Source organism: Amblyomma mixtum, chromosome 6, assembly GCF_055824585.1.
Source record: "Amblyomma mixtum isolate Tamu chromosome 6, ASM5582458v1, whole genome shotgun sequence".
Lineage (NCBI taxonomy): Eukaryota > Metazoa > Arthropoda > Arachnida > Ixodida > Ixodidae > Amblyomma > Amblyomma mixtum.
The window spans coordinates 100,309,094-100,597,451 of NC_143017.1; the positions used below are offsets into that span (position 1 = coordinate 100,309,094).

Below are 288,358 nucleotides of genomic sequence, written 5' to 3' on the forward strand. Positions count from 1 at the left end.
TTTGCACAGAAAAACGTAGAGAGTTTTGGAGTTTCGGGTTTCGGAGTTTTGGACTTTCGGAGTTTTCGGAGTTTCCGAGTATCTGCTACGATACAAAATCGCTACCATCACCATGATTCCACATAAAGGCTGTTTTAATAAAGTGCCGCAATACCACCATCTGAGTTAATGAGAATCCATAACATGAGGACCTTAGAGTCTTTGATAAACCTAGCACGGTTAATATTCCTCTTTAAACTGTATTACGGTCAGTTCCATCTTAACCCTTCAACTGCTTGCAGTCTTTATCGTCTAGAGTCACAAGGCATTGTCATGTTCCTAAACTGACTCTGTTATTCGCTCGCACGAACATTTTGAAGTATTCTTTCTTTCGTACGACTATATCCGATTTGAATAATGTACCATCCAATGTATTTGCACCCGAAAATGTGCTCTCTGCAACTGATCGAGCTTTCACTGCTAACCTTTGTCGCTGATTTGTGAAAATTTGTTTTCTCTTTCGAGCAACTACACGCAGTCTTTGTCAAAAGTTTACAGCCCAAGGGGTCTACTTCTGAGCTCTGCAGCGCGGCTGCTCTCGTATACTGAGGGACCGTAATCTCACGAAGGCGGGAGGAACTGAAGTCCTCAACCCTCCCAAGCTTAGGTCTGCCAGATGTGTTAAAGAGCACCGCTACACGGCTTGGAAGAAAACTCCTTGGGCTGTGTATTTTTGACGAAGACTGTACATCATTACAAATGAACCTACTCTATCAAACAAAAGTATTCATTGATATTAATTCGCTGTTCCGAAAGAAATCGGTTGCCTTCGTATTCGTGTCACTTTTAAGACCTCTTACACCTCGCTAAGTAAACACCGCGGCGTGTGAAGGGAAAGATAGTTAAGGGTGGATGATATTCAGTCTATTATAATCCGCTCTATTAACTGACGTGATGTATATGTCGCTCGTATCCTTCTCTCAATTTTTACTTGTCAGGAGCAGTGATCTTACGTGGGAGAGCACTCGCACTCGAATACCAACGTTACTTGGCTGACAATGGCGCTCCTTTAAAGCAGGTAATATTTGCTGTTACTTCTAAGTGTTAGGTATGATGGGAATCCTCAAACGTTTCAGCAGTTCCGCGCAAGATTTGCTCACACTTGCGATGCGGCGGATGCGTACTAGACTTAAAGTTTAATAGTAATAAAATTTATATAAACGCCTTACATACGCTTTTCAAAGCGATCAACATGGCGAGAAGAACCTCAACTTTATTGTGCAGATAGAAGCCATATGAATGACCCGTTCAAACTTCCGCTGGGAATATACAATCGCTTGGCGGCTGCATTCAGTTGCATGGACGGTAGAGACCTGTTAGTTGTGCTTTGGCAAGGAACTTAATGTCCCCGTCGCTCTGTTTAAGGCGCCCCGCGCCAAAGATCCTGAAGTGCCGAAAACTGACGGAGGATCGTGATCCAGGATTACGTACTCAATATAAACAATTGTTGTCTTTCAATGCAACTTAAAAGGCAGACAAATAGGAGATTCATGAAACCGAAAAACAAACAGCAGTCACGAGGACTGTATGTCGTACGCACGAACGCAAACAATGCTGGCTAGCAGACGACATCAGAGGGCGTCCACACTATGGAGGGTACGTCATTGCGCCACAAGGCGGCGACTCTGCTCGATCACGCTGCCAAAAGTAGCACCTGCGGCGCTGCTTTTTATTTATTTACATAGGTTTAGAACAACAGGTGTGACTACGGCCTGCGATGACAGCGGCATTTCCTTGTTCAGGTCTCCCCCAGACGTCTGACTGTGATATTGCCTCGAAAATTTTGTTTTGGAGCGCTGGCCAGTCGAGATTCGCTCTGCACCAACGTCACTTTCAAACGCAGCTTGAAAGTGACGTGTTTTCGGGCGCAGGAGTGGGATTGCTGTTCGTCCTCACAGCTGCCGTTGGGTAGAAAAATCCTGAGTCAGTGTACAAGCTACGCGAGCGCTCCTTTTTTGCGAGAACTTCCTCTATGTCGATATTCTTCTCTTTATGAAAACACCATCGGCATGGAATCCAGCTCAGGCAGCAGGGAATTTGTCACACCTGCGTTTTTATATGCTCAATGTGGAGCATGGAGCCACGAACCTGCGAAGCCGTATTCAGGAGACAAATACCGTATCTCGTGAGCCACGACCTCTTCGTTTCAACGCATGAAGCAAGGAACGGGTTGTTTGACCAGTATTATTTTACCTGGTAACAAGGTGAAATTAAAGTTTTATGAAGTAAGCGACCACTATGGACCCTGTTTTCTTTTTTACTTATGCTACTTTATTATGTATGCTGAAAACTGTCTCATTCTGAATGCTTAAAAAAAAAAGCGAAGGATGCCATTACACTGTCTGAAGCCGCAAAGGAGTGATCGTTTCAATAATAAATTCTACAAATTAGGCAGCTCGCGTTTACAATTACTCTGGGGGACATTAAGAGAAGGATAGAAAAAATACAAACACTTCTGCGTCATAGGCATTTAGTTTAAGACCTCAGAAGCCGCTTAGCCGCAAATCAGCAAAGAACTAAATATAATCGTCACCCTGTCTTGTAAATACAGTGCAGACATTTTTCTTGTTGCAGCTCATTCGCTACAGATCTCACCGGTAGGGGGTACTGCTGAGGTGCCATGCTGTTACGTCCGACTCCAAAAGGCCGTGAATTTTTTCCAATATGCGGTCACAGATCCAAGAACAGGCGCAGTTCGCAGAGTTTGTCAGGCTCGGTGCTCAAGTAGTGATTAACGCCTAAGAAGAAGCAGTACACCCACGGTCGTGCATAGTCCCATTACTTATCTGTAGCAAAAGATAACGCCACCGCTTGCAACACTGGTATATAAGGTAAAGAAAGTACGTTACGTGAAACCTTGCCACGAAAAGGCAAGAAGCACTGGCAGGCCTTGTGCTATAGCGCACTTATCCTCCTCGCAATTTCAATGAACGGGTTCGTGCTTCATTCTAGAGTTTTTGGCTTCAAATAAGCACTCTTCATTGCAACAGTGACAGTGCGGTTGGCTTGGTTTCATTTTCGTGTGCATTCCTCGTTTTTATTTCACCATAAATAAACATGTGCCGGTGATAAAACCAGACACCTACGAGCAACAGGCCGTACAACAAAAACAGAACGAGATGAGAACTCATGGTGCGCTCTTCTGCCTACCTCATTAGCAGGGAGCTTTTAGTGCACAGAAATATAATCTTTTGAAAGAAACATGCTTGCGCCAGCCTTGTAATGTACTGGCCTCTGACAAAATTATACCAAGGCGCGCTGCCTTATCAGAATAGTATTTCGCTTAATGGTAACAAATTCCCTCAAAAAATGGTTTGTGCACTAGCCACGCCTGGCTGCAGGTTAGAAAGGTCGTACTCTAGGTTTGGGCTTTCAGATGTCTCTAATTTCGGCCACTCTTTGCAGCTGCGGTGACCAGACTGCTGCGGTGACCAGAGACCCCGTGGTCTCATGCTGCGTCATCTTTGTGCCGGTAAGGCCCATTCACACAACGGACCAAATCGGTTCCGTCCGGGCGCGGACACAGCATCACGTGACCCGACGTCACTGGCTCCGCCTCGTCCGCGGGCAGCGCTGTCTTCCCAAGCCGCACTGCCGCCTGAGCTGCAGTTTTCTGTGCTTCCAGAAGGGAAGTGAGTGATTTCGTCCGTTGCGTGAATCGGCCCGTACCAGCAAATATGGCAGACAGCCTTTGTGATTGTGTCGTTTGCTACGCTGAAAGAAAATTCTCAATACGAACGTTACGGTCAGCCCGTCGTTGTGTCAATTTAGCGTGTTTTAAGCACGTTCCAGCATAGCGTTCCGCACAATTACTTCAGGTATCGCAACTCAAATAAATGATTGTATACGAACACCGAAAATAACAACTCTAACGCAATATATGACTGCTCATGATGATGGGCGCAGCACTGGATAAAATGAGAACCACTTTATTGATACATGTCGTGGAATGTAACGTTTCTCGCAGAACACAAAGCCATCCGAAAGGTGGCATTCACTTAGTATTTAACGCCAAGTTGAGTCAGAATTTCATCCATAGTATCCGCGATCAGCGCTGAATCCTTGTGGGTCATCAATGGGCTTTCAAGAAGTCCTGCATGAATAGGAGAGGTATGAAAAAAATGAACCGCGTGCGCAGCAAATACCCCAGGAAAGTTTAGCTATTTTCAGTTCGAGGAAAATCCAAGGAAAGGTGAAGAGTGCTCAGGAAAATTTAAACAAAGGGAAACACATAAATATACCTTACCACAGGTAGTATATTACAATTCTTGGCACGTAAGGCACATATAGGATGTAGCGTGCTTTATAGCGTGTTGTCCCTCCGGAGTATGCCAGTTGTATGTTCCCTACTGTGCTTCTTACGCAAACACAACTTTTGTAGCGAAAGCTGCACTAAGCTCGCAGAAGCGCACGTCACGGTGTTTGCCATAGGCCGCGACTGCGCATGCGCCGTTACCAAGGCAACCAGAACCAAGGCCACCATGGCGCCGCTCGGGCTGTCAATCTTGATTTATTGGGATTTAACTTCCCAAAGCGACTCGGGCTATGAGGGACGCCGTAGTGAAGGGCTCCGGAAATTTCGACCACCTGGGGTTCTTTAACGTGCACTGACATCGCACAGTACACGGGCCTCTAGAATTTCGCCTCCATCGAAATTCAGCCACCGCGGCCGGGATCGAACCCGCGTCTTTCGGGCCAGCAGCTGAGCGCCGTAACCACTGAGCCACCTCGGCGGGTGGACTGTCAATCATTTTGTTTCATTTTATTACCATAAAGGCCCCTTAAAGGGGTGTTACATACAGAAAGAGCATGGATAGAAGCCTACCTCTTCAACAGTGAGCACTTCGTCGCAATAAACAGTTTAACTCGATTGACACATTTTGATGAGTTAGTTGGTTCATGATCTTTGAAAAACACCTGTGCGCTCAAAAGACGAAGACAGAGGTAGAACATGCCCCTTTTGTGTCGTTTATGTTCTCCCTCTGTATTCATCCGTTAAGCGCATAGTTGTTTTTCAAACTGTTAGCTCGGATTACTTTGAAGGGCTCTCGGGGGTCCCTCAGGGCTGCGTTCTTGGCCCCCTACTGTTTCTTGTATATGTAAACGACATTCATTTTTGTGCACAGTCTGGTGTGACAATGAGACTGTTTGCTGGCGATTGCGTGATTTATACAGCTGAGAGTAGATCTAGTGATCAAATGAAACTGCAGACATCTTTTCCAAATATTTTTGACTGAGGTTGCAGCATGGGACATGCGCATTAACATTTCGAAGACGAAGCGTACAAACATAACAAGAAAAAATCATCTCTCCTTCAAGTGCACGTTATCTGGTTTTATAACACCACGCGTAGACAAAGTAAAGTGCCAGGAGATCACATTAACCCATGACCTGAAATGGAAAATACATATCGACAACATATGTAGCAGCGCGTTTAAACTGCTCGGGTTATATGTCGCAGACTGGCAATGGCTCCATCGCAGCTATCCTTGAATATGCGAACCTAATCTGGGACCTACAACAATCGTACTTGATAAAAAGTTAGAAAAAATTCAGTCCAAAGCACTACAGCTTACTTATTGGAAGTACCGTAAGAGCCACGCATATTAGTGCACAAATTCCACCCTTGTCTCGCCATCGAAAAACGGCTGCAATGAAATTCCCTTTCAATCTTTATCATTAAAACTTCCTGTTGGGCGAGTTGGTAGTTCATGTTGAATTAGAAATATTATAGCGCAAACAAAGACACGGACACTATAACACTAAGACACTATAATATTTCTAATCTTTATCATCACCCATTGAACATAATTAAGGAGGATTACTTTTAAACACCGCAGCGTCACTCAATCCGAGGTAATAATAATACATTTCATTTTTGAAACAGCGCAACAAAGACGGGACGTGGACGTTTCTTTACCCCTCAGTTTCCACGCCCGTCTTTGTTGCGCTGTTTCAAAAATGAATACGTACCGACTTGCCCAAATTTCTGACAGCGCCTGTTTGTCTTTACCGCTCAGTTTCCACGTCCCGTCTGTAAGGTCGTCGCTTGCACCCGCTTGTACGCGTTTCATTTGCTTGTGTTTTTTTTATACAGTTACGCCCCGAGCCGCTTCGCCGGGATGCCGGGCGTCCCGGGCGGGGAGGAAACTTTTGTCTTGTGTATGCTGTTTCGAGTTCTGTTTCTTACAGCGGTACCCCCGAGCCGTGTCGGCGGGGTGCCGCGTGCCTTCGGGGGCGGAACTTTTGTTTGTCTGTTGTTTGTCGTGCGGAGCGGGCCCCCTGGACGGACCGCGCGTTCATCACCCGCATTTTGAGATGTCTGTTTCCGCGGGTGAACTCGCACTTCGCGTGGAGGGAGCATTGAGTGTGCAACTGGTTTAGTTGGGTCTCGTTCTAGCACCGACATGTAAGGCGCCGTGTGTCCCCGTAGACGGCGCCGCTTCGCGCATGTGCGGGGCTCCGGACGCCTTCGACAGACCACACCTCGCACATCTGCTAGGAGCCTGGATTTGCGTTGTTTTTCTTTGCCGTATGTTGCAGCCACTGGTCGTAAATTTGCGCTTCTCCGCGGGAATGGGTATCCTAACCTGGCGGACCAAGGCCCAGACGCGCCGGCGCCCCAGCCCCGTCCGCGGTACATGGATTCCCCGAAACCGGGGGAAAGCGTCCTCGGTAATATGAGAGCGCTGAACGAATACATATTTTTGTAGAAGCCCAGCCACGGCCGCGAGCTCTGAGCGGGCGGCAGTTGAGGTCGGAGCTGGGTAGGAGACGGACTTCCTCCCGCATGCTCGCTTAGGACGACGGATTGTCTTAAGTCCAGGGGCGGCCCAGCTCGGTTATTCTTTTCAATGCTGCTGTCATCATTATAACTGTACTGTACCTTTTTATTGCAATCAAGTGTTAATTAAATAAGTGTTCTCAGTTAATCCGGCGGAATCGAGAGGTTCATTGGGCGAAGCAGGGAAACGGGACCTACTAAGAAGAAAGAAGAAACTACAAGCAACAACGAGTGAAAAACAAGACAGAACAAGAACAACACATCTAATTGTTTTACTCCGTCTTTGTTGCGCTGTTTCAGAAATGAATACGTACCAACTTGCCCAAATTTCTGCAGCGCCTGTTTGTCTTTACCCCTTAGTTTCCACGTCCCGTCTTTTTTGCGCTGTTTCAAAAATGAATACGTACCAACTTGCCCAAATTTCTGCTTTACTCAACGTAATAATAATACTTGCATTAGGTCACACTGGGGCGTTGCGACACATTTAAATACTCAATTTTTTCCGGAGGCAATCGAAATGGGGAACGTGTTACCAAGGGAAATAGTTAACACTGCAAACGCTGATGTTTTTTTCGAAAAAGTTGAACGTTTTTTTCGCCAAATAAAATGAGGTCACTTGACTGTGATATCGCCAGTTCCATTGTGTTCCTGTTTTTGCTTTTTATTCATGCTGTTTATATGCACGCGTGACTTGGCCCACTCCTGTTTGAGCCCGAAGAAGGTTTATAGTATAAACAAACAAACAAACAAACAAACAAACAAACAAACAAACAAACAAACAAACAAACAAACAAACAAACAAACAAACAAACAAACAAACAAACAAACAAACAAACAAACAAACAAACAAACAAACAAACAAACAAACAAACAAACAAACAAACAAACAAACAAACAAACAAACAAATAAATAAATAAATAAATAAATAAATAAATAAATAAATAAATAAATAAATAAATAAATAAACCTTCTCCGTCGCCGACGACAGAAGATTTTCTGCACAACGGGAGCCTTTACGCTACCGGTTTAAAACTGATGTACACATGCCGCAGAGGCGCACTGTCAGGTAAGAGTGAATGAGGCACATGGCTGCGATGTAATTCAATAGACGCCTTTAAAGAAAAAAGTCAAATTTGTATGCATGTTTTCACTACATGTACCACTGACATTTCACTGCTTACCTTCTCTCAAACAACGTCGAACTTCTTCCGCTTCATAGCGCATGCCTGCTGAGTTTGGGAAGTTGCGCTGCACAGAAGTTGGCGGCAGCGATGTCTCGAAGACTCCCTCTGGGGTCTCACATCGAGTAGACGCGTGGAAGGGGGGTTGTAGCTTTGAAAACGACAAAGAAGGGAGAACAATGACGGGGAGTTCCTTTGGGGTTTAAGCGATATATCAGCAAAACACAGAGAAAGGTACTGAAAACCAAAGCGTCTTACGGACTGATTAGCCGTGAGGGTAAATATTTTTCATTTTGACAGTGACGCATTTACGTCTGCACTCGATAACGTTCACGCTTTGGCGCCAGCAGTCGATATGATGAGCTGCGGGCACGGCCGTGTACAGGCGACAAGCAGCTTACTTCGCATACATAAGCAGCTCACCAGTAGGGTATATAAGTGTGCAATCAAGCACTGGAAGACACCAGAAAACATAATCACAATGATATTTTTCGTGGATAACCACTTCACGATTGACACACTTTGTGGCTATTATTTGATTCGCTTCCGAAATTGGCCAAGGTGCAGATATTGCACGTGCAGAGATTGTTTCCGTGTGCGAACACCTGTCTAAATCGGACCGTTGAATTTCCGGCACCAGCTCACGATGTTGGGTTAAGTCATCCATTTTTTGCTTTCTTCATAATTTTCTAGGAACACAACGCAAAATGCTCTTTATGTAGTGATAATTTACTTCACGCCCGTCGGCTCCGTTACGAGCCATGGTAGTTCTGTGGAACCCATTACTAACACAACGGTGCAAAATTCTAAATTTCCCCCATTTCTCATTTAGAGGAGCTTTGAAAAAGAAGGTTCAACTGCTCAGTTCCACGAAGAACTGACAACTAGCTGGCAGTTTTCCGCCCCCCCCCCCCCCCCCCCCCCCAAGAGCTCTGGCTGAAAGCCAGCCAGTGGAGAAAATTCCCACTTACTGTTAAGTGTACGAGCAAGTTTTCGCAATGAAACACTGCTGCGGCAGCGGACAAACCTGACAATGCAATCCTATACACCGGAGTTTATACGACAAACCGCATAACTTTCTACCAGCGCAGCTTAGCCCGCTAAGCTACGGAATTCATCTGGGCACAGTAATTGCTGTCATTCTCAGATCACCCATCCGACATGTAGGCCGGCCCTAGCCGTCTGTCCAGCTATCATTACCACGAACACAAAGCTAGGCAAGCGGTTATCTCACCGTTATGGTGCCCTTCGTACCGGTGATCTCGGCCTTGCCCGGCATCTTTACCACGCCCGACAAGGCGAACGTCGCCAGCCGGCCCCCGCTGAACTCCATCACCACGGCCACCGCTTGGTCTACTCCTGCGAAGAGCGGCCGGGTAACCGACAAAAAAGAAGCGACAAGACCTCTGCTCACGGACCTTACTGTCGCCCGATGACCATCGCATCTCTCTCGAGCAGGCCGTTTTCTCCCACTTGTACACATCCCCGCGCTGGTTCCTTACCTAGCCCCACCTCACGTTTGCAAAACCGCTAACCTTCTAGAGGTAGATGACATCTAGCTGCCGACTGCATATTGTCCAGCAGAACTGCCGCAGTCTCTTACTAAAATCAACGCACTTTCCGCCGCTTCGAATGAGATTGCCCTACAAGACAACTAGACACACAGGGACGCACTACATACCCTGCACAAAACCCAGCATCCAGCACACGAATAAACACTCGCTAGTTGACACTACCACCCTGGCTGTCACCTATATCAAGAAAAAAACACACCTCCATACAAATTGTCTCCTCTCGTTAATACGCCATCGTCACCTTCATTAACGCAAACTGGTGCCTCTATCAGAAAGTAGTCTGCCCCACGCCATGGCTCACCAACCACATTCGCTTCCAATATATCAATGATACCCTCTTTTAAGGAGATTTTAAGACTCTCGACGTTGCCTGGGGTGAACCGAACATATATCATTATGGACACATCTTCTCTCTTCCCGAATACAACTCAACTACGTCCCTCCTCACCAAACTTCGTTTCCCACTCGCCTCGGTCGGAGTGCCCAAAGAGACACTTGCCCCAATTTTTGCTTCCATTTCGGCCCTTCGTCTCCCAGCTCGCAGGCCTCACAACCTTTAGGCAGCGACCGTTTTATATTGTTCACCTTTCTTCCCGCAACTCCATATCGCTACCCTAAACTAAGCGCGACTTCCCTCACAAGCCGGCCACACTTTCATTCCTTTCCAGATGCGCCCGTCACCAGGAATGAACTTTCTTTATCTCTTAGTCTGGACGCAACTGCTCGCTACTACAATTTAAATCTCATTCATCAACCTCTTAATCATTCTGTGGAAGCGCTGTCTTACTCTTATCAAACGGTGGCGCCATTATATATATATAGAGAGAGATACTCTTTAATGAAGCGCAGAGAAATTAGCCGGCGTTTAAAATTCGCTGGCTTATAAGCATATCACTCCTCACATGCAGCTCAATGGATAGGCACGTGCTAATTCTATAACGTTCTACTTTTATAACGTAAGACTGGCTTTACCTTTGCGGTGATCTAACAAGTCATTCAGCTCGAAATTCGCGTGGTCCCTGGTTACACTCTTTTTTCGCCGCACAAGAATCACGTGATGCCCTCAGGCGTATTATGATCACTCATCGTACCTCGCCATCCAGTCTCGAAACCAGCTTCAAACGAATAGCTTTCTTATACCACTCACCCCTCCCGATTCTCGTCCGCTTCATTCTCCTGAGTAAGCACCGCCCTTATTCAACAAACTGTTTGCCCTCTCCAAACACCTATCAGCACGCCGCTCCTTATAGGAGTTCTTCAACAGGCTTGTGGTATCACCTTATAAGCCTCATTAATCGGTCACTCCTGCTTATATCACAAATCAGAACTCATCGTCATTTTCAATCGCGAAAAACATTTCGTCCGCTTCCTCATCTCAATCCATTTGTACGAAGATCTCACCACTCAGGTTTCAGCAGTCCGCATTCTCGGTCATACATTTAAAAACACTGGCACTGGACATTCCCTCGGTACCCATCTTTGTTCCCAAACCACCACCTCAAGCTCACTTCCTTTGTCCCGTCACGAACTTGCACTGCAACACGTGATTGATGCCCTCGTCTATTTCTGTGTCCTCTGCGAAGCTCCTTATTTACCTCTTACCTCCTCTCAACTTTCCAACCCGCTGACTCAGCTCAACAAAGCCTTGCTCTTGGCACACAGACCCATGCCCCGTATCCCTACGTTAAGCAGTTTACCCCTCCAACGCCACTGAATGACGAATAAGTATGCACCATCTTGACGACAGCAACGCGTTGAAGCTTCCTGTCAAGGCCGACATATTCTACGGTCCCTTGCGACCACACTTTTCACCTTCCCCCTTCATCACGCTCAGCCACCTATCTAAACATACATGCACCCTTACACTACGTAGGAAACATCCAGCACACCTCTGCAACCAACTTATTGAACTCATGCGCAACAGCAAACTGTCTACTACACAAGCTGATGGCAGTCACGACCTTTACTGGCTACTCTGGCTTTTATTGTCTTGCAGCTCACATTCCCACTCGTAAGACTACTCCAGAAACTAGGTCTCTCTACTCCGCATGCGGCTGAAAACGCAAACCTTCTGGCGCGAGTTCGCCGCATGCGCTGATCTTCAGAGGTCGCTCAGCGCCGAACACCTGGAGGGCCAGGCTGACGCAGTAGTTGCCCAGCGTGAGGAGCACCGATCCACCGAGCTCCTTGCGGAAGAAGCGGCTCTGTCGGGGCATCGGGTATCCGAAGGTGGAGTGCACGTAGCGCACATCCCCGATGGTGCCTTTCTTGATAGCTTCCTCCATGTGCTTGTACGACGGCAGGTAACGACTCCATAGGGCCTGCGCCATCATGGGCCCCAGTCGATCAGGCCAGTTTACTGTGCGATGTCAGAGCACGTTAAACAACTCCAGGTGGTTGAAATTTCCGGAGCCCTCCACTGCGGCGCAGCTCACAGCCTAAGTCGCTCTGGGACGTTAAACCCCGATAAATCAAACCAAGCCTTACCTCTTGTCGCCATTCTCCTCAGCAACGTGTAAACACCATGCCACCCTGGTAATATGAATGTTTAATTCTACCCTGCTCAAGATGCACTGGCAGCGGCGATCATCGGCGGTGAGGGACTGCCAGGCCCTCCTGCGGTTTCTAACAGTGTCGGGACTGCACGACAGACTGTGACTTTGCGCAATCCTTTTTGCCTTCCGGTTTTTCTTATCTCTCCCTTTTATCTCTAACCTTTATATTCCGTCATTCCTCTCCCCCAGTGCAGGGTAGCAAGCTGGTGCGTTTTTAACGCTGTCAAGAAAACGAAGCTTGTAATATTTCACAGAGGAGTCAAATATTACAAGGAGTATATTTTCTTGCTTTGCAGCGTCGTGTGAATTAAAAAAAACAAAAAAAAAAAGATTGCACGATTACAGCAGTGCTGGTGTGATAAACACCGTCGGCTTGAATGTTAAAACATCTAACCACTGCGACACTGTATACAGCTGTATACTTTCATAAAGAAAATAGTAGTTCGCCTTTTCTGCCGCATAGCTTTTTTTTTTCATGCCGGCGCAGGCTATTCGTTGGAAGAAGAGCAGTTGTTCTTAAACTACAAATGAACAGCGGCGTCTGAAAGGATTTAACAAACGACTTTCATACAAACTCAGATTTTTCTTGCCTACAGCACTCATTTCTAATTGGAGCTTTCGGAGACTGCTTGCAAAGAACACCATCCCATAACTGCATCCAACTGCATAAAGAACGTGCCTATCTTCCCATCCATCTGCCCCACGCCGCTGTGGCTCAGTGGTGACGGAGCTCGGCTGTTCAGCCCGACGACAGGACTTGTATCCTGACCGCGGAGGCCGCGTTTCGATGGAGGCGGAACTCTATAGACGGCCGTGTACTGTCAGGGCCCGTCAAAAAACCCAAGTAGGCAGGAATCTATTCCCAGCCGTGCACTACGGTATTCCTCTCAGCCCGTGTGCATCTTTCGGATGTTGAATTCTAAATACCATAACTTGCCATGCATGTATTTCATATACCAATTGTGGATAACTTTGAAATAAAAAAGCCCATAATAAGGTTACGCCCGCGTACAGGGTATTCAAAGTCAGACTTTATGAATTTTTGAAACAAAGAGCAGTGCAGAAAAGTTGTTTTTCTACTGGGTTATACAGCCAGGCGGACGTAAACCATGAGATTTATTGTCTTCGTATTAACAGTAATTAACTAAATTCGAGAATTCACTTTTTATTCATGGCAGTTAGCAAGCACGTTTTTATTGAAAAGTTAGAGGAAATGGCATTTGATCTATTGCGTGCTATTTTAGTTAGGCGCATGTGTCCTGCGATAAGCATGTCTAAAATCTCATACTAGTCCGTCTGACTAAGCAGGCGAGACCGCGGCACTCGGCATGAATCTCCCCCCTGTTGTGATGCAGCTGTTGCGTATGGCGCTACATCTTAAAGAACCTGGAGTGGCAGGCGACGATGATTACTTTTCGTTATTGTCCAACGAAACAGAAGAATGACTATGCGGAAGACTTTCGGCTAGCCAGCTGCACACAAGGCCGGGATGTTCTGACGTCATGTCGCGTCATCACTATGAGGCTGGTCGCGGTGGCGGACGCATGCAGTCGGCACAGCATCCCCACGTAGAGCGAAGCCCAACTCGAGTTTTGGAAGAAACTCTACTTCCTCGCACGAGCACTAACGGAAGTGTAGGCAGCAGCCTCGAGTTATTGCGGAGGGACCCAGTATCATTCACTGACTGTGTCGAGCGTACGCACCTCCATGAGGAAGAGCTTCTTTTCCTTGGCCAGCCGGCAGATCTCTTCCGTGTCCCGACGGTTCATGGTCAGCGGTTTCTCGCAGAGGATGTGTTTGCCGTGCTCGAGCAGCTGCTTCATCGTCGGATAATGGTCCGGGTGGAGAGAGCCCACGTACGCGACCTCTGCGCACGGAGGATTTGAACGGGGAAAAAAAAGGTGAGGTCAAGAGCGAATGTGAGAGTGAACTTGTGTAAACTGCGCCGTTGCGTTATACTTATCTGCACAAGCGACTACCTGAGGCTAAACGACGTTAGCGATGCCGTAAACAAAATATTTTCCAAGTACGCCTGGCCCGTTTATATCCCTACAAGTTGCCCGACGCAACCCCAGATATACTCGTCGTGGGAGATTGAACGACTATCGCCAATGACGAGTGACACTCGTGCTTCCTGATGATGCGCTGCTCTATACTGCCAAAGGCTAGTTACGGCGGGCAATTGCGTAATTTGTAACTTGCAGTGTCCAATACTAGAGGGCAGTAGCTGTCCATGAAAAACACGTGTCGCGCCTGTAGCGCGTTTTTAAGTCTAACAACAGTCATTTCATAATGGTGTCACTCATCAAGCTACTTTTCGGAGTAGCTCTGACAGCAGTGCTCCTGGCGATCTAGAATTTGTTTCTGACAGTGTCTGATATTCTTTGCGGTCTAGAGACGGCTTCACATGACGATGGGAGCAACAGATATGACAATGGTGGCGCACTCCAGGCAGTGCACATTAACTATAAATGATGAAACCTCAGTTCATTGCTAGTTTCGCCCTCAAAAGCAGCGTTTCCTTCTATCTTTACTTTTTTTTAGGTTAGTATTAACAAGAAACCAAAGAAATAACATATTTTCTGAATCAAAATTGCATGAAAAAACTATGACTACTTTAAAAAATTTGTCAATTTTTGCAAGTTTCCCGGGAATTATTTTTGCATTTCAAAGGTTAATGCGAACTTGGTTCCCCTGGATGGCCACCTAGCGCCCAGCGTAGTTTTTCAGAGACAAACAGCTTCCCGCCAAATTGGCTTGTAACAGTGTGAGGCTGCGTGGGTATGATCACTACAACTCGCATGTTTGTTTTTAACTTATCATAGGTGGTGCGAAACAAAATCTTTTTGTTTTTTGCAGAATATGCTTTGTTTGAATTCATGCGTTATAGAACGAGACAGGCACGCCGCCACGTGCGGTGCTCTCACAGATGGTTTTGAAACACAAGGTTTATTACTTTTTCAACTGTTGCCTTTGCGAAATGGAAACCACGAAGCACCTGTGTAATTTTTAAGTGGGCTATGTAACTGCGAAAAAATTATCGGGAGTGTTTTTGCTCTTTATCGTACTAACTTAGAACAGTGTAGGAAGATTACCGCAAGAATATGGCGTAATGATTCTGCGGGATATCTGCAATTGCTGTTGGCTCTGAACGCATCTGCTTATGCATTACTTATCCCTTGGGCGATGGCGCTCAGCCCATAAAGCTGATAATATCGGCGCGTGCTACTCTGTCCAGGTACGATGGAGCTGATGGCCTTTTTGTTCCTACCTGGCTAATTGAAAATCGAATTAACTAAATCAAAATTAGATCGCTCACTAAACTGAACGAAGGTGCTGCAGCGAAAGCACGAAGTGAAGGAAAGAGCAGTGAGCCATCGAATTCGCATGGGGGCGAATTCAGGGAGAACACTGGCTGTAGGCCTTGTGAAAGTCTGGTCGCCATCACTGAAAATCTATCATGCGCAAAATTTTAAGGCGAGATTCGATTCACGAGGGGGAACCAGCGCTGTGATGAAATGTGGTGTCCCAGGACATCTCTGCGTGTTGGGTAAGAAATGCATTTGAAAAAGGAAAACACCAGCGCCGACCAATGGTATTTGTTAAAAAAGGTTGAAAGATGTTTCGCCTTCCATACGGAAGTCTTGTTCACCATTGAAACCGAAACGTCTTTTAACCTTTTCAGCAAGTACCTTTGGTCGGCGCTACTGTTTTCCTTTTTTTTGACATCAACTATCACTGAGGTGTGTAATTAAAGAATCATTAATGAATTTCAGCTGATCTTTGACGATGCTTCCCGAGGCTGCATTTATTGGTGGAAGGAATTGACACATATACAGATGTGAAATAATTTCGGCTATAGCCTCTGAAGAATATGTATTGAGTGCGCAAAGTTATGAGTAGGTGCTCCGTCAAGGTAAACGCTATGTATTTGGGTTAAAGTGCCTGATTGGACCGTCCTGATATTCCACTCTTACAGATGCCGTTGCTTACCGACGTCAGGGTCTTGCGCGAGTTGCTCGTAGGTAGGATAAACTTTGGAGATGCCGTGCAGTTGGGCGAACTTCTTCGCATTCTCGAAATTCCGCCCGGCCACAGCCACAACCTATGTGGGGATAAGAGGGAACGGTACAAGATTTACGGACTGGAAAGTGTTAGAAGATGCAACATCCTGCTGAGTTCACAAACCTCTGCAGATTCTGTAATCCGCCTGGCGACCCTATCCTTATCAGTGCCTCTGTTCTTCAGCACGAATGATTCTGCCCTCTTTCTCTCAGGAAAGAAACAGCTCCGGCACTGCACACGTGCTCTCGTCCCACCGTGTGTGATAAATATGCCCCGCGGTCTTACCCGTGCAGAGGAGGTTGTGCTTCGGGGGATCCGGGTCGGGGTCGCCCCACTCCGTCACTCGGACGTGGCGCGACTTTCGCCATTTATATCCCGCCCAGAGTATCTTGTCTGCAACTCGCAAAATACTGAGGCTGATATTTACCATTTGTTGTGGTCTTGCCCGACGCTGAAGGGAACGAGAATTCACCTGGCAGCAGCATGTCTCCCTCCGAACAACCCATTCTGATGTATTGCTTTGACGTAGAGGCCGCATCAGCGCTCCCTCATCGCCTTGACTAGATCGACCCACCTTCTCTCCTTCATTTAACTCCTCCCTTTTCTTTTTTTTTCTTTGTTACCTTCACAACCCCCTTTATGCCCTGAGGCAATGAATAACGTTATCAAAAAAGAAAAAAATAACATGTTTGGGTGTAGCGGTCCTAGACTACCCTCACTGAGGAAACGGCTCATGCTAATAACTGTTCAGAAGTTCGTGTTATGCCCCGAACTTTGTTAAGCTGATATACACTAGAACTGTGTAAAGGCATCTTTTTCCTGTGGTTAATGAGTGCCCTGTCGCCCTCCCATTGGGTGCCTTCATTAGAATATCGCCTAGGTCCTTATGACGGTCCAGCCCAGCTGGCAGCGGTCTTTTGAAAGACACTTTGAGAGCGCAGCCGGGGACTAGAGAGAGGGGGCGGAGGTAGCAAGGAGGTTAACTTCGAGAATTCTACAACGGTTTGCAGACGACGCCAAACGGAAACAAATCTTTTCAAGAATGAGATACATGAAATGTCCGACTCCAGTATTCGGGTAATTGTTATTAAAATGGGCCCATACAACAAATCATGTGCTGTGAGATGTCAGTGCACGTTAAAGATATTATAAGATTATTTCGGAGCACTCCACTAGGGCGCCTTTTTCTCTCTTCCTTCTTTCAATTCCCCCTTTATTCGTTCCGTCACGGCGCGGTTGAGGTGTCCACGGAGACTTGAGACAGTTACTGGGCCTTTTCCTTGCCTCAAAATCCAATCATCCAACAAGGTATTCACAAAAAAATGGCTGTGGCTAAACTTGACTGAGTCGGGTTATACGGAGCGAAAGGTAACCGAACCAGTGGGCAGCATCCGCTGAGCCATCAAGAAATCTAACCTCTTGTTTTCATGCTGACAGAAGTAGTGAGGACGTACCTCACTACTTCTGTCAGCATGACTTCTGTCAGCATACCTGAGCGAGAGATATAGTTAGCGTACAGAGTTGGCACGTGAAACAGAGCCCGAGGTCAGGTGAGTCCAGAAAAACTCGTGTGGCCGAGTAATGGGATTTGTGACGCTGTCGTTGGGCGGGGTATTCCTCCTGGCGCACGGCCGCACCCTGCCAGAATGAATGTGGGAGCGAAGCCCTCATGCGTGCTCTAAGCAAGAAATGAAACGCGAACAGCAAAATAAAGCTCTTAGCCAGAGGAAGCCCATTACTAGCGCATGCCAATTTAACTTCGAAAGCGCGGGGATACTCTTCTTCCGAAGTGTATTCACTCGTGTTCACTCTCTATGAGCTAATCTGTTGGTGTTTTTGTGTCGGTACCGCAGTTTTCTTGTTCGTGTTTCATTTGTGTGCTACTCAGCGGCTGACATAGGGGTGTTGGGTGTGCGGGGTAGATGTGGGTGCTGGGAGCTGCCAGCGCAGGTCAAAATTTTAGTCTTTTCGCTGTGTCAAGCGCCGAATTTTGCTTTAAATCTTTTTAGTAGCATATCTGCAAGTGCTTTACATGCCAGCCTCTATGCTTTCATATTCTCTACCCGAACTTTAGTTGATCACATTGCTTTTATACCCCCTTCTGCCTAACCCCGGCTACCCCTCTTTGTTTCTTCAATACTTAATATTGACGTCCTGGTTCTTCTCCACGCCGTATTGATTGAGCAGAGAAAATATTAGTATTGTGTGTAATAAGCACTAAAACCGTGTTGGTACGGCGTCTTCCTTTCTCTCACCAGTCGAGTAATGCTCAAAAGCAAGAACATTTATCTGTCGCCCCGGGCGCCACATAAACCCCACAATGTCGTGTAAGTTGTAGACGGCATGTTAGAATTAAAGTGATCCGTGCTTGACCGAATCGTTATCATTATTATTCGGGCTATTAGTAGGTCAGTTGTGTCCTTTTGTACGTATTGGTCTCTCCCTGTCAAGGCTAGTGCGTTATCATCGCTGAGTAACTTCATCCTTTTCCTTAAGCACGCTTGTATTATGAAATACCTTAAAAGAAAGGAACCGAGCCAAGCTGTTCCGCGCTTTATGATGACGCTGACTAGAGGCACAAGCAGTATAGGTACACAGGTTGCGGACGTACCGCATTCAGCGTGCTCCTCTCACCTGGTGCTCCTCGCGCGGCAAGTTGTTGAGACAGTCGACGAAGTCGTTGCAAACGCGGCCAGCAGCCACGATTCCCCATCGGGTCGGCGCCATGGAGCAAGGACTCGTCGTCGGCAATGCCGTGCGCGCGCGGATCCAACTGTCAACAAGTCTGGCTGGCCACTTCACTACCTTCCGTGTGCGCGCTACGCGTTACGGGGCCAGAATGCGCACGTATAACGGAAAGCGCGGTGTTTGGGCGGTAGCACGGTTCCTCCGGGCAGTCAGCCAGTTATTTCGTCGAAGGACACAATGGGCTTCCACTGCAATGAAACGGAGCAGCGCAAGTCCGCTGCCGCCAAAGCCAGTTCTCGCGCACCCTTCTTTCTCTCACTCTAAGAGAGGAGCGGGCGGTGGCACCAAAGTTGCTAAACCGGCGGCCAGTAACCTTCGGCCGGCCTCGCTGTAGTCGCGCCGTCGGTGTGTCAAGGAGCCAGGAATTCTAATTGGTATTTAAAGGCGCGTTGTATTGGCACTGCCCTCGCGCCGTGCAGAGACACCATTTTACATAAGTGCTCGTTCTGGAATTACAGGGAATACCTCGCCATAGAACGCTGTTGAAACGCAGCTTCCATCTTCTGCAGCGCGCTGCTCTTTTTAATGGAGGAATGCGGTGCAGAAAGAGCTCGCGTGAGCAGACAAGCTCCACTCCGTTGCGAGTTTTCATTTTACTTGCACTTCTACGAGCAGAAAAGTGCGAAGGTGGTGGAAATTTTAGCGGCACCATGTGTAGCAAGCAGGCGTGCACTCTGCCGACGCTGCCTTCCTATATTCCCGCAGCAGACAGGACTGAACATACAAAATATCACCCACGCGGATTTCGCCATTAAGGATCGGAACTCGCTTGGGCTCTTGCTTTCATGCGATCACGTAAGCTGCCGCAAGCGAACGGAAGCTTTGTCGGTTAGTCTGTGGAGAAAAAACAAAAAACAACCTGTGATTTCGCAGTTATTGCTCGTACTAAAACATAGCACTCAGACAGCCTTCCAGAGAGCGAAACAACGTAAGCCATCAAATAATGAAGCAAATGGTGACAGGAGCAAATTGAACGATTAAAGACAACGCACCATGCTAGGTTTTGAGCTTATTTTAGCAGTGTGACGTCGCAGAGGCAAAAAGCAGGAAGGAGCAATGTCTGTCACAGACACTCGATCAACGAGCACACCAGTGTAGACTAGATGAGGGGCTCTTTGTGATATGTGCTATGGAAGAACAAATATAAGGTAGGAATCGATTCCAATGCACACCCAGGTTGCACATTCACGTGGACAAGATCAGTAGAGGGAAGGCCGTCGCCTCCGAGTCATGGCATTGCGATAGCAACCCAACTCAGGAGAGAGCTAGGCATACACACAAAAGAAGCTTGCCCTCGCCGAGCAACCAAATTCACGCATTCATCTGATCTGAAAACAGCAGGTGATCGCTCCCGCAGCTGCTCCAAACACCTGAAGAAGACTGAAATCGCATTGCAATTAGGGTTAGACCGGCTGCTGCAGCTTTCGCAGTGTCTCGCACCAACGTCTGTAAGCCTTCTGCTAGACTGAGCATTAAATTTCAACCCCGTGCATGTTTATACTTGCCAGCGAGGACGGCATTCTTGCAGTGAGCGCAGCGATCACCAAATAAAGACAGTATCTGTGACAAGATGGTTTAAAAGAACGTCAATTTGGGCTAGATGGTGCATACTATTTCCGAGAGAAAATAATAGCGCTAAAGAGAGACAAGCACAAGAACAAAGATGCTGTAAGCACAGTTATAGGGAGCTTTAAAGAAGTGGGATGGGGGTTGGCTTTTCACTCATTAACGCTCTCTTCGGGGGTATTTGCAGTTTTTAGATCTTAATATTGGCTGGGCGAGCATCATGTGTGTTGGCGATACTCATCTCGAGCATAGAAGGAGCTGCTGCCTTATACCTCGGCTCATTCGAAAACTGTAAAACGCGCCATTGCTAGCCTCTGCCTCGAGTCAGCTCTCGTGCAGTGCCATGCAGGCGAGTTTTGATAAGCAAGTGGACCGGTTGGTTTCGGCGGGGTTCCCATGCTCGGTCACTACTGCAGCTGCTGAAACCCTCCTACGAAAAATCAAACTTTCCATGTTTCAGAAGTCGTGTGAGCCAAGAAAACAATCCTTGAAACCAGAAGCGGTACCTAATGTTGACAAGGTCGTGGGCAATGCCAAAAAGGTGGCGAATCGACATGGCGTGCTAGTTGTGTTTGCTGCTCCACGAAAGCTTGCACAGCTATGCGCGCGCATTGCGAGAAATAAAAAGAAGAGCTCTTGCAACCAAAAGCATGCCAAGCAGTACGTGAAATGCTGCGCAGGTGCGAAGTACGAGATACTATTGTCCTGCGGAAAAGTCCACGTGGGCCAAACAGGGCGGTGCGCTAATGACCGTGCTGCTCAGCATGCACGATCGCTAAAAGAACCAGCAGGTGCACACCTTTCACAGCATTGTGCAGATTGCTTGGTGTGTAACCGTGCGGCAGAACGTGCTCCGGGGGAAAAACGATGCAAGCAGTGCAAGAAATGGGAACCACGCCTTCCGGAGATAAAGATTCTGGGCAGAGAGAGATACGAAGGAATGGGAGGTTTCGGAAGCGTTGCTCATAAAAACGAGGCGAATAGATTGTGTGAGCGATACTTCGGTACGCATTTTCAAGACCGAGATGTCTTATCTTGAAACGTTTGGGATTTGCCTCTTGTTCTTGTTTTTGCGCAAGCCTTGAATTTTTTATATATTTGCTGGGTTGGCAGTGAATAAAATGAGTGAAATCAGCGCATTTCCTGCGTCGGTCTTTCTAGTGTTTGCCTCCCTTTGGCGCTATTATCTTCTGTCTCGAAAAAAATGTGACAAGGTAACCGTGATTCGTTTCAAGGATTCATCTGTGGCTTAATATGTGTTTATGATGCTGAATGCTTTCTCGGGCTACTCTGCAATAACAGAACACAATATGGCGAGTATGAGTGCCGCGCGCATAAATTAGAGTGCCCTCCTCTGACTAATGACGCCTGTTCTACCTTGATAAGCGAGCAGCTTTCATGGCTCCAGAGCAGACAATGACACATGCATGGAGATTAAAGGATCGAGTGTAAACACCCGGTCAGATGCAGCACCGCAAAAGCGCACGCGTTCCTGTCGCTCTGCGGGTTCGTTACAAATGGTCGGAAGTGTAACCTGCGCCGTGTTTACTATGAACGCAGCGTTAATAACAGCACAACGAAAGGATTCTGCGAAATGCCCTGAAAAGCTGCACTCACTTCTCATGCTTAACTCACAGCAACCATGGCTGCCGCTCTCATGCCTTAATTTCCCTCACATATCCGACACGTTTTTGCGGGAGCGGTAATCGAACACTACAGCCGAACAGGCGGGATAACGGCCACTTGCGCCGCACATATCCGTTACTCTTTTGGTCAGAGGAGGATCAGTCACTAGGCAAGGACGCCACTTTGGAGAAAAATGCAAACTTTTTACACGTCAACAGCATCGGGTCCGTAGGCTATGCAGTTTACTGTGGAAGTTAATAACGTGAAAATGCATCGGTGCAACCGTTCCGAGGCACAGGTTAGACCCCACTGACACCTTTACAGCCAAAATCAAGGCAGGTCCGAACCTTCCCGACGTCATTCGATATCCCGTCCTTTGTATGAAGCACATCAGGATTGTAGTAGGCAAACTATATGCTGCAGTTAGTACATACATTGTGGCGTAATCGTGATTGCAGTCCGGAGAGCAGGAAGGCAGCGAGAATGGCTTCCAAAGAAAACTCTTATTTGGGCTGACTTGCGCCCGCTAAGAACTGAATGAGTGGGCGGCAGCGTAGCAACAAGCGCGCTCGGCGATCGTCGAACTGAATGCCCACTACTCTCAGTCGTGCTCATTTTAAAGGTGATAGCGAACCTTCGAGATAAATCGTGGAAAGTTGCTAGAACAATCTGGAACAACGTAGAATCACCTCCGCCTGGATGCGATCAATCGAGATAAATCTTGGTGCGTCTTGCATCACAAGAAAACGATAAAGCAGCGTGCCGACAGCTTTGAAGAATGAACATACAAACACTACAAAGATTCGCGGCATTGCTCCGCTCTCGATCTCAAAGAAGCATCGACCAGATGCATTCAAACATTAGTTGATTACAAACAAATAAAGCGGGATGTGCGCAAATAAACACTGAGTGTGGAAAGGGAGCGTCCTTTAGCGCGCATGATAAGGCTCCAGACGACGACATGGACAACTTCTGGTCGCACGCGGCGCCGCTGGGATGCAGTCATTTCGTCGGGGACGACTTCGTAGCCCAGTTCACCTAGCAGACGAAGAACCCTGTACGGGCCAAATTAGCGACGCAAATGCTTTTTGCTCAATGTACGGCGGCGAATGGGCGTCCAAAACAAGACTTGGTCTCCTGGCTTGTATTCCACGTTGCTTCATCGTAGGTTGCAGCGTCTGGCGTCGGTCCGCTGCTGGTCTTTGATCCGCAGTTCGTGCTTCTTCTGCGTGTTGAAGGTAGGCGGTGACGTCGACGTTATCTTCTTCGGTAACCTTGGGCAGCAGGGCGTCGAGCGTGGCCTCTCTGCCATGGACGAGCCTAAAAGGCGTCATCTGGGTGGTCTCCTGCACTGCGGTGCTGTAGGTGAAGACGATGTAAGGCAAGATGACGTCCCAGGTCTTGTGTTGGCACCGACATACATGGCGAGCGTATCGGCGATGGTTTTGTTCAGGCGCCCGATCAGTCAGTTGGCCTGCGGATGGTGTGCAGATGTCCTCCTGTGGCTGGTTTGGCTGTAACGCAGGATGGCTTGTGTCAGTTCCGCCGTGAATGCTGTTCCTCTGTCCGTGATGAGCACATCGAGGGCGCCGTGTCGCAGAAGAATGCATTCCACGAAAAATTTGTCGACTTCTGCTGCTGTTCCGTTCGGAAGGGCTTTTCCCTCGGCTTAGCGGGTCAGGTAGTCGGTCGCTATGATGATCCACTTATTTCCAAAGGTTGACTTCGGGAAAGGGCCAAGCAAGTCCATGCTGATCGGCTGAAAGGGCCTTGAGGGGGGTTACGTGGGGTTCAGAAATCCTGCTCGTCAGGTGGGAGGGGCTTTTCGTCGATGATAATCTCGGCAGGTTTTCACATAATGTGCGACATGGGCACACAGTCTGGGCCAGTAATACTTGTCTTGAATGCGGCGGAGGTTGCGAGAAAACCCGAGATATTTCCCTGTCGGCTGGTCGTGTGAAGCCTGAAGAACTTTTTTGCGCAGGCTTGCAGGTAGCGCGAGGAGCTAGGCGGTTGTGTTCACAGCGAGGTTCATCTTCACGACCTCTCTCATCGACCTTGGAATTACAGAGCCGCTGCAGTGTGCCGTCGATGCGGGGGAGAAAATTCTGGAACAACGTAAAATGAGCTCCGCCTGGATGTGATCAATCGAGATAAATCTGGGCGCGTCTTGTGTCACAAGAAATCGACAAAGCGGCGTGCCGGCAGCTTTGAAGAATGAACGAACACTACAAAAATTCGCGGCAATATCACTGGAATTCAAAATAGACTTTCAAGATTTCGCACGGCGGTGCGGGCAAGGCACTTTTATTTTTCTTTCTTTTTAAATCCCTTTCTAACATATGTCAGATATATGGTAGACACTGAACATAAGGCAGGAATATATCGTTCCAGCCCGCAAGAAAGCTATATACAACTGCTATGCCGCCGGGTGAAGACTGTAGCAAGAACGGTTCTTAAGGGCATGCCAATAAATTTGATGACGGGGTCAGGAAACGCACGAAGTGCTTCTATAGTCAGCCACAAAGTTGACGTTTGCTAGTTGGGTACATACATGTACGATGGTCAAAATTTTCTAAATTTTCCCGTTGTCCTCCTTATGCTTGACTGGTCGTGTTGCGCATAAACGTGCGCTTTCGGAGTCGCTTCGCTCAACGGCTGCGAGCTCAACGCCTTGAAGGGTTTGAGGAACTGATCCGTCAGCGGGAGTTCTGTTTCCTTGACCGCCAGGCCGGCTTGCGCTCGTGAGGATGAGTCAGCTGCGACAGCATGGAAACGGCAACATTCCTTAAGAACTGCCGCATGCTCGGCTTGCTAGGACCAGCGCTGACGGGCGCGGCAGTCGACACACGGGTTCTTCTCTTCCGAGTCTGTGCGTTACGCTGCCTTCTAGTCGCCGCAGAAGAAACAGGAGGTGCGGCCGCCTGGCCGGCTCCGTCAAGCGAGCAGCCCGTGTTCACAATGGCGCTCTTCCGGAACAGCTTGCCAAGAAGAGTGTCTTCTATGCAGACTGCTTCGCCGCCGCGCCTCAGTTGCGATTCCTGCGGGGAAGCACGCACATACGCTCATCTTTGGTAGCATTTTTGAAATGTAGTTATCAGTCCGCTGGATGGTAGTCAGTATCTAGTCAGTCGTAATAAAGGGAGCAGAGCCGACTGGCTACTAGATATATAAACAAAGGATGACAACTATTCGAATTCTGTGAAGATTTCCTAAAATTTTGTTTTGTACTGGGGGGTACTGTTGCGGGCTAATCATGCGTTTTGTGTACTGTCCACTCCGCCCCCCCCCCCCCCCCCCAATCCCCAACCTCTATGCAGTGTTCGAGTGGTTTAGGGGAATTTTGTACAAACAAATAATTTTGGGGAATATTTCGAGCAAGACATTACGATTGCAGGCTCAGTCTTTGAATTTTGGAAGTTGTGGCAAAAAAAAGAAATAGTAGCGTCTACTCACCATGCGGTTTAAGGAGGCGATGCAGAAGACTGGTCTGTCAACAGCCACTGCCCATTTACTGTGGTCTTCTTCGGTTTTGAAAGTAATCGATCGCCGATCAGGCAGTGAAATCTTCACCAGGTCCGTGTGCGTTACCGTATAGGCACGGCTACAGTTCGCTGGTAGCTTCTCTCCAGCTCCGTTCCTCCAGGACTGAACGACCAGGTCATCGCGCACCAGGCCTGTTAGCACAGCAGCATATATGTCTGCAACGAGCAGAAGGTCAATGTGAATAGAGTTCTTGTTGCGCTTTTATTAACGCCGTACACTCCGAAACAGGGTACCCCATTATTCACGCATATGAAACTGCACAGGTACAAAAGAAGAATGCTGTTGTAACTCTACCCCTCCGTCCCCCCCTTCCTCCCTTTGTGCTACAGTGGTGCTTTCCCGAGCACGCGCCCCTATGCGACCACCTGAAAACGAAGCCGGCACTGGACACGACGGGCGGAGACACGCAGTCTAGGCGATTCCATCCGTCCATGTGCCTCCACTGCGGCGTCACTGCCACCTCCTGTTTTACCCGGGGTTTTCCTTAGGCAGCATCCAACGCAACAGTAATAATCCTGCGACCGTGTATCTACCACCGCCAGGGAGACATCACTCAATGCCTGCCGCCACGCACAGAGGCGAGCGGTTGTCAATCATTCGTGCTTCGCCCTTTTTTCCGACGGGCCGAGTGGGGCAGCTTCAAGTGGTCGCCTTCGGGCGTCCCCTTTAACCAAGTCATGGGACCCCCTTGGCCGGCTTCCTGAAGAGTCATCAGCTGACACCTGCGTTCGATTAACTGCGCGTCTAATTGTGGGTGAGGAGGTGACCTGAGGAAAGGACACTTTCGGGAGATTTATCCCACTGACCCAGCCGAGGAAGACGATGGAGAGGAGAACGTTGTTAATGATTACCCCAATACGGAGTTCCTGGGATTGGACGGAAAAGGCGGGAAGACAACGGGAGGGGCTATTTAAAAGCGCCCGACATGTTCATCGAACAGCGATTCCCTGAGACTCTACTCAGTAATGTTGTAAATATGCGAATATAGTTTTCCCTTGTTTCTTATACTCCTTGTCTACGGCCGACGTTCCTTCCTCCTTCGGCACAGCGGCGCTGTTCCCAAACCTGATGCCGGGTGAAACACACTACTAGCTCGGCAAAGCATAATACCCACAACAGGCACAAGCCTTCGTGCGGCAACCGTGCTACACGGGAAAAGAGCAATAAAACCTAAATGTAATCAACTAGGGCTTCCCACCAAAGACTATCACGATGTGCGCATTTTACAAATGCATGTGTCACCTTGCCCCTTTGCACTTGCATGTAAAATATGCAAGCTGTCTCTAATGGCCAATGATTCACAGGATGTAGGTGCTGCATTGCCACATATCATGGTGGTCCGGTGAAAAGCGGCATATACAGGGTCTGTTCTGAAAGTAGTAGGACTGGTTTTTTCCTGGGCGAACGGGCGGACGAGAGGCGGTCTGTGCGTACAGGATCGTTGAAGGGGATATTGGGAATTATGGGGAAAATCGGCAGTCGGCTCTCGGCAGTTAAGAGAGTAGGTCGCTTGTACTGTGAACCCCTGTCGAAACGTCTCGTCACGCAGAATCATAGAGCGTTTACTGGATCAGCGATACGCGATCAAATTTTGTGCAAATCTTGGTAACACGGGCAAAGACTCACGACATTATTAAGGAGGCCTACCGTGACGCTGCCATGGGTAGATCAGGTGTTTTTTGAGTGACACAAGTTGTTCCGAGAAGGTAAGGAAAGAGTTGAAGACGACGACCGCTCCGGACGCCCTTCTACCAGTAAGACCAACGAAAATGTGTTGCGAGTGAAATATTTACTGAACGGTGATTGTAGGATGAGTATAGAATGATTGCTGATAACTTGAGCATTCCTCAAACCCAATTTTTTGAGATCGTGACAGAAAAATTAGCCATGAGGAAAGTGTGCGCGAAGTTGGTGCCGGGAATGTTGTCAGAGGAGCAAAAGGCCAACCGGAAAGTGATCTGCCAGGATCTTCTTCATCATGTGAATGAGGACCCCGATTTTTTGCCCAGCACAAAGCGGCAACACTGCCTCAGGCCCCCCTACAGCCCCAACTTGGCCCCGCCAGACTTTTTTATATTCCCGAGAATAAAATCCACGCTCAGGAGGAAACATCACGGATCGGTGGAGGCGGTGCAACAGGCCGTGACGAGGGAGCTATACAGCATTCCGGTCCAGGCGTTCTCGGAGGCGTACGAAAACTGGAAATCTCATTGGCAGCAGCGTGTAGGTGCGGAAGGTTGATACTTTAAAAAATTCTAATCATTTGTACTATTCTCTTGAAAAAATTTTATTAAAAAAAATGAGTCCTACTACTTTAAGAACAGAACCTGTAAGCATCCTTTTTGGCTTATCTTGCCACTCACATAAGTTTGGCGGGGTGAAAGAGTAGTTGACTATATTGAAAAGATTCTCGATAATGCAGCGACCTATGGCATCACATACGGACGCCAACTAAAAGAAAAAATTATATGAGATCGAATTAGAGTCAGACGGCAAAAAGGTACTATTTAGACATCTGATTGTGAATCAACGTTGTCATATGCTTTTCTTACGAAAGGCAAATAATAAAGGCGCTTTCCACTTGCTGCTTTGTACAAGATTTGCCCGCGGAAGCCAGTGCCATACGCTAAAGAAGAACATGGTACCAAGAAATTAAATCACGTTTTGTGTCAATTTTTCCTGGCGCATGCTTAGCAGATTCCAGTAGAGCCAGGGGGAAAGCGAAATAAGATTGTATTTATAGAGTGCTTTATTTGCACAGTGAGGGCTGCACGTGTCTCTACTGTACGGTGGTAACAATGACGTCTATTTGCTATCTGGACGACTGTTCACTGCCTGATAGAAAACCGTCATAGAATGGTAAGCCCCATTTGATAAAGATACAGTCTTACAGCATCACCTTGTTCAAACGTGGCCCTCTTAGCGACGCTGACGAAACGCTGTCTCCCGGCACCGGTAATGTTCCGAATGAGCAGGTCCTGTCCCCGGCCGCGGATGAAGCTGTCCTTGAAGAGCAGCCCCATTTGGGGGTGCCTGTCCAGAAGGCTCTTTGGGCTTCCCTTGGCATACACATTGGCGTACTCCATGCGCAGGTGTTTCCCTGCAGAACATGATGGCGTTGTCTACCATTCTAAATAGTTCGAAAGCATACACGTGCGCAGGCGCTTAATGTTCTTTTCAAGAAAAAAAAAAAAGTAGGAATGACTTCTCAATAACCCACATAACACAACCGTGTTTTTGAGGGTATGGCCACAACACACACAATGTGATTCCTAATTTATAGCCACGCCCATAATGAAGCTGTGAGACCGCCCGCTTTCCTGGGCCCCAGCTCATTACCGCGTCAAGGCTGCGTAAGAGGAGGTAAACTGCTAGCCGTAGATAGTTTTCGAAACCATACAATTGGTCTCACGCTTATGAAGACAATCCAACACACAGTTTATGTCATTTTGAAATTAAAAACGAATTAGACAAATAATCGGAGCCAAAATTTTCTATTTCAACGCAGACCGACTTCTCAGGGGTAATCATTTCAGAGGTGGCAAGCAGCCGTTAGTCCTCGACTGCATGTTCTTCCAAAGGAAACTGCGCATTGTGCTTGCCACCCTAGAGCATGCCACGACATTTCCAAGCGCAACTACAGGTGTGCATGTCCTTGCCGCCGACCCCATTTCCCTCTGCGTTTCACGTCGGAAAGTGATGTTTAAAGTACTTTTTACAACGGTAGCACTTGTGTATAAGGATTTGAATGACAGAGTCAGGCAGCGCCATCTGAAGATTGAAGCAAAACTTCCGAAGGTGTCCGTTTGCCTCCTGAAGGCTCACTCTAGCATAGAAGCAAATGCCGCATTCCGAAAGCTGCAGAAACTATTACAAGATGAATACAAAGGTAAATAACGGCGGTGATGACCATGGCGGTGAGGCCTGCTGCCCACGAAAATAAACATTGTCTCCTACTTGCTTTGTGTATGCTATGAATTAATCTATACAATGGTCAGTTAAGCCCTAGTTAGCAAGTTTTCGAATGCCAGTGGGAAGTCATCAGTTAGCTGAATCCTCAGGACCACTTTTAAGCTTCCCTTTGGTCCAACTTAAAAATCCTCACCTTACTCAAGGTGCAGGAAGTGTGACCTTCTTCGTGCTAAACGCATAAGCTACTTTCATCATCATCATCATCAGCCTGACTACGCCCACTGCAGGGCAAAGGCCTCTCCCATGTCTCTCCAATTAACCCTGTCCTTCGCCAGTTGCGGCCACCGTGTTCCCGTAAATTTCTTAATCTCATCCGCCCACATAATTTTCTGCCGCCCCTTGCTACGCTTGCCTTCTCTTGGAACCCACTCCACTACCCTTAAAGACCAGTTCTTATCTTGCCTTCGCATTACATGCCCTGCCCAAGCCCACTTCCTCCTCTTGATTTCGACTAGGATGTCATTAACCCGCGTTTGTTCTCTCATCAACTCCGCCCACTTCCGATCTCTTAACGTTACACCTATCATTTCCATAGCTAGCTGCGTTGTCTTTAACTTAAGCTGAACCCACTTTGTTAGCCTCCACGTTTCTGCCCCATAGGTGAATACCGGGAAGATACAGCAATTGTATACTTTCGTCTTGAGGGATATTGGTAAACTGCCATTCATCATCTGAGAGAACCTGCCATATGCGCTCCACCCCATTCTTATTTTAGTTATTTGCCTCTCATGATCCGGATAAGCTGTCCCTACCTGCCCTAAATAGACATATTCTCTTACTACTTCGAGCATCTCGCCACCAATGGCGAACTGCTGTTCTCTTGCTATAGTGTTGAATATTACTTTGGTTTTCTGCATGTTAATTTTTAGCCCCACCGTTCGGCTCGGCCTGTCAAACTCATAGACTCGAGAACAAAGTCAACTTTCCTGCGCATTACTGGCAAAGTATGCGACAACGGCTGCGGAATGATCTTTCCCCTTCCCTCGTACCAATGGAATCCAGTTCGGAGGATGGGAAGGTGATGCACATGATCAGCTGCGCGTTCTCCCGGCCGCTCTCAGGGAAGCTGTAGCGGCCGGTGCCGATGCCTTCGAGGAACCGAGGCACGCTGTGCAGCAGCCATACGCCCGTTGAGCTGTCGAAGAGCACCACACCTGCGAGAAATTGTTGGGAAAACCGACTGAGCAGTTGTGTCAGTGTTCGGCACAGTCGAATTACTATGATCCCGTCCTTCATAACTGATACAGGGCATAGGACCTCAGATGAGTAACAAAGCTCCTCAGAATCTCTGGTGGGTGGTAAAGTCACTCGCGTGCTACTCCGAAAATACGTTTATACCATATGCTGGACAAATTCCACCAAAGAAAGGCGGGAAAAAATAGTACGTCGTTTTAAGTGTGGCTTTGTGTGTTCGTAATCGGTCCCACTTCCCCTGAGTTCACATCAAATCTGACACGTGTGCATGAGCGCGTGCGTGATGTGGTGTGCGCTGTTCTCAGCACAGTGGAGAGATGAGCCTCCAGCGTCCTCCTGCGTGCTTTAACCGTTAGCTTTCAGCGCTGTGTTCCGTGTTTCAGTGTGTCTCTCTACGGCCCTGCGTCCCAAAGGTCACGCTGGCCCACATATGGAATTATGCCAACTGCCCCAGAAGAATGCCATTTTGCGCTTCAAATGTATCAGGGTCCTGTCCGCTTGTTTTATTCTTCCACAGAAATTTCTAGTTCTATTAATGATCCCAGGGATTTATGGCCTAACAACTCGACAGCGAGTGGCAAGAGGCTGCCGGTAAATCAAATAAAAATATTTCATTCAAGAAAAATTAGAAATTATTCTCTGTCGCGGATAGGAAGGATCGAGAAATAGGATCCTTGGTAAGCAAATGTTACAGTTGGTGATGTTTTCAAAAGTAATGGAATTTACTGGCACTGAGGAGAGTATAGCTATTTTATCTTGCAGCGCTTTTTCTTCAAAGCTGTGACGGGGTTGTCGGTGCACACCATGTGCGCTCCGGATTTTTTCATGCCAGATAACAAAGGACACGAGCAGGTGGGATCAGGCTAGCTACTACGGGAACTCCGAAGGCGTTGCTAGCCAACAGTCAAGAAACTGAACAAGCAAAAGCGCGACTGGCAGCGTGAAGGCTGTTCCTATTTGCACTGCTCACCAATGGCTCCATACTCTCGAGGTGTCACCCATGCAATGAGCGGTATAATGATCTGTGGATTGCTCCTACCTGCTGCTGCATTACAACGTAGTGAGTTATAATTCTGTGTCAAGACTGCAGCCTGTTTTTGAGAACCTAAAAATGCTGGAGAATCTTCAGTAACTAAAACAAAATCTACCGCTGTAAAAGGAGAACGTGTAATAACTCATTACCGCGTATGGTCGAGAGGAAAGACTGACTAGTAACCGTCTCTGTTGCATGAAAGTACTGCTTTAAAAGAGTGCTGCCGAATAACGCCGCTATATCCCCAGGATGCACGAGCGGCGGTCGTGGCGTATAGGTGCTATGTGTGTCAACGGTCGGTGGATTTTACTGACACATGTTACAAAATTCGTATAATTTTCAGGCCCATAAGGTACGCTGTAACCACCACTCGATAAAAATCTATGCGAATTGGTTAGCCCTCCAGCGCTATGAAAAGCTTTGTCCCGATAGTAAGTGCGTTAAGGCCTCGTGGTCTAGAGAAGGCCTCAGAAAAAACAGAGATCCTCGGTTTGACATCCCAGCGAGCTGGTCACATGACACTTTGCAGCAGTCAACAGGTAATTGTGGTTAGGTGTGAACATTTCAAAGCCACATGTTTGCGCTGACAATTTAACTGTGTTGAATAAAGTAATTCAGTAGAATAAACGCCCCACAACTTCAAACATATCTGGCTTCAGTGCTGTATACCACAAAACCGCATTAGGTTTATTTTTTACGGTAAAGGTGCATAAACATAGCTTTTGTATTTTGCGTTGAACGTATAAAATGACTATCTGCTTTGGATGGAGTTGTAGAGTAAGCTTTAAATTCAGTGTTCGGTTTCGACCGTGCTCTATTGTTCATACGCATTGGCGAGACACAAAAACCCTTGCCGACTCCTGCGGCCACCATGTGACCTGCCTTGACCAACCAACATTTTTCACGTTATTTTTCCCTCCTCCAATTTGTCATAATTCAAGGCTTGTACCTACACCTCGCACCTCATACCATACGCAATCTTTGAAATATATTACTCCCACATTACTCAATAGTTTAGAGTCGTCGAATTTCGATCCAGCATACGAACCTAAACATACCATCAGTCTGTTCTGTCGGCAGAAATTATTATAGTTGTCTTAGATCTTGTAATGTGAGGCGTTTTCTGTGCTGTAATTATTGTACACATGTCCCTTGTATAAATTTACTGTCGCTTCAATTTGTTGCATACTGTGTCCAGAATGTCCAACACATTGTACTTCATCTGTTTTTTTCTTTGTTTTCTTTTTTTTCTGTGTCTGAAGCGTTACAAACTGTTGTTTGCCTTGCAATGTTGACTTTGTATTTATTTCTTGCGCTTGAACTATATTGCCTTTGTAATATGTGTCTGTATTTATTTTTCCTTTGTTATGATGATGTTGTTTCCGACACGCTGCAATGCCATCATGTAGGGGGCCGGGGCCCCTGTCAAGCTGTTTTTACAGCTTTTAGTCCCGGCTCCTATCTTTTCGAAAGGAAAGGAAATAAAGAGGAAATGAAATAAGCTTATTCAGCCGACGATACTGGCGGTTAGGCAATGCTGCGAAATGTCATGTCACCAGACCGGCGAGGACCAAAACCGAGGTTTCGTTGAGCTGCCGCAGCTGAACACCATTGAGGAAGTCACTAGCAGTGTTGATCGCTACAAGTACAAAGGACCTCACTCAGTATGATTCAAGTGACAATTATCGTCAAGGCATGAGCGCAGAAAAAAACAAACAAAAAACAGTGAACATGTTCGTGTGTCTCGGCACTCAAGTGGATCGTAATGTGTGATGCCCTATATGGTTTCAATGTCCAAATGAATAATGTCCGTACCTGTGTATTAACGATTTCAAGCGTGACAGAAAAATTTCTCAGAGCCGAAACCATCTTATATTTACACCGCCCTATATGTTTACACTGCCGTGCTCACCAAAAAAAGAACTTCAAAACGAAGCGCAAAGATTGGTTGCGCAAAAGGGAAAATCACATGAAAGAAAACGGTACAAGAGCATTTGTTTTACCTTGCTAAAGGTAAAACTTGAGGCGTTAGTTTTAATGGGATTTAAAATTTCCGCAATGGCATCGTAATACATAAATTCACTCCGTTTCTTCATGAGTACAAGAATATCGTCAGCATATCTAAAAACACGTAGAACATCGTCCCTCTTTAGTACACCAAACAAGGAGCGGTCAGTACTGGCTAAAAAGATGTTACACAAAACTGGCGCTCCGCACGACGCAGTATACATCGATCACTGCAGAAAGGTCCGGTTGTCAAAAGTGATAAATTGGCGTTCAAGTAAAACTGCAATAGTGTCAGGAAGCTGTCGACGAAGCTGTCCAAGCTGTTGCGTTTTGAAAGCCTATGGCTCCATCGGCTTTAGTGCAGCTAGGTACCGATTGAATAAGTGCCTGATAAGGTATGGCGTAAAATAGATCTTCGACATCTTCAGAGAACCCGAATCCAATAGTGTTTTTTGTCTGCAGAAGCGCTATGGCATCATCAGACTTCTTTTTGGCGTAAGGATCAACAACCTGCAACCTGTTCAAGTGCCTCTGCAGAAGAAGACTGATTCCATGTTGCCAGGTGGCTTTTTCGCTAATTATGGCTCTGAAGGGCACTTAATTCTTCTGCGTTTTAGCGGCAAAGAACACAGTAAGGCTGTCTTTCTTACTGCTAACAATGTCATGGGACAGTTTCGTTAGTTCGAGGCCATTTCATAAAGAGACGGCGTCTTTCTTCACACGCGTGCACTTTACAGATACCTTTTCAAAGTTCTTGAGCACAGCTGCGCTTGTCGCTAATGTGATTGTCCCTTTTTCGTAACCCATGTTCACGCTACAAGGCACCAACTTGCCGAACAACTCATGTTCCTCAAATTGAAACGCAGTTTTTAGTGCATGCACTATATTTTCACCCAACACATCCCTAAAGAATTTGTTACATATAGTCGCATGAACTTCTACGATCGTACGCTTAACAGTAGCTTCATCTATAGCCGCACACATATATAAAAGTATGGAAAGGTTATGACCATAATTCCGAGTTTGAATTTCAATTTCAAGTTTACCTTTGCAATGGCCACTGCGAGTTCCATTGTATCCTGGAGGTGGTTGGTCATTGTAAGCCACGTAGAGAATGTCCTGAAAGTATAAAATATCCGTGGTCTATAGACTTCGACACAGCCTTCTGTATGGAATCAGGCCGAACCGTGAACGTTCACCGACATTTTCTTTGACTGTAAGACACAGTGCACTCTACTTTGAAGGCTGACCCGGAATGCGCGGGTTAAATCCCGGCAGCGGCGGTCGCATCTCGGGAGGCAAAACGCTGGATGCTCATGTGTTGTGCTACGTCAGTGCACGTTAGGAACCCCAGGTGGTCTAAATTATTCGGAGGCCTCGGCTAAGGCATCCCTCATAGCCTGAGTCGTATTGGCACATTAAACACGGCAAACCGAAACAAATTTGCCTGAACTCCATTCATGAGCTTAATTAGAATATGCAGCGGTAGGCTGGCCATCGCTAGACTCAGCGTTTCTGACCCTGAGATTTTTAGACGTCGTGTTATTGCGGACAGCTTTGGGGAAGTTTGCGGGGACCTTTAGACATGTTCTCAACATGGACTTATATGGGTGTCATACTTAGAGGGAACACAAGAAATGGCCCCTTAAAGTGGGTGAAAGTAGTTTACCAGGAGCATGCTCCTTCTCTCGAGCTCTAATACGGATGTTAAGAGCCTAGAAAAACCGTCTCTTTCTTGCATGTGATCGTCTTGCGTCTAAGTGTGTAGCGTTAGTGCTTCGTCCCACACTTCTTGCTCATCATCGTCTTCTAAGTAGCACTAATCCAATGGTTCCGAGGTGAAAAAAAAAATAGTCTCTTGCGTGTCCTCAACTGTTGTTGTAGTTGTTATCCTGATGCAATCCAACAACAACGGCTGGCCTAGCGCTAGCACTCCGTCCCGAGGCACTGCCCGCTCATTATCGTCTTCTCAGTAGCACTGATTCGGAGGGTATGACCCGAGTAAAACCGTCTTTTCTGTGTACACCAAAAAAAGACAAAAATCGAATCAGTCGCCTGTGTGTGCTTCAGTTCACTCATTCATACTTGAAAACTCAGTGAAACCGTTTGGCAAAAAAAGGCCGTGCTTTCGCTTTGAATCGCATGTCGCAAACATGCACTGTCATATTTTTTGGGCGGTTCGCGGTGAAATCTTTTCTCTGCATTAAGAACGGGTTTAAGCGTGCTCCTCCGAGTATGATACACACTGTACATTGGCTCAAGGCAAAAATAATCCAGCACTTCTTTTTCTTTCAATTGTTTCCTTTCCTACTGTAGTACTCATCAATTACTAGACTATAAGGAAGCGTCTTGTGCAGACCTGTATTTGTTAATTGTCCCTAGACGCATTATAGATTGGGCAGTTGAGATGTCTTTGTTTCTTGTCAAAAAATGTGCCGACAGCATCCCAGTTTTATACTCGTTCATGAGCACGCAGTAAAGATGCGATCCTTCGCATAAATGACAGAAGAACGTTGAAAGCAACAACACTGGTGAGAGTACAGAGTATACCCTTGCCTCTGCCGGGTGTCGCAAAGGCCTGAGCGTGTAGGCCGCAGGGTTCTCCTTGTCAAAGACGTTCTGGTTGGAGAGGGTCCACGTCTGAGCCGTCTTCGGAGTGTTAGAGTCGACATAGACGAACTCACCACCTTTGGGCGTCAGGAAGTTGTTTTTGGACGGCTGCATCTTGGGAAGCTTGTACATGATAAACCTTGATTGTAGAGAGCGCAGAAAGCAGACATAAAGCACGGCTTCCTTGCAAAAGTTGCATCATCTCAGAAACCAATCCAAAGAGATAAGAGGAAACGAGTTTTCAATGAAATGCATTGAAGCAAAGCGGTTTTTATGAATGGGCGTATTTTCAAACCACCGTTTTATTATTTATTAGCCCTCTTACGGTGGCGTCGTCTTCCGCGGCTTACGTCACCCGGAAGTCTCGATTTCCGAAAGAGGATGAAAGGGAAAGAAAAGAAAACTGAACACTACAAAACACCGCTCCACTACTCGGGTACTAAAATCATCAACTGCCAGAAGTTTCAGTGGTTGGTCTTTATTTGTAATAACTGTCGCGCTAACTAAGTCGCGAAACACGCAAAAATAATAGGCGGATTAGTGTTCGTTGAATGAGCTATGCCTTGGTAAAAATCACGGCCAAAATAAAGGTCGGTTTACGCCGAGAATTCAGTAGTTTCAATTCTTGTTTTCCTCACTTGAGTAGACGCATGTTATGTCGCGTCAAAGCAATAATAAGGCTAGCGCCGGTTAGGAATTTAAATATAAGAACAAAGAGACCAAGGAGAATTTTCGGCGGCTCCACGAGGGTAACAGCGAATAATGAACTGAAACTGTATCCTTCGTACTGCACACCGACAAGTAATTGATCCATACTGGGTGGCTCGCAGCACAAGCTGCATCTAAGACTGAAAAGAAACCGCTTTTCAGAAGCCGCTTTAAAATATGATGAAAAAAAAAATCATTGCGAAGACGCGATACTTGCGGTTATTAGCAAGAAATGCTTCGACAGCAAGTACCTGCTCTTTCAATGGGAAAAGGTAAAGGGTTAAATTCGCCTTCAACTGATTCAGTGTATGTCTTTTGCGAGGTGGCGATCTAGACGAACGCCTGTAATGGATTGCAGCGGAAGGGTAACGAGTACTTGCTGGGTAATCTGTTAAAGTATGCTTTGGGCTAGTACCAAGTAAACCTCATTGCAGAAAATAAAAACTGAGCGACAGCGAGCAACCAAGAAAGGGTAATTGTCGTATTTTGCCAACATAGCTGTATTAATCACCAATAGTCTGGAATTGGTTCTTTTCCCGGAAAAGCGACATTACAGAAGTGATAACTACGACGAAATATTAAGTGTTCTGTTTTGATTCAAAATTCTAGCGTTATGAAGATGAAGTTAAAGGATCTTGGAGCGCGCCCTTTTGGGGAGGAAGACTACAACCCGTTTTCCTGCCGCGGCAGCATTACCAGTAACCGCGGTAAAAAGGCATCGTGGATACGGAGTTGCTGTAAACCAGCAGAAATACGCTCACGTTTGTTGTGGCTTATTAATGCCAAACATGTCTGCACCAATCACGCTTCTTTCAACAGTTTTTAGCACTATGCTAGCTTTTATTAGCAGGTAACCTTATATAGCTAACCATGCATGGATAGCTTTGTAGCTAACCACTGAATTCTTTGACATGAGGGAATTTCACTTCACCCACAATTTCGTTTCTGTCGCAGTTAACAGTCGCTGCCGTGTCCAACGCATTGTTTCAAATCAAAATGTAGAAGCCGCCACGATTCAGCCTTCATCTCAAACGGCAGCCTCTCCAGGCTCACTTACCAGTCAACATTCCTTCCAGATTGGTCTTTGCATCTGGTCGACCCGGGAGTTGTTGTACTCGACGGAGGGGCGGCCAATGCAAGCACTAAAAATGTCAGCTCTAGACGACTGTGCATTTTGGATGAACGGACAGCACTGGGTGAGATCCAAATGGCCGGCCGCAGCGCGAAACAACAGCAAAAGTCGGCGGTTCGTATACAGACCGATGATCTAACACCAGACTCGTAGAAACGAGGCAGCAGGAGGAACAAACGCGCAGACTACCAAGGTCCCGGCTGCACACAACGATCCTCAAGGTCACGAACCGAGTCTCGTTGCTTCTTTTGGTCTGCGGGCAAGGGCAACGAATAAGGATGTGAGGCTCCCCGCTCTGCGAGTGTGAGTGCCCCGCGAAAGGGAGAAGTACGCTGCACGGTGCCGAGTGTCACGCCAGCGAATCAGACCGGAATCACCGAAATCAGGCAGGAAGCAGCCTACGGTCGTTATCGACCGCAAACAGACGACCGGGTAGCTGTCCAGAGTGTTGGTGTGAGTGCGGGCTGAAAGCGATCGCAAAAAACGCCCATTTTCTCTGTCCGCAAAGAAGAGGGCACGCTTGGGTGTTCGACCTTGACGCGTGGCGCCTGATTGGCAGAGTCGTTGACTTGAAGCAGCTGCGCGAGCGGATTAAGTTCCTCTTTGAAGAACACGCTGCTTCGCTCCTTTTTGGATGTCGAATTTGCGCGCTTGCTACATTCCGGCGCAGTTCGCAATCAGTGGAAATGCGAAGTACGAGTTTGAGGGGCGTCAAGGACATTTCGGCTGCGCAGCGTGTTTTAGATTCACAGAGTGTCAAGCCGGAGACACGCATCAGTTAAGCTCGGCCATTCAACGCGGCCTCACCAATTAGGGGCCATTCCGCATCGCAAATGTTTCGGCTATTTCAGTGCAGGCCTTCACTGTTGCAAAAACGTCTCGTTTGATTAAACTCTGCTGCGTAATGCGGCAGTGCCGTTGTCATATGCTCAGTAAACGGTTAGTGCATGGCGTCACCAATGCGATGAAGCGGCTGGGCGTTCATTGTCTTCGGTTTCCTTCAACTCACTTGGAAGGATTTGTTTCAAAGAGGCTGCAGCGAACGCAATCACCCGACCTTATATAGAGACCCAGTTCTTAGACTGCATTTGGGTCCACCAACGAAAGCCGACGTTAAACCACATATGGCTAGAGCCGTAAATGTAAACACCGCTTTTTTTTTTTCGTAGTATCTCGAAAGTTTATTGTGTACAATCCTGCGCCCTGTAGCGTAAGTTCAACAGGTTTCAAACGTTTTCTGTGCATGCGTTGCTTTGCGTGCGTTCAGAAAGGGCGTTCAGAATGTCAACTTTGAAACTTGGAAATACCCGGCGAATTCAGACACTCAAACTGAAATCACATCAATTTATCAGGTTCCAGCTGGAAAGCTTTAACGTGCCGGAACGTTTTTTATTTCTGAGGGTAAATATTTCATCGTTTTTCACAGCAGAACAATCCTCTCTGTATTAAGACAAACAAACAAGCAAACAAACAAACAAACAAACAAACAAACAAACAAACAAACAAACAAACAAACAAACAAACAAACAAACAAACAAACAAACAAACAAACAAACAAACAAACAAACAAACAAACAAACAAACAAACAAACAAACAAACAAACAAACAAACAAACAAACAAACAAACAAACAAACAAACAGGATTGCAGGAAGCAGCACTCCGGCAAATGCTTCCAAACCAGCCTAGAATAACACAATGGATTGTCTCGCACTTAAATGTATAATAAGAGTACCTAATAAAAATTGATACTGCGTAGACTGACGTTAAATAGGCGTTAAACACAAGTACGAATATGAATAGGCAAGACCACATCCGAAGCATTAATGTGATCATTTGGGGCGTGGCTTAGGTTGTCTGGTCCGAGCCATTAGGTAAGCCACTTTGATGAGGTGCGTGAAAGACTGAAGACACCGTACGGCTTGATACCGCATGCACGTTCCAGGTATTACTCAGCACACAGTGGTGGGGAGAGAGAGAGGAAACAAGCACGACGTGAAAGAGGACGAGCGCTTGTCCTACTTTCTTTTTGTCTATGTCGTCGTCCTTTGCTCTCCTCCTCTCCATGATTCCTCACCGACTGGCCCACACGAGGGTATTAGTTGGGGAGAGACGCGGTGGGCTAGGCGGTCGGGATATCTGCGAGCTGTGATGCCCGTTGCCCAACCTCGATCCGCTGAGGTTCAGTGAGTCGAAGGATGGCTTGCGCCGAACTGGAGATAGCGGCTAGTACGCGTTAATATCCGGTGCACGGAGGATTAAATATGAGAATACCGGCTTATTTCTGTCATCGTCATTCTCTCGCTGTATCCCTTCTAAAACAGATTATGCGTCCTTTAAGGCCACTGATCCGAAAGGAATATAGAACGCCAATAAAATTCGGCAGAGACACTTGGGACTGCTTATGTCTGAGAATGCGAAAGCATTAAAGTGCTGAGTCATACTACGTTGCAAAAGGACTGACTCATGACTATGCATAGTGTTTGTACAAACTTACGCAGCTTAGATTAAGTTACTTGTAAAGTGTTGAGTCATACTACTTTGAAGGGTGACTATGAGTCACGACTATGACTACGAATCATGACTATGCATAGTTCCTACCAACTCTGCACACCTTATATTACGTTACTTGTAAAATGCTGAGTCATGATACGCTGTAGACTGTCTGTCATGAGTCATAACTATCAGTGGGAGTCATGAATATGCATACTTTGTACAAACTCTATACAAATTACATTAGGTGACTTGTGAAGTGCCAAGTTATGCTACACTGCAGAATATCTGAGTCAGGAGTGATGACTATCACTACGAGTCACGACTTTCATACATTGCGCCAGGCCATTCATGACTGTACATGTTCACCTACATGTGTTGTGACCTCGTACACCAGTGGTCTGACATCATCGGAATTTCGTGCTATGGAATGTGACGTATGCCGGCTTTTGTGCAAATGAGAAAAACCGGGTCCTTCAGCGAGCGCTTTTAAAAAATTGGCTTTTTGGGGTAAAAATATGGCTTTTGCGGCATAGTATTACCCATGTTGGCGGAAAGAAAAGCGGTGAATCGTCTTAAGAAGTAAGCTGGTTAACTAATTTTTAATTATTAACTATTTAACTAATAGTGTTAGGTGTCTAGTTGCCATTAAAGAATTCTAACCGCTCGTTAGTAATAGCAACATCAGTTTTTATCTTCCAAAACGCGGTTACCCTCGTCCCTGTACCTCGAGAAGACCTGGCTGCGTCGGGTGAAAATGCATGCGCTTTTGAAAGCCAGCAGGCGAAGCAACCCCTACAGTGCATGTAACTAATCGAAAAAGTCAATTTTTGTCCAGCCAGAGCGCCACGGGTAATCACGTTTTCGAAATTACAAAAACTGATATGGCTATTACTAGCCTCTGGCTACAAATCTCTGTTTGCAACTAGGCGCCTGACTCTACTAGTTAAAAAGTTAATTATTAAAAATTAGTTAAACAGCTTAAAACGTAAGACGATTCACCGGTTTTCTAGTGTCCGCCAACACTGTTAATACTATGCCACAAAAACCAAATTTTACACGAAAAAACTATAGTTGAAAATTTTGGACGTGTTCGCTGAAACACCCGGTATAATGCCCTCGCATTAAAAGTGAAATTTTTTGCTAATTGGCAGCGCACCGACGCAGAAGCGTAGAGCAGAAACAAGGGGCAAGAAGCCAGCAAGCGCTTTATTCGAAGGGCAGGTTGTTTAATTCTACAAGCAATTTTTTCAGATATGGTAATATTGAACTAAAGAGATCAATATAGCAGTAAGCAGAGGTGGGCAAACGCCTTCAATTTAGCTTTTCCTCCATCACCCTCACTATTAAATCCTTGCCCCTACCTAACGCTCGTCCTCAGGGTCAGCACTTTTCGTATTAATTTTCCTTGTGGCAGATATGTTCTGGTAGAACCGCGTCTCTTTTGGCTGTGTCGAGTCGCATGGATCCTGCCTAACACTCAAGAGTTCTCAGCAGCCAAGAATAGCCGCAAGGAATATCCCGCAGACTGTTCTCGTAGTGCTTCTGGCAGCGAATGAACTGTGCAGAGAGAATGGGGGCCGTCGAAAAATGCTTCTCATGATGCCCTGAGCAGCATATCAGAAGCGAGTGGCGGGATAATTTCAGCCACAAAATTCTCGCGCCTTTTGGCAGAACAGACATGCCATAATCAGTCGAACCGACCAGCTCGCTGCTGCGCACTCCTTCAGCTTAGAGGAGGCAGAGGGACAATCTACTTCACCCTACGTACGGTAGAAGGAGATTCGGACTGGCGACACGGATCAAACCAGACTAGGCTCTGGCCGAAGGCATGTGGCGTATAGACGGCAGACTGGACAGAAAAACTCTACTCTGAACCCAGTTGCGACAAAACACTATCACACAGAATTTCCAAAAGGCAAGGCTCTGAAGAGTACGCAAGTGAGCAGTTAGTTACGTACATGAGACAAAAGACTATGTACAGTGAAATTAAAACACACGTAATACCATTCTAATGGCTGAAAAAAAAAAACCCAAACCTTCAAAACGTTACGAGGTTTAAAGAAACAATACAAAAGTAGAAAACGAGCCACAGAGATCGAGAAACAAGAGTTTGAGAGAGCGAGGGGCAGCGGTGGTTTATTTTCAGAGTGGCAAGGTCCGATTTCAAGGGTGGCCGCCGGGCTGCAAATGTTAAGTCACTGGAACGGGGAATGTACAGCGTTCGCTTTCTCTTCGCTGGACGCGCTCTAGCGATTCCCCCTGCGCAGTCACGTGGTCATTTCCGGCCATAAATGGTCCGCCTCGCTTCTTCCTCGCGGCCGCGAACACACACATCATGCGAAGACTTGTGTAGTGATTGCTTTCATGGCTGGAGAAAACCGTGCACAATTTTTACGTTCATGTTTACACGTTTCCACACTTAACGAGCTTATCAAGACAGCGAACAGAGCTCGGGTGCTGCCCTTCTAGGGTGCAGTAACAGGCGGGAACCGGGTAAAACTCGGGTAAAGTGCTCTGCTATTCAGAGCGGGAACAAAAAACGCCAAGCGACGGGTTTTATGGGTGCATAGAAGCGGGAGAAATTTGTTCCCACGAACTATACCCGCCTCTGTAAGGTGAGCGCCTTTTTGAATATTGGGAATTTTTTTTTTGTGATTACTCACGTTGCTTCGATGTCAGTGCAGCGCTTTTCGAATGATTTTCTTGCGCGGAGAAGGTGCGTGCACGAAAAGAGTGCCGGGAAGCTCTTTTGTATTTCGCATGAAATTGATCTCTTCGGGCGCAAAAATAACGATCAGCACGCCACAAAAAACGACTGTTGAAAATAACTTTCTATTGTGCATGCTTTTGGTGGTTATATTTCTGACATACATTTTATCGTGGCTCGCATTCATACTTTTGCAACATCACACGCGTCGACATGAGAATGGTCGGTGATGTACGGTGCGCATCTTCTTGTAGCGAGAGCTACATTACCCGCAGTCTCGCCGTTTCGCTGTGGGCCTTCGGCGCCACTTGTGCGCATGCGCGAGGAGCCGAGTGACATCACAGCCGCGCAGCTGGTGCGCCGCGCCGCTCGCCTCCGACCGAGAGGAGCCGCCGAGTGACGTCAGAGCTGCCGGCACCGCCTCCGACCGAGAGAGAGACTGCGCATGCGCGACACGCAGCTGGTGCGCCGTGCTTTACTGCGCGTGCGCGGCAAGGGGAGGAGGAGGGTCGCGGTGTATAAATGATGGTGATGAGGCGGTGGAAAAAACACACTGTCATGGCGGCCAGGAAGAGCGAGGCCGACGCTGTGCAGCGTAGGAGACGGGAGAAACTCGAGTCGTCGGGCCATGACGATAAGCAAAACAACTAGACGTAACCAGGGATATACCGTACCTCTCGCTACGGATATCCTGGCATAGCTGAGCTAAGCTGCTGCCAATTTTTTCTATTCAACGAGATAGTACCTATGCTTAAAGCTCCAGAAAGCTAATTCTGATCTTTGTTTTCTTTATTTTCGTTCTTAGTTTCTTCGCACAAGAAACTAAAGAAACCAGACAAAAGGTGTTTCTTTGCGTCTGACTGGGTCCGGGAACCGATACAAACTCTACGTGGTGGAAACTGTGCTATACAAACAAGATACTCCATTCAACTTCTACTGACATATAAAAAAAATGCAAACGCATAGATCGAGAGCATATATACAAAGCATACATATAAAACAGCAAACAAATAGAAAACGAAGTTAATAATACCGAAAATATGGACGTCTTCCTTCGCGGTACACAGACACAACTGCACATAAATATTGAAGTAAAAAAAACTGAAATTCAACTCGTTTCTTAAATCACAAGAAGAGATTTTCTTTTGTTTCAGAGCCACGGCTTGAGTTCTCTGATATTAGCTTCACAAAAAGATTCCGCAATGGTTCACTGAGATTTATTTTAATCTGATCGTGTTAGCTTAAACTGCGTTTAGCAATTCAAGTACCTGTAATTGCTACAGATTCCTTGTTTCCTTCATTAGTATTCCAACATGCAATAGTTTCGTTTTCGAGAATATTTAAGGGTGTACACTAAGCGTACATTGAGCGCCTTTAAACCTATTTCATGGAAATTTTATTAATGCTTTGTTTTAACATTATTCCCAGCATTTGCACTTTCACGATCCTTGCTCTTTGGGGAGTGTATTTTCTCGGTATCTATTCTTTGCACGAACAAAATTTGAGTATCGAAGGACTTCGAATCTGCTATATTGGGTTTCATGGAAACTGTGAATGTTGTTTTCTAGGCAAACTGTTTTCCTACCCAGTGGAACATTCGTTTTATACCGAAAGCTTTTCGTATTCGAAAAATTTAATTGTCTAGTGGTTGTCATATGTGGTAAACATGTTTTTTTACTTGGTACAAGAGACCAGGAAGAAGTAGAAAGTTATTGCAGTTTATACACGAATCTCTGCTTAAAAGTCAGTTGCTGGCAGTGAAAACTGACGTTATTATTTTGCTATTTCTTTTCAAGATCACTTATTGTCTCCAACTTAGGTCGAAAAAGTCCAACTGAATCCAAAGAAGCTGAAATGAAACGCCGTTGCTATTTCTTCTCACATTAAGCCTAAAAAGGAATGGAAGGCACCGTTTCTTCGCCAATCAATTCTGTCGACATTCACTGCTGATTTACGACGTATTTCAGCATGTACAGGGGCGACAAAAACATGCAAACAGCGCTCGATTCTACTATACTATACGTGCACTTCTCCTCTGTCCTTCGTCCGTGCGCGCTGATTTCTGTTTTGAAGATGAGCTGCGTACATGCAACACGCTATTCTTCTGCGACAACGCGTCATGCAATCAAAAGACGCGTGATGCAGTCAAAGTCAACTCTAGCATCTTTTTATTACCAGCCAAGTTACAAGCGTTGCGAAAATTATTGCGAACAGTGAAGCGGAAATGGACCGCGCTGTTAGCATTTTCTATCTGGTCAGCACGCATGTATGCATGCCCAAGCAATAATGCAGAACTTTTTTGTCTGATTAGCAAGAGAGCAACGGTATGCGTCATTCTCTGCTGTAAATGCACGCCCAATTCGTAAAGCTTGCGTTACTCCATATAAAATCCGCATGGCGTGGCCTTCGCGTAAGCTGCGCTGGACCAAATATGGCGCAGGGTCGGAGTTGTCGCCGACGGTGAGTGTACTTTTCCAGTAACTTTAGACGATGCTTGTTGTGGGGCCGATGTTACAGGTGCTGGTAAGCTTGGGTCGCGCACCATCAGAGCTGCTGTCATCGCACTCGACCTAGCGAACCCAGGCCAGAGGCTCGCTTGCCGGCCACATCCCTCCCTGGTTACACTTCGGGCATGGCCCAGCAACAAACGCTACCGAAATGGCTTCGCACGCGACGCACGCGTCGCACGTTCAGACTTCCTGCAAGCAATCTTCCCGGCTCCTGTTTTCCTCGCCGCCACGTCCTCGCGATTAAGACAAGCGGTCTAAATGCACAGCACGCAAAAACAAACAGCTAGACCTCGTAAAGAGTGCGAAGAGATCGTGGGAGAGGCAGGTGACCGTGAGAGACGCACCTAAGAACGAGAGCTGACTTTCAACTGACCACTTATCTCGAAGATCGATGCGTGGAAACGGGTAGAGCGTAAAAGGATATGACTGTACAGGGGCGAGAACTAATCGTCGACAACAGTGGGAAATTCTTTTTTTTTTCCCCAGTCGCTCTTGCTGTCAGACGACGCAACCTCGCTGGCCGTGGTTCGTGTCGCAAAAAGCTTGTTTGTCTGCCGCAGCTACCACGCCTTCATAGAAGCGCTGTGTGCGTCGGAGCTCAGGAGAGTCCTGCAGCTGTTCCGTGGCGCTATACGAGCATCGGAATATTTGGTACGCGCGGCTCCTCTGTAGCAGTATGGTATAGCTGATGGTATGGTATAGCTGATGGCATGGTAAAGTTTTATTTTCCGCTGCATGCCATTCAGGCGGATAATTTCGAAATGTTTCGTAGAGGTCCTTCCTAATGCTCGCCTTCACGCTCAGTTCAGGTGCACCGCGGTTTGCGGCTGATGATCGTTCCACAATGAGAGGTAAATATACGTGAACAAAACAACTCGCCACCTATTTCCAATTGATGAATAAAATGTGTAGATAAACTAGCCCACAGTAGCTTGGCTTGATATTGTGAGCCCTGCGGCAACGGTGTCAAGGCGCACGCATTCCAAGTCTGATGAAAGTAAAAAGTGTTCTGAGATAATGAGCTCGACAACAAGCTATTCTGTTCTGAATAGTGATGAGGAAACCGGGTAGCAGTCGTATTTCACATTTGCTAACGTGTTAACGTGTTAGCTGACCTGCACCCTCAGGAGGTCGGGCCGTATGCTGGACGGAAGAACGGTACGTGAAACCAATATGTGCGATGGCGAGGAGCGGATACAGCCGGCATGCCATCGACATGGATGGCTAATACAAAGAATACTAATAATAATAATGGGTTATTACGAAATGAAAGACAGTAAGGGTGTGCTCAAGGTAGACGCACTAACGTTGTTGTTCGGACTGGGATGGAGGAGACTTGAAACGAGGGCGAGAGTAAGAGTCCTTATAGTGGAGAACTTCTGCCTAATATCGACTACCAAGGAGTTTATAACTGCATAACTTACGGGAATCTATCGCGTTACGACGGCTCCAGAATCCGAAAGCCAGAACTAGGGGACAGGCCCGCCAGAAGAGATGGTTTAGGTTTAGGTTTATGGGGTTTAACGTCCCAAAGCGACTAAGGCTATGAGAGACGCCGTAGTGGAGGGCCCCGGAAATTTCGACCACCTGGGGTTCTTTAACGTGCACTGACATCGTACAGTACACGGGCCTCTAGAATTTCTCCTCCAAAGAAATTCAACCGCCACGGCGGGGATCGAACCCGCGTCCTTCGGGTCAGCAGCCGAGCACCATAACCACTGAGCCACCGCGGCGGCACCAGAAGAGATGCTCCGCGTGACGATTCCCGGCAAATCACCCAGTGCACTCCTGCCCTTCACAGGCTGCAAATCAAAACCATTTTGTTGTGATTTCCCCATTCAGGCAGAGAAGTGGAAAGAAATGAATTCGGGTTTGATTTTGGTGGCAACACACGTTAAGCAATATTTCAGCTGTGAATGGACCGAAACCAAGGCAACCTTTTTGTGTTCTTCCTCGCTACATTGCAATAGAACCTATCTTGACGAAGCCCAAACAACTTTCTTTGGGCTCGCTGTCTTTTATTAGCCACTGTAGATAACTGGATAAAGTCGCGTCGGCAGGAGGCGGCACATATGTGTGCTCCGCTGAATGACCGTGCCCTGCATAAGGCGCGATAAAGAAAGGCCTCTCAAGAGCAAGATGGCCTTCTTCGGCGAATTGCCTGACATGTTTAGGAGCCGCGAAGCGATAAGTGGCCGTCATTCAGTAATCTAAAGGGATTTTCTTTGCACTACAGCCGCTTTTTATTGTTGCTGCAGGTGTTGTTGCTGTCACCAGGCACCGCTAGGGTGGCAATGTGCTGCAACTTTGTGAGGGATGTAGTACTAACGCCAAGTTGGCCCCGTTTCTATATTTCCTTGGCAGCTGGTGAGCCCGCCATGCTTTCCCTCAATATGTTAAAGTCGTGCAAAATGTTGTGAAGATTGTCCCGTCGCGGTAACTTTACTGCATTTTATTGCAACCAACTACTTCTCCGGCTTCTAAAAAATGATATTTGCGAATGAATTATTTTCGTAATACTTGCGTTAACGCGGTATTAAACAGGACTCGCTTTCCGCAAATGCGCCTTCGGCATAAGAGAGTTATTTGTATATATACGGAGACGTGTCGCCTATAAATGCCAACAAGGCCCGGTGTTGGGGCCCATGTGTCCAGATTCTGGTGTCGTGGGGTATTAACCCTGGCTGCCGAGGTGGAGCATGAATGCCACCCGAAGACCGGGAAAGTTATGAAATGGTCTACCGTCGCCTCTCTAGCGGGAGCGAGGCAGAAGGGGCTGGTTGGAAGAGGTGTCCAGGAGGCTCTGACCACCGAATTCAGCGCAGCACCCACCCAGATTCTTCGTCCTGAGAGAGCTAACCGCACAAATGTGAGGGCAGAAAAGGAGTAATTGCCCAATCCCTATGGCACACCCTTAAGTTGCACAGCATGTGAGAGTTGAGATTATTGCAAGCTACAGGCGTGATTAACCTTGCGGATTCTGGCGGTAATTTCGTCCCCGTAGCGACATGAAGTATTAAATAAGGTCCACAAATCAGGCCCATACCTGACACCTGGCTGATCTACATAGCATGTGGGTTGCAAGCGCGTGAGCACTTGGAATCGAGACTGCGCTCTGTAATACTTACCTATGGGGCACAAACGTAGCAGCTAACGAAGTTGGTTCAACTTAAATTGATAAGGACGCAACGAGATATTGAAGGGAAAATGACAGCTGTAACGTTAGAGACAGGGAGAGGGCACATCAGGTCAGCAAATAAACAATGGATACTGACATCCTAGACGGTATCAAGAAGAAATGCACTTGGTAAAATAGGTTTTTGGTAAATTGGTTTTTGAGGAACAGAAATTGCGTAGTATCTGTCTCACATATCTCGGTGGGCACCTGAACTGCGCCGTAAGGGAAGGGAGGAAGATGGGAGTGATGGAAGAAAGAGAGAAAGAGGTGCCGTAGTGGAGGTCTCCGGAATAATTTCGACCACCTGGGGATCGTTTACGTGCGGTGACATCGCACAGAACGGGTGCCTTTTCGTTCCGCCTCCATCGAAACGCGGACGCCGCGGTCGTGTTCCGGGTACTCCGGCTTTCTAGACGAGCGCCTTAATTACTGAGCCACCACGGCGGCAGGGCATGCAATGCGCAGGCAAGATAACCGATGGTCTTTAAGGGTAACGGAGTGGATACCAAGAGAAGGCAAGCGTAGCAGTGGGCGACAGAAAGTGTGTTGGGCGGATGAGATTAAGAAGTTTGCGGTGATAAGGTGGCCGCAGGTGGCACAGGACAGGGTTAACTGTAGAAATATTGATGAGGGATTTGTCCTGCAGTGGGCTTAGTCAGGTTGATGTTGATGATACATGAGCCATCAGGTCACTTCATCAGGTTCGTCGAATTTTTTACCAGCAGTGCATACTACCTGAAAGGCGAATTTTTGAAGAAGCAGACACACATATACTGCAAAAGGAGGAAAAGAACTTTAGAGGCTCGTGTACTGTGCGGTATTTAGTTTTTTATTCATTCAACATCTCAATTCTTTCCGAGCGTTACCTTTTATTAGCTTCTTAAGTTTGCCGTAGTCATCGTCGTCGGCGTCCGCACCGCAAGCTGCCTCGGCCAGCAGGTGGCAAAGTGTAGGGAGGGATATCCCCCTCACCACATTTAGGGAGTAGAATGGAGAGGGCGAGTGGAAGAGGGAATATGAAGATGCGGATGAGTACAAGCGTCCCCAATCCGGAAACCGGCTTTCATAAGGCTGTGCACTTGGATGAGGCTCCACAAAACCCTCCGATTATAGCTGCAGTCCTGGGCAAGACCAGATGCACTTCCGACTCTCTGACTTTACAAGAGAAACAAGGCATGTCTGTGAAAAATTCTTTTCTGTAGAACCACAGCTAAAGCTCAGACTTCCGCGTCACATACTCGTAACCGTCCTGTGTTTTTTTTTTTTTCTAGCTGCCCTCGGTTGAAATGCGTCGCCTTGATATTTTTCTATTTCCTCACACGTCGGTTGCTCCGTTCTGTCCGACTACATATCTTCGCTGGTCCTGGTTCGTATTGTAAAATGCTAGTTCGTTCACAGCCACCACTCCTTCGTAAAGCGTCGTATTGGTTGGAGCCCGGGGGTGTCCTGCACTTTGTGTTGTATTTATGAAGCTTTTCCACGGTGATATATCGGCATTAGGCCCAACTTGTGTAGCTCCTCTGTTGCAGCTTGCATCTTGTCCGGAAGCCTTCTCTCTATTTCTCTTACTTCCGTAGTGTTTTCGAAGCCTTCTCCCGTTTGGTGTTAAGTTAGTTGGTAGACCGTAGAGAATGAGCCGCACGGATCGCGCAGTCCACCTCTAGACTATAGCTCTTGTGTTATTTTCCTTTAGTAGTGATTCCCTCGTGTTTTGGAATAGGCTTTGCATCGGACCAGAAACTTAAGAATGGCCGGGTCAGGCATGTAATTTGAAACAAACCCCCAATGCTTGCATCTTTTCTTCCCTCCTCACCATCTCTACCTTCCCTCACCCTCGCCCTCAGAAATTCTCCCTCACGCTCACCTCACTGAGTGACGCCCTCATGGGGTGGGAGTGAGGACGTCCCCATGGGGGTGGCCATGTGTGGTGTTGAATGACAGACTCCGCATATACGCGTATGCGCATTAACCCATTAAGGCAATTGCGTCATATCGTAAAGGCAGACCTTAAGTCCTATTTCGCCATCTTTGTCTGCAGTATGCTTGACGCTGTAAACCGAGCCTCGAACTGATACCGAAGTGAAGAGCCAAAGTGCTGGCGCATGTAATTCGTATCTGGCCTAACCACACTAAATTGTCGTCCGCCTTTGGTTGAAACCACCATCAGAAAAACTATGGCATGCCCTACTTGAGCTTCGTGTAAATTAGAAAACTATTCAAAAACGTGAGCACATATTTGGTTCATACCGAATAATTATGAAGAGCCACTGTTTGATTCGTATACCGAATCAATAAAAAGGTATCCCATTCACTGTTCGAAAACAGACTACTGGAATTTCGAATTATTGCACTATCCTATACAATTGCAATCCAGAAAAAAATCCGCATCAAAATGTGCATGGTACTTCTTAAAAATAGATTTTGATAAAGGCAGGTGGAAAGTTAGCTTTAATTTAGGTTCAGTTGATGGGGTTTAACGTCCCAAAGCGACTCAGGCTATGAGGGACGCCGTTGTGAAGGGCTCCTGAAATATCGACCTGGGGTTCCTTAACGTGCACTGACATCGCACAGTGCACGGGCCTCTACAGTTTCGCCTCCATCGAAATTCGGACGCCGCGGCCGTGATTGAACCCGCGTGTTTCGGGTAAGCAGCCAAGCGCCGTAACCACTGAGCCACCGCGGCGGGCAGCGGAAAGTTCGGTATGGCCACAAGCTATGTCTGGGATTTATTCAGACGACTGATCAAAGGAACTCACGATACTCTTGTGCAGCTAAAAACGGATCTTTTGCACCTGACATCGAGTGATGAACTTTCTGCTTGAGGTACTCAGACTGCTTGTTTTTCTTGTTTTCCTTTGCGCATAACTGAGTTTTTGTAGGCAGAGAATGGCTGGTTTAAAGCGCCACATGATGACACAGAACAAGACAAAGGAACGCGCTGCAACTGTCTAGTTTAAAAAAATCCATAAAATGCTCGCATTTTCCTGGGAACGAAGTTTCATCGTTAGACGCGATGTATTCTTCCATCTCTTTCAACAGAAACGCACATTTTTAATACGAAAGGGACTCTTACTTATGACCGTCTTGAAATAGATGCTTGCATGGCCTTCTTTGCGAGATTGCTCGCGCTTACTACACTTTCATTACTTCTCTTTACTACGCTTTCGCACCTCCGTCCACTAATGATCGAGCAGCTTGTGCTTGCTTCGGTTTGACGTGACTTTCACCGCAAGCAGAGCTACTGTAGAGGCATTGAGTGGAAAAGAACCGTATGTAAAAATGCCGCATGATATCTATAGTCTGTGAACAGCTTCCAAAGCCCATAAAATTAGCAATGACATTCCATTAAGAAAGCGTATCAGCCAGGGCGACACGATCTCGCCAATGCTATTCACTGCCTGTTTACAGGAGCTATTCAGACGTCTGAATTGGGAACAGCTAGGGATAGAAGTCAGTAGAGAATGCCGTAGAAATCTGGGATTCGGTGATAACATTGCTTTGCTGAGTCACTCAGGAGGTGAAGTGAAAAACATGACGAATGAGTTAGACAGGCAGATCAGTACTGTGGGATTAGAAGGATGGATAGCTGGGCGAGTTTGTAATAATTCATGATTTAAAAATCCACGATGATTAAAAAATTTAAATGCAGAAAACTAAAGTGATGGCCAAAAAAATCGGAAGGGAACATCAGTTTACAAATAGCGAGGCATTGGAAGTGGTAAGAGAATACTTGTTAATGCAGGTAGTGACCGCTGATCCGATTCACGAGAACCAAATAGCCAGAATAATAGGAGTGGGGTGGAGCGCATTTTGGAGGTTCCCTGGGACCATAATGGCAGTATACCAGTATCCCTCAAGAGAAAGTAATTAACAGCTGTGTTTGACTGGTACTCACCTATGGGGCAGAAACGTGGAGGCTAATGCAAAGGGTACAACTTAAGGGCGGCGCAGCGATCTATGGAGAGGAAAATCACGGGTGGAACGTTAAGTGACAGGAATAGGGCAGAGTGGGTGAGAGAACAAACAGTGGTTAAAGACGTCCTAGTCGAAATCAAGAGGAAGAAATGGGCTCGGGTGGGGCATGTAATGGGAAGGGAAGATACCCGCTTGTCCTTAATGGTGACGAACTGTGCCCCAGCTGAAGACAAGCGTAGCAGGGGGCGGCAGAAAGTTAGGTGGGCGAATGAGAATAATCAGTTTGCGGGGATACGGTGGCCGCAGAGGTTCCAGGTCAGGGTTACTTGGAGAGATACGGGAGAGCTAGGCCTTTCTCCTGCAGTGGGCGTAGTCTGGCTGATGACGATGATGTCACGATGGTAGTCATCACCGGAGAGGATAAATTTTACTTATTTTTTAATTTTATTTTTCCTGATCAGCAGCAGCGAAAAACTGCTTCGAAGAACAGCTTGACGGGACGGCTGCCCCAGTATGACGGCATTTGGCAGCGCCAGACAAGTCGTTCAACTAAATCTCGTATATAGATGGTTGAATAATGAATAGAATTGAAGCCTAAAGACAAGAAAATGTAACGAAGTACATTAGGCAAAACACATGATATTAATACAAAAAAAAATTACGCGGAGGAAAACAATGTTCGCTTAAGTGGACCGCGCTAACCACAGGCAATTAACTTTCATTGACAGTGCTGTAACTGAAACACATGTCCAGTAAGTGCGAGAAAGTGGAATTTTCCTTGCGCAATTGTGAATTCAGTACTCGATGATTATAGTAGTGTGAGAGCATAAAACTGCTGCAAAAGCTACGCAGGAAACATGCAGACATTTGCGTAGGAACATTTGACGGATTTATTTAATGGGAACAACTAAAATTTTTGCCATGATTGGATGAATGTTGGTTTAGTAAGGTAGGAAACCTGAAGCGAAGCGTCTCTTTACCGTGGTTCGTACGGCAGCCAGAGATTTGCGAACATTCAGGGTTGCGGATGCTGTAAGTACTTAAGTTTTCTTAAAGTGCAGCTAATAAAGTTAGCGTGTTGTGCGCTTTGGTAGGGAAAGTCTAGAATTTTACAAACCCGTCTTTAGTGATTTTCAGCTGCCTAAACAATAGTCTTGTGTGCGCGAGGAAAGGATGTTTAAAATTCGGACTGGTTGCTATATTTTGAGCAGCAACAACTTTGTGATACTTTCTCCTGTTGCAGTTGCTCGCGCTTGTGAGCAATATTTTAAAATACAGGAATAGAGGAAATTGTAAAATAGAATATTAATTTAAAGTGGAAATAGTGAGCAATGCCGGCGCAAGAAAATAATTATGCGTGATAGCTGGCTGACTAAATCTTTCATGTGAACATCTCGCGTCATGTGCTCTGACTCCTAACGTTTTCTTCGAGTTAGCAACTTCTGAGTGTCACTAAATAGAGTTCTAGAATAGCGTCGGGGCGAATAGGGTGACCCTATCTGCATGCGCTTAGCGTCAGGGGAACGGGTTCACGTTTTCTGTCTATAAAATAGGGTCGCGGATGGTCGCTTTGCGTTGCTTGAAGGCAGCGCCATAACGGTGGGAAAGAGAAGCTCTTAGAACAAATAAGTTAATATATATGCTGGATTTTTTATTGTGTAAATAAAATGACACGCAAACTGTTGCAGTTACCAATTACTACTTAAGAAATGTGAAAAATGATGCAAATATTTTTTATAATGCGGACATGTTCAATCCGAGCCAAAACTATCCACACAGGAAGTTGCCGCCGCTAATAGGCGATTGGCCCTCAGTGAGCGCGCCTTGCTTTATTTTTGTGCATAAGTTCTGCGCTCGCTTTGGCGCTAGCTGTGCAAGAAATGCTTTTCAGATTTTTTTTTTGTTTGCCACGTGCAGAACAATCTCGGGCGGAACACTCAATGGTAACTCTCCCAAATGAAATTATTTTCAGTTTTATTTACGTCCGCACGAATAAAATATACTGCGTAAATAAGAAAAGTGTGTTACTGCGATGCCAATTCTTTGTGACTCCTTTTTGAGACCAAAACTGCAAGCGTATTAGTGGAGATCAGTAGTTCAAACCTCCTGCGCTTTCTGACGTCAGTCGTCGAGTGCTCGCTAAGCCTAGCAGCTCTGTAAACAAGGAAGCAATCTAAAAATTAGGCGTGTTTTATCGCTTAAATTTTGTGGTTCAGGCAAGTTCAGCCAAAGCGAAAGCCTCGTTCGCCTTTAGTTTCCCGTGAGCGTGAGCCACAGAGTAGCGGCAACGACGAACGGTGTTGAAGCGAGAGGCCCCGCTTCGAGAGGCGCCGCCATGTTGACCCAACGTAAAGCGGCTTTGGGGCGCACGCTATTTCGCCGATTTAGCGTTAGCGTCGCCCGCTCACCCAAAGACCCAAGGGCCGATAGCGTTCTGCGCATGCGCAGTAGCGTCCCGCTATTCCCCTATGACCCAAAGCGATAGGGTGAGGCTATACTAAAACTCTCTAATATCGGAAGGGTTAACGCGAATAGTTTGTTTCTGGGGTGGAAGAGTAGACATGTTTTGTTTAGTTTAAAATGTGGGCTAGTTGGCAATTGAACCGAACAAGAGCTACTTATGTGGGGCGCCAGGACCTCAGAGCATTTGTGCTTTCCTACATCATTTGCTTAGTGTCTGGGTTCCGCTTGCACTTTTAACGTTTATTCAAATGGCATTTTTTCGGCAGCTGTATGACATGACCACTGCGATCACATTCTCGATTGTTCCGACTTCTCGACGAAACATCACAGCGGGCTATGAATTGAGCATGTGTGGGAGAGAGCAACCTAGATCCTACGATCACGCAGGGATGAGGAGGAAGAGCGCGAACCCACTGGACGCCTCGTAAGCCTACGGGAGTCTTTTAAAAGCTCTCGGTTTGAAAGTCTTCCGCTGATATTTTCATGATGCAGCAGAGACCGCTGGTGGCTAACTTAGTTTTGGTGTACATAATGCGACTGCATGCAACTGCCGTTCAAGCACCTGCAATATGCAGTGCAAGCACTACCAGTGATTTAAGCGAACCCTTTAGCCGCTGTATCGTGGAGCTTGAGTGCATTCGCGCTTTAGATGCGTGCACTTCAGTTCGAGCCAGCGAGATGACTGCAGGGCACTCAGAGATGCATGAGTCGTTCTTTCTGCTCTTCTTCTTAAGGGCGTCGTTTTTAGTTTGCTTCATACACATTTACAGGATTAATAACCGGCACGCATTTTAAGTGCTAGGTGTTTATTTAACACTCGACACAACGGTAAAAAGGCACAGAGTGTGGGCTATTTTCATTGCAACCGGAAACGCGTTTTCAACGGCTTTTTGATGGCAACAAAGCACGCATGTAACCAGCACTGCCATAGAAGCACGTCCTCCTTTTAATGCGTTAAGCCCGCCGTGGTGGCTCAGTGGTTACGGTGCTCGTCTGCTCACCCTAAAGACGCGGGTTTGATCCCAGCCACTGCGGTCGAATTTCGATGGAGGCGAAATTCTAGAGGCCCGTGTACTGTCCGATGTCAGTGCACGCTAAAAAACCCTAGGTGGTCGAAATTTCCGGAGCCCTTCACTACGGCGTCCCTCATAGCCCGAGTCACTTTGGGACGTTAAACACCCCTAAAAAACCTTTTAATGAGTTAGGAATACAACTGCTATCTCGGCGGAAATTCACCGTCCACCGTGACTTTGAGCCTTCGGTCATAGTGGAATAAGGAAAGGAAGAAAGCGCAGTCTGAGTGTAATGGGGGAGGATGAGGAGGTGGACAAGTGGAAAAGATGAGGGTTCAGAGGAGAAGAGGACAGGGACCTCCTCCACCAGGTGCATGGGCTCCATCAAAAATGAGCGGCGCGAAGAGAACACGTGCACACGACGAGCGCCTGTGCATGCAGGGGCGGTGGCACCCGCCCTCACTCTTTTATATTATAATTGGATTAAGCCCGTTGCGCCATCTGGCGGGGCACTTTTCCTTTTATTGCTTTACATAAGCCCTTTCTAACTTACGTTGAGCCCGTACCCGGCACACATGCCACATGCGAACGCACTCTCTGCCGTGAATTCTTTTTTTCCGTGTAAAACACGAATACGCTTATTCCAAGATGGCCGCTGACTGATCGGCTATTTTCGGCACTCGTAGCGTGGACGAATTTTTTGTTGGCCCAAAGCACCAAAATGTGAAGATGTGCAACGATATTAGTGCATCCAAGGAGACATTCAATGCATTCGCGCCTTTGTGCAGCATCAGGTATCCGCCAAGGACGCATTGCCTCCTTCCTACAACTCTGGAGTACCGTAAGCGATGCGCATTTCTTAATTGCGTCTGAGCTTCCTTTTGTCCGCCTTTTATTACTTCTTTTGGAAGAAATTTATACAACAGCCGCGGTACCTTCTTCGCTGTGGCAGGTTTCAGGTTGGTAAACTTTATTTATAGTAAAAGGCTGTGCCTACCGTGGTACCTTAGTGACTTTTTGCAGTCACACTGGTAATATTCAATATATATGATGCTAAAGAAGTCTGCCTGAGACGGGACACGTCAAATTAGCAAGAACAAAATTCAAAATTGCGCTGTAAAGCACTGCTGTCTCTGCGAAATAATTTGCAGAAATTTGAGAAGAAAGTAAAGAAAGGTAGCGTGAAGTTACAGTCTCTTATGTTGGCCACATAAGAATAGACTAAGCTGCCATCCTTCGGCTTTCAGGGATGACGCTGCACATAACAGATTTGTTGTTAGGTTTAAAAAAGGCAAATAAGCCATATGAGAACCTAGGCTATGGTAATATTTAACATATTTTTTACATTCATTAATTAGCGATGAAGCGTGAGCGCAAGGATGATTAGAGGATATGATATAAATTGAAATCCGTCGGATCATGACGACGACTTGTCACCCTGTAAAAAAAAGAAAAGACTGAACTCAGTGTTGTGGGAGCCGGCTCCAATAAAATGTAAAGCATCACACTCTCGAACTTCATGATACATTACACAGCAGACATTAGTCACAGGAACAAATTCTACTGCGTGTGACATGAACGGTTGCTAACGGCGTGCTCAGTATATCCGCCATCACAGAACGTTAGTGAAGTTTCAACAGCAAGTTTTGTAATGAACACGCCGGCAGGGTCAAGTGCCGAACCCAGCGCAGCGCAGATGGCTCTTCAAGAAGAAGAAGGAAGTTGTGATTCGCTACTTGTTCTGGTGTGTGCGACGCACAGTGTACAGCATGTAATAAAAAGGTCACTAAGAAAAGCTACCCTGTACAAACAGAGCTCGGGGTAAGCATTGTGCGCACTGCTGTGAATGACATCATTGAGGCACATCAAGTGTTTGAAAGCTGGAAGACTTCGTTGACGTCATAGCGGGGTCAAAATCATAATGACGCCAACAAATAAAATATTCAGCGCGGTTAAATTCTCTTCCCTCCTGCGCCTTCATGCGTTCGGCAGCAGTGCGTCCAGAAGAAGCAGGCCAATCTAACACGGCGCGAAGGGGATACCTTGAGGAACTTCATGGGACTGCGCACGCTCTCCTTGAAGCTCTTGGCTTTGGGCAGCCTCGGGTTGTTCGTGGGCGTGAGCACTGCGCAGCACCGTATGAAGAGCAGTATGCCGAGCAGGAAGAAGAAGACCGCCAGCACAACTGCCCACCTGTAGGCCTGCATGGATCACTCCTTCAGGCTTGGCGTACATTACACGAGAAGGGAAAAATGCAAAGTTTTTACTCTCACTCTCGTCCACTAAGGCGGAGTAGTGAGAGCGGTAGCAAAGACACCTGTGATAGTATTAAACGGCGCCGTCGGACCCTACAAAATCCCACAAACGGAGTTTATTGGAAAACAAGCTAAGTAGGCTAAGAAGAAACTTATCATTGTCAACTTTCCGCCCTGTAGGAAGGGTCAAGTCTGGGGCTTAAACGACGATAGCTGTCCGGCGGAATTTCTTGACGGAAGACGGCTTCGGCGTCTACGGGATATGCAATAATCGGTAACTCCAGCTTCTGCGTATTGGCCGAGGAAAATTCTTCATAGAGGCCGCATTTCGCAACTATCCATTTCCCGATGATTGTGCCACTTAAACATCGGCAGGTGGCCTTTGTGACGTCAACAATGATAGCCAGCAAGCACTGACGAATAACAGAGAGACGAAAGAAGGAATATAGTGAGCCAAAAGTCGGTGTCTTCTATGTTCTTGGTGCTGTCGATGAGGTTGTGCTCTTTGTGGTCATACGATCCAATTCAGTCAAGATGCGGTGCGGGGATCACTGCCCAACTCTTTCTTCCCAGCTGAACGGGGAAAATAATGAGTATTGCAGGGGTAGCCGTTCCCGCTGTTTCAGAAAGAAGCGGCAACCGCGAAAATGTAAAACCTTGATGCAGTAGTATGGATGCAAAAGCTTTCCTCCCCTTTTTAGGAGATTTGCAGGTGCTGACTGCGCGGTTCAAAATGATAGTTGTAGACTTGAGCGAGGCTGTACCTTTCATAAGTTTCTAAAGTGCCCCGGACGTTGTTCGGTTTGCTCACCTTTATCCACTCGCGTACTTTGTTTGGCACGAGCAGCTGTTCGAGGCGCGACAGGGCTCCCCCTTCGTCCACGGTGCGGCAGCGGCGAAACACGTCGCAGTAGCCACGGTTCTGGTTGCACGCGGCTCCACGTTCGCGTTTCCGGCCGCACAGTTGCTCCAGCCCGGAAGTTATGCACGGGCCCAGGCAGGGGCCGTCAGTCCCTGCACCGGCCACATACGTCTTCTCAGCGCTCTACTCGGGTCTAAGGGACAGACGCTGAGGCACAAGAGCTAGGAGTCGAACTAAAGGCCCGTTCACACTTGCCCAAAGATCCGGCGAGCGAAGTGGAATCGGCTGCTTTTGACGCCGAGTGAGGCGGAAAGCGGCGCGGCGAGGGCGATCAGGCTGTACGACTTCCGCCGCGCGGCGACAAACATGGCGGCGCCCCCTGAAGCCGGACCGGTCCGTCGCTTCGCTGCCTTTTTCGGTGCGTTCACTGGCCAGAAATTCGGCACAGGTGTTTCGCTTCGTCTCACCTCGCCTCTAAGAAAACGTATAGGTGATACATTTGCTTTTTTTTTTTTTTTAATTCAGAGTGACGATTCTGCCGCTTCTAGGCGTAACAGGAGAGTCGGTTTGTTGACAGTAATGGTTCCCGCCCCGACATCCAGATGGCGCCACTATAGGCTGAGTTTATTTTTGCGTCTGTGCTAGCATACACTGAACTAAAAGTGAGAATGCGCCTGCGTTTAACGTACGTAAGCGTGCATGCGCTTATGGTACGTAGACAGCGTAAATTTATGCTCTTTTCTCACTACATCTGTGTATGCCGCTAGCACCGACGCGGTGCGGAAAAGCGAGAAACAGCAGTGGCGCGGCGGATCCGCCTCGCCCGCGCGTGAACAAGTGAGAACAGGTCCTTGTTTTTACGGCGAGCGAACCCGCTTCGCTCGCCGGATTTTCGGGCAAGTGTGAACGCGCCTTAAGCCCGACGAATAGTTAGGTATAGGACACTATAGAGAACAAACTCAATTGCATGACTGTGATCGGTCGCTCCTTATAGCTACGTCTACTGATAGCTGTTAGCGGCCCAGTGTTATGCGCCATTTTGTGAAAGTGGCTCAAGTTTTCGTTGCCGCAGTGACATCACAGAAGAGAATAATTGCAGCCCCGTTTGCGGCGAGACCATCCAATAAGCTACCAGAGTAAAACGTCATAATTCAGGTAAAAATTATTTTTATTCGACAGCGACCCCCGGGTAGAAAAAAGCCACTAAACTGCGTGACATAATGGCTTCTGATTAATAAAATAAATCAGCCAAGAAGACGCACACATGAAAGTTGAGAAGAAGGTAGGAAAGAGGCTTCGTTCGCTTCGTTCACAGCCGTGCTGGAGAAATGGCATAAGGAAGCCGGCAGAATCGGAATAGAAGTTTCATGTCCAGAGAAGACGACTCACTGCGACCCAAAGTGGCGTTTCCCGATAGAAGAACACGCGTCACCACACTCACCGCAGTCGAGCGAATTAATGCTCCTTACCTTGACCACTTTCGCCCGCGACAGAGTGGTCATGACACGACAGCGTATGAACAGAGCTGCTGGACGGAGCGTATAGATGACCGTTAACGCAAGCGCGTCTCTCCTGCTGTAGCAAACGTGTGGTTCATGTGGGTTCGAGCGATACGAAGTTGAAAGAAGGTTGAACTTAAGTCTTCGTCATGGTCTAGGTGGTCGCTAATAGGCTGCTTCGAGTAGAATAGGTAGCAATGAGAAGAAGAAAATGGGTAAGGTTACGAGTATTCTCAAGACTTGAGTCCAGAAAGAATTATAGCTAATGCACTTTGTTCAGAGGTCCAATGAGTGCTCTCAGTATGATGTAAACGGGTCCCCTCTGTATTTTTCCTTTTGAATTAGTATTTCTTGTCTTGTTCTTTCGCATGCACATAACTATCCAGCACACGGGCAGTTTGACGCCTGCATTTGATGCCGACAGCGCACAAGAGCCTTACATCATGCGGATCGGCGCATGCTTGCACACAGGCATCTGAGCCACCACAACTACAAAAAAAAAAAAACTATGGGGGCACTTTGGCAGCCTAAAATGCGCTAGGCGAAAGCCTTTGTCGCGCTACTTCGACTGCCTATGACTGTCTGTTTGTTATCGCTGCACCGCTTGGGAGCCATTCTCCTCCACCAGCTGTAGCACACCGACTGCCGACGGAGCAGCGCTCTACGCCGCTGTCACTTTAGCTCCAAGTGAGCTCCATCTGTCGACGAAAATGACGCCACCTTTTGGCAGCTGAGCTCGTCGATGAGTCACCCCAGACGCTCGATGTAGCACCGGACGGACGTACGGACGGGAGATTGAGCCATTAAAGTCTTTCGCCTTAATAGCCTTGTCTGGTGGAGCCTATGGCAGGGGCCTTGATAAAGCCTCCATTCAAAGGCACTGATAGTTCTTGGTTCCCAAATATATGGTGGGTTCCAAAGTCTCCTGAGCATTGCAAAAACTAAAAAGTCCGTCCAATGCATTCCTCTCAAGTCGAGCAAGCCACTGTTTGCGAGGAAGGTACAAGTATACCTTTGCGCTTGCAGTCGACCAGGCACATGTCAACGTGGCTGGCTGGCCCCGAGCTGACGCGCTGGCAGTCCTCGAAGCCGAACTTCTCGCAGATGGAGCCCTCGCAGCGGCCACCTCGGCAGACCTGGGTTCCGCTGTTGCATTCAGTCATGTCGGCCTTGGGCAGCGCGTCTGGGCAACGCGCCTCCTTCTCGGTGCAAGCCGTCAAGGAAAGCCACCTCATCCGCTGTGTCCTTTCTAAACCGAGCAATTTATCAGTAAAGACAAAAAATTAGCCCCTCGTTTACTTCATTAAACTAAATGCGACGTAGGTGCCCTAGCAAAGTGACTTTGATTAACTTTGGTTATCGTCGTTAACCTTGGTGATTGTGCTGCCGGGGTTAAATCGCGTGTTAAAATTAGGGCTATCGAGTTTTAATGCGTATAGCAATACTTGGCTCATGCGTGGTGCCCAAGGAAAGTGTATACAGAAAGTGTTACAAAAAAGTGTGGACAAATACGCTAGCTTACCCAAGTTATTCGGTAACTCGGCTAAGTTCGGAGGAGCGTCGAGCAAGCTGCAGCCAATGGGATGAAGTTCGTATAAGCTCGGCGGAGCGTCTCGCTAGCTGCGCGAGAAGTTGCTCGGGAAGAGCAGCATGGGCCGCACAGTACCTATGGGAGGCTGTGATAGGAATCGCCACCCGCCAGTGCAGCGGCGCATAGTTTAACCGCTCTGCTAGTGCGCTGTTAGGGGTATGAGGACTCAACGCCATCTATAAACGTAGTGTACAGAATGACCAATCCTGCATATATGGGCATTAACCCACGGAGCTCCGATTGGTGTGCGGTTCGGTGACCAACGCGAACTAAGTTACAGAAGCATGTAGTGCCCGTAAGGAGACTTTCGTACCTCTAGTAGTTTCATTCATGCGGAGGAAACTCGAAAGGTTACGCCCTTTCAAGTCCGCTTAAGCAGTAATGAAGTGCACATCAAAAGATTTTATTAAGGGGTGCGCGAATATTCGAAATTTTCGAATACAATTCGAATATTATATTTTTAGTATTCGTATTCGATTCGAAATCAAAGTATTCGGGCTGTTTCGAATATTCGACACGACGCGAATATCCGTATCTAGCCGAATATTCTATTGCGAGCACTGGCGCTCATTTCAGCACTGGCGCTCATTTCGGTCGGCAAGTCCTATCGACAGATACATAACAATATGGAGGCGCCCAGAGCAATGCGTAACGTTGGGTCATGCAGTAGCTGACTGCGCTGGTGAGCTTCTTTGTGGCTATACCAGCGAGCTGGTAGAGTCAGAGCTGTGCACGAAATACCTCGCAATACGTGTTAGTTCAGTGCCAATTGAGAGGGCATTTTCTGTGGCTGGGGAAGTCGTTTCAGCTAGAAGGAAAATACTTCTGCCTGACCATGTGGAGCAGCCGGTTTTCCTTCCCGACAATATTTTATGTTCATCCCACCAACGTGCTTTTGTGCTTATGGCAAGCTAGCCTTGATAATGCTGTGTACTAGCCACCTTCTGTGATATTTCCACTCTTCTAAGAACAATGTTCGAGACTTTGATATTTTTTATGAAGCCGCACACGCCTTTCGTGCTCATTTCATCACTGATAGTTGAACTGTGATGTTCTTAGGTGCTCAAATAAATGTTTTGTAGTGGTTAAAGGCGTCTGTCCTTGATTATTCGATATTCGATTCGATATTCGGAACCAAGTATTCGTATTCGATTCGTATTCGAAAAATTTGATATTCGCACACCCCTAATTTTATTATATCCGAGTCTTTCGTTATATCCGGCTTATCGTCATACCTCAGCTCCCTCCTAAAAGACGAAATGGGAGATTTCACTCTCTCTATTTTGCCCGCCGTGGCTCAGTGGTTATGGCACTCGGCTACTGGCTCGAAAGACGCGGGTTCGATCCCTGCCACGGCGGTCGAATTTCGACGAAGCCGAAATGCTAGAGTCTGGTGTACTGTGCGATGTCAGTGCACGTTAAAGAATCCCAACTGGTCGAAATTTCCGGATCCCTTCACTACGGCGAACCTCATAGCCTGAGTCGCATTGGGACGTTAAATTCCAAAACATAAACCAATAAGCCATAAACTCTCTCTATTTTGTCATCTGTCAATTGTAGCCGGTGGCTCTTCCGTGAATTAACCCCAGACAAGGCGGGCTTTTTGCTCGCGAGGCGCTTAGTCTAAATGAGAACTCGGTGCTCAAGCCCTTCGTTTTTCACTTCGGTTTGGTTTTTGGGTCCATTGCACACGGATGCAAGTTAATGAAGACGGCGACGTGCAAAGCACAGCCCGAGAGACAGCACAGTTCAGAACACGGGATGCTCACCAGCAGCGATAATCAAGAGGAAGCGCGCCCGACTCGCGTCGCGGCAATGGTGCAGTGGTCTAATGCAGTGGCCAATAAAGCGCATCTGTACACGCCGGTTTGAAGCCTATTCTCGGCCGTAAAGTGTTTGATTTGTGCTTATTTCTGCTCCGAGGCTTTTCCGCCGACACGGCGGCTTTTCGCTAGCGAGACACTTAGTTCTAGCTCACTAAAAAAAAAAAAAAGACCGGAAGCCCCCCATATGGCCAGGAAATGAAGCACTCCAGTTGTGGAGAACAAGCTGCATCCGTCTTTAATACTATTGTTGTTAACATTGATGACTGAAGAAAGTTGAGCGAGTTGGCATATAATCGCGATTCACGACAGCGCAGGAAACACGGACAAAAGGGAGACTAGACAAAACAAGCACCGACTTTATGAAATTTATTTTAACTGAAATTTATTACGGGAAAGGAAGAATATATAAATCACGAATCTTACAAAAAATAAACAAAAACGAAACCTCGGAATACAAGGCGTGAACTATACGCGCACGTGTCCAAGATACACTTTGGCCAGAGGAAGATAACCGTGGACACACGCTTATTCACGCTATCAATCAAGATAGGCACCCTTGAGGGCATATAGTTAATTTTATGCAACCACTACAGTTGTCTCACTGACGCATGCGTGTTCAGAATTATGCATGTAATACACTTGCATTATTTCTCTAGCCAGTTGGTCCTTACGCCTAAAAAGAACGGCTGCAACAGAAAAAAACCGGGGTGCAACCACACGAACGAAGGTGCACGGTGAGGTGCATAAATGACTTTCTCGAGTTATCACACGAAATGAAATGTTCGTGAAGTCTTTTATTAATGCATGTGCATTGTCCGGTCTGACCAATATACGCAGGACCGCAAGAAAGCGGAAACCTATAACAGCTTTAACACGGCCCGAAAAGAACTTCGTACGATGCTTGACCTGACACCCACGCGTTTTACTACGCACACTTGTCACATCTCCTTTCCTGTTCTGAACAGATGCCACTCAACTTAGTGGGTGCCGAAAAAACAACGTTCACGCCGTATTTGCCCCGTATCTTCTTTCACGGATGGGACAACCTATGGACGCACGGTACAACATTAACCTTCGTTGGATCACTGGGAATCTGTTGCTGTCTCGCGCCGCTTTTCACCAAGGCAGTGACTACAGTGAGGGGGCCCGTCACTTTAAAATCTAGGCTACAGTGAGGGGGCCCGTCACTTTAAAATCTAGGCTACAGTGAGGGGGCCCGTCACTTTAAAATCTAGGCTACAGTGAGGGGGCCCGTCCCTTTAAGATCTGGGCTACAGTGAGGGGGCCCGTCACTTTAAAATCTAGGCTACAGTGAGGGGGAAATAACAAATTGTTTTAAATATGACGCTTAAGTTTGCTTGCAGTTACACGTAATTATATATTTTTATAATTTTGTTTGCTTCCTCCGTCACCTGGAGGCGCTGCCACCGCTAGCGATGCGTACGCCATGCGCCCGTGCGATGCAGACATCACGCACGTGTTTCACGCATCGCGCTACTCCCAGGTATTGTTCGGTTCGTGTGTGCATTGCGGCATGGAAAACCTCGCCGTTCTGCCGATTGGCCCGTTTGACGTGGGGGCTACGTTTTCGTCATTAGAAGACCTGCAGGCTGCCATCCACCAGTACGAAGACGATAACTGCGTCCAGTTTTGGGTGAATTCGTCGCGAACGATATCAGCAGCGAGAAAGAAAGGCTTGACAAGAGAGGTGGACCCGGCTCTCAAGTTTGCCGAGATTGAGTATGTTTGCACTAATGGTGGTCGGAAGTTCTCTTCCCGATCAACAGGTGCACGACCAAATCAAAAGTGAGTTTCTTGCCAAATGAGCTGTAAACGTAGACTTCGTTGACGCGTGACATTTTCTCGTTCGCAATTTCCCTTTTTACAGGACGTCGAAGATCGGCTGCAAAGCCAGAATAAAGTTACTGGCCTCCCAGGACGGTCACGCCCTTCAAGTGAAAGCAGTTGAGACAGCGCACAACCATGTTGTCAGCAAGGTCAGTAGTGCGATATTGTACATTCTTGTATTGCCAGGGCATGTAACAAACGAACAGAACTGGAACAATTTTAAGTGTTGTAGCACACCTGCAAAGTCGCAGGTGTGCTACGAAGTAAATTATGAAGTAAATAAGGGGCCTCAATTTGTACTGCTTTCATTACAGGGATGCTATGAGCAGCTGCCACGGCAGCGTAAACTAACCGGGCAGCTGCTCAATGACACAGAAAAAGTCCTTTCCCTTGGAGCAAACAAGAAGCTTCTGCAAAGTAGCCTGCGGAACAGTGGAAAGATTGTGCTCCTTCGTGATCTGCGTAATGTGCAGGCAGCAGCAGCCAACAAGGAAATTCGTGCAAGTGGAGCTCTGGAGTCTATAGCAGCTATTGCTAGGCAAGCTGGAGGCACCCTCGACATTTTGGCCAGGGAGGAAAACAACGAGCTCATTGGGCTGTTTTACCAGGATGAATACATGAGAAAAGCATTTCAAAACTACCCTGAAATAGTATTTGTGGATGCCATTCACAAAACTAATGACAGGCGGTTGCCACTCTACTTCCTCTGTGTGGAGGATTCAAATGGGCACACAGAGGTTGCCGGGTTCTTTCTGTGTGTGTCTGAAGACGAGGACACGGTGCGGTCACTCTTCCACAGATTTGTTGTGAATTCTGGTAGTGAGAACATGGTCAGAACATCTGGAGTGATGTCTGACAAAGACTTCACTGAGAAAAAGGTACTTCGGGAAATATTCCCCAATGCAAATTTTTATATTTGCCTCTTTCACGTTCTCCGTACCTTTAGGAGAGAAATAACGCCACAGAAAATGTCTATAACACCAGCTCTTCGGAATGCAATCCTCGAAAAGCTACAGGCAATGTGCTATGCAAGGACGAATGAGCAGTATTCACAACTGCTGCAGAGCATTGAAGATATGGAATGCCCTTTGGTGATGGCGTATTTCCTGAAGAACTGGCACCCGGTCAGGCACGAGTGGGTGTCGGGAATGCAAGGGTCACTGACCTTAGGCAACAGGACAAACAATAGGGTGGAATCTATCAACCAGAAAGTAATGCAAGTTGTTTCAAAATACGAAAGTTTGCCCCGGCTTTTCAGTGATCTCATGGCACTGTTAACCAGCCTTCGTATTGAAAGGGACCAGCGTGCTGTTGAGTCTTTGTTGAAAGCACCTGCAATCCTAAACTTGTCTGAAGACGAGAGCAAGTTTGCACAGGTTGTCACACCATATTGCTTTAAGAGGGTGCGTGAACAACTGAGAGCATCTGAGAACATGAACGAGGTTTCCCCTTCAGTGTCAGCAAGTAGTGACTACTGCACATGCCCCACATATAGTGCTCTTCGAATTCCCTGCAAACATATGTTCCACATGCGAAGATTGGAAGGCCTGTCAGCATTTTCAATGTCTGGTATCGCTGAACGCTGGACAAAGGCATACTATGCTAAGACTTGCAGAGTTGCAGCACCGTCTGAAGATGCACCTGGGACTTCAACTGTCTATGGCGTGCAAAGCAGTCGAAGGCCAAAAATATTGTCAGAGATTCAGAAATACAGGAAATGCAGTGAAGCATTGCAGCAATTGGCATCACGGATTGCTGAGCAGCCAATGTCTAGGTTTGAAGCTTTGATGGCAGCTGTAAAGCAGTTCATCACAGCTGTAGAAAATGGGTCAGCAGTTGTCATTATTGAATGCCCAGAACAAGAAGAGGCATTAAGTTCAGTTCCCTCTAAATTAACCGAGCACGACACCCCTGCTGCAGCTCCTTCACTTTCAGCTCCTTTTCTTTCAGGTGGACAGCAGCAGCCACCACCTGAAAGCTGCGCACGTGCAGCTCCTTCACTTGAGGGTAAGCCATTTGCATGTACCCTCATCGTTTTGTTTGTTCTACACAGTTTTACACGTGCTCATCCCCTCTCTAAGGGTTGCATGCAGTTGTACATGTGCCCATTTTCTTTCAGGTGGACAGCAGCAGCCACCACCTGAAAGCAGCGCACTTGCAGCTCCTTCACTTGAGGGTAAGCCATTTGCATGCACCCTCATCTTTTTGTTAGTTCTGCACAGTTTTACACGTGCTCATCCCCTCTCTAAGGGTTGCATGCAGTTGTACATGTGCCCATTTTCTTTCAGGTGGACAGCAGCAGCCACTGCCTCAAAGCAGCGCACTTGCAGCTCCTTCACTTGAGGGTAAGCCATTTGCATGCACCCTCATCTTTTTGTTAGTTCTACACAGTTTTACACGTGCTCATCCCCTCTCTAAGGGTTGCATGCAGTTGTACATGTGCCCATTTTCTTTCAGGTGGACAGCAGCAGCCACTGCCTGAAAGCAGCGCACTTGCAGCTCCTTCACTTGAGGGTAAGCCATTTGCATGCACCCTCATCTTTTTGTTAGTTCTACACAGTTTTACACGTGCTCATCCCCTCTCTAAGGGTTGCATGCAGTTGTACATGTGCCCATTTTCTTTCAGGTGGACAGCAGCAGCCACTGCCTCAAAGCAGCGCACGTGCAGCTCCTTCACTTGAGGGTAAGCCATTTGCATGCACCGTTATCTTTTTGTTAGTTCTACACAGTTTTACACGTGCTCATCCCCTCTCTAAGGGTTGCATGCAGTTGTACATGTGCCCATTTTCTTTCAGGTGGACAGCAGCAGCCACCACCTGAAAGCAGCGCACGTGCAGCTCCTTCACTTGAGGGTAAGCCATTTGCATGTACCCTCATCTTTTTGTTAGTTCTACACAGTTTTACACGTGCTCATCCCCTCTCTAAGGGTTGCATGCAGTTGTACATGTGCCCATTTTCTTTCAGGTGGACAGCAGCAGCCACCACCTGAAAGCAGCGCACGTGCAGCTCCTTCACTTGAGGGTAAGCCATTTGCATGTACCCTCATCTTTTTGTTAGTTCTACACAGTTTTACACGTGCTCATTTTTCTTCAGGTGCACTCGAAGATGTTATTCTGCCCACAAGAATAAAACATCGTGGCCGACCAAAGGGGAGAGGTCAGACAGTTGTTGGCCTTCCAAAGAAGAGAAGGTGCCTGAGACCGACACCATTTATAATGAAGGCACCCCTTCAACGTGCGACGATGATGCTGCAGTGGTTTGTTGAAGTAGATGTAGCAGAAAAAGCTCTCAGTGGACACAAGATTGGTGAAGCAGACATTGAAGTTGTCCCTGAGAAAGTTCCTTCAGCAGTTATGGATGACCGAATCGAGATTGATGAAATCCGTAACTATTTCACCAATGATGGCTGGGCTGCGCTCACTGCGACATTAACTCAGAAGCGCAATCTTGGTTTATGGACATGTAGTGCATGTCGGCAAAAGGTCTGTGATGATGCCATTGGTTGTGACGCGTGCTTGGGGTGGCTGCACTTTAAATGTGCATCTGTGACATCTGCACCTACAAATAAGGTGTGGTTTTGTCGAAACTGTTATGTCTGAAAGTTGTATGTGAAAATATGCGGGCATTTCCTGGACATATCTATGTAGCTCGTTTTTGTCGTATGATCAGTGCAACAGAATTTAATGGCTTAATTGCATTTCAAAGTTATTCTTTATTTCATACATAGCAGTGAACACTGTGACACCCTGAAGGGCAAAAATAAAAGTAAATATAGCGTGCAGTTGGTATGAGACCATTTTTGTATCCATTTGTTAGCAAACCTTCTGCATCAGTCCTTTGGGAGTCTGCATCTGTCGTAAGCCAAGAAAAGCATAGCACAAATAGGACAAACTTTAAAAAGCACAGCCGAGCAGGACTGTAACTGTAGCAAAATGCTAACAAAGTGACATTCTGGAGGAGATTTCTCGAGCAGCAGGCTTCTGCTAAACAGGTGAAACCATTTCAGACATGTAGAATATTCAGCGAGAGCGACCACTGTTGACAAGCTGCTGATTCAAGAGAATTCTGGTGCCAAGACTATTGGATCTGTTACTGATGATAGCGTTTGTAGTGGTGGTGACCAGGTTTGTAACGAGAGTTGTTACAGAATGCAAATAACCCCTCTTTGGTAGCATGCAAGTACTATTTGTGTAGTGTTTTCACTGCTTTCCCGGCGCCGGAGTGTTCTTTCAGCTACCAGTATTGTCTGAACCTGTATACTGTGCGTGCAAATATTGAAGTCCACAGGGCATCGATGGTGGGCGATACTAGTAGCTGTGTAGTACATGCAGGGGCAGTCATATTAATTAGAGCAAGCATTATGCATAGGCTAGCAAGGTGATGCAGCTTTCTTGTTAGCATTCATCTTGCGTGTAGTAGTTCCTCGCGTGCTATGGTCGCTTTTACTGTGCGTTATCATTGCTTGTCTGAACAGATTGTGCTTCATTTGTTTCAAGTCTTTTTCTTTCCAATTTGTCAAAACTGCGCATGCTGTCGTTGCTTGACTGTACAAATTGTGCATAATTGTGCTCCAATAATTTATTGGACCATGTCTTGTTACGACCAACTTGACACCATTGCTGTGCTGTTGTACTTGTTATGTGCCACTTATAAGAACGTCTGTGCTTTCGGCTTTAATGCGGTATGCTGCCACTTACACATATGCAAATCCAGTCCATGGAAATAAAAATTTGTTCCACTGCCCGGAATTATGTGAAACTTCTTGTCGTGCATGTTTCTGTCAGATTGTATACAATCTTATGCGCTAAACCTATTTAGCTATGATGCAGGAAAGCCTGACTGTCAGTAAGTAGACTAAAATTGCATGTTCATTACAAACTTGCTCAAAGGATTCACAATGGTATGCATAGTCGTGGGAGATCACATCTGCCTAACTCGTCTATCTGCAGGCTGTTGCAATGCAGTCGCCCAAAAAGCACGAGTAGGTCTGAATCGTACCCAGTATCAAGACAAGTTGGCAGGAATTCTACAGGACAGTGTCTTCCAATACCATGACTGCACATAATGAAGTTCAGCCATTGGAAATGTAAAGCTGCCATTTACATCGCGTGGTTGGACACCGGCCTTCAGCTATTTCACTTGCAACATGCCGAAGGCTAATCACTGCCTTCCTTGAAGCTGAGTAGCCACTGCAAAGGCCATGCTGATGAAACATATGCAGGACTAGTTCAGTTAAAGGAGGGGCTGCTTTCCTTGAAAAGCCAAACATCTCGGTAGAACAACGCCAAAATAAGACAATAAAATTACTATATAGTGCGCCAATTAGCGCAACGGCTACAAAGCAATCAGCGCTCATACAAAGATTTGGTTTTGTGGAGTTTAACGTCCCAAAGCGATTCAGGCTACGAGAGACGCCGTAGTGGAGGGCTCCGGAATTTCGACCACCTGGGGTTCTTTAACGTGCCCCGACATCGCAGTACAATTCGCTTCCATCGAAATGCAACTGCCGCGGCCGGGTTCGAACCCGCGCTTTTCGCGGTCAGCGAACCCGCGTATTTCGGGTCAGCAGCTGAGCACCATAACCACTGAGCCACCGCGGCAGGCTCACGCAAAGAACAAGGCAAGGGGGACTGCGTTGAGCCGTTGACAACGTACAGTGCAAGCAGCGTCTCGCGTCACGGCAGTCGTTGGTTCCCCTCACTGTAGCGCAGATTTTAAAGTGACGGGCCCCCTCACTGTAGCCTAGATTTTAAAGTGACGGGTCCCCTCACTGTAGCCTAGATCTTAAAGTGACGGGCCCCCTCACTGTAGCCTAGATTTTAAAGTGACGGGCCCCCTCACTGTAGTCACTGCCTTTCACCAATTTCATTACCTTTCGACACGCTCTGGTTATAAGGTGATCCGGGTACTTACTTTTTTTCAGCCTAGCCAATTGCTTAGACAAGCTATCAATGATCAGGTGGGCGCAGGACTTGTAAACGGCTGACCGGATGCAAACAACACCACAATACCATCCTTTACTAGCTTTGAGAGACCAGAATTGAAGTCTAATAATTATAGCGTGCTCAGTTCGTGGGCGATACTGTCGGCACAAGTTATCAGGAAGAACGCGCAACCAGAAGCCCAAAAATTGGATCCTGCCATCGATCGGTATCTCATAGGTGAAGTTCAACACCCGCACACATTCTCTGAATAAATTAACAATGTCCTGTAGGGTGTGGTTGAAATCGGGTGGCTATACTTTTTTTTTTGTTGTTGTTGGGCACGTGCACATATAGTTCGCGCCTTGCATGTCGTGTATCTGTTTTTGTTTGTTTCTTGTGCGTAAGATTCGTGATTTATATATTCTTGCCTTCCCTGAATAAATTTCAGTTGAGCGCTTGTTTTGTCTAGTGTCCATTTTGTGCGTGTTTGCTGCTCTGTTGTGTATCGTGAGTATCTTTACTGTGCGCGAAAGTATTTGTGCCAACTGTCGAGTATTGGAGATATTAAGGCCACTCGGACATTAAACTTGCGCCAACTGTGCCCATGTATTTGAATCCACGATTATACCGACTTTGTAGGTCTCTGTAGTACAACGCCTGTTCCAGATGGTGCCCAGTTATTGCACTAGTGCGCCTGTCACGACCACCAGGCCAAAACTTCTACCTTCATCACCCACTGAACCTACGGCTGCTCTGGCTATATCCTGCCATGCGTGGATGTCTGGAGTCAAAATAATTTAAAACAGGACTTTTAAGTAGGTTGTTACCCGCAGCGCATCTCACTGGCTAGGGCGCTTGGCTACCGAGCCGGAGTTTCCGGGTTCGAACTCGGCCGCGGCGGCCGCGTTTCGATGGAGGCGAAATGCAAAGGCGCCCGCGTGCTCTGCGATGTCAGGGCACGTCAAAGATCCCCAGGTGATCGAAAATAGTCCGGAGGGCACCAGTACGGCATCATTTTCTCCCTCCTTTCACTACTTTTCTATCCTTCCCCCTTTGTTTACCTCCTGTCTTCGTACTTTTGCGCAGTTCCTAACCTTCCTCGACGATTAACAACTAACCCGCAAGAATGACGTTCTAAAGCTACACTGGGCTTTATTTTGTGTAAGCAAAGCATGATATCAGCCGTTGCATATGTGAACTTCACCGTGTGACCGCCTGTCAGTGCTGTGTTCTGGCGTACTGCGTGAAAAGGAAAACAGTCCCCCCCCCCCCCCCCCCCCCCCAAATTCAAGCTATATTCGGTTATTTGGTACCTTCCTGGGGCCACGTCAGAGAAACAGTGACTGTACTGTTCGTTTCTTTACGCCCTTTCTTCGCACTTGTGCGCAGTTTTGGACTTCCTCGACCACTTGTATTTTGAATTAAAGGCTGGTGCATGTCCCAAATGACTTAACTTTGTAAAGTAATTTGTTTCAAGGTAAAAAAAAATCGTAGGTCAGGTAACACTCTCGTGTAAGACTGATGACACAGCGATGTTGTTTGAGTTTGGTTCGACTAAGTTAACCTTGATTATATACTTCATCTCTATCGGTTGCCGTCTGTAGAACCCCCCCCCCCCCCCCCCCCGCCCTTCTTCCCCAAGATAAACGAACACTCAGTTATCAGTATGTACACAGGCTTCGCTCGGTAACACGGGCTCGGAACTCAAATCGTCTTCCACTCACTGACATCCCGATGTTGACACAACTGTTTGCGCACATGCTTCGCTGGGTAACGCGGACTCGGAACTCGAATCCTTTGTTAGCACTCGCTGACAACTTGACTCATGCTCAGCAGCACGATATTCGGGACCGGACCGAAGTCGTCGCTTCCGTTTTTGAGCAGCGGCACGTCGGCTTTCGCACCGTGCTTCCTCTTTTTCGGGAGAGAAATTCTTTTTCCGCGGCCCATCTATCTTCGTCGGAGACACGGTCGCTCTGTGGTCGAGTGCCAGCTCCTTTTATTATACCACGTGGTTACGCAACGCCCCCCCCCCCCCCCCCCCAAGAGCGTCTGTTTTTTTTTTGTATTAGTTGTCGTCCGCTCCGACAGGGGGCGTCAGGTGTCCGTGGGTGACCTCATTGCTGCGAATACAGCCACCGCTGCGCACACTAACGGAACAACCTCCGGCTTAAACAGCTTCGCTGTTGTTGTTTTTTTGAACTCTATAAATTTCAGTCGCGATTCGAATTTGCGACCCTTGGGTAGCCAGGCAAGGACATTACCGACTAGGCCACACCGGCGGGATTGTACTGTTCAGGTACAAGCGGGGTATGCGGGGTGGTCTTTCACGTAAAGTCGCATTTAATAGTGTTTGCTAATGAGTATGTGTGTAACTAGAGAAGGTTTAATTACGGAACGAGTAGCAAAGTGGATGTTGGCATTTCACATCGTTTTTATTTAAATGGTTTAGCGGCACCTGCATGCAGTAGTAAAACCAGGCAATCTGATGTACAGTGCTACCTCTACCACCAACAAATGGCCAGGTAGTGTAAAGTTTTCTGTGTGCGAAACGAGCGCGCAAGTGGAACGCTTCTTTGTGGCTGTGTGATTGTGTGCGTAGTGCAGTGAGTACTAATCGATTCGTTTCTATAGAAAAACCATTATGTGCGTAAAATGTGCTGTCAAATGGTGCAGACAAGAACGTGGTAACTGTGGTGTGTTAAAGGAGGGAATGTGAACAACGACCATTGACTGCGTGTGAGGTGAAACCACTGGAGGGAGCCATTGACGTTATCGCTTCATACCGTTACAGGTGGAGCTTGTGTATCCCCCTAATTTCTTCAACATGTCCTGCGATATAAATTTGTTAGCTCAGAATTAGCTAAGCATGCTTGTGAAGTTAAGGATATAACTTAGTATCCGCATATTTGTCCATCCAAAAGACTATTTTACTATATTCCTGAAACGCTTAACTAAAGCGCTCAGTTTAGGCTTCAGCTAAACAAGTCGCCTCAACCACTCGCACCATTTATTCTTGTCTCTAAAGTAATGATGCATCAAACATATTTGACATCTATTAGGCAATGAACTGCTTTGGTATCACGGTGAAATTGAGGTTGTTCCTGCATATAGGTTGCAAAAATTGATTGAAATAGCACGCAGTTGTTTTCGCAACTGGCGAGTTCCTGGCAAAATTGCACTTAGAGTAATTAGTCGGCTTTGCCAAACTGCAGTGCTTCGACAAATATATTCAGCTATTCCGTCGGTGAATTAGAAAAAGCCTGCATTGCGTTGTACACAGCTTTCGATGCCGCTACTGTTGACCCGTGAAGTACGACTTTAGTTATATCACGCAGAAATTGGTCACCATGCGTGCTGACGCATTTGGGGCATTTGGTACTGGAGATGAAGAATGTTGAGAAAACAGAGGCACACTCATGATGGAAACCTAACAAGCTCGCAGAACGTGGAAAAGGATATTCGCAGAAGGATTCATGGGCGCATTCGGTCTCGGCAGCGCATCGATGAGTAGTGCTGTGAAGTTTGCAGTCGTCCGTGCAGCAGCTACCGGCAGACGGGCTGTGCATGTTAAGGGAAAGAATGGCAAAAAGAAGCGGGAAGAAATATTTAGTAAGACTCTTGACGCCCTGATAGCTGGACATGCCAGACTAGATGTTTTTTACTGCGGCGGAGAGAAAGCCCGGAGCACATCATTGCTGAAAGTGTTGTTACAGTAGGTTTTCACAGGTTGTCATAGAATGCTTCTCTCTCATATCAATGCATTTTGGCTGCGCTGCATGCTTGGGCCGAGCACAGGGAAGAAGCGCCAGCGAAGCGGGATGTCGCGACAGGTGATGAATTCGGCACGTGGAGCCCGCACAGCTAACTCGTACTCATTTCCGCACAGACAAAAGGAATTAATGTCCAACAATCGAGAGCGATGAATATGAACACGGCTGCTGACCCAAAAGACGCGGGTTCGATCCCGGCCGCGGCGTCTGAATTTCGATGAAGGCGAAATTCTAGAGGCCCGTGTGCTGTGCGATGTCAGTGCGCGTTAAAAAACCCCAGGTGGTCCAAATTTCCTGAGCCCTTCACTACGGCGTCCCTCATAGCCTGAGTTGCTTCGGGACGTTAAACCCCAATAAACCAAACCAAGCAGATGTCACCTTCACTGCTCACTCGAACTGGACAAGCCACATCAGCAAAATCTTTGGATCAGTCTATAGAAAACTAGGTTTTCTAGTTATGGAAGACAGCTCTTTTACATGTTAAGCTGCTTGGGTAAAATACAAGACCTAAGCTGGAATGTGATTGCGGTGCATAGGACCCGTAATTGAAAGAAAGAGTGGTGAATGAACTATAAATGGTGCGGCCAAAACAGTTCGTTTTATATTCAGGGCCTATCGCAGGTTAGGCTCACCATCGCCTTTCATAGATGCAAGCAACTTTTTGACATTAGACAGCAGAAAAATGCTAGCCAGACTGCGGTTTCTATCTCTGCACCGCAATCGCCAACTACTGTTCACCGGGACACGTGTGGGTTTCCAAACTCAGCACTCCCATCTTTGCAATCGTCTGTCTGTTCAAACAGTTTAAATAACTTTTCTTACACCCACTATCTACCAGTAGAATGCACTTCCATTAAATTTCTTTTCCGCTGACGATGAACGATTATTGTAGAATGTGTATGAAAAGCCCTGTGTTGAATTTTTGTTGCGAAAGAAACACTACGCTAGTCGCGGAGCCATTTCACGGAGCTGACGCAAGGCCATACTGCGCGTGCGCGAGGATGGCGCACAGCTGGCGCACTGCCGACGTCGCTGCGCGGGTGCCGCCGCCGCGCTCGCCAGTTGTGAATGCGCAGTAGCGGCGCATACCTAGCGTGCCGGGGCCGCCGCCGCGCGCTCTCCATCGCCTCTCTCTCTCTGCTCGTTGCTTTCGCAATCCCCCAGGTTTAACCAGAGCTAAACCACTGCCAATTTTTATTCTTTGCTGTTAGCTGATTTCTTTTTTTTTTCGCATATATCTTGTGTTGCCAGTGAATTGCTGTTTGCTTTACACGATCTTTTGGTTACTCATGGTGGCACTGAATTGCATTTCTTTTCACCTGTATTGCCGTCCTGCTTAGCTTTCAATGACTACAGTATGTTTTAAATAAATTAAACTTAAGCAGCTGGAGTCAAATGTCGCTTCTTTAGAGGCACACCCTCTCAAAATACCAGGTGCCTTTGCTGCACGTCGGAACGTGGCCGCCAGCTGCACGAGGGCTCATTCCTCTCGATATAGTACAGATGTTTGGTTTCAGGTTGTTTGCCAAGAGAAAATAACAGTGCGAAAAATGTATTTCAGTGTGAAGCGAAGAAAGATGTAAAGGGAACCCCATGCTCCTAAACGTGTAATAATATGTGTCCTAAATTCATATACCTATACGCGACGATAAAGCTTTGTTGCAATTCACGACCAACAACATAAGAGCACGCATTGCAAAGTGTTACAACCCATACATTCATGAAATGTGACGAAGCAATAAAGTGAATAGAATGTAGCACCACATATCACAAATTTACAAACAAAGATCTCCCTCAATATTACAGAAGAGCACTGGATGACTGAGCTGTTTAGGCGCATGCAGAGAAACATGAATTCCGAAATTATAGTGTTGAGAACGTAGTGCTGGTCGCTGTCCCATGAACGGAAGACCTGAGCGTGTGTGCGTGTTCAGTGTCAAAACGCACTGGCGGCTGCTTATCTGATCCTCCTTCCACAAAAGCATACTCGCCTGCACTGTTTGCCAGGGCGCAGCTTGCAACGCAGCTTGTCTCCGCCTTTCTCTCTCGAATAGCAGCACCGGTCGCGGCAATCCCTCTCTTTGTAGCCGCAGTCGCACTCCTCTTTTTCCTCGCGCACGTTGTTGCCGCAGTAGGCCTCCCGGCTCACTGCGAAGCAACACCACGCGATAAGCCGCAGCATCGTCAGAACACACACAGACCACGCGCACGAACAGAGGGACCAGACGGCATTGCCACTGGGAACTTCCGTGATGCCTTTTCAGGGGGGCAATCTACCTACCGAGGCTAACACAGCCCGCTGAGTGTCAGGAGTAGCCGTATTCACCTGTTAAACTATTGCAGTTAAATATGCGTGAAGTCACGTCTTGGAAATTGAGTCACGAAGAACCAAGGTTAGCTGTTCTCTGTTTGACATAACTAGACAACGTAACACGAGCGCTCGTGTTATTCTTGAGCCTGTGCCCCTGGTTTTGCTCAAAGCTGCAGCTACGAGTATCGCACCGGCGCGCTAAAACAGAGAACATAGGAAGACGTGAGTTCACTTGGCAATGAAGCAGGTCCTTCCATTTTGGGAGAGTGGCACCGAGCAGCGGCGTTTGGGGGAACGTACCCAGAAAGCAGTTGGCCTTGTTGAACTCTTTGTCCAGAATGGCTGTGAGGAGCGCGCTGATGTCCCGTATACTGCACGGGGAGAATCGCCTATTGAACGGTTCCAGGCCGGTCGTGGCCCGCGGGTACATGATGTAATTGCCGTTGGCTCCGCCAGGGGCGCATTCATTCGTCTCGTCGTGCTGCGAGAGCGGCCGCCAGAACTGCATTTAGCCTCGGTAAGGAGGTTTCCGTAATAGCGCCGTCGTGGTTGTTAGGCATGCAGCCAAGCCTCTGTAGCCGCAGACACCTGTGGAAACACCTGGGAGGTCTTAGACTGGAATCTTATGAAATAGAAACGATGTGAGAATGATGCACGATACTTGTAAGCCAACCCGATCGTGTCCCCTTGAGCGGAGATGCTTAGCACTACTAGCGTCGCCTTCAGCTACGGTGATACGCTCTAGGGATCACGGACTAACCGACCGCTAGTCTTTGATGCTATAGTATATCTCGAAGCTACAAAAGGGCTAGCTGCTACCTGGAGTTCTTTATATAAATGGATTTCGCAATGTGCACTGACATTGCGAAGAACAAGTTGCATTTCGTCTGCTTCGAAATGCAGCAGGGATGCAGTTCCGCGTCGCTGAAGATACACACGGGCAGCCGTATTGAAAGGCTGAGAATTAATTTCCACCATCTAGAGTTCTTTATATAAAGTGTATTTCGCAATTTGCACTGATATTGCGAACAACAAACTGCATTTCGCCTGCTTCGAAATGCGGCAAGGATGCAATTTCACGTCGATGAGCTCAACGACCGAACACCAAAGTCACTAAGCCAACGCTCCCTTCTGGATCTGGGGCAACTGGACATGCGGTTTGAGCGGTAGGAGGAGAGGGAGGAGGTTATTTTTGCTGACTAAAGGCAACGGCGGCGGAGATGGCTTTTAGTCCGGAAGGAGAAAGTGGCTGCCTCATACAGTTAGCGTCATGAAGCTGCAACTGGAGTGGTAAGGTAGCGCTGGTACGAGGCTGAAGCATTGCGCGATAAGCTGCTGAGTACTACTCACCATGGCTCCAAAGCTGTGTCCGATCTCGTGCGCAACAGTGACCTCGCTCACGGCCAAGGCTACCGGTGCGCCGTGCAAGAGGAAGGTCACTACGCCCGTGTTGAGAGCCAGGTGCCGGATGCCCTCGCGTGTGTTCACAGCCCGGTATTTCTCGCAAGCGCCACCGAGTTTATCTGCACGCAGTCAGAGGGACATGCGCTTGTGCCTACCGCTTGTTGCGTTGGAGATTTAAAAGACTAGCGTTGGCGAGATAATTGGTTCAAAAGACGAGGCCCTGAGCTTAAATTTGATCACCGGCACCTGTGAAAGTTTCCGCGTCAGAAAAATGTATTTCGATATTTCTACGCAGAAGAAGAAAATAACGGCGCGTGATTAGTCGCCATGATCCGTGGAATTGCAAGGAATAGCTATTGCCTCGAATAGAATACAAGCAACAGTAGCAAAAGGTAAAAACCGCAGTGGCACTTATGAGTGCACTCTTAATTTTGCAGGTTTCCAGGTTTCTAAGGAACTGTTTAAATCTAGACTCAGTTTCGCTCTTGATCTACAGTGAAATGGACTTCACGGGACCAAAACGACGGTTTCCAGACTTTCGTGCCGGATTCATGAGCTCCGGAGAACAGCTAAATTAGGAAAGCTGCCGTCTCACGCTCGTAGCTTCCCCTTTACGAGCAAATCGCGGGATGGACTCGAGTGTTGCTTGCGAGCCTTGCCAGAAAAAACACCCTTAGAGAATTAAGCAGCAACAAGCTCTGAGGAATGCCACCTTTCCCTTATCCTTTCTGCCTATGCTCGCCTTTCAAGTTCACCCCCCCCCCCCCCCCTCCCCAGACACACACACCGTTTTCGCCTATGCAGGCATCTTTTTCCATTCGAATATATGCAGAGCGATAGATGTCGCTATCACCGGCATGTCAGATCTAAAAAACAAGAAATGTTAACGACGCCTACACCGCCACTTTATAATGGTGCAAGCATTGTAGTGAGATAATTGTCGTTGCCGTTAGTACAAGAAATTCCAAAGAAAGAGGAAATATTCCAGCGGGTAGAACAACAAACGAAAGTGAATTACAAGTGGCCACGTTTTCTTTTTCAGACTTTTTGGCGGCACTGCTTAGCTAGTTTGTAACCTTTTTAGGAACTGTCTCCAGAGCCATGCATACGTTATAAGACGCCTTACCACTTGGATAGCCCAAGTAGGCGAGACCCAGGGTGCCTTCCCCCAAGTCACGGCTAGTCCAGACTTGCGACAGGCAGAACTCGTCTTGTTCGTCCAGGGCGAAGATCTGGAGCATCAGGTTGGCATCCAGGTCGTTGCGGCAAAACTGATTTCTGTCGCGGTCGGAGCCCAAGCACGCGCTACTGTCGTTGATCTGCGCACCGCGTACGTCGGATCAATTTTCTCCTTGTGTTGGTGTGGCCGGGCCGGTAACCACTCCTCAAAAGGACACGAGGCGAATAAGCGTCGTCCGCCTAAGTGCAGGCGTGACATTGCATGGGTGGAAATGCGTGGCTCTTATGCGTGCGCTGGTTTGGGATATTCTGATGGGTAAACTCCGAGCAAGATCTCGCGATGTTTGTGGGTCTGTACCAATTGAAATAAATAAATAAATCAAACAAATACCTGCGACTGAGGTTCCAACCCACGTCGGCGCGAACAGGTCAGCTTGCTTACCCATGCTCGAGAGCGGTAGGTTAAGGCCGCAGCCGAACAGAGTTAAACTGCAACACATACTCGCGCTGCGCATCGAACGCCATCATCAAATAATACAACTATCAAACTATTATTCACGCTTTTAGCTATGTGGCGCTAGTGACAGAAATATGCGCTGCATGCGTTGGCGTGGACAACACTGTAAGGTATCGGTAGCGTTCGCGGGGGTCATTGGAACGCGGCTGGGGGCACTCAAAGCGGAGCGTCTCCTTTCTTGGAACGCGGCCGCTCGCGAACGCGCCGGGAAGTACGGGTGTCCACCCGCCCCGCGGTACCGATTCGCGCACGTGCTGGCACGAACGTGTATTTGTGTTTGTTTTTATTTTGTGGTGGAGAGGGTTCTTCACCTTACGGGAGCTGGAGGGCTGGCCAGGCTCTCGATGAACAAATCATGTGAACACTGTAACATGATTGGAAGACACGAAATGTAGGCCGGGCCTTTAGGGCTTTAAAACCGGGCCCCGGAGCTGGAAGCGGGGTTCTGCGCTAAGGTGAGATGCGACGCATCTTCGGCAACGCCGAGTAGGGGCCTCCCCTAGTATTAGCCAGTTCCGCCTTTTGTTGTTGTTTGTCTTTTTTCCGTTGCATCTAACTTGTATATTCTGTGTATATTTGTATATAAATCTTCAGTTATTGCCTTTTTCATCCCTGCATCTCAACTGATCACAAGACCGTCTCTGACGGGGCACCGCTGGTGCCAAGAAATAAGCTTCAGTCTTCGAGTTAGATAAACCGTCTCTGGCGGGGCACCCCTGGTGCGAGGAAGATAGAAGAACCTGATCTTTACTGGCGCAGTCGACAGGATCCTGCGTCCATCGGAAGACGGCGCAGGAAGAAGACAAGGCAGGGAGAAAGGCGACGGTACAGCAGCGTTCGAGAAAGGACCTGCGGAGAGACAGCGGCAAGGACGCAAGGACCACGGCAGTAGTCCAGCGACGCGATACTGCGTCCGGTGAAGGAAAGCAGCGCGTCGAGAACTCGACGGTCACCGGCGGCGGACCAGCGGCGTGCGACAGCTCATCGCAGCGTCCGGTGAAAGTGGCGGTGGACTGCGACGCCAAGGAGTTGGCAATGCGGATCGACGCATCGAAACTGTGAGTTTTCTTCGTCGCATTGTTAGCGTCCCTGTGCATGTGTTCGAGCCGGTTGGACAGTTGAGGAGTACAGACGGCGGTATGGAGGGCTATCCATGCCGGCCCTCACTCGATGTGAGGTACCAGGTTGAGTTAGCGAAGGCGCGCTTAGCGGACCTTCAGGCTCAACTCGCGAAAGTGAATGGCGGAAAGGCGCTGCTTCGCGAGGAAGAACCTCAGGATGTAAAGTATGTCTTGAAAGTTATAGAAGCAAGACGCCAGCAGGTAGAGCTCGAGATCTCTAAGATCAAGGAGAGCAGAAGAGCCAGTGAATCAGCCAGGGAGAACTGCTCCGAGCCCCGAGAGGTGAGGCCGCCTGTGCTGGAAGACAGAGACTTATGCTGCTCAAGCACAGGTGGAGGAAAGAGCAGTCAGGTCGCTCTAGGCAATCAGCCGATATGCGCGGACGCCTCTTTGTTGGGAAATGCCGCAGAAAGCGAAAACGAGATTTCTGAAGAGATCACAGCTTCGCCACTGCGGGCGGCTAGCAAAGAAAAAGAGCAGCCTAATTCTGATGGTCTAGGGCCAGTCGAGACCAAATTGTCCGAAACCAAGCAGGAGAGTGATCTAATTCCTGCAGGCTCTATGAATGAGATTGTGATCTCTGACACGGAGCTAATGACAGCAGAAAGCCTAGCGTTGCCGCAACCGCGCACTGTGTCGGGCATAGGGCATAAAGTGCCCCGTAGCGTTACTGGTGGCAAGAGCCCTTCGTCCGAGGCAGAGAGCGGAGGTGAGCCTGCTGGGCCGACCGGGCAGAACGCCGCGCAATTGTCGAACGCACCCGACGTGTGTCCGGCCAGGTCATTTGAGGACCCGGAAATGAGTGGCGACTTGCCACAAGGCAAATTAGGGTCAATTCACTGCGAGGGGTCTCATGCAGCCTCAGAGTTAGAAGATGCCACGAAGCCGGCAAGCGCCGATCAAGGAGGTTGCGGCAATTCCAGTGTTTGCCCGAGCAGGAACGGGGCAAATGGCTCGAAGAGAGGCAAAGTAGAGAGAGGCAGGTGCATGGCTTTCACGCTGAAAGTCGATGCGAGGAACAGTATGTTCCGTGCTAGAGGTCGGCATATCAAGTGTAGCGAGACTGACTGTACTGCTATATTTGGACGGGCCAGGGGCTATGCTCTTTACGCACCACGCGTGTCGTACTGGTGCGCCGGAGAGAGAGTGCTCTCAAGTGCGCCGCATGGTCAGAGATTTTCACCTATCGATGACCAGGACGTTTTTGATCCTGGAGGGCACCGTCTTTCCAGTTCACGCCCCGTTGTGGCACCAGCCTAATGAGTGAGTTACCGTTTAGGCGTTCTTAGTGTTGAGACGCGTGGTGGCTCGAACGCACACAGGGACGCTCGGTGCGACCAAGGAGGCTCACGTGGCCCGTATCAGTGCTACTGAACGCTCCAGTTGCGAGTGTCGGTGTGTGTGTGTCGAGCAGGACGCGGGTGTGCATGCTGGTGAACTGGGTGCAACGCACCAACTTGGACGCTGTGTGACGGCGCACGGCAGGCATGCCACTGTGTGTATTTAAGTGTGCATTTTGAGTAATGTTGTGTTGGTGCCCGTGTACAGTGTTGTTTTTGGTTTTGTTGGTGCAACTGGTCGCAGCGCGACAGCTTGGACTTCGGTGAATGTGCTGGTTTTACAGGTGTGAAACGCGCATTTGAATGTGTACGTTTTGTTTATGTTATGTCACCCGAAGGGTAGTTTCGTGTCAGACACCGATCCCTTTTGTTTGTAATTCTAAAAGTGCCATTTGAGCCCTTTGTAGAATCTTGGGAAGGGCGTGTAAGGTATCGGTAGCGTTCGCGGGGGTCATTGGAACGCGGCTGGGGGCACTCAAAGCGGAGCGTCTCCTTTCTTGGAACGCGGCCGCTCGCGAACGCGCCGGGAATTACGGGTGTCCACCCGCCCCGCGGTACCGATTCGCGCACGTGCTGGCACGAACGTGTATTTGTGTTTGTTTTTATTTTGTGGTGGAGAGGGTTCTTCACCTTACGGGAGCTGGAGGGCTGGCCAGGCTCTCGATGAACAAATCATGTGAACACTGTAACATGATTGGAAGACACGAAATGTAGGCCGGGCCTTTAGGGCTTTAAAACCGGGCCCCGGAGCTGGAAGCGGGGTTCTGCGCTAAGGTGAGATGCTACGCATCTTCGGCAACGCCGAGTAGGGGCCTCCCCTAGTATTAGCCAGTTCCGCCTTTTGTTGTTGTTGTTTGTCTTTTTGCCGTTGCATCTAACTTGTATATTCTGTGTATATTTGTATATAAATCTTCAGTTATTGCCTTTTTCTTCCCTGCATCTCAACTCATCACAAGACCGTCTCTGACGGGGCACCGCTGGTGCGAAGAAATAAGCTTCAGTCTTTGAGTTAGATAAACCGTCTCTTGCGGGGCACCCCTGGTGCGAGGAAGATAGAAGAACCTGATCTTTACTAACACTGTGGCAGCAAAATGCCGCTATAACGCAATAAGCGTTGGCCTTGATAACATTTCTACACAGACGCGGCACTAGAGTATAGATCGCCGGCGTACATTGGGTGAACTGGCATCGACGATGAAAAAGATGAAGACGCGCGCATAACTGGCTCCCTGGGTAAGTGGAAACCTCAGTCATGCTTTCAGGTACGTGGCGGTGGCGTCCACCAGCAAGAAACTGTTCTTTCTCAAAATATTTCGTGCTTAGCAATGCTAACGCACCAGACAGTTTTATTGAAGTAAGCAGGAAGCTCTGCTGAACGTGCCACAGGTCTGTGTAGCAAGATCTAAGAACACTTAGCGCGCTGTTTCGCCTCGATGGTACAAAAAGTAGGAAGGAAAATATAGGCGAAACTGAAAGTGTAAGGATATTTTTCGAAGAAGTACTCTGAGCGCGGTGCGAATCGGCATAATATGCCTAGAGCGGTTGCGAGGGAGGGGGGGGGGGGGGGGGGGGGGCGGTGTAAACTAATCTCACTCAGGTCTGCGATTGCTATAGATGAAAACCGAAATTATTAGGGACAATGCGTAAAAGCAAGCTGGGAAGTACTTTGCCTTACACCCATTTTCCCCGCCGTGCTGCGTTTTGCCCGATGAGTCAAAAAGCACCCTTCAAAGTTGCCCTCGAAGGAAGCCGTGAAGGTCATATATGCAGGGAAAGAACGCACAAGCAGTCGCCAAATGTTCGCGGAAAAAAATTTAATACTTCCGAAGCTCGGAAGTGTCGTTCTCAGAGGCTCAGATATTCCATCGCCGTTACGAATTTGGCCATTGTACCCATAATTTTCATAGATTCACTAGGAATTTAGTGGACTTGCTGCTTTTGTGGAACTTTTAATGAGTTACCCCATCAGAACTGTGCATTCTTCAATTGCAGGTGTGTCACCTCACACTCCGTTGCCGTTATTTTCATACAGTCATTCAGCCCCGCAGTGGTGGCTCATTGGTTACGGCGCTCGTCTACTGATCCGAAAGACGCGGGTTCGATCCCTGCCGCGGCCGCCGAATTTCGATGGAGGGGAAGTTCTAGAGGCCCGTGTGCTGTTCGACGTCAGTGCACGTCAAAGAACCCTAAGTGGTCGAGATTTCCGGAGCCCCTCACTACGGCCTCTGCCATAGCCTGAGTAGCTTTGGGACGTTAGACCCCAAGAAACCAACCAGACAGTTATTCCAGGTTTGAACGAACAATCGACAGCGTTAATTGTGGTCGGGTAAATACGCCGGTGGATGGCTGGAAAATATACGCTCACGGAAGTGCTCATATGCAATGACGCGAACGACACAGTGTGTGAGACATCTACGTTTTGGCCGGCCTTACCAGTACTATAAGGGCTCGCGCCGCCATTTTGCGCTCCTGTCGATCGCTGCGTTCTCCCAGGTTGCTTGCGTTACCCTTTAATGTTACAGGACGCCTTCCCCCAAGTCGTTCTTAGTCCAGACGAGCGACTGTCATAAGTTGTTTCATTCCTCCCAAAATAATTCCCAAATAAAAGTGGTACGTGTGTGCGTGTGTAAGTGTGTGTGTGTGTGTGTGTGGGGGGGGGGGGGGGGGGGCGTGATGATAGCTGTCAAGAAATGCTTGCAACACCATTAGAGAATACTCAAAATGCTCAAAATGAATGAATACTCAAAACTGTCGCGTGGCCAACGGTCTCTTGCAGGTGTAAGCTTCGTTACACGATGTACCAGCTTGTAACAAATCACACTATAGAGGATTTCCGAAACAAAATATTAAATGAAGACTGGTGTCACGTCTACGACAGCACTAACCAATGTAAAGCGTATGAAATATTTATTAACGCATTAAAACTTATATATGATGAATGCTTCCCTTGCAACACAGCTATGAGGCCCAGTAAAGCGCGCAAACCCTGGGGAAGTTGGTATTATTTAGATATGATAAAAATAAGTTATTTCTCTAAAAGGCTTCGTCAAACTTAGATTCTGACGATTCAGCCAAACTTGTATTATATCATAACAAATTGCCTTCATTGCTTTGAAAATAAAAGAAGCAATACTTGAATAAACTGCTCCCTAGGAATAAACCAAACCGTAGTGACGTCCTGTGGAAAGAAAAATTCGGGTGACACTTAAGATGAGCCTTAATGATACGATAAGACAGCGTTAACGGTAATTTGCTTCTTACTGCGTCATGCGGAAACGGAAGTCGGGAGACACTTATAATCCGCCTTAACAATACGACACCTCAGCGTTAATGCTAATTCTACTTAATTTCTTAATTATGACCCGTATAATTACGCACACTCATTAGCATACATCACTAGGCATACTGGACCGAACGATACACCAAAAGTCATCCAAGTAGAATGAACGTGCTTCAATGGCCTAGGGGCAGCCTGTATGACTCGCTGCAACCATTGGGTTGCGGGGTCGATTCCCAACTAATTATCCCAAGTTTCTTTTCAGTGCGGTTCATTTACTTTACGTCCTTACTCGCCATAATGATGAGACATGCTATGACCTCGTAATCACAATTCAACTCTATCACTTACATTCCTCAGCTCAACGTTTGACTCGGGATTCTCTCAACACCCCCAACGACTCAGCTGAACGGGAGCTTAACAATGTCGCACAATAAATCTAATTCTAACCCATACAGTACAGGAATACGATGTGTACGAGATTTCAGGGCAAGGTCAAAAACTCTCTCTCGAAAAAAAAATTGGCAGACGTGTTCAGTAACTTCTTGGTGTCCCTATAGTTAAGAGTGTGCATAATCCTGATTGCCGGAGTTGTCTAAAACTGAGAAATTAGTCTAGTGCTTTCTTTCATCGTAAGGACTGTGGTGACATTGAAAGCTGCTTAAATGTCCTCAGAAACGTCCCCACTGAAAAAAGAAAATGATTTCAAAATTCAATCAATCAAACATGCTATCGACCTGTTTTGCCCCATTTTAGTACACATTTTAATGTTTGCTTTCTGCAGTGAGTTTTTACAAAAGCCACGACAGTTGCTAGCGTGAAAAGAGGGGAGGAAAATAATTTGTACAACTATCCCTCCACTGCCACTTTTTGAGAATTTTTAGTCATAACGGACGATTAATGCCTGGTCATTACTTGCCGTCAATACAAAATTCCTTGCGTTAGCGCCGGAAACTTCTTATTTTGGATTTCATTGTTTGGTGTGGTTTTCTTAATGCCAGCAGTGTCTTGCTTATTTTCTTAAAATGCGTTATTTGTTATGTTGTTTCCAATATATATCATATTCATGAATATGTGAAGCCTTTACGGCGGCGCAGGAGCTCACTGAAGTTTCACTGTGACCTGTTTGTTGGCGCTTCTAATACCCGGATGATGTAAATACAGGTTTGATTTGTTTGATACACTGCGGTTGGAAAATGCTATACTTACATTGAAGAAACTCGGGTTAGCGCCGATTTTATCCTCTATATTAGGCTCTACAAATACTGGGTAGTCAGACATGAAAGGGAAGAGAGTTATTTCGAAGTACCTCACATCATTGGTTTGGTAGAAGCTTGACACCTGCCACAAAGTCTGTGTAGATTACATGTAAACATTACTTCCAGTACCTTCAGTACTGCCTTACGAAGCTTACCTTGCCTCCACGCAGTGCATGATGGAAGTGCCTCACGGGCTCTGTGTGTGCATTTTAGATGGCGTCTATCACAACCGACGCGCTCACAGACTACTCGGTTTTTAGAAAATGCTAGGTTTGGTCTACAGCTGCACGGTCATCACTCTCGTGGCTGAGCTGCCTTGGTGGCACTTGAGGCTTATGTTTCAAAATGGACCTCGGAGGTTCGACAAACATGTGAGTGCCCCACTAGAGTGCGTCGACGATGTGTGCAGTGCGGCCACTAGCGCTAAGGGTTCGCGATAGCGTCGGACGTATGCTGCGTTCGCTCACTCTGAGGTTCTGGAGCTCGAAGCGCAAGCCGACGATGCCGTTGAAGTCGGTCTTCGAGTACATGAGGTTGAGAGCTGTGATGTGCTGTCCCACCAAGGCGGCGATGCGCTCCCGGGCCGTCTTGTCGTCTGTTGCTATTGCGTACGACTCATACAGCAGGTGGTCCGTCACAATCTGCGCAAAGGCAACCAAAGCTCCAGTCAGCCGCCGCTACGAGTTTCAAGTGTGCATTGCGTACGTCCGCACTCAGACGCCAAGAGGAGCCAAGCTGCGGCAGTTTTGAACCCCCCCTCCCCCCCCGCGCTTGGTAGCGGCTACCTGCTTGTGGATCTGCCTCCGACCAGATTGCGAGCGCTTCCTTGTGCTGTGTCGGATCATAAAAAAACGCACCTTCGCGTTTGATCGTCATATAGCCTTACACGGTGAGCACCTGTAATTAAACTCCGAACGGTTTTTGTCTTTTTTGTGCCGAAACAACAGAAGCCCCGTGCAAGAGTGGTAGTCACATTGCAATACTACAGCAGCCCGTCAATCGACGCAGAAACTCGGGTATCCGAAGCCTGCCGATAATGAACCCACTTTCACGTATCGCGTCACAAGTAATTCATTACTTACAATAGATGACGTTTTCTTGGAATTTGTAATGCGTTGATTACTTTTTGCAAGGTGTAACGTTCTCGGTAATCCAGTTATTTTTTTTCACTAATCGATTACTTGTAATCACACATATTAAAAAAAATGTCTGAGGCTTAACTTGGTTAAGCCTGGAGAATGCGAAGCATCATCGTGTCGCGTAATTTGGAGGTGCACAACCACAGCGACGGCGCGATGTGGGCCCCCGTTTCTCCACTGTCGTGACGTCATCGTGTCACGTGGTGTGACGTCATGTATCACGTGATTTGGAGGCGCACAACCACAGCGACGGCGCGAGGTGGGCCCCCGTTTCTCCACTGTCGTGACGTCATCGTGTCACGTGGTGTGACGTCATGTATCACGTGATTTGGAGGCGCACAACCACAGCGACGGCGCGAGGTGGGCCCCCGTTTCTCCACTGTCGTGACGTCATCGTGTCACGTGGTGTGACGTCATGTATCACGTGATTTGGAGGCGCACAACCACAGCGACGGCGCGATGTGGGCCCCCGTTTCTCCACTGTCGTGACGTCATCGTGTCACGTGGTGTGACGTCATGTATCACGTGATTTGGAGGCGCACAACCACAGCGACGGCGCGAGGTGGGCCCCCGTTTCTCCACTGTCGTGACGTCATCGTGTCACGTGGTGTGACGTCATGTATCACGTGATTTGGAGGCGCACAACCACAGCGACGGCGCGAGGTGGGCCCCCGTTTCTCCACTGTCGTGACGTCATCGTGTCACGTGGTGTGACGTCATGTATCACGTGATTTGGAGGCGCACAACCACAGCGACGGCGCGAGGTGGGCCCCCGTTTCTCTACTGCCGTGACGTCATCGTGTCACGTGGTGTGACGTCATGTATCACGTGATTTGGAGGCGCATTACCACGGTGAAGGGCTGAAGTGGTAGCTAAAGTAGTATGCTTCGCATAAAACTCGCAACCAGTGATGCAACTTTGAGAACCGGAACTCGGTGGCAAACGCTGATGAAGCCGGGGGGCGAGAATATCCACAAATGCAAGCTTAAGTGACAAGACTCACACTCTGCGCTTCGCATTTGGCATTTCAGCAGGACGCCACACAACGGAGTGTTAGATTTCGTGAGCATGGGCTTTGTCCCCTCAGAGTGCGAGCAACAACGAAGCGGGCCGTTACGCGTAACTTCGAGGTGATACGCAATGTGTTCGTATGGTAAAGCAACGCGCTTCCCTCCATAGCTTACATGGAGATACTCCTCAGTACCGCATCTGATGTGTTCACAAGCAAACGCGTAAAAAATCCGAAAAAAACTTCTAAAACTGCTGCAGGTGAAATTACAAATCTATGTACTACAAGAGGCTGTAGATGATGCAAACAGCCCCAGCTCTTTCTTATTCGTGCATATTTCTGCCATGCTAATAAAATATGGATTAAAATTTACGTCATAGTAACACTTTTGTGCAATCTTCAGGTGCTTTTCATGGGCTGCTATTTGAAATTGGTTACTTGTTTTCTGTAACGTGTACAAGACTGATATTGAACCATGCATGCCTCACTAACTGCACGCCATGAGGAGTCATTTCGTAAAATTCTATTGTAGTGCTGATTGTGACTTGCTGGTAACCAATGAAAAACTGCAGCTGGCCGGTACCGTTCAGTCTGCTTGAAGAAATGGTCACAATTTTACAGACATGGCAGTTGCGCGAAACACACACACAAGACAGGGTACGGGACGAGCGCGAATGGTCCCAACTATGCTCGCTTTACTGTGTTAGTCTTACCCAACAATTCTAGACAAAAGCATTTTTGAACGAGAAAACGGGAAAGCATTTCTAGGCTATGTCGGCGAGGTCGTGTCCCCAGCAGTTTTGACGTTCTCAGAAGAGGTAGCATCAAACGAATGGCCGTAATCGAGAAATGATGATGTGAGGATGCTGCGCAAAAAAAAAATTGTCGATAGGTTGATTAGTTAATTAATTAGAGCCAGATATCGAAAAAATGTCAAAATTGCGCGGACATCGATATAGTCAGTGGACGGGAAAACAGCCGCAGACGGCAAAATAGTGGAAAGTTTGGCACAGGTGCGAAAATTAAGTTTGAAATTTATTGAATTGCATTTGCTGAGTGATACTGGAACAAAAAGTTTCATTGACATAGATTAATTAGTTGATCACAAGCAAAGATCATTGGATGGTTCAATAGGCTGGACGGGGATATGGTAATTGGACGGGAAAGCAACCACGTCGCCAAATTTGAAAAACAAAAATGGTTAATTGAGGTAAAATACGGTATAATCAGAGTCACTAAATCGATCTTTAATTAAATCATTAGATAATCATGCTCATTCAGTAGTTAAATTAGCAAGCAAAAAGAAAATGATAGAGGCAAAAAGAGGCGATGAGTGCCGACGAGGCGTCAATGCTTTTGCATTCTCCCAATGCGGGTCACCGCAGTGACCTCTAATTTTTTCATGTATTCCAAGATTTTACTGTAACAATCAGTGCATCCGCAGATCTCCCGTCGGCAGGCTAGCGTTTTTTTGCTGTAACGTATTCGCTATCGTCAAAAGCGTTCTCCTCTAGTTTTCTATGACAGTCTTAACTCCTCGATGCAAGCGATGGAAACACTTTACAAGAAGGATTTTGGTACAGATCGGAAGAATGGACTGTTACCTTCAATATTTCCATAACAGTGCCTTGCAACTGTCCAACGTTAAAAATTTTTAGATTATTATTCCTGCGGAGACAACATTATTTCTTCGCAGACAGCCTCCGAAAAGGATGTGAACAGTGTGAAAGTGCACAAGTGTTCGACGGCGCAGCTGTATGGGATGACCCGATCTAAATTCGTGCAAAATGCTTGCCACGAAATGCAGTGTCACGAACCTCGGCTACGACGTGGAGCCTTTGTCCAGTCCAGTTTTAAGGCGAAAGCCTTTAATGGCTCGTACTATCGTCCGTTAGCAGAGGGTGTCACACCTTTGGCAGCGTGTTAACTCGGGAACTAAAAACGATAGGCGAAAACGAATTGTTGCTTCAGATAGAGGAGGAAAAAATAAACCTAGAAGCCCCGTTTAATGACTGTAGAGTAATGAGTTCATTAATTATAGTAAAGAATGTCAAAATTGCGTCGAAATAACGCATACGTCGATATAGCCATGGGAACGGTGTGACGTCACATCCACCGGAAGCCGTCACGGCATAATGAAAATTGTTACAGAATGGTCGGAAAAACGCCGGATTTGTGTCGAATTAGATGGAAAAATCTGTAGGCGTAATTAACATTTAATATCCCCGAAAGATGTATAATTTGGGTATCGATATAGCCACGGGAACGGAGTGACGTCACATCCACCGAAAGTCGCCACGACATAGTGTTCTCGGCTTTCGCCTCTCAACACTTTAGTTACCAAAGTGTCCTCGCAATTTTTTGCTCCTCACGTGAGTACATCGCCTCATTTTGTGGTTCTAAATCACCGTCTAAGCTTAAGCGATGTGTTCGCAGAAATATCTCATAGGTGCACTTTATATTTCTGGAGTGTGCAACTGGTGCCTGCCTCGCACGCCCGATCAAGCGGCCAGCAATAAAGGGTCGCGCGACAATCGCTTCTGCGGCACGCATGTAAACAAACGAACATGCTGAACCCTGATAGGCAATGATTTGCGCCGCCTTTATTAAATTCGCCAAGGCTGTGATGTGTCGTTGAATTAGCGATAGAGCATCATTTGTAGCTACAAGTATGTTTGACGTAGCGCTAGTTTATGCGGAGTTTATGCAGTTTATGCGGAGACTGCCTCACTGCACGCTGTCTCGAGAGAAGTTGTAAATTGTGGGTTTCAAAGTCCCGAAGCGACACACGGGCTATTAGAGACGCTGTAGAGGAGCTCTCTGGATTATGTGCCCAACCCCCGAGCCACCACTGCGAGTGAAAAGCGCACACATCACAGCTGTGCCATCATCAGTTAATTTTATGCTTAAACTGAAGAAGTCAGTGTGGTAAACAATAGTTTTTAAGAGAGATACCTTCTTGCGTTGTCGGGTTCTGTCTCCAAAAGTTCGCTGATCGCCTTGCTTTTTCGTGCTGCCTACCCGCGTAGTTCATATCACAAACCAAGCTTGGTCTTAAAAAGAACGCTTCATTGAATCAAGTAATTGTTATTAACAAAGAAAGTCGTCCAGATGCCGGAACACTTTTCGCACGTTCGTCTCATGATGGAGGTACGGTGAGGTGGGCATGCTGATAAATGACTGAATTTGAGCGCTTGCCGCACCGTCGCACGGCGCTATAAACAATACCTTACTTCACTCGGCCTAACATGCGCAGAAAGCAATGGGGATGAGACCAGGTGCGAAAATCACCTCCCCTTGATGAGATTAAGCTCAGGATTATTGTCACAAGGTCAACATGACTCTGGCATGCTACAGATTGAGCTTGGTTCTCTACCTTCTGAACTGCACGTGTCTTTCTGAAGATTCAAATCAGTATTACGGCATGCATGCACACTGTATGCACGTACTGTGCATGTGCACAGCTAAATGTCGCCGAAAGTCTTTGTGGCGACGAGTACGGCAGGAGGGGACATTACGGAGGTCTGTATATAGGTTGCTCTCACGGAAGGACTGTTGAGACGCACGTGCACACACCCACCTGTAGGTGGCAGACCCGGCGGTTGGCTTCGCTGCTGCGGAACTTATTTTCGGCACCACGACTTGGCCCGCGTGTCCATGTTTCTGGCACATCGGCGATGTCGTGCGACCGCCGGACGCGACGCAAAGCCCTTCTGCGTGCAAAAGCAGTGCGCCGGCGCCGACCAGTCCCCTGCATTGCCGGCAGGTATCCAGCGGGTTGGAAGTTGCAACGAGAGCAGGAATATAAGTTTTGTACTGTGACTGCATGCCTTTTATTTTTTATTTTTGGCTTTTTGTCATTGGATGAGGCGACGGCAGTGTGCAGTACGTGGGAGTCAACGGCGAAGAGCGAACGCAGGGTGTATTTGTGCCTGGAGCAATGCCTGGGGGCCATAAAAGTGAAAAATTCCAGGGGTGCACTTAAGTATGCTTAGGAGCAGTAATGTGAAAGCATTTCTCTTACTGCTGCGAGTTCGTTCTTTATGCCTTTGCCTTTTCTCAGTCGTGTTTTTACACTAACGTCGGTTCTGCCATATCCGAAGAGGGGGGTCCCGTTGCTGCAGTGTTTAGTACGCACACCGAAGTACTAAATAATTAATTAATCAATTCAGTTAAATTACTGCTGAACTGGCTTTCGTGAGGACGTTGTTAAACGTTGCAGGCACAGGTATCGCAAAAATTAGTCATATGTTCTCCGCTTCTGTAAGCACACCTTGTTTTTTTCTCAGCACATTGTATACAAGTGGACAATTTTATTTTATCTATTTATTTATTAAGTTTCCAAAGAAACCATTTATGGGGTATTACATGAGTGGTGGGCTGAAAGTACGGCCGTCATGACAAAAAAGTTTCAATGGCAGGTTCGAATTGTTGAAGGTCATTTAAAGAAGCGATATGTGACCAGGAAGGTCGTCCCTATCCAGGGCAGTACAGAGAAAAAAAATTTTTCAATGTTGTGGAATGGGTGCGCTAGAGTTAGGCGGCTTTGGGGTGGCTGTGACATGATAAGCGAGGCGCTTGACGGATAAGCACGTTCTCGGGAGGCAAGGTGTGAAAATACTTGTGATAAAGAGAAAGGCGAGGCCGGATGCTACGGAACGAAGATCAAGATGCGATTTTAGTTGGGTTATACTAGTGCGATAAGAGTAATTTGTAAGAGTGAATCGTGAAGCACGATTGTGAATAGATTCTAGAATATATTTTCCCTGAAACTGAATGAAGGATGTACTCCCCCCCCTCCCGGCGGGGTGAGATACGTGGTTGAACAAATCGCACAGTGCGTTGCTCGGGCTTAAAATGATTGCACTGCATATCGCTACCAGAAGTGCTGAAATAATGAACAATAAGAAAATGTGTACGTAGCAGTACTGATTATTTAGATAACTACATTTACAGCGGGCGGAAAAGTCCAAGAATCATAGGAAGCCGCGCCACAGCAGTAGGAAAAGTTGCAGTGACGACATCTCATGACACCAGTGCGAAAAAGGGCCGCCGGCGTGGAGGTGTTTCGGCCACTAGAATATATTCTACTTCGCTATACTCCTGAGCACGGTGGATGAAAAAAAGGTGCTCCGGCGACGGCGGGAGTGTGGCCACTTATTGTGACCGGAAGTGAGCGCCGCCGCTAGGGGCCGCACGTGTGGAGAGGGCTACCATCTCAACCGACTTTGCGTGCTTTTCTACGGAGCAGCAGCACACGCACATAATATTTACGACCTCAGTGAGCGTTAAAACATCCAAAACTATATATACGCCTTTTTACTTATTCAGCCACCTAATTCTGAGCTGGGATGCGCTTCCATTCCGCTTACTTTCCATTTCCGACCCAAGAAACACGTCTCGCGCAGGCGCCTCTCTGGCGCCTCGCAGCGGGCACCGGAGGGTAGTAGTAGTAGTAGTAGAAGACGTTTATTCGGCCAAAATTTACAGGCCGAGCATGTCGACCGCCTGGGCGACCAGAAGTCGCTGTTCTTCCTCCCCTTCAGCGCCAAGCCAGTCGAGCCAGGTGGTGATGGATAAAGAAGGTGGGGGGTAGGAACCCGACTGCTGAGCAGCCGGGCAATAGAAGAGGCAATGGGCAAGGTCCGCATAGATACAGGGGCAGTTGGGACAGGAAGGGTCCGATCGATAGCGATAGAGAAAGAGGCGAGACGGGGTGATGATTGCATTCATTTGAACGTGCCGAAGAAGGCGAGCCTCCGGCACTGTGAGTGATGGATGAGGGGGAGGGTAAAGGCGTTTGTCGAGGCGGAGCTCGAGGTAGACCTCTTTTATGGTGCGGCGAAGGGTGAGTCTCCCACCGTCCTCCGAGGGCTTGGGCCAGGGGATCAACGGTGCCCGGAAAAGTGTGTCACGGGCGAGCTGATGAGCCAGCTCATTGCCGTCAATCCCTGAATGCCCAGGGACCCAGCGGAGGAAAACGATGGAAGGCTGCAATGCGGAGACCGCTCGTTCGACCTCCTGTTGAAGAGAAGGGGTTAGGGTGCGTTTCTGTATGTGGTGTATAGCGGCTTGTGAGTCTGAATAGACTGTGTACTCTTGAAGAGAGGGAAGGAGGGCAAATGACTGGAGTGCATGCGCAATGGCGAGGACCTCGAGGGACAATGCATCTGGAGGGCGTAGAAACGGCCCGCTGGTGTGAGTTTCAGGAGCGGGGAGGTGGGGGTGGTACAGGGCGTAGCCGCAGGAACCTCGAGGAGCCACGAAGGAGGCATCCGTGTAAGCTACACCCTGGGTATCAAAGAGAGGGGAATGGTGCTGTGCGGCCGCATGACGACGGCCGGCGTGGAGAACGGGGGACATGTTGGACGGAAGGGGGAGGATGCGAAGATTGGGAGCCGGGGTGGGAATAGGAGAGGTAATCGGGGCGCAGGGAAGGGGCGAGATACCCGCTTGAGTCAGTAACCACTGACCCTGACGGGTAAGGGAAAGCGGAGGGTCATTTGTTTTTTCTCCTCGCGTTGAAGAGCCGTTTCATAACATCGTGCCGCCGAAAGCAATCTTTGATCGAATGACCGACAGTTCAGCGTAAAGGTGTACGGCGATGTGCAGGCGGTCTCATGCATTCCCTTCGACTGCGTCTGCAAAGGCGTGCTTTAATCCACTGTCATAAATTTTTTGCGCATTTGGCTACTGCAATAAAATGCATAATTATGTCTTTATATGCTAGAAGAAGTTCGTTGTGCCTGGCTGCAATAGCGTCTGCGCGATCTGCAAGGAGGAGGTATTATTCATCAGCGCTCCGGAAAACGAACTCGTCCGGAAGCGTGGCCAAAGCACATTCGCCGTACCAACCCTTTCACATCACTGCGGTTGCGAAAATCATTTCGACAGCGCTTATGTCAGCCGAAGCTGTTTTTCGAAATCATGCAGTGAAACCTGACGCGTACAACTTCGCCATTCATAAAATGTTATCGCGTCGTATATCAGGCGCTTAGCAGAAAGTGGATTTGACAGCGCATCTTCTTAATTGCTGCGTTTCAATGAGAATGCCAGAATTCGTAAAACAAAACAAAAAAAAGTCTCGCAGCAGCAAGTCGCGCAATTTCGACCCGACTCTGACTCGAATTGGTACTCCGACCTAGTAGACGACTGCCTTAATCACTGATCGCTCGTTTCGTGTACCGAGCCGGAGTACTCGGGTTGGAAATCGACCGTGGCGGCCGCGCTTCGATGGAGGCGAAACGAAATAGGCGCCCGGGTGCTGTGAGCTAAAACACTCAGCGGGGAAGTTGGTGCATAGACTCTAGAATTCTAGCGCAACAAAGATAGCACACAGAAAGGAAAACGACGGGACATGCGCTACTCGCAGCACTTTATTCATTTCATAGTCTTGCAAGTAGCGCGTGTGCCGCGGTCTCGTATCTCTGCGCTGTCTTTGTTGCTCTTGAATTCTGGAAGCGGTGCGATGTCGGTGCACGTTAACTATCCCCAGGTGGTCGAAATTATTCCAGAGACCTCCACTGCGGCACCTCTTTCTTATTTCACTCCCTCCTTTATGCCTTCCCTTACGGCGCGGTCACCGGTCTAAATTTTATTCCATGAAATAAAAATTTCCCCACATTTCTGTACTTTTAGTGTTTGCACTTCTATAAATATTTTTTGTAGGTGCATTCAGCCTTTCCACTGCTGTGAAGGTAGTTTGGCTTGTTTGTGGAGTTTAACGTCCAAAGCAACTCAGGCTATTAGGAACGCCGCAGTAAAGGACTCCGGAAATTCGACCACCTGGAGTTCTTCAACGTGCACTGACTTCGCACAGAACACGGGCCTCTAGTATTTCGCGTCCTTCGAAATTCGACTGCAGTGGCCTGGAAAATCTCCGGTAGTACATTTATATTACATTACGTAGGCATCACAATCGATAAATGTCAAGAATGCTGAAGATAAGCACTAAAAGTGGGAGGAAGTTCTGAACCCGTTGCGTGCATTTTTCCTAAAGGGTGTAGGGGTGTCATCATCAGCTTAACTACGCCCACTGCAGGACAACGACCTCTCCCATATCTGCCCAATTAACTCTGTCTTATGGCAGCTGTGGCCACCCCATACCCGCAAACTTCTTAGAACCGCGAAAATGACATAACATCAGCAGTAATGGCATGTGATGCACCCGAACACCTTTAGGTGGCATGTTCCCATTTTCGGGTCTTCTTTTTCTTGGAAAAAACAGCGCTAAACGAAAGGACAACGAAAAAGAGTACAACAGGACCGGCGCTGTCCTGTTGTACAGAGCCGGTCCTGTTGTACTCTTTTTCGTTGTCCTTTCGTTTAGCGCTGTTTTTTTCCAAGAAACATGTACCAACTAGCTCAACTCTCCGTTTTATTGATGTCTTCTTTTTCGCGAAACATCCCGAGTGAAAGATGTACGAAAGCACAAAACACCCTTCAGGGGCGGGTGCGAATGAGGAAGACTTGAAAACGCCTGTAAAGTGTTTTTCTTTTTTGCAGTGTTCATGTTTCCGTACGACACGATGCAAAACGAGCACATCAAATGTACAGTCAGGCCGGAATGAAACGCGAACACGCATATGTCATACATTTCTGCTTTGCCGTGAGATATTCCTTTACAACCTAATTTCGATTATGCATTTCAGTAGGCCCTTTGCCCAGACACATGAATCAGGCTAGTTGTACACTTAAGCTGAAAGTAGGCAGGTAAAATATTTTGTTTTCTTGACATGCTCTGTTCGCGTTTCATTCCGGCCTGACTGTACTTGCGTGGATGCTTTGGGGCATTGCTCTGCGTTGTAAGTAATGACTGTAGAGTATGTATATGGCAACTGGCCAGCAGAGAACCCCTCGTTACTTCGCTGTTTCACCTTGGCCATCTAAAAAAAAAAAAAACAACCCAATGATGGCGGTATACTCAGTTTAACGTCCAAAAGCTGCTCGGCGGCTATGAGGAAGGCCGCAGTACAGGATTACGAATATCTTTTAACCTCCCTTGGGTTCTTATTGAATGTACTATTCGCAAGGAATGCAACGCGAACAACTGAGCCACGAAACGCCAAATAAGAATATTTTAGTCAGGGAAATCTTAATACTAGCTCATGTTCTTTTGACTTCGGAGGCACGAATACTCTTCTTCAGAAGTGTTATCAACCTCGCTTGCATTTCGTCTCCAGGAGCTAACATTATGGGCTTTTGTTTTTATGTCACGTCAGTTTCCGTGTTCGCGTTTCATTCATTGCTGATAGTACAAGATTGTGGCGAAAGAGTTGGCGATTCATATCGACTTTTAAGAGCACCTTCTCGGGCTTGCAAAAAAATGGTTTGTGGTGTGATGCATTTTATTGAACGGTGGCAGATCTAAAGTGAATGATGCTTATGAGCAAGGTGCCTACCGAGCGAGCACGCAGGTCGATGCCCTGGGCTGCCAAGTGCGCCTGCAGCTTGTCCAAACCACAGCCGCCGTGTGCCGCCAGCTGAGGCGGCAGGCGCACATCTTCCGCCGCGTAGAAGACAGTGTGGCCTGGCTTCGGCAGCTTCCCCGAGTACTTCCAGGACGGTTCCGCGTAGAACACGCGCCCGTCACCCGTGCTGATGCGTCCTTCAAAGACGCCGTCCACCACAGATCCGTACACGAGGCTTCCAGGATCACCTGAAAGCGGTGTGCATGGAGAGCTGTGTTGTTCGCAGTTGGGAATGAGGGAGGTGATCGCACTGGCTCATCGATGTGTATGGGCCGACTAGCCTAGGCATGCATTGCTAGAAGTAGAGAGAGAGAGAGAAAAAATCACGTCTGCCGCTATTTGCATTCCTTTCCCAGCATGTCATGCAGGCGCAACGGTATATTTTGGCAATTACATGAGTCTGTTCAGTGCATCACGGGCTAATGAATGCTTCGGCTGGGGTACGTTACACAAGCGCAAGAAGGCACTAAAGTTGAAATTCTTTCACAAAAGTTTTCATTCCTGACAAGAATACAACAGCCCCGCCGCGGTGGCTCAGTAGTTACGGTGCTCGGCTGCTGACCCGAAAGACGCGGGTTCGATCCCGGCTGCGGCGGCCGAATTTCGATGAAGGCGAAATTCTAGAGGCCCGTGTGCTGTGCGATGTCAGTGCACGTTAAAGAACCCCAGGTGGTCGAAATTTCCGGAGCCCTTCACTACGGCGTCCCTCATAGCCTTAGTTGCTTCGGGACGTTAAACCCCCCTAAACCAAACCAAACCAAACCAAGAATACAACACAATCATTTCTTTCCGACCGATTATGTTTCCTCACGACGAGACCATGCCAGTAAGATTCGAGAAACGGGGCGTTTAACTGAGAGGTTCATATTGTCGTTTTCCCCCAAACAATTTCGGAACAGAACAGTTTACCGTGTGATAACGCCACCACTGCGGGCAATGACTTTTCCTCATTATTGCTGCAGTGTACCTGGCAGTGCTATTTATCTATGCGAAATTCATCTATAGTAACTAGGTCCTGTGACGTATTCTTCATTGCTTCTTCATGGAGTTTTTTTTATTTATTACAACCTTTTTGCTATTCGTTGTTGGATTATTTTAATGTTTTAAAAAGAAGGGTGATTTCTCTTTTTCAGTCGTCATGTATGCGCATACAAATCTCAGCCTGAAAGGTTTTTTGTAATATCCCCCCCTCCCCTGCACTGTAATACCAAGCCAAAACTGGCGCTGTGGGAGCTGTAATAAATAAATAAATAAATAAATAAATAAATAAATAAATAAATAAATAAATAAATAAATAAACAAATAAATAAATAAATAAATAAATAAATAAATAAATAAATAAATAAATAAATAAATAAATAAATAAATAAATAAATAAATAAATAAATAAATAAATAAATAAATAAAAAGTGCTAGATTACGAAAGGGGGTAAACAAGATGTGTTCCAGTTGCTGTGCTGTTTAAGCGACACGATTACCTTGAGAGGATGTGTACACTTTTCGAGGAAGGTGTTGTGGAGTGTACGTTTCTTTAGTTTTGCGTGAGGGCTCTCTCACATCGCGCGGGTGTATTCGAAGGGCGGCCATTGAAATGTGGCCAGGAAGGGTGTACGGGCGATGTGTTCAAAGAGGAGGGAGCGTTTTCAAAGGCATGTGCCACTCCGTGAGATTTCAATTGACGCGGTAAACGAATTCACGAAGGGTATTGCGCATAAGAGTTAGTCATCAGCTTAGACCACCTTCAATGTGACCGGAGTAGATGTGCGAAATGTCGACGTCGATGGGCCCCTGTGAAGTCTTGACGACGAAGTTGTCGGAAAATGCGGACATGTCTCTCCGGAGTACAAGGTGGAAGTCTCTGGAAGTAAGCAGAAAAAAAAACGAGGCCTCATTGCACTCAATTTTGCGTCGACGTCACGAATACCAAAAACAAAACTTATATTCACATCTGTTATTTTTGTAAAAGTATTTCATCATAGTACGTTCACCATATTAGGTCTCAAGCACATCTGAAGTTTCTGCTGACACTCGTTGTCACACAAGATCGACCTGAGAGACTGCCTAAGGAAACCCACGCGATGGTGTTGTACGTCACGTGTACGCAGGCATCTCTGGTTTGCATTAAACGTGTGACGGGCTCATGGTGCCAGGAGACGAAAGAATGAGCAGCTATTTTTGGTTACCGACTTCTCGCCAGCCTCGCGATTGTGTGCTACCTCCTGATTTCGACGCTGAATATTAACTGCGTATTGATCCTGTGAGAACATTCTTGCAGGCTAGTTGATGCAATAGTTTTGCTCCATTGTCAGCGCAGTTCTGCACTTCATAACAAGTTAAACGTTCGTGTCATTGGGTAATAGAGTTTTGTGCACGAGGGAACAAAATATAAAGAGATTCAAGCTCTGAAACTCACAGTTCTACACTTAATTATCGTTCCGGTGGCATAAAAAAAACTACGTTTTTACGATTAGTGATTTATAAAGAAAAGTAGGATGTCTTTGCAAATTTGTGCGCTAGAATAAAAGATTGCGCCAGCTTTGTAGAGCTTCCGCGGAAGTTTTTCTGTGTTATTTTACAAAAACTAGTGAGATGTTGCCTTTCTAACGTGCCCGTGTCAACTACGGACGGTTGTCATTCCTCCACCACACGAAATTAGAATTAGCTGAGAACATGTGTCTCAAAGGTGGTAGATTTGCTGCGTACGCTTTACCAATGCGAACTGGGGTAATTTGCACGTGTTGCCCACTCATTCTGCAGGCATCATTCAGGCAGGTAAAACTACAGTTATCGAAGCCAAAACGCGAAGGGACTCGGCACGCGGAAGAATTGACAGCAGACAGCAATGCGTCTTAAATCTGAGGAGAGGACCTCGTTCGCGAACTGCGCTTTACCAGTTTCTTGAATAATATACTTTTCCCGTCAGTGGCTTCCAAGAACTGGAAGCTACTGCAATTTACATCCACGTGGCTGTTTCTAAGATAACTGGCTAGAATTCTCAGTTCTGTCCTGGCATCGGACATTACACTCTCAGACCAGTATATCTGGATTGAGCAGAAACCCAACAATGGGGCACAGCAGGTAGTAGACTCGTGCACTCGAAGCACTCAGAAAACAAGAAAAAGGCATGCAGACAGCAGGAATAGGAAGAAGATGTGCAGGGAGCACTCCTAGCACTTAAACATTTCTTAAGTGTTCATTACCAGCGGCAGAACTCAGAGAATGGCACCGAAGGAGAGATTTACGCTAGAGACTTTTAAAAACAAGATCAACACCGACGCTCTTGGCTTTCAAATTTTTTGGTCCCTTGCTTCAGCTAAAGCGGGCTGACATTTTTAGAACTGAAACAAGTGCTCGCCTTAGATTCCTTGATGGTCAGTAATTAAATCTCTTGAATCTATCATCACCGAGATCATTATCACTGTCGTTTCTGTTGCCCTTGATGAGCTGCCAAAGGCTATAAGAAAGCTTACACGCTCTATGGTTCTTCTAATCAATTAACGCCACCTTAATTTTAAGACATTTTTGTCTCGCAGGCTAATGCTATCCTAGTCGACATCAAGAAGCAATGAACCTCGGCAGGGCATGTAATCGGAAGGCAAGATAGCTGGTGGTCCTTAAAGGTACCGGAGTGGATTCCAAGAGAAGGCAAGCGTAGGAGGGGGCGGCAGAAAGGTGGGCGGATGAGGTTAATACGTTTGCGGGGATATAGTGGCCGCCGCTGGGAAAGAAGAGGGTTAATTGAAGAGACATGGGAGACGCCTTTGACCTGTAGTGGGTGTAATCAGGCTGATGATAACATCTGGGCATATATGTTTTAAACTCGAGTTTCAGGCCCTTCACATCAATAAAAACTCATACAACGATGTGTTGCGTTTCATGCACTGCAACCTAAAGATGGCGCTGCGTCCACAAACCCTAAAAGGTGCTACCGCTACCTCTCCAGGGCCTTGAAACGGACGTGCATGATGTCGGCCGAGTACTGCGAGGAGCGCTTGTGTCGGTGCATACTTGTGTTGAGCTCCGGCTGACCCGCCGGGTACGACAGCACCTCGTAGTGGCTGAGAAACGGGCTCAACTCCTCCTCTGCGTGTAATGAAGGGTGAATAACAGAGATCACCAGCAATGCCGACGAATAGCTCAGCGCTGGGCGGCTGAGCTACAAGGCCATCAGATAGGCTACGATGAATCAGGAAGGTATTCCTTGCGGGTTCACTGGTGGCCGCCGGCGACTCCTTTAGCGGAGCCAACAGTTCAGGGCCGTTGAGGCTGGTGGCATACGTTCATACCTAAGCATTCGACATCACCGGCAAGCGAAATCCGCGGCATGGTACACGGTGACGAACGCAATTGGTATGGAACAGAATTCTGCCGTCGGAAGAGCTGGCCACTACCCAACCTAAATGCAAGATAATCACCGCGTTACCTTTGCATTAAGGAAAAACACTGTACGTTGCGCTGGGCGTGGCTTCGTGTCAGCCTCAAATTGGGTGTGAGTCAGGACTGACTGAGGCCCCAACCTAAATGCAAGATGGTCACCGCGTTATCTTTACATTAAGGCAGAAGTGTGTAGTTTGCGCTGGGCGTCGCTCCGTGTCAACCCCAAATTGGGTATGAGTCAGGTCCCATTGAAGCTAGGGTTGATATCTCAGAGTCGACCGGCAGGAATCCCCAAAGGCATCTGTGCTCGCTGCGGGAAGGCAACAGTGATAACCAAATCAGCTATCAGCTATGACCCAAGCAGCTGCTTCACTGTAGCTTTTCTACTTCGTCACTATCTTACACCGCGTCTCTGAAGTAACGAAAGCAGGGCAAGTCAAAGCACGAGCCATTTCACATTGGTGCGCGGGTTATAGTTACGACAGCGTTAGCTGACATCGCTGCTAACCATTACTGCTCACCTGCTACGCATTTTGCGCTGAAGAGGAGCAGAACAGCCATCGCGCTGGTGATGAGACGCTTGTTGTATTTTACGGGTGCTCCTTTCATTTCGTCGTGCGGTCGCCCTCGATCAGCTCTTACTGGGGACTGAGCTCGAGGGGGACTGAACGTCACCTTCTTCATCTTCTTCGTAATGGCGCTCCCTGCACGCCGAAAAATTCACATCTGGCATGATGTGCACTGGGTTGCGAATACTGTCGGCATTGTGACGCATATTGTAGTTTCCGTTTCTGAAAGTCCTTGAAAACCGTTTCATCCATCACAACATGTGACAGAAGAGCTACAGGAGGAGCCCTAGTGGCCAAAAAATGCACTACGAACAGAGCCAAATTCCAAGCCGAATCCTTTAGGTGAGTTTCTGGTAAAAAACCTCCGAGCATTGAATTTTTGCAGCTATCCGAAATGAAGAGACCACGTCGACGAGCAGCCACGTTTTGGGTCGATGAGAGGAAAAAATCAATTTTGAAAAATTGAATCCTTACGAGTGTATACATCCTGAACGATAAAGAAATTTGTCAGATTATCGCAAAATCTGAAAATACATTTTTTGACAAGACAACGTCTCAACCCACCTTAAGCCAGCGCACTTCAAGAGCCAGAATGGTAACAAAGGAACATGAGATTATATTGTATATTGCAGTTTTTTTGGTGTCCCACATGACCTAAAGTCACCTTTGCCCTCACTGACATCGTTTGGTTGATGAAAACGAGAGTATGAGAAGAAATTTATTTATTAATTATTTAACGGCCATAGGCAAAAGATAACTCAGTACACAAGAGCATACATGCAACTAATATCAGGTGCGCACACTGCTTTAAATTCAGTCATTATATGATAATAGTGCATTTAGAGTCCTAAAAAACAATTATGAGCTCTTAGATATCCGCTCATGAGGAGAAGGCTCAGGTTCTGGAGATTTATGAACCCTGAGGCGTGAACCAGGCTGCACGGCCTAGCCTCTCACTGGCGTAGACCAGAAACATGTAAATGAGTGCTCTTTTGCGCCGGTTTGTGTAGTAACGAGTTGAATACCTTGGTAAATGTCGAGTACCTTGCTCATAGAAAAAAATGACCCCACTACTGAAAATAGAACCACAGGTTTTAGTGGCAGCCATAATCAAAGCTCAAGAAATGCTTCCTTTAAAAGGACGCCGAAATGATTTTCACTGGCATAATCTAGGGCGACAGATCTGTAGAGGTGGTCTTTGTTGGTATCCGATTCAAATCTGAAAACTCTGCGTGGACCCTATATTTTAGAAATAATTAAACAAAAAAAAATGATCACCGCTCGCAGTAGGCTCGCCTCGCCTGCCCTCTGATATTGTCGAGGTAAAGAACGCGTGGTGAGCTGGGTCGCCCTAATCGGCTACAAGCTAATGCGAGCAGCGATTTAAAAAAAATATTTATAACTTGTATGGTCCACGCACAGACTTCAAATTTGACTCCAATACCCACAAAGACCTCCTCTACATATCTGTTGGACTAGACTACTCCCATCGAAATCATTTCAGGGTGCCTTGAAGGTGATGAAGAATTTCAACACTTGAGTTCCGACCTTGTGGCGAAAAACAGCGCTTACACGATACAGAGGAGGCAGGGGACAGGACGCTGACTAACAACCAGATTTTATTGCACGTTCGTCAGTTATATACATTCCGTTCGTACGAGGAAGGAAGGGGATGAAAACAAACACATAAAAACACACAAGGTGTAAACGTGGTACACAACTATGACGTCGCGCGCAGATAATCAGTTTTGCAGTCGCGAAGTGCTATCGAAGGTATGCTGACGTCGCTCTTTTGCAGAATGCCGATGGCTTCTTCAATTTGCCGGGTTCGTTGATCTATGTATGACGAGATGACTATGGTGTTCCAAAGCTGGGGAACACATTAATCCTCTCGGCAGTGTTTAGCTAGTTAACTGCCGATGGCACCCTTAATGAATCTCGTGCTCTTGGAGCCATTCTTTCAAGTGCCTCATGTTTGACCGGTGTAGGTACGCCTGCATTTTACACATTTCACGTGCTTGTTATGGTGCTTCTTTGGGTATTAAATTTTTCTTCTTCGCTCACTGTAGACCTTAGCGCACAGGCTTTTTAACTAGTAGGCGCCCACATGAGCACCTTTACGCCAGCTCTAGACCCATTATTCTTGAGGTTGTGGGAAATGCCCTGAATGTATGGAATAACAGCAAACGGCTTCCATTCTTCTGATGGGGTTGCCATATCCTTCCAGCCCCTGAGTTCTCGCAGTAGCCGTTCTGCGACACTGGATAAGTACCACGTCGGGCAACCTACTGCTTTCAGCCGACGACAGTAGTGTGCGTTGAACCTGGCTTTAACATCGCGGTGGCAGGCCCCCGGAAACAACGATGTGTTGTCCCCTTCTCCTCTGTATCCTGTAAGAGCTGTTTTTTGACAACCGGCCCAAACTTTCACCTGGTTAGAGAACATGAGTCCTAAATTCGAACTCCACTTCCATATTGCATGAGTCTTGTCCCTCGTGCTCAGCTGCTACTTGACGGGGTTAAATTCTTTGCTTAAGAGGATGGGGCAACGGACACCTTGTTTCGGCCACAGATGCTCATGACACAAATCCAGAATACTTGCTTGAGACATTATGTTGCTGCATACGCATGGCAGTGATCTTGTATAAGCAACACTCAAGGTCACATCAACACTGGTCACATTCCAAGCATCAGGCATAGCCAGCTCACTTCTCTTGAAGATTACGATTAGACCAGACTCTATGCATATGAGTAAATCATAAGCAAGGTAAAGTGCAAGTGCAGGGCGTATAAATAGGTCCGTACACTTCACTACAAAGTTCTAGATTTTTTAAATTTTACACACATCTATACGGTGACACGACAGAAATGGCTTAGAGAAATGAGAGAGAAACGGGCCGATGCTCTTGACAGACGTTTCAAAACTCACAAGGCATGCTCTGTGTTTCTATGGCGACGGCCGTATGGCCCTAGCGGTAGCCAGCGCAGAAGTTGAACATATAGCCAGTTGCACAGATCTAACGGATTGTTCTGAGATTGGAGAAGAATCTGCCATAGCATCTGCACTTGCAAGTACATCAGCGAAAATTATAGTTAGCGACCCTAAGGTTGTGGTGGATAAATTCGCCAAAGAGAATTTCTCCAGAGTCGAAGGGAATCCTGCAGAGCAGCAGGGATACCAGACAAATTCAAATAATCTAGACACATGCGCAAGCTTCCCTCGCTGGCAAGTCGGCCACAGATTAGCTCGACGACTTATTTTCCGAGCTGGCGGGCTCGCTGAGGGCTTCACGGGGCGCGATCGCTTTGTAATAAACAAAACTTCTTCGAAATTTCTGAAGTCCTCCACTATGGGGTCTCTTATAGCCTTAGTCGCTTTGGGACGTTAAACCCAATAAAACAACCAATACAAATGCGGGCATTATACGCAAAAAAAAGCTGCAAGCCTAAATGGTGCAGTCAATGCATTGTCACAAGCGGTCCTACATCGGCTACATCGGGGCTGAACCCGCCTGCGTGCCACCATCTTATTGTGCATGAATTTTTTCAATTCAGAAGTTAGTATTAAACTCGCTATTAACTTACTCTTATAGGTAATTTGTCATATAATTCAGAGCGTCTCTATTCCAGTAACACTTTCTGTTAGGCTAGTTGGCCTTTCATGGTCTTTGATGAAAGTTGAATGCTTCCGTCCGCGTTGTTCATCCTGTACTTATCCGTTGTTTTTTAAGGCTGCTTCACCAAATATTTTTGCTCGATTACTTCAGATTACATGCTTTGGGCTCTCGCACTGAAATATATTGTGCAAAATATATCAGACCATGCCTGTGCCCACTTTCCACAATGCCCTGGACTACCTGAGACTTTCCAAACGTCATCGTAGTTCGGCATCACAAACAAGAGCGTTTTTTTTTGTGCTAACTTCTTCGCCAACAATGGAGTGCGTTACCAGGACAAGGTCTAACATTGGCTCGTTGTGGGCAGCAGACATAGCACAAGAAGGTAATAAACAGCTCACAAGGCTCAAAAGGCAGAGCACAAGCGTATAATGAACCCATTTGCCCCCGCGCTTGCAAATAAAAATTTGGTGGGCTGCTTAGGCACGGCCGACATTGAAATATTAGTGCATGATATTATGCCTTGAGGTACATTTGGGGCGTTTAGTGCTGGGTCTGCCTCTAAAGCATCCATATCAGCCCCCTGTGAGGACCATGTGCGCAGGCTCCAATTGGGCTTGCCCCTTTAAAACCCGCATAGGTCCCATGTCGATTTTGGAGGGGCTAACTGAAATGAAAGGTAACGCTCATCGTCAGAGGCTACCCACATCACACCAAAATAGGAGCGATGGGGGAGCTGGGTGGGCTACCCACATCAGGCAATGCGGGCCAAATGTGGGCAACCCCACGTGGGCTACCTGCATCGATCCCAAATGAGACCTGTTGGGGCGCTTGTAGGCAGTCCACAGGGGCAGACTGGAGCCTGCGTTACAAACCAGACATTGGCCTCACTGGGGCTCACATGGGCTTCTACCGTTGGACCTACAGGAGCCCTCACTTCATGGCCCAGTTTGTGCTACATGGATGCCACTGTTTTTGTAGTCCAGTGCAAATACTTAGCTTGAGTATCTCCAAAAGGATTGAAGGTTGAAGCTTGTATCTTCGTCACGTCGTCAGGGATAGCAAAGCGGCGGTTAGGAATTTTAGCAAGGGTAGAGTCAGCAATCTTGCTGCCAAAATTCTGAACGAGTCTTCTCTCGCCGAAAGCGTGACTATAATCTGGCCCCCAGAATATGCCGGTCTCGCCGGCAACGACGCTGCCCACATGCTCGCCCGCTCCTCACTACCTCTGGGTGCTGCGGACGCCTCCACATCATCATCTAAAAGCAAAGAAAGTATTGGTACGTTTAGGGATGTAATCGAAAATCTGAAGAAAGACCGGAGGATATATCCGCCACCGGATAGATCCCTCAGTAAAAAGGAGTCGTACGACTGGAGAAGACTCCAAGCTCGAAATTTCTTCTCGCCCCAGTGGAGGAGTTGGACGGGTGCCAGAGGGCGGAAGAGGGACGGTGCACAAACCGAAATTTGTAAATTTTGCGGTCACGTGGCAACATTAGATCACATAATTTGGAGATGCGTTCGTTCCCCAGGGCGCAACGCGATTAAAACTAGCGATAAATGGCAGACCACGCTGAGAAGCTCCGACGAAAAAACTGAGCGCTTCGCCGTCCGCCTGGCGGCCGAGGCTGAAGACCTCTTCTCCTAGACGGGATCGGATGTCCTCCGGCCGCGGTGCGACAGACTGCCTCTCCGGACGCCTGCGTGCGGACCGGGAGGTGGCTGCCGCGCCGTATTCGGCGGAAATAAATGTTCTTCCTCCTCCTTTTCGCGGAGAATCAAACCTCCGGCAAAAGAGGAGAACGTGATCAAGTGTTTGAGTTTCGCCAAATGATTCATAAAGGTTCGCCAGAAAGAGATGGATGCAATTAAATATTTAATTGTGGCATTCTGTACCGCAAGAGGGTCACTGAAGCCTCGCATTCCCATGGCCCGCATTAACGGTCACTCCAAGGGAATTCGAAATGCTGAAAATCCACTGTAGCAAGCAGAAGCTCATGACTCAAGGAGTACAGCGGCAGGAAACGATTAAAGCTGGCGGTTGAATAATGCGCAGAGTTTGAAATTTATGGCACCACAGGTCAGCAAAGCGCAGAGGTTGGCAAAAAATCAGGAATCACATTATCATCAATGCCGCAATGTCCAGGTGCCCAACTAAACCGCAATTCTTGAAAAACCTTAGGCCACAGCTCGAAACATCGTCCCTCGAGCCTTCAGGACAGAAAGGCTGTCAGCAACTATAATGACGTAATTAATATTGCGACGAATTTTTGTATGGTCAACTGAATCATTGAAATTCGCAAACAAATATAGGCGTATAATTAGGGGGCTGGAAACCAATAACTCAATCAAGGGCTGCAGTCGTTGCCACTGAAGCAATGGTGCGGCCGCGGGGGGGGGGGGGGGGGGGGAGGATTGGTCAGAGTTGTTTTGTTGTTATCGTTCGGTGCGAGCGCCAAAGGATTTGCATTGGGTTCAATTTGTGGGAATCTTCATGATTACATAATTGCAACTGGTAGGTTGATTTCTAACTCCTTTAAAGGTCTTCGAGTTTTCTTTTTTTTCGCCAAAATGTTCTTTGTTATTTCACTTCAAATATTCTCCTGTCGTTTTTCATGAATACATGTTTCGAAATTCACGTTTGGCTCCGATATTTTGTCGTAATCCTATGAAAATTTCCTTATTTATACCACTATACCTTGGCCAATCCCCCCACGTGGGTATGTGCCATTATAAAGAGGATGAAGAAGAAGAAGAAGAATACTAAGCGCGGTCCTGCACCAGCCACGAGTCTAGCCAGGCGCCATTAGTGCGGCCGAGCAACGTCCTCAGTCTCTCCGCGTCGTTCGTACAGGGACGCCTGCATCTTATCAACGTAGAGTTTCCCAAGACACCATCGCCATGAGCGCCGACAATGATAAGTTTGCCAGCCGCCTGGAGTTCATCTGCTCCTGCATCGGTTACTCCGTGGGCCTCGGAAACCTCTGGAGGTTCCCGTACGTGGCGTACAAGAACGGTGGCTCCGCCTTCCTGCTGCCCTACATCGTCATAAACGTCGTCATTGGTCGCCCCATCTACTACGTCGAGCTCCTGATGGGACAGTTCTGCAGCCATGGTCCACTGGGTGCCTTCCGCATTTCGCCCATGTTCCAGGTGACCATCGCTTTTATCTTCGGCCCTTAGTAAGACGTGGGCACAGGGATCTTGAGATCTTGGTAGGCTGCGCATGTATTGATAGGCGTGAACGAAGAGACGAAAAATAGTAATTAGAAGGCTGCAGGCACTTTTTTTTTTAGTCTGGCGCTCTAGGGACAGGATATTTTCGGAGGTACTGCACGGCAGAATACTTACACTCACTGGAACAGAATCCAAAAATTGAGAAGTAGAGGGAAAGTACATCGACAAGCGACACGTAATCGTCAAGTATTGCATTTTCTTGATTTCGAAGTCTGGCGGTGGCCGTGCATTGCAAGCAGAAACGACATCAACTCCTGCAATTGTTTAATAGAAATAGCCGCATATTGCAATTCCCACCATGAAAGTCACCTTACTTGTGGTAGGACGGGTTTCCGTTTCAATGCTCATGTTTTTCTTTGACAGGTTGAGAGTCGGCGTGTAGTGCGCGCAAACAACTGTCGTAGAGGGGTCAAGGTTCGGGTTTATCATGGCACGAACTAAAGAACCGCAAACCCGCAGTACCAGACGGCAGCAAGGAAACGTTTTTATTTTTTAAACTACCAAAACGAATTCGCGAAAAGTGTACTATTTTCAGCGTTAACAGTGCTTGTGAAAAATATTTGCTCTTAAACTGTGCCTTATAAACGCAAGAAATTCGCTTTGATGGTTAGCTATATTCGGCAACGCAGAGACAGCCGTCTCAACGATCACAATTCCGATGCTCTTTTACACCCATCTGCTTTTCTGCACATTAATAGAAATTTAGATTAAGCAGATTCCGTTATAGGTCATTTTGATTGTAAAAAAAACGTTTTCATGCCATTAGTTTTTTTTTTTCGAAAATGTATACTTCTGCAGTCGTAGGAGTAACACTAGCCCAGCCAAGTAAGAAAACTTCTCTTCCCGGCATTCCTGCAGTGAATGAAGTGCTCTTTAAGAAACTCGGATGGACGGTGAAGCCAGCTTTCTCTTTACTTAATACTTAAAAACTCTGTGAGGGGCTGAAACGGCTGGCCGTCCATCCCTGGTGGGCGATAGAAACCTTTTCCGACAGAAAGACGGATGTAACGGCACACCAGGACTGCTTATTGTATGGAATACATGTTGTTGTTCCTGAACGGTAGCATAACCTCTTATTGAAAGCGTTAGTCTATATGGGGTGCACCCAGGAATTGAGAGGAGCAAGGAAATTGCACGGAGGTAAGTGCGGTGGCCAGTGATCGATGTTGACATCGAAAAACATGTAAAAAGCCGCCGAATTTCTCTGGAACAACGTATGGAATGGCCTAGCACGACGTTTTCAAAAGTCACTGAAGTCTGTACTGCTAAAAGGACAGCTAATTGCTTGCTTTTGGCAAAAGTCTGACGAATGGGCTGGATGTGGTCAAGCTCACGATGGAAGGAAGGGTTCTGCAAGAATAGCTCAAGCAGATGGCTCGATCGACGATCGAATCATGCCCGTACGTTAGGTGCTGGTGACCGTGTTCTCTTTCACAATTACCGAGGCTCGCCAGGTTGGGTCCAAAGTGTTATAGCAAGACGGACCGGATCTGTTTCCTGCAGCGTGGATGCCACCACACCATGGGCATCTTTCAGGTGGCGAAGGCAGCGCAATCAGCTGCTCTTTTGTATCTTCAACCGAAACCAATTAGGAGTTCGCCAAGTGGCTGGCTGAATCAGCTGCTCCCACTTCCATTAGCAGAAAGGGAAGCCTCAACTGCAAACTGTAGCAGCAGCACAGCCGGCACAAACTTGGAACCCTCAAGAAGTGCGACAGTATCTGCAGTGCATGCGCCAGTCTCCAAATAGGTATTCGTGGGACTAAGCGCATAGCATGTGTCACTCTGTCCACAGAAAAAGGGGGCGCAAGGTGTCATGTTCGGCTGGGCTTAGTCGAATCTCAAGTTATTGTCGAGCAAGCATGGCCCCTTAGACTGGAACATCTACGGAACTGCATATAAAGAGACGCAAGGCCTAGCCTCCTCTCTCGCTTTCGGGTTACGCTGAAAGCATATACACCTACTCTCGTAATAAGCACCATTAGTCTTTTGTTCGGTACCTCAAGGGCCGTTAAAACAATACAACAATTGAGAATTCGAGGATTTTCTGCAAGCAAAACATGCGACGGGCACTTTTGCGATGCTCCTAAGGCTTCCTGATCGCTGTTTCGCGAGCAAACTCGGTACTAAAATTGTGAAATTACCCAGTGCGTAATTCTCCGTACAGCGCTCATAAGCGATATCTCAACGCGTGTGCTCTATGCAATGACGCTATCCATTGCCTGGATTCAGGTAACCTAATCGCGCAAGTAGGCGGATCCGTCTCGTTTGGCCAGGACAAAAATGATATCAAAGGCGAGTGTTAGGGGGGAGTGGCTAAAAGGGTAGTCTGCTGGTGTTTATCTAGCAAATTTTTCTTCGACAATCAAAAGGTCCATTCTGGTACACACGAATACCGGCTACGGCTCGGATAACAGGAGAACAAATTAAACGAAACGTTTGTCCATTTGGTTCTTTCTCTCATGATAGATGGAACTTGTCTTTACATTGGAAACGAGAAAGGCCTAGTTAGCATCATAACTAAAAAATCTCGACAAACCCATTTTTCAGCGTAAAGCTCGTTGTGAACTCACTTTTTCTCGTTTATCGCAACATTGTACAGCAAAAATGATTACGTCTGTAGATAGCACACCCAAGGACGCTCGTAGCTTTTTGTTATTTATTGTCAAAGCGCACCCAATTCACTGCTGGACAGTGCTGGACAAATATAACAAGCAAGATTTTTCTATGCATTCCAAGAGTGGACCATTTTGTACAATATGTTCACGACACTATCTTAAAATATTTGACATCAGTCTGATTAAAATTTATGCCCAAGAAAGCGAGACTTAAGTGGCTCTGGGAAACTTTATGCACATGATGACTGCCGCGGCGCCTAGGCAGCGTGAAATGGCTATTATGAGCACGACATTTACCAGATACATAGGTTTTAATTAAAGTATAGAATAGAGCAGTAAGGTTGTTTAAAATCGCTATGTATAGAATAATACAGGTGAAATCTATCAGACGCCAGCAACCGATTTTGCTTATAGTAGCGCTGCCGATGTCAGCGCTTAAAATGCACTATAATTACTCCAGGCGTCTACCATGTTAGTCGTCTAGACCTACCCCCGCTGACGGAAATGAAGGTTCTCGGCCACTGGCCGCGCCGATCGTCGGCGGTGAAGGCCTCCAAGGCACTGCTCCTCTTTTTGCGAACTTCTAGACTACACAATAGGCTGTGACTTCAACGAACGCTGACTTTTCATAGTTACTTCAATTTTCTCATACTGTCTTTTCTCTTTCATTTTTTCATCTATTCACCCCCTTCCCCTCGTAGGGTAGCAAACCAATTATTCTTTCGGTTAACCTCCCTGCCTTTCCTCTTTTACCTCCTCCTCCTCCTCCCACCATGTTAGCCGCTACAAGAGTACATTGCATGGCGCTACGACCTTGTCGGCTCGGACTTTGTTCGCCAATTTTAAATACAAGTTCCTCCCTAAACTACGAGTTCTGCCCTCATTATGGCCACCATGTGGCGAGATCCTTCAGAATATTACCAAAATTTTCATAATCGGCGTCTACAGTAGACTATCGCTTAAAAAGTATAAGGGCCAACTTCAACTAACATGCAGCGAACGCCGCAGGGAAACGCATTCGGGATGATGTGGGGAGCCTTCGTGACCACCATCTACTACCAGATGATCATCACGTACGCTGTGCTGTACTTCTACCACTCGTTCAAGAGGCCGCTGCCCTGGACCGACTGCTTCGACTGGTGGGGCGTTCCCCTGGATGGCTGCTTCGCACGGCGACGACTCAGCCACGTGTGCGGCAACATCCGCAAGAGCCTCGTCCTCGCCGGCATCAACGACACCACGGACGAGGCGCCCGTCGTGGTCACCTACGGCGGCCGAAGCGTGCTTCTTTCGCAGAGCGAGTACATCAGCCGGTTTGCGGGCTGCACGGACGGCAATGCCTCGTCTGTGGACGTGTTCTATAACCGGGTGGTGCTGAATGTGTCTTCGTCTTTCCAGCAGGTCGGCTTCGTGCAACCAGACCTCGCCATCTGCTACGCCATCTGCTGGACCGTCGTGTTCCTCATCATATTTAAGGGAATAAAGGTGAGTTTTTTTACGCCGGCTGGGCCTCCGACTGGATCGGAGAGGTTGTGGAAAGCGTGAGCGCTGGTTAGTTAGGCGATTGAAGATGTGAAGGAGGTAAGGCTTAGGAAACGTGGTTGGCGGCAGTCCAAATGCTCTAACATTAGACGCAGGTATGATACTTACCTTTAAGTTGTAGAATTAGAGTAGAGGAGTAGGGTACTACTTATATACGCCAGCTTACGTAAAATGTCATAAAGGTGAAATGGTTTTATGAAAGAGTCCAACAGCGTCATTAGTCTACTATGTGCCTCCTCTAAACGAGTGGCCAGGCCGAGGCCCCCAGAGTAGTGTGTGAGATGATTTTGAGCGGAAAGAGAGGTTTTCTGGCATTTCCGATTATTTATATTTTTTATTTCCTGTTTCGGAGAGGTTTGTTCGCCTGTATTCTGTATCATGGAAAAAAGATATATTACAGAAGGCGAAAGATGCGAACATCTCAGGAGTCTAAGTTACTGGGAAGCAAAAGCCCGGAGTGATGCGTAATTTGCTGTGACAAGAATGTAACCGTGCGTATTACACAACGACGACTACCAATGCTGTTGTGACGTTGTATAACGTGTAACGTCACAACGATCTTCTGGCAACTGAATTCGAAAAAGAAGATGTAATGGGTAAAAAAATTCATTACAAAATTTTTATTGAACGCTGACGAATTCCACGGGATGATTAGAGTTCGCTTAGGTCGTACGGGTCAATGCAAAGCTGGAACGTAGTCCGAAATAGTGTCTTCTCTGCTTTAAGCCTAATTCTATGTCGTGTACATTGTCATAGGAATGACAGCAGTTCTTCAACAGTTACCTCTTTCTTCATAGTTTTCTTCTTTAAGAAAAAAATGCTAGTAATGCAGTGAACGTTCTTATGAATAATTATAAGGGGTGTTTCACGTAACTCGAACCAAGGATTAAATAAAAGTGGCGTCCGAGAGCTTGCTGAAACCGAATGTATATTGTTTCCCGTCATGTGGCCCTCCTAAGATTATTTTTGAAATTCCGCTTAGTTATTTAATTAGCTAAGATTAGTGACACAACATTTTTAGTACTCACTTTAGGGTCGCGTGCATTTTCATTAAGCTCTGGAGGGGGTTACGAAACAACCGATCCGTTTTTTTTTTGTAGCAACATATCTTTTTTCGTGGTCCTTTTTTTCAGCATGTTTTAGGGGAATCCCCCAAGGTGAAGTAGATTTGTAATAAGGGCGCAATTACTCATTGACATCCACCCTATAGCGCACGCATACACCATACGACTACAAAGGAAAGCTATACAGCATTCTCAGAAACTTCGTAGTTGAAGAAAAATTCGTCCTGGGCCGGGGTTCAAACCCGGGATCACCGCTTCTCCGGAGCAGTCGCTGTACCGATTGAGCTAACCGGGACGGCAAGTTTATGGTAGGGCGAGAGCGAATTGATCAATAACTCCAAGTGGGAACTGTGATGGTCAAATTTTCCTTTTGTTCCTTGCAGTAATTTGATAAAGGCAAGATGCTGTGCAAAAACGTCTTCTGGCATTTCGCAGTGCTAACCGACAGCACGATGGACAGTAATGTTAACACATGAATCATATGCTATAACTTTCTGGAACTTTCTGTCACTGGTTGCCGCGCTATCATGTTCACCGAGGAGACAAGCAAGAGCAGTGTAGTTGGACGCGCACCAGCATGCGCAGTTATCCATAGCTTTCTTTCTTCGCCGGAGCACCGACAGCTGACGAAGCAGACTGCTTATTGCGGACGTGGCGACGGCTTTTAGCAAGCCAGGCAAAGCGAGACACAGCTCACGCTATTAAGTAAGCAAATCGGTACTGGTCATAGCAACACGTTCGTACGTCGGTCTTATTGTCACAATAACCGCGGCTCTCAGTCGCGGTCTGTTAAATACAACGCGCTCATGAGCGCAGTGTAATATGCTTGCTTCGATTGGTTTGGTTTATTGAGGTTTAACGCCCCAAAGCGACTCAGACTATGAGGGACGCCGTAGTGGAGGTCTCCGGAAATTTCGACCACCTGGGGTTCTTTAACGTGCACTGACATTGCACAGTACACGTAATATGCATGCATGGTCGCGTATCATCTGGAATTACCTGCTCCACTCAAGACAACGTAACCCTTCTGACAATAAAGTAATGCCATGCTCCGAGACGGCAGGGTATTGAAAAAAAAAACCCCATCGGCTCCCTTTCATCCTTGCAGGTGGCAGGCAAGGTTGTCCTGGTGACCGCGACCGCCCCGTATGTAATCCTCAGCGTCTTGCTCATACGGGGCCTCACACTACCAGGAGCGAGTATCGGCCTAGAGTACCTGCTCATGCCGCGCTGGAACACCCTTTACAACCCGGACGTCTGGCGCGCAGCCACCGAGCAGGTTTTCTATTCGCTGAGCATCGGCACCGGCGGTCTGCTCGTGTACGGCGGCTACCAGCCGTTCAGGGCCGACATCGGCGCCAGCGTCAGGTTCATCTGCTTGGTCGACTTCCTGACGAGCACGTTCGCATCCCTGGTGGTGTTCTCGGTGCTGGGCAACATGGCGCACACGCTGGAGCTGCCCATCACCGACGTGATCACTGCGGGACCGGGGCTGGCCTTCGTCACCTACCCCGAGGCGCTGTCCCTGATTCCCTTTCCCAACCTGTGGGCAGTGCTGTTTTTCGCCATGCTCTTCTTCCTGGGAATCGACTCGCAGATGGGGAACTGCGAGTTTCTCACCAATTCCATCCAGGAGCTGTTCCCCTTCTTTGCGAGGCGGCGTACCATGGCCGCCTTCATGTACTGCTCATTCTGCTTCCTCATAGGCCTGGCTCTCACGACACAGGTAGCCCCTGCTTTTCTTCGCTGTTGGTGATCACTTAAAATGCTAATGTGCCGTTAATGCAGGGTGCTTCACCTAATACCGTACACAATTTTAAAAAATAGCCTTTTGAAGTTAAAACAGCGTTTTTTTGTGGCATAGCGTTGCCAGCAGTGTAGTACATCGCAGTACACCTGAGACGTGGTAACTAGCAGGATGGTTAATTAATATAGAATAGTTAACTTTTTAACTATTACTGTTCGAGTCCTTAATTACTGAGAGGCGTGTAGCCCACCGTAAGTAACATCCATATAAGTTTTCAGAATTTCTAAAACGCAATTACCCTCGGCTCTATGGCCCAACAAATTTCACCTAGATTGCGGCAATATGCATACGCTTTCAAGAAGCTTGCCGTCAAAGCGACTTCTCCGGAGCAGGTAACTCGTCGAGATAGCCAAATTTTGTTGGGGCACAGAGCAAAGGGTAGCCACGTTTTATAAGTTCTAAAAGCTGATATGGATGCTGATTGCAGTGGGCTACAAGACTCAATAATTGACGACCCTGACAGTAATAGTTAGAAGTTAACTATTAAATATTAGTTAATCAGGCTGCGAATTAGCATGTCTTATCGGCATTATGATGTACTACACCACTGATAATGCTATGCAAGAAAGCGCTCGAATACCTTAAAAAGCCTATACTTAAAAATTATCAAAAGTCATAGGTGAAACACCCTCGATATTAGGGACACGAACTGATCACTTCGAACAGAGAAAGGCAGATGGAGAGAGGAGGCTGGGGCATAATTTATTTGAAAACCGTTCGATGACTTTTTGTAAACAACGTTCGATGGCTCTACTAGCAGCCGTCAAGACAGAAAAATAATGATGCTCAGCAATATAAAGAGCAGAGTTTATTTCTATATCGGTCCTTAAGCTGTCCTTTGCTTCTTGGTCAGGAAAGAATACAAAAAACTTTCTAGAGGAAATACCCGCTGCATACGTGTGGGGGCATTTCATGATTTTTGCTACTTTAGGAGGAAACTACTTAAATACTTCCTTGCTTCGCTAATTTGAGTAGTTCTGGGCATATGCCATCGAGGACGGGTGCCGAGTTAGCAGGGAGACACCTGATGGCAGAGAATACGCCTTTATGAGTTTCATCTTGTGATTAGCTTTTTGTCACGGTAAAAGGAAGTCCTTTATTAACGAACCTTCTTTGTCCTGGAAGAACAGCGTGATTGTAAAGAATGTGAATGAAGCTTTATTGTGCACTTGAGTTGCATAAGACTATAGTGAAGTCCGAATTGCTATCTTGAAGACATGTTAGTGCTTGAAATTGTAACCGGGAAAGGCAAGTTTTATAACAGTGAGTTTTCAGTTACGTTAGACAGTCAAAAGAAAGTCCTTTATTAACGAACCATTTGTGTCCTGGAAGAATAGTTTGTGATTGTATTGAATATGAATGAAGATTCATTGCGCGCTTGAGATGCATCAGACTATACTGAAGTCTGAATTTCTATTTTGAAGACTTGTTTGTACTTGAAATTGAAACCGGGAAAGAAAAGTTTTATAACAATGAGCTTTCACATAAGTTATACCTTTATTGGAACTCTTACTTAGATGCGATTAATAAAGGGCAACTGAAGAGATTTTAGAATACGGCTAGTATGAGGAGGCCCAATGTGTAAGTTTTGCAGGTAAAGCTTGTAAACTCTTTGGGCTAGCATTTGAAATGGTGACGTAATCATCGAATAAAGACGCGTCGATGCTCAGGCTCGTCTGCAGCAGAGAGCGGCGGGCAAAGGCCTCAGTGATGGCTACAGGTTCGCAGGCTCAACGTTTGCAACAAAGGAAACGTTACTTCTAGGAAGAAAACCAACCAGCAAAGGGGAAGACCTCGATGCGTTGTCGGAGGCGTTACCTCTAGATGGTCTTGACCATTCCATTTTTTTTAAATTTTTTTTCTTGAGAAAACGATGCCTTCGAATTAGTATGAATCTTTGCTGCTACCTGTCTTCGTATTTTTTGGTGCTTTATGTGCTTTGCGATATGTGTTTAGAGCTACGACATTTGCACGAAGCGCAATTTTGTGCTTATTTGTTCACTGTTGTTCCCGCCCTCAATGGAATGCCCGCATAGGCCTTAAGGGTACTTCAGTCACTAAATTCAAACACGGCTTTAGTTTGCTAACTTGTATGGCACTCGTATGAGTCCTCTGATGAGGTGGGATGGAGTAAATGGCTTCTTCGCCCCGGTAGCTTCCATACGCAACACGTGCCTCTAATCCACTGCGCCATAGCGGCGATGTCAAGCCGTCGTTCTGAATGAATATTTATAACCAGCCTTAATGTGGTTGCTACCTGCCGGTGGGCGGCGCTGTCATCGCTGGCTGTACCGGCTGCATTTGGCGAACACGCGCCCCGGTAAAGCCTTACGTTATTGACATCTTCAAGTGCTGTCATGACTTGCGCGGTCGTTACCCGCAGGCCGGGCTTTACATACTCACGATCCTGGACAACTACTTGGGAGCCCTAATCGTGCTCTTCACCTGCTTGGGAGAGGCGCTCATTGTGGCGTGGGTTTACGGCATGGACAGATTCTGCTTCGACGTCACCTTCATGACCGGCGCCTGCCCCAGCTACTTCATCTACGTCGCATTCAAGTACTGCGCGCCGGTGGTGCTAGGCAGCTTCCTCACGTACTCGCTGTACAGCTTCCCACGCAGCAATGTGGGCGAGTACTTGCTGCCGCTGTGGGCTGACCTGTACGGCTGGGCGCTCGCGGCCGTCGGACTGGCGCCGCTCCTTATCATCGCGGTGGTCAGGCTGGCGCAGTGCGGATTCAGCTGGCGGCGGGCCTCGTCACCCGAGGAGGACTGGGGTCCGTCCGAGGCCAAGTACCGGCAGCTGTACCGCGAGCAGCTGTGCGAGGCGGGCTTCGCACAGCTTTACTACCGGATCGTACCGGTCACGACGCCCCGGGCTGGTACCATGGGCCCTCGGCGACCGTTGTCACCGCCCACTCAAGTCAAGGGCTATGCAGCGGTCGGCGAGCCCGTCAAGGGGCCCTTTTGAACATAAGACCGAAAGAGAAAATGAGCTTGCCGCCGATACGTCCGGCTAATATTTGCAGGAAATCTTTGAAATGTTGAAAGTTTTCACTTGTTGTATTTGATGTTTAATACCTAACCATGGCTAACTCGAATCGTACGGAATGGAGGAAATGAGTTGCTTTTTAGCAGTAGTTATGCACTTCGTTTTTGAACTTTTATGTCGCGAATATGTCGCAACTAATACACCGCGCCTGGCAGCGCACGCTTACACAGACTAAGGCTGTAAATAAATTAAGTGTAATTTATTTGTCTTCATTTCCGTTGCTAAGCAACAGCGATGACTGCTGTTATGATTAATGCGTGCCTCTCACCGCAGCTTCATCGTTTGCTGCTAGCCTCAAATATAGCTATTGCGTTAAGTCAGAAAAATAGGAAAGTTGGTACGAATATGGCATCCCATTTATTGGCTGGTAGCACGGCTGATTTTATGCAAAAACTCGCGTGTCTTGTATTTTGCCCTCGGTATGGAGTTCGAACGTAATATACGCTGCAGTAGTTGTATGTAACCAACTGCCATACAGATTTACAAATGGAGAGCGGGTTCAATGCCCTGCATTCACAGGCGTCACATTTTTTCAGTGCTCAAGAAGCTTGAGAAGACATTTCGAATTTGATTGGGTTAACGCCGTACATTTAATAGGAAGGCTCACTTTTCATTGCGTTCGAATCAGGCATCAAGCACTCGTCGGGTCGACAGATTCGACAAGCCTAGCGGTGCTCTTTAATGTCTACACCACAACCACACCACAGTAAGGTTAAAAGCACATCTGGAAGGTAAATGACACCTTAAAGCGATAAACATCTCCCGTCGTCTATATGAGACGGGGCTTTGACCGCCTGCAACTCGAAAATAAAGGTGCAGCAACTGTAACGAACGGCTCTTCGAGGGACGAGTGTCAGGGTTTCCGCCATCCCTCGCCCTCTTTGCTACAGGAAAATTTCGTTATTGGATGACGTTAGCCTCATCGTCATTCCATTAGTGATCCTTTACGCTCGGAAGGCAAGAACCAGATAAGAACGTAATGTTTTATGCACGTACCCCTTTGCCGCCGCAGGCCGAGACCTGCATGCCTGCTTTCTTCGGTTTCTCTGAAGTTGCAGGGTTCTCCAAACAATGCTTCGATTTCTCGCGTTCGCGTTGCTTATTCGCTCGATACAACAGCGGACATTACACGAGAACAACGAAGAAAAACTGAGAACGAAAGCGCTAAAGAGGCGACTTTTTGCATTGAAATATACAGCAGACACCGAACTTTTTTGGCATGCCGGTAAACTTCATGCAGCTTCAATGGCCACCGTTTCGGAAAGCGGGAATGCGGGAATGCGGGATCAAGCCACTTAAGGCGCGGTCACACTAGGCCGACGATCGGCCGATTTCAGTCTGGCGACGGTCGGCGGCAACAATTTTCGGGCCGTCGGCGCGTCTGTCGCACTGCGCAGACTCCGACCGAGCGCCGATCATCTCCCGACGTGCGCATCACTGTTGCGTCGGCGAGGTTACAGCCGTCGGCCGACCCGTGTGTCACACTCTGTCGACAACAGCGCCGACCTCACGCCGACGTCATCCTATCCTGACAGCTCGACGCTGCTGCTTCGTGCGCGCGGCTCGCATGATCTCTTGTGCCGAAGACACGGGCTCGGCGAGGCGGCGAAATGGGTGATCTTCAAGCAGCGGGCAAGGCTGTTGCAGCATTTCTGCTGCTCGAGGCAATTGACAAACCACAGAAAAAAAACAAGCAAAAACTTGTCGCCAGGTGCGGCTACTATTTCGCTCTAGGCGACTTCTTTCAAATCGCAGCGATGATGGTGTTTGTGCCGCACGTCCCAAACCAAGCGTCTTTCTTGAATGAGTCCGATCAGTACATTTTCCTCTTCGGTTGAGAACGACGTCAACCGTGACACGATGACAACACTCGATGGAGCAGAGCACAACTCGTCAAGTCGTTCGCACGTGCAGAGGAATTTCAAAAACGGGCGAAGTGTCCGTGATAGTGGCGATGGCCATATGGCTTGATGAATGTTGCTGCGCGTGCATTATTTGTTTAAACAATGATTGCACTTCGCGCTCTGAGCTCGGTACTTGCTTTTGGTCGGCGAATATTTTCGCTCGGCCACCGATTTTCCCAAGACACGTCGGCCGACGGGTCTCGTCGCCATGTTTGGTCGGTGACGGTGTCACACTAGGATGACGCTTGGTCGTTGGGAGCGTTGTCGTCATCGTCGCTGCAGTGGGACTGGCTAGTCGGGGAACGATCAGGTTGGCCGACGCGACCGCCGATCGTCGCCGTCGCGTCGGCATCGGGGTCTCGTCGGCCTGTGTGGCCGCGCCTTTACTGAACAACAGTGGCCGTATGATATACCCGTATACTGCATCTAGTTCTTGTTTATTTCAAGGATCTCAACTCCTGTCTTGGCAGCAGCTGACAGTATGAATAAATAAATAAATAAATAAAATATGCTAATGCTATCGGGTTTACATAGCATGTCGAAACGCTATTGGCTGTTCGACACGCTCATGATCATGTCAGAGATATTCGCCGGTATTTTGGTGATTCTGTTCGTTTCCAAAAACAGAGGTTTTGAAAACACGGCCACCTGTATGTACATGAGTGGATAAGTGCACTGGATCCAGATACCAACTTGAATCATTTACGTATAGTGAGACCAATTGTCGGTAAACCGAATCACCTTTCCAGTTTGTCCAGTTAGTATTTTGTTTTGTGAAATAAAGACAATGCACAAAAAAAAGGTCTTTTGGCTTACAGGCTGCATGCTCTCCTCGCATTCTCAATGTCCCGGATTCAATTGCCCTCACCTTGGAACGAAATTTTATTTTTCCTTTCTACCGTGGTGATGTCATCCGGGACTTTTGGGACCACTGCTGCTGGTCAACGGCGACGCCAGGTTTCGGTGACGATATAATGATTTCGCATTGAAAATGGGAGTACGTGATGTGGAAGCTATTGCCATGGCAATCGCACATTTTTCTGCCTCTTCCAGGGTTCGAGTACGAACCGTCACGGGCGCAAAAAGGGAGCCAGTACGCGATACAGCTATCGTAGAAAAAACTGTGTGCTCAGTCTGTTCAGCGGCGTCTAAGTATGAGGTAAGTTCGCAATCCTGGTATTGTTAGTGAAGAGAACTGGCGCGCTCGTCTCGCCGGTGAATTGGGATGATTCAGACGCATGTTCTTGGGTATTGGCCTGCTGTGAATATAACTGGGTAGGGAAGGCTTTTCTGTGAAAGCCGATTCGAAAGTGATGTGGAGCACGGAAGGAACGTGATACTTAGTAGAGGTGTACAGCCGGCTAAATATTTAGCTGACGTGCATGAATGCCGCGTTTTCCGTGCCGCTGCAGCTTATGACGGAGCAAAATCGTGAAAATATCAAATCTAAGCACAGACTCACTAAGCACGTGCTTCCTACTGAGCATCTCGCAAGTTTGCTTCGTCGTAAAGCGCAGGAGCGCAGAAAAAGGGGCAACGCACGCCAGAAAGATTTGGCCGGCTGTACGTAGGGCGTCCGGACTCTTCTCTCAGACGCACTTCGACTTAGTCATCTAACTTGTTGTGCAGCCTCAACGCGAGGAGACGATCCGTTGCCGTTCTGGCATGGAGACTTAGGGCTGATAGGTAGTTTGAGCGGATGAGCACATCTACTTTGCTTTCTTTCTGGCTGTGAAAGGCGGAAATACGGGAGGCAGCAGCGGTATCCTGCTGATCACGAAGGCTCGGACGATGCGTATGAGATCATCTACCTTCTTCATTTTATGACGGCAGGTGATATGTTTGATGAAGCGAAGTGTTTGTGAGACGGTGTTGGTGAGTTTAATGAACGTTGTGCGATATATATCCATTGCTTTGAACGAAGAGATCCATAAATGTTCGGTACGGATATCGAGGGGATCTTGACACCTCGAAAGCCCGCTCCACGTTCTTGGCGGGCCTCCATTGCGCAGAGCCGCTGCTGTGGCTCAGTGATTAGTGACTTCGGTTGCTGGGCATAAGGATGCGGAATCAAATCTCGGCCGCTATAGGGACGTTCGTGCTATGTCAGTGCTCATGACAGAACCTTAATTAGTCCGGAGACCTCCGCTCTATCATCTGAAATATTCATACAAATAGTTATTACCCCCACGGCACCTCTTATCTTTAACACTCTCCCTCCTCCGTTCGCTTAAGCGTGAGGCTTTCAGTCAACGTTACCAATTATCATCATTCCCGCATACGTACGGCGTTCTAGGCATCGGCTGCGTCCATGTTCTCCCCGCTATGTGACTGATGCGCCACGTCGCCCGCTGGTGTTTTGCAGCGAAAACTACATTTGGCCACGAACTTGCGATTTCTCTGTGGCGTTGCTCCGAGGAGGCGCAGAGACCGATCTTAAACCGTTGCCTAGCAACCGCCGCAGCTGGCAGACGCCGCGCGCTCGCCGCGCCATCTGACATGACGTCACACCGCGCGCCTCGCCGCGGAGCCGCCGCCGCCGTTTGGTATGACGTCACACCGCTTGCCTCGTCGTTGCGCTCGCCTCCGCTCGCTTCGCCAGCTGTGTCGAATGCCTGATAACGTGTCGGAGGATTGAAAAGGAGAGCTCGTGTGCGCCGCAACCACAATTCAGGCGGCAGTATGGACGGCGACAAGTCTGCTTAGCTATTGCTACGCATCTCCTGGCTTAGCCGAGCTAAGCCACTGCCAATTTCTTATCCCAGCGGCCGCCGCTACCGCGTCGCCGCGTAGGAAGCCGCACATTCCTGTCTTTCAGGATTTTTTTGGGGGGTGGAGGTGAAACTTTCAATTTCGCCGGCCCTGAGAGCCTCTTCACTTCACTTCACTTTATTACCTTAAAGACCCTCGTTAGAGGGTATTACATAAGGGGCGGGGCACACAGGAATGAAAACAGAGTAAGGAACAGATAAGTTGTAAGTTATATAAATATAATATTTTTACTGAGCAAGTACACGCGTGATTCACTTCACTTTATTACCTTAAAGACCATCGTTAGAGGCCTCTAGTGCCTCTAGAGGCCTCTAGTGGGGGATTGGGTGTCAAGTAGTCATACGCGCTACACTTTCGCGACCTCTACGGCTCGCCTCTCTACCCGGAGTTGGCTTTCCGAGACGGAGCACGGGGCTGTCACTTGGCCGTAGGAAAGCTTGCTCCACACGACAATGACGATGAAGGTAGAGCGGGACACGAGGCGGGATGGCGACAGGACGACTTTTGACGACTGCCGGAAACCGGCAGACGAAGCTAAGGCAGGTAAGGCTGTAATATTGGGACAAGTCTATGTATCACTAAACTTTTCTTCATTTGATGCTTTTAAGAGATTTTCTGTGGCACAAATGGCCAGAGTTCAAGCTGCCGAGAGAGCTGTGAAGAAGCCACCGCTATGAAAAAGTCTTCTTAGTCATTGTGGCCATCAGTTCGAAAAATAACTGCAACAAAATGATCAAATAAACCCTTGCGTCCGAGTACTTGGGCCGCACTATGCTATCGCAGCCAGTCACGAAGGAATGTACTTACTTTTGAATCGGCTCAGTAGCAGTGCACAGTCTCCACCGCGAGAAACGAAAACATAAAAACGAAAGTAGGGTGTGGGTTACAATGGGGCATATGAGCAAAGGTATGAGAGCACCAACATGTCATCAAAAGGAAGAGGAAAAGTTGCGCGTTTTATTCTTTCTATTCGATTGCAACTACTCTTTTCTATGCCAGTTCAAACATACCGCTCTCGTTAAGCCTGCGGGCCGATTATATTCCTTTCTTCCATTCCTTGAACTTATTTACTACGTTGCCAGGCCCGGAGGTGTTTGTGAAACCTGCTCCATTCTTCACACAGAAGACTGCAGCGAGCTGAATAATGAAGACCTACCTACTTTGTACAGCAGATTCATTTCAATTCCATTTAACGTATCTTCATTCCTGAAACGGCTGGTAGTAAAGGCTTCAACCTTCCTTGGCTTCAACCTGCTACATATTGGACCAGTGAGTCCCATTTTTCAAACAAATATGTATGTAAATTGTGCATCGAATGGCATATAAAAAACTATGTCCAGAAAACATCTTTGGACAGAATTCGAATGAAGCAACCAGCAAATCGTACACAGCGTCAGTATGGGAGTCAAAAAAATTTTTGGCGGCCTGATGCTTCTGCTTTACACTGGTAGCTGTTCCTTATGCTATCCTGAACGAGCACCTTATATCAGAGCTGGAGCAAAAATAGCCACCGTAACCTTACTGTTTTCACCTTGTAGAAATCTACAGTACTTTTGTGCCTTTTTATTTCAGAAGAGAAAGCCGTGTAGCGCTAACTTTGGTGCCGCCAACGTCAGCCGATGTCAGCCATGTTCTTAAAACGGTTTAGCTGTGCTTTTTTGTGCTTTAGGACAATCCGGTTCTTGTGCCTATCGCCTCGTTAAGAGGTAAAATTGAAGCACCAGGAGCTGCTGTCGCCTTCTGGTCACTCAAGTATAAAGAAGGAAATGACGGTCGCCTGCGGGATGTAGTAAAATCATGGACGAAAGTTTTCTGGATGCGGATTCACGAATAATTTATATTCTGTACAGAAATTAGCGCGATAAACATTCGTTTCATCTCTCTCGTCTGTTGTCATTTGTCTCCGTTTTTCGAGCTAATTTCTTTACGTATAATGCATCAGCAATAAGCCCTACATCAGGCCCTACTGAATTTATTTCTGCATTGCCTAAGTCGGTATCAATTCTTGCGGATGGAGCACGCATGTTCCGTCATGGTTCAGTGCTTTTCATTGACCTTTTCGTGACGGCCCAAAGTAAACATTTTGCCGCAAACCTACATCCCGTAAACTTTTGTCCATGACTGCACTTGAGGCAAGATAGCGCCAGCCTTAACTTGAGCCCTACGGAAGCGCTCTGTGCAAAACGGCAGCTGACATTTTCCAGTACTGGTCAGGAAGCATATGCGGCCACACATCGCTTCTCACAGAGCTCTCTGTCCAAAGTGGTTGAACATATTTCTAGCCTCGAAAATGCATAAGATTTCGTTTCCTCTTTGTTTCACTTGGTCGAGGCGTAAATCATGACAAAGAACCAGGTTACTGGTGATCACATTATCATTTATACAGGCCCTGCCGCCACTGCATGCAATGCTGCGGAGTCAGAGGGAATGTGCTTCGTCATTTAGTCGCGCAAACACTTCACAGTACCGTCTTTCCCGAAAAGGCGCTAGCGCCTACAAAGCGCCGCGGGCGGCTGACACGCGTCGTCGTGGTCCGTTGCACGGAGCCGGCGCTGGTTGGAGCGCCTGTATGCAAGTAAGTGGCACGATGAGCGCTTTCTGCCGCGCCCACAGCGACGTCGTGTGCCGCAGCCTACGATGAAATAAAATAAAAGCAAAGCTAACAAAACACGGCCTCTGGAGCCGTCCCCACGAAGTGCGCGCGACTTCAGTCAGGGCTGACGCTGACGGCCGACGCGGCCGAGATGACGGACAGCGAGCGCGCCCTTCCGGCCGCGGGCCTCTGCGACGGCGTCTGGGGCTCAGGCTGCGGCGCGCAGCAGCAGGTATTCTGGCCGTACACGAACGCTTCGCCGTCCTCGAGAGTCTCGGGCAGCCGCTGGTCCAGGGTCTCGGGCATCGGGAACGTGAGCAGCGTCAGCAGGAGGGACATGGACCCCATCAGCAGCAGCGGGATGGCCTGGCCGTACATGGCCTGTGCAGGACAGGATACGAATCAACTCTCTTATGCGCAGGACGCAACTGTCAAGGCGACATTCTCGTACTGCACGCTTTCTTAGACGGTCACACGGAGCGTCTGATTTTGAGAAGAAGTCTGACATATCGCAATATGAGCCCTACGAGAGGGTGGGAGAGCAATAGTACGGCTGATATGTGTGTACGACGAGCCCGCCTGAGCGCGAAGAAATGAGCAGACGCGGTGCGCTCTACTTAGAAAGGACGCGCAGTACTGTCTGTCAGCCCGCGTCGCTGTTTGAGCTTTGTAGAAGCGCTGCCGCATGACTCGCGGGTCAGCACCCCTCGCCCAGCCACGGACGAGCGAGGCCGCACGCGCCAGCCTGCGGGGCGGCCCCTTGTTATCCTTCGGTCGTCGGACTGTCGCAGTGTTCTTCGAACAAATTGTGTTCTTTTGTTTGCCTCTCTACTGTGCCAGTGCACTGTCGGTGCAGAAAGAGAGAGAAACAACATTTATTAGCACCCGTCGAAGGGTTGACGGGGACCCGAGGCCTGCCATGTCCTGTCCCTGATCCGTCGACCGGGATCTCCTGGATCTCAGCAACGGCCAGGGCGTGACGGATGAGTTCACGTTGTTCGTTTTCTTCCTGTTTGAGAAGCAGCGTCTCCCAGGACTCAGTTGTTCTGTCAGGTTCTGCAAAGCTAGGACACCTCTATATTGCTACGACGAAGAGGAAGTGGAAGTCGAAGTGGCCTCCTGCGTGAAAGGGTCGCACGAAGAAGAAGAGGTTGGCGCTTCCTGCTGGCGTTGGTGCTTCCTGATGCTCGCCGCTAGGAACTATTCCCCTACCGCTTGTAAATAAATGTAAATAGTTTTCCCCCGTAACATCTTGGTGGAGGTGCGGTGTAAGGGTTCGGTAGCGTTCGCGGGGGTCATCGGAACGCGGCTGGGGGTGCTCAAAGCGAAGCGTCTCCTTTCTTGGAACGCGGCCGCTCGCGAACGCGCCGGCAGGTATACGGGTGTCCCCCCACCCGCGGTACTGATTCGCACACGTGCTGGCACGGATGTCTATTTGTGTTTGTTTTTATTTTGTGGTGGAGAGAGTGCTCTACTTTACGGCAGCTGGAGGGCTGGTCATGCCCTTGAAGAGCCAATCATGATAATAGTGCAACATGATTGGAAGTTACCGAATGTGGGCTGGGCCTTTAGGGCTTTAAAACCGGGCCCCGGAGCTGGAAGTGGGGTTCTGGGCTAAGGTGAGATGCAACGCATCTTCGGCAACGCCGAGTAGGGGTCTCCCCTAGTATTAGCCAGATCCACCTTTTTGTTGTTTGGTTTGTCCTTTTTGCTGCTTAATGTGTCTAGTGTCTTAACTTGTATCTATTGTAAATACTGTACATAAAATTTGAAGTGTTCGCCTTACCCCTGCATCTCAATTGAACACAAGACCGTCTCTGACGGGCACCCCTGGTGCGAAGAGCTTCAGTCTTCCAGTTGGAACAAACCGTCTCTGGCGGGGCACCGCTGGTGCAATAAGGAAGACGAAAGAACCTGTGGATCTTTACTGGCGCAGTCGACAGGATCCTGCGGCCATCGGAAGACGGCGCAGGAAGAAGACAAAGGCAGGGAGAAAGGTGACGACAAGGCGACAGGTCAGCGTTCGTGAACGGACCTGCGGAGACACGGCGGCAAGGACGCAAGGACCACGGCAGTAGTCCAGCGACGCGAGACTGCGTCCGGTCAAGAAGCGCAGCGCGTCTAGAACTCGACGATCACCGGCGGCGGACCAGCGGCGTGCGACAGCTCATCGCAGCGTCCGGGGAAAGTGGCGGTGGACCCCGACGCCAAGGAGCTGGCAATGCGGATCGACGCATCGAAACCGTGAGTTTCCTTGGTCGCATTGTTCACGTCCCTGTGTTCGAGCCGATAGGACAGCTGAGGGGTACGGAAGGCGGTATGGAGAGCTATCCAAGCCTGCCCTCACTTGATGTGAGGTACCAAGTGGAATTAGCGAAGGCGCGCTTAGCGTACTTTCAGGCTGAACTTGCGAAAGTGAATGGAGGAAGGGCGCCGCTGTGCGAGGAGAAACCTCAGGATGTTAAGTGCGTCTTGGAGGAATTAGAAGCAAAGCGCCAGCAGCTAGCGCTGGAGCTCGCTGAGCTCAAGGAGTCTAAGAGAGCTAGTGAACTAGCGAGGGACAACTACTCCGAGTCGCGAGAGGAGAGGCCACCTGTGCTGGAAGGTAAAGCGTTACGCTTGTCAAGCACAGGTCAAGAAAACAGCCGGGCAAAAGTACAAAGTGAGCCAGATTTCTGCGAAGCTAGAATCGCAGTTGAAAGTATCGTGACGGAACGCAGCGTCGCGGTATTAGAGGCGGTGAACGCGCACTCCGAGGATCCGGCCGCCCAGGTTAGCTCTACCCCAAATGACACCAGGGACGCGGACGCGAGTTCAGGATTGTTGGAAATCACTCTAATTCCAAAAACTCGGTCTCAAGCGAGCTGCGAAAAAGAGCATTTCGTTCAGCAGGGGGCGGTCGGTGAGGACAGACGTCAGATCGGCGAGCGAGTGAAAGAAGGAAGTCTGGCGTTGCCGCAACCGCACACTGTGTCGGTCACAGGGCATGAAGGGCCTCGTAGCCTTATTGATAGCAATAGCCTTTCATCCGAGGCAGAGAGCGGAGGTGGGCCCGCTGGGCCGACCGGGCAGAGCGCCGCGCAGTGGTCGAACGCACCCGGTGTGTGCCTGGCCAGGTCAGTCGAGGACCCGGAAATGAGTGGCGACTTGCCGCAAGGCAAGCTCGGGTCAAGTGACTGTCAGGGAGCTCATGGAGCCTCGGAGTTAGACGATGCCACGAAGCCGGCAAGCGCCGATCAAGGAGGTTGCGGCAATTCCAGTGTTTACCTGAGCAGGAGCAGGGCAAATGGCTCGAAGAGAGGCAAAGTAGAGAGAGGCAGGTGCATGGCTTTCACGCTGAAAGTCCACGCGAGGAACAGTATGTTCCGTGCTAAAGGTCGGCATATCAAGTGTAGCGAGACTGACTGTACTGCTATATTTGGACGGGCCAGGGGCTATGCTCTTTACGCACCACGCGTGTCGTACTGGTGCGCCGGAGAGAGAGTGCTCTCAAGTGGGCCGCATGGTCAGAGATTTTCACCTATCGATGACCAGGACGTTTTTGATCCTGGAGGGCACCGTCTTTTCAGTTCACGCCCCGTTGTGGCGCCAGCCTAATGAGTGAGTTACCGTTTAGGCGTTAATTGTGTTACTGACAACACGTGGTGGCTCGAATGTTACTACACAGGGACGCTCGGTGCGACTAAGGAGGCTCACGTGGGCATTGGGCGAGTGCTGTGAACGCTCCAGTCGCGAGTGTCTGTGTCTCTGTGCTCATTCGCGAGCAGGACGACGGCGTGCATGCTGGTGAACTGGGTGCAACGCACCAACTTGGACGCTGTGTTACGGCGCACGGCAGGCATGCCACTGTGTGTATTTAAGTGTGCATTTTTTTTATGTTGTGTTGGTGCCCGTGTGCATTTTTTTTTGTTTTTGGTTTTGTTCGTGCCAGTGTTTGTGTAGCTGCGGTATGTCACCCACAGGGTGGTTTTGTGACCCGTACCGATCCCTTTGTTATAATTCTAAAAGTGGCATTTGAGCCCTTTGTAGAATCTTGGGAAGGGCGTGTAAGGGTTCGGTAGCGTTCGCGGGGGTCATCGGAACGCGGCTGGGGGTGCTCAAAGCGAAGCGTCTCCTTTCTTGGAACGCGGCCGCTCGCGAACGCGCCGGCAGGTATACGGGTGTCCCCCCACCCGCGGTACTGATTCGCACACGTGCTGGCACGGATGTCTATTTGTGTTTGTTTTTATTTTGTGGTGGAGAGAGTGCTCTACTTTACGGCAGCTGGAGGGCTGGTCATGCCCTTGAAGAGCCAATCATGATAATAGTGCAACATGATTGGAAGTTACCGAATGTGGGCTGGGCCTTTAGGGCTTTAAAACCGGGCCCCGGAGCTGGAAGTGGGGTTCTGGGCTAAGGTGAGATGCAACGCATCTTCGGCAACGCCGAGTAGGGGTCTCCCCTAGTATTAGCCAGATCCACCTTTTTGTTGTTTGGTTTGTCCTTTTTGCTGCTTAATGTGTCTAGTGCCTTAACTTGTATCTATTGTAAATACTGTACATAAAATTTGAAGTGTTCGCCTTACCCCTGCGTCTCAATTGAACACAAGACCGTCTCTGACGGGCACCCCTGGTGCGAAGAGCTTCAGTCTTCCAGTTGGAACAAACCGTCTCTGGCGGGGCACCGCTGGTGCAATAAGGAAGACGAAAGAACCTGTGGATCTTTACGGAACTATTCCCCTACCGCTTGTAAATAAATGTAAATAGTTTTCCCCCGTAACATCTTGGTGGAGGTGCGGCAAGACGGAACTACGCAGCGGGCGCTACCTTCCACCCCCGACGTACCTTTCACGCCGCCGCTACCTTCCACGGCTTACAACGACGGAAGCCGCTCCTCCCGATTCGGCAGCATCAGTGTCCTCGGTAGTCCTCACTCACCCTCGGGATCCTGGACCCTTCTCTGGGGACGACGACGCTGACGTTGAGACCTGGCTTCGCAAGTATGAACGGTGCAGCGCTAACAACCGGTGGGACCAAACTTTCATGCTTGCGAACGTGGTTTTTTACCTTAAGGGCACGGCGCTGAAGTGGTACGACAGTAACGAAGAGACATTAACCAGTTGGAATGACTGTAAGCAGAAACTTATTGACCTTTTCGGCAAACCACTCGGCCGGCAGCTTGCCGCTAAAAGAGATCTTGCCAGTCGCGCCCAGTCATCCGCGGAGTCTACGTGTCCTATATTCAGGATGTGTTGGCTTTGTGCTACACGGTCGATAAGGCGATGAGCGAGGCTGACAAAGTCGGACATGTGCTGAAGGGCATTGCAGACGATGCCTTCAATCTGCTCGTTTATAAGAACTGCGACAAGATTGCAGACATCGTAAAAGAATGCCGCCGCTTCGAGGACGCCAAAAGCCGACGGATCACCCAGCATATCGCACGCCTACCCAACACGGCTGCGTCTTCGTCCTGCCAAGATCTTTGTCCACGGAACCAGCCGACCTCACCAGAGAACGTGACCCGTATCGTACGCCGTGAGCTTGAAGCCATTGCTCCGGCCTCCTTAGCAACACCTGCAGCCAACCAGCCCCTGCCCCTTCCACTTATTCAAGCCGTCGTCCGCCAGGAAATTGCTAACTTGGGTTTGTCCTCTGTCGCCGCTCTTCATCCCTCTCAAGTGCCCGAAGTCCCTCCTCTATACCCTGTCCGGCCTGTTTACGCCGCTCCTCGGCCGCGCAACCCCTCCGAGTGGCGTACGCCCGACGACAGGCCTTTCTGTTTCAACTGTTCCCGTGTCGGCCACATCGCCCGTCATTGCCGTAGTCGATGGTACTCCTCCCAGCGGAACCGTTACTCGACCCCACCTTATCGCCCCGACGCTGCAGACTCAAGCTCTTTCTCGCGACCCTTGGACACGTCAAGACCCACCACCGACGTCCCGCCGCTCCGCTTCAGCCGCTCACCATCTCCACAGCGCCGCCAGTCCCGTTCGCCGCAACGACCGCGCGCTTCCTCTCCCGGCCCCTACGGACGATCACAGGCGGAAAACTAATTTATGCAGCGTCCAGAGGTGATGCTGCAGATACGACCCGGCTCCAAAATCCTCGTTTAGTTCTTCGTGCGACCCTTTCACGCGGGACGCCACTTCGACTTCCACTTCCTCTTCGTCGTAGCATGCCCCGCGCAATTTACTGACCATACAAGTCGATGGCGTTGCCGTCTCTGCTCTGGTTGACACGGGCGCCCACATTTCTGTGATGAGTTCCGACCTACGACGCCGCCTCCGCAAAGTACTGACGCCTGCTCCTACAGCTGTTTTTCGAGTTGCCGATGGCACAACGTCCCCAGTCCTCGGCCTGTGTGCTGCTCGTGTGACGATTTCTGACCGCCAAACCACCGTGCTCTTTACCGTTCTGAATCAGTGCCCTCATGACGTCATACTCGGCCTTGATTTCCTTAGTGAGCACGCAGCCCTTATTGACTGTGCTACAAGTGTTGTTGAGTTGGACCTACCGTACCTCTCAGAACCACCTGCCCCAGTTGTGCACCGTCTCTGTACTGCCGAGTTCACCCGCTTACCACCTGAAGCCGCTACTTATCTATTGTTTAAATCTGTTCCACCTCTTCCTAACCGCCAGTATATAATCACCCCTGTCCTTGATTTGCCCGTCACAAAGAATGTTGCCCTTGCCCATACGGTTGTCGCAGTCTCGGCAAACAGCGCGTGGTTACCTGTTCTCAACTTCAGTACGCACGTCCAGACGCTTCCTCAAGACATGTGCCTCGCCACGCTGTCCCCTACCGATGAATACGTGATCTCTGCAGTCACAAATTGTGTGTCGTCCTCTCCGGACGATCATGTCACAGCTCTTTCGAGACCTGACCACTTTGCCAATATGATCGCTTCAGATCTCTTTGCCGACCAAGCCGAGGCGCTTACCCATCTTCTGGCATCTTTTCAGGACATATTTGACTTCAATGACCGCCCTTTAGCTCGTACGACTATTGTGAAGCATCGTATCAACACTGGTGACGCCATTCCTCTGCACCGCCGGCCTTATAGGGTGTCCAGCTCCGAACGCCAAGTGATACAACAGGAAGTCGAAAAGATGCTCGCTAAGGACATAATCGAACCGTCGTCCAGTCCTTGGGCCTCTCCAGTCGTCCTTGTTAAAGAGAAAGACGGCAGTTGGCGTTTCTGCGTCGACTACCGCCACCTGAACCGCATCACAAGAAGAGACGTCTACCCACTCCCTAGGATCGATGACACTCTCGACTGTCTCCGCGGATCTCAATACTTTTCTTCCATTGACCTTCGTTCCGGTTATTGGCAAATTGCCGTTGACGAGCAAGACCGCGAAAAGACAGCTTTCGTCACACCTGACGGTTTATACCAGTTCAAAGTGATGCCGTTCGGACTTTGTAATGCACCAGCTACTTTCGAACGGATGATGGACTCACTCCTTCGCGGATTTAAGTGGACTACGTGTCTGTGCTACCTTGACGATGTTGTTGTCTTCTCGCCCACATTTGCCTCGCACCTTGAACGTCTCAGGAGTATCCTGACTGTCTTTCGTACGGCTGGGCTCCAGCTCAACTCGTCCAAATGCCAATTCGGCCGCCGGCAACTCACCATTCTGGGACATCTTGTCGATGCCTCCGGTGTACGTCCTGATCCAGCTAAAATTGCAGCGGTGCAACAGTTCCCTCGCCCAAATTCTCAGAAAGACGTGCGCAATTTTCTTGGGCTGTGCTCCTACTTTCGCCGTTTTATTCAAGATTTTGCCCTTATCGCTCGTCCCCTCACTGACCTCCTGAAGACGGACACAGACTTTACCTGGGGCTCTGATCAACAAAATGCGTTTTCCACGCTTGTCCGCCTGCTGACATCATCCCCGATTCTGGCACATTTTGATCCCGCGGCCCCTACTGAACTCCGCACGGACGCCTGTGGCTACGGGATCGGAGCCGTGCTGGCTCAACGCTCCCGGGGCCCACACCATGTGGTTGCGTATGCTAGCCGCCTGCTTTCACCTGCCGAGCGAAATTACTCCATTACGGAACGTGAGTGCCTCGCTCTGGTTTGGGCTGTAGCTAAATTCCGGCCATACTTGTTCGGGCGTGTTTTTTCTGTTGTCACAGACCACCACGCCCTATGCTGGCTGTCCTCGCTGAAAGACCCTTCTGGGCGTCTTGGCCGCTGGGCGCTACGCTTTCAGGAATATTCGTACACTGTCGTGTACAAGTCTGGACGTCTCCATCAAGACGCTGATTGCCTGTATCGGTACCCTGTCGAGCCACCTGCTCTCAGTGACACTGACAATATCCCTTCCCTGTTTGGCATTTCTGATCTACACAACATCGCCGAGGAGCAGCGCGAAGACCCATATTTGCAAACCATCATCGAGGGCCTCAGCTCTGGAAGCTTGAAGCGCTCCCTGCAGCTCTTCGTTACTAAAAATGACATTCTCTATCGACGCAACTTCCGTCCTGACGGGCCCTCACTCCTTCTAGTCATTCCCCAGCAGCTGCGGTCTTCTATAATTGCAGAACTCCATGACCTGCCTGCAGCTGGCCACCTTGGTGTGGCACGAACTTACGACCGCATACGGCGCCGTTTCTTTTGGCCTGGATTATACCGTACAGTCCGGCATTACGTCACCAATTGCGACCTTTGTCAGCGCATAAAGAAGCCTTCGGCACCACCTCCTGGTCTTCTGCATCCTATAGACGTGTCTGTGGAGCCGTTCCACCGTGTAGGGCTCGATCTCCTCGGACCATTCCCGACCCCGGATTCCGGAAATAGGTGGATCGCAGTAGCCACAGACTATGCCACTCGGTATGCGATCACCCGTGCGCTGCCTACGAGCTGCGCGACTGATGTCGCTGACTTTATTTTGCACAGTCTTATTCTACAACATGGTGCCCCTCGTCAATTACTCACAGACCGCGGACGCTATTTCCTGTCCAGAGTTGTCGACGACATCCTGCGTTCGTGTTCTACCAAGCATAAGATTGCCACAGCACACCACCCACAGACGAACGGGCTAACCGAACGTTTGAATCGAACATTAACAGGCATGTTGTCTATGTACGTCTCCCCCGACCACAAAGACTGGGATCTCGCCTTGCCCTATGTGACGTTCGCTTACAACATCTCCAGGCATGACACAACTGGTTACTCTCCGTTCTATCTCTTATACGGCAGACACGCCGTCCTGCCATTGGATACACTCGTGCCATCCGCTGACCGTCCCGTCACCGCCTTCGCCCGGGACGCCATTGCTCAAGCTGAAGACGCTCGCCAAATCGCCCGAACTCGGCTCCAAGCGTCCCAACAAGCGCAGAAGTCATTGTACGATAATCGCCATCGTCATGTCACCTACGAACCGAGGTCGCTCGTTCTTCTGTGGTCCCCTTCCCGTCGCGTCGGTCTCTCTGAAAAACTTTTGTCTCCCTACCATGGTCCTTATCGTGTTGTGCGTCAGGTCACCGATGTCACGTATGAAGTTGCTCCTCATACACCTGCATCCTCTTCATGTACACCACCCACCGACATTGTTCACGTTATGCACCTCAAGCCCTACCACGCCGCTCCTCTATCACCGGCCTAACGCCGGGACGGCGCTCATGCCGCCGGGAGTCATGCTACGACGAAGAGGAAGTGGAAGTCGAAGTGGCCTCCCGCGTGAAAGGGTCGCACGAAGAAGAAGAGGTTGTTGGTGCTTCCTGCTGGCGTTGGTGCTTCCTGATGCTCGCCGCTAGGAACTATTCACCTACCGCTTGTAAATGAATGTAAATAGTTTTCCCCCGTAACAATATCATATCGGTCATGTCCGCTATGCCCTCGCAGCATCTGCACCTGGGGTGAAAATCTCCGGATGCCACTTGCTATGAAACTGGGGGTTTCGGAATACTCCGGAGTGGAGATTACGCCACACAACCTCTTCGCTTTTGGTAAGAAACCTTTCTTGAATTGTAGCCTCTCTCCAGTGTTACTTTGCATGTGTTGCATTGTTTTGTAAGTCACTTTTTATGTGTTCTTACTACTGATTAGAAATTCCCTTGTATCGTCTCTTTCCTATGTAAAGTCTGCTTTGTTTGTGAACCTTTGACTCCGACCCAAAGTCTGGCTTGCGACGGGCGAAAGCTGGGCATCAAACGGCCACCGCCTTTGCCACTTGGTAGCTTGTTCCTGGCTGAGCATGTCACGCTGAGTCGACGACATCTCCTTCGAGACCGGAATAGCTCTCTAATGTTCTAATTTTCTAACACACTAATTTTGCTGGGGGAACTCGACAAGTGCGCAAAGGTAACACCAACATTAATAAAGAGTGGTAGTGTGCCCTTACCGTGAATGGACGATTAAGTTGGATTTCGTTGGAAGCGCAAACCACAATGTGAACACCGACACATCCTCGTACAATCAGGACTGAATGAAACGCAAACAGTGCCCGTATACAAAACAAAATATCTTACCTATGTGCTTTTAGCTGCATGTGCAGCTAGCCTGATTCTTGTTTTCAGGGCTGAGGAGCTACCGAAGTGCACCTTAATAAACTCTTCCTAAATCTATATCTCGCTGCAAAGTAGAAAAGTACGCCTTGTGTGTGTTCGCGTTCAGGTGCAGAAATCCCCGCATGTGCTTGGCGCCTCGGGTGCGCGAGCGCCTGAGCACCGTGGCCCAAGCCAAGCAGTGTAAACAGCAAAACTTCTTTTTCGCCCGGACGCGAAATCTCGCATGTGTTTCCAGCATCCGGACTCCAGTAGCCAACTAGAAGGGCTTCGATTCCAAACGCAATGAGGGAGTCCTCCGGAAAGGTGCAGTCATGTGACCTGAATGGCGAATAAATACGGCCCATTGAAACTGCTATATTTTCCACTGAAATTGACACGGTTTTCCCACTTTCATGACTACATTCTTATTGTCTCAGCTGAAACTTAAGATATCATATGCTGAGTACAAAATCGAACGCCATTAGGAATTAACGAAAAATTTTCGGCTCCAAAAGTAGTCAAGGCGATGGCGATACTTTATTAGTATCTCATCGGTTATTAGATGAGGCTGATGAGCCGGTGGGGCAGGCGGCGCTAGCGGAGGCATCCAACATCCCTTCATCGTACCAGGCGACTTTCGGGGGGGCGTACGGCGCTTTCTCTCCCTCTATGCATGAGGCATCGTAAGTCTTCAAAAGTGCGTCTCCCGGGCCCTAGGATCAGTTCCTTCTAACTCAAAAAAGTACGCGACTTGGGTAACCAAAGAAGCCGCAACAAACATAAAGAGATACTTTGCTAAGCGAGCGCTGGAATAAAAAAATGCCCGCGAATCAACGGAAGGAACAAAGCGAACGAAGCAGACCACACTCTCGGCTGAGAATCCCGCGAGAATGGCGCGAAAGTGCAAAGCGGCGAAACAAAAACTCTGCGTTTACCCGCAGCCGAATCGAACCAATCGATGGCCTGGAAGAGTCGGTTGCGGTTACCACAACCTTCCGCGCCGTTCAAGCTGGCCAAGCACTCAAAACATGGCGGAGTATGCAAGCTTTCGAACTTTCGAAAATGGTCGCGATCGGACTAGAAGGAGCTGACCGAGTAGCGTACGCACTTAGCCTTCGTCTTGCCATCCGGAACGTTTTTTGGTCGCGCCAGATTTTGTTTTGCATTACTAGACTGATATTATCTGGTGAATTTTTTTGAGCAGAGGTTCAATGTAAAATCAGACCGAAAATGTGATTTTGGAAGACCGACTTTTTCGCTAATGTTTTTCGTATTTTAAGAGCAGAGACCACCCTTAGGTTCACCCCACGCTCATCTCTAAACGTAGTTTCCCAGTAGTAGAGGTGCCACATTGTGCCCAAGTTCGCGCAGCCGAGGCGGCTCCGCGCTCTAAATGTGATGAGAGAGCGTGGTTAGGAGATGTGGCTCTGGCAGGGGTGCTGGGCGCCGTTTCATATATATTGAACGCACTGTGATTCCTGAAATTCTAGATCTGTATACTACTCGACTTTCCTTCGCATTTACATTCAATTTTCAAGGTAATAATTTTTGTGCTCGATATTGAGAATAATTTAAAATACCAGAGTTTGATATATTCAGGCTCGACTGTATCGAAAAGGTCGGCAGATATAGCGCTGCGAATTTTCATGATTAAGCGGCATGTGAGTTTTCCTCTTATTAATGGGCAAAAAAAATGGCCGAGGTTTAACTCCCCTAAACCGAGTTACCACAAGCGTAAGCTCTATATCGTTCGGTTTCGCAGAGGCTAAGCACACAGTGTTTTAACAAAGTTTGGCTTTATCTTTCACACACGGTACACACGCTGCCGAACGAATTGTCCGTGAAGTCGCAGTAAAACCCGGCTGTCGCATTCGAGCTTGCCGCCAGCCCAAGGGTATGGTTCGTGGAACGTTCGTTGTGGGTGCCGTTGCTTGAATCCACGGCTTCGTCTTCTTCTCCTAGTTCCTCGACGGCCGCGGTTGTAGCAGCTTCGATCTTGACACGCTTCCGCGCACAGTAAGCTTCTCTATAAGCATTAATCTGGCCTCCCTTTGCTTCGGTGTTTCAGCAGCCAACTTTGCCTTTGCTCGAGATTTCTCAGCATGCCGTCTAGCTATATCTACTGGATGACGGGATTCAGCCTGTCGCTTGCGCCGAAGCGCACGCACAGACGGCCCAGCTGGTTTGCCATTCATGAGGAGGCTGAGCGACCAAGTGCCGGCGAAGAGCCCCTAAAACCTCGCCTAGTCACGCGTTATCGCAGCGGCGAGGCTCCGAGACTGCGAGCGCAGCTCGACTCCTGTCCGGAACGGATCACGGGACGTGACGTCACACCTGCCACACTTGCGCTCCGGCTACTGAAGGTCATTGCGACATGATGAATGACCTTGCAAGACGTGGCGTAGTAGACTTTCCACTCTAAAATAGTTTAAGAAGTAAATAGCACTACCTTAACTGCAACGGCTAACAGCATCGGCCGCTTTTCTCAGAGGAGCGCTGACATGTTTTCCTTTTCCGAATGCCTCCGGAGTTTTCTTCGTTGGTCATTTTTCGAGTGAAAAGATACGCACTAAAAGCTGCAAGCATATCAATACACATCAAAGGAGGATGACGAACAAATGTGGGGGCCGGGAAAAACACTTGATTGGTCCCGTGTTGAAGTTTGCATTAACCCTATCTCTGCATCCGGTTAAGGTTTCAAGTGCGTGAAGCATAGCTATTACTAAAATTTCATGTTAGCCGCTTTAGTGCTTTGAGGGCTTGTTTTATATGTTTATTGCTCAGTAATATCGCCAGAATTAGCCGAGTAGAAAAAATATCCAGAGTTTTAAAACAAGTATCAGTGCGGGTGAGGGAGAATCGACGATTTGAGGGTGATAGCTTGGGAGGGCCAGCAAATTTTGCGAAGTGAGGGTTAGGGAGGGATATGAATTTGAAAGTAAAGGTGAGGGAGGAAATGTAAAATTGAGGGCATTTGCCCGAATCTGGCCAGGAGATCCAGCTACTGGCGCAATAGCCCGTTCCTTCCTTCGGCAACGACAGATGCATCTTGGATCTGCAGCTTACTTGCATGGGCTGGAAAACAAAGGGTAACTACTAGATGGAAACTTACGAGATGTGTGACTTGTGAGCTGAGGAACTTTCCGACGGAGCCGAATGCCTGGCGCAGAGACAGGGCCTGCGACCGTGCTGCCGTCGGGTACACCTCGGCAGCGTACAGGTAGCCCACGTTGTACGCCATGGTGAGCGCCACACGCGCCAGCATGAACACGGCCGTGCTAGCCACCAGGCTCTCTGGGAAAAGAACGTGTCGGAGGATTAAGCTCAGCATCAACATCATCAGCCTGACTACGCCCACTGCAGGGCAAAGGCCTCTCCCAAGCCTCCGCAAATAATCCTGACCGTTACCGGCGGCGGCACTGTATTCCAGCAAACTTCATAATCTCATGCGCCCACCTAACGTTCTGCCACCACCTGCTACGCTTGCATTGGTATCCACTCCGTTACCCTTAAGGGCCAGCGGTTATCTTGCCTTCGCATTACATGCCCTGCCCAAGCCCATTTCTTCCCCTTGATTTCGACTAGGATGTCATTAACCCGCGTTTGTTCCCTCCCCCACTCTGTCCGCTTCCGGTCTCTTAGCGTTACGCATATCATTTTTCTTTCCATAGCTCTCTGCGTTGTCCTTAACTTAAGCTGAACCCTTTTCGTTAGCTTCCACGTTTCGGCCGCGTAGGTGGGTACCGGTAAGATACAGCTGCTGTATACTTTTCTCTTACATTACTTACTTTACTTACTTACATTACTTTTTAACATTTTATGGGTGTTTAGCGCCCCGAAGCGACTCAGGCTATGAGGGACGCGGTACTGACACCGGTGGTCTACTGTCGAGTATCCTTTACGCAAGCCTGCCTGATCACTTGGTTGATTGAAGTGTAAAGTTTTCCTGATTCTATTTGCGATTACCTTAGTAAATACCTTGTAGGCAACAGACAGCAAGCTGATCGTTCGTTATTTTTCAAGCCCTTGACGGCTCCATTCTTACGAATTAAGATAATATTAGCGTTCCTCCAAGCTTCTGGTACGACCGAGGTCACAAGGCATTGCGTATACAGGGTGGCTAGTTTTTCGTGCACAATCTCCCCTCCATCCTTCAAAACATCTGCTCTTACCTGATCCTTAAAAGCTGCTCTGCCCCTTTGCATTGTTCGTAAGGGTTTCTCTACTTCCTCTTTCGTTACTGGAAGGATGTTCCATTGCTGTGCTGTGCTGCCTCTCTCATTAACGCTCTGATTACATTGTCTACTGTATTAGCGGTTTAACCCTTCCAGGCATAGCTGGCTAGTTCGATTCGAAACATTTTGCCTCCTGAATGGTATACGCAACCCTGGAGAACACCAATGCGTTTGTTTTCCAAAGCTAAACTCATATAGGTAATTTTGGGCAGGCACTTCAAAAATTATACACAAAGTGCCACATTGGTTGGAAGTTGGGACGCGGAAATAACAAACTTTACCTAATTACCACCAATGGAATCGTGGAATCACTTGATGTTTCAAAGATGTACATTAGGACAGAAATTCCTGAAAAAAGGTAGCGCTAGCGCTAGGCAGGCTGGCCACTAAAGCTGCTCTGAATGCTCCCGCTAATTCTGTTTTTTACTTGTAATAAGGGAGAAATTACTCATTGTCATCCACCCGAGCGCAGCCATACGGCTACAAAGGAAAGCTATACAGCTTTCTCAGAAACTTCGTAGTTAAACTTCGTAGTTTTTTACTTGCCGCCGCATCACCCTATTACTGCAGGTTGGTACGAGAGCACGCATTGCGAATCTCAGTGATTGATAAATAGTATTTACTGCATTTGTAAATCTGCGTGAAAAGCCCCGTATTTGCGAAATTAATGAGGATAAATCTCCTGAAACAACGATATCATGTATAGGCTAAGCACACTCTGAGAAAATGAAGCGCTTTCGCTGTGTACAGCATAGCACATCAGAGGTTAAGAGCTTGAAAACGATATCTCTATCGGAACATATGGCTTTCAAGCCATATGTTCCGAAAGCTATTTAGCCGATAAGAAGGTAATCTATGTTGCTAAATGCCGAATAATCTCTTCCATGTTGCTGTTTGAATTTGGGGAAGATGCTGCTTATATTTTCCAAGCTCGTTTTTTAGCCGCCCACCTCGATTCAGGGGATAGCTGGGCACGCGCGTTTGATTACCAGAGCGCGTTATTTCGCTTCCAATTGTTTCAGTTGCAAGTTAGGGCTCGGCCTAAGTCCCTGTGATGCCCTTGTTTCTAAGTCCGCCTCCAAATCATGACTTTGCTCTATTGATAGCCCAGCCTTTTCCTGTGCGTCTTTACTGTGTCTGCGTCCTTTCCACTGGTATCCTTCTTGAAAATGCATACAAACTCGCTCAGCTATTCACAGCACTCAATACTGAAGACTTGTTGGTTTAGTTTTACGAGGTTCTGTGTCCCAAAGCAGCTCAGGCTATGAGAGAAGATGTAATGGAGGTCTCTGGATAATTTCGACAACCTGGGGTTCTTTAGCGTGCACTGACATTTCACAGCAGTCGGACCTCTAGTATTTCGCCTCCACTGACATACGACCGCAGTGGCCAGGATCGAACCCGCGTCTTTCGGGTCTGCAGCCGAGCCCATAACAACCGCGGCGGCTCATGCAGACTTGTACTGGTAGGCTTCTTACCTTGTGGAATCGCGACAGAACAGGCGTAAGCCACTGCAGCTGCTGTGTAGGCGGTCATCATAGTCGGCCTGCGGCCCCAGCGGTCGGCCAAGGGCAGCGCCGTGCCGGTGGCCATGATATCCACCAAGTTCACCGCGGAGGTCATCACGAACGGACTGTCGCTGGCGTTAGCCGCGTATAGCTGACCAGCCGTGTACACCAGGCAGGCCAGGGTCCTGTGCCAGGTTGCGAGCGTGGTCCAAGGCGCTTACAATGGGCAGTCGGGTACAGCGGCGAAAGCATAGGACCTCATACATGTGAATAAAGGAGCTCCAGAAAGTATAATCATAAAGTAAACAAATAAAACTGAAAACTGAAAAATTAGTAAAGGTTGCTGTTGGCAAAGCAATGAGGACAGCACGTCATCGTGATCCCATTTTTTTTTTCTATGCGGGTATGTTAGTGTAAAGAACATCCCCAGGCCTTCTTTGAAAAGTGTTCTCGCACACAGAGAAAAACCCATGCGTAGCTACCCAGCTTTTACGGCCCGCCTGACTAAGGCAGTGCTGAATCTTACACACACTAGCCATAGACGGGCCACGGCGTACCACCCGCAGACTAACGGCCTGGTGGAACGGCTAAACAGAACTCTGGCCGACATGCTGTCCATGTACGTGGATATAGAGCATAAGACCTGGGATCAAATTCTCCCATACGCCACGTTCGCATACAATACGGCACTTCAAGAGACGACGCGGATTACTCCCTTCGAGCTTGTCTTCGGCCGCCGAGTGACCACTCCCCTGGATACGATGTTGCCCGTATACCCCGACTGCGAAAGTGAACTTGATATGGACGTCGCTAGTTTTGCTCAGCGGGCAGAAGAAGCGCGGCAGCTGGCACGGCAGCGCATATACCTACAACAGCAACTAGACGCTGATCGCTACAACCAGGGACGGTGCTTCGTTTCCTACGAGCCTGGAGACTATGTAGGGATTTGGACACCCGTTCGCCATCGCGGACTGTCTGAAAAATTACTGCGCCGGTACTTCAGACCATACCGTGTCCTCCGCCGCATCAGTGACGTTACTTACGAAGTAGAATCTGCCACCCGAGACCCCTCAAGCCGCAGACGACGCAAGCTCACTGACGTTGTACACGTCGTCCGAATGAAACCCTACCACGGCCACCCTGCTGACCGATCTGGAGACTGATAGTGCCCCGTTTTGTGTTGTGCTCCTCCTGTACCAACCTAGCCCACTATCTGTCAGCCCGTAGCTCACCAGTATGCTCCTGGTGGGCCGCATCGAGGCGATGCTGCAAACAAAGGGGGCAATGACACATGCCTTCCTTAGAAGATGAGGAAGAATGCAACGGGCCATTGGAGAAAGACGAAGTGACTCTGCTCCGTCTCGTGCTGACCTGACTGGCTGCCGGTGTTCCTCGGCGCAGGAGACTTCTTTGTAACGTTATGTTACAATATCATATGTTCAGCTGTAGTTGGCGCAGCTTTTAATACTGTTGCAGAGAAGGAACAAAGAAAGAAAAAACAGAGAGAAACGTCCGAAACTATTCTTCTCTAGTGAACTCGCAAGCGCAGGCATTAGTGTTTGTCCTGCGTCGTTCTATGCAGTACTTGCCTTAGCAAGTTCTCTCGAAAAAATGAATTTGTATGTGTGTCTCTTCTTGTCGTTGTTTTTTCTCTGCTGCATGATCCAGAAACATGATTTGTATCAATCTAAATGACAGGTGATACCAAGCCCTTTATCATGTTTTGTCGGCAATGGGGGAAATGCCACGATGTCGCATTCTCACAACTGGGGTAACCACTTCCACTGGCAATATCCTTAAGCTTTGACAAAAGATTTTCGTTGCGGTATTTTCGTTTCTCTAAGTTCGCTATTTCTGATAACTATGTTCGGCTGCTCATATAGTTCTTGCATGAACTTGGAACTAAAATCTGTGTATCCATCCAGTACCTCGGTGTGGCCACTGATCTCCCCCAGTAGAATTATCTCGGCACCATCTTCAAACTGTCTTATTTATTAATCGAGACATTTTACTTGCTCCTTATATTCTTGCCTGCAGTTGAAATCAAACTGGTTTTTGAGAAAAGAAAATGCCGCAGTAACTGTCTCACATCTAGGTGGACACCCGGACCACAGCCGTGGACATTCGTCCCTATGTGGACCACAAGGGTCACGTGACCTTGTGCCATCATCATCACAACCTGCCCGCCGACCCGAAAGACGCGGTTTCGATCCCGGCCGCAGTGGACGAATTTGGATGGAGGCGAAATTCTAGACGCCCGTGTACTCTGCGATGTCAGTGCACGTTGAAGAACGCCCAGGTGCTTGAAATTTCCGGAGCCCTTCATCACGGCGTCCCTCATAGCTTCAGTCACTTTGTTACGTTAAACCCCCATAAACGATAAACCAAACCAACCTGCACACAAGCTTGGGAGCAAATTGACTACTATGAGAGTCGTAGTTAAATTAATGATTGGTCGCGAGAAGTTGCTCAGGAACAGAAACCTGAGTTTCACAAGCCCAACCGGTGGCAGTACCTGCCGTTGCAGGGTGCTGGTGCATCGCCTAAGCGCAGCACCACTTCGCCAGGGGTGGTATGAGGATTCTCAGCCTTCTATGAATGTAAGAATTACGAAATCGTATGTACTCATTAACGCGTTATATCCTTAAGGCGGAGCTTACATGTGCTCTGAAGTTTTCTTTTTTTTTTATTTGCCATCTTAATGCCGCTTCATTATTGCCGACAGAAAAATGTTCAGAAAATGTACAGGCTCAAATACCACGGGAAAACATTTGTTCAAATCAATTGTGTCTACTGCGAGCGCTTCCTAGTTTAAGCGCAAAAAGCATATTAAAGGAGTAAGCGAATGAGGCAGCTAGCGCAGATCAGCAGAAATAGACTGAACTTGGTTACTCTACTCCACGTGCCACACAATCGAAAAGCGGCTTGCGAATAATATTCCGAGGCTAAACAAGCGGCGGAATGTATCGAGTGCCACATGTATTCTAGTTAAGACAGTCTGGTCGCTGCATTCGCATGGGTTCTGTGCATATACTCCACTTTGGGTGCTTAACAGGTATGTCATCGCTTCGCTGTGTCCTTCATAAGGGGGTGCGATTATATAGACGGCTATCTTCTTTGCTACCGAAACCGTAACTCAAGGAAGAGGTTCCTTCTGGCTTGCCTGCACAGGGCAGGGGTGCTACAGTTCCACACGGACCTCAGCAAGACATTGTTTACCGTTGTGGGAGCCGGACAGTTAGGAGGCAGGCCTGCATTGTTATTAAATTTCTTCAGTAGACCTAACTGAACTCCAAATTATCAGAGCTGCAGTCGATAACTGTTCTAGGTGTTTATGTGCGCGGTGAGAGAGATCAGAGAAATGTGCCCCATTCTCTTGAATTTCATGAATACTTCAGTGTAGCTATGCTGGAGAAATTGGCGGCGAAATAATCGCAAGGGCAATATCACCTGCACCTTACAACAGCCGCAACTTATTTAAAAAACAAAAACTGTTCACTGCTTGGCCCTGTGAACAGTTTAATAGAGGAACACCTGTGAACAGTGCTCAAAAATGTCTTTTCTTTTGGTCTTATTTGTCCAGAAGACATCTGCGAATAGATCAAAGCTGCCGATTCTTATCTGAAAGACATCGTAGAAGCTCTTTCGATGAAATTATTTTGTCGTACGCCTTGTGTTATCAACCCACACTTCCTCTAAAGATCTACAAAGCGAGCTTCCCGCCTAGATCAGGCAGAAACGCGACGTCACATTTCTTGTACGTGCAGCGGCCGCAATTTGAAATGTTAGCGTTCAAAAAGCAGTGTCATGCCCTACAACGTGCTGATACTGCCAGTAACCACGATTAACCCTATATCAACTAATCCATAACCAACCTTTAGCACAAAAGTTGGTATCATGCTTACCACATAATGAGTGACAAAACAAAGTTTTTTCGTAGATTTCGAGTCTTGAGCATATCTAAAGGTGATGCCTTCGTCTTGCGAAAATCGGTTGGAGGAGGAAACTGCAAAGAATTAAAGAACACCGATCAATACGCAAGCAAAAGCGTTTGGTTCCCGGTCACAGTCACGAACCTGACCACATAAGTAAAGCTTCTATTCAAAAGAAATTAAAAAAACAAACACCGAGACGTTTCACTCTTTCGTGTTCGCTGATTTATCCCTGGTGCTTTTCAATAGTACCCTGGAGAAAAGTCGAGGAACTTTTAGAAATCTTCCTTGCCAAGAATATTTATCGTACCTATAATGCCTACAGTCCACTAGTACACTCAGAAACGTTATGCAACAAAATAATATTTTGCATTGCTACACATTTCCCGCGGTGGAACTCCATAGCTTAATTTAAACCTATTACTAAGGAATGCAAGGCGCTTCAGTTTACCCTCTTCTTTCGTGCTTCTGCTCTTTTGCAGAGTTTATATTTTAATTCCGTAATAAATATCTGTAGCAGACAAGTGCAACTGACTTAGATTACGACAAGTAGTGAGAAGGAAAAGCTCGCTGGCGGTTTTCAAGGTTCCTCCTGCAATTCTGCCGCCGCGGTGGCTCAGTGGTTATGGTGCTCGACTGCTAGCCCAAAAGACGCGGGTTCGATCCCGGCCGCGGCGGCTAGAATTTCTTTGGAGGAGAAATTCTAGAGGCCCGTGTACTGTGCGATGTCAGTGCACGTTAAAGAACCCCAGGTGGTCGAAATTTCCGGAGCCCTCCACTACGGCGTCTTTCATAGCCTTAGTCGCTTTGGGACGTTAAACGTCATAAACCAAGCCAAACCAAACCATCCTGCAATTCTAAATTGTGTCCAAAAAATAAAAAACTGTAACGTCCCACTTTTCTCGTAGCTTATTGCGAGGCACGAGAAGAAATCTCTCTGGTCTTCACGATACGTAAACGTAGGCACATACCAGCAGCAATCCCGACCACAGAAGATAACACATTAGACTGATTTTTGTGTCAGCCAAGCCTTAACTTAGCACAAAAATTGGCGCTTCTTAAGATATGATGCACTTTATTTTCGTTCAGTAGTGAAACTATGATAGAGAGGGGCGGACACAAAGAGTAATAACACCCACAAAAGAGCACGCTTGAGAGAAGTGATTACGTACGGTTATTTTAAATTCTGTTACTCCTGTGGGTACCGCACCTCCACCAAATGAAAGGGGTTCGCGTACTAGTGAACTCAGCTATACAGTTCACCAAACAGCTGAGCGGACGGCAGCAAAATCACAGTCAGTCTACACAGCCAGAGAGCTGGAGCCGCGCGCCGGCACACCTCGGCGACTTCTTCGTCTGCCATCGAGGCAAGCTGAGGCGCATTCATAATAGTTCAGGCGCGTTCATTGTAATTCACTACAGTACGTTTACATCAGTGATGGAAGCGATTTAAAATAATTAGCGAAGACTCCCGCTTGACGAGAATTCCTCGCAAGTTGACTTGATTGCGTATACCCAATAGTTAGCCGCAAGGACACTCCTCCTGGTCGTCACTGTTCGGCGACAGAGATGCGCGTTTACTGAGCGAACAAGAACATCTTTAAGGTGCTGTGAAAAGAACGCTAAAACAACAGTGCCATATGAAAACTGTTCTGCTTTTCTACTTGCAACCAAAAAAGCTATTGAGAAACATTTCCTGGTCTGCAGATTTCTTGTGCCGCGAGAGAAGACTTGCGAAAGATATTAAATATCAGCCCACAGTAACATTCTAGGTGTTCGTGGCGGCTGCTGACTTTGAGTTATGTTGATGCGTACATTGAAATTTATGTGATCCGTCGTCTTGTTTAAATGTTCCTCTCAGGGTAAATTACATGTATATATAAGGTTTGTTTTTCTTCAAGCTCTGTCTCTTGCTTTGTTCCTTTCGTAATAAGTGATCAGTACTGGACACTCTTTAACCCAGGGTGCTTTTGTCGATACGCCTTATTATTTTTCGTTCCATTCCTTTAATCCACAACCCAATCCCGCCCAAACCCCTATTTGAGAGCTAGCAGTACTGAAAAATAAAAATATAAGAAAGGTCTGCATCTGAGTAAACAAATACAAAGGGATTAGTAATCATATAAGGTGGCAGTAAGCCGGCGTGCGATGAAGGCATAACGCATTCAATGAAACAAAATGTGTCGATAGTGGCGTCTTGCCTTTCTTGGTCTCATGTGAAGCCTTCGACTTGTCCTTTTCCGACTCAAAGGGTTGGGAAAGATAAGAACGATAGGAAAGTAAAGTGAGTCAGTTCGACTTTGCATTGAGTCACTTTGGAATCACTAGCTGGTTATTGCGCTGGAGAGCTTGGGGGACAGGCAGGAAAGGGTCCCAATGGGTGTCAACGAAGACAGAGTAGTGGCGCGAGCTTATGGAACAGACAGCCTTATCTGACCCGACTGTGAAGTGCAGTGCAACGTAAAAAAACATCTGTGAAAGAAGGATAGCTAGGAAGGTAGGCTTGCAGCCTCGTAGCGGACTGAATGATGATAGGACTCGCAATGTCCCTAAGCAGAAGGCACTCGTACAGAGGTAATTTAGCGGCCAGTTAGACGGCGCAAACGCGCGCGGAGTCCTACGTACCTGGCATTTCTGCATGAAGTCGTCGGACAACTTCTTGCCGTTGATCTTGGCGATCCTGACCAGGATCTTCTTGGAACGCTGCTCTCTGCCTCTGGATACAAGCCACCGCAAAGACTCCGGAACGAACCTGGGAGCACAGATGCGCTGTGAATGCCATATATGTCGGCACCATGTCACCAACTCAGCACAAACTTCATATCATGAATTGAATTGTACCACTTACATTCACTTCATAAAGTGTTCAGTCGCACATCCTTGCTTGCTCCCGTTCAGTGTGGGGGCCAGCTGTATAACTGCAATGCTTTCTAAGGTTTTGTGGACGCCGCGGGGTTTTAACACTGATTGACCTGATAAACGTTTTGTGCACATTGGTCAAGTCGAGGCATTGCGATCATTTTTAATATTTTATTTCTCACTGCATCTAATAATGGGTTAGTGCTATGTAATGCTTGCATCTAACAGAAAGCACACACTTATCGTGATCTGATTGGCTGCGATTTTCACGCAACAGTCTCATGAAAGCAGCACTGCGGACTGGAGTACTTAGTTGCGGATTCTTTCCCAAGGCTTGCGGACTGCGCGTTTGAAGAGGCGCACGACAAGGAAAGTTGGCCTTCGAACCAATACTCTTAGATCTTAAGTCTTTAAAAAGTTTTGAAAGATAACCTTTGAATTTTGTCCTGAGTAAAAATTGACTGTTAGGCTCTTGTAAGATATGTCGTGCGCTTGACGAGCAGCGAAAAATGCATTTTCTGCTGAAGAAATTAGATTTAAAAACGGGAACATTTTCCCCCGCTATCGATTCCAACTCATGAAATCAAGACCGGAAAGGACTCCGTGATCATAGTTCGTAAGTGAATGGCGATGCAGACTGGCCTCTTTCATCCGCACAAAGTAGAACTGTCTTGGCATCGTCCACAATTTTCTCTCGAGTATAAATACCGCAAATTGTATTTATGCTCGCAAGTTTTTATGATATTTATGCCCCTTGCAATATATCTCAACTGTGTAAGCACGTGGCGCATGGTCACCGCAGGGCTACTTGTATTACCAAGCACAAGCACCAGCACCAGCTGTGCAGCAGAAGTAGTGTACCAGTTTTCGATGCGGCGCGGCAGGTTTTACGTCGGCCAGACGGGCCAAGGCTCCGACAGCACTTTGGGCCCATCAAACCGGACAATGGGTCAATCTCCCGAAACACTCCAGGAAATGCCAAGGGTGCTGCCCTGAGCTGAACGAAGCTACTGTCATCGGGAGAGGAAAGTCTAGACTAGCAAGAGAAATTTTAGAAGCGGCATGCCTGCACAAACTTCGGCCAGAATGATGTGTTAAAGAGCCTACTGTGGCTCTTCTAGATAAGGAGACTCAGTTCTTGGTGAAACTGATACGCGGCTTTGTTTGTGCCTTTTGATTTTGTTGATGGCTAGTTTTCAAGGTCATTTTGCCGGAGTTTTGCCTCGGATGTTCACTTTGCTCTGTTGTGATGCCGTTTGCGCAGTCGCACACAACTACTGTACCGCGTTCTTTCCACTAAACTACAGTTGCTAGCTACCACTCGTCCTGTCCTCTTCTTTTCTCATATCCTGTTCCTGTCGCGGTTCTCTTTACCATTGAAGATATCAAGTAGGCATTTTTGTAGGTTTATGACATTTTTTCCTCAGATGAGCAGACATCGGAACACAATTCGTTGTCCCTTCCATGGGTCACTGACTAACGCCTCTCGCAAGATATTCAGCCTGATACACGAGTGTAACGCAATGCTGGCTCAGAAGCACCCTCATATCGCACGGAGCCCCGATGCTGACCAGGAGAAGCAAGGCGCCGCCAGCGGTGGCAGAGCGCAGACCAGGGTGAGTGTCCTCCAGTCGGCCAGCGCATACGCCATCCAGGGAAAGGCGGCGCCCACGAGAGGGTAAGAGAACTGGAAAGCGCTCAGCACCATCATGCGCCGCTCAGGGGCCACGTACTCCACCACTGTACGGCGGGGATCCCGGCGAGACAGATAGGCGACCGAAAAAAGATGCAGGAGAGAGAGAGAAAGGTAAGAAACAGCAGTCAGTATATGTTGAAGATGAGCGAAGTTCTTTGCGCCGGACGAGGCAGAAACCTTTCTTTTTTCTTTTTTTTTGTGCGAAACAAACCACGAGTGCAACATGCTCAAGCTACAACCCTCTCTTCAGATTAGCACACGGATACTTATATGCGCTTTGCGATGACTCATACCTACCTGCCACACTAACGTTACAATGGCCGCCATGTTTGGGCCACGCTAAATGGCTGGTAGCTTGTCTAATTCGCTTATCGCGCACCGCTGCAATGTGCTGTGTGGAAGCTATGCATGGTCCATCACCACGGTGCCCGTGACATCATGTGCAAACCATCTATAGATCAGGCGTTATGCTGTAACCTACAATCGAGACCGGTCATCCATAGCTTCCTATATTTTCCATGCCTGGGCATCGGCTCGAAAGCGGCCGTTCAAGCAAAACCAAGGCTACCAGCACTCCTTGCGGACGAGGTTCAGTGAGGAGGTCAGGAGAGGGTTTCACTACGCGCCTATGGGCGCGTGATGCTACTTTGCGCGCACTTCTATCTCACTGGCCTCATCATGGCCGGTGGCAAAGCTAGGCGTGCCGCGATGAACCAAGCGATTCCTCCATGCAAGCGATGATCGAGGTTTTAGTCCATCTCCGATGCGAGCGCCTCAACGTGGCGAGTGCCTCGTTTATCGCCGCACGCCTACTTTTGCCGATCATCGGCGGGAAGCGGCGCTCACAGCCTTGACCAAAAATTGCGATGGTCGGCGTCCACTCACCTCGGTGCCAGTGACCAGGTATGGAATATATTTGAGGCTATGACTCATCATATCAAAGCGATGCCATTGACACATCACTGAAAATATCTGCTAGAGACAAACCCGTGTTGTTTTGTTAGCGTATTCGACCACTGTTTTTTAAAGTTTTAGCACTAGAACACACATTATCGTAAAATGTATCCAGCATTGAAAGAAATTTATAAAAGAGTAAGGGCAAAATCTGGCCCCAGGAACGGCGTAAGAGATTAGTTGGTAACCCGTCTTTGTAGTGGCGCCATCAGCGTTAGCGCGAGTGCGCATGCCCGCGCACGTTGACGCGGGCGACCGGTGACGGAGCAGGCGGGTAGCCGAGGAAGAACGAAGCCTCAAGACGGTCGGCGGCGCCTGTGAGCGTGCGGCGCCATTGTTAGTGTACAGGCTGCACGATTTTGCGTCTGTCTTGGTCTTCGACGCGGAACTCGTGCGGCTTCTGTCCACGGCAAGGTAAGAAATGTTTTTTTTTTTATCAACTACTCTGCATTTCAAGCAATTTACGCTGACCACAGCGGCCGGTGCCTGGAATTACGCAGTTCGTGAAGAGGTGCGCACGCTTCGTGGCCTGCCGGCTGCTCTGGCGCTGTTCGTGCAGCTGTGGAAGGCACGCCTACCTGCTCGCCGGTGCACAGTTAGCGAAGGGCGCGCCCACGCTTTGTGCGCGTTGCCTACCAGTTGGTTTCGCATGTTCGCGCGTTGAGTTTTGCGGGTACGCGAAATTTTTAATGCCCCCCAAAGATACGCAACTTCTTTCGAGTGGTATTTACTGATAGTCGGGTGAAATATGCGGTCAGCTTGAAAGAAATGGGCGATCGTGTCGAAAATAAGCATTCTCGCGTTGTTAGTACGGCACAAATGTTCAAGACTGCCGGGAAAAAAGTAACGCATGAAAAGCTCAAAAACTAGAAAGTTTTGCGTTGAAGACTGTGTCGTCTGTACCAGTTTAAACGCGCATTGCAGCCGTGTAGTGACAACACGGTAGTGCCCTTTTATAAACGACCAGGGGAAAAAAGTAAACCCGTATGAAAACAAGGATCTGGTGCGCTGAAAATTGTCTTCTACCCCCCTGAAGACATGCAAATTGTACCCGCGCATTTCTTCTCAGTGCTTCAACCCACTGTGAATGACTGCTTCGGACCATCTGTTAGCCGTCACGGTGCTAAACATTTGTCGAACAAAGCGCAGTGTTGGCGGTAGAATGGGACTTACAGCTTTTTTTTTTCTGGGGGGGGGGGGGGGGGGGGGGGTTGCAGGGAATAACGGCGGGAAAAGGAGGAATGCTGGTAAATCACTGGGAGATATCTTGTGGCATTGTATGTTGTGCATAAATGTTCCGCATGCGAGCTTCGTATAGCATGCTTTCTTTGTTCGTAATAAAGCTGCATTCACGCGTTTCGCCTATTCGCACAGTTTTCGTGTAACGTTTATGAGAATGACACCTGCTCGTAATTTACATTTTTCAGCTTACAGTGCCCGGTGGTAGCGACAACCACTGCTGTGAGCCGTGTTGCCGTAGCAATGGACGCACTGGAAGCGCTTAACGAGCTGAGCGATTTTCCAAACGGCGACGGCTGCTGTATCCGTTTTGTGTTTATATGGAGCAAAATAAATGCGCATTTCACAAAGCATCCGGTGTCGCTTCTGGATTGGCACTGTTTGGCGAAGGGCGGGGTGCAGCTGCGTTGATGGCCGGTCAAGAGCGCCCGGAATGTGGTTTATCTTCCTGGACCGAAACTAAATAGGCAACAATAGGAGACCACACTGAACAGAAATAATGTGCCATGAGGGCGCGGCAGGCAGTAGGGCATGCTAGCATTCAAAATGCGCTCGCCTGAAACCGAGAGTGGAAGTCTCTCACCCAGCCGCTACCCGTGGTAGTTGGGCCGCTGGGCTCCATGGGAGTGTCCGCTCTTTACGAATCCCTTTCTCTATGATTAGTTTGTGAAGCAAGTGTTCGCAGGAGGCAGAGTCGAGAGAGAGAACTTCGCCCTCGCCATTTTGATGGGAGACAAGATGTACTGTATCACGCCACCCGTTTGCAAGGACTGAAGCCGTCTGGGCCAGCGCTGCTCTGTCTGAGGCAAGCAGTAATGCTAACGCACACATTGTCGCTAAGTCACACTGATCTCTAAATAACCAGTTTAACCAAAGGAAAAAAAGTTATTTCATTTTTCATGCGTCATTTTTTGAGACACTGTTCACTTTATAGCAGACTACTGTTGTATCACCGCGAAGGCGGCTTTTACTGTGTGAGAATAAAGCCATTCACTATTTCTTTACTACCCCTCGGTAAAGGGAGCGCTTCCGGTCAATTTGTCGCGACAACCATCCGCGCAAACCGTTTTCTGCCAGCTCGTCTCCCACTCGATCTGAAATTGCGAGAGCGCCTGTCTAAGCCTGCCAGAGTGCGAAGGCATCTGTGACGTCAGTCCAGGAAGAGGAGGAAGTGACGAGGCTTGGAATGAAGAAGGTGTTGGGCGAACACAAACTGCTGAGCCCACGACCTTCGACACCAACAGGCACAATGTGAATGTCCTTAATTTCTGACTTCCAAATCTAGCGATACCTCAAGTGCCACAGCCAGTTCGTTATCGCTGTCTTTCTATACCCCATTCTGTGGAACCTTAGCACGTCGGCTCAAGAGGTAGGGTTAATATTTAAGTTTTACTTCTCAAAGAAACAATGTCAGCTATGATACAAACCGTGGTAGAGGGCCCTGCACGTTAACTTGGACCCGATTGGTTTTTTGAGCTTGCTGAGCAATTCCAGCATATTGGTATTTCCGCTGAACCTCCACTGTGGGCACCCTCAGCAAGTTGAAAGCGTACATTTCACGATTTTCCGGTGTGGCTGCACAAGAGTGCACAGTGCTCACCCAGGACAAAGGGCATGATGCTGACGGCGAGGACGAAGAGGCCCACGAACACGCGGCTGACCACGAAGTGCACGAAGCCAGCCGTGAAGTAGGTGTACAGGCCCGCGGCGCCGCACATGACGTTCACGCCGATCATGACCGGCACTCGGCCAATCCTGCACGGCGCATGGCTGATGCTGCCTTTTTTCTCTTCCTTTTGCTTCTTGTGTCTTTATATCGAGCGCAGTATGCCAATACGGCAAATTTTCTTTCTCTCATCGTAAATCTGCTGGTCTGGCTTTTTGCGTGAACACACAGCTTAGTTGAAGCACATCATAACTCTAAAGAAAAGGCTGCGCAAGTCTTTACGCCAACGAGAAAACTGCTTCATTATGAAAACAAATCACAGGCAACGACAAATTCCAATCGCAACACTGCTCATAGGAGTGGGCCGCGAAAATCCCACGTACACTGAAGCATTATTAACGTGTAGGAAAGTGCGGCGAGTATGACAGTATACGTTTGCTTCAGAACTTCAGAACTTTAAGTGTGGTAAGTATGACGTCATGAAACGTCAATTACCATCTGCGGTAGCCTTGTTCTCTTTCGGTAACCACCTGGATCCGTGCTTCCTCTGCGTCGTGCTTCGTGCCCCCTCTCTCCTTTCCTCTTTAAGTGTGGGCGTAGGGTCCCCACAAACATCTGTACTTCGACTGTTGTACTATTCCCGATGCACTGGAGTCCCTTGTTCTGCCAGTATTTCGTGTCAACCATGCGTCACCACATTTCATGACAGTCGTAGTGCTTCGCTGCTAGATAAGAAATAATTATCGTTTACAGAGGTGATATCGCGGTCTTTGCGCTGATCTCCCTTGGCCAGAAAACAACGGGCACTTAAAAAGGTTTGCATACAACAAAAATTAAACTGGAGACAAAATCAGTGAACAAGCAAGCCATGTACAGGAAAATCAAGCGTAAATGCTATGCTCAGCAATAATGGCAGAAAATTTTCCTTCACACTGAACACAGCGATAAACTTTTGAAATAGCAATGACATGGTAATTAGGCTAAACGTAATCATAAGGTAACAATAGTACTCATGCGAAGCACTCACTACCGACGGCGTGAGGGAAGTACAAGCTATACATTTTGAGTATAACGAACATGGAATGGGGAGCAGCTTCCAAAGAGGCAACTATTCCAATAAAGACGAAGTCAGGAAAATGCGCTCATCTTAAGCTGCAGCAACGGACTGCTTTCAGCCGGGTTGCATAGACAGCCGCCTACCTGTCGCTGAGGTCTCCGCAGATTAGCACGCCGACGGCAGTGGCCACCCAGAAGGCCGTGTTGGACACGTAGGCTTTCCAAGAGTTCTCGCAGACCCAGTCCATCTGTTGCAAGCGGTATGAGAGGCCACGTTATTTCGCATGCGCGTTACAAAAACCTTTCTTTGCTCAACTCTTGCGTTTCATAAGAACACTTTCTTTCTCCTAATAAGGAATAATTGTTCGGTACTCATTCAGATGAATATTACCGCGGGTGTTCATATGAAAACGCATTTCACAGATGGAGAGCTTAACACAACCGAACTTCCACAAAGATATCTACACCGCGCAAAGTGTTCCGGAGTATCGACATCAAGGTTGGAACATATGCAGCAGTGCTATAAAAAGAAACTTTCTCAAACTATTCCCACGAGATTCTGGGAAGCCACGTGTGCAGCAGCGTTTCAAGATTTGTGGTTGAGTGCAAGATGTGCGCGGAATCAACTACAGCGTTTTGTCGTCCACGAGGCAAGTTCGTGAGGTGGAAGCAGTTGGTGCTCAACAGGGTGACGGTAATTAAATGAAGAACCGATCCTTCGGAGTGCAGATATTTTCCGTGATCAGTGTCGTCATGCCCAACAAGTGGAATGCCCCTGAAAACACCGTGCGACGTCACACGATCTTTTCATTGGCACACATGGTGGTGGCATGGGCGCGAATGGCCACAGGTACCTGCAGAGCAGTGGTCATTGAAAAACATGAAATCTCTCGATAGTGAAGATTGTGTAAGATATCAGAAGCTTGCAGTTAAGGTTAGTGCATTCACTGAAGCTTGGAGCCTGGTGATTGATTATATTTTTTTTACAAATACTGTTATCAAATGAATTGGGACATTCTAGGAGTGGAATAGAACGTTTCACATAAAACTATATTATTATGAAAGTGCATGATTATAAATGTGAGTCCAGAAATTTACACAGAAAATGGCAGAGCAAAAAACCACAGTTCCTAAGGGTCACAAAAAGGACCAGATTTCTTCACCACTGTCGACGCATACTGCAACTGGTCCTTTGACAGCTGGAGAGGTTTCAACGGATGTGGAAGCAGTCGTCAATTCTTGGCAGAAAGATGGGTTGAGACCTTCGGATGTTCGCAAGAATGGACAAGGCGGGACAAGCAAAATCTTTCAACACAGGAGGAACAAAAAATGTACATATTCTTCTAGCCCAGGCACAGAAGGATGTCAAAAGGAAACTAGAAGTGGGAACGGTTTCTGATAAATTCGCCCTCACGCTACCGTAAGGTTGCCGTTCCGGTTAGCTCAGTTGCTTGAGCGACTGCTCCGGTCAAGCGGTGGTCCCGGGTTCAAATCCCTGAAAAGGACGAATTTTTCTTTAACTGCGAAGTTTCCAAGAAAGCTGTATAGCTTTCCTTTGTAGTCTTATGGCTGCGCTAGGGTGGATGTCAATGGGTAATTACTCCCTTATTAAGAACGTGGTTTGTAGTGCCTTTATCACCACCGAACAGATGAGTCGTGTTACCCTGTAGTTAATAGCCTAGCGTTATTTCATGTCATTTAGTCCACAGGCACCTGAGAATAGCACTTTCTTTAAATGCCAATTAAAACGCACGCACATTTGTGGACATAAAGAGACTAGGATCGCGATTAGATTACATATCACGCATGACATCATGCGCCCCCACGATGCCTCAGTTGTTATGGTGCTGAGCAGCTGATCCGAAATACGCGGCTTCTATCCTCGGTTGAGGCGGTAGCATTTCGATGGATGCTAAATCCTTTAGGCTCGTGTGCTCTACGATACCAGTGCACGTTAAAGAACCCCATGTGGTCGAAATTATCCGGAGCCCTCCACAGCGGAGTCACTCATAGCCTTAGTCACTTTGGGAAGTTAAACCCCATAAAACCAAATACAAACTTACAAGGACATTGCTAGCTCGACTAAAGTGACGGAACAAGTAACAAGCTTAGTGATGGCCAAAAAAAAAAGAACAAATAGTAAGAACATATTATATAGTGCAACGTACTGCAACTGATAGAGTTAATATTATTTTCCTGTCGTAAATCGGGTATAGTGTTCCAATAATAGACAGTGGGAAGCTGTATGCCACTCCATTTTAGGCCTACGGCTGCGCTGGGATGGACGTTGATGAGTATGCACAAGTTCCATATCTTGTCGGTCTACAAGTTCACACGCTTCAGCTGAAGATTTAATGTTCTCACACCCGAATTATAAGTCGGGAAAAGATTTTTGTGGGCATATTAATTTTAGTTACCGAATTTTTACGTGCTCATGCGATATCATTCCATTGTCATTGGCGACTACGGCGTAAGCTACGCCAGCTACCAAAAAAATTGATGGGGACATTTAAACTCCGCTGTCAGGGTATAACGTTATAGCTAAATGTGTTCATGTCCATAGATGCAGAATTGGGCACTCTCTAACATTCATAGGTCCATGGGAGTCCTCATACTATCCTGGCGCAGCGCTGCAGTGGTTAGGCAATATGTCACTCCCTTGAGATAGCAGGTGCATTCACTGCTGGACCTTGTGAGACACAGGTTGCTCTCCCCGAGCAACCAATCATTAATTTCTCTGCCACCTGCCAGAGTGGGCAGTTTGCGAAGAATCCGGTGGGTAGCTTGCTATGGCACCGCAAGGTCAGTTGACCTAACTGGCCCACCTGCCTCCTTTTTCTTTTCTTTATTGCCTGGATTTTGCAAAGAGAATTGGACAAAACAAACAATCAACAAAACACAATAAACGCTATGTACATACGACTCATGGTCAGCCAGCATGAATCTGGCTTCGTCGAATTAAAATTCAGGCAATGTACAGAGCGGCTCTAGTTTTGAGAGCAACTCAGGAGGGTCCGCAGCGGCCTTGCTTCTGTGGTGAATTCTCGGGATATTTTTAGCTCACGGTCAACGACATCGACGACGACGCCGGGTTTCCTGCGACACGAGCTTCTTAACGCAGCCGCGTTAAAAATAATAAACGCAAAAAGCACAATGAATAGCCGCCGCGCTCACCTCCGACACCACGCTGGGATAGAAGTAGGAGAAGTCGTACTCCCAGCCGAACTCACACGGTACGATCGCGCGGCCGGAGGCGCCAGTGTGAGTGGCATTGACCAAACCCAGCGAGACCCCATTCAGCCAGAGGTCGAGTGTGGCGTTCGCTTCGTACATGCGACACTCGCTGAAGCCGCCGTCGGAGTCGCGAGGCAAGGCAAGGGAGAGAAGTTGATCCTTGGTCGCGTTGGCAGCTTCGAGCGCAGCCAGCAGCTGGGGTGCCAGGCGACAGCGGTGCGGCGGCACGAGCAGGCTGAAGATGTGCCCGAAGAGCGGCAGCACGCGCAGCGGGGCCACGAACACGCACAGGTAGACGATGAGCAGCCACTGGAAGCGGCCAAAGTCGCCCACCTCCCGCAGCGCCTCTTCCAGCAACATGCCTGGGATGGGTGTCACACCTATCTCGCACCTTCCGGGGAGGGCGGCCGCTGGAAAGGAGGGCGAGCAGCAACGTGAATGGGCGTGTGAGCTTAGAGGAGGAGGGAGGGGAGAACAGAGACGATGTGATCCACGAACGCGAGTGGTTCAGCTAAAAACAAGCTGGAGTATAACAGAGGGCAGCTGCCAGAACACCGTAGTTCAATTTACTTCCCTTAATATTTTTTGGCAGCAATTTAGATGCTATATTTATTCTGGACCCGCAGTTTGCTAACAAATTTCTGTTCTTCTTATCTTATTTTTCTATGTACAGCATTCTTACACATATGTGTCCTTTTATAAGGGAGTAATTACTCATTGGCATCCACCCAAGCGCAGCGGCTACAAAGGAAAGCTGTACAGCTTTCTCAGAAACTTCGTACTTAAAGAAAAATTCGTCCTGGTCCGGGGTTCGAACCGGGGCCACCGCTTCACCGGAGCAGTCGCTCTTCCAACTGAGCTAAACGGGACGGCTGGGCTTGGGTGGATGCCAATGAGTAATTACTCCATTATTACAAATTTAATCCACATTGGGGGTTTGCCTTAACATTTGACCAACATGTGTCCTGTTGTGCGCTTGATTATGGCAGTTTTTTTCGTAATACATTGCGTGCTACGCACTGGATATGTTTCTGCTTTCGTTGTGGTCATTTAACTGATATCGATATATTTTTAATAATCCGTGTAGATTTTTTCTTTAAAAGAAGCGAAAGGTGCAGTCGCGTACTGGTGGCAATGCGGTGCAGAGTGGGCGAGCAGAATAAACCGTTGCGAAGCGAATTCTTATTAGGCTGTTTTCGCACACAAAGAACCGAACAACTGGGTAGCGGCAATACCAAGGGACATGCTAATAATATTAAATAAAACTAAAACAAAATCTACTCGCAAGGTGGCTGGGGTCCGATAAATACCTAATTTGTTCGTTGCCCATGAAAGTGCTAGAGCTGTCGCTGCTTTAAAAAGTGCGAAACGGTGTCAATAGGGGTCTTGCCACGTTTGAACGGAGTCGCAAATGTTCGCGATTGCAAAAGACTTTCGGAGTGTTTTTTGCGAGCAGGCGCATGCATCTGATACAAGACACTCATGCATTAACGATAATTAGAGTGTGCGTGCTTCCCCTCCCCTTCCCCTCCTCCCCCTCGAAAAAAATACCGCGAAAAGAGAGCAGAGAACATTAAGCGCTTGTTTATGCTTGTCGCCGAGATTAAGCATGCAAGAAAGTAGTCTCACCAAACCAGGTGGGGTATGAGAAAAAATTATGAACTGAAGACATTGAGAAAAATACTGCTAGCCACTGATTCAAGCAGTGCATGAAGAGAAACACTTTATTAGTATGCAACTATTAATAATTTCCAACTTCCAACACTCTTTGGGCTATGAGTGAATAAATCTTCACAGATGATAAATAAACGAAGAAAGTGAGTTTGCGGGGGGGGGGGGGGGGGGGCACCATGTGGAAGACGACGCCGGAGTTGCAGTTCTTTCTCCAGCGCAAATAAAAAAAAGAGATTATGGCGTATTTTAAAACTGTGCATCGGTGCGGCACTACTACTGCGTGAATTCATTACGCCGGAGGCTTCCAGGTGCGCCTGTAAGGGCCTCTAGCGTGCCGTGACCTTAATGATCCCCTTAAACATTTAGTGTTGTTCTAATGGGACAGCTGGTGTAAAGTGTCGGAGGATGCATAACTGTGCTAATATCCTGGTCCCACTGATGACACGATCAAGAGAGAAAGGCTTTGTTATTTGTTGTCTATGCAGTGAAAAATTACTTGCCGCGTCGTCTGGTTTGCAATGCGTGAGCCTGACGAGTATATGACCCTGAACTGTGCTATCTTTTCATAATCATTTATGTTATCATTTGGTATTTCTGAGTTATGTTTCTGCGTCTTTTTTTTTTAAATGACGTTACCTCATTGCGAGATCTTTGGAGCCTACACAGAGGCTAATGATGTCACATTAAGGAAGGAATCATAAATAAGGAAAAAGTGGCAAACAAAAAACGAAAGCTTACTCTTAGCCAGTTTTCCAAGGCAGCTTTTCGGTCACTAGCCGCAAGCTTTGGTAAGCTCTTTGAATTATACTCAGCATACTTACTGCGGCCTTAACTACGGAGAGGGATGGGAAACAACATTAGGCCACAGATTTGCTGTGGTTTAAAGGGATACTGAAGCAAAATTTGAAAATTGAACAAAAAGGCTGAATATAGATTCTCGGAATGTGATTACACCGAAATCTAGTCGTCACTGCGCATATTTTTCAGCGGATGGTATTATTTTCGATGTTTCATGAGCGCGCGCCAAGCCCTCCCGCTCGGCGCGAGGTGGAAAGCGTGACGTCATGGCACCCTCCCGCGGCGACAAATATGGCGGCGCCCTTCGATGCATGAAACGTCGCTTCGGACTGGTTGCGTCGTTGTTACTGGCTTCTTCAGCGCGTTCACTGGCCATAAATGGGCCACCAGTCTTTCGCTTCATCTCCTGTTGCACATAAGAAAACTTACGAGTAATAATTTTGCTTTATTTTTTATTTAGAGTGACGATTCTGCCCCCTTTAGGCTAAGAGGTGTGTCGGTTTGTTGACAACAATGCTTCCCCTCCTAACCACCGGATGGCGCCGCTAGTCTGAACATCGTCGCGCTTCTGTTTTAAAAGCGAGAATGCTAGAAATGGCCCAAGGTCCAGAAAAAGTACCTGCATTTAGCGTACGTAAGCGTGCATACGGTTCTGGTACGTAGACAGCATCGATTAACATTTTGACATATCTGTATACGCCGTGAGCAGACGACAGACATGGAAAAGCCGCGAGTAGCGATGGCAATCGTGCTTCTGCGGGAACGGTGTGCGCGCGGGTGTTATGACGTCTAGTCGCAGCTTCCACAGGCGGCCACCAGGTGCTACAATACGGCAATAAATCGCGAAATAAAGCGTGTTATCCGCCTTTTTCGCTAAAATGCTTGTCATATTTATCAATTTTAGCAGTCAAGCTCTTGTTTACATGCAAAACAGCAGCTCCAAAAGTTTGGTTCAGTATCCCTTTAAAATAAATCTTCAGGGTGGTCCGTGGATAATCTGCGCATTGTGGCTAAGACATAAATCTACGTCAGCACAACTCAGTGTTGCGCCGTCCAACTAATAGTCAGAGAACAGCAGACACGCCACACATCGCCAAGAATAAAGAGCACGCAACAATACTACGCTACAATCTTTGCCATATCCTAACATCCGCACTCTCATGACTAACAAGTCTGCTCTCTCGTTTGTGTATGACAGCGAATGGTATTTTACCTGAAACATGGCTAAATCGCAACATTGATGACGAGGAAATTCTTCTTGCCGCAAATTTTTATCATATACCGGGCGATTTTTTTAACATTTATTGATCTTTATTTTAAAAAGTTGGTAGGGTTTTAACCTGGTTAAACCAGGGGACGTGCGAAAGCGTGTGTTTAGCCTGGTTGACTCATGGTATTGCTTTTCTGCGTCGTCAGCATGTCTGGCGACGATATTAGACTCAGGTTAAGCTATGATCGAGGTCAAGCTTATCTGATCTGTTCTCGCCGCAGATGGACATTGAGAGTGTATTGCAGCGTCAGGCAGAGCAGGACGGTGGGGCTAAAAATTAACATGCAGAAAACCAAAGTAATGTTCAGCAGCCTCGGAAGGGAAGAGCAGATTGCAGTTGGTAGCGAGGTGTTTGAAGTAGTAAGAGAATACGTCTACTTAAAGCGGGTAGTAACCGCCGACCCGGATAAGGAGAGGGAAATAACTAGAATAAGCAGCGCATTTGGTGAGTTTACTCAGATCATGAACGGGAGCTCACACATATCCGTCAAGAGAAGAGCATTTAACAGCTGTATCTTACCGATACTCACCTATTGGGCAGCAACGTCGAGGCTAACGAAAAGGAATCACCTTAAGTTTAGGACAACGCAGCGATCTGTGGAAAGAGAAAATGATAGGTGTAACACTAAGAGATAGGAAGAGGGTATAGTTTGCCAGGGAACAAACGCGGGCTAGTGGTATCCCAGTCGGAATCGAGAGGAAGAAATGGGCTTGAGCAGGACATGTACTGCGAAAGCAGTACAGGTCCTTAAAGCTAACGGAATAGATTCCAAGAGGAGGCAAACGTCGCAGGGGTGCCATAAAGTTACTTAGGGGGGAGTTACTTAGGCGAAGAAGTGTGCGGGAATGGGGCGGCTGCATATGGAACAGGACAAGATTAATTGGAGCGATATGGTAGGGGTCTTTGCCTAGCAGTGTGCGTAGTCAGGCGGATGATGATGATGATGTGATTGGCTGCGGCGATAGCATAGTGCTTCCGTGCAGTGACTAGTGATGCTGACCTGTTTGTGCCACCGCAGGTTCAATCCCAGTCGCGGCAATATTTACTTTAACTCTGTATGAGCTGCTTTTATGCTAGGTTTGGTCAAGGTTACTCTCAATGTCACCGTCCCATTGGCTGAAGATACGGCCAGCGCGACGCTCTCTGAATTTACCCGAGCTTCCTCCCATTAGCTGCATATTGCGCGACGCTCCTCCGAACTAACCCGGGCTTACCCTAGTTACTCCGAGTCTTCACTCAAGATTTTTAGTTGAGACCCAGTTAAGTAGTGCTGCCGCATTAAAATACGCACTTGTAAGCTCTTTGAGTTGGCTTCTTCTCACTGCAGATTTGCAAAGCGGCGGCAATCGCTTTTCAAATACAGCAAATGCAGACAGAGTTCGTGTATATTAGGATCTTGAAGAATAAAACCTTATTTCGGGTAAATCAAAAAGTAGCCTCTGTTGGGGTACGCCTGCAGAGAGTATGGACGATGTAGTCATTGATTATAGGGAATGGAACTGTTTATTAAAACGCCTTGATTACTAAAAAGCTGCCTGAGCTGATGGTTTACCTCGTCTTTTACGGTCTTTATGTTCATTTTCCGTCCTTCGATATAAACGGGTTATTTTTTACAAAATCATTACAACAGGGCATCGTTCCTAATGACTGGAAAGAGCCAACGTTGTACCCGTACACATCAGGACCTCGCTCTATTGTTTCCAATTACCGACCTATTTCTTTGACAAGTTTTGTTTGTGAGGTCTTTGTACATGTCCTTTTCACAAGCACTGTGAGCCATATGGATGCTTACGCATTGCTAAGTCCCAGTGAATGTGGACTTCGCAGTGGCTTTTCTGCTGTCACCCGACTTGCTAATTAACGCATTAGTTGTGCGATGCTCCGTTGACGCTACATTTTTTAGTTTTAACAAATTATTGGATTTTGTGCGACACGACTAATTGATTAAAAAGCTTCATGGTATAATTTTAATCACCTAATGATTTTCTGGATCAAAATATACCTAGCTTGAAGACGTCTATGTGTAGTCATTAGCAATAGAAACTCTCATGAGGTTGAGGTCAAATCCCGAGTGCCGCAGGGGTTTGTTTAAATTTATATGAACGGTATAGGTACTGGACCCACCTCTCCTCTCACGCACGATTGCATGGTCTATTGTGTTGTTAATAATAATGATTGTGCGGACTTAAAACGTGATTAGAATTAGACAGTTGACTGGTGTAGTGCTTAGGGTATGCATTTCAATTGACAAAAAAAACATCACATATCCTTCACAACAAAGCGATCGCCTTAGGAAAATAAATACTTCATAAAAACCAACGAGCTAATACCCGTGCGCGAATGTAAATATTACCACACCACTAACCAATCTAGTGGCTCCGTACCACGGCCGAACTGTCTTATCTGGGTCTTGGCGTGCCTTGGGAATTCTAGGGACGAGAGGTTTTCTTCTGCCTCTATCGAGCTACCTGCTGCCTTGCGCGACCTAACAGCGTCTTGTGCGTCCAAGTAAACTTGGCCTATGTACGTCAACCGTTTGTCGGTGACAATATCAAGGTGTGTTTTTCCTCGTGTTTTTTATCGCACCGACATATTGAATTCATCACCGCCAAAGAATGTCGGACACTGTGCGTTCTGCGTCGTATACTGAACGTTTTCCAGCTGATTTTAAAGAACTCTTATAGACAACATACATCAGGTCTGTATTTCACTACGCCTGTACTGTGTGGGATCCATGGCTCAAAGCTGACATTCAACCATTTGAGAAAGTGCAAAATGGGGGGTACGATATATTTTGGCAATTACACAAGACTGTTGATTGTATCAGCCTTGGCTGGAATTCGTTAAAAAAGCGCGCGAAGGTACTAAGGTAGAAGTTTTTACACCTTTCTTTTTAACTCCCGAACAGCACCACAACATGAGAACAATTTCCTTCCTTCAGATTGTCTCCTCAAGACAAGACCATATAAATAAGACCCGAGAAATTAGGTGTAAAATTGAGAGATATAATATATCGTTTATCCCCGCACAATTTCGAAATGGAACCGTTTATCGCGCTATATCGCCACCACTATGGGTAGAGAGCTTTTGAATGCACTGGTATTTTGTCCTTCTCTTGTATTGTCTTCAGTTGCGCTGTTTCATCCAGTCCTTCAAAAATGTGCCAACCAGCCCATATTTGCCGTCTTCTAGATAACTTTTATTGAATACTGCTGTAATGTACCCAGCAGAGCTATTAACGCAGTATAGTTAAAGACCCTGTGTCGCAAAACAACCGGCGTCTGCACTAACCGGAGGTGTGGCGGAAAAAGGCGTAATCGACACAGTTGTGGCGTCCCAGCCACATTACCTCGCACGAGCAATTCAAACACCCCAGTGCGATCAAACCCTTGCTTCGCGTATATACTTATGTGACGACTTCACATACTGCGTGTGTCCACTAGGGGCAGGCAGGCAGAGAGACACCGCTATACTCAGTCGGAACAAAACAGATACATTGAAGGATTACGTATTATCGAGTACATGGTGCAGAGGCTGTGGTGCCCAAGCTTGCACAGGAGTCTTCATCAGGAGGAACGGAAGAGCTGCGGAGTTGACCGTGTTCGTTCGCTTAGGTTCGTCTTCTCCCCGATGGCTAGGGTGCTTGGGGAGCAGGAGGAACGCCTGATGAGCAGTGTAGTGTCGGACCTTGCTCGTCACTCCACTCTAGCTTTCCTCGTTTTCCTCCGTCCATTCGGGCGATCCTTCTTTCTAGGCTGGAGCGTCTCTCTCGCTCTCCTCTTAGCGCGAGCACCTGCGGGTTTCCCTGTACTCCCCAGACGTCCCGCCAGCTTGGGTCTTTTCCCCTCCTGCAGGCGCTCCGGTCCCTCTTGCGAGGTGTGCTTGACCTGTTGAATGCTTGTCGGTGTGCGAAAAAAAAAAATGACAGCCACGCTATCGGCATTCAGACGCCTAAGGGGCATTGGCCCCTCTTGCTGTAGCGCCTCCGAAATCCCACAATGGAAAAATGTCGCCACAGATAGCGGCCCTACGGAGACGCGCAGCGCACTGTCACACATGTCGCTGTGTGTGACAGTAATGCCCCGTAGTAATAGCCATGACTCATGACTCATAGTCATTCTGCAGCGTAGCATGACTCAGCACTTTAGTGGTTTCGTTTTCTTAGACTGAGAAGCTTGTTCTTTACTGCTGCCACGTAATACTATCTTCATGGCACCTTCTACAACCAGCCTCCCCCCCTCGTGCGACGCGTTACTCGTAACCTATTTTACGTTCAGGTGTTCAACATGTAGCGACACGGCTCCTGCGCCGTTCCTTTCCTCAAGACAAACCGTGACACTAACTCCTGCCGTTCACTCTGTCGACGGGAAAGAGTGAAAGCAGACTGGCGCCTTTCACCTCAGTCGAACTGTGGCCGCATCGGTCACTTCGAACCCGGGTACGCCAGCTCAATAGCACAGTGTCCTAAGCACTCAGCAGCAGTCAGGCGCAGTCCAGTTGTACTATGTTGACAAACCAGCGAGCATCATCATTTGCAGGCAACTTGCATAGAGCGACCGGCTCTCAGTGCCTTGAGCCTTTGCCCTGGGACCCTCTACATGCACGAGATGATACCTAAAATGAGTTTCAAAAATTATTTCCATTTATTCTGAGTGTTCGTTCACGTCATCTCCGAAGTTAACTTTGCCAAAAACACAAAAGTTTAATGTCACATAAATTAATGACACTTTGTAAGCGGGTATACAGAGAACATGTATTGCAGTAAGGTATCTTAAGTCTGGGTTAGTCGGTACATGGTTCAGACTTAAGGCACAGCGCACGAAGTACGGGACTGTGTTTGTCTCTTTCTTAGTCCCGTCCTTCGTGCGCTGTGCCTTCAGTTTGAACACAGAGAATCGCTTATTCGATTGCAGTCCTAAGAACCTCAGTCGGAGTCCGCCTTCAAGCTTTCATAAGACGCAGAAAACGCTATGAGGTAAACAAATAAATGAGGAAAAGAAAGAAAGAAGGAAGAAAGAGGTGTGCCGTGGTGAAAGGCTCCGCCAGAGCCTCGGTAAGCCACGGCACCTCTTTCCCACTTTTTTCTTTCATCACGCCTACTCACCCGCCCCCCCCCCCCCCCCCCCCCCCCCCCCTCCCCGCCGCTGTTGCGCGTCTTTCCTTTCCACCCTGTTCTTGCAACGTCGGCTGTGGTTGTGGATCTGTCCACCGAGACATGAGACCGTTACTGCGCCATTTACTTTCCTCAAAAGACGCAGCGGAGGAGTTCAATGGCACGTTGAGAGCTGCGAATGGCAGGAATCCATGACGGATGTTCACGAAAAGTGTGCGCCGTGGGATGTTCGTAGATTCGCCATGCCGATGGAAGTCCATGCTCTCCATTCCAAAGAGAATGTCAACAACGTGTTGATATCGCAATGTGGAACACCGCACGGTGCTGGCTAATAATGCGGCGAAGCCCAATGGCCAAACAATTTCGAAACAGAGAGGGTAAGCCATGTACCTAAACGTCCACGAAATAGAAAAGAAAAACCAAGTTGTTATTTCTGTGTCAGGTTGGCTCGTCGCGGACATTAAATGTCTCTAAATATGCTTGTGCCAGCGCTAGCGCCCTGGTTGAAAGCTTGCGCCAGACTTTGCCTGCTGAAAATGGTACTAATTCCTACTAGCTTTCGCTGAATAATGCGCTAAACCGGTACGCTTAGCTCTGCTAATATTGTTTACGTTTCATTTCCTCCTCTCTTTTATTGGTTTGGTTTGTTTTTTTCCCTCATCTCACGAAAGTGGATATTCTCCATTCGACGGGAATGTCGAAAGCATGCTGATATCCCAGATCAACGTGCAAGACACAAGTGGCGGCGCTGGCCCATATATACGTGGCTGAATAAATACCTGTTCTGTGGATCGTATGCTATTCTCATGCTTTATATTTTGTCACATATCGCCAAGTGTTCTCTTTTTACGTATTACATTTTTTTCAATGTCTATTCTTTCCATAAATATCTTCTGCGTTTGTGTTACTCATTTTGCACAATGCCCTGCAAAGACTAAGTTTTTTTTTCAAAATATATTAAAGCTATAGCCGGGAAGAGGGGGGGGGGGGGGCACACACCTTGAACCAGCGCCGTGTTAAGTGCTAAATATGGACATCTCTATCGGCACTGCACAGGTTTCAGGAAAGTGCTAACGGTTGGCCGGCTGCTGACCCGAAAGACGCGGGTTCGATCCCGGCCACGGCAGTCGTATTTAGATGGAGGCGAAATGGTAGAGACCGGTGTACTGTGCGATGTCAGTGCACGCTAAGGAACCCCGGGTGGTCCAAATTTTCGGTGCCCTTCACTATGGCGTCTCTCACAGCCTGAGTCGCTTTCAGACATTAAAACCCAATAAACCAGACCTGTAAGACTTAAGTAAAATTTAAAAAAAGCATCGATCACATTCATCACTTCCTGAATAGTTTCCCGATTCAGTTTTCGCACCCAAGCAACCTGGAAAGGTGATCTGCGGTAACGGTGGACGTTGAATGATAAAATTAGCAGAAATAAACTGATCTTCCGTTCTTACCTCTGAAAGCAGCGCTGTGTTGTTCAAGCTGCACTTTGCCGCTATTCGCAGCTGGCCAACAGAAAACAGTTTAACTGCCTGGAGCTAACAGAGATAAGGAAGACAGGCATGTAGGGGTAAAACGGAGAGCTTACGTGCATGCACACGGACCAGCTATGAGTGAACCTTAAATACACAAGTCATGCAAAGCCCGACGTTAAATGTCATGGCGAGCGTCGAGCAAAGATTAGGGTTACCAGTGTATCTATACCCTGACTTGAACGCACTGCAACTTATCTTCATAGAGAGCTCCGCCAAGGACTTCTATAATCACAGAGAAGCGAAAACAAGTATTAGTAGCATACGAAAAAAGTTCGAGGACACTTTGGCAACTAAGGTGTGGAGGGTCGAAAGCCTTTTTGGTATGCTCCTTTTGCGAATGATTGCAATTAATTACACTTAACAAATAATTACTTCAATCGAACCACCCTGCTCCATCTACGCACTCTTCTAAACATTCAAATTTTGCGCCACACGTCGAATGCGCCTACACTTCCGGACACATGGTACTGCACTTCCTATGATTCAAATTTCGGGCTACTCCCGCCCCAACCACTGCCAATTCTGGTCGGTTTTCTTGCTATACTTAATTAACTAATTACTCTACAGTCATCAAAGTTGGCTTCTTAGTTCATTGCTTCCTCCTCTGTCTGAAGCAGCCATTTTCTTGCTTCTATCTTTTTTAGTTCCCGAGTTAAACGCCTATGACACGCTTTGTTAACGGACGGACGACAGTATTAGCCATTTAAGGCTTTCGCCTTAATAAGAAGCGAAGATTAGTGACCACTGAAGTCACAGCCCTCTGAGAATAGCTGTAAGAACGGCCACAAACGAGGCGCAGTGACGCATGGGCGCAGGGTTCCAAAGACGGTAAGGCGCATGTGTAACCTATGCATAGTTGGGTCTAAAGAATACAGAAAAAGGAATCGCTTGTGAACCGGAATGCATGAACAGCAGATCGAGGTTGTTAATTTAGGTATTTTGGCCAGATATAATTGCAAATACAGAACGAGAGTGACAACCGACGAGAGGCTTATGGTATAATAAACCAAATTCTCTGGCAGAAAATCCCGTTCACGTACTCATAGGACTCGGAGAGAGTAACTAAAACATGTTACTTTGTATTCGGCGCACGATAGCCTTAGATGCTTATGCGCCACTAAACACAACACAACACAAAACACGCTACTCTCCAACCAAGGAGCAAAGAGCGATGATTTCAAAGCGAATGTCTTCATTTATTCATCGAGGACTTTCAAAGCAAGTGATCCGCTTTGAAGTGAGGGACGGGGAAGGTGGAGAGTAACAACATGTTTTAGTTTTATGAGTGCGCTGAACGGTGTTTGCGGCCAGCAAATTTGGTTTATTATTCCTATAAGTTCTCGTCGGTCGTCAACCCCCCCCCCCCCCCCCCCCCCCTTATTTACTGCCTGAGGACCTTAATTTATAATCCAGCGTGGCTGGTCGTGCGTTGTGGTTCACACGCGGTGCCTTTTTCTGCGTGCTTCAGACCCAAGTATGCGTAGGTTACACACGCGCTTTAGCGTCTTTGGAACCCTGCTTCCCTGGATCACTGCGTCTCGTTAGTGACCGCTTCTTACGGCGGCGCGCAGTGGGCTGGAGCTTCAGTGGTCACTGCTCTTCGTTTCCTGTTCCGTATACAGCAAAGCCTAAATCAGCTGAAACAAAATGAAGCAAGTGGACGAACAATAATACGGTGCACATGGATGGAGTTCCAAGCTAAACAATGAGAGCCGCATATAGAAAGGCTTACTGAAACTAGGATTATTCTCTCTAAACGCGCCTCAGTGCGAGGGAATGGATTTTGATGTCAGCTGGCAGCTGTAAGTGTTGCTTGAAATGTGTACGGATGTGAGAGAGATCATGCGAGCCTGAGTGCGTCCCATTAATGTGAGTGCATATGAGTGTTAGTGAACCCGAAAACCCCCCTTGGGTGGCATTGTGAATGAGTAGACGGGGGGGAAGGGGGGGGGGAGCATTTGTGAGTGAGTCGGCCACTTCTCATGCTGCCGAGCTGTAACTAAGTGTCGAATGAGTGGGCTGCTCAACTGTGGCTACCACGCACAACTTGAGACATCAGCTCCAACGCGATTGCCTGTGGCTTTAGAAAGAAGCGAGGTGATGCATCTTAAACACCTGTAACGTGTGGCACCAAACTGCCGTAAGCGCGAAATCCTCAGTGAATGACATCATGGATAAAGGCGGGCTGCAATGGTGCTGCGCGGAAAGCCGCGCCGTGTGCATTGAAAATGCAGGCTTCTATTGGGCGCTTGCAATCAACAGTAAGAGAACGACGGAACCAGCTGCGTTAGGCACCCACTTTTCGGTGGGCATTGCCAATAGCAGAAAACAACCACAGATTACCGCAGGTATTGACTAGAACATTCCCTGGTAGCGCAAGCGCAGATCGAAGCCGCGGGAGTACATTTCGCAATCGAAAATACTAGCAGCAGCGAGCAACATCGCGAACAAACGTGAATGCTGCTGACCGCCAGGTTAGTCCTTTAGACCCTGATGGCGTCATATTACACCATAACACTTAACACAAACTTACAACTAGCGCCTCAGTAAGGAAAGAAAGAACTATTATTTTTAATGCTAGTAATTTTTTAGCTACATCATTTAGATTTCGCTAGATATCAGTTTCCCAGGTAGGCGTTCGCCGTAGCTGGACCAAAGAAAGACTTATACCCCATCTGAGTCACTACACGAAGACGAGATGGGCCTTGCAAGCCAAAACAATCCGCAGAAGAGGAGCTCTTGGACGTGCGAAGGCGATAACTGATGCGGGAAGCCGCCCGACCACGTCGCGCGCGTGAAACAACCGAGAAATGCGAGGCGAGTGTCAAAACAAGCGTGCTGTTAGGCGTCGTCTTGTGCACTACAGCAGCCTAATGCTGGGGCCGATACCTACTTGGCGGAGCACTTCATAAAAGATAGGCTCGGAGTGCCCTGCGTAGTTCACGTAGGAAGCTTTCAAGAATTAAACGTTGTGAGATCGGAGGTCTACTTTCCAAGCTTGCTTTCCAACGACAAAGCCGTACATGAAAACGGCTAACATTGCAGTTTAAGGTTGGCTGGTAAAGGGCAAAATTGGCGCATTGGAGCACATAGAAATCGAAGGGAATAGTGATCCACATAGACTGTGGCTGCGTTTCCTTAATTTGATTCTCGACAATTGTAGTCGAGTTCCCCAAAAAATTCTGGGGAGGGCAATTCTCCCTAAATTCTCCCAATCAATCTCCCTGGCTGGCAATAGCCAGACGCACTGACAGTGCATTTCGAAGCGAGGTACCAGTAACACTGAAGCGAAGCCACTACCACCCGGTACAGGCAAGTGCAACTGGTATCCACAAGTAACATGATGTCACGTACAGTGAGATAGTTCACGACTACAATAGAGACACCTACTCGAGCTCGTCTACATTGCTGTCTCCAAGGCTACAAGTGCCGAGGGGCTCTACATGTAGCTCACCAATGCAAGCCGTGGCGTCCCCTCTGCCCGCACCAAATGAGCAACCGATAGGGTTCTGATAGATGAGAGGAAACAACTCAGCACATAAAAACTGGAAACAATGAGGCGTGTTACGCGGTCGAAGAGGCCACGGAAAAGGAGATTGCCAATGAATACTGCTTCATATTGCATATGTTGTGTCATGCCGAATGCTCTCGCACTTCGATTATCCTTCGAATGCGCACTAGATGCAAGTGGCCCGGGGAACAACGGTTGCGTCATGGATTCGCGACGAGTGCAGTGTGTGATGGATGCAGCGCGTTAATAAAGGGCGATAGACGACGGCGGTACAGACGTGATCAACGCGTTCTCCTTTTTAACTACAGCTTTCCAGGAATAGTATGCAAGTTTTGAAAAGGTGCATCGTTTCCGTCACTTATTTTCAGCTGGAATACCCTCCTGTATACGCCAAGAGCGAATAGAAACGATGCATCTTTTGAAGCAAGTGCACGATCCATCTATCTCTTACAAAGTACGGGAACTGCTTGAAACTCCTCCAAATTTCTCAATAAAACACGATTTCATTCAGTTCTTTATTGTGATTTCGGATATCGACCGGGTCCTTTTCACATTTAGCACCCAATGAGCCCCGGGTTCATATTTGGACTCCATGCATCTAAATCTGTGAATACTTCCACCGCGAGCTTAAATTTTTTTCTGCGTTGCTATGGGGTATAATACATTTAAAGAAGGCAACGGAAAGAGGATGCCACCAAAATTAAAATTCTTGGTCCGAAAGGGTTAAACATATGTTCTTCCCATGTAGACGAGACGTGATTCCAAGCCGTGCCTACCGATTCCAGCTCCGGTTCGTTCGACTACACCCACGTTCATCAATCGCGGCATAGTTTGTGGTCAGGTCTTATCAGGGATCAACAAATTCTAGAGGTCAGACTCACTGCGGTTCAACAGACATATATTCAGCTGGACTCATACACTGCAACGAAATGACATACTTAAACTCACTCATGTCCTACATGCTGTGAGTTATGTGGGTTTAGTTCACTGGACATTCCCCAGATTAAGATCAACTGCACTGAGCGGACTCGTGAGTGAGCGGGGCGACCTATTAAACTTACATACGCAATTACAAGGGCGAGTAATGACTACAGAAAGTGAGAAGGACCCCAGAAAACGCTTCGAGAAACCTTCAGCAGAGCATGTCTTTTAAACGGAAGTTAACACAATAAAATGCATAGCACACAAAAATGAAAGACCTCGCACTCACCTTTTCACGGCTGCGACGTACTCGACGCCAGCGGGGCGCGTCAAGGGAGGAAACGGCTTCTCCGACGAGGGACGCCAGTCATTAGCCGCTTATCGCGGTCGTTTTATAAGCCTTATGGCGGTTTCGGGGGCAATTTCACCATTAGCCGGATGCACGAGCCTTCATGGAAGTCTTATGATATTCTTTTTTTCACTGTTGGGCGTAGTCACCAGTTGAAAGCATAATCATCATGGGCTGGATTAAAAAGTTGTAACACGTAAACAGTAATTCTATGCCAGTGGAGCTTTTTAGGCGCTGGGTTTTGACAGAGGCTTACCGCGGAAATGCAGAAGGAAACACAGGAGCAGAGCTAAGAACTTAAGGTATGATTCCAGAAGCACACTTAAGGAAACAAACGCGCATGCTCAGCCACGCACTGAAACATGTACATGGAAAGATTTGTGATTGCGAGATAGAGAAAACATAATACAACAAAAACCATTTATCGCGACATCAGCCGAGGGAGGCAATCGCGTGCAGGTTACTGCATAAAACAAGACAGGCAATTAAAACTGCAAATGCGTGTTTGGATAAACCTAAAGAAACCAATAAAATACAGACCGAATGCAGACGCAATAGCGAAGAATTTAATCCGAACATGCACACGGAACACTAGAAACAAAATGAAAGATTTCACCCAGTTACTGTGCGTTCCTGGCGAAACGGAGCTGCTTGTCCGGCTGGTAAAGACGCGGGTCGGAGAGGCGCGGAGCGTTGTAAGTGTCTTGGCACGGCGATGCATGGACCCAGACTGCAGGCGGAGCGGAGTGTGGCACTGTATGGCCTCGAAGTCGCACATCAATGACCACGGGAGGTCGGGGGCTGGTGGTGTTGCTTAGAACGACGCGAGAACATGAGCAGGACACGGGAGCGCAGGGCGCAGAAGGTCTGCTTCGGCGATCTAAAGGAGACCAACCGGTACCCCGAACCCGCCATCCGAGAAGTTTGGTTTTGTTTTTGAGAGAGGAAAGGAAAGAGGCCACCTCACCGCTTGAATGTCACGTCCTCTGCTGCGCTGCCTTCCTCAGCTCCTCTCATTCCCGGCACGTCAACACGTAACCGTTCAATAACTCACCTCCCTGCTCAATACTAACAGCTCGCCTCTAACGAGGGTCTCGGTTCTGGCAGTTTTCATTCCATGGGTAGCATAAGAGGGGTCTCCTTGCACAGACTCCGTCCTCACCTTTAGATCACATTTCACGTGGCACCCGCGGTAATACAGGACGTAGCAGGTCCGCCGCTAAGGACGAGGGTGGCGCTGGTGAGTACTCTCAATAGCGCTTGTCTGTGTCTCCTCGCTTGTCCCGTCTTCTCTTGTGCGCTATTTATTTCCCTCAATGCTCGGTTGCACTATACATAAATACCCCCGAAAGCACAGCACTGAACATCCTCGCCGTACCTCAGTTTTTAGAGCACCTAACGTGAAATTTAGAGGTCGCGGGAACGGATCCCACTAGTGGCATGTGGTTGCTTTAACGCGATAGCGTTAAAGGCCTCGTTCCTAAGAACATCCGGTGTTGGCGTTGTCAGCGTTGTGAGCGAAAAATCACGAGCGCCGTTCTGGCGCGTGGTTAGGAGAGAGAACCCTAGCGGGTAGGTTGGCCACCTAGCTAATGTGACCTAGCGGCGTCATCCCACCTGCCACTGAATAGTAAGCAAACTCCACACCATGGCAGGTGGCAGTTCAAATAATGATTGGTCGCTCGGGTAGAGCAACCGGAGCTATACAAGGCCCATCACTGCGAGCGCCTGCCATATGCAGGGCAGAGGTGCATCGCTTAACCGCTGCATCGCTGCGCCAGAAGGCGCATGAGGACTCCCAGGGATGAATGAATTTAATACAGTCAATGTCGCTCTTTATATATGGTTATTAAACCATTAACCAATAGTGTTATACCCTTCACGCGGAGCTTAGGCGTCCCCTCCACTTTTTTCTGCTACTTTCTAGTCAATTATCTTGAAGCATTAAAATAATTACGCTATTAATCTCTTATTCCTTAACACTAGTAATAAAGAAAGAAAAATAAACATCCCCTACCCTCTCTGGTGTCGGTGACTGTTGGGTGCCTTTATGTACGTCACGACGAGCCCCTTTTTCCGCTTCCCTTGTCTGCTTATGCTTAATAGCATAAGGAGGGCATCGGTTTTGGCAGTCTTGATGCCATAGGTAGCATAACAGGGCTCTAGCACTGCTTCCGCCGTCACCGTTCGATCACGTTTCACGTGGCGCCCGCGGTAATACAGGAGGTACCTTGTCCGCCGCTAAAGAGCTAGGTATAGTGTTGCGGTGAATGTCGAACTTGCCGAGAGACAAAGGCCGTCTCCTCTTTCTCACGGAGCAGCATATGAGCTTCCTGGAATAAAATTTTTCTCCACCTTCTCTGTCGGACATTAAATGTTTGTTCTCACTCTCTCCAAGTTTGCAGTTGTCTTTGAGGTTCTTTGCCTCTGTCGCTTTTGCTTTGAGCAACGTGCAGCCGTATCCGATGAAAGAGAAAAAAAAAAGAAATCACGACACATTATAAGGCGTTTCAGCGCTAGGATTACCGTCTCCAGACTAATGTCCTGACATTCCGACCAAACACATTCGTTCAGCTCGCTTAATGATATAAGCAATCACCCGCATACATAAAAAAAATTACAAGACAGAATAAAAGCATAGTTATTTGTTTTCAACATAACTGTCATTGTTGGTGATTTCCATAAATTCATTGTATGAATTTATGGATCTGTATGAATGCAGGGTGCTTAGGGCCTAGTCAGGTGACCTCATGTGTCCCCTTTAGCCCTCTTCACCTAGACAATTGTATTTTGTCTGAATTTCAATAAATTTCAAATTTCATTATTGAGCTTAAAGTCACGTCACGCGATCCGCCAGCTACTTCGCGCTGAACAGGTCATGGGGCGACTCCGACCAAGAAAAGTGCGCTCGACCTCATCTCTGTGCACACGGCATTACCAGTTTATCTAGATTAGCTTGTGGGGGTTTAACTTCCTCCCAAAGCGACTAAGGCTATAGGGAAGCCGTAGTGGAGGGCGCCGGATATTTCAACCACCTGGGGTTCTTTGAAGTGCACTGACATCGCACAGTACACGGGCCTCTAGCATATATCGCCTCCATCAAAATCAGACCGGCCCAGCAGGGATGGAAACCGCATATTTCGGGTCAGCAGACAAGCACCATAACCACTAAGCCACCGTGTCGGCTCGGCATTAACAGCTGATTATGTAAAATTTGTAGGACGCTTAAGCTTCGCATTAAGAGTAGACGCTATATGTACCTTTTCCTTCTTTTATGACGCCTTATCACTCTTGAACCAACGACCCTTCCGGCCCGAGAAGGCATTTCGAACGGTCGGTTTTTCGATGTTCTCCGTCAAGGATAAATCGGCCCCGGGCCGTTATAGTGCTACTGCTACATCCGGCAGTAATACGTATCGTACAGTCCTCCCATGTCTGTCTGCGGGTAGGCTCGCCTTCAGTTCTGTGTTTCTGCATGCGGATCTTCCTTGACGCCCCAACTGTGCTCAGGAGTTTTTTGACGCTCGGCGTTCTGTCATCGACTTTAGTGATATTAGTTCCATCGGACAGTTTCAAATGTCTTATGTATGGATGGTTACCTGCAAGTTAGCGCTATCAGAGGAATAACTCGTTAGCGCCGGAGAAGTACCAGTACAAAACATCGGTGCATCGTAACTGACTCAGAGCCAAAGGTGACGACATGAAATTCCTGTGTTCGGAGGTAGTGTAAATTCGGGGCGCCCTTCCGATCTTGCGGCAGTGACATCAATCATGGTTGAAAATTGGAGCGTCAAGTAAATGGAGCAGCTGAGTACAGCGAATCGGGATATTATGTGTACGCTTGCTGATGGCGTAACAGTCAATGATGATCCCCATCTCTTGGCTTTCTGTGGAATCCAGTGCCTCGATTTAATTCACGGAAGGTAGCCCTTGTGTCTACGTTGCCAAAAAGTAGGTCATACCCGTCGTCACTGCCGTACTCCATGCTCTGATGATCGCCGACGTTTTGGCCGCTCTACTGAAGAGTGCGTCGTTTCTTATGCGGACAAGCTGCGCGAAGGCCCCCAACCAACGGATGAAGCTCTACAGGAGCATCTCATGGACGCTACTAAGGTACTGAATGCGACTGGCGACCTGTTAGAAGCAGCACCTATCTCAGCATTTACTAATGCCTCGCCGAAAGATGAAGCTTTGGTTTCTATTGCCGCGGTGGATGTGGACGTCCTTGTTGCATCTCAGCCTACTCCGCAAGGGCTACTGCTTTCTGACGCCGAGTTGTCCTGCAGGGGAAGCGTCTGTCACGGAATCAGGGCTCCTGAGTAGTTTAGTTTCTGAGTAGTGGAGCTGTGTCTGCTGTGGCATCGCATAGTCTGTGTTCTGCAGTGAAATCCGGCGGCTTGCGTGGGTGCACCAAGGGAAAGCCTGAAAACCAGCACTGTGTTCAGCTGCCTGGTGAATGAACCAATGCAGACCCATGGTGTGAAAATTTGGCTAAAGAGCGGTGCGCCTTACCAACATCTGGATCTTCTGTGGAGACTGAGGACGTTTTTATCGCCCCATATGAACTCCGCCTCAAAGCCTCCAAGAAGAAGGCATCACGTCGCTCAAGATAAAGGAGAAAGGGTGCTGCCTGAAGAGAGGCCTCACCCTCTCAGTCATTGTTTGACTTCATGGATGCGTAATTTACGCGACAGTAGTGCGTCATGGCGACCGCCCATCAACTGAACTTGGCTACTTTCAATGTCTACGGAATCCGCACTTGGCAAAAACAGGTGCAACAGCACCGCCTAATTTCGGGCAGACGACTGGACGTTGTCGCTGTTCAGGTGACCAACACAGAGAGTGGTGACGCGATAGAAAGACTCCTCCAGCCTTTTCCAGTAGACTGCAATGCTTGCGTGCCGCACTCTGTGGGTCTTTGGGCTGCTTATCTCCTGTTTCTCAAAAAGAGCATAACTTGTTCTGACCTTGTGCACTGAGTAGAGAGCGAGGGGTGGTTCATATGTTGCGACTTCGAGAAGTATGTCGAGTTGCGGCGGTTGATTAGTGTCTACGCCGCTTTCTGTGATCAGGCAGAAAGAGCGGCAGTCAAAGAGACGAGTGTACTGTGCGTTATTAAGGCGAAAATCTTTAATGCCTCATCGTTGTCGACAGAAGGTTGTCGACAGAAGGTTGACAGCAGAGCTGTCACGCTTTTTCTAGTGAGACCAGAAAAAAAATCTTTATGCACGACGGGATTTGAACCACCATCCTTCCGTTCCGCAGCCGAGCGTGCTAATGGCTACGCTACTTCCTGCCAACGCATGTGTAGTTCTCCTTGTCTGGGACGCTGGAGAGTGTTTGCAGAAAGGCGTCGAATCAGACGAATGTCTCCAAAATGCCCTACAGTGTCTCCAGCATTTAAGATTCACAAACAATTGTGTACTTAATTAACATCTTAACCACACGGCAGTGACACAAGCAGCAACATTGCACTAAAGGCTTCCGCCTCACCGCACTTTAGGTCAACAAGGTGCCCCCATGAATTTTTTGCGGCGCGGGTGCAGCACAGGCCGCTTTCACCGGTCGACGACGCCGACCGACGCGATCGCGCAGCAGCATGAACACGTAGGCTCATCCAGTGACGATCAGGCCGATGTGCCATCAGATGCTGACCCGACGCCTGGTTGCGCGCCAACGAACGGGAGTACCTTGACAACGCGTAAACAATGAACCAAGGCGCCGTTCCGACACGGGTACAGTTCTGTTCCCGCGACAGTGCAGGGTGCCCCGGCGGGGTATCCTGATTACGGCGACCATTCTTCGAGCTGGCACTTCAGTATTGAGTGGCTTTCGTGCTTTGTCGCCTTGGAAGCGGCTTGGAACGCAACGCCTTGCTTCCGTGCCCATACAGTGTCAGCGAGTTCGCGCTCATTGACACTCAGCCGAAAGAAGGTGGCATAAAAAAAGAAAAAAAGCAAAGCGGCATGCAGCGCTGAATATACGGAATATACTTTTATGTATATTCTTTCTATAGAGGTGGCCCGACACTTTTTCCGGTTGATATCCCGTTCGGGTGATAATACGGAAGTTTGTTTGAATCATGTCTGATTACGTTTGCGTAATATTCTCGACAAAGATAGCGGACTGGACTGTTTTTTTTTTCTGATAGAGGTATCTGCAGCGTAGTCCCTTATTTTGATTTCTTGTTTGCGCCATCACAGATTCTTAATAGAACGAAATAATATTGCTTAACGTGAAAGAGCGACCGGCTTCGAAAGGAGGGTCTTAGATTTGGAGCATATGCACGCGTGGAAATCAGTCATTCTGCGAATGTATGCTCAATATGTTGGTGCTGCATGGCTTCCGGTTTGTAGCGTTTCTGTGCCCTGATCTGTGTTGCGCATATGCTATCATGTTCAACATGTTGGCCGTGAGAGCGTGTCATGCTATACTGACTTTGCCCCTAAAACTGTCAGCAATTGGCCTCGCAACTACTTTAACTCGCAACTCCATTTTAATCAGCCATGCGCGTCTAAGTCGCAAAAAATGTAAATTAGGCTTTGCGAATATTTTTCATGTGGCCCGATCATGTTTTTTTTTTCTTGGGACTGCAAATATTCTTAGGAAAGTTTGCCATTATTTAACCTATACAACCAATACGTCTTTTATTTATTTATTTATTTATTTATTTACTCTCAGGGCCGAAGCATTACAGAAATGAGTGGGTGGTACACAACAAAAACAGAGCAGGTAACGCAGCACTACAATGTAAAATCAATTACAGCATTTTTAAACAAGTCGGCGTTTGTAATGGAGGCGATGGAAGCGGGAAGGTGGTTCCCTTCCTTAGCAGTCTTGGGGATAAAGGAGGCGAAGTGTAAGTTGGTGCGACTGCTGGGTACGCCAACTTTGAGCTGGTGGTCGCTGCGGGATGAAATGTAAGATGGTGGTACAAGCAACGTATCTCTGAGGTGATGGTTTGAATGGTGGATTTTGTGGAATAGGCATAGACGGGAAATTCTTCGACGAATTTCATCGAAATTCGACGAAATTTGCTTTCATTTGAGTTACACTTGCAGTTCTATGATAGTTAGAGAAAATGAAACGGACAGCTCAATTTTGAATGGCTTCGATTTTCAGAATTAGTGAGTTAAGAGGAGGGTCCCATACAGACGACGCATATTCAAGTTTTGGCCTGACTAATGTGTTGTACAGTATAAGTTTCAAGTTAGTGGGCGCCATAGAAAAGTTGCGACGTAAGTAACCGAGAGTACGGTTAGCGTTACTTGTGACATAGTCTGCGTGAGCTTGCCAGGAAAGGTTACTGCAAATATGCACACCAAGGTACTTGTATGTGGAAATATGGGTTAAAGGAGTATCACATAGTGAATCATCACAGGAAACTTGAGTAGGTGAGTGGCGGGAAATTCTCATAAACTTGCATTTACTTACATTCAGCTTCATTAGCCAAGTGTTACACCAAGAGGAAATCTGATTAAGGTCCTTTTTTGGAGGGTAAGGCGGTCAGCAGAGCTTTTAATTTGACGGTAAATAACACAATCATCAGCAAAGGGTTTTATGGAAGAAGAAATGTTATTAGGTAAGTCGTTAATATAAATTAGAAAGAGCAACGGCCCCAGCACTGATCCCTGTGGAACACCAGAGGCTACACCGCAAGGATCAGAGCTATGGCCGTTAGCAGTTACAAATTGTGTGCGGTTAGACAAGAAGCATTCAATCCATTTTAAGACGTTCGGATCAATGTTAAGTCTGCTTAGTTTCAGAAGTAGTAAACTATGGCAAACAGTATCGAAAGCCTTGGCGAAATCAATGAAAATGCAGTCAATAACTAAGTTAGAATCAAGAGCTGAAAACAAGTCATTTGTAAAGGCTAAAAGTTGAGTTTCACATGAATAGTTCTTTCGAAAACCGTTTTGATGAATACTGAAAAAAGAGTTACTCTCAAGAAAAGTTATTATATGGCTATAAATTACATGTTCCAGTAGCTTGCAGGGAATGCTTGTTAGTGAGATCGGTCTGTAGTAATTGGTAGGGGAATGAACGTCACCTGACTTGTGCAAAGCAACCACCGTCCCCACTTTCCAGTCCTCCGGAAGTTCACCACATTGCAAGGACTGCGAAAAAAGTTTTGTTAACAATACTGCAGAATACGCTTCAGTGTTTTTCAGGAATTTCGGACTAATATCATCGATGCCTGGTGAGGAAGAAAGCTTAATTCCAGATATTAATTTGCATATACCGGTCCAATCTAAAATGACAGGATCCATACATGGGTGATCAATCTGAGACACAATAGGAAGGGTAGAGGGAACGTTTTTCAAAAAGGATGCTGAAAACACTTCATTCAAAACAGTACAACAGCTTTCCGGAGGAACGACAGATTGATCAGCAGCGAGTAATTCAATCTGCGTAGTGTCATCAGTGGAAATATAGGCAAGTTGGCAATCATTCACAATCATATTCATTCACAATCATTCACAGCCTATCTATCTCTTCAAAAAGAGATATCATTGTAGTAGTGTGGCACTACTACTACAGCGTGTGTGATTTTTACACCCTTAGATGATTTATTGGCCATGTCTTTGTTCAATAAACGGCAGTTGTTGACTAGCGTCTGTCCTGTGCGTATGCGTTACTCTGTCCTCGTGTCGAAACAAGCGCTAGCAAATATAATTGTGTTAATATATGTCTTTGTTAAGGCCTATGAAAATCCTCAGGGCCTTCCTTCGGGCCTCTTTTGGATACAGAAGTACGGCCAAGACGATGTGGGAAAAATGACCCCGGGAGTTTCCAGCACTACTCGGGATATCCGCATGTATTTTCAAAATTTGGCAGGGACATCCAGTGGATGTAGTGTTTTCACCGTGTTATTTCCTGTAAAGTAAATTACGCAGCCAGAACCCGAGCGGCTTTTAGACAGCAGCTGAGGACGGTGGTTTACTGCGGCGAATCGGAAGCTCACCGTCGTACAATAAATATGTTAACTATCGTGACTACGAGCGTAAAGCTAATGCCGCAATCAAAGCTCGGCAATGGATCCAAAGGCAACGCGCTACTGTATTGGCGTCACAGCTGTCCTAAAATGACAGTGCTAAAATGACATATATAGAGACTGCCGTCGATTCCGCATTGAAAATCAGCATAATTGAATTATAGCATTTTGGTCCTATTCTTATTTATTTATTTATTTATTGCTTATTTCTGTGTTGTCATCGTCTCGATGCAGGACACCTTTTTTCGCAATGCACTCTACATGCGTCTGTGAGGCGCCTCTTGGCTTCGTGCATAGCGGGCACCAGCGACGGGCGCGCTGCAGCAGACGACAAGATCTCCCTAGCGTAAACGGCGGCAGAAAGAAGCGCGCTCAACAAGCCACCCTGAAAAGGCAGTGGCGTGGCGCCATCTGTTATTTAAAATAGAAAACAAAGCAGCACCTACAGAAGTGGCCTCTAGATGTCCCTGTCAGAGCGCTTTGTTTAAAGCCCCTCAATGAAGCAAAAGCAAAAGTAGCGAATAGCTTTGAACTTTCCGACACTCCTCCTCTCCTAGCGCTACGCCGGATAATCGAGCCTCTCATTGGCTGAGGCGCCGGGGTCACGTGTTAGCGCGCACTTTTTGGCATGCTTTTTGGCTCCGCAGCAGATGGCTGCGCCATTGTCGAGGGTAGAAATCGCGCTTCGTCTCCTTTCGGTGCAACACAGTTCTGGCGGTAGCGTTTTCCCAGGTTTGATGGTGTCTACGCGCAGCGGTGACGCCGAGCTTTTGTTACGCTTGCGGGTGCAACTACCGAGGAGGCAGTGGGAAAGGTTGGTTTGGTTTATGGGGTTTAACGTCCCAAAGCGACTAAGGCTATGAGAGACGCCGTAGTGAAGGGCTCCGGAAATTTCGACCACCTGGGGATCTTTAACGTGCACTGACATCGCACAGTACACGGGCCTCTAGAATTTCTCCTCCAAAGAAATTCTAGCCGCCGCGGCCGGGATCGAACCCGCGTCTTTCGGGTCAGCAGCCGAGCACCGTAACCGCTAAGCCACCGCGGCGGCTGCAGTGGGAAAGGTTTTTCGTCATTCCGTCTGCAAAAAGCAATGCGGCTCGCCGAAAGGTTTGGCTGCATAGAATCGGCCGGGAAAGCATTCATAAAGAGCTGGATCCCCGTCTTTACGATGCGAGTGCCGCTCTTCAGTTGTCAGTCGTGTTTTTTTTCGGAGGATTTGGTGTGAAACGCGAGCGTCTGCAGTCTTTCTTCACAGTTCATACCGCTTAGCATGGTTGTAGATGGATTCGTTCGCTCGCGGGAAAGCCTTGCTTTTCGTTGTCTTAGCCCCGCCGTTCACGCTGCTGGCTCTGCTCGGCTTTGCAGGCGTAGCTTTGACGTAGTGCGCGTTACGTGGCGTATTCGTGGTTGAAGTCGGACTCGTCCGCTGGCTCGACTCAAAACTTGCACTTCATGTTGTTTGATCTCTGCTGTTTACGCCGCTCGCGCTGCAGGTCTAGCTCTTATGTTGCGCGCAACGCTGGACGTATTTGTTTTGTTGCAGTTGGAATCCTTCGTTCCCGAACTCGATACCAAAGGGGCGGTTCTCGCGGTTGAAGCCCCCGCTCTTCATGCTGCTCGTTGTGCATGACTAGCATTCATGCAGCGCTCACTGCTGACCGTATTTGTTCTGGCAGGTTTCATACCAAGATCGGTCGTTACTGTGCCTAAGCATAGTATCCCAACTATCGCTTGAATACTCGATATATGCGTGGATAATACTTGAGAATTCATGCGAGCACCTCCGACAAACATAGTTGCATACATTTTTTTGTGTGTTTTAATTTTCGAGTGAAGCAACTTCCTAAACGAACAACGTTTTGCTTCGAACCGGTCTGAGTGTATTCGAGTTTTTGTTTTTCAGCTGGAATTTTTTTAGCGCTGTTTAGACCGAAAGCGAGTAATGAATTGCGGCAGTCCAGACTGCTGCGCAATATGCATGACAATTACACGATCGAAGACAATGTCCTCTCATAAGCCATTATTGCGTACGCTGACCCAAGATGACAATAACTTAAACAAAGTACACTCTAGTCAGTCGTGGAGCGCTGTAACTGCGGGCGATACAGCGGTTGAAAGCCATTTTTTGATTGCTGTTACTCAACCCAAACAATTAATCCTACATTAAAATTCTTCTGGTCACAACCCTGTTGCAGTGCGCGACTAGGCCATCGTATTAACCTAGGTATTTACAAACAAACAGTAAGGGACTACCGTCACTCGGGTCCTTTTAACGTTTGCCTGCGAGGTGTCCTTGTAGCTCCGAAATAATCGCTAAGCTTTACTGCACAAAAAAAATTGAAACTGAGATGAGTGGACGCCTACGCAGAGCCGATTGCTCGATCAAACGCGCTTTTGAGCGAAGAATATATTATGGCAGCATTACACCGCCATCCGTTCACATAAAGCCTAGCCGGCACGTGTAGTCGTATGTCGTACCACTTCCTATTGGCGGAGTTAATTTTTGATTAAGATTGGGCAAAAGACGCCTGTCGAAAAACAACATTCCGAGGCTGTTTACTGCTGTGCCGCTCGCTCGCTCGCGCATGCTATTTCCACCGTGTGCACCGCAATCAAAGCGATCGCAGTACAAAAAGTTCCGATAAAGCAGTGCAACATAGGTCGGGGCAGTTGTTTGAGTATACCTATAATTTTTTTAGGTTGGTTGGTTTATGGGGTTTAACGTCCCAAAGCGACTAAGGCTATGAGAGACGCCGTAGTGGAGGGCTCCGGAAATTTCGACCACCTGGGGTTCTTTAACGTGCACTGACATCGCACAGTACACGGGCCTCGAATTTCTCCGCCAAAGAAATTCAACCGCCGCGGCCGGGATCGAACCCGCGTCTTTCGGGCCAGCAGCCGAGCACCATAGCCACTGAGCCACCGCGGCGGCTATAATTTTTTTAATCTCCCATACCATGTTCGCATTGCGGCTGAATCTAAGGCAGAAAAAGCAAACAATTGATACGAGCGCGCGGTCCACTGTGCGCCAAAGCGCGAGTGTCGAGAGACAACACCCTGAGGATAGTCTCGGCCGCGCACGCCACCTCCACCGCTTGCTCCAAATCAAATCGATCGCAGTATAAAAAGTTTCGATAAATTAATCCAACGCTGCTGGGGCATTTATTTAAGTACCTAATTATTTAATCTCCCATGCCATGAACTCATTTCGAGCGAAGCCAAGGCAGAAAACGCACGTGCTGTCTACTGCGCGCCCAAGGGCGAGCGTTGGAGCTTCTGCTAGCTTCACGCGGCCTAGGTGCCGCCACCGTCGGCGCCCGGGAGAAGTGAGGAGAAGAAGCGACGGCATAGGAGGAGGACGGACGAGATGCCGTTACTTTTAGTTTATTGAGGGGCTTTAGCTTTGTTGGATTTCTCGCCGAAGCAGCAGTGCTGCCGAATCGTGGGTTATGTCCATGTTGTTTGTAAATCGAAACAATCGAACCTACAAAAACAAAACGTAAAATAAATTGTAGAGTATACACAATGTAGGAAATTTGTGCAACCCTGTGGAACTGTAGTCATGGATGCTGCTCTCAGCCAAATCAGGATCAAGAAAACTATGATCTCCGAGAAGGTGCGGCCAACGTTACTGGTAAGGTTGGATGCGGCCCATGGAAGGAGAATTTCGAGGCTTTCGAGGAGGGTCCATCACATGACATTTTTGAAGCCGGAAACGAGCTCGGCGCCATGTTGTCCGGGCGCGGTCTTGTTTCCGCAGCTCCGCTCGTGCACGGGTCGGCGCGATGGCCTCTCAAACCCAGCGAAAAAGCTGTTGTAAAGATACTACAGTGCAAGTGACGCCTGGTTTCTGGCCTTTGTTCATGTACTGGAGACCTCGAAAATATTCGTGTCAGCCATTCCATTCCTTCTAGTTATCGCTCTGGGCCTTCCCCGCGTCATCCTCATTCTCTAGTTCGAACGAAACAGTCTTGCGGGTTCGATCCCAGCCGCGGCGGTCGAATTTCGATGGAGGAAAAATTCAAGAGGTCCGTGTACTGTGTGATGTCAGTGAACGTTGAAGAACCCCAGGTGGACGAAATTTCTGGAGACCTTCACTACGGCGTCCCTCATAGCTTGTGTCGCTTTGAGACGTTGAACATAAATAAACCGATCAAACCGAAACAGTCTTTCCTTGGTCATAATCAAGTCGCGCATTCGGCGAAGGCGCTTATCGCAACTTCGGCAAGCGCGGGAAGGAACTTTCGCTTTCACTTATTGCGGTGGCCTATCATGGAACGCGGTGTCTTTCGCCGCTTTTGCTTGCGTTGTTTTGCGGAGGCGGAGGTATGTGTCCACGGTGGAGGAACATAATATACTTCCACCATGTATGTGTCCCTGGGTTCCTTGCGGGCTGCACTTGGCGAAATGTACTGGTATGCTTACATCCGGTTGATCGTAGTCTCGTGCTAATCGCAGGGCTAGAAGATTAATTTCACCAGATGAGAGGAAGGGCACAAAATTTTAGTGCTGCGAAATTGAGTGTAAATACACGGCTGCTACCAAAATATGGCAGAAGAAAACCAAATCTAGAATACATTTTGAAGAGCATGACTGTTTCTGCTCTCTTTTTCCCTGATGTAAACTGTCACAAATGGTGCCATTGAAATAGAACTTTTCACTCTGTGCCGTGTATCATATTTCATTACACCTTTCTTAGACTCTGTGTCTTGCATCTCGCTGTGTAATTCTTGATGCCTCGGAACCAACTATCCCACCTTAATGCAGTGTAAAGTACTGCCTTTAAACTTAAGCTTCTAGAAGACATTTAGTACATGGCTACTCTAGAAGCTTTTCGTGCCCAGCTTGCTGGCACGAGGCTTATATTTAAATAGCCCTATGGAAGACTTTCAATTTAATACATAATGATTTTTGAGTGGACAGCTGCAAGGGGGGGGGCAGTTGCCCCCCCCCCCCCCCCCCTCTTGGAATTAAGGATATTATTTATGCACTAGTTCTTTTATGGTGCTATCTTACCGCCGCCCCCATCCCCGGACCACGGGGCCTGTCATTCCCACATCCAGGCTTAATGAGCAAAAAAAAAAAAAAACGCCCTTCTCGTTAATGGTCAAGTACGAAAGGCTGAAATGATTTTTGAAATTTAGCGCTAAATTAATGTTACTCGGGCATACTCGGCCATTGAAGGCAGGCGCTATTTACAGCTTATGAGAAAAAACCCTTGTTGTGGTTCTCACCCCCCCCCCCCCCCCCCCCCCCCCCTTGTGCATTCCTGTCATGGTCGTCTTCACTTGGGCCATTTCCAAAGGCAGTGTGGCGTTGTGCTACAGCAGTGCGTTCTCCGAGTACGCGCTCCCATACAATGCTTGCAAAGAACAGTGGCGCCCGACACAATGGACGGAGTCTTTGAGTCTAGACGACTCCTTTCTTTAAGTACAGAGTCACTGCCACCCCGTTTTCTCAGCTTAAGCGGTTTTCATCAAGCCGTACCCAACGACATGGCAATGAACCTTGCACCCAAGAATGCACCACCACCAGGGAGACACCACGACGCCTGCCGCCACGCACCGTGACGAGGGGGCTGTCAATCTTCCGCGCCACTGCCTTGGTGGACGGCGCTCTGCCCGTATTCGCCTTCGGGCGCCCCCTTCGACCAAGACCTGGGACCCATGGCCGGCTTCCTGAAGGGTCATCAACTGCGCGTCCAACTGTGGCTGAGGAGGTGATCTGAGGAAAGGACACCTTCGGCAGTGACTCAGCTGAGGAAGACGCTGGAGAGGGGAGCTCCGTTAATGAGTGCCCGTTTTCGACGAAATGGATCCAAAGACGGTGCCCTGAGCGATTCCCTGAGCGATTCCCTCAGCGATTCCCTCAGCGATTTCCTGATATTCTTCTCAGCTTTTACTCTGTGTGTAAATAATGTTGTAAATATGTTTGTCACGTATCTTGTAAATATGTGAAAACAGTTTTCCCTTGTTTCTCCCTTCTACTCCCCGTCTCCGGCCGAAGTTCCTTCCCTTCGGCACAGCGGCGGTGTTCCTGGACCCAATGCCTGGTCAAACGCACAACTAGCTCGGCAAAACATATCACCCTGTCATTTAGCTTTAATCGGTTGACCTGTCTTTTTTTAGATACGCCCAAAACTCTCTCAAGTCACTTGTTACAAAGTTGTGCACTGTGACTTCAAAAAGTTACACGTTGAAGATTTTATTTTTCAACGAAACACGATACGAAGAGCCGGCAGAATGTCACCTACTTTATTGTTTGTCCCTGAAAGTGTTTTAGGTGGCGTTTGAACTGCAGGATCTCTTGTGTGATTCATTTACATGGTCTAAGAAATTTTTTTTATGTTTGAATGCCACGCACGTGTTAACACATTCGTCTACCGTGATGTTGAAGTGTAACGACAATGATAAGTGCAACGTTCCATAAAAATCTCATACCTTAGTTCAAGGAAGTCTACATGGTTTCATGCCAGGCATTAGCAAAGTAGAGAAACGCTTTTGTTTCTTGGACGAGTGGTCGCAGCAATTGGCTTTTAAAAAGTGCCACTTCTTGATCGGATATATGAATAAAATGTCCAATTTAAAGTGTTGTTGACTGACAGGGTCGGAAACAAAAACAAAGTCAAGAACACGTATGTTCTATAACGCGCGTAGGTTTCTGAAGGAAGGAAGGAAGGAAAAACTTTATTTTACTCTAGTCCTTTTTCCTGCGGTTTGGGAGCATCTTCAGAGACGTTTTCTCCTTGATTTTACCCCCAGGAGTCTTCTCTGTCGAAGTCGTCCGCCTCTAATCAGTGGTCGGTTGCCCTCAGTCCAGGGCTCCGCTGGCCACTGCCGCCCGTTGAGCTCGCTGTACCAGACCTTCTTGGTCTTCACAGCGGTCGCTGGACAGCAGAGTCTCCCACTGCTCCGCACTCGGATTTTGTATTTTGGGGACCACGTCTATCTTTTGGCAGGCCCATGTGATGCAAAGATGTGATGTGAGGCAAAGTAGAGAAACGCTTTTGTTTCTTGGACGAGTGGTCGCAGCAATTGGCTTTTAAAAAGTGCCACTTCTTGATCGGATATATGAATAAAATGTCCAATTTAAAGTGTTGTTGACTGACAGGGTCGGAAACAAAAACAAAGTCAAGAAGAGAACACGTATGTTCTATAACGCGCGTAGGTTTCTGAATAAGATGGCCCAGGTTATGACAGAAACGAACGTTAAGCACAATAATGGAATGAATACATGAATACATGAAGGTTGAGCACATAGCCAGTAGATTTGATGCTTATCCAAAAAAAATTACCGGATGTAATGAAGTGACTACAACGCTTGCTATGTTAACTTAAAAAGTCATGCAGGGTTTCCTGTACCAAATTTGCAGCACTTGATTGCCGTTAAACTGCACCGATTAAAAGACTAAGCTGGTAAAGTCGGATAAGAACCCAGTACATTTCGGTGTCATTGTGATGAGCTATCACTGTGTAGCACTCTTTACCACAAATTTCGAAACCACCCCCTCTTGAAGCGCGAAGTATCATTGAAGGACTAGTAGGGTTAGGTACGATAACAGTGATCGGATTGTATCGGGAAGTTGCGTTTTCATGAGAACAGCGATGCCAGGGTCACGTGGTAAAAGGAGGCTTTCAAGCTCGGGTCATTCAAATTGTTTGCGCACCGTTTACGGACTTGCTTTAGGATTCGGTCCGTCACGGGGCACTTTTTCATCCTTGGCGTTGGCCTAGCGATACAATCTTCTCTTTACTTTAATTTTGTACGACGCATTCACGACAGCTGCTGGAAAGCGCAACCTGCACAGCCCTGATTCGTCGGACAGAAGAAGCGCGCGAGCGTGCCTGACGCCCGGGGGACAAGTGAGGCTCTGGCGCGAATATTTGCGAAATACGAAGTGCGCTTTGCGCTTGTGCTGTCCAGTAACCGAAACAATAGCTGTGCCACGTAATAGATCGTCTGGAGTGCACACGTTACCCCGGAATTGTTGTTCCGGAAAAAACTGCCACCCTTCATACACTGGCGAGTCAGGCGATTTCAAAAGAAGATGAAGATAGCACAAGAACGACGTCAACAGATGTAGCACGTCCTCCAGCGCCCTTGCACAGCATGCTGAAATGATGAAGCACGCCATTGACTGTAGGTGGATGCGCCACCTACACCTAACGAATCCTCACACCGCGCACTTTAAATCGATGCCGCAGAAGCATACTGTCAGATCCGTCATGCACGGAAAGCGGCAGACCGACTTTTATCGACAAAAACTGCCGAGAAATTAACTGCGCCAGTGCAGCCGTTAATAGCATCCCTGGCTCAAAACTCGTAGATATCCTAAGTCGCCGGTCCGCGGCGTTATATACGGACTACCCTAAAAAGAGCTGTTCTTTTTTCTATGCGCTGAAAGCTGACGCGCCGTTGATTTCGCTCCAGCGCGAGTGGTAGAGAGTGCAATTGGAGAAAAGTGCAGTCAAGACAAGGAGGATATAATAAGACACAATTTTAAGCGACAAGACAAACTAGAGGGGAGGGCAACACGAATGACGTTTTTTTGGTGCACGACGTATGCATCTCCAAGTGTTGTAATGAAAAGTTTCTGCGTTTCCCGTGTATTCCCAGGAAAGAGCCCTTTTCTGCGAAAGAACAATAATCGAATATTGAAAAACAGGGGGACCAGAGAGCTTCGAAACTTGTTCCCAGAAAGGCATAATGAAAAAAAAAAGCAAGCGTTCCGACGTTATGAGGCGGGAAAAGTAAAACTGCAGAGTCCTGTATAGGGTGTCCTCTTGTCAACAGATGGAGTATGAAAGAGATGAAAGAAAAGCCATCGAGTGGTATCGGGTTTATACGGAAGAGGTGTCAAGATGAGTGCGAAACGAAACAAAAAGATAAGAGAGAGAAATGCCGCCAAACCCGTCCAAGACCTTCGTTTTACAAGAGAGCAAGGCAGAGAAGTTTCCGCAATTGCCGCTTCTTAAAAGAGTTCTCGGTTCCTTCTAACTTGAAAGCCGGAGGGAAGTGGGTCCGGCGATAGTACGCAATCTTGGGTGTCGGGAGCGCGACTCTGTCCTTTCAGCGGCCGAGGCGCGAAGGCGCCCGAGCGCACACTTTCTGAAAGGTTTCCCCTCCCACCGGCTCAACTTTTTAATTAACGACGGTCGCTTGTCCAAGGTGGCACGTAATACATGAGGGCTCGGTTATCGCTGCCCACTGCGGTCGTCATTTCCGTGCGCCTTTGAGAGCAATGCTGGTACAACAAGGCTGCCCACGACCACGCTAAGGAACACGCACACGTTCATGTGCTTAGAGGATACTGGAACTGTTGTTTTCCCTGTCGTTTTCCTTGTTTTTTTTTGTTTTTTTTTCTTTGGGGGGGGGGGGGGGTGTTTTTAAAGGCGTAGCATCAAATTGGGCGATGCTGGAAGGAAGAAAAAAAATAGTAAACAAAATCTTGCTGGAAGAGGCGTTCTGAACTTTATCATTTGCAAGGCCTTCAGAGAATGCGCAATCAGCGTTACCTTACACAAGAAAAGTACTCCGAGCTCGTGCAGTTAAATATCACTCGAACAATCTACAGCGGACATTGCGAAAGTGCATGCTCGCTGAAGTGAAAATGTGGTCAGTTAAAATCAGTGCGCAGATAAAAGTACATTTCAACCATTACAATAATTCCTAAACTAATTTATTTCGCAATACTTAAAACTCAGATATCTAATTTAGAAATGAGATATTTTAGTGAAGCCTCCTGGGTGGCTCAGTGGTTATGGTGCTCGGCTGCTGATCCGAAAGACGCCGGTCCGGTGGTCGCACATCGATAGACGCGAAATGCTATCGATCCGCGTAATGTGCGATCTGAGTGCACGTTAAAGAATCTCAGAGGGTTGAAATTGTCCGGAGCTCTCTATTGCAGCGTCCCTGTTAGCCTGAGTCGCTAAGCCCCAATAACACCTAGAACCGAATATCTTAGTGAATTGCAAGAGTCAGAAAACTGAATTCCGCATTTTGATAGCACGAATTGCTTCGTGAGAGTCCGGCTGTCATCTTCACAAGTGCAGCCTCGTGCGAGCAGCTAAAACAGATCTATATACTGACTTCCGTTGCGGTTTCACTTGTCCCAGAATCTCTCGATTTTGATACAGTTTTGGGCACTTATGCGATTGCCCTAAAATGCCGCTGTAGCTTGCCAATCTCTCTCGTCTGGACGCTTGCTGAACGAACGCTTGGGACTAAAGAAGTGTGGCTAATTGGGCTGACTGGCACATCATTTTGAGAACAAGGAATGGCACCAGAGATAGCAAAATTGACGAATACACAGCGCGGACATGCGTGTTATGTTTCTTGGCGCCATTTCTTGTCTGTAAAATCTTGGGATGCGAAAAACGCAAATCAAGAGAGTGGCCAACCACATTTACTCGTTAAGCCCGTATGAACATGGCCATAGCACCAAAGTGACAGCTCCCTGGGGCGTACCCCCCTCCCCGTCCATGCATCGCCATGCATCGTATCAACGCCATGCATCGTATCAACGAGATGCGCTCGACGCAGCCGAGCCCAGTTTGGCTGTGACTGAACGTATTTGTTGTTTACGGTATCTGCAATTAGTTTGTGAGCCATGGTTGTTTCGTGTCCACTGCTCGCAATTCGCCCAGTTTTTTCCTCTAAGTGTTTCGATAGTAATGTATGCGCCAAGGTTAGCCGATGAACATATTTAGCTCCCGCAGGGGATACGACGAGGCCTTATTTGAACGGAAGCATGCACCCAGTGTTTTCGCACACTACATCAAGATCACTTTTTTTTCTTATTATTCGTTTTTGTGCTGTGAAAACCTTGTTTATTGCCTCGAGCCTCGTTATTTTATTTTTATATGGTTTAAGCCAGTTGTGCCTTAGGCACTGCGGGCAGGGTAATCCTTAATTTTGTTAATTTTTTTATTGGCTGTCCACCATATAACGAATGCATGCCGAGCGAAATAAATTTGCTGATTATGAGCGGGTACTCAGTGACATCGTTTTTTTTTTTGGCTAGCCAGCACTTGTCTAAGTTGCGAAAGAGCAGTATGTTACGACTTGACCAAATCCGCTTGTATATGCGTACTTCATTTTCTTGCTCATAACTGCGCCACCATGCATAAGGTGTGTGTTCTGCCATTAAGGGCTTGTCTAAAACGGTGTCTGCTTACGCCATTACATTTCCTTTCGCTTCTGAGTCTCGAGTAACTGACGAAACAAGGAAAGTGACGATCGATTCAGTGACTTTGCGCAGCATTTCGAGACGCCATTATTTCTGCTCATGTTAAAATTGCCGCGAATCTTTCTAGTGTTTGTTTGTTCATTCGTCAAAGCTGCCGGAACGCTGCTTTATCTGTTTGTTTGTGATGCAATACGCGCATAGATTTATCTCGATTGATCGCATCCAGCCGGAGCCTATTCTACATTGTTCCAGAATGTTCTAGTAACTCTCCAAGCTACATCTCGAAACTTAGCTATCAGCTTTAAACGGCCGAGAGCGGCGGGTATTCTGTTCGACGACCGCCGAGCACGCCAGTTGCTACGCCGCCGCCGAGTCATTCAGTGCTTTGTGGGCGCAAGTCTCCCGAAATAAAGAGTTTCGTTTGGATATTGGTAAACTGCTATTCATGATGTCAGAGAACCTGCCATATGAGCTCCACCCCGTTCCTATTGTCTTTGTTTGCCCTTTCATGATCCGGATCTGCGGTCACTACCTTACCACTTCCAGCACCTCTGCTCCAACATTTCGAACCTTCTTTCTCAGGCTTCTGCTCTTTCTTTGGGGAGGTGGCTGACACATTCTACATGGTCTGGGCATGCCAGCAAACTCCTATTCCACCTCTATCCCATTCTCCTACACGAGAGGACCTGACCTGGAGGCGGCCCTGCTCGGCTGCTTGGACCTAACGGCTCAACAAGCCCTGGTTCAGCGAGCTCGTGTGGCGGTCCAGACCAAAGGGGTCCCTGAATAAGGGACTCCACATAGTATTGTAAAGGAAGCGGCCCACTAGAGGCTGCTTCCCTCTCAACCTCTCTGTAAATATTATTAAATGCTTTCCGTCATCATCCTCTGCTCCAAATGTGAACTGCTGTTCTCCTGCGAGACACTTGAACATCGCTTTGGTTTTCTAGGCGTTATTTTAAGACCTACCGTCCAGCTTTTCGTTAGCGTTCTTCTAAGCCTCCGGTAAGCTCGAGGTCATAAGGCATTGCGTACACAGGGTGGCTTGTGCTTCGAGCAAAATCTCCCTTTCGTCCGTCAACAGATCTGCTGTTGCCTTATCCTCACCATCTACTGTCCCCCTTTTCATTGCTCCTTAAGCTTTCTTTTCTTCCTCTTTCGTTGTTGTGCGCTAATGCCACTCTCATTAACGTTCTGATTACAATAGTAATTACAGTAATACATCAGAATGATTACAGACGAAAGAAAAACAAACTAAGTGCGCGAGAGAGATCAGAAGATTGAACTCATGTAAATTACTGAAAGATCTTTTGGAAATTTTGGATACAATTAGCAATTGAATGTGAGAGTAGCCATTACGTAATTGTGGACGTATTCTCAAACTTGATGCAATGCAAGACCTTTGGCGCTCGCACTGAAGGAGAGAAGAAGCGGGACCGAAAATGTGAGTCCCAAGTTTGTAATTGGAATTTCTCGATGCGTCCTTTTCTGATGTGGGAACCTCCGACAAGAGAGTAGGAAATGCTGCAGTGTTTCTACGTCTTCCTAAGCAGCGCAAAGGTTTGAGGGGCTGCACCCGCATCTGCGTAAGTAAAGATTTAAGCCGAGGATCCTGCACCGCATGACAGTCATTGCTGCCTCACACTGCCCGGATTTACACAAACGAGCCTTGCATGAGTACATGAGATGTTGGTAGCCAACTCTAGATACACTGGTAACGCTGAAAGCGAAACATTCCGAAAAGCTTGAGATTAGGGAGGCTACAGGCGACAGGTGCATTGAGAGTTGATTTTGCCAAGAAGTCTGCTGAACCATTTACAAAAATACCGCAGTGACCTGGAATCGAAATGAAGCGCAGCTCTCTCACCCATCCAGGAATAAAAGACATGAGAGGCTCAAAAGAGCGCCCCGAGTGTACTCCAGCGCCAACAAATCAGAGAGATAATGTGAGAGAAATGTTACCTGGGAAACATTTTAGGCAATTTTCAAAGCAGCCAGTCCAAGAGCCATAAACTATAATCCAGGACTCGAACCAGAAAGCTCCAAGAGAGAGAGACTGAAAAAATACCAACCGCTGCCTTCCGGCAGGCTCCAGGAGCCTCAGTAGCATTTGCACTGTGGCGCGGAAAATGGTCAAGGTGATCAGAAAGGAGACCGGGTAGTGCCCTGGCAGGCAGATGCTTCTCATTGGGTAGGAAAATTTAATCGGAAGATAAAATAACGATTCTTATTTATAATGCATACTTCCTTCCTCTCCTTACCTACTACATAAGTGTCTGGGGTACTACAACAAAACATAACACAGGATATTAGTTGCAATTCCAAAAAAAAAAAGCAATATCCACTGACAGCGTTGCGTAACCAACTCTCGTACAAAGTGCAGATCCACACCAATGTTCGATAAGAGGTGAATGATAAACGGATGCCACGTTCCGTGTTTGCTTTTGCTCCTCGTTTTTGCCGAGCGTAATGCAGCTGCTAGGAAGGCAGGGTGTGCTAGCTAGCTTATCCATACAGCTTAAATTTACGCCGAATTAAAGCTCGTTTTTTAGAGAATCCTGTAGCCAGAGCTGCCTTCCCTGAAAAGAGAAATGTTTTGTAAATTTCGCAAATGGTGGCCGCGGGTTCAACACATTGGTAGTGTATTTTTGATTTTAGCGCTTCTACCTCTTCTAGCAGTCTTTCATGAGACAACAGAACGCTGGGAGATATCTAGTGCACTTTTACTGGAAATACGTCACCTGGTTTCTAACTTTAGGTCCTCCTGACAGCTAGTTTAACGAAGAAAGCAGGAAAATAACATTCCCAGAGTACATAGATAAACCTTTTCACCTTCGCCGTCTGGCAGCAGATGATGAAAAACATATCAGCGGCCGTCTAGATCGGCCTATATAACTTGAGCTGTTGGCAACAATTCGAATGGTTTCCCCGCCGGGATAAGAGGGTCATCAGCTTGGCCGCAACAATCCCAAAGCTGTAGAAGAAATTTTTTTTGGCTCAAAACATTGTTTTTGCAGATAAACAGCATCCTAGAATGTCAATGGCAATGGCGCGCTGAGGCTCATCGATACGTTTTTGGTGTATTTGTGCTGCCAGGCAAGCTGCTGCTGCATGATGTGAAGGAATATAGGCGATAGACACCTGCGTTAGTTTTTGTCTTCTGCGTTTTCTCTTCTCTGCCTCGTCTAGTTTCTCGCTGACTTCTTCACTCCATGCACTGCGGATGTTTACACCGCTCGCATGCATATTTTTCCTTTCTGCGCTGATAAGGCCCACATGAAAAAAATACAGCGACTATATAGAAACCGTGACGCTGAGCGTGCGAGATCTGAAGTGCTCTGCTGATATGCTGCTTGCATCAAGCCCGTTTGAGGCAAGACGTTGCTTAAGGCAGCAAGTCAGTGTCCCGGGGGTGGTCGTTTATGAGATGGCTCATCCGGGTAAAAATGGCATCTTGTATACTTCCTATCCCTCACCTCTTTTGGAAAAAGTTATTTTCCTTCTGAAATGCAACGTACCCGTAAACAAAGTTTCGTAATTTGTGTTTGCACTCCCGTCCACCACTAAACTTCCTTTATCAGTGTTGCTATTTTCTGCTTTCTATCGTCTCGCCATGAACTGCGTACATGTTTTGTCGGAAAACAAAAAGCATCAGTTGCCTCTAGGCGTGCCTGAGTAAGCCGAGGTGCCGTGGCTGTCTCTTTATTTCTCTACTTTCACTGAAAGCCCCTTCTGCGTGTAGCCCATATACGCGTTTCAAGCGAAAATTCTCCCAGCAGTGTTTCCGGATCGGGGTTGCTGATCGCACCTTGGTAAACTATGCTTGCTTGGCACGGACGTAGAAAAGGTGGTCCTGCACATTTACCCTTCCAGGAAAAAAAAGAAAGAGCTAGATGACAAGGCTGAGGTGAAGGTCTTTGTAAGTTAAAGGCTGGCCTGGCATTTAAGAAATCGCTCCTCCATAGCGACGCTCAGATGTTAATTAAGGCTGAGCATTTTTGGACACGACGACCAGCTTCCTGCATCGCCATTCTCACACTCGTATAATGAAGAAACTGTGCTTCAAATAAAATAAAAACAAAGAGATCATTTCAGGTGTTCTTCCTTGGTAAGTTTGAGGCCCCTACCTCTTCAAAGATTGCGCTATCTCCGAATATACGCAGTATAAAGGATAACCGTTTTTACAAGCAAAACTAATCACTTGCGCATGGCTCATAGTGATCAGCCTGGTTCAAGACTGCGCAACGCCAATTACAAGTAACGGCAACAAAACCATTGTGGCCACGGTGGCTGAGTTGTCGTTGTGCTCGGCTGCTGAGTCGAAAGACGCGGGGACGATCACGGAAGCGGCGGTCACATTTCGATGGAGGCTTAAAGCTAGAGGCTCGCGTACTGTGCGATGTCAGTGCACGTTAAAGAGCGCCAAGTGGTCGCAATTTTCCTTGTCGATTTGGGTCGTTAAGCACCATAAACGAAGCCAAAAATGTCCGGACGATCAGTTCTGCCCAGTCCTGGGAGGAAATGAGGTGCAGAAGGGAAGCTTAATTTGCGCAACTATATGGGGAGTTGAACTGAAACTGAAAACTGGTTTTGAGGAAAGGAAATGAATTTATTTATTTATTTACTTATTTATTTATTTGAATACCCTAAAAGGCCCATGCGGGCTTTACATTGGGGGGGTGGGGGGGGGGATTCAACAACGAATACTGAACAAATATGCAACACAAAATTAAAGGGCTGAAAACCGAAATAAACAAGTTAAGAAGCCAGGTACGAATTAATAAGAGAAATGGGAATAAAAAATGGCTAGGAACACGTACTTGCAAAAATGCACATGTAGCAAATCCTACAAAAATCCCAACTTCGGATTTTACAACACATGACACCTAACATTTCGCGGAGCGTAACGGCCTACACGCACACACTCAACCAAACGAAAAAAATATAGTGACCCACACAGCGATAAAAAGCGCGCATCATTATATGTTGGAAGTTTCTAAATATGACAAGAGCGCTGTTTTAAATGATATTTCAGCGATAGCTGCAATGCTAGAAGGAAGCGAATTCCACTCTTCAATAGCCAGGTCCAAAGGTGAGTACTTATATCGCGCTATCCGAGCACCATTTGCGTTTCCACTCCCGTCCACCGCTAAACTTCCTTTATCAACGTTGCTATTTTCTGCTTTCTATCGTCTGCTTTCTATTGCTGAGTAAATGTCTCACCTATCCCGGTGGGCACCTGAACCACGCCTTAGCAGAAGGGATAAAAGAGTGAATGAAAGAAAAAAAGTAAGAAAGCTTAAAGTGCTGTAGTGGAGGCCTCCGGAATAATTTCGCCAAACCTGCGGATCATTAACGTGCACTGACATCGCACAGCACACGGGCGTCTTTTGCGCTTGCCTCCATAGAAACGCTGCCGCCGCGGCCGGGTTCGAAACCGGGCAGTCCGTCTCAGTAGACGATCGCCTTAACCACACGGCACCACCGCGGCGGGTGGCGAGTTAGGCAGAGCTCGATTTCAGGAAAATCTGGCGAGTTTGGTTTACGGAACATCGGCTGCTTGAGGCAGTCCTTGGGACGAGCGGGGGTTAGAAGCCGGAAAATGCTTTGTCAGCTTTTGTCATGACCGCTTCGCATTATTCCTCATTGCGCATTATTCCTCACTGCAACACATCATGGGCTGGAATTTCACTTGCGGAGTCTTGGCGAATGATAATTACATGTTTGCAGAGGAAACACGGCAACTTTATTCTCCGTAATTAAATTCTGCCCTTTCGTAGCCTATGGGATGACGTTACCTGAGGTTCAAAGCGGAACAGAACCTCGGTAGCCTTGCATATCATTTGACAACAAAAGCTTGACGGAAGTGAAGATTTAATTGCAAGCTCCTCTAAGGAGTCTTTCTTTTTGTCGCTTAAGCACATACCTGATGCCTTGACAAATGCAGTGTAACAAAAATAAATTGCATGATATGCGAACTTGAAAACTTCACTGTGCTTTGCAAAGAAAGCGTTGAGTTTATATCGTTCGGATCCATGTGCGGGCTCCAATAGCCACGCGTCTAGACTTTTGCTTTATGGCCTGATTTCATAGCGTAAGGTGACCTGGGCATATAAGTGTACAGTTCAAACTTGTTAAATGCTTACAAATAGTTAGTACATTCTCTCTTCGCTCCACACGAAGATTAAAATACATTTTCAGGAAGTTTTCACGAACGCTGATTTTCACTGCAAGCTAACGTCTTGACAAACCACTACGCCTGACCACGCTAACAGGCCAAATTCAGTATTGCGACGTATTTACAAATGCAACTACACGGAGGCCATGCTGCTAAGATGTTTAAGCTACTTATACGTCAGGTGAGGTGTGCTATGTACATCAATTTTAAATCTACCTCGGACAGGACGCAGACTTACGAAATGACAAACGTGCTTTGGTTTTTAGCACCGCCGAAACGCAAATCCAGTGTAGATTGTGTCGCTCCAAGGCTTCCTGTGGCATTCAAGCCGCAAACTAATGATAAACTTGTCAACATCTGGCCAAGTTAACCACGCGGACCACGCTGTCAGAACTTGAGTGAAGCTATTAGTTCTCTTCGCATGGTGGCCATAGGGGCAGAACTCCGTGTTTTTTTGCTTGGAATTTCGGCGTTAACTTATCCTAACTAGCCAGTTTTTTTTAGTTGTGTTTACGCAGCAAGTTCTGGCGACGGCTGGGGCAAACTTAAGTAAACAGACACGGTGGCTTATTAGGAGGGTGTTCAAAGTTATCTACCAGCCTTAAGACTATTTTAGCTCTTGTCGACGTGAACACCGGATAACGTTCGCTTGTAGCAAAATAAGGAGCACCACCGGCACGAGTATAGCAATTACCATCTCACTTCGAGGCGTGCTTACTTACTGGCGGGCCCTCTCTCTGCCAGCATGCCTAACGCTGCCCCAATACTTGGACCGCAGCCGCATAATACAGTTAGCCTTAGGTAAATATTTACAGGGTGCATGTATTGTGGATAGCAAGACCGCTATAGGGGTGCAGGTTTCGAGACAGCCGTTGCTGGCGTTTCTAACTCAAGACTACCGCGAATTTTCGAGAAGTTAAAGTCAATAGCTTGCATACGCTCCGGCTGCAACTAACCAGTCTTCACTGGAAGAATACCCTCAAATCTCTGGCCCTATTCAAGAATGCCAGAGTATCCGAGATATTTGAACAGGCAATTGGATTATTTCCGCCGTGCGCATACGTCAGAACCAACAGAACTAATTGCTTCGGGCTCAAGTAATGTTAAAGAAACTATTAGGGCTGCCGAATGTCCACACCCAATGAATGCTCTTTATCAGCATTAGCTGTAAGCTCGCGTGTGCTTTCTAATAAAGTCGAACAAAACTTGGTGGCTCGCATTGTTTGTTGTCGTACGGGGCTGCACTCTGAAATGTCACTTATTGCTTCCTCTAGGAATGAGCGCCTTAATGTGGAGTAGGTGTTGGCTGGCGGTGGTCAAGGTATTTCCAGACACTGCGGTATATTCACTGTGATATAGGTGGCGGGTATCTTGTCTTACGGCTGTAGCAATATATAAAACACGATGAAATCATCATAAAATCTTAAGCTGGCGATAAATACGCCCAGAAAGTACAGAAACGTGCTCTCCTGTCTCCTGTTGCTCACTCTAAATTTGGCTGTGGCTTAGTGAACAATAAACTATTCTGCGTTTACAAAGTTCACGACAGCTCAGTCGCTGTCATGATTTTGATCCTTAGTGATTTCGCTTTAAACTAGTCTAAGGGAACAGTAAATGAAATAATACGCGAAACTAGACTGATAGGTTAGCGTCACATGAGAGGAAATAAGTAATTTTAACGAAAAAGAGAGCTTTGGTAAGGCACAAAGTTGCGTAAAAGAGAAGCAGAAGTCGGAACACCTCTCGCGGATTCTTGCAACTGCGCCTGGCTACGTGGATTTTATCACCGGGCATGATTGGCCATCGCTTTGTCATTCAACGCTGTTTCGCCCTCGACGTCCAATTGCTGTTCAGATATGAGGAAAGCAGCCAAGAATAACAACCAAACCAACACAGAGAGGAAGCGAAAATACAAGCGCATGGGCTGAGTCTTTCGCCTTATAACGTGCGCACTAATCAAGCTGAAATTTAATTTAAATGATCTCAGCAACACACCCACCTTTTCACGCACAAAAATATGTTTACAGTGTACCTGAGGGAAAATAAGAGACAATTTAGCGGGGTTAGGCAAATGGCGAATTAAGTGAGCCGGCACTCGATTTTCACTTTTAGGATTTCACTAAGGTCGGTGAAATCGGGTAGCGGGAGCTTTAGCGCTGGCGCAGAAAAACTGGAAGGCGCGCTGTCCCAAACGACTAATGGCTGGACCCAGTTAGACTTTACTTCTTTTAAGGCGAAAGCCTTTAATGGCTCATACTGTCGTCCGTCAGCAGAGGGTGTCACACCTTTGGCAGCGTATTGACTCAGGAACTAATTAAGATAGGAGAAAACGAATGGTCGTTTCAGACAGAGGAGGAAAAAACGAACCTAGAGGCCACGGTAGACGACTATAGAGTAATTAGGTAATTAAATATGGTGAAAAATGTCAAAATTGCGTCGTAATAACGCAGACGTCGATATAGCCACAGGAATGGTGCGGTGCCACATCCACCGGAAATCGTCACGGCATAGTGAAAATTGTCACACAATGGCCAGAAAAACATCGAATTTGTATCAAATTCGATGGAAAAATGTGTAATGAAACGTGATTAACAATTAAGATCTCCGAAAGATGTATAATTTGGGTATCGATATAGCCACGGGAACGGTGTGACGTCACATCCACCGGAAATCGTCATGGCATAGTGTCCTCGGCTTTAGCCTCTCAACAGTTTAGCTGCCAAAGTGTCCTCGCAATTTTTTAGGGGTGTGGTTAGTTTCCCGAATGACTCGTTTCTCCCCAATAAGAAGCGTGTCCAGCTACTTGTTTGTGTCTTCACTGTCCTTGTTTCTTTCGCACCCTGTTGCGTACGCTAAATCTGCGCCAACTTAACGCCCGGCCCTAATTTCACTTTACTGCACTGCATGTGTTTCCCAGGCTAAAGGAGCACGATGTAATTTGCTAGTATTCTTTCTCTGGACATCCTCGCAGTCAAGCTATCTTATTTGCGTCAACCGACCAACAGGCCTCCTGCGAAATTTAGTGAGGTCCTTGGTGCTCACAGTCGTATTCTTTTAGAATTGCTGCGCAGTGGTCTAATGGCTGCAGCTGTTACGCTGTGTTCGAGTTGTAATAGTAACAGTGAAGACCGCAAAAGTCCTATTGAAAGAGGTTATCCGGTTAATTTGCACAACTGCCGTCTCTCCTTTTGAGAATGTGATGCAAGTAGATTTCTTCCGGTTATTCACTTGCTTCCGCGCACTGAGCTGATTGACCTTCCTTCGCAACGGGAACCATACATTCCTCCCTTAGACTCGAGTCAATCAAGAACGATGGTGAGCAGAATTCGCCCAGAGGAGCAGGGATGCTGCAGGAAGGATGTGTACGCATTCAAGCGCGCGGACATAACGACAGCACGAACACACGTCGGGCCTACAGGCAGCGAATCGGCTGGCCGGGTCATCAACTTGGTCTGGGAAACCTAAAGCATACGAATCTATCTGAACATCTTGAACGTCGGTTTCCCTATCGACCCATTTGGAGGGAAGTGATTATGAGCATTCTTTTTTTCTTTCTTCATGCCTTGTCGCTTCGGGAACAGCGCGACACGCGGGGTCAGCGAAAATGACTGCTGCGCGCTTCATTTGTCGAGGCTAATTAATTACTCCTAGTGCCATCGTCGATCGCGACGATCAATCATTCATGGGGCTGACAGGCTGGGAAATCTGCTCCCGCATAATGAAAGGAACTTTGCAGCCTTTTCTCGATGGTGGGGCATTTGGGCTTCGACATTTTAGCGGGGGCTTTGATGATGGACGAAACGGGCGTGGACTTTCTTTCTGAAAGGGACCGAAAATCAGCGGGCGTAGAAAGAAGCTCCAAGCGCGTTGCGTTATTTATGGAGCGCAATGTATTACTACCAGCGGAAAGGAAATAACCTCGGCCAAGTCTCTTTCCTAACGTCGTTTTCTCCAGATCGCTGGACGTTTGATATCCGCCTTCGAAAATACAGTTTGGCTTTTCATTTTTCTAAAGTGACATCGCCCAGCAGACGGGCGCCTTTCCCTTTCACATGCTTCGAAACGGGTTCCAACCCGGCTGTGGCGGCCGCGTTTTCATGGAGGCAAAATCTCAAATGGGCCCGTGTGCTGTGCGATGTCAGGACACGTTAAAGATCTCCAGGTGGTCGAAATTATTCTCTAGCTCACCGCTACGGCACCCCTTAGACCTTTCTTCTTTCACTCCCTCCTTTATCCCTTCCCTTACGGCGCTGTTCAGGTGTCCGCCAACACGTGGGAGAATTACTGCGCCATTTACTTTGCTCAAATACCAGTTTCATTTGTTTCATTTCTGTAAACCTGTGCAGCCGCTGTTACTGCGCGATAAAATTTCAGTACACCTTTTTTCGTTCTATGAAAATCATTTGGTTCCCAGCTAAGAAGAGTGGGTATTATATTTCATCACAACAGGTGCTCCATATGGGGTTGCTAGCTGTTCTTAGGCGTCGTTTAATAAGCGTCTTGTGTTGTATGAACTTGCATCAGTGAAAGAAAGCGATCTTTCTTTCTTTGTTTTTTTTTACATAACATCGTCGTAACGTTTGTTGTCACCCTTTGAAACGAATTTTATCCTACCAATGACAGCAACCTGAATGCAGACTTTATTTGTAAGGAACGCAGTGTCATGAATTTCATTTCTGTGTGAGGAATGGAAAATCGTATTAAGTGGTGTATTTTCGCGGCGCCATACTTTTCAACTAGCTACGATTGTTCACGATATATTAGATCATAATCGGTCTGTGGAATGTGCCAGCAGTAAATGTTGTATGTGTTGTTATAGCTTTGAAAGAGAAAACGGATACGATCTGCGCATGGGGCGCTGAACTCTGCACAATTTATGCGCTGTGTAGAGTTGTATTCCTTGCTTTTTCGACACACGAAGTAGCACTGTGAAAGACGTTAGCGGCCAGGTGCCACCGGTGTGCGAAGAAATACGATGTGTGTCAAAGGAAAGAGAACAAATGGCAATGGTGGATATCGCAATATATTTAAAATGAACTCACTGAAGTGAACTAAAGTAGTGTGCCCCAGAAACGCCGGCAACGTGCAGACGTAGAGACGTAGTTAGGGTGGCATACCTAACTAAGGGTTGCTTTTGTTTTTGTTGTTTTGTTCTTGCCGGGGCCCTGAGCTCATTTCAGCATGCCTTTGTGCTTTTGTGCCAAGTTTTCTTTCATATACCTGTCACCAAATTTTAGCCGTCTTATTGCTTTGTAGTTTTGTTTTATGCGTCCTATTTTTCAGTGAGTTTATAGGTTTCTTTACCAGTGTTCTCTTGGCATTTTAGGTTTGATTTTCATGTTTTTTCGAGCGCTTTTATTCCTTCTTCGTCATTCGCTTTTTTTGTTTTTTTGTTTTTTGCGATTAGGCCTTCCATCAGGTTCATACGAGGGTATGCTCGTGATTCGTTTAAATTGTAGCCTTTTTCTTCTCGTTTTCTATCTTATGTTTTGTTCAGCTTGTCATTCGCGACAGAGTGTTGCGCGTGCGGCGGTTCAGCTTAGTGTGGGCGTCGTGTTGTTTCCCATGCGCGTTTTCATGATTTGCTGCTTCGCCCATCGCGTCCTTGTGCATAATTGTTTCGGTTCTTTTGCTTTGTGGAGCGTGTTGTCTTGCATAAATTCAGCGTAGAGGCCGTCAAACAATTAAGTTGAAATCTGGCGCTTGTGCGGTGTGTGTGTGCTCTCCTGCTGGCTTCATTAATTGATGCTGTGCCATTCTTTCCTTTAGCATTACGTTCTTTAGCGCCTGTGAGAATACACGTTTGAAAGCTTTGCAGTCGTTTACAATGAAGGATTTTTCACCATGACAAACTGCTTTGGTGGCGGGGTAACATGTCGTTATCGCAACTTTTTGCTCGTTTAAGTACCAATCAGCCAATGACAATCGCTGCGTTTCAAGCTGAATCGCCATTCTCTTGAACTTATAATCCATTGGCTTTTGAGAGCACTTCTAGCGGCTGATACTGGCACACAGGTAAATATAAAAGCTGAGTTCGGAGCAACTGAATGCTTTCGAAATCCACTTTGTGTGTAGTAGAAGCCCTAATTATTTTGATGGTTTAATAACGCTAGGCGACAGCTGGGGCGAAAAGCCATAACATAGGATTTTCTTCATTTTCAAGTACGAGCACCCAGGAGGGTCGGTCGGAGCCTGCTTCCAATGTGTTGTGCATGGTGGCGACCAGGTACGGCACCTAAAAATAGAGCAGGCATTGCTCTCATTGACGCAATCCAATCAGCCGCCACAGTCGTGTGGACCTCCATGCCCTTGCTCGCTTCTCTAGCAGCATCGATAACACGTGTGGAATAAAGGTGCCTTCCTAGTGGGCGCCAACAGTCAGGTTTCGTCTGCCGCTTTATAGCAATGCAATTGAAACGTTTTGTAGTTTAAATACCTTATGTAACTAGTTAGTTCTATGTAACTGAAACGTTTTGTATTTTGAAGTTTGAAGTTTATTTTACCACAAAGCAAAAATTGATACATGAGATGTGGTAGGGAAGGTGGGAAAAAAGCTACACATTAGTAGCTTGACTAGCCCCACCTCCCAATAACTGACAGCGGATGCTTTGACAGAGGTGAGTAGCAAAGATTCAGGCAACAAATATCATGACTACGAAGCTAGTTTGCAAACAATAGACATCAAATTCAAACAACTCTATTACATAAGGAATTGGAATAAACAGAGAAGTATTAGCAAGCATTATACAAAAAAGTGAGTAAAGTCTAGAAAGTGCGCGCAATTTCTCTATTGTGAGGTGGTACTTATTTAAAATCTGTGGAATGCTAGACTGAACCATCTGAAATCCATAATTTGTGAGAGATCTTGGAACATGCCACAGTTCTGTGTGCCTCATTAAGCGTAAAGATGTGTTACTTTTCAAATTTCCCAATGTTTTGAGAGTATGTGTGCCTTTACGTATTTCAGACTTAAGTGTTGACAGCAGCTTAAAGTCATACAGATTTTGTAATTTCACGATTTTGAGTTTAGTGAATAATGGAGGTGTGTGGGCATCATAAGGCTGCTTTGAAATCACTCGATCGTAGAGCTGTTTTTTAAAATTATTATTAGGTTATACATTGCCTTCATTGTGCCATTTCCCCAGACTGAATTGGCAGTAGCGCAAATATGATTCGAACAGCGCTACATATACTAGACGGTTTTGGTGGGTCGGGAGAAAAAACAGACACTTCCTTAGCATGCCTAAAGCTTGGTTTTTGGTTTTATGGGGTTTAACGTCCCAAATCGACTAAGGCTATGAGAGACGCCGTAGCGGAGGGCTCCGTAAATTTCGACCACCTGGGGTTCTTTAACGTGCACTGACATCGCACAGTACACGGGCCTCTAAATTTCTCCTGCAAAGAAATTCAACCGCCGCGGCCGGGATCGAACCCGCGTCTTTCGGGTCAGCAGCCGAGCACCAAACCACTGAGCCACCGCGGCGGCTAGCATACCTAAAGCCTTCGAGAGGTTAGTGCGCAGGTAGTCAGTGTGATGGTCCCAAAGCATAAATTCATTAAATATTACTCCCAGGGATTTAGCACCAGGAGAGATTTCAATAACAGAGTAATTTAAGTGTAGCATCTCATCAAAGGTACGTGGGACAGATTTTGGACGGAATAAGACAGCTTTTGTTTTAGAACAACTTATCAGTAATGAATTACCGAGAGACCATGCACTAACTTTACTGAGAATAAGATTTCCACGCTTTATTAGGTTATTAGCATCTGTTCCTGTTAAAGAGATACTTGTGTCATCTGCATACATAATATAATTAACGGAGTTTTCAATGTTTACGAGATCGTTTATATATATAATGAACAAGAGCGGCCCCAGGATACTGCCTTGGGGAACGCCACATTTAATATCGCAGGCAGTTGATAATTGTCGGTCAACGCAAACCTTCCTGATAAATAGCTCCTTAACAAATCAGCTGTTATACCTCGAATTCAATAAAAAAAACAGTTTTTCTAACATAGTAGTGTAATTTATTCGGTCGAAGGCTTTCGAGAAATCAATAAAAATACCTAGTTTTGGCACTATATTCTCAATGTTGAGTAGTATTAATTCCTTTTGTTGTAACAAAGCTACCTCCGTTGATAAACCAGGTCTGAAGCCATACTGAGCTGAAGTAAAAAGGGAATGCCTATCGAGGAAAGTGAGCAGCCTAGAGTGAATATTTTTTTCAAAATAGATATAGGATATAAATATCTTATGCAACTAGTCAGTAGTTGCGGTAAGAGAATGGTACTGCTCGCCCTATTAATAAGAGTTCAATGTTGCTCCACTTTCATGCGCGCAATCAGCGCCATTTTCGTTAGAAATTGCTTCGAACTACAGGACACCACCCTGTGGAAACGGGCAAAGGATGGGTCATAGTTAACTTAGCGCAGAGGACAGTTTGTCCAAATTTTGAAAAGGAGGACAGCTGGATCCAATCGGTCCGTTATCGGTGCCTGAGAATTCTGCAATCTGCAACGTTTAACGCTAAAGGACTACTGCCGCATAAAAACTGTCTCAGCGAGTTCGCCAACAAAGTTTGTATGAAGAATTCACGGCATGTGCAGGGAAAAGTTTGCACCTGATCAAGAGACGCGCGTGACTGCCTTCAAGAAGTGTTCCGCAGGCCATAAAAAAGATTACTTTTTACGACTTTGCTACCCGTCTTTATAACGCCAGACGCAAGCTACTCACTCGTGAAGATGACCATAAAATATTTGCTTCTGCCACAAGCTATACCAGCGTGAGTGTACTGAAGGGTAGAGCATGCTTATCTTTGAGTTTTTTCTTTCGTAATTTAGCCTGAGCGCCTGTTCTTTTTTTCGTTTTCTCCACTGATAAAAGTTGAGAGTCCCCGTTAAAAGGTAAGCTTTATTTTGCTTCTAAACCCTCACGTGCAATCCAAGTGAAGGCTAGGGCTTTTCCGAGAATCGAAATGAGCTGTAAATTTTTACGGTCTGGCTAAACTCAGCTGGCTTACTTCCCTCAGGGGCGGTTATAGGCGTTATACGGGCTTTGTTCCTAAGGGAAGAACTAGGAGTGTGCGGCCGAAGTTTCACCTTGAGGCGCAATTTACGCTGCGACCTCTGCATGGATGCCCGCGCAAATGGCTAACCAGCAGGAGTGGATATAAGGAGTAGAGAATAATTTCAGAAAGGTTTGTAAAAGTATTGCGAAGCACAGTTGTTCGTACAGGCAGTCAAGAACACTACGGGCGATCCCAGAACGAGAAATTTTACATGCTGCGCAATTACTGTTTTCCTCAGAATTGCGGCAGTTCATTTTTTCTTTTTTTCACTTAGATTAAGGAAAATAAAAAAAAGAGTCAACGTATACCGAAAGCAAACAGAGCGTGGAACAAGCGCACAGGATGATAGAGACATGCGCGAGCACTTGTCCTTTTCCCAAGGGCTGTAATTTTTTTCCGTATGTAGCACGAACTAGCCGACGCCTTGCTCTTAAAAAGAAACGTACAGCGCTTCATGAGGGTTAACATCATTGACTGGTGTTGCTGAGGCAATATAGTATAAGAGGTGCCGTGCTTCCTGTCACTCTGCCAGAATGAAATGAAATGAAGATATGCACAACCTGTTGCTCTATAAAACATAAATCACAAGCGTGCGCATCGCAGTCGCTTCCTTGCAGGGCCGGCCTCAACGCGCCATGTTCCCCATGCTGCAGAGGGTTCGGGCGCACCTGTTTAAACAGGCGTGTTTAGATCGTGTGACCCTTCCAGAAGACGAGTTCCTGCGGCGGTGGAGCACCCGCTTCATCGCCGCCAGAGGGGGCCGCGTCACGGTGCGGCTCCTGCCGTATTGAGTGTGTGGTGCGCGGTGTCGGTGCGCGTTCATCGTATTTAGTGAGCGTGATTACCCCCGCGATGCTTGGACATTATGGACCCTTTGAACATTCTGTGCCGTGAATGATTTTGTGTGAACGGCGACAGCAGTCGCCGTCGTGTGCTTGTTTCATAGCTTGTTTGTACCGAGCGACACTAGTCGCTGCCTTGTTGTTTTTGTCTCTGGGAGGGACTGCGGTCCCTTTGTATGAATTATGGGTCCAATAAACTTCTTTTCAAAGCGCATCGCAGTAATGCGTGAATCACTAAGGAAAGGCAGTGAAAGAGTTGTGACGGCTCCTGTTTCTAAGGGACAGCGCAATTTCTCTCTCACTTATTGACTATGTCTCTCAGCGATGTCTCTCACTTATTGACTTAAAGCCACATTGTCAAACCAATTCAGTTACAGAAACATGGCCATATTTATTGACTATGAACCTTGCTGCTTTCCGTTGAATGCTTTCCAGTTTGTTGATGTTCGATGCAGTGAACGGATATTCAAGTGTCTGCATATTCAAATTCAGAAGCTGTACAGAGTTGAAACCTTTCTTGATACTAATAAGGCCTTTGACTCTGTAAATCATGATATATTGTTAAAGAAGATAAGTTGTTATGGAATAAGAGGCATTGCATTAACATTTATTACAGACTACCTTTCAAATCGAAAACAGTATGTGATGATAGGAGATTGCTCGTCTTGTCATGGCGCTGTATTCATAGGAGTCCCTCAAGGTTCAATATTAGGCCCATTTTTATTTTTACTTTACATTAATGATATATGCACTATACCTAATACAGATGAGGTAATACTATATGCTGATCACACTAATGTCTTCTTTAGTGGCTCTAATTTGATGCGCATAAAGGAAACTGCGAATTGTTGGTTACGAGAACTTTCCGAGTGGTTATTCTGCAATAAGCTAGAATTAAATACGCGCAATACCAAATATGTTGTTTTTCGGTCAAGAAATGTCTTGCTAGATAGAGACTTCAGCTAGTATTATCACAACACAAAACCCTACAATCAACATCATGCATTAAATTTTGGGGTGCATATATTAATGAATTTTTATCCTGGAATGAGCATGCAGACAACCTAAAGTTAAAGTTTGCACAGATAATGGTGCATTGTGGAAGCTTCCAAACCAAATTCCTGAGAAATTTAGGTTAACCCTTTATTATGGCTTGATACAGTCTCATTTAAATTGCTGTCTTTTAATCTGGAGAACAACCACTTCTAATAACATTAGACCTTTAACAACACTTCAAAAAAAAAAACAACCATTAGAGCAATAGAAGGTTTAAATCCTGGGACAACAACCAAAGATTTCTTCGAAAGGCATACTGTGTTGTATATGCATCAGTTATATACACATAAACTTGAAATGCATATTTATTTAGAGGGTAGGAATAATCGCGCTTTTTTTGAGCAATTATACCTTAAAAAAATGAATCCTTTCCTTTTAGAGTAATTAAATATAGGATGCCACGACATGGGACCAACTGTGGCCACCAAAGTTCTAAATACTTAATACCCTCTTCTAAATACAAATAGAGAAATTAACATCGCAATGAAAAATTCTTCCGTCAGAGTGTTTAAGAGAGACTTGGTTAAATATTTATTTCAGAAATGTTCCGTTGTTTAATATATTTTGATGAATTTATGTCTTAATATTGGTGACCTCTGTCCGATAACACTTTTTAATTTATGAATGCATGATCCCTTTCGTACAAGATCTGCGTGTGTTGTTTTACATGCTAAATTATATCTGCTTTGTTAATTAGTTCTATTACTGTTTTGCTTGAAGTATTATGTGCTGGTTGTAATGCTCCTTCATTAATTTTGTCTGTAATGTTCTTTCAGTGGTGTATTTGTATGTGCTGCATTTGAATTCTCTAGGTGCAAAGTTTGTGTTTTTTGTTCTGAAAACTGCACTGTTTCCGAACAAAGCGGAGGTTTAGGGACATAGCCAGGTACAGTACTTGTTGTCCCTGATCCTCTGCCTTTCTGTGCATACAAAATTGAGAACAAATATAATGACATGAAATGAAAATGAAAAACTACCATCTGCCACTCCTCACACCATGCTATGACTTTTGAAAACTAGATAATTAATATTATTTGGTCCAGGTTATTAATAGTTTTGCAGAGCACAAAGTCGTCTGCATACAATTTAATATGGATGGAAAGATTATCAGCAATGTCGTTTATGTAGAGCGAGAAAAGGAGGGGTCCCATGACAGACCCCTGGGGAACACTAGACGTTATATTCGCACACAATGCTTCATCATCATCATCAGCCTGACTACGCCCACTGCAGGGCAAAGGCCTCCCCCATGTCTCTCCAATTAACCCTGTCCTTTGCCAGCTGCGGCCACCCTATCCCCGCGAACTTCTCAATCTCATTGGCCCACCTAACTTTCAGCCACCCCCTGCTACGTTTGCCTTCTCTTGGAATCCACTCCGTTACCCTTAAGGACCAGCGGTTATCTTGCCTTCGCCTTACATGACCTGCCCAAGCCCATTTCTTCCTCTTAATTTCGACTAGGATGTCAATAACTTGTGTTTGTTCCCTTACCCACTCTGCCCGCTTCCAGACTCTCAACCTATCATTTTTATTTCTATAGCTCGCTGCATTGTACCTAATCCAAAACCTATCAAACGACTCTTGTAGGCGAAAACGATCATTAGCGCAGTTAATCACTTCGTATAAAAATCGATAATCAGCTTAAAGATGGATGCGAGAAGTGATATTGTTAGGTAAATCGTTTATGTTTATTAAAAAATTGGTAGAGTTTTAACGAAGCTAAACGAGTAGACGTGCTAAAGCAGTTGTTATTATTTCACTTCTGAGGGGACACACGAACTCCGCCTTAAGTTTGTGACGCGATATTTTTAGTTGCGTTAATGTCCTTATATGCAGAATTCGTCATTCTATTCTAAACAGTGTTTAAGTGATGCGCCACTGCAAGGTCAGGTGTCCGTTTCCATCACAGCCACTCAAACGGATTGTGCGACCTATGTTGCTCTTCCTACTCGGACAGCCTCGCATAGTAACCGAGTTACTAGGAAACGGCACAAGATCGTACGTGCGTACCGGGAACGGTGAACGCACGTACGGTGACAAGACTCTTGGCCGGTGTTGTTGAGCGTATGTTTTCGCACTAAATGTAACGGCCCTGGAACCGAGCCTCGAGAAACTCCTAATATGACATTGATTAAAGCGGATTCAGTAGAGCTGTAATAAACGGATATGGAGCGATGTGAGGCGAACCTGGAAATCCATTTAACTAGGTAGCCATTATTTAGTATAACATTAAATTGAGCAAGAAGTTCAGAATACAATACAGTGTCAACTGCCTTTGAGTAGTCAATAAAAATGGCATCAACCTGTTTACCAATATCTAGGCTAAGTGAAATGTCATGCGTGAATTCAGTCAACTGTGTTACTGCACTAAACCTTGTCAACATGTAACATGTTCACCGTTGACGAAGCACTAGTGGTTATGAGACAATGAGCCAAATGGCGATCCGGCCCTGCCGGTGAGCACTGAAGCTTACAGTTGAACCAGCGCACCAGGAAGCTTGAAATAAATTCACTCACGTTGGCATGCGTAATATATCAAGCACTGGAAACGGAACACAAAACGCGCTTGCGAATGTGTATAAATAAAATAAATGGGGAATTAGCGCTTACGGAAATAGGCTCACAAACAGCGATCAAGAATCGTCTTAGTTTCATCCTTCTCGGGCCAATACCTAGAAGCAGTGACGGCATGTTAAGTAAAGAAAATCATAAAACAGAGAAATACTTCCAAATTTACTTCTGCCGCCGCCGAATATGACCTGGCCCAAAACAATGGTGTTTTTCAAATTTGTTCCGGGCTACTCTACCAAAATTTTATCTTGGTCAATTTGCACGGAAATTGATGTCCAGCCATAACTGACCGCTGCCAACGCCATAGTGACCTCCATGTTTTGTCCGGGCCACGCCCAAAATTTGCCCCACCCACCTTCAAAATTTCGCCGCGGCCGATTTCTATCAAAATGAGTGTCCAGCCATAATAGAATGTGCCCAACATGATGGGGCATCTGAATTTGGCAAGGGCCATTTTTTAAATTTGGCCACGCTATTATAATAATAAGAGCTAGTATTTTCGCAATACAATAGGTTTAACTAGGTTAAAATCCTAACAATCCTTTGGGGGCGAATCTACGATGAAAAACTTCTTTCCTGTCCTCGCCTGAGGCACCTCACATGCGTGTTAAGGTATACATCTGCAGGAACTATGAAATGTAATACTGTGCTCTCTACGAATGTTTCCATTCTGAGCTCTTTGCTTTGTTGAAGCTGCAACAGGAAATACTAAGATCCCAAGAAAGTAAAAGAAAGGTGGCCTTAATCAAGAGGAGGCGAACATCCCGAGAAAATGGCTCGTCACGCGAAAAAGCCGAACGACGCCTCATTCGAGTTCTTTGAATGCGTAGAAAAGTGGACTTTTTTCTTTCTTATTTATTTCTCCCTTTCGGTACTTCGTGCGTCTTGTGTCTTCTTTGCAAAGGTTAAAGCAGAGTGACTGAATTTAACTTATATGTAAAGCAGGCTCTCAGAATAGCTGCTCGTTCCCCTGCGTTCACTGCGGCTGCATCAAGGGAGGAGTTCTTGGATGTCATCGTAAATTGAAGCACAATGTTAGTACAGTTTATAGACTTCAACTTCTTTGGCAAGGAGCACGTCAAAATTTCAAGAGGCTCTCTTCGATAAGCACAACCGCAGTTTCATAAATATAATAAATATCAGTGTTGCCTGTTTGATAGAAAAATAGGGCGGCCCACTGAGCTGATTAAAATGCAGAAAGATGGGTGAACAGCAAATAATGAATCCGGTATCCGGTGTCTTCATGTACACTGTTTACAGAAAGCATCGTCTGTTTGTTTTTTCTTACGAACCTGTAATATGAAAGATTATGCTTACAGAATACGTTTGAAATTTAACATTTGTCTGCGAGGTGTTGCTACCCTTTCTTACTTTTTTCTTTTTCAGAGTTAAAACTTTTATTCGAAAGAAGAAAGACCGCATCTTTTGCGCTGCTAAGGAAATATATTGAACAACTTATCGTTAAAATTCCCGTGAAGAACTTCTGCACATAACTGACAGAATAAATAAGTTCTAAAAAAAGAAGTTTTGGAAGCGTGCTAATTATGGACTTCTACTAGCGAAAATTACTTTCACAAAGTGGAAGAACTGCGATTAGTTCTGCTTTTCTTTGTTAAATCTGACAGTGAGGAGGATATCAGGAACCAATGCGTGGAAAAGTACTTTTAACCCCTCACCCTCTGGAGGAGAATTATATTACGAGTTTTTAAGCGCCAATGAACGACAGATCGAGATCGTAACACTGAAAAACTATCTCGCACTATCCAAAGCACAGAAAAAGACCAGCGCCCTTTTCTTCTTGCTACTGAGTACCGAAAAAAATTTGATAAGGTCGTCTTCTTGAGGGTGGTTTAGCCGCTATGTCGTCACAGCAGAGGGGCACCAGTTGCTATTCCACCTATCCAGAGCATGGTTGCAGTCTGCAGTTTGAAGCATGACCGATACGGGCGCCGTATGGCAGCTGTGCGGACTGCTCTCGTCTTTGGGTTCTTTAAAGCTTCTAACCATTACACGAACTAACAAGAATGAAGATGACAGCAGTAAGACACGCTGGAATAGCCTCAAAAGGTTTAAAATTATATTATTTTGCTCACCATGGGTACCTACAGCAGCTAGCTAGCTGGATTTCACATTTTCCGTGGTGAATTAATGAATGCGCAGAAGGCTTTGTTTTTTCATATGAACGTCGTAAAAGAGTGAGCGTGCCACATAACAAACGAGCACAAAGATAACTTTGCGACATTTCAGTACTAGTATTGCAAAGCCGTTAATCAGCTTAAAAGTTTGTAGTTGCACGGAAACGTATATGCACTTCCTTGCTAGATTAGTTAGAAAAGAATTGTTCACAAATGGTGACATTAATTATGGTTTATGGTTTATGGGGTTTAACGTCCCAAAGCGATTGAGGCTATGAGAGACGCCGTAGTGAAGGGCTCCGGAATTTCGACCACCTGGGGTTCTTTTACGTGCACTGACATCGCACAGTACACGGGCCTCGAATTTCTCCTCCAAAGAAATTCAACCGCCGCGGCCGGGATCGAACCCGCGTCTTTCGGGTCAGCAGCCGAGCACCATAGCCACTGAGCCACAGCGGCGGCCCAGGTGACATTAATTAAGTAAGGAGAAAATTTACTGGTATGAATTGTAGCTGAAAAGCTTTTTCGTAGGCTGAAAAGCAAAGACCCATATAAAGGTTTTAATAATTAAATACTGTCTACTTGTACTGAAGGTGCGAGCAATGACAAAAAAATGTAGAGTAATATTGGAAAAATTTGTGTAGAACAAAAAATTGACTAGCAGTCCCCCCCCCCCCCCCCCCCCCTTTCATTTATTCAGTGTAAAAGGATACACGCTGTGCATAGTTTTACTCGCATCACCTCTGTGCGTTCAAGCAAAATTGGAAGAAGTAAGTTTTGTTATATTCTTTTTCGAATCAGGAAAGGCAGAATGTAATGAATTAACACCTACGCCGAGCTTTAAAAACGCCAAGCCAAGTTTATTCTGCCCTATGGAACATTCAGATGAGGCACACGTTTTGTACGCGCGCTTCTTGCACTTTGTGCAAAGTGCGAAAGAAGAACTTCTCATGCAGTTATATCTTTCATGTGAGACGGACTTCATTCAGTGGCGTCATTGCTACTGACGGGAGGTCATACATCTTTGTGAAGTCTGAGGAATAATTATAATGGGTTATGAAAGAATATCAAGCAAGAAAAATTGAATGACAATGTACTGAATAAAATTTTTGATATCACGAATAGAGCCTAGTCTGCCCTGGGGAAATTCCTTCAAACATATTGGACAATCAACGCTTCTATTTTGACAGAATCAGTTTATCCTGGGCCTGTCTACTAGTAGCGATGCTGATTAGTTTAGTAAGTAGGTTTCTTTTCTAGGAGAGGGAAGGGATGTGGTTCTAGGTTCGGGTACCTGTGCGACCTTTCAGAAAACATTTTTCCGAAGCAGGAGTCTTTAGCAAGATGTAGCCTCCACTCCTTTATCCTGTCACCCGAACGTTTCTCCGGTCTAGGCGAAAGTGAGTGCCGTCCGCTTTCTATTAAAGGTTGTTCCAGTTACTCTTCAGCTGTGTTCGTAGCAAACATTTATAGTTTTCAGTTGGAGTACCCGGGTTCGAACCCGACCGCGGAGGTCGCGTTAAGATGGACGCAAAACGCAAAAGGCGCCTATGTGCTTTGCGATGTCAGTGCACGTTAAAGATCCCCAGGTGGTCGAAATTATTCCGTAGCTCTCAACTACGGCACCCCTTCCTCGTTTATCCTCTCATTTCCTCCTTTATTCCTTGCCTTACGGAGCGGTTCAGGAGCCCCCCGAGATGTGAGGCAGATCCTGCACCATTTCCTTTCCTCAAGAACAAATTTTCATTTTTTTTTCACTACAGTGTAGTTCAGGTGCACGCTGATGAGTAATTACATAATTGAATATGTAACTGAACTTCAGTAAGTTCCCCAAAACATATAGAACTAAAGAAAGTGCCGCGGAGCAAGCCTGCAGGAACCTCCAACCATTTGCTTTATACTTTACAGGGCATCCGATCATAGAAGAAAATTACCGCAGAATTTTTCTTTGCGTATGCCACTCAAGAAGGATGATACGTTGGCGCCGCTCTTCTTCACTGTCAGTGGCTAACTGGTTTCATTAGTGCTCGCGAATGTGAAGCTTGTCCAAAGGGTTGCCTCCTCTTGTAACGCTCGCGGGATGATGAATGGCAATCCTTCATGCAAATTCAGGGAACGGAGTGAGTAGCATCGTTCCCATTTCGCTAGCTTCTGCTGACGGCTCGCGTTCCGAAGTTTGAATTCGAATAAATTAGGTCGCCCCGGCCTTAGAAGTTTCGGAGACTGCGTACGTGCTACCGCGGTTCTCTCACCCACTCTGGAAGGCTCAAGCTCGGAAATGCTGCCAAACGTCACCGGCAACGTTCACGAGCAAACACGTCAACGGGGTCGACGGGAGGTGTTCCTTTCACAAATGATGGAATGCCATGGCGCATGGGTAGACTGCGGTTTGGGTAATCTGCGGTCTAACTTCCAAGAAGTCAACTTCGATGGGCACTGCCGCGGTTAGAGACTTGGCTTAGGTTAGCGGACTGTACCAAGCATTTCTTCTGGTCCTGAATACTGAAATGTGCAGGGGCGTGATGTGCAAACTCTAATAACGGCTACGAAGGGAAGGCTCGAACTTCGAGGCAGGAGACGGTGCGGTGAAAAAAAGTTGTCAGGCTTTTAACTTGGTTAAACCGCTTATAGTACGAAAGCACTGGTTTTTGGCTTTACTTGATTTTGGAAATAACCCAGGCCAATTTTGAAAATCACCATCGTAATGGGCATGGTCAGTTTTGGCTGGACATCGATTTTGGTCCAAATCAACCGAGGTGAAATTTCATGGGTGGCTGGGGCTGAATTTTTGAAACGGTCATGGCCAAATTTGGAGGTCCCCATCGTGTTGGACGAGGTCAAATTCGGGGGCGGCCGGACCATATTTGGAGGTATATGTGTGTTATCTTATTTAATTAATATGAGCAAAGACCAGATGGAAATGATTCTTGGTCAGTATTGGTGATTGTAGGAGCACTTTTGGCGCCAAAAGTATTGTTACTGCCTCACGAGAGCTGCGCGTGGGTAGTTTGTTAATAAAAAAATAAAACAGGTTTCAGCTGCACGTGGACGTTGAAACGAGCCAAAAAAAAGTGTTTTTGTTCTATTTTCGCTTTCTTAATCGCTAGTTCTTCACAGAAATCGCTGTAGCTCATGTGAACTTGAAGTGTTTCTTATGTGCGTTCGTAGATTTGCGGGTGGAGCACTAGATAAGACTTCATAATTTTACCTTAGCGCAAAAGTTGCTGCAGTACATCTCTGATAACTACTAAACAATTTTTAGACTGTAATCAATCAAAATTATCAATCAAAAACAGCAATCAAAATTTTCGCGATTGTGTGCTCATTCCGAAACGAGCCAGCGGAGAGGGAAAGCTGCGCATTGAGCCCATACTACCCAGAGGGAAACGCATGAACGCCACCATGATAGAACGGTTTGTGTGTTGCGAGCTGTTTAGATAGTTGCTAAATCTGGACAAAGAACGGAGTTGGACCTGGCAGCCTACTCCGTGGTAAAATGGCGACATGCAGTGTAGCTCTCGACTGCTGTAAACATGCTGTAAACAACGGGAAAATCGTCGCGTTTGGGGCTTTTCTGATGGCATGCAGCGTAGCGCACCTACTGTAACTTCATATGGGTGCCTTGTTTGTTCCGAATTGTTATTTGTAAGTGAGTACCGCTACTGTGACGCGCTTGGAGTGTATTTTCTCCGTGGAGCGTGCGGGATAATGCATGTCCTCTGTTTCTGAGTGCAAATACACGTCGTAAATTTGCTTTGACCATGAAAGGACGAACACAATTCCCAAAGAAAACGAATTCCCATTGTAAATGGAGAAACTGTTCTGCCTAGTTTATTTTAATGCTCAGCGTTTTGTTATAGTAAATGCCGAACGTTTGTTAAGCTACCGCGGCCCTCATGCATTTTTTATAACCATCCTCCTTCGCCGAGGAATACTGTGCCTTGTCTTTTGTGGCGCGGGACGAACTCATAATGGGATTTTTCGAACGCAGCAACGCTCAGAGCTTCATCACGAACGATTGAAGCAAGGTGGAGGCAGAAGTGCACGAAAGAGGATGTACCGCTTGAGATACCCTCGTTTCATGTCTAGCTTGGTTCTTTATTGTGGTGGGTTTTTGTTCTTATTTACTTTTGTTTTGGTTTTTTACGTGGCTGACAGCTTTTCCTTCTAATGTATGACACTGCTTTTGCAGAGGTTTTTTTCATTCCTGTATTTGGTTTCAAAACCCATTTATCAGAAGCTAGTACTTTATACGCAAGGGATAAAAGGGTTCTGCGATTATATGTATGCTATCTAGTTTTCACAGCGGTTTCCAGTTACTGGCTGTGTTCGTAGATATAATGCGCTGTGTCAGATGCTTGAGCTAAGGATTATAAGTGTGTCTCTTTTCCGTCTAATAAACAGTTGATAGAGTGCGTATGTGTTGTCCTTCTTCTTGTGCCGTTGTCGTTGCACGGCCGTTCATTTCAACAGTGTCACCTTTAATTACCGCATGCATTAGTGCTGCAAAACGCAATAAAAAAGGCTTTTAAGCATTCTTTATAAGTATCACAAATGCGTACTCTGTCAAGCAGATTGAGGCAATGGCGTTAAAAGAGCCGAATGCCCTGAAAAAGTGTACGGCAGCAAGGTTGATTCGCTTGGGGTCATCCGCCTTTAAAGAGAGTTCCGAGAGCGGGACATTTTCGTTCACACGATTTGCAGTACACAGTTGTCGCCAAATGTGCATATGTATCACTTCCCACGTTTGCTCACAAATGATGCGACATGCCCGATCCTTTTGGAGCTTTGGCCATGTATACAGCGCACAAAGGTGGCATTACGAGGCACGAGAGCACGAGTGACTCCTTGTCGTATGCGGCTCCTTGCATTAAGTGCCTTGATCTCAAAGCTTAAGAATCCCTCGATTAGGAGAACCTCCCATTGTTCAAGCGATTTTAATTTCTTTCCTCCAGGGGGCTAAGAGGGCATTCCCAAAGAATATGGTTGGGATCCGCTATGTAGTTACACAGCTTACACTCATTTCAATATTGTCCCGAATAATAAAGACTACGCATAGCGGGACCCAGGAAAAAAAAAAAGAAAATGAAAACGGAAGACAGCGCGGCGTTGAAATATTCAATGGATAATATTGCCACGTGTCTAGCACCGCGCGGCCTCCACACTTAGTTGGAACGACGACGAAGCGGCGGTTGTTTCGAGAGGCGCGCTCGGGCTGGACCGGAGTGAGTGAGCAATAACTTTATTGAGTGTCTCGCAGGGTTTAGCGCTACCGGACCTAGGTCTGCCACGTGCGGGCGTTGAGATCTTCTCTCTCCGCCGCTTCGAGGACCTGCTGGGCGGCCTAGAGTTCGTCGTTGTGGCTGGAGCTGCGCACAGCGGCGGGCCACCTCGACGATAGGGTTTCGGGGTTAACACCGGTTAATTTGCCGTACACACCCAGAGTATGTGTTTAAGTGTTGCTAAGTCTGTCTTGCAGACCTTGCACGTGTTGGTGTTATACATTTCGGGGTAGATACTGCTGTATGGCAGCGGGTTCGGATATGTGTTTGGAATTGCCTCCAGGCGACGGCCGGAGCTCTGCATAGTTTGTTGTTAGGTGGAGGGAAGGTTTGGCGGTTCAGGTAGAAGCCTTTGGTAGAGTTTTGAAGTTCGTCAGCCTGTATCTTCCACCGCGTCTTCACCATGGCTCTCTCCAGCACGGTTTGCGTGACCTCGTGCGGCGTAGTGAGCGATCTCGTTGAGGCTGGTGAGGTGCGGAGAGACGTCGCCCATTTGTGCGGGGAACCAAACTAGCTCCACCTGTTGCCCGGTGAGCGTTTCAGGTTCTTGATTATCCGGAAGGCCGCCACGGGTATTCTCCCTTTGGAGTAATTCTTTGTGGCCATGCGTTAGTCGCTGACAACGACTCCGCAATCGTGATCTGATATGGCGAGTGCGATAGCTAATTTCCTCGGCTACTTCAGCGTCTCTGTACTACTTTATGCTGGCGGAGTGGACAAGCGTTCCGGCAGTGTCGATGTCCGCAAAGGCGTACAGTCGATGCTTTTCATCATCATCATCATTCCCTCTTGACGGATCGCCCCTTCCTTTCACCCTGCCCTTCGGTGATGTCCAAACCAAGAACAGGAATAGGCTGAAGGGGCATAGAGTGCAGAAGCTGCTTTTCGTCTGCTGCAACCTAGAGCTTAAAAACTGGTTTAATGAGGGATGGTGGAAGTGACTCCAGCAGTGATTTGTGGTAATCTGAGCTGACAGCGTGTTCTGAATATGTCTGTTCGTGTTAATCCTCATATCCCGTTCTAGTCAGTTCATATGTACTCTCGGCGAATTTATTATTAGGGTTGAAATTTATCGCATTTTTTCTTAACGCAACCTTGTGGCGTTAAGTAATTTAGGCGTTTATATAAAACGGTGTCGTAGATAATTGCTACCAAAACTAATTACAATAAATGGAAAATGGCACGCCATCTGTGAATTTTTCTGTGATTCTTTTGTTGCAACCGTTTAGCAGAGTTTTATTGTCCACATAAATTTTCAAGCGTTTCCTGCTGATAGCAAAAGACAGTGCTCAGTTTTTTTCCAGTTTTCATGCCCTGGGAACAAACCAGGAATAAAAACAGTTTTTTATTTCGAAAATTCTGTGTTTCTTTTCCAAGCCCTCCCATCCCTAGTTGTGATGCAGAGGTTTGTGATATTTTTTAACTGATATAACGAGGGAATATACAGGATGTAGCGAATGTGGCTCCAAATCGCAATAGTAGTGCAAAACTGATGAGATAGTTGGCGCTGCTTGTATGTTAGAAGGGTTGTTTCCGGAAATGAAACATCCGCGGATGTTTGAATCTGGTCTTCTCCACGTTTGCAGAGCACACCGGTGTAAACACTTGAAGCTCCTGTAGCTAACGCTCTTAAGTCAAACACTGAGCCAGTGTTGCGGAGAATTTTTTCCCTGCTCTTGGTTTCTAGCTTCTGTGTGCGGAAGTGGCGAAGTCATCCTCAAGAAATTCAGGCTGAGCGTTCGACCATTCTTCGGTTCTCGGCTCCATTAGTGCTTTTGCAGAGCTTTAGAAGAAATTTTAGCTTCTCTGGTCTCTTTTCGAGGCCAGAAAAGTAACGACTTGCTGTACAAGTTCCGCAGTGCTGGTAATCCTGTTCTGTGATCGCTTTATGATGCGCGAGTGTTTTCTACTGGTTTATGCTTAAGAAAGAGCCTCGAGTGAAAGTAGGAGCCACTTCCGGCGGTTGAAACTTTCGAGAAGTTTTTAATGCGGATACGGGATATCATTGGAAGCCGTTCCTTCGAGCGGAAGTCTAAATGGATGGCGCAGTCAGCACGACTCAATAGCAGCAGTGCGAGACTGCGCGCAGCCTTTCATTAGGAATTGCTTGTTTTGCCATCTTTTTTTTTACTCAAGGACGTCAACCGTGAACGCGCACAGAGAACAAAATATGCATAAAATAACTTCGAAACACTGCTTTGCAGAAAATGATGTGAAAATACATGCAAAGAGGCTGGCATCTGAATCCTTTAGAATTAGAATCTGAATAAACGCTCCTCATGACTTTTGAGAACCATAATCGTAAAACAACGTTGAGAACGAGGATTTTTCACCCGACCTCTCTGAATCGATATATTTAGTTTCATAGCAAAATGAAAAGAAACAGTAGCTGTTGGCAGCGTAATCCGGAGGTTTTAAAACTTTTGCAGCAAGAAAATGTGTAGTCATAAAGAACGATAAAAAAACACAGCCAAAGCGTAAAAATTTCTCCCAACTAGACAATACCTATAAGTTGTGCAGAGTCTTCATAACCTGTTCCCCTGTATAGGCTGCGCTTTAAATGACATTGTTTTAAATCATCCGTGTTAATTCTAATGACATTCACAGTCTTTTAAAAGACGGAAATTTTGGTTAACAGTGTAGATTCAGCCTGAATAATTCAAGGACTTAAACGTAACCAGTCGAAATACTTTGTGGTCTGTTCTCTCAGAACATGATGTTACAACAGCAGTGCTTATGAGTTTAGGCCCATGAGAGGAAAGAACTGTATCGAGAAAGTGTTTGAAGAAAAGTGCAGATCCTTTGATGCGTTCAGAGTAGCAGAAAAGAGAAAACAGGCTGGGAACTTGCGTTCTTGAAGGTTAGCCTAATGCGTATTCTCTATCGCCATTGCACAGCACACACAATACTCGCCAATTCCGATCCCGTTCGTTTATTCTCGAAGCTCCTCTCATAAAACGAACCAAATGTTGCCTGTGTGTAGTCTTATCCCCCGGCACTGTTGGTAAATGGCGGCAAGCGTCGGCAAGAACAATGAAGCGAGAATTTCTCGCAAGCTGTGATCACCGTGCAGTCTTTACCTCGTTCCTTGCTGTATGCCTGCGAACACGCTTCGCGATGCTGACAACTTGTGGAACTTCTCTAGAGCATTGCATCCCTCTGTTGTGTGGTGCGATTTCGACTTCATCGATCTATCTGGAAGACCTTTGACAAAAGGGCATGGTGGAAGACATCATTTTATTGCCGTCAACTATTTGCGCCCGGCTGTAGGAGCATGTCAGTGATAATGGTTCTTCCAGTCTTGGTGTACAAGACAGAAGCTGCAATTATGGAGAGAGATGACATTTGCTGAGCTGACATGGACTACATGAAGCGCGCGTAATGAGCATACGTTGCAGCGATTAAAAGCTGCTAGACTCCGCGTCTAATGTTCCGGCGCCGCTTTCTTGGGCAAATAATTCATCTCAGCAAGCGTCTGTCTAGAAACACAGCACTTGCGGTTGGGCAAATTGATTTATTCCCATGTTTGCAGGACACAGTGCAATGATACACAAGAATAAGACGGACGACAGGGCGAAGCGCTGAACTAACAACTTTTATTTTGGAAAGCGGCGAACTCGTATTTAAGAGCGGCATACCAGGTCACGTGACCAAGGAAAAAGGACTGCAGGGAGCAAGCCATAAAAAAAAGAGAAAAAGCCAGCTGAGACAAGCAAACCCGTGACTCAAGCGAAAGAAAATCATGACGACAAACCACACCGAAATCTCAACTGGATGAAGCTCTGAAAAAGAACAAAGCTACATCTCAGGGGCCAGCTCCAGACCAACCACAACTCGCCACACACAGCAACGAACTTGGAAAATTTTTTCTTGAAAGAACAAACAAAGAATGAATCAGTATCAAGAGAACAAAGACCCAAAGCTAATAAAATGATAAATTTGAACGCCCAACAAAGAAAGGCACAATCAAATTTTTTTTAGAACGAGAAAGATACAACAAACAACATGGCTAAAATTGAAAATGCTAAAACCGCTGTGAAATGACGGGTAACAATGTGAAGACTAAAATTTATGAAAGCCCAAGAAATAACATGGCAAGAAAATGAAAAACAGCGATGATCGAGTAAAAAACATGATTGGCAAGCATGACGGTAAAAGACAAGTGCCAAACAATTAACAAGGCAAAAAAAAAAAGAGAAACAGCGACGATCAACGAAATAGCGCAAAAAATCTAGAAGTGAGAAAAAAAAATATTGTGCTTAAGAATGTCGCTAAAATCAGGAATTTGTTGACAGAAAGGCTACTTCTTTTTCTGACAATGAAATTGGAGGCGTGCTGACGCACTGATAACTCAACCTTTGTATGCTGGCAGCTTCCATAATCTCGCCTGTAAGTTTTTCCCCCATCTCAGTTGTTTTTTTTCGAGGTCTGGTGAGCAGCCTGAGACGTAAACATGACAATCTCTACAGTGAATGCCGAGATCGTGCTACTTTTCAACACCAACACTGCAGTTGTGTTCTTACAGTCGCTCATTTAAGCAGAAACCGGTGAGACCGATGTATCTTTTGTCACAAGACAGAGGAGTGGAATAAAGAACAGATTTAGGGCATGGAAAAGAGGGTTTGGAGTGGCGATTGGTGCAAATATTGCTCACTTTTTTAGGCTTGTTCACACGATTGAAGAGACCAGACAACTGCTCTGGAGCACCGAAAACGATCTCAACACCTAATTTTCTTCCAATTTTTCTCATGTTCTGAGAAATTTGTTGCCTGACAGGCGCAACAACCGATTTTTTTTTTCTGCGAATTTGTCCTCCTATAATTGCAGGTCGTTTAGACTGCTTCACCATACGTTCAGCAACCGAGGCCAGAAGGTAAGAAGGGTGCCCTGCTTTTTCCAATCTGGCTGTCTTCCCTAAGAAGCTTTGTTCAGTATTATGAGTGGAGGATTTTATGAGAGCGTTTTTAAACACTAGTCGAACAATATTGCTTTTTAGAAGTTTTGAATGAGCCGAAAGAAAGGAAACAATGGATTTGCTGCCTGGATTAATACATCAAACAAACTTGATTTATCTTAAATTCAGGAATGAGCTCCTGGAATTTTAAGACTCCTCTTTTTTGGCAACCCGTGAGCTGAAATAAAGGTGTCAAGCATTGCGAAAACAGAGTTGAGGATTCTGAGACTTCAACTCAGCTCCTGAGAGTTCAGGACGTTAGTTTTTGTCCACTTCAAGGTTTATCCTTTTTTTTTGCGCTCTTGAGTGGATCATCGCTATTTTACCAGTTTTTTTTTTTGCTGTGTAATTTTTTGAGTTTTTATTATTGTACCGTAATGCCTACCAGTCATATTTTCACCCGATAATCACTGTTTTCAATTTTTAGCCATGTTCTTGGTTAAATCTATCTTGCTGTAAAAACTTTGATTGTGCCACTGTTCAACCTTGATGGTTGGGCTTACGGGAGTTTAACGTCCCAACGCGACTCAGGCTATGAGGGACGCCGTGGGGGAGGGCTCGGGAAATTTCGACCACCAGGGGTTCTTTAACGGGCACTGGCATTGCACAGTACACGGACATTTGGAATTTCGCCTCCGATCAAAGCCGCAAACTCGCGTATTTCGGTTCAGCAGCCGAGCGCCCTTACATTCAGGCACCATGGCGGCCCTCTTCAACCTTGAAATCGATCCTGTGGTTAGATTTGCATGCTTTTTCTCTTGGCACTGATTCATTCTTGGTTAATCTTTAAAGAAAAAGCTTTCCAGTTTAGTTGCAGTGTGTGGGTATTGGTGGTTGGTCGGGCTAGTGGTCGCGGTTGTGGAGTATCCCTCTTGATAAAAAATATTTTTTTACGTGCGAGTTACGAGCAACTTTCTGCGTAAGCACATGCGATTATGAATTCTTGTTACTGAAATTACAAAACACTGTACCTTCAGTTGGTTATCGACCTCCGAATGGAATGATGACCCCGTTTATAGAATACTTAGATTTTTTTTTCACCTGTAATTAATTCTTATTTAGACCTTATTTTTGGGGGTGACGTGAATGTAAACATGCTAAGCAGTGATTCCTGAAAGCTTAAACTGGATGTTTTGTTGTGGGCAAATGGCCTTGCAATTGCCATTAATCTTCCAGCAAGAGTTGTACTGAATACGTCGACATTAATTTATATTTTTGTCAGAAATATAACACAGGAGAGAACCAGACAAGGGGTTCTTATGGATAACTTGAGTGACCACTTGCCTATTTTTTTGTGCCGTAGCAAACAGGTCCACACATAGAAAAGTTCGCCTGAAAATCTAATACTGCGTGTTACGCCACATAATGTTTCCTTATGTCTAGAAAAGGTTTCAGTGACATCAAGGCATAAAGTGTGCAAGAAAACATGCTTGCGCAGCTTAAGAGGAATTGTGTAATATTATGACACCTATATATGCAGACTGCTTTCCTTTTGTACGGCTGAAGAAAAATACAAAAATCTCTAAACCATGAATACTCCCCCCCCACCCCATGGAAGCGAAAATACAAAATAAAAATACATTGTTCACCAGGTTTATTAAGAACAAAGACCCCCGATGATCTGAAGAAATTTAGAATTTACCGCAATCGTTTAGATAAAGAGCTGAAACGAGCATGAAAGAGCATTTTAATAATTTGTTTACCTCACTTTTTTGTGCGCAAAGATTCTCTATGGAGTAACCTTCACTAACTGTTAAACGACCTTAGCTCTAGCATTGACCTTAACATTCCTATTTACGCCCTCTTCCTTGGTTTGAAAAGCTTTTGAGAAAGTTCCTCACAAACGACTATTCCTAAAACGTTCACGTCTCAGTCTTAAGAAACCTGTTTTTAATTAGATATCCAACTTTCTCACTTATCGACAACAATTTGTTCTGGCCAATAAATGTTCATCTTCTTCTTCCTCTGTTATATCTGGAGTAGCCCAGGGCACCGTCTTGGGCCCCCATATTTTTATCGTATATATTAATGATTTGCCTGCTAACTTATGTTCTAACACTCGCATGTTCGCTCATGATTGCGTTATCTACAGGCCTATAACTAACAGCGCTGGTATTTTGCTAGCATGTAGTAACCTGGTGAAATACAGGGTTAATGTCCCTAAATGTGAAAAAAAAGATCTGCTGTCATTCCACCGACGTCATTCACAGCCATCTACCAGATATCTAATCGGGAATGTAGAAGTCGCTTCAGTATCAACTTAACAGTATTTAGGCATCCATTTGACACCTGATCTAAATTGGTCTTGTATATCTCAGGTTACCAACGAGGCAAATCGCATCCTTCGACGAACCCTGCGACTAGCACCCCCATCAGTGAAATCTCTTCCTTATTTAAAGCATATTCGTCCTAAATTGGAATATGAATGTGCGATCTGGGACCCTCGTCAAAATAACCTTTCCTCTACTATCGAATCTGAACAAAGTCGCTCAGCTCGTTTCGTTTTCTCCGCCTATTCTTATCATGTAAGTGTAACTGAACTATAACGCAATGCTCATCTCACATCTAAGCGAACCGCCGAAAAATTTCCACACTGTGCCTGTTTCATGAGCTCTATTATCATCTTTAAAATTTGAAAATTTAAATTTATTGAAATTCAGACAAAATACAATTGTGTAGGTGAAGAGGGCTAAATATGATACATGAGGTCACCTGACTGGGCCCTAAGCACCCTGCATTCATGCAGCACAGTGCGGACATAAAAAGCAATTCAGAAAAATTCTGCAAGAATATCGTAAAACAGCAAAAAAACACACCACTGAAAAAAAGAAAAAAAAACATTACAACAAAATTCTACAGGAATACTGTGTGATTCCACAACAACTAGACTTGAAAAGCACACCCTTGCTACAAGTCAAAGTAATTGAGTAAAGAGAATAATCACCAATGTGTTCCCTTGACAAAACAAACAAAGATAACCGGAACGAAGGGGCGCCTGAAACATAACAGTAAATATAGTGGCACTGCAGTTTCTACAAACATAGTCGGGTTTATCGGCAAGTCAAGAAAAAATTCTTTGCCTGCTTTCGGAAAGCATGCAGTGAAGAACAGTTTTCCATGAGGCCCATTAAATCAGGATGACGATTCAGAAGGTTCGGAATAAGCCAACTGAATAATTGCTTTCCATAATTAGTCCTACATTTAGGTTTTATAAAAGCAGTTTTCCTAAACTAGTAATGCGACCCATGCTTCCTATGCTTCGATATGAATAGTTGTGGATCACTTATAAAATCTAAAAAGGCAGTCTCTGACAAACGCAACTTACACAAGGATTCTATGTCAAAGATTCTATTTTGCATAAAATATAACGATGTTGAGTCACGTGTCGGTAAGTTTTCAATGAAGCGGACACCTTTCTTCTGTAATAAATATAGGCTTTCCATGTTTGACCTACCAGTAGTGCCCCATACAAGCACACAGTAATGAAGCCGCGAGTGAACGGTATTGAAGTACAGCTCACGTCGTAAATAACGAGGTAACAGTAGACGGGACCTGTTAAGCACACCAATGCATTGCGCAATATTGCGTTTAATAAATTGAACATGAGAGGTCGAGTGAAGGTTTTCGTGAAACCGGACGCCTAAAAATTTGATATCTGAAACTCGTTCTAGTGGTCGTGATTGAAATGTCACTTCATTACTAATATAAACTTGTCTGTTAACAGAACTAAAAACAATGTACTTTGTTTTGCCAACATTTAACGCAAGTTCATTTGCAACAAACCAGTCAGATAGATTTCTAAGGCATAAATTTACACGAGGAATTAAGGAACCTAAATTTTCTGCAGAAAAAAATACACTAGCATCGTCAGCATAAAGGATAACGGAAGGAGTTTGTGGAATGGATACAATGTCGTTAATATACAGGAGAAACAGAGTAGGTCCAAGGATTCAGCCCTGAGGGACACCAAATTTGATAAACTCTGGATCGGACGTGGCATTATTAACTGTAACATACTGAGAACGACCTGACAGGTAGTTTTCTAATAATTTGAGTGAGATTCCTCGTATTCCATAATACGGCAACTTGCTAAGAAGTACATTATGCTTAATTGAATCGAACGCTTTGCTGAAGTTAGGAAGACACCTAGTGTGTACAAATGATTTTCAATGTTTTCAATGAGTTCATTTTTAATACTAAGCAAAGCAGATTCAGTTGATTTCATCTTTTGAAATCCGTACTTGCTAGGAGAAATCAAGTGATGTTTATTAAGATAACCTATTATCCTTTTATTAATCGCTTTCTCTACTATTTTGGAAAACAAAGGAAGAACTTATATAGGTCTATAGTTAATAATTAAATTTGCAGCACCGCCTTTAAACAATACCGCCACACGTGCCACCTTCATTTTTTCGGGGAAACTGCCTGTTGTCAAGATTCGATTTGTTAAATGACAAAGGAGGTCAACAGTAAGGTCAGCAGTTGCTTTAATTGGTGCTACCTTAATGCACCAATTGGTCGCAGAAATTCTGGTCGCAGAAATTCGACAACTGGTCGCAGAAATTCGACAGCTACATCACTCTGCCATCAACAAAGGACATGACATTATCTACCAATGGCTACCGGGGCACAGCGGCATAGCAGGTAATCACCGCGCGGATGAGGTCGCGCGAACTGCGCACGACGACGGCGATTTTGTGTCGATCCCCATTTCGAGATCGGATGCAGCGAGCAGGCTTCGCGCACTTGCGCGGGACATCACGCTTGCCGCGTGGAATTCCGGCCAATTTTGCAATTCCCGTTTACAATCCTTGGACCCAGATCTGAAGCTCCGGCTACCATCAGGCCTACCACGACGAGAAGAAACTTTGCTGTGTCGCCTCTGGCTTGGTGTAGCGTTCACCAACCACTACTCATTCTTAATCGGTATGGCTGATAGTCCTGCATGTTCCATCTGCGGGCATGACGAGACCATAACCCACATTCTTTGTGACTGCCCTGCCTACACCACCGAAAGGCAGTCTCTCAGTCGTGCGCTGGAGCGCCTAGATACACGCCCTTTCAAGGAAATGAAGATTCTCGGCCCCTGGCCGCGGCGGTCGTCGGCGGAGAAGGCCTGCAAGGCACTGCTCCGCTTCTTGAGAACTTCTGGCCTGCACGATAGGCTGTGACTTTAACGAACAGTGACGTTTTATAGTGATTTCAATTTTCTGTTACTCTCCTTTCTCTTTCTTTTTTTATCCCCTCACCCCCTTCCCCCCGTGTAGGGTAGCAAACCGATTATTATTTCGGTTAACCTCCCTGCCTTTCCTCTTCTATATCCTCCTCCTCCTCCTGATGGAGTAGTGGGATATAAGAACAGGCTGCGCTGCAAATTAGATTTCAGGTATTCTTCAAAATTTCGTGGCGTTTCAGCAGAAAAAGCTCCAAATTCCAAAAAAATGTTTGTTGAACTCATTTGCAAGAACTTTACCATTAAGAATGGTTCCTTAAATCATCAGTTGAATTGGTATATTTTCTTTTCCGGATTTCTGCAGATGTTTTACAGTACGCCAGGTTCTCTGAGGATCAAAGTGAATGCCAGAGAATTTTCTTGCGTAGTAGTGAATTCTAGATTTTTTATGTCTGCACCTAACTCCTTTCTAATTTTTTTGTATACTCTTTCAAAACTGTCAAATCTTTGGACTTTACAAACTGGTTGAAGAGTCTATTTCGTGCCTTGATTCGTCTAAGCAGATCTCGTATGATCCAAGGCTTCCTTCCTTTTCTGGATTTTGCCATTGTAACCATTGGGAAACCACATTCATACAACTCTATTATTTTGTCTAAGAATGCATTGAACAAAATACTAGGGTCTTCCTCGCATAGGGGTCTACTCCAGTCGACTGAAGAAACGAGCCAACGAAAATGTTCAATTTTTGTGTGGCTTATAACGCGGAAATTCTTTGCCGCATCAGTTTCTTCGATGTTCAGTTTACTTGACCTTGCTATAAAGCAGAAAGTTGACAGGTGATCACTAATGTCGCTCAAAAGTACACCTGCAGTTGTACTGGGAATATCGCTATTTGTTAGGCAAAGATCAATAAGTGTTTCGCTGGATCCTGTGATGCGCGTGGGTGCTGTAATTATGTTAGAGAAATCGTTGGCAGATATCATGTTAACAAATTCACTGACAGAATGTGACTGTTCAAGTAGGTTAATATTTAAATCACCCATTACTACCACAGGTTTACCTTGAAACGAAAAGCCCTCGAACACAGGATCCAGAAAATTAAAAAACTCTTGAACGGGTGCAGAAGGCGGCCGATAAATTACGCCAAAAATAAATGTATTCGTCTCAATGAAAAGTGAATCATAGGAAGGGTTTAAACTTGTGCACTGCGGGAGTAGCTCATAAGAAATGCTGCTTTTTATATACAAAGCTACACCACCTCCCTTTTTAGTCTTTCTAAACAGCGCTTCACACCTATAACCAGGAAAGCGGACAACATCGCTCAAATCAGTATACCACGTTTCAGTGAATGCCAGTACATCGAATTCATGCTCTAGTGACGACAAAAAAGTATCCACTTCTTCTTTGTTTCATAAGCTACATACATTCAAATGATAAAAGGAAAAACTATCAGAATTTGATTTTGCAATCTTGATACATCTCAGAGAGTTGGCATCATGATAAAGACTGTTATCCATCGTAACAGTCAATTGCAGTGGGATTTCACAACCGCAACAGCACGTCACGTCATCTTATCAAGGTCATTTTCATCGCGGATGCGGATCGCGCTCGTGCCCTCGATTTTCCGCGCAAAGATGTGACCATTTTTTTGCCAGACATACCGATAGTTTCTTTCTTTGCATTTTCGGTTTGCTAGCCAAAGAAGACGCTTATTTTAAAGGGGTCAGGTTGTCCATGAATTTTACGTCTGGTGCTTCATCTTCAAGGCACGAGCGCTTCCGCATCCACTCTTCCTTAAGTCGAAGGGATGCAAACCGAACAAGAACGATAGACTTTTTTCCCTTTCGTGCTGGTAACCTATGAAGTCCTTCAAGGCTACAGTTTTCGAGCTTTGGTAGTTCAAGTTTGCAGGCCAGGTCATTCAATTTTTAGGAGGTCCTCGTGTTCCTCTTCTGCGAGTCCGTGAACTTCCATGTTTTGTCTGCGGCTATATTGTTCTAGTGGATTTACCTGTAGCTTGATTTCGTTCGTGGTCGGTGATGCACCTGATTCAATATCATCGACCCTACTTTCTAAGGCTGCAATGTGAGTGTCCTGCTTGTCTAACTTATTCAAAATTGTATCATACTTGTCAGAAAGCAGCTGTATCGAGGCTTCAATGTCGTTGACTGTTTTTAGTATCTGCGTCAAATTGTCAACTTTGGCCACGAGGGGCAGGATAAGGGTAACTTTTTCATCTAGCTCCTTCAACTGCTTCTGAATGTTTGAGTCTTCTAATGATGTGGGGGTGTTACTAGACCTTTTCTGCCCAAGTTCACATGTTGGCCGGCTCCAATTAGACTTCAATGAGTCACTCTTAGTACGGAAGGTGGTTACCTTCACCCCAGAGCATTTGTCTAGATGGTACGAGTAATCGAAAGTAGTGCATGTTATATACATTCCATCATCAGGCCACGAACCGTGACATGTCAAACACTCCTTTTCATTTTCATTCGGCATCGCAACAAAAGGTCTAACAAACAGTTCACGGTGGCAGCAGTGGACAAAATAAGCTTGTGGTTTTAAGAGAAAAAGGTTAAAAAGGTGTCACCAACCTGCGAAGAAATGTTGAAATCGTTACGACGTGTCTTCGCTGCCGTCCACTGCTGCCGCGTGAATGTTGGCACATCCGTAGCGTACGTCCTTTTGTAGCCAACTTGCTGTCACGTGGTCTGTCTACAGGTATCGATGGGTATCTATTGCTTAACTTCATTTTCAGCCCCGCACATCGCATCTCCAATCGCACAAACCACGGGAAGGCCATCTATCCTCCCCCTGCCCGCACTTCTGCGCATCTGTCATCACTTTTCGTTGATACAGCAAGCGACTTGAATGACCTGCCAAACTCCATCGTGGATAGACTGACTCATCGTCATTCAAATCGCCCATCGAAGAAATTTGCTGCTGAATATTCTACACCCTCATGTAATACACCTTCAATGGGGCCTTTGAGGTACAAATAAATAAAGAAATAAAAATAAATAAATAAATAAATAAATAAATAAATAAATAAATAAATAAATAAATAAATAAATAAATAAATAAATAAATAAATAAATAAATAAATAAATAAATAAATAAATAAATAAATAAATAAATAAATAAATAACGTTAAGAATGAGGCAGTTCGGAGAATAAAAAAAATCAATCGTACTAATTTAAGCAAACCGTTAGCTATTTCTATTAATAATCATATCGTGAACACTGCATATAAAACAATATACAAAAACAAACACAGTTTTTTCCACTCTAGACAGAGAAGCGTTACAATGAATGAGTGTTTGACTAAAATCAACCCAAGCGGAAATAATATCTTGTACTAAAACATTAGGTGTTGGGTTTCAGGAGACCGTGTCTGGGAATGAACATATAAATTATTTAGCATAAAACTCTCGCGAGTAGTGCTGATATACCGAAGCGCAACTACACTGTCGCGAATGTAATGATGTTACTTTATAAAACCTTATTTTGTTCAAGACTTAATTACTGCCATTTAGTTTGGGCCTCTACAATTCAAAGCAATCTTCATAAAATTCATGTCCTAAGAAAGGTTTCCACGTGCTGTTGCAAATGTTTCTATGTGCTATCTCTCTGAACCCTTATGGGCCCCTGCTCATCAAGGGTTGACAGGAAATGAGGCAGCAGACACAACTACCCGCGCTCTCTCTCACCGGGCTGTTTTCTCCTCCCTATCCGACCAGGAACCCGATTTTAATCCTGTCTAAACCTTCACAAATGTTCCAACTTACTACCAAGATAATCATCGCCTTTACCCTCGCCCAAGTAAAGGCTTCGAGAAGACGGATGAGCGGCTCCTTCTCCGTCTTCTCACCAATACATTGCTGTGCCCGGCACCACTAAAACATTTTGATTCCTCCTTTAACGGCAGCTTCCCGCACAGTAGAACGTGTCTTCTGACACCTATCACAAGGTGTGATCCTGCCCCTCCAACCCGGCTTTTCCCACCATCCTCAACCCAACCCGGAAGGACTGGGAGCCGATCCTGCTCGGCTGCCACGACTTACAGGCCCAATAAGCCTTCTTCGGGCGCGCCCGGGCTGCGGCCACGGCCACTGGGGTCCTAAACTAGGGACCTCCACCTAGTGCTTGTAAGGACCTGTCCCTTACGGGCTGATCCAAACATACCTCCTGTCCCTTCCTAATAAATGTTTTCACCACCACCACCACGTAGGCCATGTCTTCTAGCGCATAGTGTTTGAAACGTCTGCCCAGGGCTTCAGCCCGTTACTCCTTACGGTGGACGGAATGCATGTTTTTGGTAGTGGCGGAATCATTAGCCGATCACGCACGCCCTTAATCATGTCCACTTTGTGGCCTCGCTGACTCTCGTATGGGTTTCTTAGGCTTGCGAGGATCTTCCTGTCTGTGAAGCTTCCCGACAGCCTTTCATACTGCGAGATTGGTACGGCTTCTACAATTTCATCCAAAGTGCTGTGGAGACCTAGTTCTAGCAGCTTTACGGTGGGGATCCGAATGGATATGCCCAGAGCCTGCTTGACTCTTCTGCGAATGATCCCTTCGAGCTTGGTGTTCTGCAGCGCCTTGAGATTAAGGAAGGGAGCTACGTGAGCTATGGAAAAGAAAAGCTACGATTGTCAGGAAATATGAGATTCATTAAGATTGTGCGTGGTACGTTACAGAGCCCACTGTTGGGGAGGAAGTAAGAGGGGTTTATCCACAGCTGAAAATCTAGCACCAAAACAACGAAGATAGTCTCACAGCTACAGTTTGACTCTGGCTATATCCGAATGATTTAAGTAAAGCGTTCCAAAGCCAAGAAGGTGGCAAGCTAAAGTACTGGATCGATTAGACATTTAGTGCTTCAGAACGTGAGGGCTTCGCAGGGAGTGCAGTTGAGCTTAAGGAAGACATAATGGTGTATATGTTGTTTTGCACGAATTATATATTGCGTTGTACGCATTGTTTTCATTGTTTATTGCGTGCTCAGCTTGTCGCATGACATATTACCGCAGATTAATAAGTTAGTACTGTGCAAATTAGTGCTGTGGAGTTGATGCCCTGTCAACCTTCAGATATATAATGAGCCTTAGCCCCCGACACCCGACGATTCCTGACGCCATACAGTCTGTTGTTCAAGCGTGTCCGAGGCCCCACAAAGGGAAGATGTTGCCGGAGGTGGTGACCCTCCGGAAACGGAGCACAATGTCACATGAGCATAAGGGACCAAAGGCAACCCTCAAGCACACCCCGCATTCACATCGTCACGCGATTTCACACCAGTAGAGCTACCGGAGGTGCCCAAAGCCGCGCAATTCACCCGTATGCGCGTTCGAAAAGTTATCGAACAGCGCCGTTGGGGAAGCACTGCTTGCAGGAGTGTGGCAATCGGTTGGATATATCGAATGGCTGCCTAAATTGCAGATCGCCACTTTGCGCGACTTTTCTTTACTTTTAACACCTGATTTTGAAGGGCATAATGTGTGCTCTATATATCCCAAAATTCGAAACATCCGGATTCCATATATCCGGGAATGACTGGACAGACGTCGCTGCGGAACGCTCCTGCCGCTGCATCTACAGGAGGAGGTGTACGACCTCTTGCACTTGAGCCAAAAAGGTATTGTGGCATGGCCGTGCGGCAGAATGCGTGCCCCTTTAGCACAAAAATGACTTAAACCTTTTTTTTCGTAGATAAAAATTTCGTTGAGGTAATTTGTCTTTCTGACGCAAAGGAAACGTTTATTTTTACCCATCTATCGTTTTAGCTCAGTAAATATCGCCCAATGGCAAAACTGTGGCGGATATTGAATGCATCGCTGCGTTACATAAAGCCGCATCTGCTTCCCAAATTGACCTGCTTGATATGCCGGGAATAGCCGGCGTAGTTCGCTTTTTATGCCCCTGGGGAATAGGCCTCTCCACGTGACTGCATAAATTGGTGGTAGCGCAGTGGCTTCAGGACTATAAGAACTAAAAAAACAACTAAAATAACACACGAGCCGCTTCTTTTAGATCTAACGGCGGCGAAGTTTGTGGCAAACACAGAGGAAGGAATCGAAAAACGAATGACTGCCCGTCAACTTGCTAGGCTTTGGATTAGAAAGTGGTCACACGAAAACTTACCGTTGCAGAACTTTTCGCACGGTAGATAAAGCTCCGGCCGCATTCCTAAAGCCGAATTTAAAATGCGAAAGAATTCCTAAAACAAACTTTGTACAGCACTGGTGCCCTGAACCAGAGTAAAGTGGGGCGAGTTGTTTCTATATATGCTCGGTGCGCATTTTGTTATCGATAAGCCTATCGCTGGCCTGTTGATCGTCATAGCTTCTATGCTTGGCTGCTATGAACAGGTTCTCCTTGAAGTTGAGAATTTTGATGCATTGGACGAGAGGAATAGGATTGAGTCGGTGTATTGGTCCCTTTTTTTAAAATAACAGCTTGTCAAGGCGGTTTTAAAGTCATTACAAAGATGTGCGAGCTCATCAACATTCGTATTTTCCGTTCTTTATTCAGCACTGAAAGCAACGCCTACTAGGACGTGGGTTCCGGAAGACATGGTGTCTCGCGACGAGTGAAACAGCACGGGCATTGTTATAACGCCGGTTTATTTTGGTAAAACAAAAGCTCTCTAAAGACACAACAGAAATGTATCTACGTCACAAAGCATGTGGTCAAAGACTATCATAACGCAACGCTACGTCAACGACACTGAACGAAGCGCAAGCATCTGAGAGCTATAAAATAACAAAACACACGGCACCACGAGAAGAAGGACGGGGCAAAACACGCGTTCTACGCAGTACAAGAAAGCGAGCTATAGACCTTCCAGCCACTGCCAGCTTCCGATCCAGGCGGTCGGCCTTTCATTTGGCGCTTCCTCGAATGGCGGACCGCGCTGAAAGTGCTTTGAAGTGTTTGCGGCGTCCAACCGACGCCCACACAGTTGCGCACAAAGCTTCTGAGAAGCATTTCTAACCGTTCGAAACAAAGTTTGCGCGAGGCAAGGCCTGTGTGCGCTATTCGGAGGCGGAGTCACTGGATCAGTTTTCGCAGATGCCGTGTGAAAAAGCAGAGCAGTGTCTTCAAGAAGGCAGTCATAAACTAATAAAAGATATCTCGTCAGTTCCTTTCGTATAAATCTTTGGTTCCCTGCGTACAAATTAGCTCTCTTTCTAGCTGCATCATGACGCACTAATTGCAAGCTATCAGTTTCATAGCGTTAAAGGCTCAATTGCCCAGAAAATCCGGAGTCGTCGTTGTGGGCGAAAAATCACGGGCATGGCTATGGCAGGTGGTCCCTAGAGAGCAATCTAGGAGGCAGGTGGGACACCTAGGTCACGTGACCTTGTGGCGTCATCACAACCTGCCCACCGGATTGTGAGCAGACTGCTAAACGTGGCAGTCGATAGTTAAGTTAGCGATTGGTTGTTTGAAAAGAGCAACCTGGGCCGCACAGGCCCTCCCACCTCCCCCCTCGGTGGGGACCAATTTCCATCGCATCGCTTAAACCCTGCGCCACTGTGCCACTGCGCCAAGAGGGCTATGAAGACTCGCAGAGATCTATGAATGCAAAGCAGAGAATTACGTTCTGCATTTACCGGCGGTTTCAGCGAATACTTTAAAAAATTTTCAAATATAAGCTTTTTGGGTAAAAATATGGTTTTTGCGGCATAGTGTAACCAGTATTGGCGGAAACCAGAAAACCGGTGAATAATCATGACTAGTAAGCTGGTTAACTAATTTTAATAATGAACTTAACTATTAGAGTTAGGTGCCTAGTTGCAATTAGAGATTTGTAGCCACTGGTTAGTAATAGCCATATCAGTTTTTAGAATTTCGAAAACGCCATTTTCCATGGCGCTCTGGCTGGACAAAATTTTGCTTCCTCGACTAGTTACGTGTAAGGAGGGGTTGCTTTGCCTGCTTGCTTTCTAAAGCGGAAGTATTTTCGCCCGGCGCAGCCAGACTTTGTCAAGCTACAGGGACGAGGGTAATCGCGTTTTCGAAGATCTAAAAACTCATATGGCTCTTGCTAACGACCGGCTACAACTTTCTAATTGCAGCTAGTCGCCTAACTCTAATAGTTAAGAAGTTAATTATGAATTAGTTAACCAACATACTACTTAAGACGATTCCCCTGTTTTCTGGTTTCCGCCAACATGGGTAATCCTATGCAGCAAAATCCATATTTTTATCCCAAAGAACCTATTATTGAAAATTTTTGGAAGTGTTCGCGAAAACACCCGCAATGAGAATTAATTCATTATGCTATCGCGTCGCACCCTTAAAAGAGCAGAGCCGCCGCGGTGGTTCAGGGGTTATGGCTCTCGGCTGCTGACCCGAAAGACGCCGATTCAATCCCAGGCGCGGCAGTCGAATTTTCGATGGAGGCAAAATTCTAGAGGCTTGTGTACTGCGCGACGTCAGTGCACGTTAAAGAATCCCAGGTGGTCGAAATTTCCGGACCCCTTAACTACGGCGTCCCTCATAGCCTGAGTCGTTTTTTTTACGTTAATCCGCAATAAACGAATAAATCTTGAAGGGGAGCCTAAATTTTTCTCCAATTTTTTTTTGCTTATGCAAATTTGCATAAGCTCTTTGCATAGCTTGGCGACCTGCAGGCCAGGTAAGAGGAGGAGCAGGATCGGCAGCTCACGTCGGTGCAAGCGGCGTCAATGCGCTACACACGTACGGTATAGTGTTGGTTCGAATCTCGCTCCAACGTGCACTTCACCGCTTGCTACTTATTTGTGATGGCATGGACGGACGGACGAAAATCTTCAGACAAAGGCGTGAAAATGTAGCTGTTAAATGCATTCCTGCCTTAAAATTCACCGGTGTAATTGGTGCTACGCCCGTATTACCCCACTGGAGGGATGCCGTGCAATCTGTTAAATATTTGATTCCTATGAATACGCATAGAAAAACACAACAAATGTCGACAATAAAAAAAATTTATGCACTGGTTTCGCTATGTCACTTGAAAGTACCCATCGGCAGAGTGGCAAGTACATGTTTGCTGAGAACCACCACGTTATCAGTGTCGCAGCGTTAGCATTTGTTTTAATTATAATTACTTTTCTCTTTTTTGTGGCGTTTAAATTGAATTCGGGCTGGCGGATGCAAGCAGGGAGGACGCTATCGTTACACAAGCATATTTATAAGAATTTTATACACAAGATGATCCAACCAAACAGACAAAAATTAGAGGAACACTTAAGCTCTGCTTTTATGACATGACGCAACAGCTTTAATGGCTTCCCTCAGCGGTTTCTTTTCGGACGGTCATTGTTCTTTGTTCACACTCACACATTTATCACGAATACCGTAACAGTTCCCACATTCTTGCATATTAACTGTGTACACTGAAGTTATGCATGTAATGTTACACTAGTTAGTAGCTGACTGAATAGCACGTCTCTAGTTCATTCCGCTGATTATGAGATTTATTATCGTCATCATCATCTTCAGCCTGACTATGCCGACACCAGATCAAAGGCCTTTCCCATGCCTGGCCAATTAACCCCGTCCTTTGCCAGCTTCGGCCTCCGTATCCCACAATGTTGTTAATGTCATCCGCCAACCTGACTATCTGCAGCTCCCTACTACGCTTGTCTTCTCTTGAAATCCACTCTGTTACACTTAAGGACCAGCGGATATCTTGCCCAAGTCTATTTCGTCCTCTTGATTTCGACTAGGATATCATTGACACGCGTTTGTTCTCTTACCCACTCCACCCGCTTCCGGTCTCTTAACGTTATACGGTTCATTTTTTTTTTATCGCTAGGTTGCCCTTAACTCAAGCACAGCCCTTTTAGTTCGCCGCCATGTTTCTGCCCCGTTGGTAAGTACCAGTAAGATACAGCTGTTGTATACTTTCCTCTTGAGGGATATTGGTGAACTGCCATTCATGATCTGAGAGAACCTGCCATATGCGCCCCACCCGATTAGTATTCTTCCAGTTATTTCCCTCTCATGATCCGGACAAGCGGCCACTACCTGCCCTAAGTAGATGTACTTCCTTACTACTTCCAGCACCTCGCTACCATTTGTGAAGTGCTGTTCCTTTGCGAGACTTCTCAACAGTACTTTGGTTTTCTACTAGTTATCTTGAAAACCTACGGTTCTTCCAGTCTAACTCACTGATCATGCTTTGCAGCTCATCTCTTGAGTGACTTAGCAAGACAATGTCATCAGCGAATCGCAGACTACTTAGGTATTCTCCATTAACTCTTATCCCCAACTGTTCCCAATCCACAGGCGGTGAATATTATTGGCGAGATCGTGTCTCCCCGCCTGACACCCTTCCTTATTAGAATTTTATTGCTGACTTTAGGAAGAACTATGGTAGCTGTGCAGTTCTTATAGCTATCTTCTAATATTTTCACACAACTCTCTTCAACATCCTGATTCCGCAATGCCTGCAAGACTGGTGAGGTTTCCACTGTTTCAAATGCTTTCTCGTAATCAATGAACGTTGTATATAGAGGTTGGTTATGTTCTGCGCGTTTCTCTATCATCTGACTGATACTGTGATTATAGTCTGTTTGCTGAGTATCCTTTACGAAGGGCTTCTTTATCATTTCTAAGGTTGTCCCGATTCTATTTGCAGCCACGCTAGTAAATATCTCTTAGGCAAAGGACAGTAAGCTGATCGGTCTGCAATTTTTCACGTCCTTGACGTCTCTTTTTTTTAATTCAGATAGTATTAGCGTTCATCGAAGCTTCTGGTACGCTCGAGATCATAAGGTACAGCGTATACAGAGTGGCTACTTTTTATAGCACAATATCCCCACCATCGTTCAAGAGATTTGATGTTACCTGATCCTCACCAGAAACTTTCCCCCTTTGCATTGCTGCTAAGGCTTTCTTTACTACCTCTTTCGTTACTGGCGGGATGCAATCTCCCTTCGTCCTTTAATAGATTTCCTGTTACCTGATCCTCGCCAGCTGCTTTCCCCCTTTGCATTGCTGCTAAAACATTTCCTCTACTGCCTGTCTAACGTTCTGATTACTTTGGCTACGGTATAGATTTGTGGAGAACCCTTCGGCTACTTAACTATCTTATCTATACTGCTAATGACAATTCTCTCTTTGGCTTTTAGCGCATACATGTAGTTTTTAGCTATACCTAGTTTTCTCTTCACTGCTTTTCGGCTACCTCCGCTTTCATACTTTGGCGTATCTTAATCAGATTTTTCGTCTCCTGTGGACAGCTTGCCGGTATCCTGTCGAAAAATCCTACCGCTTACTTGTACTGCGCACTCCGTATTCATAGCCGTGAGATTATCATTAACTGTTTGAACATTAAGACCATCTTCCTCAGTTAGAGCCTAACATCTTTTCTGCAGCGATATCCTGAATTCCTCAACTTCCTTTCTTGCCGCTAAATCGTTAATGGACTTCCGCTTCTCTAGCTTGTTCCGTTTCCTCTGGAAATCTAAGCTGATCCGTGACTTAACCAATATGTGGTCGCTACAAGGCACCTTTCCCAGGACCTCCACATATTGCATGATGCCAGGGTGAGTGCGATGTATGAAGTGTATTTCATTTTACTCTCACTACTGAGGCTCTTCCAGGTCTACTTCCTGTTCTTTTGTTTCCGGGAGAAGGTATTCATGATCCGTAAATTATTCTTTTCTAAGAAATCTACTAATAACTCTTATTGCGAATGCTGGAGACTTTGCCATAGTCGCCAACCACCCGGCCTCCGGCCTGATTCTTGCGTACCTTCACATTGAAGTCCCCTATAAGTATAATATACTGTAATTTTACTTTCCTCATTGCTGATTCCACATCTTGATAGCAGCTTTCGAAAATCTGGTGATCATGTCTGTATGTAGACGCGTACGCCTGCATCATCTTCAGCTTGTACCTCTAGTTACGAGTTTCAAAATTTGGCTGTACAGCAGTAGCAATAAAAGCTATGGCCATAAAAATTGAAAGGGATATTAAAGACAGACGCAGCTTGCAGTAGAGTTAAAAAGTAGTTTTCAGTTTTTAATCAGTCTTTCTATTTTTGTTTTTTACTTTTTTATATGTTTGTACCTTTTATTTAAGATCTACTAGCCACAGAGTGTTTCAATTTTGTACAAAGGTAGCAACAAATACTGCACAGAAGTGGAACTAGAATTATGTTCCTACAGCAAAACTAGATTTATTACGTTTTTTGCTTTTGCCGATGCATGAAGATTGCCACTTATGACCGGTCTTTTTATGCTAGAAAAAATGAAAATGCACCTAGACTATTTATTCTAGTTCCAGTTATGTAACTTCCACTAATGAACACCTCAGAGAAATTTTGTTTGCTTGTGCCCTATATTTCCCGAGAGAAAGGTACACAAAGTTCCAAAAATGTTGTTTTCAGAAAAACGCCGGTAAAGTCCTTGAAAACATTTTTATTCTTCAAAAATTCCCTGGGCTGTAGTATTTTGAAGTGGCAGCATGGCCATGCCCTTTCTCTTAGTTCTTCGGTGCTTTCTTTCCTGTTTTGCTTCAAATCTCAGCTTGAAATCTTTTTTTTACCCTCCGTCTGTCTATAGATGCTAGCGTTGACACACACCGAAGCCCAGGGGTGGCTCCCAAATGTTTCAGCACCCTTACTCGTGCTACATTTCCATCATTAAAGAACGTAATTGTATCATCGACAGCTTTCTCAACTGTTTTCAGACTGGTAAAGATGGTTTCAGGACACCTCACCGAGATTAATTGTTAGTACATTGACAGCACAAGGGGACAGCGTCAAAGATTAGCGCGCAGATGGCGCGCAGCATGGCGCGCAGCCATAAACAGAAGAGCAACGGAAGGAGCCCTAGTGGCTTAAAAGTGAACTACTCACAAGAATAAATTCAAAACCGAAACCGAAACCTTCAGAGCATTGACTTTCTGCATGTAACGGAAACGAAGAGATTGCGTCGAGATCACAGTGGAGATCAGTGGTCGAGATACATCCACTTTTCCTGTCAACGTGTCGAAGAAAAAGGACAAAAAATATTTTTGAAACAGCGGATACCCAAGTGTAATATATTTTCTGAAAGATAAACAAATTCTCTATCAGATGACTGAAAAATCTCAACACTGAATTTTTTGACCAAACAAAGTCTCACCCCACCTTAAACCAATTTATGATGGTTGCCACCCTCGGGTTAATACTACAGAACTCCTCTATGTTGCCAGCTATATCCCTATTGACTCGGAATCCCGCACCTAGTTTTCGTCTGCCCGCTAATCTACAATAGCACACTGTGTTCCCGTCCTTTACTACTTTATAAGACTTATCTGTCCTCCTAACCTCAATAAGCCCTATGACATCCAATTTAATACCCGGTAGTTCCCCGAACAGTACTGCTAGGCTAGACTCAGCACATTAACACATTACTATGCTTCAAATTAAGCCATCGACAAACACATAAGCTCCCCCCCCCGTTGCACCTGACGTAAGTCAACGTTCCAACATGGCCTAGTTGCAGCGTGCCTGGCTGCGGCACCCAAGGGTCACGGGTGTGACTCAAGAGTAACACCCATGAAATTTTTGCTTCGCTTAAAATCGTTTACTTAACAACGTTAACTCGTTTGAGACACGCCTCCACCGCGGTGATACTACGCTGTTGCGCCGCTTGTGGCTGGGAGTGGCGTTCACAAACGCCTATTCCCATTTCATCGCAATGGCAGACTCTCCAGCGTGTGACCAGTGCGGTTGTGATGAAACGATCGGACACCTCCTCTGTGACTGCCCTCGTTTTGAGCGAGAGCGCGGTTTCCTAATTGCTACTCTGCACCGCTTGGACTCGCGTCCTTTAACAGAGTCCAACGTTCTGGGGCCTTGGACACAACCTTCCTCACAAAGGAAAGCGGTGAAAGCGCTCCTGAATTTCTTGAGGGACTCGGGGTTGTATTCCCGCCTATAATCTTTAAGTTTTCAGTGCGCGCCCTCTGTCCCCGTGACATAGTGGTCGCTGGACACTTAGAAAACTCATTTCATTGCTGCTGTTTTTCCTTTTTTCCCTTTTGTCGCCCTCCCCAAGTGTAGGGTAACCAACTGGGCATCGCCTGGTTAACCTCCCTGCCTTTCCGTCCTTTTTTCTCTCTCTCTCTCTCGGTGAAAAAGGAGAACGCTATACAACCACGTACGAGCGCAGCCAAGAGCAAGAGTTGCGTTCGTGGAAAAGTTCGAATCCTCTCTCGCACCTGCCCTTTTCAGCGCTCGAGCGTGCCTTTGAGGCTACCAACATTTTCTCGAACGCAAAATAGAACGCTCGAATAAGAAAGACACTCGCGCTTTGTGGGGTGAGTGAGTGAACTTTATTGAATTATTAGTTGTAGAGCTGCCCTCATTTGAGGCTTATCGATGGTGGGGGCCCCTACTTCAGGGCTCCGCTGACCTCCGCAAGCGTTTTGGCTCTTCTGACCAGGAGGGTCTATTCCCCTAGGTCTGAGCTGGCGAGGAGTGCCTCCCACTGATTTTTGTTTGGATTTTTTCTGTGAGGTTCTGTGTTTTGTGATGCACACTCTCATGTTATGTGGTACAGGTTTGGTGTTGAACAGCACCATGGCCATCAGCCCCTGAAAGCTTTGGTGAGTACCTCGCGTAGATCAACTTTATGAAGGTGTCGGTCTGTAGCCTAAGCATATCCGTGGCCTCCTCAAATTTCTGTGGGGTGATGGGTAGATCATACGATTGCCTATATAGTAGTTTAGTATCGCCAAAGACAACGCCAGGAAAGCGGGAGCAGCGGTGAGCGGCCGCTCTTTCTAGAGAGAACATTTTTAATGACTAACCTTAGGTGGTCAAAAGCATAAACACTTTATCCGGAACGTACGGTTCAAACCCGGCGTTTTGGTTAAACCTGATCGCGGGGGCTGCGTTTCAATGGAAGCGAAATGCAAAATTCTTGGGACGCTTTAGTATTCTTAATAGCGTAATGCGATAGCATTTCTGCTACCTATGCTTTGTTAGGTGGTCGCATAAAGCGCCTGAACTCGAGTCCCAGAGTGATCATTTTTTTTTATGCGAACGCATTAAATGTCCCATTAGCTCAGAAGCCAGCGTTTGTCGCTGTCCATGGGGCGAAATTCCTGTGACATCACCATGCTCTGGTATGACGTCCGCAGTAGACCATAAGATGCGACGTCTAAAGCAAAGAAAACCGTGTTGCTTCTTAGCAGTTAAAGATTATCTTTTGTTTGCTGTTGAATAGGTGTGACATTAAAAAGGAAGTAATCTTCAATGAACCTCGCAACAGAGCTCACGATGAGACAGAGCTTTTGTATTCAAGGCACGTAAGGAGTATTAGGTACCTTCCGTAATTCGTTTGTTTTGACCGCAATTACTTTTCTACCTTCAGAGGCACTACCCAATGGTGGTGGAATAACGTAATGATCTTGTAGACTAATTTCAAATTGTGCAGTGACGTCATCAGTGTATTGCTTTGGGATCATTGTTGGTTGTTTTGATAACCTGCACTACGTCATGCGGCTGTGACGTCACATCGTCGTCGACCAATGAAGAATTTTGTTGAGACCCCGGTGTTCTCACCCAACGTGCGCTCTAATGCTAATGCGCTAAATGCGGCCGTGGCTGTGTGATCTCAGTGCTCGTTAAAGGTCCCCAGGAGGTCGAAATTAATCCAGAACATTCCACTAGGCACCCTTTATTCCCTTTCTTCTTCCACTTCCTCCATAATTTTTTCCGTGAAGGCATGGTTGAGATTTCCACCAGGAAGTGGGACAGCTGTTTCGCCCTTTCCTTTCCTTCAAAGAGCCATGTGTTGTTGTTGTTGAAAACTTTTATTGTCCAACAGATAAGGTCCACACCGCCTGGGCCGCTCTGTTTCACCCCCCTTTACGGGGGAGGGGACTTAGGAGCGGCCCAGCCGAACGGGATTGTCGCAGTCGTTGCTGGCCGGGTTGGTTTCGCCGGCGGCCTCTTCTGCCAGTTGGACGGCGGTGAGTTGGAGCTCAGGGTCCGAGCTCCGCAACAAGGTTAAACTAGAGGGACCAGTTCACGTGTCCACACGGGATATGCGCGATGAGCACCTCACACGCATTACCACTAATTTCGATGCAGCTTCGTTTCCGGGTTCCTCCTGTTAGCTGCCCTTCATGAAAGTTACCGGATCAAAGGAAATTAATGGGCCACTGCGAGCTTTTTGAGATTCATGAGTATACTAAATAAAAATCGGGCTACATGTTCGTCTTTAAATCCCGACCATTTTCCCCTAAATTACACAGCCGTATGGTGTCTTATTTTAACGAACATTGATTTCAAACATGGCTCTTCCTTTATTACCTCAATTCTGACGATTTCCAGACGCAACGTTGTCGTTGGAGGTATCATCCACTCAGGGGCAACTAGTATTTCTCCTCCATCGAAATTCTAGAGGTCCGTGTACTGTGCAACGTCAATGCACGTTAATGAAGCTCAGGTGGTTGAAATTTCCGGACCTGTAATACGGCGTCCCTCATAGCCTTAGTCGATTTGGGACGTTAAAACCCGCATAAACCAAACCATTTTCAATCGCTCCCCGCTAGGTAAATGCAAACGATGTTTACATTTGGCCATTTAGCGCATTTCATGAATGTACTCACTGGTAACAGTCGCTGTTTTAGCCATTCAACGACTGTACGAGATTTTCGCGTGCGATGTTTTTGGTGCCATGGAAACTTTATTAATATCATCAGGAACCGTCTCCAGTCAAGAAGACAGGTTGCAAATTTGGCTTGTGTCACGTCTCGGTACAAATGCGAGGCACCTTTCTGTACCGAGGTAAAAGGGGATGGATTTTTACGCCCAGCGTCAGCCGGTTTATGTTCAGCGTTGTGAAGGAGACAGAGACACGAATGCAGGTAACGACAACAACAAATCTGCTTTCAGGAATACACGCACAAAGAGTCAAATCAAACGCTGCGTTACATTAAGCCAGAAATACGAAGTGATAACTGATAACTGAGCAATATATACATCTATTTACAATTTGCTTCTGGGATACAAGCAAACTGCACGCATACAAGACCTTATAATTAAGCGTGACAGCATAATAACATAAGACGAAAATATGGAATTGAAGAGGAGATTAAAACAAGCATACGACCGGGGGCGCAGCGACAGTCCATTCACCATGACTTGGAGCGGTTCTCCAAGGCGGAAGTCCTTCCACAACAGCTGGCAGGCTGTCGAGGGAGGTACGGGGTCTCCGGCGTCTTGTAGTCCAAGGAGTGCTCGGCGGCGGTTACGCCACGCGCTGAGAGGACAGAAGCGGGTGACGGACGGGCTCATATTATATTCTTTATGGCCGATGTTGGAGGCTCTCGTGGAGGCTGTCCTTTCCTCACGAATCACCTCACCCCTCAAACCTCGCGCGCCTTCACACACCACTTTGCATTGATTGGCCTTCCTGTTGCAGTAGGGTGAAGGTCAGTTTGGTTATGGGCTGCGGTTGGGGCCACCAATGACCATCCAAAAAATTGCATCACAAATAAACAAAAAAAATGGACACGGACGCCCTTAAATTTGTACTGCTAGGTGCCGCGTTCAAGACCAAAAACGAAAGATACAAACAGAAAAAAAAACTTAGCGCACACGCTTCTCTGTCTGCAGTAGTTGACCAGAGGAACCATGTATGCGGCTAATCCCTCGGGTTCGTACCCGTACGCGACGAGTGGAACTACGTGCCGCAGGTTAGGGCACATAATATTTAAAGAAACACTGAATGCCTTATATGTTTAATCAGTCAAGACAATAAAAGCGTAAATACTGCCCCGTTTGTGACAATTTGCTTGTTCACTGCTAATAGAAAATTCATCGCACATGTTGTTTTGAAAACTAATTCCTTTGCAACAATGAAAGGATGATCCGAGGTATGTAATAGGTTCAACTTAATACGTTCAAAAAGCTCCCTGCACTTGACACTTCTCTGTGTGCGGTTGCTCTTTACAAATGTTATACGCTCGCTTGTCTTGAAGTTTACATCCTCCAGAAGAAGTGAAGTGTCCTGCGTTTTATGCTCGTCTGCGCTATTCCTATTACTGAATTTCACTCCGCTATAGTTCATCAACAAATGCTCCTCTAGCGTTTCTGCCTCGGTAAAGAGCGAAGTGTGTTTGTCCCCTTAAATCTGAAATGATTTCCTCATGCCGCTCGTGCCGGCTGAGTAAGAAATCAATACGGACGACGGTGCATTGCAGTGAAAGCGAAGCTGTTTATCGCATCGCTTGCCGTTCCGACTCAAAGTGAGTCCTCGAGCAATCCGCCGATGGAGAAGTTGGTGCTGACAAGTATGCGCCCGCTTCGATTTTGTATTTGTGCGCGCACTAAACGAGTGAACAGGAATCAAACTAAGAACGTTGGGATCCATTGGCAAGACGTGTCATTGCTAGCAGCGCATGGTTTTGTGTTTAGTAGATCAGCTTTGTTTTTACAGAAGAAAAATACCGTAGAGATAACTATTTACTTGTCTAGTTCTGGTTTGGTTTGGTTTATGGGGTTTAAAGTCCCAAAGCGACTAAGGCTATGAGAGACACCGTAGTGGAGGGCTCCGGAAATTTCGACCACCTGGGGTTCTTTAACGTGCACTGACATCGCACAGTACACGGGCCTCTAGAATTTCTCCTCCAAAGAAATTCCAGCCGTCGCGGCCGGGATCGAACCCACGTCCTTTGGGTCAGCAGCCGAGCACCATAACTGCTGAGCCACCGCGGCGGCTAGTTCTCTTTTCAAGCCTACGAAACAAGATTGCCCTCTTAATGTCACAGAAATCTTCTAGCGAGACTGCAGATTGTCGCTGACAAGGATATTATAAAAAATAATAGCTGGAGGTTTAGTATTGCTAAGCATTAAATTCGCGAAAGCACAGTTATTGCAGGTGGACACCATCTTCAGGCACCTGAAAGCGCGACCAAGGTGTCCACTGACGTAGGAAGCCAGATGCTCCCGTTCTCACTCTTTCCTCGTCAATGCGATTTAAAATTGTACGCCGGTAGGCTATGATTTGTAGTACAACAGCGCAACGGCACGAGTTTCGTTCCTGTCAGCCATTGCATAAAAACAAAGACCAGCTCACAAAAGAAATCATCGAGGCATCTCAGATTATGAAGTTTGGTCTTAGTTGCGTAAACACCCCATCACTGACTATACCTAAGAAAGAGCTAGATTTTATAAATCGGTAGACTTGCCTCATGAAATAAAAAAAATATGCATGCTCAGAGTGACTTTTGTTGCTGTTTTTTAAGCATTTCTGTTTTCCAGTGTTGCTGCGCATTTATAAGCTTTGGCTTCGTGCATAAACTATCTGTTGTTAGCGCTGTGTCTCGTCCCTTCTTTTCCCGGGGCACGTGCTTCAAATAGGGCACGTGCTACACGTACTCTACAATTCATGTCTGAACAACGTGTCCGTCAGTTCATGTTGTACAGCAGGCTACGCTCTAGTGCCGCGTTTATGCAGCATTGTTGTGAACGCCAACGCCTATTGCTGTAGTGCCGTGCCTCTGCCATAACGTTGTCCCCGCCAACGCATGCAGCGCACACGTAACTACCGCCACATAACTCACATAACTACCGCCACATAACGCCAAGCGCGTAGTTTAAGAGTAATATTGGGTGATGAAGACATTATTCAATGCACAGCGCGAGTGTGTTTTACAGTATAACACGAGGCTTGTTCGGTTCGAGGCGATAGCTTTCTGCTTTCTCGCAGTGGCCAGCGAAGCTGATCTGTTCGCGCTTTTCCTGGTTGGAATCTCACTCTCCGATATTAATTTGATTGATCTTTATTTATGTCTTTCACTTGGCACAAACTCACAAACATCCCAAGATCTTCCTCGGGGTTTATTCATAACCAAAGTAAACCAAACTTTTATCATAAATAGAGCCGCGCATATTGAGTGTTACAGCCAACGCTGGGTTGCTGCTACAGAAAAGAGCAAAATACGTGCTTGTACAAAGAGGGTTCAGTGTTTTATTATCTACTTTCTTCTCTCTACTTTGAAATGTAAAGAACGTAATGGAAGGAAGACCGCCGAATGCTGCGGCGTTAAATTGTCATTTACATGCGCATGCTAACCCTTGCCGTATTTTGCGTGTATGGACCAAGGAGTCCTGGTTTTGATTTCTCTCACTGTAAAAATGCATTACGGCGATCTTACCGATCTCTTTTGCATGTGGAAGTTTTCTTAGCACGTGATAGCGGTTTTTTGTTTCCTCACGCAAGGCTGTCTTTGAAGTCGAAACAGCAGAAAGCGAGCGGCATCTTCCGGTGACAACTCGTGCTGTTTCTGTTTTGTATCAGTTTCGGGGATTAAAAACGTTTTGTGGGCCAGCGTCCATAAATTGAATTGTTGTTACTATTCTTATTATTTTTATTCCTTTTCCCTCTACTGCTTGCGAATGTGCAACAGCAGGCCTCTCACGAGCAGTAAAGGCGTCTGTATAACGAACGCAGTGTTCAGTAGCCTTTTTGTAGTAAAAAAAAAAAAAAAATTAGTTTTAGCCTTTTGTCTGCAAAATCTACTTTTCGTACAGGCGTTTTCGGACTTAGGTTATGAGAGAACAAAAGAAGAGAAGGTTAAGCTTCGCGGAATCTACAGAAAGCGCTCGAACTCGGCATGAACTGCAGCAGGTTAGTTTCGTGACATTTGAATTTAATACACGGCTGCCGCAGCCTGGGCTGACCTAACGATGCATCAGGGCCGAGTGCAGGATGCCGCGAGAAATCGCTGTGCATGACAAGAGGCTAGAGTAGCTAAATAATTTTTGCGTAGACTCCACAAGAGTCCACGCCTGGTTCATAGCGTTACTTTGCATAATAAGCAATTCCATTCAATCCTTTCTTCGTGGCACAGACCAGGTATCCGCGAAGTATGAGTGCTGCTGGACTTTTTCTAAGTGTCTCAGCGGCCACTTTTGGTGCCTCAAAGGTGACTGCGTGGTTGAGCGTCTGCTATTGCTGAAATAAAACCAAGCTTAGCCATAAGCTTAACTTAGCCTGCCTTTTTTTTTAGCTTCCGGGAAGTTCACAGCCCGTGATATTAGGAGCTGCGTCCATTTCTAAGGCGTTGCGTTCCATTTCTAATTGCCGTGGATGAGTCCCGATTGCTAAACACAGTCCGACCGACTGCTGCGACACAGCACAAACGCTGGTGAACAACTGCTTCTCAATTCCCCGAGAAGTTTTCCACTTCGCAGCCACCCAAATACAAATGCGGGCCGACCGCTCTCTTCCAGACCCGCCGCGGTGATTCAGTGGTTAGTCTTCTTGGGTCTTGAGCCGGAGCAGAGCAAATTTAAGCCGCAGTACCCGGGATTGAACGCGGTCGTAGGGGCCGATGATTGCGTGGAGGCGAAGCGCAAAGACGGTCGCCTGCTTTGCGACGTCAGTGTTCGTTAAAGATCCCAGGAGGTAGAAATCAGCCTTTATTCAGGACGCGTCTGCACATGCGTCCAGCCCCTATCGGCGGTGTTGCGAAACACACTGGAAGTGTAAACGAATGGGATGACTAAAGCCGCCGCAGTGGCTCAGTGGTTATGGTGCTCGGCTGCTGGCCCGAAAGACGCGGGTTCAATCCCGGCCGCGGCGGCTGGAATTTCTTTGGAGGAGAAATTCTAGAGGCCCGTGTACTGTGCGATGTCAGTGCACGTGAAAGAACCCCAGGTGAACGAAATTTCTGTAGCCCTTCACTACGGCGTCTCTGATAGCCTGAGTCGCTTTGGGACGTTCAACCCGGGAAACCGAACGGGCTGTCTACGCCGTCTGCGTTAATGCAGGCGTGCGGATCATTCAGTGCGACACAGTTGACGATGCCGACGACTTGCGTCGTGTATGGCTGCAATTCTCAATCTATAAAGGGAAGCGGTTTCGGCTTTTTTCGGTTTCCGAGCGCTTTTCGTGAGCATCTACGACGCGAAGCACGTATCAAAGCTGTTCGCCGGCTAAACAATTAGGGCCGCCCTTGGGAGCCTCCTGGCACGTTAAGGCTGAGCGGGAATCAATCTGTGACAAGTACGGACGAGATACTGAGGTCAACTACGTGCGCACATTAGGATGAAACATTTTATTGATGGGCAGGAAAACCCTGTTTGTCCACACAGCACTCATACTTCGTCTCGGCGCTTATTGCTTTTTCAAGCAACAAGGCCAAATTGGCGAGTGCTCTGAGCCGGTTTCAACGCGCGACAGAGCCGACAACAATAAGAAGTCATCAGAGCAAGCTGCGTTATGCGTGTGCTCGCACTTTATGCATGAAGAGCGGTGACGGTGTTGTCACCGGCATGGCTCAATGCACGCCTGCCTTGTTTTCGCCTCGGGCTTCACTTCCGGCTATCATTGAGCCCTAGGAACCCGTCAGGCACTAAGTGCTGCCCAGGACACGCCATCGTCGGCAGAAACGAGGACAGCTAGGCAGCTGTTCAACTAGTTTAAGACCTGAACAGCAAAAAAGGATGTTGGTATCGTAGGCGTATAACAGAATATTAGCAGTTGATGAAATGTTGAAAATGTAATTAAGTTGTACAGTAAATGTAAAACGACCTAGTATTGAACCACGAGCGACACCAAACTCATCCTACCTAAATTTGCCGGTGTCGTGCTGTACACACATAAGAAAAAGTGGCTGTCGCTGTAAATCAGACAACGGGAAAGCGGTGATTGCGCACAGTTTCCATGTACCAAGGCTTAAAATCAAGCACCTATCAAAAATAATGTTCAATATTGCTTCCTAATAATGGAGCCATTCAACTGAACCTGGTATTCAATATCAACTGCTTCGCTTCAACCAAGAATTGCAGCTATCGTGAAAAATATAAAGCCCACAGAGCTTATTTAAGTGCGTTGATGTGTGGCTCATTAAGCATCCATTGCTCTCCAATAATTTCTTGAAGGTGAGAGTAACTCTTCCCTCACCCCTGCCAAACTTGGGGCTTGCAGGGACCCTACAAGAGCTCCATTACATGACTAATAAGGCATCTCCTTGGCTGTATTTTTTTGACAAAGGCTGTGAATATAAGACATCTCAGAACAGTGCACAGAGTGTTTTCTTCAGAAGGTAGAGAGAATGAATATCATTATATATTTCAACAGGAGCTCACAAATTCATTTTTCCGCGCCGAAAGTCACATCGACTCTTTTCAATGTTTCCCAAAAATACTTGCCTGATTGGTTTTGCTAGTGTTTTTATGTTATGCGATAGCAGCCGGGACGCGCATTGATCACTTTGCTTCTGCCACAGGCGAGACGTAACCATAGCGCTCTGAGCAGTCACGACCACACGCAGCTGCAGCTGCAGAGTGATAGAAGGCATTGTTCTCGCAACGCTGCGATCTTCCGACTGCATGGAAACAGTGATATAAAAAAGTTGTCATAGTACTCCCAGATCAATAGCCTTTCCTGGACTTGCATTCCTTCGTAGTATACGTGCCCACGCCAAGCAGCCCTGAAAAGCCATATGGACGATTGTTATTACCCGCCGCGATGGCTCAGTGGTTAAGGCGCTCGTCTACTGAGCCGGAGTACCCGGGCTCGAACCCGAACGCGGCGGCCACGTTTAGGTGGAGGCGAAGCGCAAAGGCACCCATGTGGTGGTGGTGAAAACTTTTTTTTGGTTAAATATAGTTTGGGAGCCACATAGTGGCCCCGCTACATAGCCGCTCGTTTCACCAGAGCCCTTTGGGACTCAAGCGAGGAGCAGTTGATGAGGGCAGTCTCCCATGCCTCTCGGGAAGGGGTAGGGAAAGGGGGGAGGTGGGCATGTACTCAAAATGCCCGTGTGCTGCGCGATGTCAGTGGACGTTAAAGATTCCCAGGTGGCCGAAAGACCTCCGCTGCGGCCCCTTTCTTCCCTTCTTTTTTCACCGTCTCTTTTATCCCTTTCCCTACGGCGCGTTTCGGGTTTCCATCGATACACGTGAAACAGTTACTGCGCATTTTGTTTCCTCAACACCAAAACCAATCGTTATTCATAGGAGAACAGTGCGAAATCTAGTGAAGGGCGTGAGTTTTGGTGCTGCACTTGCATAGATTGAAGTTTATGAGAAGTTCCAGTCTTTTCTTACCTTAGGCATAAACGTTGTAATGCTTGTAACGTCCATGTGTGCCTTCACAACTCTTAATAGAATCGCAGCTCTGAAAATTTAGCCGGTGTGTCGAGTGGGCGCTACCACCTACTAAAGAAAAAAAACACTCAAGAAGTTCAGTTAGGACATTATGACCGGGAAGGGAGCAAACAAGGCTGTAGTACAGCAGGACCTCAGCAGAACCTAGCAGACGTGAATCCGGTATCCTAACATGAGTTACCACCTGGTGTAACCGCGGCATGACGTGCCCTGACAAAAGGCTGGACCGTCCAACGGGTTTCCCTTATTCGGTCAGCACCATTTCTTACCTCTTCTCTGTCCAGTGAATTTTATTTCTTCTTTTCTTTTGCCGCTGAAGAACGCTTATCATGCCGTTTGCAACCGGCACACATTTCGAATGCTTGTCACGCATTCCAGGCGGTTCTTTTGTCCGTGATCTGGTTTGTGCGTGACCGTTCTCTCTCTTCTCACTTTGATAAATGGCTTCGACGTGAACTAGCTATGTGATGTCTTAGGCTAAGAAAAACACGCAAAGAAAGAAACATAACCAGCAACTGCCTATGCCGAAAAAAAAAGAACACTTGCTTCTTTCACTTCTTTTCGCAGGTGCACCATAGCTACTAGAGGAAAGCAGGATCTGCGAAGAACGCATAATTTAAAACAAGCGTAAAGCTCAGCCGAAAACGTGAAGTAGCCACTTTGGTCGTCGGAAAGAAATCTTTATGTTGCGAGCTCTTTGTAATGCCTAACCTGATTACAAGAGAATTATGGTGCGGGCTGCAAATTTAATATGCAACGGGGTTTGAACATGCAAAATTATTTTCAGGCGCTGAAGCTCTCTGGTTATGCGATGGTAGTTGTGAATAATGATTTTTTTGCAAAAGCAGTTAAGAAGGCACTGGACGGTGTAGGGGGCGCTAAAGGCTGATGGCAGAACTTGAGGAAATCTATCACTGGTTAAATTTCTGCACGCAATGTGTGTGTCGTGGCTATTTTTCTCTTTCTTTCTGCGAGTGCCTAGAGCATTGAAATCGCGCTGGAAAGGCATCAATGAATGAAAAGCAAAATTTCAAGGCTTTCCTCACAAGCTTGCAGAAATGGAAGACCTCAAAGGACTGCTGGTTGTAAAAACACTGCAACTAATTAAGGAAACAGCACTCACCTACATAAAGGTTTTGCGCCTTGAAGCATGTTTCAAGGATCCTTTGTATAGCTATTAGTTGTACGCCGCTATATGAAGGCAAACCTCTCCGTCAGAACATACAAATGGTGATTATGGCTTGAAAGTTGTCGACACAGAGGCACTCCATGTCGAAAGGAGAATAACATTCTTAGCTTTTGTGTTTGTGAGCTTCAGTACAAGAGAAGCAAGCTTCAGCGTCTGCGCCTGAGGTGTGTGCAGACGCAGGCGTTTCGGTCAATGACGTAAATGAAGGTTATAATGGTGTCGCTTTTGTGTATCGAAGTACAGGGCTCGTGCATTGCATATCCGCTCTTAGGGAGCTGTCAGCAGACGTTGGTTTTTTTCTTCCACCTTGTGGTTCCACTTTGCTTTCCACGCATCGTTATTTCATTTGTCACGTATGAAGTGGGACGTCCATCAGCTTGATTACCCTGTCATCCGGACTTCGTATTCTCCCACTGTACCATGCTCTCACTATCGCGTTCACGTTTCTAGCGCTTTTCAGCATCATCAGAATTGGCTACCTTGAGTTCAAGGATCAGTGCCTGCAAATTATTGTTATTTGCGGAGGAAGATTGCCTCAGCACACCGAACCGCTGTAAAGGCATACGAGTGCGTGCCTAGAAGGAGCACTCTAGCTTTAGGTAACACTTGTACGGCGCTTATTTGTCACGCTTTTCTCGTGCACAGTTCTATATCTCACTGGAACTTCGAACTAATAAAACGTTCAGCGTGGCATTGCCTCTAAGGCTTAGCGCTAAGACGTTGCGCAGGCCCCTGCACCCACCGTGGTGGCTGAGTGGTTCTGGCATTCGCCTGCTAAGCTCTAAGTCGCGGGATCGATTATCAGCCGTGATGGTCCCATCTCGCTTAAGGAAAAATGTTCAAACGACTCCAGAGACTTCCACTTCAGCGTCCCTTAGAATCCATGAGTAGCTTCGGGACGTTACACAGAACATAGTTTAACCTGACGTATAACATTACATATATAGGATGAGATATAACATATGGCATATGACATAACACAGTGCGACACTACACAACCATTCATTTCACAGTGTCCAAACATAGCCCCAGAAGTGTGTATTACGCAGAATGTTATTCTTTTTTTTCACTTTAAGTCATTACGAAATGCGAGCGGGAACGTCGGCACCTTCATGATTTCACCCGACATGAAACTAGACGGACGTCTAGCACCTGCTTCCAGAGCGGCATGTTTGTTCCCGCTCCCAAGGATCCAGAGTATAGTTTGATCTGCGCCACTCAGGACATGAACTGCAAAGCATGATCAATGAGTTAGACAGGCAGAGCAGAAAGGTGGGGCCAAGAATTAACATGCAGAAGACCAATGTTCAACAACCTAGCAAGGGAACAGTAGTGCGCAGTTGGCAGCGAGTTGCTGGAAGTAGTAAGAGAATATGTCTACTCGGTGCAGGTAGTGACCGCCTTGCTAAGCCACTCAGGATATGAACTGCAAAGCATGACCAATGAGTTAGACAGGCAGAACAGAACGGTGGGGATAAAAATTAACATGGAGAAAACCGAAGTAATGTTCAACCGACTAGAAAGAGAGCAGCAGTTCGCAATCGGTAGCGAGGTGCTGGAAGAAGTAATAGAATTTGTCTACTTAGGGCAGGTAGTGACGGCTGACCCGGATCATAAGAAGGAAATAACTAGAAGATTAAGAATGGGGTGGAGCGCATATGGCAGGTTCTCTCAGATCATGAATGGCAGTTTACCAATATCCCTCAAGAGAAAAGTATACGACAGCTGTATCTTACCGGCACTCACCTATGGGGCAGGAACGTGGGGGCTAACCAAGAGGGTTCAGTTAAGGACAACGCAGCTAGCTATGTAAAGGAAAGCGTTAGGTGTAACGTTGAGAGATCGGAAGCAGGTGGAGTGGGTGAGGGAACAAACATGGGTTAATGACATCCTAGTCGAGATCAAGAGGAAGAAATGGGCTTGGGCAGGGCATGTAATGCGAAGGCAGGATAACCGCTGGTTCTTAAGGGTGACGGAGTGGATTTCAAGAAAAGGCAAACGTAGCAGGGGGTGGCAGGAAGTTCGGTGGGTGGATGAGATTAAGAAGTTTGCGGCGATACGGTGGCCGCAACTGCCAAAGTACAGGGTTAATGGGAGAAACATGGGAGAGGCCTTTGCGCAGCAGTGGGCGTAGTCAGGCTGATGATGATGATGCTGCTGCTCGTTGCTCAACTTGTGGGTGATATCTTGTTAGAGACATGTGTTTGGCAGCTGGTATTTGGATCTTGCGCTTATGAGCATACTAAAGCGTTATTGTACTGTGCGATGTCAGTGCACGTTAAAGAACCCCAGGTGGTCGAAATTTCCGGAGCCCTCCACTCCGGCGTCTCTCATAGCATTAGTCGCTTTGATACGTTAAACCCCATAAACCATAAACCAACCTATTTATTAGGTTAGTAAGCAGACGGCACAAGGTGTAGTAGAGCAGACGTTTGGGCAAGTTGGTGTGGATTCATGTAGATTCCCACTATGAGGGAACACACACAGCAAGAACGAAGACATCGCAGCGCTCGTGGTGTCGACCGTCTTGTTCTTTGTGGTCTGTCAAAGTGTGCGCTGCTTCTATCACCGTGAATCAGCACAATGTACACTGCAAGCCGCGGGCCTTGGTGGCTCACTGGTTGTGGCACTCGGCTGCTGACTCGAAAGACTAGGGTTCGAACCCGGCTGTGGCGGTCGCATTTTGATGGAGGCGACATTCCAGAGGCCCGTATACTGTGCGATGCCAGTGCACGTTAAAGAACCCCAGGCGGTCAAAATTTCTGGAGCCGTTCACTACGGCGTCCTTCATAGCCTGGGTCGCTTTTGGAGGCTAAACCACCATAATACCAAGCTGCACTGCCACGGCAGGGCCAGAATTAAAGTTCCCCGAGCCATTTAGGGAATTTGCGCAGACAGGCTTTCAGTGGATATCGTAGCCAGTTAGAGAGCTTCTGACAACTGGAATCTGAACTCAACGACACGCCGTCATCACTTCGCAACGAGACACTGTCGTGTGTAGACGAGCACGGAAATCGCTACTACTGCCGCCAGGTTAGCAAAACTGGAGCTTAAAATTTACGGGTTACTACTACCTGCTTTTTTATTGCAGGAGGAGCATTCAGGACTGCTTAAGGGCGATCAGTGCCGAAATTCCCCAATCGTATCGGAATACAATGCTTGTGAGGTCCCTTTGTGCTACAAGCTATTTCATCCGCCTCCCTGACGATTACGCTGAGCAGGTTTTTCTCTCAGGGGCTACAAATTCAATCTGCCCATCGGCCTTTGAGTATTAATCCGGCATACACAATTTCAGGTTCCTTGTTGCTTGCTTTGCGCAACTCGTAGTAGTCTGTAACAGATGCGTGGGTCGGCTACCAACATCTAGTTTATTATTAGTCTCGTCCCTTTTGAAATCTCATTTTCAGGTACGTTTTATTCAGCGGATTCGCTGTACCTACATTGCGAAAGACAGGCGCTCACTTAAGCTAACATCCTTCTCTCGACCCTTCATTGTCCAGCGAATTTCCTCAGCACACGGCGTCCGCATCAGCGCCCTCATTGGTTCAGCCAGCTGCGGGATTGCGCGATCTCGGCAGGGCGTGCAAACGTGCCCGCAGCCTTGAATTCATGAAATGGGGGAACGTGCCTCAGTGGTGCTGATGCAATGAATAGTGTGATCGGTCACGGAATGACAACTCGCGCATCCGTCGTTCTGTACACGCCAACCCAAGTGCAGGCGGACGTCGTCACGGGGAGTCTGAACTCTCGCCCAAGTTTCTATGGGAACCTGCGGAGAAGTATGCGGATGCGGATCAATGGGGTACTCTAGGCTAGCAGGAAACTGCGGGAGAAAGATTACATGCGGCATAGCGGATATAGTTATTTTTAAGACAGGAACGTCACAATCCCCTTTTTTTTACACGGGAAGACCGCGAAGAGGCGATGGAGAAGAAATACCTTCCGCTGTTTCCGCACCTAATCTCTGCACGAATTTTTTTCATTCTCTCAAGCATAGAAAAAAATGTATATTTAATCCTTGGATATTTCAGTATAAAGTACATGCTTGGAAAGAACTTGTTGGATCGTTTTGAACCGATTAGTCTGATTGGAGTAAAAGAAGTAGCTGCTAGGCTACCTGGTTGTCAGACAGAACTAATGGATTCTAGCGCCAAGACATACAACACATAAGAAAGAAAACAACAAGCTCCCGTGTTTTTTTCTTTCTTGTGTGTTGTACGTCTTGGCCGAATGTCTACTTACGAGTAGCTTTCTTTCGTCCCTTTCCGTTACCAAGATTTGCCAGAAGGTTTGACAATTTAATACAAAATGCTAGCCGTTTTGCGCCCATAGTAGTATAGCGACTCTTGTCTGAGGCCCCATGTACAGAATGGATAGAAAATAGGGTACGATATTTGACTAAATGTAAAGAACTTTCTTCGAAGTGAAACTTTATGCCATTTTGCTGGACAAGAGAAAGGTTAATGGTAATTTCTAGAAAATCAGCGAGCTTCAGTTCCTTTGTACATAAACTTCTGAGAGCGCTGTCTCACAAGGTTCAGAAAATTAATAGAGTGTTTGCTGATTTAGGCTAGCACGGCGCTAACTGATGCTGCGTAAAACAATGCCGTGTATGAATCGTAGTTGTGCGTTTCTTTTTCGCTTTAAAACTGGGTTGACATAAGCAGTTGTATTTTTCTGTTGAAGAGTATCAGCCCCATTTCCGCAGTACTGGTGGTTGCGGAAGATAGATTTAAACGAACAAGGAGGACGCAAGACTGCTCACTCTTCTTCTCAAGCGAAATCACCCTGTGACGGGGGAAACGCACGTGTGAAGGCGGGTGGCATGTTATTACGCTGTGGAAAGGAAGGCAATGAAAGGCTCGGTGAAACAAGCCACCAAAAAAAAGCTAAGAACAAAACACGCGTAGCAAGAAACAACCTGGGGCAACGCAATGCATGTATTTCATTCGCAAAGATCGATTACAAACGCGTACACTTTTGTATGCAGCTGGATTTTATAAAGTAGACAAAGTATAAATTAGCCGTAAAGAACCACATATAGGTGCCACTGATTTCTCTCCAAAGTTGAAGTCAGTCTTCGCAATGTGTTCAAGTAAATGGACAGAAAAATCAAACTCGACAGAAAACCACGGTTAGCATACTTATTTCAGTTGTTTCCATACGATACGAATGACACCAGCTGATTGAGAGAATCTGCGGTTCGCGCACGGCAACCACGATTAATCAGACTGCAGCGGATTTCAGATATCCAAGCATCGATCACAGTCAAAGGAAGTTGTGACGGCATTCTATTGAAGTCCATAGGACGATTACTCAACTCACGGTTAGACTGAAAGCTAGCAGCGTAGAAGTCATTCCTGAAGCGGGCTTAACCTTTCATGTGTGCTTCAAGGCCTGGGTTCCAGAATAGCCATCTCGAACAAGTCGTTGATGAAAAAGAATTGCGCTTCCACTTCTCTGTGGTCTGCGAATGTCCTGCCCTAAGGTGTTCTAGCTTCAACTCTTCTCGCCATCTTGTTCCGCAAGGATTTGTGTATACTTCGCAAGGGAAATAACCCTTCGAACTATCACGACCGTCGGACACCTGCGCCCGGCGTTGCCGATTAACTCCTACTGCTTGCTCTCGTTCGGGCGCTTCAACCTGCGACTCCGGTGCGTGGTGAACATTCCAGCTGTGCTCCCGCAAACCTCAATTCTTTTTCTAACCGCACGATGCGGGGTACGCGGATCCGTATATCTCTGGCTCATACGACTATGAGAAATTTCACGACTGTTATGCAAAGTAAGCATAGTCATTCCGAAGACGTCACAAATTTCTAGGTGAAGAGGCGTAAGCTTTTCGTCCCCAGATTTTTAAGGAAGGAACAGCGCGAGGAACACGGACACACGATAAACGACACACACACGAGGCTTTCCGTGTGTCTTCGTTTGTACGAGCATCTTCGGGTGTTCGTGTTTGTTCCCAGTGTTTCTTCCTTTTAAATGCATTACCAACTAGCTCGGAAACCAAGATTTTGACTGGGAGACACTTAATAACTCGACGAATTTTTATTTGAGCACGCTGACCTGTAGCCGCTGGCAATAGGAACCACGCAAATTAAATTTTGTAAAAACCGTCTTGGCTGGAAATTAGTTCGCAATAAAGAAATGTTTTTATCGACCGGCTTGGTAATTTAAAGAACTTGGGAAGCCGTCACCTGACGAAAGTGAACTGTCGAAGAAATGAGCAGCCAGTTTTGGCAGTCTATTGTGACACTGGCGTCGTGGTCGAGGTGCTCACAAGCAGATAAGGTGCGCAAGTTGGGCCTTTAAATGCTAACAAATAATGCAACAATTCTTACGGCACCTATTCGTTAATCGTGGCGCTGCACTAGTTATCAATTGGCATGCGTTGTTCATTATTGCTCAAGAAAGCAGTTTCTGTGACAGTGCATTCTAGTGGCGTATGCAGAACACACAGACTCCACGTGCCTACTTGGAGGTGTGATTAGAGCAGACTTCGCACGTAGCGGTGCTTAGTCGTCAGAGATTTTCGTATAAATATGTCATTCTAGTTGAATTTTTTTGTGCATTTCTTTCCATCGCCGGGTGAAATCAGTTTACGTGCCGGCGCGAGTGCCGCGCTATATGGGTATGAAAAAAACGTTCCTTTAACTGAGGCAAATCCAATTTTATGCACCCGGACTGACCGCTTGCACCGAGAACAATACGCCGAAGCTAGACCGTCATACTTAGAGCAGCGCAGCTTGCTTTTATGACTTTTACAGCTCTTCAGGTCCGAATGCGCTCGCTAGCCTTCACAAGCCGCTTCAGGCGCCGCGATATAACTGTCATGGTGGATACACACGCCCAGCTCTCCTGAACGTGATCCACTAGCGATATCTGCTGATCGCCAGTAGCTAATACTAGTAACTCAATGGGAGTATCGTTGACTTGTAATTTTGAAAAAAAAACCTTGATCAACACCATAATGGCGATTATCATGGTGTACTTTTCTCCTCAACGAAAAAACAGACTTATAGAATGTTTCGCACGCTCACCCCGGCTAGTTCCGACGACCATAGAAAGCCAATGAAATGCAGCGAACATTCAAAATTCGTGCGATAGATGGAATGAGATGGGACGGGAGGAGCGGGCTGGACAGGAGGGACGGAATGGGATGGGATTGGAAGGAAAGGGAAGGGATAGGATACGGGAAGAGCGGGGTGGATGGGAAGGACGGGTGGGAGGGACGGGATGGGATGGGATTGGAAGGGACGGGATGGGATGGGACGGGACGAGAGATGACACGGCGCCAGACAGTGGAATCTACCATCAAACACACCACCATCATCGTCATCATCTACGCTTTTTGAGGACTCAGGCCGGAGACAGATAAATAGATGGAGTTGCAGACGGATAAATAGACTCAGTCACACCATGATATTGCCAGGTAGTGGTGACGGCAGTCCACCAATCACGAAGACAGCGAAAAGGTTTTCAAGGGAAACTGTTTCTTAGCTGACTCGTTCCCAAAAGGAACTGAATGACTCGCCAGCGGTGATCGCCACAAGCGTGCTCTGCGGTCATGGAACCGCAGCACTTGTCCGCGCTCAGTGTAAACCTGGCACCGGACCTTCCAGAAAAGCAACCAAAATCAACTGAAACAATGATGAAAAATGTAGAACAATTGCGCATGGCCGCGATCAATCGTGGCAAGTCTGGTCGCATCTCGGGTCACGAACAAAATGATCGAGCCGCGTGGCTGCGGCTCTGACGAACAAACAGTAGAAATTCATGGCAATATACCGGGTGATTATTTTAATGTTTGCAGATTTTTATTTTAAAAAGAATGCGAGGGACGTCGGTGCGGTCTGTGCTGTTCGATTGCACAGCAAGATGGACTTTGCGGGGATATAGTGGCCGCAGTTTGCAAAGGAGAGGGTTAACTCGAGAGACAAGGGATAGGTCTTTGCCCTGCAGTTGGCGCTTTCGGGTTGATGATGATGATGAAAGCATACGACTCTAAGATTAGAGTCTCGCTTAAGAGAAGTCTCCTATCCTAGTGAGTGTTTCAACTTGTACCTTTGTGGAATCAGAGTCCGATGATTCAGCGTTCAGAGATGCGTGCCTTGGTTTAATTTCTTAGTGCGCACCCTGCGTCGAGGTCGAACCCACACGATGACACACAATGCTTTCTCCATCACAGGAAGTAAGAAGTCTTAAGTTCCATCCGAGATTTTTTTTTTTTGCTTTGATTACCCATAACCGCGTGGAAAGAATATAGACCGGCGTCAGAAATTTTTGGAACGCACTTAGCGTTCGTGGTTTTGAAATTAACTTTGCTTCTTAAGATACGGCGAAGTGGTAGCAAGGACAAGACAAGCAAAGGACTCAGAGGACAAGCGCTTGTGTTTTGCATTCTTTGCTTTTGTTGTCTTTTTACCACTGCGCTATAGTCTTAAGTGTGAACAACCAACCTGTCATCTTTACTTCAACTTGATGTGTATTTACTTTCTCAGTAAGAAAGAAAATACTGATATGAAAAGCTTATACTGGCCCCTTTTTTTCCCTTTAACTCACGTGACTACCATCCCGTAGAAATTGTCGAATTTAATAATGGCGAGGGCCTCCGCGTCGCAAAAGCGAAGAGTGCATATTCAGGTGCTTACTTAAATACCTGTTACTGTTGTGTTTTCTTCATTTTTGTGTTTTTACCACGCTCTCGGGGCCGGATAGGTATCATAAATGAAATGAAGAGATTGACTAAATAACGGGCACCTGAACATTAGTTATTGGCGTGGCCCTCTATAGGAACAGCTTGTTCGTGGTGCAGGCTCTTTGTAAATTTAAGATCGGATAATTTTTACAAGCGCTATGTATGCCGCTCAGATGAGTCATATGTGACATTTATTTCTAGGTGTTTGGCGTCCTAGCACAATGCCCTTCGCATGGCTTGGTCAGCAGTGTGTAAGGCGGAGCACATATCTCAACTTGCTGTTCTTACCGAGAGGAAACACCTTCGTCGTATCCTCATCGCAGTATTGCCATGCTGCTTTTAGCGAGCCAATAAATTTGCCGCGAAGAAAACCACGAATAATATGCAAAAGATGGAAGCGGCAGTTCTTGTTCTTATTTCGGTCATCAGGAGTTTGAGCAGTTTTATTTTGGCATTCACACACACACACACACACACACACACGCACGCACGCACGCACGCGCGCACACACACACACACACACACACACACACACACACACACACACACACACACACACACACACACACACACACACACACACACACACACACAAACACACACACACACACACACACACACACACACACACAAACACACACACACACACACACACACACACACACACACGCGCGCGCGACACGCACACACCCACAGCACCAGACCATGTACAATAACACTTGGGACTCAGAACTGGCGCTTCTTTTGCAGGATTTGCTTGCACCCTGCTGTTATCTTTTGTCTGACGGCGCATATGCAAGAAAACTGCTAAGATGTCAGTAGCAGCAGCTGTGTTCTTTTTTGTCCCGAAAACGTTTGTCCAACTTTCGCTCCAACTTTTGATAACATCATTAACGTGTCTGCTTCGAGCACCTTTGGCAAAATGTGCTGAGCGAAGTACTGCATGGTCCTGAAAGCGTTATCCAAATTGCCTCTGTTCATTAAACGCGCGTCCCAACAGCTGTGAAGGAACTGCTGGCCTGTTTCCACGCTGCTTCGTACATTGAAGACACAAGAGGTTAATTTGCTGATGTAAATATCTTTCCTCATCTTGCTTATACCATGCCTGGTCATGTGCTTGAAATATGGAGATTCGCAAAAGTCCCAAGAGAGGCCTTTATATTGGCTGTCGACCAGGCATCTGCCCTCACTTGGAGACTTTTAAAAAGCGTTCATTTAATTTGGACTTCTTTTCTGAGAACAGGTGCGCACAACTTCATTATGTACAGCTTTTAATTTAAAAGATAAGCTAACGTGCGGACATTTGAGATTTTCAGTGCGAAAACGTAAATAAAAATAAAAAAGTCTAACACATTAAGAAAGTCTAACACATTAGACGACTCTTGCATACTGGGTTTTCTACGACGTCCAGAACGCGCACGCACATAATACCTGCTTCGTTGTCCTTTAATCAACGTAATCATATTGCAGTGCTCAGTTTCCTTCCGCTTCGGTGTTTGCCAACACGAACTGGCATGCCTGAGAAAACTGGATTATATGCGGGTTGGGGCGCCTCTTCTTGCAAATATATTCTTCCTATCCACCAACTTCTCTCGCTGAATTTCTTACTGCTTGGTGCCGGTGATCATTAATTTTGATTCGCTCTGGTACGAATCCCATGCAATGGTCCTTATTGAATAAAGCGTCCACGTAGAGGTTTGAGGGACTACAGCGATAAAATCTCAGTGAAAGAAAAAAATCACGACTATGCCGTAGGACCATTTCTTCGTCGTTTCTTCTGTTAGCGTTGTGGCTGTACATTTTTTCCCGTCGTGCGAGACGCAAACAGTTCGAGAATGCGTTGTTCCTGGGTACTGTGCGCAAAGCTTCCCATAGGGCCAGAAGTTATGGGAGCCCTCCGGCATTACGGCTATGCTTCGCTCAAACGTGGCAGCTAAAAAGGAAAACAATGCAGCGTATGGTAAGCTTACAACATGGGACGACTACAGCAGATTGAAAATAAATTAGCGCTTTCTTTTTGGTTGCTAAATTTTTCGAGTCCAAAATAGACAGGAGAAAAGACGGGACAAAAAAAGCGTTTTTTTTTATGTACCAATCTAGAGCAAGCACCAGTGTTGCTCCTACAGCAATACGCAAAAAAAGTACAATTACCTGTCCTGAAACGAAATAGGGGGTACTTCTTTGACTAGATAAATGATTCATCCGGTTGAATTGTATGTTATTATTTTTAGAGTTTTTCCTTTGCAATTTTATGCAAGTCAGGCTGAGTATAAAACAGGTGGTCGGAAATGGTTGCGATAGTTGTCGTTACACGGGACTACGAATCGTGTCTCAAGGGGGCCGCGAGACAGAATGGTTTTCCTTTGCTATTGTGAGGAATTATGCACTGCAGTAAGTTTCATGGAGCACACACCGTAAGGAAGCAGTATTATGGAGCAAAATTTATAAAGATCATCGGTCGGCTTTGTATATCATATCCGCTCCTGACTGACCACTGCGAGAGTTACTGTTTCGCACATTTACCATCTCCATACTGATCGTGACTCGCTCGTAAATTAGTAACTGTCACATTGCATATAGTGATTGTCCTTTGCTGGAGTTACCGTCTCTTTTCTTACCGTGGCCGCTAGGAGCCTGACGTACTGCTGCGTTTCTTATCACATTGACCAAAGCAATACCACCGCATTATCGCAAAACCAATCCACTTGCTGAGAGATGTGGCTGGCTTTGTTAGCCTAGCTTTTCCTTTATTGGCATCTGCCTTTCCCCGATTTCTTTCTCTCTATATATAGCTATTGATTTTGCATATCGCATATAACAGAAAAAAAGACGAGACATGATCATGAGATTTATTGATAAACAGATACCGATGCTTATGTGATTCACAAAGACCGAGAAAGCAGCAAGGATAAAACTGCCACGAGCATTCATTGATACGAAGCTTATGTTTGTCGATTTATAATAAAGCAAGCTGAGGCGACTAGGGACAGCATACTGTAGAACTTGGGCTAATAAGAAGCAAGCAAAACTATGCGCTTATTCGTAGACGGATAAAACAGGGTGAGAAGTTCCCATCATTGCGTAATCAGAGTTACTGCCGGTTTGAAGCGCTCGGCTAGCAGGACCTCACCATCAAGGTGTTTTCTAGTTGTCGTTGGGAAGTTCTGCGCGAACAGCAAGAAAGAGGGGTGAATAGGTCACGCGACGCTAAACTGTTGCACCGAACTTTTAATTAACGATGCAACTGCCTCGGAAGCTGCTTTCGGGGCTCGCTTACCGGCCAGTGCCTGCTTATTTTCGCCGCTTCGCACGTGGTGCTCCAAAAACAAAGAACAAAAACAAAAAACATGCTGTCTGCTGGCAGGGGCACAAAAGCTCGGATAATGATCACGGAATAGTTGTTTTCGTCACTGTTTAGTTTTAATTTGGATTATTATGAAACGAATTCAAGCGCACAACAACACGCACACAAGAGAGTAAAAACACAGGACAGGCGCTAGCGCCTGTCCTGCTAGCGCCTGTCCTGTGTCTTTCCTCTCTTGTGTGCGTGTTGTTGTGCGCTTGAATTCGTTTCAAAATAAGCTACGCACCATCTAGCCCAAACAGAAGTTTTGTTAAATTAATGAGGATTGTCGATTTCAAGCAGATCCTCATCACTGCGAGGAAAACGGTCCGGCTGTGATTGTGCTCGTGCGAAAACATGAGAAGGCTGCACGAACACAAACAAGGAGCATGGTGAGGCCATGAAAAACGAGGGGATTTGTGAAGTAGGTGGGAGGCTGCATCACGTGCGTGAAAGTGTGAAGTTACGTCCGAGTACATACCAGGGGTTTCAGCGAAACCCGCCACTAATTTTAGAGCGCAGCTCTCGGGCGCCAGTTCCTGCGTTCCATGTCGTAGTCGACATAGTCGTCGCCGTCGGCGTAACCGTTTGTCTAAGCAGCACAGCGAAACGCCGCCTCTAAGGTGGCTGCCACGGGAAGATACCGGGGGGTGGCTAGCAGCATAACGTGACATCTGACAGCAGTGGTAGGTGCCGTGTGAATAGCTGCGCTAAAATTTCAAATTTCACGTAACCGATCACCGTAATCGTCTCTCTGTTTTTCCGAACAGTTCTTTCTGGAAGAGAGGCGCTTTTTGCGATACAGTAATGCCGGCGTTACAGGACATCAGAGAATAGATGAATCGCCTTAACTAGCAAGGTAAGTCATATTATAGTAGAGCGGCAAGCTGGGGCAGTTGGTTGATGTTCATGTTGCACATGAGGTAACTGTGATATAAAAACGCGGACAACAGAAACAGTGCAGCGTGCGCTCGGTCCACTTCAGCTTCGTTTTTTCGTGTTTTTATAACGTAGTTACAAAATTTTAAAGCCAAAAAGAATAACTAACTTATTTCTAGTAGTTAACTTTTTAACTATTACCGATAGGCACTGATTGATATTTGAAATTTGTAACCGGCAACCGCCATTGCTGTGTTTTTCTGAAACCCGGAGAGCCATTATATTTCCACGAGTACGGCTGCTGCGGGGCGCTGCGGAGGCAAGGTTGTGCGATGCCGTAGCAAAACCTCTCCTCGAAGTTACAGAGCCCAAAGCCCTTACAAGTTGTCTTCATAAATCTCTTGGAAGTGCCCTAACTAATGGCAAACTTTTGTTCTTGAATCATGTGAGCTTCTTGACACTCATGAGTGTGGTTCTTAAAAGCATTACCAATAACTTTCCATTTAGCCCGCTTTGAAGATACTTTCCCAGAAGAAATTTATCCATAGACAGCAATGCCTTGAAGCCTACTCCGTTCTGGAGAAGGTATACAATACAACATAGAGTTTCGGAATCCTACGTCCCCTAATGCACTTGAGCATGTCGGGCAAGATGCTCAACTGTTTCAGGGACTTACTGTCCAAGCGCTCATTTCTCGTCCTACTGGGCACAACCTTTTCAAGGAAGCTGATGCAGGAGGGCAGGGTGCTGCAGGATGCGCTTTTCGTACTTAAGATGGACTCCATAGCGAAAATATTTGCTAACTCCATTATGCATTTATTGTGCGTTGACGACCTCCAGATAGCATGCATGTCAGCCAATGTACCAAGCTGCGAGAGACAAATATAGTCCCCACTAAATACACTATCGATATATGGTCTGTTCTGAAAGCAGCAGGACCCATTTTTTTAAACAAAATTTATTCAGGAGAATAGTAAAAACGATTACAATTTTTCAAGGTAGCACCTTTCCGCACCTACATGCTGCTGCCAATGAGTTTTACAGTTTTCGTACGCCTCCAGGAACGCCTGGACCGGAATGCTGTTTAGCTCCCTTGTCGCGGCCTGTTGAACCACCTCTACCGATCCGTGATGTTCTCCCTTGAGCGTCGATTTTATTCTCGGCAATAGAAAAAAGTCTGGCGGGGCCAAGTCGAGGCTGTTGGGGGGCTGAGGCAGCGTTGCCACCATGTGCTGGGCAAAAAATCGGGGTCCCCATTCACATGATGAAGAAGATCCTACCGGTTGGCCTTTTGCTCCTCTGAGAACACTCCCGGCACCAACTTCGCGCACGCTTTCCTCATGGATAAGTTTTCTGTCACGATCTCAAAAACTTGGGTCTGAGGAATGCTCAAGTCATCAGCAATCATTCTGATACTTATTCTACGATCACTGTTAAATAAATCTTTCACTCGCTACACATTTTCGTGGGTCTTGCTGGTCGAAGAGCGTCTGGCGCGGTCGTCTTCCTCCAGTCTTTCCTTACCTTCTCGGAACAGCTTGTGCCACTCAAAAAACACCTGATCTACCCATGGAAGCGTCACCGTAGGCCTCCTTAATCATGTTGTGAGTCTCTTTGCCCGTTTTACCAAGATTTACTCAAAGTTTGATCGGGTATCGCTGATCCAGTAAACACTCGATGATTCTGCGTGACGAGACGTTTCGACAGAGGTTCACAGTACGAGCGACCTCCTCTCTTCAACGGCCGAGAGCCGACTGCTGATTTTCCCCAGCATTCCCAATATCCCCCTTCAGCGATCCTGAATGTGCAGACCACCTCTCATCCGCCCGTTCGCCCAGGAAAAAACCAGTCCTACTACTTTCAGAACAGACCTTGTATGATAAGACATAAATGGATTTCAGCATTAAACCCTTCAAAGAAATAAAACAGTGGCTGTTCTGTTCTCACTCAAACGTAAATAATGAAAGCCAATATTTTGTCATGACTTTTGACAAAAGATTCACACTTCTACCTCTCATAAAGACACTAAAAATCTTTCAGATCCCAGAACACACACAAAGGCCTCGCACAAAAAGATTGGCTGTCGTATAGTATACGTCTTCTAGACATTTATCGCCCCTTTCGTACGTCTTCCTCAAATTGAGTAAAACACGTTTTTGGGCAAGTTGGGAACATTCTTGATTAATATCGGCAGCGAAGAAGCACAAACGCACAGAGAAAGAACACGCAAAATACACGGACGAACGCTGCACTCACAAGTGCAGAGCTTAAAAAGGCTCACGCGTCTGCTCACGCGTCTGCGCACTGCAGAGAGGCAAAAAACCGTAACAACCACATGCCAAGGAACAGCAGAAAACATCTTGCCATATTGCCACGAAAAGGTTGAACTCCGAAGCGTACATAAAAACCGAAGCATCACTAATGCAGCAATATGTTCTTTTCTCTATGTGAAAGGCTTCCAGGAGTTCACGTGCCGTTTGATACTTGCTGCGGCCTAGAATTCTAACACTGTCGAAACGTGGCGAACATGTGCACGACTGGCGGTGCTAAACCAAGTGCACATTTTCTCTGTTCTTTAAATATATCAGCGACCGGCTAGGGGAGCACCAAAGGAATTTAAAGAACAAAGTGAATGTGCACTTGGTTTAGCACCGCCAGTCATGCACGAAATGTTCGCCACGTTTCGACAGTGTTAGAATTCTACGCAGCAGCAAGTATAAAACGGCGCGTGAACTCCTGGACACCTCTCACATAGAGAAAAGAGCAGATTGCTGCATTAGTGATGCTTCAGTTTTTATGTACAGATCGGAGTTCAACCTTTTCGCAGCAATATGATAAGTTGTTTTCAGGTGTTCCTTGGCACGTGGTTGTTACGGTTTTGCCTCTCTGTAGTGCGCAGACGCGTGAGCCTTTTTTATGCTCGAAATCTTATCGCAATAAACTAGTTGTGAGTGTAGCATTCGTCCGTGTTTCTTGCGTGTTCCTTCCCTGTGTATTTGTGCTTCTTCGCTGTCGGTGTGAATCAGATTAAGTATTGGTAGCTCTATGGGTCTGTGAGACCGCGATACTGAAAGCGACTGGATCTTCTTCAAAACCTAGGTTTGCGTTTTTCAACAGGCGCATATAGAACTTCCCTTGCAATTAGTCTTTATGCAGAAACAAATGAACTACCTCTCAAAGAAAGAACAACGCTTTCCTGTGCATATTTACTGGAAATGAGATCCTGAAGAAAACGTCTGTCTTTCCCATAGTTCTGAGCAGCGCATGCAGAGCACTGTTGAATAATAAACCTGATCGCAGACCTTTTTTACTTCGTTTTGCAGCTAAATGTCAGGAGTAATGAATATAGACGACCTTCCTGATATTGCTGCTAAACACAATCGCTGCCGCCATCGTACAGACTGCCCGCAGTGTGTGACTTCATATTAAGGCACCGTCGTAAAAAAACAAGCCCCTGAAAGACATACTGCAAAAATACGAGGCTGTGAATGAAAGATATGAAATCTATGCATAATTTTACATAGTTGGCTCAAGAGCAGCCGTGCACTTTGGAAGTGTTACACTGCAAGGAAGCGGAAAAACTGGCTAGGCTGCAAAGCTGTACATTTAATTTTACCTCTGAATGCTGTTTTATATGTGTTAAGATTTATGGAAAATACTCAATCAAAAGATTAAGGCGAAATTCTAGAGGCCCGTGTACTGTGCGATGTCAGTGCACGTTAAAGAACCCCAGGTGGTCGAAATTTTCGGAGCACTTCACTACGGCGTCTCTCATAGCCTGAGTCGGGTTGCGACGTTAAACCCCCATAAACGAACAAAATATTAAGAACAGCATAATCTATACTGACTACCTGAACCTACTGACGGCTCAACATTCCAGAAATGCATGCCTTTGAACACTTAGTAGAAAAAGTAATGACACAAAGACCTTTCATAATATTCCTCTAGGTCCCGAGTCATGGAGGATAGGCTGCATGAGAGGACTGACATCTGTGCTACACAAGCTGCCAGCGGCTAAAGAATGAAGGCGAGAAAATTAGTTTTGCCTCAACTCTATAAAAGTGTGTAGATAGAATGACATGAGCGATAACGGAAACGATGAAGACAAAGTATTCCCTGCCTGTGTCGCGCGTCGCAGATGGAAGTTGATCAAGACGGCCAATCCCCCGCCGTGGGTATGTGCCATTAAGCCTGAGGACATCAATCAATCAATCAATCAATCAATCAATCAATCAATCAATCAATCAATCAATCAATCAATCAATCAATCAATCAATCAATCAATCAATCAATCAATCAATCAATCAATCAATCAATCAATCAATCAATCAAGAAGGCGATGTGCAATGCACAGCGGGAGAGTGTGTCGCAGTTTACCATGACTCGTGACCGGCTGTGACGATAGAACATTGCTTGACCGTAATGAATTTCAGGAATGAAAAAAAAGCGATAGCCTAGTTCGATTCCCAGTCGCAGTTATATTTGATTTATTATTTATTTATTTATTTCGCTTCGCAAAAAGCCCCAAACATCGTAATATCTTGCTCGCGGTTCATAAATCTAAACAGTGTTTTCGAACTAATATTCCCCATAAAGACTGCATGCTGGTAATGCACAGCGAATTGACGGTTAACTAGCAGAGGGCACAAGATAATGAATTATAAGACAATATGCACACAGTGAAGCTTTTCTTGGGAGAATGAAAGTCATCCAGGCGCAGGAAAGGTTTGAAGAAAGTAATTTGGTCATTCGCCTTTTAGACACACACCAGACACAACTTCTTACTTCGAAAAGAAGACAAACCTTTGAAAAAACTTCAAAATATATACAGTGCGTTCTGTTAGACACAGCCGACATCTTAACCTTGTGCTTGGTGTATGATAAGCTAGGCCGCATATTGCCACATAAAACGTAACACAACACAATACGTTCTCCAGAGTCAACATGCGGTATGTTTGCCGATATGACATGAAATGTGTTTTCACAATTTTTTTCTGCTGCACAATGCATCCTTTCATTCTAACATAAAAGTAGGCTAGAAAATATTTTTTACAAGCATGGTGGTGGCTCATAAATTCACAGGCGTATTGATACGCCCTGTGACGTGAAGCAAAACATTCGGCTCCACCAAGGCTCTTTGTAGGCACATGCTCATATGCAATAAATGCGATGGTGAAAGTTTACCGCTCGCTTTTAATCACTAGCATTATTCGAATGGCCAATGTTAGGATTTCGCAAACAAGCAAAATTGTTTCCTAACCTGCACTTATTGCCATCAACTTTCGCAACCAGCCCGTGTACTGTGCGATGTCCGTGCACGTTCAAGAACCCCAGGTGGTCCAAATTTCCAGAGTACACTACAACATTCCTCATAGCCTGAGTCGCTTTTGGACGTTAAGGCCCATAAACCAAACCAAACCAAACCAACTTTCGAAACCAAGCAAAAAGTTTTGCTAATCTGCACTTAACGACATCAACTTAATATTAAACGACAAAATCAACCCTAATGGTAATGTTCAAGCACGGAGTTTTGCGAAATATGATTTAGTGAGCTTGGCATATAACGTGAAATGCACCACGGTTGCAATATGTATATTTGTAGATTCCTAAGCAACAAATAAATCAGTGTAGTTGCATCCCTCTCCCATAAAAAGCTGTGACATTACAGGAAACAAATTTGTGTACAAAGGACCTTAAAAGGGTTAAAGAATTCTCAAGTGTAAATAAAGGTTGTTGACCATTGTAACGGGCACCTGATACTAATATTGTGTGCTTCCAATCGGGTCATGTGTGGAAAGTGAAGAGGCATAGAAAAGTTGTCCAGAGTTGGTAGGAAGCACTTAACTTTCTCATTCAAGCTCTTGTCAGCTCTTCGTATCAGCCGTCTCTCTTCGAAACTTCTCCGAAACAGCTAAGATAAATATTTCGAGTTTGCTTCTGCGCCGCTTCATTGAATGTTGGTCGCCACTTCATTCAGTGACAGAAATATTTCACTCCAGTGAGCTGCGCTACGGGCAGAGTATGCCACTTCCGCGAAAGCGATTTCGAAGAGATTTCGAAGAGAAGAGAGAATGGTCTGTAAAAGCGACACCGATAGCCTGAAGGCTAATAGACCTTGCCGGGCGGCGCCAGAAAGAGGCAATACAACTCTCTCCCGGTCGAGAAACGTGGTAAAACAATGGGGAGAGACAGATTGAAACGGCTCTTAGTAATGTTGCATGCTGCGCCACGAACGTTGGGCTACAATATCTCGGTGAAATGAAATTGGAGTAACCGAGTTGGGCTGTTATTTTCACTTTTCATCCGCTTGGTGACTTTACCTGTAGAGTTAGGCGCACTCTCTCCACTTGTCTGCGCCCGAGTTGTTATTTAACTTTGGATGCCTGCCACTCAGTTTCATGCATACCTGCGGCAGATGTACACAATGGGCCGGACCTCCACGCACGATGCTTCGTAACGGCTGAGCCGTGATTGGCTCTGTTTGCTTTGGAACAGCTTTCGCGAGCGGCGCGTGGATTTCAGGGCAACTGCTCCGTGGGCTATGCGGCTCGGTCTATGCAAACATCGGTCAGGGCTGTGTGAACTCAAACTTCGGCGCTGTTTGCCGGGCCCGTAATTAGTCGTGAAACCTGAGCTTTGCCCTCAATGGGCGTGGTTTTTGTTTGACCTTACTCCAAGTTCTGCGGTGTAAATGAAACCGGTGCGAAAGACGAGTGTGCAAAAAACGCAATGTGCAAGAGGCAGCGAAGTGGCGGTCATCTTGAGCCGGACATGTTGAGGCCGCATTCACAATGTGCTTTGGCGCGAGAACATTCTTGCAGCCCGCCGCGGTGGCTCAGCGGTTATGGTGCTCGGCTGCTGACCCGAAGGACGCGGGTTCGATCCCGGACGCGGCGGTTGAATTTCTTTCGAGGAGAAATTCTAGAGGCCCGTGTACTGTGCGATGTCAGTGCACGTGGAAGAACCCCAGGTGGTCGAAATTTCCGGAGCCCTCCACTACGGCGTCTCTGATAGCCTAAGTCGCTTTGGGACGTTAAACCCCATAAACCAACCATTCTTGCAGGTTGCTTGGTACTATTGGCAGTAATTTTAGCGCAGAAAGAGGAGGACAAGGAAACCAAGCGTCTCCTGTTCACTTAGTTTTTTTGTTCTCGTCTTGCTGTGCTAGGAATCCGGCAACGTGTTTGTTTACACAAAGGGCGTTATTGAAGAAGCTACACCTCTCAGACGACTTCGCGGCCTAGCACCTACTCTTTCTTCTTTTTGCTAATGGATTCGGTAAGTTACCTACGATTTCAGATTGGTGACTGGAACGCAATGCGTTCATCAGCACTATGATACCAGGAACACCCCAAACAATTTATTCTGCGGACATCGTCTATTGAGCTGTAGCATTGAGATGTAGCGCAAGATCTATGATGTACACCGTCCGTGGCATCACCGAGGCAATCGACCATCCGTGGCATGACCTGTATTTTATTTCGAGGAAATAACAAACATACACTCGCCAACAAATTCTTCGCAAAAAAAGGGAAACGACGTTTCGAAGCCCGTACGGGTCCCTCGATTCCATAGAGCGCTGCATGGAACGGCAGTGGCTTATATACGGTTTAAATTTTGTGGTGAGTGATTGTAGATTTATGGCAGATTACTACGTGTTCTGTTAAGAGCGTGCTATGTATATGGAATGATTCCAAAAGGAGGCGCGATGATAAGTTGTGCTCTGTGGAATTGATAGATGCTTCGTTCCAATCAATGGAGTGTCCGCCTGTTGATGCGTTGTGTACCGTAAAAGCATTAGATGTAGAGCTGCCGTTCATGACGTCATTCTGATGCTCTGAGCCTTCGTCTGAAGTTTCTAGTTTCGCTAATGTAGGCAGCGTCACAGCCTTGACATTTTATCTTGTACACCACACCAGGGTATCTTGAACGATCTAGGCGGTCTTTAACTCGGACCAGCTGCTGTTTCAACTTGCTAGTACGCTGATGGGGAATGTGCACGTCATAGGCTTCGAAAATACGTGCAAGTGCCTCGCTCACCCCCGCAGCGTACGGGATACTTGCATTCTTTGGTTCCCGTCTTTTTCTGTTTTTGGCGAAGTCTGGATACTTGGGCGGAGCGCTTTTGGCTTTTCAGTTGCTGCCGGGGGTATGCGTTGTCTTTCAGATCTGCCTTTACTTTGGCGATTTAGCAGCGGTGTTTTTTCGGGCTCGAGCACAGGGAGAACACGCGATTAAAGAGAGATTTGGCGACAGAACGCTTGTGCCCAATAGGATGTGCTGATGCAAAGAGAGTTGAGGTACTTTCCAGTGTGCGTCGGTTTTCGATACGCCGAGGTTTCAAGCCTGCCGTTCTTCCTCTGGACGAGGATATCAAGGAAAGGGATTCGGTTTGGTTTGGTTTATTGGGGTTTAACGTCCCAAAGCGACTCAGTCTATGAGGGACGCCGTAGTGAAGGGCTCCGGAAGTTTCGACCACCTGGGGTTCTTTAACGTGCACTGACATCGCACTGACATCGCACAGATGCTCTTCAATTTCGCTATGCAACGCCTGATTACTAAAACTTGATTGTTGATCGTAAAATTATGTTCAGTGATAGTTTATTATAGCGATTTATAAGAGATATATTGTACGTCATGATATAGAATCAAAATGCATAACCCGCATTGCCGTATTTCTTACGACTTTTCAGAGAAAAACTCTCAGCTGACTAATTTGAAACACATGGTATATTCGTAAATGGCAGAGGAATACGCAGGACAAGGGTGTTGAGATTACTCGGAGAGGTCTTTATCTTGCAGGAGACTAGGCCTAGTTACCTATGATCATCTCCTTTGAAACTGGGCTTTTGTTTTTGAGCCGTAGCGAAGTGCTCATACATAATACTCATCAAGGACATACGAGGTCTGTTAGAAAAGTATCCGACTTTATTTTTTTTTGCCAACACCTGATGGATATGAAACAAGCGCGCTTACAGCAGTCAACCTTGAGCCCTCGGGCGCATGCACGAATTTTTTCCCGCCTGCCGATAGCGTCAGTCGCTGGCAAGCAGCGTTTGAGTGAGGCAGTGCGCAGTGCTCTCGTCGGTTTTTTGTTGCAAGGAAAATGGCGGAGCGAGAGGAGCAGCGCTACTACCTCAAATTTTGCCAGAAACTTGGCGATAGCCAAGTGGAAACCATTCGAAATGTTCAGACGGCTTTCGGTGATGATGCTATGAGGAGCACACACATTAAGCAGTGGAGCAACTGGTTTAAAGACGGCCGCACATCCGTGGAGAGAGAGCCACGCTCCGGTCGGCCATCAACATGCCGAAATGCCCAGGTAATCGCCGAAGTGAACGCTGTGGTGATGCGGGACTGTTGTGTGACTATCCGAGAAATTGCGGGAGAGGTGGACATCAGCAATTTTTCTGCACATTCCATTATCACCGAAGATTTGGCCATGGAGAGAGTGGCAGCGAAATTCGTGCCGAAGCTGCTGACAGTGGAGAAAAAGCAGCTTCGTGTTTAAGTCTCAAAGGAGATGCTGGATTCCACAAACAGTTACCCTGACTTCACCGACGCCGTAATCACTAGTGACGAATCTTGGGTGTACGGGTACGACCCGGAAACCAAATCACAGTCGTCACAGAGGACGCATTCCACGTCATCAAGACCAAAGAAGGCCCGCCAAGTGCGCAGCAATGTCAAAGTGATGCTGACTGCTTTTTTGACTCCCTCTGTGTGGCACACCACGAGTACGCACCCCACAGGGTCAAAGAATGACTAAAGAGTAACAGAGATGTCCTCCATCGCCTACGTGGCGCTGTGCGGCGCAAGAGACTGGAATTGAGGTCAACAAGAAATTGGCGCATCCCTCGCGGCATTGCTCCTGCACATTCCTCGCATTTGATTCAGACTTTTCTGGCGAAAAACCAGACTCCTGTAGTTCAACAGGCTCCTTACTCTCCTGATATGTCCCCCTACGACTTCTGGCTGTTTCCTAAAATCAAGAGGCCATTGAAAGGAGCGCGATTTCAGAAAAGAAAGGACATTATGGCTGCAACGACAGCAGAGCTAAATTCCATTCCGAAAAGGGCCTTTTCGGAATACTTCCAACAATGGCAGTGCCGCTGGGAGATGTATATGGAGCCCCAAGGAGACTAATTTGAAGGTTATTAAGTTTCTAACGCTCCAGTTATGCCAGTTTTTTTTATTCGGCCAAAGGTCGGATACTTTTCTAACAGACCTCGTATAAGGTTGCGGGGCAATGTATACGTCGGTGTTTTTATCTCCTACCTCACAAGTACTCCGGATCAGGCACCTATTTTAGTTCTCTATTTCAAGCTTCCGTTCAGTATCAAAGCTATAGCCGGCTAAATTGTGTGTATGTTACCGAATAAGACGTTCACCGCCTGGTCAGTAAAGTTGGACATAGCGTATTTTTAAACAATAAAGCTTATTCTTTGCACACAGCAACAAATACAACGCATTATAACTTGTTATGCTCCTCTCATGAAGTGTCCCAAACTAAAAGGAAACCCCGGTAAAATGCAAAGTTTGTGTCAAATTGATCCATTTATATTTATTTCTTTCGGAGCTATTTCTCTGCCAGCGCACGCAGCAACACATGCAATGTCTTTTCAACGCTCTCTTTCAGTCACTTCCGTCGTTCGTGGGCGGGTCTTCCAATTGCTGGGCGGCTTTCCTGGAAGCAGTACATCGATCATTTGCGCTAATGTCTTCCGCCTGAAAAATAAATAGTAGTCATTTAAAAGCAGTGCGTCCAGAATATTCACAGAAACGCACTTTTCATGTGTGGAAGAAAAAAAAAAATCAAAGTAGTTTAGAAACTACGCAGAGCGTATCGCGGTTAGAATAATAGAAGCCGAGCTTGCGAGTGTAATTAGGGAGGTCTCGTACCCTAAGAAAGAAAAGCCAGGCCAAGGAAAAATACGGTGATAGATGGAAGGTCGCCGGCGAAAAGCGCAGCAAGGTCCAGGCGCCGTCAGAGCTAATTCCGGGGAACCTAATTGGAGCCGCTCATGCATACATTCATAGAGTTCGCCAGCACCCTGCTTCCATCTCGAATGGCTCGGTCCCACGAGGGTGCTAACAAGAACACTGTCCAGGATGCATGGCCAGGCGCCGAAAGTATATGGAACTCTTCGATCGCGAGAATCACACTTGCAGAAATTCTCAAAACTGCGAAAACCATTTCGCATGTAGCTGGACAGTGACTGCGGGTGAAATGAAACCGCTGAATAGAGCCATTAACTCTATTGCTTCATGCCCTTTAAGGCGGTGCTGATGAGTCGCCTAATTTTTTAGCACCTGTTGGTGGTCCATGTTATCTTCCTATGTATTGTAATACCTGAACCTGGAGCTAGTTCTATTGCTGTCGCTTAGTTTGTTAGTCTCCAAAGCTCATATGCAGTCATTTGTGACGAGGAGATAGAAGCTGCCTTGAAACTTCCGCACTCTTTATTCAAATCTTTACATGAGCCATTTTCCCGCACCTCTCGTAAATATTACCGGGTACTCACTTGGAAGGTAGAGTCGAGTATACCAAGTTTGCGCTGGTATTGCCCACTTCATAAGCGCTTTGTGAGTGTTGCAAAAAAGATGTCTATTCTAAGATTATGGTAAATTATTAGGCCATTTCGTTTTCAAGCGCCTGCTTGAAGGCTCAACCCTTGTAAGCAGTCCTTCGTAGGAACGCTGTTCAACACAGTATTCTGAAAAATATACCTGGAACGGTGTTGCAGATACGCGAAAGCAAAACATCCTTCCACAAAAAAAAAATTAATTTACCTGGAGTGTTGTCGCACTTATTTTACTATATTCAGCACCTGGAATGCGGTTTCACTTTTTTTTTAGTGTGTAAAAAAATGTTGCTCTTCAGTTTCAAGTGCTTGCTGGAACCTATGTTGAACCAGCTTATGAGTGTACTTAACTGCGCAAGCTCGGCGTAAGCGCATGTGCACAGTGATCCATATATTACCGACTTACGCGTGAATGGTACAAACGCCTATGTATTTTCATTGATACAGTAATTACTGACAGAAATTTCGGGATCATAAAGAGAGAATTAAGAGAGCAGAGATCACTTAAATTGACGCGACACATAAACAAATTATATTTGCGCTTGTATTGAAAGGCGGACAGAGAACTTATAAAATCGTACTAGTGGTCGCTTTTAGTGAGTTTCCAAATCTCCAAATACGAAGACAGGGAGCAGGGACAGGAAGGAAAAACAGGTTTATGGTTCGAATTACAGCGTAGGCGGAACATTAGCGACCAAAGTTTCACCACAAAAGGCAGAAGAGGGTATTTTTGGGACCTTGGGCAGGACATTTGGAACGAAAGAACATAGAAGCGAATTGGGAGCTAGTTAAAGTGCGCAGAAATTTTGAATTCCTTATTGAGTGTCGTAATTATGGAGCTGTAGGCTATCTTCTTTTCATCCGCCATTTTCACCTCCCACCAGAAGTATGTGGTTGTCGTCTGGCTCGAAGCGTTTAATTCGAAGACGAGCTCGTATTGGTAGGCCAATAGCAAAGTGTACTCAACGTCTGGTCCTTACTAGTAACAATGCAGCAAGATGCAAAGATGGCCGCACATCGGTGGAGAGCGAGCCACGCTCCGATCACCCATCAACATGCCGAAATGACCAGGTCACTGCCGAAGTGAACGCTGTGGTGATGCGGGACAGTCTTGTGACTATCCGAGAAATTGCGGAAGAGGTGGACATGAGCAATTTTTCTGCACATGCATTATCACCGAAGATTTGGCCATGGAGAGAGTTTCGGCGAAGTTCGTGCCGAAGCTGCTCACGGTGGAGCAAAAGCAGCTTCGTGTTGAAGTCTCACAGGACATGCTGGATTCCACAAACAGCGACCCCGACTTCATCAACACCATAATCGCTGGTGACGAGTCTTGGGTGTACGGGTACGACCCGGAAACCAAATCCCAGTCATCACAGTGGAGGCATTCCACGTCACCAAGACCAAAGAAGGCCCGCCAAGTGCGCAGCAATGTGAAAGTGTTGCTGACTGCTTTCTTTGACTCCCTCTGTGTGGCACACCACGAGTACGCACCCCACAAGGTCAAACAATGACCAAATAGTACTACAGGGATGTCCTCCGTCGCCTACGTGATGCTGTGCGGCGCAAGAAACCGGAGTTGAGGTCAACAGGAAAGTGGCGCATCCATCACGACAATGCTCCTGAACATTCCTCGCACTTGATTCAGACTTTTTTGGCGAAAATCCAGACTTCTGTGGTTCAACAGACTCCTTATTTTCCTGATATGGCCCCCTGCGACTTCTGGCTGTTTCCCAAAATCTAGAGGCCGTTGAAAGGAGCGCGATTTCAGACAAGAGAGGACATTATGACTGCAACAACAGCTGAGCTAAACTCCATTCCGAAAGAGGCCTTCTCGGAATACTTCCAACAATGGCAGCACTGCTGGCAGAAGTGTATGGAGTCCCAAGTAGACTACCCTGAAGGTCACTAGGTTTGCAACGCTCCAGTTATGCCAGTTTTTTTTCTTCGGCCAAAGGTCGGATACTTTTCTAACAGACCTCGTATGCCCAAGAAATCAAAAGAAAGTGGAAGCGTTTTTGCAACAGCGACTGTGATCACCTTAAGTGCATGTAAAATTTGAAAACATTGTGCAAAGGCACCGCTCCAAGGTGATATTTAATTTTATACAGTTCACGTGTTATTATTGTCAGCACAATACATAGCATGGCTGCAAACTCCTGAATGAAAGGAGATAAAAATTGGCAGTGGTTTATCTCTGGTTAGACCTAGAGGATTGCGAAAGCAACGAGGAGAGAGAGAGAGAGAGAGGAGATGGAGAGCGCGCGGCAGCGGCGGCGGCCCCGGCGCGCAAGCTCTGCGCCGCTACTGCGCATGCGCAACTGCTGCGACACCTCTGAGTCACCCGCGCAGCGATGCGGCGGCGCGCCAGCTGTGCGCCGTGTGACGTCACTGCTCCTCGCGCATGAGCAGTATGGACTTTCGTCGGCGGCACCTCTGAGTCACCCGCGCCGCGACGGCGGCGCCGTGCCAGCTGTGCGCCATGTGACGTCACTGCTCCTCGCGCATGCGCAGTATGGCCGTTCGTCAGCTCGCCGGGCTCGGCGACTCGCGTAGTGTTTCTTTCGCAGCAAAAATCAAGCTGGCCCTTATAACGTAACGTGCCAGACATTGACACCCGTAACGTTCCTTGTATGCATCAGTATTGCAGTTTTGTTTTATTTGTACCTAGAAAGCATTTATTATCGAAGAGTTGGATTAACGGGACACCTGCGGGGGCCAGCGTGAGCTTTGGGACGTTGAGAGACGCACAGAACACACAAAGTTCATGCTGGCCAACACAGATGCAATCTCACCAAGTAACACAGAACGATGGAAGAAGCAACCCGGACAGCTGGTACATAACTTAAGATAAGCAGCGCAACAGATGGGGCAAAGAAGAAGACACACCAGCCCTGGCCAATTCGCCACCGTGGGTATGCGCAATCGTTTTTTAGGCAACAGATACAACAACGACACTATCAACTCAAGGAATTATGTTGCAGCAATGTGAATATGTACTACAGTGCCAGCCCACACCTCGAAAAACACATTATTGGTTTGAAATGGGCAAGGATGTAACAAGTTGTGAGGCACCACCTTTGTCAGTAATTATGTGAAAAAGACGGTGCCGCTCACACTGGTTATGGTTTTAATGAGGAGGTTAAAGCGGTTTAAATGAAAATTAGTTAAAAAGAGAGGAACGGTTTAAATGAAAATTAGTTAAAAAGAGAAGAATTGCCTTCTGTTTTCTGCACAGCAATAAATGCAATTACTACTAAATGATATGAGCAGAATCTTGTACAGACCGTTGAGAAAGGCATTGTTGGACGGTGAAAATATGTAATATTTCATGTATCTTGCGTGCTACTCGCAGAAAGCAGTACAGTGTCTTTTAAAGAAGCAAATGTTTGTATGAAAGAGTACTTCTAGAAAATTTGTGATTTAAATGTCTGACAAGTACTGCAGCTGAGCGCAGCTGTCTTGTATCAAGATTAATAGACTTTCTCGTGTAATTTGATGCCTGATCTATGCTATATCTGCTAACGCGGGTTCTTCTGAGAGCAGTATAGTCATGTGGGCGAACCAGATGACTGAACACTTCCTTAACCACGATGACAGCGAGCCAAAGTTTTTGAACGATGGTTTCTCACCTTCTTCATCTTTATCTTCATACATCCAGTTCCACCCTTTTCCTGTCCCTACGAAATGACCCT

The 288,358-nt window shown here is 46.8% G+C and overlaps 6 protein-coding genes across 6 annotated transcripts; 2 read left to right on the forward strand and 4 right to left on the reverse strand.

Annotated features, from left to right (window-relative positions):
* Positions 1-3,920: 3,920 nt before the first annotated feature.
* On the reverse strand, positions 3,921-24,293 carry LOC149339854 (trans-1,2-dihydrobenzene-1,2-diol dehydrogenase-like). The gene is made up of 7 exons (XM_089548512.1): positions 18,834-24,293; positions 16,128-16,239; positions 13,838-14,001; positions 11,648-11,900; positions 9,240-9,364; positions 8,006-8,156; positions 3,921-4,132 (listed from the first exon to the last, which is right to left on the reverse strand). Exons 1-7 carry the CDS (start codon positions 18,924-18,926, stop codon positions 4,038-4,040), a joined length of 993 nt encoding a protein of 330 aa, XP_089404638.1. The 5' UTR covers positions 18,927-24,293; the 3' UTR covers positions 3,921-4,037.
* Positions 24,294-24,417: 124 nt separating this feature from the next.
* LOC149339855 (deoxyribonuclease-2-alpha-like) lies at positions 24,418-38,719 on the reverse strand. The gene is made up of 7 exons (XM_089548511.1): positions 38,267-38,719; positions 36,448-36,640; positions 34,938-35,010; positions 30,647-30,811; positions 28,585-28,785; positions 25,596-25,840; positions 24,418-25,180 (listed from the first exon to the last, which is right to left on the reverse strand). Exons 1-7 carry the CDS (start codon positions 38,380-38,382, stop codon positions 24,839-24,841), a joined length of 1,335 nt encoding a protein of 444 aa, XP_089404637.1. The 5' UTR covers positions 38,383-38,719; the 3' UTR covers positions 24,418-24,838.
* Positions 38,720-57,575: 18,856 nt separating this feature from the next.
* Positions 57,576-109,049, reverse strand: LOC149339856 (disintegrin and metalloproteinase domain-containing protein 10-like). The gene is made up of 15 exons (XM_089551009.1): positions 109,007-109,049; positions 105,125-105,307; positions 104,162-104,309; positions 101,966-102,084; positions 100,158-100,414; positions 89,076-89,249; positions 81,042-81,234; positions 79,862-80,034; positions 78,812-78,992; positions 78,192-78,348; positions 75,890-75,988; positions 62,251-62,444; positions 59,689-59,891; positions 58,665-58,823; positions 57,576-58,060 (listed from the first exon to the last, which is right to left on the reverse strand). Exons 1-15 carry the CDS (start codon positions 109,047-109,049, stop codon positions 58,040-58,042), a joined length of 2,304 nt encoding a protein of 767 aa, XP_089407135.1. The 3' UTR covers positions 57,576-58,039.
* LOC149339857 (uncharacterized) lies at positions 66,190-69,761 on the forward strand. Its single transcript, XM_089550016.1, has 8 exons — positions 66,190-66,461; positions 66,544-66,652; positions 68,454-68,510; positions 68,623-68,679; positions 69,130-69,186; positions 69,299-69,355; positions 69,468-69,524; positions 69,597-69,761. Exons 1-8 carry the CDS (start codon positions 66,190-66,192, stop codon positions 69,630-69,632), a joined length of 702 nt encoding a protein of 233 aa, XP_089406142.1. The 3' UTR covers positions 69,633-69,761.
* Positions 109,050-111,689: 2,640 nt separating the features above from the next.
* Positions 111,690-122,057, forward strand: LOC149339858 (sodium-dependent proline transporter-like). Its single transcript, XM_089550588.1, has 4 exons — positions 111,690-111,941; positions 115,651-116,127; positions 118,357-118,974; positions 121,439-122,057. Exons 1-4 carry the CDS (start codon positions 111,690-111,692, stop codon positions 122,024-122,026), a joined length of 1,935 nt encoding a protein of 644 aa, XP_089406714.1. The 3' UTR covers positions 122,027-122,057.
* A 5,652-nt stretch (positions 122,058-127,709) lies between these two features.
* Positions 127,710-177,437, reverse strand: LOC149339859 (solute carrier family 22 member 7-like). Its single transcript, XM_089548513.1, has 10 exons — positions 177,341-177,437; positions 162,172-162,641; positions 159,142-159,245; positions 157,876-158,030; positions 153,958-154,126; positions 152,153-152,279; positions 149,501-149,601; positions 145,566-145,780; positions 142,965-143,146; positions 127,710-129,757 (listed from the first exon to the last, which is right to left on the reverse strand). The coding sequence occupies exons 2-10, from the start codon at positions 162,589-162,591 to the stop codon at positions 129,491-129,493; spliced, it is 1,740 nt and encodes a 579-aa protein (XP_089404639.1). The 5' UTR covers positions 162,592-162,641; positions 177,341-177,437; the 3' UTR covers positions 127,710-129,490.
* Between the last annotated feature and the right edge of the window lie 110,921 nt (positions 177,438-288,358).

Coding starts and splice junctions, on each gene's coding strand:
- LOC149339855 (XM_089548511.1), bottom strand. CDS start 38,382: ATGCACAGTCGTCTAGAGCTGACATTTTTAGTGCTTGCATTGGCCGCC. Junction 36,641..38,266: donor TCTGGAAGGAATGTTGACTG/GTAAGTGAGCCT, acceptor TCTACAATCAAG/GTTTATCATGTACAAGCTTC. Junction 28,786..30,646: donor CTCCGAACTGGATTCCATTG/GTACGAGGGAAG, acceptor CATGTTCTGCAG/GGAAACACCTGCGCATGGAG.
- LOC149339857 (XM_089550016.1), top strand. CDS start 66,190: ATGGAAAACCTCGCCGTTCTGCCGATTGGCCCGTTTGACGTGGGGGCT. Junction 66,462..66,543: donor GGTGCACGACCAAATCAAAA/GTGAGTTTCTTG, acceptor CCCTTTTTACAG/GACGTCGAAGATCGGCTGCA. Junction 66,653..68,453: donor ACAACCATGTTGTCAGCAAG/GTCAGTAGTGCG, acceptor CTTTTCTTTCAG/GTGGACAGCAGCAGCCACCA.
- LOC149339858 (XM_089550588.1), top strand. CDS start 111,690: ATGAGCGCCGACAATGATAAGTTTGCCAGCCGCCTGGAGTTCATCTGC. Junction 116,128..118,356: donor TCATATTTAAGGGAATAAAG/GTGAGTTTTTTT, acceptor TCATCCTTGCAG/GTGGCAGGCAAGGTTGTCCT. Junction 118,975..121,438: donor GCCTGGCTCTCACGACACAG/GTAGCCCCTGCT, acceptor CGTTACCCGCAG/GCCGGGCTTTACATACTCAC.
- LOC149339854 (XM_089548512.1), bottom strand. CDS start 18,926: ATGGCGCCGACCCGATGGGGAATCGTGGCTGCTGGCCGCGTTTGCAAC. Junction 9,365..11,647: donor CGGCGAACTCGCGCCAGAAG/GTTTGCGTTTTC, acceptor CGCTCTTCGCAG/GAGTAGACCAAGCGGTGGCC. Junction 8,157..9,239: donor GTACGAAGGGCACCATAACG/GTGAGATAACCG, acceptor TCGTTTTCAAAG/CTACAACCCCCCTTCCACGC.
- LOC149339856 (XM_089551009.1), bottom strand. CDS start 109,049: ATGACGTTTGGAAAGTCTCAGGTAGTCCAGGGCATTGTGGAAA. Junction 105,308..109,006: donor AGTCCAGGGCATTGTGGAAA/GTGGGCACAGGC, acceptor TTCGGCGTGCAG/GGAGCGCCATTACGAAGAAG. Junction 58,824..59,688: donor AAGTACGCGAGTGGATAAAG/GTGAGCAAACCG, acceptor TGATCCATGCAG/GCCTACAGGTGGGCAGTTGT.
- LOC149339859 (XM_089548513.1), bottom strand. CDS start 162,591: ATGTTGCTGGAAGAGGCGCTGCGGGAGGTGGGCGACTTTGGCCGCTTC. Junction 145,781..149,500: donor GTTTTGTCACTCATTATGTG/GTAAGCATGATA, acceptor AACCTGGCACAG/GACCCTGGCCTGCCTGGTGT. Junction 143,147..145,565: donor TTCTGTCGCGATTCCACAAG/GTAAGAAGCCTA, acceptor TTCTTTTCCCAG/AGAGCCTGGTGGCTAGCACG.